This window comes from Dromiciops gliroides, chromosome X, assembly GCF_019393635.1.
Source record: "Dromiciops gliroides isolate mDroGli1 chromosome X, mDroGli1.pri, whole genome shotgun sequence".
NCBI classification, from domain to species: Eukaryota; Metazoa; Chordata; class Mammalia; order Microbiotheria; family Microbiotheriidae; genus Dromiciops; species Dromiciops gliroides.
Genome location: NC_057867.1, coordinates 1197295 through 1470831, shown reverse-complemented (window position 1 = coordinate 1470831; position 273537 = coordinate 1197295). Strand labels below are relative to the sequence as shown.

Sequence of the window (273537 nt, the reverse complement as noted above, 5' to 3'; positions counted from 1 at the left end):
TGCCCCCTCCCCCAATCTGCCCTCCCTTCTTTCACCACCAGGGGGTGAAAATCATCTCCTTCCCCTCCTACTTTCCTACAGGGTAAGATAGATTACTACACCCAATTGAGTGTTTATCTTATTCCCTCTTTGAACCAATTCTGATGAGAGTAAGGTTCACTCACTCCCAGTACCTCCCCCATCTTCCCCTCCGCTGTATAAGCTTTTTTTTTGTTTCTTTTATGTGAGATACTTTACCCAATTTCATCTCTCCCTTTCTCCCAGTGCATTCCTCTCACCCTTTAATTTTATTTTTTTAAAGATAGCATCACTTCATATTCAACTCACACCTGTGCCATCTGTCTAAATATACTTCACCCAGCTGCCCTAATAATGAGAGGGTTCTTATGAGTTACAAGTATCATCTTCCCAGGTAGGAATGCAAACAGTTTAACCTTTTAATATCCCTTATTATTATTTCTTTTTCCTGTTTACCTTTTTATGCTTCTCTTGTATATGAAAGTCAAATTTTCTATTCAGTTCAGGTCTTTTCATCAAGAATGTCTGAAAGTCCTCTCACTGAATTCCCATTTTTTCCCCTGAAGGATTATAATCAGTTTTGCCGTGTAGGTGATTCTTAGTTATAATCTCAATTCCTTTGCCCTCCAGAATATCATATTCCAAGCCCTCCAGTCTTTTAATGTAGAATATGCTAGCTCTTGTATTATCCTGACTATGGCTCTACAATACTTGAATTGTTTCTTTCTGGCTACTTGCAATATTTTCTCCTTGACTTGGGAGCTCTGGAATTTGGCTATAATATTCCTGGAAGTTTTCATTTTGGGATCTCCTTGAGGAGGTGATTGGTGGATTCTTTAAATTTCTATTTTACCTTCTGGTTCTAGAATATCAGGGCAATTTTCCCTGAAAATTTCTTGGAAGATGATGTCTAGGCTCTTTTTTTGATCATGGATTTCAGGTAGTCCAATAATTTTCAAATGATCTGTCCTGGATCTATTTTCCAAGTCAGTTGTTTTTCCAACGAGATATTTCACATTGCCTTCTATTTTTTCAGTCTTTTGGTTTTGCTTTATTGTTTCTTTTCCTTTTTTTTCCTTTTTTTTTTCTTTTTTTTTTGGTTTTTTTGGTGAGGCAATTGGGGTTAAGTAACTTGCCCAGGGTCACACAGCTAGTAAGTGTCAAATGTCTAAGGCCGGATTTGAACTCAGGTCCTCCTGAATCCAGGGCCAGTGCTCTATCCACTGCACCACCTAGCTGCCCCTATTTTATTGTTTCTTGATTCCTCATAAAGGCTTTATTTTGATCTTCCTTGTCACAAAACAAACTTTCTAGGGTCAGTATTTTTTTCTGTTTGCTCATTTTCCCAGCCTATTTCTTGACTTTTAACTCTTTTTTAAAGTGGGGCACTGCTTCCAGTGTGGAGAGAGCACTGTCCCAAGCTTCAGGGGGTTTGAGCAGCTGTTTTCAGAGATACTTCTAGGAATTTGTAGGTCCTTAGTTCTTCCAAGGTGATATGATTTAAGGAGAGGTATGTTTACCACTCCCCTGGCCTGTGCTCTGGTCTGCAAGCAGCCTTAAGTCTGATTCTCTGCCCTTGAACCTAGAATAGAATCACCCTCCACTGTGGTTGCAAACTTTGGTGTGCTTGTGCTTCTTCCCCCTCCTGGGACCTCCACCCAAGACTGAGACCTGAATGTGAACACAGGCAAAACAACAGAGTCCCGCCTCAGCACCAGCAAAGAGACCCCTGTAATCTCCCCTTGGCCAACTGCTCAACCCCCTCACCTTCCATGGGCTGAGTTCCAGAAGCAGCTGCTGCCACAACTGATTCAGAGACTCCCAAGGGCTGGTTCTCTGGGGGCTGGGGCTGTGCTGGGTTTGGGTCTGCGCCAGTGTGGACTGCACTGGGCTGCACTTCACTCTCACCCAGTACAACAGACCTTTCCTGCCAACCTTCTAAGTCATCTTTGACTGGAAAATTATTTCACCCTGTCCTTTTGTGGGTTTTGCTGCTCCAGGAATTATCTTATGGATTCTTTGAAGGCATTTGGAGGGGTCTTTGAGAAAGCTCAGGCAAATAACTGCCTTTCCTCCACCTTCTTCAGTCTTTCCAGTTTTTTCTGAAATCCATTTGCTTTATCACATCTTATAGCAAAATAGTATTCCATCACATTCATATACCACAACTTGTTCAGCCATTCCCAAATTGATGGGAATCCCCTCAATTTCCAATTCTTTGCCAGACCCATTCATTTTTCAAGATTATTTGGTCATCAGTTAATTCTCTTTTTTCTTATCTTTTCTTTTTTTTTATTTTGGTGGGGCAATGAGGGTTAAGTGACTTGCCCAGGGTCATATAGCTAATAAGTGTCAAGTGTCTGAGGTCAGATTTGAACTCAGGTCTTCTTGAATCCAGGGCCGGTGCTTTATCCCTGTGCCACCTAGCTGCCCCCTCATCAGTTAATTCTTCTTTTTTTCTTTTTTTTCCTTTTTTTTTTGTGAGGCAATTGGGGTTAAGTGATTTGCCCAGGGTCACACAACTAGTAAGTGTTAAGTGTCTGAGGCCAGATTTGAACTCTATCCACTGCACCACCTAGCTGCCCTGGAAGGATTTTTTCTTTTCTTTTTTTTTTGGCGATCAGTTAATTCTTAATTGTTTCATCAGTGGACTTTTATTTTTTTACATAATTAAATTTAATATTTTAAATTGACAAAAATCTATTTTTCTTCATCTCACTTCTCCCCATACATTGAAAAATAAAAACAAAACTTTTGTAATAAATATGTATAGTGAAACAAAACAAATTCCTGAATTGTCCCTATCCAAAAATGTATTCCTCATTTTGTACCTTTTTTTAAATCATAAAAGTATTTTATTATTTTCCAGTTACATGTAAAGATGGTTTTCAACATTTTTAATAAGATTTTTAGTTCCAAATTTTTCTCCCTCTCTCCCTTCTCTCCCCCCTCCTCAAGACAGAAAGCAATCCTATATAGGTTATATATGTGCAATCACATCACACATATTTCTGCATTAGCCATGTTGTGAAAGAAGAATCAGAAAAAAAAGGGAAAAACTCCAAAAAAAAAAAATAGAAACAGTATGGTTCAATCTACATTCAGAATCCACAGCTCTTTTTTCTGGATGTGGAGAACATTTTCTATCATGAGTTCTTTGGAATTGTCTTGGATCATTGCACTGCTGAGAAGAGCCAAGTCTATCACAGTTGATCATCACACAATGTTTCTGTTACTATATAAAATGTTCTCCTGGTTCTTCTCATCATTTTTTATAAATATTTATAAATATTTATAAATTTATGTTTATTGCATTGTGGTCCATAACCAATTCTTTTTTCTATATTCTTTTATGATTTTATGTCAACAAACTATGGCCCAAAGACCAAATCTATCCTGCATGCCTATTTTTGTGCAGCCCACAAGGTAACAATGGTTTTTTTACATTTTAAAATGCAATAAAACTTTGTTTTAAAATGTAAAAAAAAAAACATTTGTAATTCATGGGTTATACAAAAACAAGTGGTGGACCATATTTGACCTGTGGGCCATACATTGCCAAACCCTGCCCTAATATTTGGTCAATTTTTGTATAGGGGTCATACATAAGCAATAGATATATTAATTTCTATTCCATTCAATATTCTACAGAGGTCTGGGGTCAGCTAGGTGGTGCAGTGGATAAAGCACTGGCCTTGGATTCAGGAGGGCCTGAGTTCAAATCCAGCCTCAGACACTTGACATTAGCTGTGTGACCCTAGGCAAGTCACTTAACCTTCATGGCCCTAAGGAAAAAAAAAAAAAAAAAATATATATATATATATATATATATATATATATGTATGTATGTATATTCTACAGAGGTCTGTGATATCTAATTTTTGTAAACTTCTATTCATGGGGGGGGCAGCTGGGTGGTGCAGTGGATAGAGCACCCGCCCTGGATTCAGGAGGACCTGAGTTCCAATCCAGATTCAGACACTTGACACCTACTAGCTGTGTGACCCTGGGCAAGTCACTTAACCCCAAATGCCTCACCAAAACAAAAACAAAAAACCAAAAAAATTCTATTCATGTCCTTCACTTCTTTTTTGGATATTTTTGGTAATATTGTTTAAGAGTGGTAAGTTGAGTTCCTCACTGTTATAGTTTTATTGTCTATTTCCTCTTATAGCTCATTTAGCTTTTCCTTTAAGAATTTAGATGGTATGGATTCATTGTCTTTCATCATTTCATTCATTTGCTTTCAGAAAAATGTAGTTTCCCTGCCTGTTTCGTTTAATTAAGTCTATTTTTGCTGATTGCAACCCCTTCCTTTTTTACTTCAGCAGAAGCATATTTTGCTCCAGACCCTTATTTTAACTGTGTATAAATCTTTATGTTTTAAACATGCTTCTTGCAAACAACATATTGCTGTATTCTGCTTTCTAATCCATTCTGTTCTGTCTTCTTCCATTTTACATTCGCATTCTTTTCATTCACATTCACAGTTGTGGTTGCTAATTTTTTATTCTCTTCCATCTTATTTTATTATACTTTTCCTTCTCCTTGTTTCTAGTTCTCTCTTAAAGAATTCGTTTTCCTTAAAACTATTCAGTCCCTCGATCTATTCTCCCTCTTATTCTCTCTCTTTCCCTTAGCCTTTTCCCCTCTATTTCCCCATTGAGTGAAATGGATTTCTTTAATTATGTTTGTATTCTTATCTCCTTTGATAAGTTCAGATGAAAGTGAGGTTCAAGTGTCAGCCATTCTTCTCATCCCTTCTCTCTTGTTTGCATAGTGAACCTTATCTACCTTCTGAAAGAGAGGTGAAGGACTCACAATACAGGATGAGACAAAACATTTTGGGACACAGTTGATGTGGAAATTTGTTTGTAACAAAGGTTTTGTTTGTCTTTCTTTCTCAATGGCAGGGCAGTGGCAGAAGGGAGAAGGGGGAGGAAGATAAGGTATATTTTTGCTGATTTTCAAAAATACGATTTAATTTTTTTAAAAAAGAAATGCGATATTTAGGCTCTTTTTTCATCATGGCTTTCAGGTAGTCTGATGGTTCTGAAATAATCTCCCCTTAATATGTTTTCCAGTCAGTTGCTTTAGCTACAAGATACCTTAAATCTTCTATTTTTTTCAATCTTTTGACTTTGTTTTGATATTTCTTCTTGTCTGCTTCTATTTAGTCAATTCTAATTTTAAGGGAGTTTTTTCTTGGTTTCTCTTGTTCCAACATGTTAATTCTCTTTCCAAATTTTCATATATATAAGAATATACATATTTATACATTTTCCAAATTTTCATATAGGAATATATAGGTCTCATTTCTATTCCCAGTTTTCCTATACTACTTTCATTTTTTAAAATAAGTTTTAATTGCTATTTTCAGTTTTTTGTTTTACCATATATCCCATGTATCCTTCTCCCTCCCTCTCCCAGAGAGCCATCCTATATGACAAATAATATACATCTTAAAGAGGAAAAAAAAGTCAACATAACTTATCAATACAATACAGTTATATTTTTGGAGGTATTTCTCTCTTTGGTGTTTTCAGTTTTGTTAGCATATATGTTCTGATTGTTCTTTTTATTTCTTCTGGTTTTGCTATGATTTCACTTTGTTCATTTACTATTTTATTGATGTGATTTTTTTATTCTCTTTAAACAAATTAGCTAAGGGTCTATCAATTTTATTAGTCTTTACAAAAATCATCTCTTAGTTTTATTTATCATTTCTATGGAGTTTTTTGTTTCCAATTGGTCTATTTCCCTCTAATTTTCAATACTCCCTCTTTCACTTATTTCATTTTGTTTCTTTGTTCATTTTCCAATTTTTAAAAATGCATATTCAGTTCATTAATCCTCTCTTTTTCTATTTGGTTAATGTGTGATCATAAGGATATGACTTTTTCCATAAGGACTGCTTTAGCTCCATCCCAGAAATTTTGGTAATTTTGGTAGTTTCATCATTATAATTTTATTTTACATAGTTATTAATTGTTTCTATGATTTATTCTTTTACTCACTCATTATTTAGTATTTCACTGTTAAGTCTCCATTTGGGTCTGTATCTTTTGTTTGTGGTCTATGAACTAATTTCTATTTTTATTGCATTATGGTCTATAAAGAACATATGAACTATTTCTGCCTTTTTACATTTGTTTGCAATATCTCTGTGCCCTAGTAAATGGTTGGGTTTTTTTGTCAAAGCTCCATGTGGTACAGAGAAATGTGTATGTTCTTTCCCTGTTTCTTTTAGAAAATGCCATAAGTCTAGGTTTTTTCCCAGAAATCTGTTCAGTTCCATATTTTCCCCTATTACACTTATCCAAAACTGATAGAAGGATATTGAGATCTCCTGTCATTATTGTGCTACTGTCTATGTCTTCTTGAGCTCAGATAATGTTTTCTTTATTAATTTGGATGCTAAGTCATTTGCAGCATATAATTAGCTCATTACTGATACTGATTAGTTATCTATGGTTCCTTTCAGCATAATGTAGTTTTCTTGTTTATCCCTTTTCATTTTTTTTATTTTTATTTTTTGGTGAGGCAATTGGGGTTAAGTGACTTGCCCAGGGTCACACAGCTAGTGTCAAGTGTCTGAGGCCAGATTTGAACTCAGGTCCTCCTGAATCCAGGGCTGGTGCTCTATCCACTGTGCCACCTAGCTGCCCCCCTTTTCATTTTTTAATATTTATTTTTGTTTTGTCTGATAGCATGATGGCAACTCCTGATTTTTAGGATTTGCTTGATTCATAGTAAAAAGAAAATTTCATCCTCTCAGTTTTATTTTGTGTATGTCTTTCTTTTTTAAAATGTGTTTCTTGTGAGCAACAGATTGTAGGGTTTTGTTTTCTTATCCAATCTGTCACACTTCTTTGATTTACTGGACTGTTTAATACATTCAATTTTAAAGTTATAAGAGTTAGGTTTATTTTTTCCTCCATCTGTCTCTAAAATTGGAGGGTTTTTCCAAATTATGTTTTTTCTCCTCTTCTGCTATAAACACAGTATTATGTTCCTTCAATTACTTTAATTTTTAAGTGGTCCTGTTTTCACTGACTCTCTTCCCCTCATCCCTGATCCTCTCTTCTCATCTGTTACCCCTTTCCCTTTAGGGTTTTGTTTATTGGTTCATTTTTTTTCTCCTGCTTTTAACTGGTTATACATTTCTTCCCCCTCTTTTTTCCTCTAGTTAATTCTTCCTTCCTCTCCTCCCCTTCAGCTAGTCCTGTTCATTAATTTTTTTTTTTGGTGAGGCAATTGGGGTTAAGTGACTTGCCCAGGGTCACACAGCCATTAAGTGTCAATCATCTGAGGTCAGATTTGAACTCAGGTCCTCCTGACTCCAGGGCTGGTGCTCTATCCACTGTGCCACCTAGCTGCCCCTGTTCATTAATTTTTTATTTCATTTTTGTGCCCCATTCCAAAAAGGATTTCTCTTACTCTCTTTTCTTTCTGCCTACTCTAAACCTTCATTCTCTGATTCATGTCCCTTACCGTTTCTTGCTTTTCTCTGTATTTTTCACACAATCAAAGCTCCCAAGGTATCAATTCAAGGCTCTCCCCTCTAGCTATTTTCTGCCACTGCCTTGCCAATGATTGCAGGTGTTCCGTGATATGGCACCTCTCCCCACATTCGTCTGGAAATCTTCTCCGTGTCCATGCTTTCCCATTCTTACAGGGGTCACTCTCCCCTGGGGTTCCAAAGTAGGACAAGTAGACCTTTTAAGCACCAGATCCCCCAGGCTCCATCCAGTGTAAGGTCCTCATCTCCCTTCACCCATAGAAGCATTCATCAGTGGAACCATCTCCCACCTCCAAAGTTAGGCCTTCTTCCTTACCACCCTTTTCAATATCCCCCTCCCCTCCTCACCCACTCTCTGGTTGGTTCTTCTCTTTATGAGACCACAGAGGTCACCTTCTCCTCGTTACTAGTCCTTTATTTGACTCCAGCACATCACGTACTCCTCTATCCGTCCCCTGCTTCAAGTATCCTCCCTTGTCCCTATGTCATGGTCCTCTTTGAAAACGAAGGACAAACAACAACAACAACCACCCTCCCATGTTTTTCCTGTATGGTAGGTCAGGGTAGGTCACCATGGGCTATATCTTGGGCTCCATTACTCTTCAGAAGACATTATTACATCCCCTCCTACATTTTCTAGTGGGTACAAAATAGTCTTGCGTTATTCAAATGGCCTATTTGAAAGTCTGCCAAATTTGTTGTTTCTTAGTTGAACTGTTGAATGTAACACTATGTGTCTTGTGCTGGGTTGTTTTATCTGAAGATGATTTGTGAATTCAGCTTTACGTTCAGTAGTTCTGGGCAGTTCTTGTCAGATTTTCTTTCATTATGGTATTAATGGTTTTTGTCCTGTCATGTTCTTCTGAGAGACCTATCATCCTTAGGTTCTCTCTGCCCATACTGCCTCTGAGTTCAGTATATTTCGCTTGCATAGTGAGCATATTTTCTTTTAGTATTACTTAGTTTTGCTTCTCTTTTTCTAGACTGTCCTCAAACTATTGTTCTCTTTTGTTTCTTTGGTGAGGCTTGCATTGTGGATTCTAGTTTTTCTATTCTGTTCATTATTTTTGCTGTGCAAGACATAGATTCTGTTCTCATAATTATCATTTCATTTTTTTTCCTTTTTTTTGGCAGGGCAATAAGGGTTAAGCGACTTGTCCAGGGTCACACAGCTAGTAAATGTCAAGTGTCTGAGGCCAGATTTGAACACTGTGCCACCTAGCTGCCCCTCTCATTTCTTTTTTGAACCACTCAGGAGCAGTGTGTTGTGATTCCATGTTCTTCTAAGATTGCACAGGGTCCCCTGTCATACTACGTGTTGGATTATTTTCCTTTGTTTTGCAGTATTTATTCACAGATGCCTAAACTTGTACTAGATCTGGAGACCATATTTCCTTCTGTTGTTACTGTTTTTCCTGTTGATTTATCTATTTATATTCATTTATTTATATTCAAGGTCTTTGAGTTTTCTTTGTCCTGAAATCTTTGATACTTTCAGTCTTTTCTTCCTCATTTTCCTTATCACTCACTTCCTCAGTCCTGGTTATGATTTCCCTGGGTATTGGATCTCTTTTGGGGGGTAGCGAGGGTTAAGTGACTTGCCTAGGGTGACACAGGTAGTACATGTCAAGTGTCTGAGGTCAGACTTGAACTCAGGTCCTCCTGAATCCAGGGCCAGTGCTTTATCCACTGTGCCACCTAGCTGCCCCCTGGGTATTGGATCTCAAAGAAATCCCAAGGCTGCATTTCTCAGCCTTTTCCCACTCTGTGCAATTCACAGTTCAGTAGTCTATGTCCCAACTGACTTTGAGGTTGTCAGAACTAGCCCCAACTGGATGCCAGGCTCTTTCCCTCAGGTACACACACACACCAGCAGTTCAGAACTTTGCAGCACCAGTGCTTTCGGGTTGCAGGATTATTGCTCCTGAAGAGCTATGGTCAAGCTGGTTGTCAGGGCCCAAGCAAACTTCTGCAGCCTGAAGCCAGGGTCTCCACAGCACTCACCTCCCAGTGAAGTGAAGTGAAGTGAAGTGAAGTGAAGTGAAGTGAAGTGAAGTGGAGAGGGGGATTGAGTGAGCTCAAGGTCAGTAAGCATCAGTTCAAGGGTCTGAGGAGGGTTTTTTGCCTTCTTGCTATCATACATAGACAATGGAAATAGCCAAAGTTGTTTTCTCTTTGGCACATAATTTCTGTTTGAGAAAATGTCTAGTCCACCATCTTGTTGCTCACACCTCTCATTTGGTTTTTGGTTTTGGGGGTTTTTTGGGTTTTTTGGGTTTTTTGCAGGCAATGGGGGTTAAGTGACTTGCCCAGGGTCACACAGCTAGTAAGTGTCAAGTGTCTGAGGCTGGATTTGAACTCAGCTCCTCCTGAATCCAGGGCCGGTGCTTTATCCACTGCATCACCTAGATGCCCCCACTCTCATTTGGTTTTAAAAATCATTTTAGCTTATTTTTTTGTAACCCTTGTTATGGTGCATTTTCTAGATCTTTGTGAAAGAAATGTGGAAGAGAGCTTAGCTATTCCTTTTGCCATCCCATTGTTAACATTTTCAAAATGGGTTAGTGGATTCTACTAACCATAAATTTATAAATGATGTTAATGTCCATCAAAATTCTGGAATGAATAATTCAAATGATGACTTGTGAGTATTTCAAAATAAAAATCTTCATCACCAGGAATTCCAACAAAAATCTTTCTAACTCGAAATCCTGCAAATCTTTCAGACTAACCTCCTTGGGATTTTGGAATGCCTACTCTCATGACTCACCGTGTTGTCCATATGGCCCTAGGTCTTAGAAGGCTATGCAACTTACTAGCTGTGTGACCCTGGGCAAGTCACTTAACCCTAATTGCCTCAACAACAACAACAAAAAAAGAAGGCTATGCAAATAAAGCAGAGGAGTCAGAAAAAAATGGCTGTGTGAATTCTGAATGAAAAGGATGGGGATTAGCTAGGGAGCATCTAGAGGAAGCTGACTGGAAATAGTGAAGGACTTCAAGATGATGATGCCCCACAAGGACCCAATCGCATCTTTGAGTGTCTGAGTGGTAAGAAGTGTGGACAGAAATTGGATAACCACTTCTTGCCTAACCAGAGGGTGCCTTTTCAGGCATGGGTCAGACTTGGTGTCTTGTGGGGCTCCTACCAACACAAGGGTTCTGAGCTGCTGGCTTCCATCTTAACCCCCCAAACTTCACTTTTCTATTACTCAGTTACCCAGATCTGTTACCTTTTTCTCGCCCCCACCACAAGCCAATCAGATTCCAGGACCTATTTATTCCACCCCCACAACACTTCTCATATCCATCCTCTTCTTTCTACCTACACCTAGTCCAGTCCCTCATCACTGCTTCACAGTAGTGATACAGCCAGTCTCTCTTCTCTCCAATCTATCTTCCACCCAATCTTCTTAAAGGCCCATTGTCACAAGGACCAAGCAGATCTGACCCTGACACACTCCTTCTCAAAGCCCTTCGTTGACTTCATTGTATGGACTCTTAGTGATGACTATCTTATTCTTTCTGAGGCTAAATAGAAATTCCTTTGGTCTGGCATTTAAGTCCCTGCAAAGTCAAGGTGTTTCCTACTGGTCCCCTTCACAAACTCCATGTTCCATCCAGATTGGCCTCCTTGAATGTGGCATTCACTCTACCTCCATAGCTTTGCCCAGGGAAGGACCCCTGTAGGATACTACAATGCCATTCTTCCCAATGTCTGTATTTCCAAACTTTGATCTTCCTCTCCCCAAATGACCAATGCATTTCTTTGTGTCATGTCCTCGAGGGTAAGGAATCTTTGCAGTTCTCCAGTGGGATGCATGCTTAGGTGGTTGCTACTGGGCTGGGAAGAGATCAGCCATGGGATCCCCTCTTTCTCTCTTCTGAGGGCCAGTTTAGTTAATAGGCACCAAGTAGAAAATGTCTTTGGCTGCAGCAATTGAAAAGACTGATGAGTAAAGGAGAGAAGGGCTGCTCTTGGCATCACTGGGGGCAGTGACTACCCAGATGAAATCCCAAATCCTTAAAGTATTAAAGCCCAAGACTGGTAAGTGCAGGAGAATGTCGATCACAGAAAAAGACAAAGGACAGGAGGAGAGAGACACAGACACAGAGACAGAGAGACAGAGATAGAGAGGGAGGGAGGGAGCGGGGAAGAGGAGGGAAGAGGGGGAAAGGGAGGGAGAGAAATAAGGAAAGGGAGAGACCAAGGGAATCATCCACAAAAAGGGGGAAGGACACGGGTGATGATCCTGCAAAGAAAGACACTGAGAAGCTGGGGTTTGCCAGATAGCGGAGAGAACAGAGTACCCGCAGGGGAGAGTGCACAGGTCAACCCTCCCCACTGCCTATCTTACTCCTAGTTCAAGCCACCTCTCACATGACAGCTCTCATGTTCCCCCACCCAGAGCCTTCCCTTCTCCAGGTTAAACAACCCTAATACTTGCTTGCCTGCACTCTTGCAGTGGCTCCCCCTAATTCCAATCCAGCCTCCACTCAGCTGCCGATACGACCTTCCTAAGAGTCTAACCATGTCACCACCACCACAGTAGGAGCCCCACAAGACACCAGTAAACTCCGCTGCTTTCTCTGTGTGGTTTTCCAGGTTTAATTAGCCGCCTTCACATATTCTACTTTCCAGTCAAATTGGCCTCCTTGCCGTTCCCAACACACACAATTCTCCATGCCCCAAAACACTCTCTCCTCACATCCACCTCTGGGAATCCCTGACTTTCTTCAAAGCTCAGCCCAAGGGCCCTGGGCCTTAACCTGGGATCTGGAAACTCCTAGTTTGTTTGCTTTTCCCTCCCATTTCAATAGAATCCATTGCCTTTGTAACCACAGGTATTTTATTTTATGCTTCTTCAGGTAAACTTTCCTGTTCTCTGTTCCAATTATCCACATTGTCCTTGTTACTATACATGTTATTTCCTTCCAAAAGGTGGAGGTTCTTCAAGGGCCTGCTTCTTTTTTACCTTTGTGCCTAGCACAAGTAGCTGATGCTCACTGACTGCTAATGGGATGACAAGAACTCTCTTGCGATACTGGAGTGCCTACTAATTATTTGGGTGTTGGCTTCCTGCCTCCACACTGCCAAGATTGGTTCATTTCCAAACTCTTCCATAGATAATACTCATCTTAGCCCAAATGGAGGTGTCTTTTGTAGCACCTTTGTTCCAGAAACTATAATGGATATATTTGGAAGAGATGTGAAAAAGATGAGTTCTCCAAGATGATGCTTCTGCCATTCCCTTTCACCAATTGCTCCCCTCAAATCCCTGGGAAGGGGGAAACTGAAATAGCTCCAGCAGCCATCAGCAATGGGGCTTTTTAAAATAAAAAGAGGAAGGTGGTGAATCCTCTGGAGTGCTTGCTGCCTGCCCCATGAGATGTGTTGGGCTATGGTAGTTCCCAACTCAATCCCCAGTGGCTCCTGCCATTCCTAGCCTTCCTGACAGATCTGCTGGCTGTAAAGCATCGTTAGGAGATGGACATTCTGGGCTGGGGCCATTCCTTTCCCCTCAGGTGTGACAGTTAAACTCATCAAGTCAACGACTTGACACACGTCCTAGAGGTCAGACACTGTGTTGAGCCAGAAACGGTCCCTTCTCTCAAGTTCACAGTGTTCAATGGTTGGGCAGAATGGGCTGAAGAATGAGAACTGGGCTGGACATCTTTTCCATTTCCCTCAAATTCCAGGAAGGTCCAGTCCTCTCCACTCTCTAGCCCAGTAATCAGGGTGAAACAAGCACATCCGCTCATTTCCCAAATGCTTTGCACTGATTCATTTGGAGCCCCCAAGAGTTTGTCATGTAAATGCTTCTCTAGCCAGCCCTCCCCCTCCTGGACTTCTTCACAAGAAGTGGATTCCAATTCAATGCACAATGCACCGTTGGACTTCTTTGGGCTCCTGACTTGGCCAGCCAATGTGTGGAGATGTCCGCTCTTCTCATCTCAGGACAAGAGCCAACTGATAGCTGCCAATTGCTCCATTCTTCAGCCCCCTCCCCTCCTTCCTGCAGGCCCCACCATCAGTCTCTCCTGTAACTCTTCATTTTCTTCTATCTGCATGGCCCTCTCAGCACCTCCTTCCCATCCCTCCCCAGCCCATTTGTGTCTGAAGTCACAAAATCTCCAACCTCATCCCCATAAGGACTTTATTTCCTAGGTCTGCTTATCTCTCCCATTCTCTCATTTTACCACCACAGTGGCCGCCACCACCACCACTACACATAGCCATATCCTTCTGGATTTCCAGGTTATCATTTTCTTCAATGGCTCTCAGGGCTAATTCCAGGGCCCTGGGAACTCCAGGGCAAGGGGCTGCAGGCAGGGAATCCAGGCCTCCGAGTTGGCTGGGGATGGGGCATGGACTGGGGGTGGGGGTGGGGGTGGGAAGAGACTCTCCTCAGAACACAGAATGGGGCTATAGGGAGGTGGAAACTGAGGATTTATGGGCTCAGGATCTGGGAAGAAATGGGGTTGGGGTATTAGGGGCTCAGGAAGGAAGCTGGCCAGGACATTGGAAGGCAACAGGTCCAGGTCTGGGAGCAATGAACGCTTCTGTTTCCTCTGCTTGGCCCGCCGGTTCTGGAACCACACCTGGGATGAGGGAGAGAAGGAAGTCCAGGAGTGAAGATACTGCTCCCCTTCCCCCATGGTCCCAAAGGGGGAGCCAAGACCTCCAGAGGTATTGGGAAGATGAGGGTACCACCTTTAGAGGCTCAGAAAGTGAGAACATTCCCTGCAGGGACAAGGAATTCTCTCTCTCTCTCTCTCTTTCTCTCTCTCTCTCTCTCTCTCTCTCTCTCTCTCTCTCTCTCTCTCTCTCTCTCTCTCTCTCTCTCTCTCTCTCTCTCTCTCTCTCTCTCTCTCTCTCTCTCTGGCTCTGGCTCTATCTCTCTGTCTCTCTGTCTCTGTCTCGCTTTCTGTCTCTCTGTCTGTCTCTTTCTGTCTCTGTCTCTCTCTGTCTCTCTCTCTGTCTCTCTCTCTGTCTCTGTCTCTCTGTCTCTGTCTCTGTCTCTCTTTCTCTCTGTCTCTCTGTCTCTCTCTCTCTCTCTGTCTCTCTCTCTCTCTCTCTCTCTCTCTCTCTCTCTCAGAGACTGAGGGTGTCCCTCCCAGTATCAGCACAAATGAGGACACTCCCCTCAGGTTCAACATGCTCCCTGGGTATGAGAATTCTACCAGGTCTCTTGGAGGGCACAGAGCTGTCACCTGAACTCGGGCCCCATCAAGCCCTGTGTCCTGGGCCAGAGCTTCTCGGAGCCAGACATCAGGGTACTGGTTTCTTCCAAAGGCTTCCTCAAGCTTTTCCAGCTGTGCACGACTGAACATAGTCCGGTGTCTGCGCCGCCGCCCAATTGAAGGGGGAGCTGGCTCTGGCAGGGCTTCCCCTGGGGGGAAGATATGCCCTGAACAGCTCAGGCCGGGCACTTCAGGTGCCTGGTTGGAAGATCCAGGGACCACATCTTCTGAGAAAAGAATAATTGAGGCCCCATTATGCACAGCTCCACAGCCCATTTCCAGCCCAAGCCAAATATAGGCCAGACCCCCATCTATAGCCCAGGCCAAATATCTAAGACCTCGGGCCCATGTACAACCCAGACTCCTGAGAAATAGCCTGACACACACAGTAGGTTCTTCATAATCAGTTGTTGATGAAATAAAAGCCAAACCCCTAATCAAAAGCCCTGGTCCTCATATATAGCCTTGGCCAAACAGAGAAAAGCCAGTCCCCTGCCCAACCTACAACCTGATCATCTCCCCATTCCTCCTGCCCCCTCCTGATACACAGAAGAAGTCCTTTCTAGAAGGTCTCTTCACCTTGGCCCCAGCCACTCCCTGTGAGTCTGGGGAACCTGAGCTCATGGGAAACCTATGAACCCCAGGCCCTGGAGCCTGGCTAAGCCCCTAACTAATTAGTCCAAGTCCTTGGGAAGGAGGGGCCAAGGACGAGTCACCCAAGAATAGGAGGAGCAAAGTAGGTATCCGGGACCCAGGTATCCATCTCCCCACCCTTCCAGAGACCCAGGAGTCCAGGCTCACCCATGGTGGACATCGAAGCTCCTGGGGCTGAGGTCTGGGCAAGGGGAGACAGACAGAAAGGGTCTTCTCTTCCTCCCCTGAGCCCTGTCCCAATCCCTGGGGGCCAGGACAGATCCGAGATCCCAGGCTCCTGCTCTTCCTCCCTCCCACTTTCCCGTTTCTGCCCCTATCTCCCTGTCCTCTCTCTTTCTGGGCCTGTTGATCTGGATCTCTGTGTCTCTGGCTTTCTTTCCAGCTCTCTGTCACAGTGTCTGTGCTACTATCTAACCCTTCACAGTTTTGTTTTCTGGATGTGTGTGTGTGTGTGTGTGTGTGTGTGTGTGTGTGTGTGTATGTGCGCGCGCAAGAGCGTGCCTATAACTCTCTATCTCTCTCTGGATCTGTCTCCTCTTTCCACCTCTCTGCCTCAGTCCTGACCCTAGGTCCACCTGCAAATGTCTGAGTCCAGGGTTGGGGCTTAGGGGAGAGGGTGGAGTGGAAGGGGGGGAAAGTAACCTCCCTCCTCCTGCCCTCCCTCGGGGCCAATGGCCAATCCCTGAACTTCCTCTAGGATTGGGGGCCGAGATGGGCAGGGCAGGGCTGGGAGGGGGCAAACCTATGGAAACTGTCTGTTGTGTAATTTGGTCTCCCTGTTCACTCTGGCTTTCTGCTCCTCTCTCTCTAGGGTTCTTTCTGGGTCTCTGAACGTCTCTGAAACGGCTTCTCCATTCTATCTTTCTCTTTCTCTGTTTCTCTCTCTCCTTGTCCAGGTGTGGGCCTGGAGATAGGTCCTGGGCCATGAGCTCAGACTTGATGTATCTGTGACTCTGTCTTTACTGCTCCCAGCAGGGGGCGGGGGTCTGAGGCCAAGAACCCAACCCGGGCGGAGCTCAGGTTCCCGCAGAAGCCGACAGGCTTTTGTCCCGTTAAATCCCCTTCTGAGGTCGGGAAAGGGCTGGGATGGGAGGGGGGATACATCCCACAAAGCGCCCCCTTCCTCTTCCCAAAGGGGGAGGCTAGGGAGGAAGGGCAAAGGCAGCTGGGAGTGAAAGCTGGGCCTGGCTGGGTCCTCTGTAGAGCCCCCCCACCCCCACCTCAAGACCCCCTGAGGCAGCAGTGGGGGGAGGGGGAATGACTCCGAGGCTCTAGGCCCAGGCCCTCACCTGTTCCCTCAGTTGGCAGTAATGAAGGGCCAGGCACACGCAGCAGGGGTGAACACTTTTGGCGAATGAATGTGGCAATTCTAGTTTGTTTTCCCCTCAGTGAAACTAGTCTGTCCCCTAGTCATTGACTATTGTCCCTTATTGATTGGCGTCTTCATTTCACTGTTCATTCCATTGCTGCTTTGTTTGCCTATTTGTCGGTTGCTTTTGTGGTCATTCATTCATCTACTCCTTGGCACACTAATTCAGTCACTCACAGGGACAAGGATGGATGATGGACCTGGGATTTTACTGGTTTGGGGAACAACCAGGTGAGGAAACCCTCACTACCAATGCAGGCCCACACCTGTACTACAGTTTAGCATCTTCGAGGGTTGCCTAGACTACTGAGAGGTGAAGTAACCTGCCCAGTGGGAAGCAGATGTGGGCTTGAGCCACGTTGCTTCATTCACTCATTTCTTCATTCACTCCTTTGTTTGCTAACTCCCAAACCAGCACATTGCCTCTGTTCATTCATTTGTTCATTTATTATTTTATTTGTCAATTCCTTGATTCACTCATCCATTCATGACTTTGTTCATTCATTCATCCATTCATTTGGTCACTCAACCATTTGTTCATTTGTCGCTTCATTCATTCATTCGTTCGTTTTTGTTAACCCAAGGTAGCAGATGAAAAACTGAGGCAAAGTCACTGATAGAGGAAGTAGCTCAGGAGAGAATCTCTGGGTACATGGCCCCAAATGTGTAGGTAGGATTTTTGGCTTTGTCCCTTGTCTTCAAACTCTAATTTTTGGCTGACAGTGGCAGGAATCTATGGCCACCAAATCTTTGCCTGGCTGAGGATACAGGAAACTTCTCAAAGAAAGTCAGAAGCCATGATGCTCAGGATACTGAGCGGGATTTTTAAGAAAAACTAGAAGAAAGGTTAGTGGGTTAAGAGCCCCCACCCCACAGTCATTTATTCACGGCTGGCCCCAGAGAACAGAACTAGGAGCGACAGGTGGAAGCGGTGGATTGGACTGCTCTTTTCTGCCACCAAGCTCTGGGAAGTGGTGACTTCCCCATCACTGGAAGTCTTAGAGGAGAGGCTGGAGGACCACGTTGGGGGGATGTTCCTGAGAGGGGATTCCTACTTAGTTGCGATTGGTGCCCCAATCCCCTTCTCTTCTTGTCTCACAGTTTGTCTCCACTGGCTAAGGGTGGTAGCTGGAATGTAGTGACAAAGACTCCCCAGCTCTACCATTTCTTAGCTATTTCTTAGCAATTTACCTCCAATTTCTCATCTGTCAAATGATGCTGAGAAGATAGAAAAGATGGAACTAGGGGCAGCTAGGTGGTTCAGTGGATAAAGCACTGGCCCTGGATTCAGGAGGACCTGAGTTCAAATCCGGCCTCAGATCCTTGACACTTACTAGCTGTGTGGCCCTGGACAAGTCACTGAACCCCAATTGCATCATCAAAACAAACAAACAAAAAAGAAATGAAGGGGTCTTCTTCCCTCTAAAACAGACATCGTCAGCCACCACAAGTCATCTGCTGTCTCATTTGATACAAGAGCTGGAGAATCATCGGAAATCATCCATCCACTGTTTTACAACGATGAGGAAAGGAGCAAAATTTACTCAGCAGCCTCAGGGAACATCATGACTTCCTAATTCCTTACCTCCCTCTTACTCATTCCCTTCCCGGGCTCTGCATTCCTTCCTGCATCCGCAAGGAGTCTCTCCCAACAGAGCTCAGTTGGCCCTCCCAGACCTCTGCCCTGGGATAAGCAAGCAGAGCAGGAGCCCAGGAAGACAAAGACTAGGTCATCGGGACTTTAGACCTGTGTCAGCAGGGAAAGTGCCCAAACCAACCACTGGCCACAGATTGATGCCATCGTGAAACATCCAGAGGGAACCAGGAAGCCCTGTTGGCTCCTCTCCGAGGCTCAGCTCGCACACACAACCGGGGACCATTAATGAGCTCCCCAGACCAAAGAGGCTGGCTCATGCAAGACCAGTAATTGGGTCTGGGTAGAGGGCTGGCAAGGCAAGAGGTCCCTGGCCAGCTCCTCACTGGGGATTCACTCAGAGGAAGAGAAAAAAGGAACATGCCTTGTGCTGATGCTTCATTTGAGATTCAAGTTCTGATCCAGAGGAAAGGAAGGGAAAGAGAGAGGGAGAGGGAGCAGCAGAGCTGAGGGTTGCCCATGTGTCCTCCTGCATCACCAGGGTGGGACTTGGGTCGTCACAGGATAGCCAGAAGTACAAAGCAGGGTCTCTGGCATTCACCTGGCAGGGTGGCCCCTTGGCCTCATGGGCAATGTAGCCGAGAACCTCATGGCCCCTAGTCCCTTCCCCTCACTGGCTCTCAAGATGGTCCCTAAGCCATTCCTCCTGGTGCCTTAGCTCCTTGAAAGGCAGAGAGTGCAGGGCAGCTCCAGGTGCCCAGGTCTGGGCTCTTTTGGACTTGCCAATGTAGACTGGCCCCCTGATTCTCTATAACTTCTACTCTTAGAGTTATAGAGGGAGGCACTGAGAGGTTTCATCCAGGGAGGGTTAGAGCTAGCCCTTGAATTCAGTTCAAGGGAGGAAACTGATGCGCAGAGGGAGGATGAGTAGCAGAGTAAGGCCTAAAAGCCATACCCTCAGCCTCCAAACCTAGGACTCTTCCTCCTCTCTGCCCCCCTCCCCCACTGGCGGCTGCCTGTCAGATAACCAAGCATCCTCGTAGCTCTGCCATTCAACGTGGCTAAGAAGACAAGCTAGGGCAGCCAGCGAGAGACTGCAAGAACTGAGCAATGGAGTAAACAAAGGTCAGTGGCTGGTGCTGGATGCCAGGTCCCAGAGCCCGAGGGGGGAGAGGGAGACCCGGAGGTGCTAGGCATCCACCACGTTCTAGGCTAGAAGATGGAGCCAACAGTCCCAGAATGCAGTTTTCCTAGCAACCCTCCTGGAGGGCCCATTCATTTGACAGAACCACACTGAAGCAAATTGTTCAAGGTCACACAGGTCAGCTTCAAACCCAGGGCCTCTGACTCAAAGCTCAGGGCTTTTTCTCAGCATCTCGGAGTCCAAAGGGGCCCCAAGTCAAGACTTGTTGGATTAAAGATGGTCCAAGCCTCCTCCGTGGGCAGGCAGGAATCCCAAGCGGGTATGGGGTTCTCCTTCCTTAGGGAGCAGCCTCTCGGAACTGGAGGAGCTGCCTGGACCCACCCCAGCAGGCCCCCTCATGGTAGATGTGCTGAAGCTAAGGCCCAGAGAGGGAAGAGAATTTGTCCAAGGTTACAAAGCAAGTTACGGGGAGTCAGACCTGGAAATCAGGTCTCCCAGTTCAAAGTCTAAGGCATTTTCCACCACATGCTGCCTCTTTTGAACACTTCCAGGGGTGGGGACCTCACTCTCTCCCACCCTGGGCACCTGGACTTCCCCACACGCATGGCAGCTGGAGATAAATGCCAACTCTGGGGAGCCAGATTTGGGGGGAGCCACTGAAGCTTCTGGTGCTCTTAGAAGGTGGAAAGCATCTCACTAGCTGTTTGACCTTGGGGAAGTCACTTTACCTCTGGAGGCCTCAATCTTTTCACCCAGATGGGTCTGTGTGTGCATACATTTGAGCACTGGCTCCCTTGGCTTCCTGCATGGGAAAGTGCTCTCTGCACATTCCCCCGATCATTCCCTCAGTTCCTGGGGCGCTGAGGGGGCCAGAGCCCAGCACTCCAGGAGGTCTGAGAACATGCCTTCCCTTTTCCCGGATTCATGGTCCTCAGAGCTGAAGGGGGTCCCAAAGGGCATTAATAAGCTTAGCCTAAGGGGAGGAGGGATCCTCTCTACAACATCTCAAACACATGACTGACCATTCAACCTTCACCTGGCACGCCACTGACAGGGAGCTCACTACCTCCTCAGGCTCAGACAGAGGAAGGTATATGCCCAGGGTCACACAGCAAGTTAAGGACAGAGATAAGATTTCAAATTCAAGCCTGCTTGACTTCCAGGCTGGGGTTCAGTCTAACACCTTCATTTTGCATGTGGGTGTTCTGGGGGTGAAGAGGTTTGAATCAGTCTTGTAGGAAAAAAGCTTTACTAGGGAGTGGGGAAGGGTCCTGCTCACTCAGTTGTTTAACTCAATTAGTAACACAACACTCCCCTTTTCCTCTGCCCTGGCGTCTTTCCACAGGATCTCAGGTAGGCCGGAGCCCAGACCAAGCCTCAGAGGGATTTGGCTCAGGGCCAGAGAGGAGCCGGACCAAGAGGCAGAAAGAGTGAAAGGGAAAGAGAGCAGGGAGAAACTGGCTACTCCTTGTTGTCACTGTCACTGTAGGGTCTGCAAAGCCCTTTCCAAATATGATCTCTTTGGAGCCTCACAACAACCTGAGGAAACAGGCTGAGAGAAATGAAGTGTTATCTGTGGCAGAATTTGAACCCAGGTCTGACTCCAAGCCAAGATTATTCCATCTAGTGACCTGCCTGGCTGCCTCAAGCATCTCTGGTGATTTGTTTATTCATCTATCCAACTACGCCTCCATTCATCTATGCATCCATCCATCCAGTTAGAAAAAAATGTGAAAAGTGATGGAAGATGTGCAACAAATTGGTGGGGGTAGGGAGGTAGAGTAGGGAAGGACTAGAACGAAGAGGTGGAGAATACTTCCTGAAGGTGGTAGCACCTGATTTGAGTATTAAAAGACAGATGGAGACGGATAAAGACTCTGTGTGTATGTCTGTGTGTGTGTGTGTGTGTGTGTGTGTGTGTGTGTGTGCACATGCACATGTGATCTCAGACAAATTCCTTCTCCTCTCAGGCCCTCTGTTTCCCCTTGCATTAAATGAGTGAGTTGGGCTTCCTGGTGTTTAAGGTACCTACCAGCTCTAACACTCTGTAAGTCTCTAAGCTATCACAGCTCAGTAAGGGAAAGCACCAAATTTTACTTAGGGGTTAATGCCTTTCAAAATTGCTCTCAATTGTCTCTCATTCAGGAAGGAAATTCATTCACCGTAAAGGGGATTGGATTCAATGATCTCAACTAGTTAATGATTCCATGAATTTCCTACCAAACTTATGGATGAAGGCAACCAAAGCCACCGCTTTGAGTTCATCCTCCAGGGACTTTCAGAGCAATCAGCCCATCGATGGATCTTGTTTGCCCTCTTCTTCTGGCTTTATCTGGTCGCTTTGATCGGGAACTTGCTCATCTCCATGGCCATTCTGCTGGATGCCCATCTGCACAAACCCATGTATTTCTTCCTCGCCCATCTCTCTCTAGCTGATGCCTGCTTTGTCTCCACGACAGTGCCCAATCTACTGGTGAGCATCGGAACTCATGACAGAAGCATCTCTTACCCCAGCTGTATGACGCAGCTCTACTTCTTCCTGACCTTTGGTGACCTAGACATCTCCCTCTTGGCCGTGATGGCCTATGATCGTCATGTGGCCATCTGCCACCCACTGCACTATGCTACAGCCCTGGGCCCCACGCAATGTGCCTTCCTGGTGGCCCTCTGCTGGGTACTGACCAGTCTGGTGGCCCTCACCCACACTCTGCTCATGGCTCAGGTCTCCTTCTGCACGGCCAAAACCGTCCCAGGCTTTTTCTGTGACCTGGGGCCACTGATGCAGGTGGCATGCTCCAACACACAGGCTAATGTGTTGGTGCTGCTCACCCTGGGGGGGGCTGTCATCCTTGTCCCCTTTACCCTCATTCTGGTCTCTTATGCCCACATTGCCCTGGCCATCTTCAGGACCCCATCTGCCCAGGGGAGGCGCAAGGCCTTCTCCACCTGTGGCTCCCACCTCACCGTGGTCTTCCTGTTCTTTGGGACAGTGATTCGGGCATATCTGTGCCCCACAGACCCTGGCTCAGCTGTGGCAGGGGACACAGTGGCCATTGTCATGTACACGGTTATCACACCCACAGTGAACCCCTTCATCTACAGCCTAAGGAACCATGATATGCAGGTAGCTCTGGCCAGGCTCATCCGAGGAAATACCCAGCGACGAAAAACAAAGTAGTTCAATCGGGGGCAGTCTGGGAGGAAGGTAAGGCACAGGCAGCTAGGGAGATCAGGAAAGGCTTCCTGCAGATGCCTGAGCTGCATCTTAAGGAAGAGAGGGGTTCCAGAACAGGAGGGGAGGAGGGTTGGCATGCTAGGCAGGGAGGAGAGCCACTGCAAAGACATGGAGATGGGAGATGGCAGCTATGTACGGCTCAGAGAGAGCAGGTACAGTGTACAGGAGGGGAGGTTGGAAAGGGAGGGTGGGGCCAGGTTGGGAAGGGCTTTGAGAGCTAAGCAGAGGAGTTTCCATTTTATCCTACATGCAATAGGGAGTCACTGGGGTTAATTGAATAGGGAAATGACAGGGGGCAGCAAGGTGGTTCAGTGGTTAGTGTTGGATTCCAGTCAAGAAGACCGGGGTTTATACCCAAGGAAAATCACTTTAGCAGCAGTCAAGGCAAGGCAAGTCAACAAGCTTTTATAGCACTTACTGTGAACCAGGCACCGTGCTAAATGCTGAAGATACAAAAAAAAAAAAAGGCAAAAGATAAAAATACTTTGCCAGAATATATCACAAAGATCAAGCTGGATTTATGCCAGGAATGCAGGGCCACTTCAATATTAGAAAAATTTAAGCATAATTGACCATACTGATAATAAAAACAACAAAAATCACATAACTGTTTTAATAGATACCCAAAAAAACTTTTGACAAAGTACATTGCCCATTCATGTAAAAAATAAACACTAAAAAGCACAGGAATAAATGATGCTTTCCTGAAACTGGTAAGTATTTTCTATCTTAGGGGCAGGTAGGTAGCAATACAATGGATCAAGGGTGAGACCTGGAGTCAGGAAGAGCTGAGTTCAAATCTAGCCTCAGAACACTTACTGTGTAACCCTGGGCAAGTCACTTCACCTCTGCCTCAGTTTCCTTATCTATTAAACAAGGATCATAACAATATACCTCTCCAGGTTTGTTGTGAAGACCGAATAAGATAATAATTGTAAAGCATCTGGCACATAGTAAGTATTATATACATGTTAGCTATTAATATTAGCATGTGAAACTGTTAGGTAAACAGGAAAGTAGTCTGACAGAAACTAGGCATAGACTAACAGTCTATAAGATACACCAAGCTATGCTCCAAATGACTACATGTTGGATTGTTTTGGGGGTTTTTTGCAGGGCAATGAGGATTAAGTGACTTGCCCAGGGTCACACAGCTAGTAAGTGTCAAGTGTCTGAGGCTGGATTTGAACTCAGGTCCTCCTGAATCCAGGGTTGGTGCTTTATCCACTGTGACACCAGCTGCCCCCTGAGTATGTGTTTTAAACAGAAAGCATGATATAAGCAAATCAATGGATCACGGAAGAAATTATCTGTCAGATCTATGGATAAGGGTAGAATGTATGACCAAACAAGAAACAGAGAGGTTCACAAGAAGTAAAATGGATTATTTTGATTAGATAAAATTTAAAAGGTTTTAACACCAAACCAACACACCTAAAATTAAAAGAAAAGCAGAAAGCTGGGGGGCGATCTTTGCAGCAGATTTCTCTGATAACGGTCTCATTTCTCAAATATAAAAGGAACTGAGTCAAATTTACAAGAATTAGCGGCATTCCCCAATTGATAAATGGTCAAAGGATTCCAGCAGGCAGTTTTCAGAGGAAGAAATTAAAGCTATCAATAGCCATATGAAAAAAAATGTTTGAAATCACTAATAATTAGGGAAATGCCAATGGAAACAATTCTGAAGTACCACCTCTAGTCACACTTAGACTGACTATGACAAAAGAAGAAAATGACAAATGCTGAAGGGGCTTTGGGAAAACAGATACACTAATGCACTATTGGTAGAGCTGTGAACTAGTCCAACCATTTTGAAAAGCAATTTGGAACCATGCCCAAAAAGCTATTAAACCGTTCATACCCTTTGATCTAGCAATAATGGTAGTAGGTCTGTTTCCCAAAGAAATCAAAGAGGAAAAGGACCCATATGTACAAAAATGTTGATAGCAGCTCTTTTGTGGTGGCAAAGAATTGGAAACCAAGCCCATCCCCTAGGGAATGGTTGGACAAGTTATGGCATATGATTGTGATGGAATGCTACTAGGCTCTAAGAAATGACAAACAGGATGCTTTAAGAAAGAACTGGGAAGACAGATAAACTGATGCAAAGTGAAGTAAGCAGAAACAGGAGAACGATTTGTACAAATGGCAGTAAGATTATAAAAATAATAAACTTTGAAAGACTTAGGAACTGTGATCAACACAACGATCCACCACAATTTCAAAGGATTCATGACAAAACATGCTATCCACCTCCAGAAATAGAACTGATGAACTCAGAGGGCAGATTGAAATATATTTTCTTCTTTCTTTTTTCTTTATAGAAAATTTGCTTTGCATGTCTATACATATCTGTAAAGGTTTTTATTTTGATTGCCTTCTCAATCTGTGGGTAAGGGGGAGGGGAAGAAAAAAATTTGGAATTAAAAACAAAATAAAATATTTTAAAAGTCCATCGGTAGCTTGGGAACCCATGGTTTTGGTTGAATGACAATATCAGAAGTCATGTGGCAAATGATTGAAAAATGAGAGGAGAGGAAGCAGAGACAGCAAGAATGAATAATTTCTTCATGGAATTGGAGTGAGAAAGAGAAAAGAGATACAGGACAATAGCACGAGGGTGTGAGAGGATCCAGTGTAGATTCTTTGAGGAGGGGGGAGATAACATGAGCATGTTGGAAGGCACTGGGAAGAAACAAGTTGGTAAGGAGAGATGATCGAGAAAGCAATCTGCTAGCAAAGACTGGAAAGGCTGCTGGTCTAGGGCAGTGGTGTCAAACTAAAAAGAAACAGATCCCGAAAGACTGCATATTGACACAGAAAACACCAGATCAACACTATCTGTGTCATATCATATTTCCTTTATTTTGCATTTTAATGGCTTCTGGCCTCACATGGAAGTTTTCCATATTTGGCCTGCAGGCCATAAGTTTGACAACTCTGGGAGGTACTGCCACTCTTGGGGCTCCTGTCCCTACCCCCCTGCTGGTGGCAGTCAGTCAGCAGTTGGAGCTGGTGCCGATGAGGAAGGCGGGTCCCCTCCCCACAAGGATTTCCGCTCAGCGATGGCTGGCAGCTTGGGGGACACTGCTCTTCCTGGGGCCCTTGGGCTCAGGGTCCTGAGCTGTCCCATCAGGCGATGGCCTGGCACACACTGCCTCATGTATCTCCCTTGGGTGCCAGCTCACCTGCCCCGACTGCATGATGTGAGGCCATCCCTCATGACTGCACTGTAGCCTTAAGCAGCAGGTTTCACTCAGCAATGGACTTCTTGACAACAGAAACCACAGCAACTTCCGTTGCCCCTGTAACTTGGGTCTCAGAACAGGTGCAGGGGGATTGGCCTGCTGCCAACCTGTGTAGGGGGAGCCACATTTTTAGCAGTATGCCCACAAAGGTAGATATTCTGGGACTGTTTCCAAAGAGGCCAAGTCTTTCTTTCCCTCCTGCTCTCAGAGCTCTGGAGGGTCAGTGGGGAGCAGTCAAGGGCCTTCTAGGCAAGTTTGGGTCTGGCATGGGGCCACCCCCTGCTTCTATCTTATTTCCTTGAGGCAGAGGGAAGCTGCTAGCGCATGACTGAGAACTGAGATGAGGACCCCCCCCCCAGAGCCTCTCGACTGCACTTGTTTTGTTTCCAAAGGAATTTTCCCATGGCCATTTTCTGTTCAAGTGTAATCACCCACTTCTTACAAAGCTACAGAAAGAATGGCTCAGGGTCTCATAGTGAGTGAGTCAGAACTGAGACTGGAACCTTGGTCTGAGCTCCAGTGCAATCCCCTTCTCACTATCCCAGGTAGCCTCTTCAGAGGGCTACAATATCTTCTTTCTTGCACAGGATTTGGGATGTGCTCTGTACCCAGCTTAACAAATGTCTAGTCACATATTCACAAATGCAGGGCTTGCACACAGTAGGTATAGAATAAATCTGTGCCTAATTGAATTGAATCCTCAGTGCTAAGAATGGCCTTGCAGAATAGGCATTTAATAAATGTTTCTTTTTTGTGGGGCAATGAGGGTTAAGTGACTTGCCCAGGGCCACACAGCTGGTAAGTGTCAAGTGTCTTAGGCTGGATTTGAACTCAGGTCCTCCTGAATCCAGGCCCAGTGCTTTATCCACTGAGTCACCTAGCTGCCCCCTTAATAAATGTTTCTTGAAGTGACTTCCCAGGCTTAAGCATGAGCCTTACACACAGTAGGTGCTTGATAAATGTCTGTTGAGATATATTTTATTGTAACCACAGAAGTGAATAAAGGCCTGAAATAGCACATGATAAGTGCTTAATGACTATTTGTAGTTGTCCTCTATCCTTGAGGGGTTCACCCCTTGCCGAACTGCAGCTCTAGAATGTTCCTACCATCTGTCTTCTCCACTCCTGCCGTGCTGCCACTGAATTAAGACAAAGGAAGTCACAAGACTAGGCTGACTGGGACCACTTCACTAAAAACATGGAAGCCCTTCCTGGAGAGTTCTTCTTCATAACTGGCAATACACTGTCCAAATACACTAATGCACTATTGGCGAGGTTCTGGAGAATAATTTGGAACTTTGCATACCTTTGACCCAGAAATACCACTACTAAGTCTGTATCCCAAAGAGATGAAAGGAAAAGGAAAAGGACCTATTTGTACAAAAATATTGATGGCAGCTCTTTTGTGGTTGCAAAGAATTGAGGAGATGCCTATTAATTAGGGAATGGCTGAATAACTTATAGGTATATGATAGTGATGGAATACTATTTGCCATAAGAAATTGTGAAGGGAATGGTTTCAGAAAAACCTTGGAAGACTTATATGAACTGATGCAAAGTGAAGTGAGCAAAACCAGGAGAATGTCATACACATAATATTGTAATGATGATCAACTGTGAAAGACTTCACATCTCTGATCAATGCAATGATATATGACAAATCTGAAGAACTCATGATGAAAACTGCCCTCCACCCCCAGAGAGAGAACTGGCGGACTCTGAGTGCAAATTGAAGCAAATTTCTTTTCACTTTATTTTTCTTGCTTTTTTACAACATGACTAAGTTAGAAACATTTTGCATAACTTTACATGTATAATGGATATCACACTGGTTGTCTTTTCAATGGGTGGGGGGAGGCTGGAGGGAAGGAGAGAATTTGGAACTCATAATTGGAAAAAAAACATAAAATACACCCAACATTCCTAGTTCCAACTCTGTGATTGATTACATTAATGAAGGAGGAAATAAGAGAAAGAAAAGGGAAGGCCATACAATTGTTAGTGGAGTCCATTAGAAATGACTCTTCTGTTATATAAATATACTCACAGTGTCGCAGACCTTACATGATGTAGAAATCCCCTCTTAATTGGTACGTAGGAGTCAAAATAGGAGCCAAAGATCACTGACTTCTGGGTTCACAACTAAATAACTTTCAAGTTGGGAGAGTTGGGGGGCAAGCATGGACTAATACTAACTCCCTTTAATTCAATAAATAATTGAAGTACTTTGCCCTAGGAAGGCAGTAGTTATCATTGAAGGAAAGGAGAAAGAGAAGAGCTTCAGGTCAGGAGCAACCTGCCATGGTATGCCTTTGGGACATTTGTTTCTGGATCAATTGTTTAGACTGGATGAGAGGGAACCTTGTTTTCTAAAATTGATCTATTCTACCCATGCAGCCCTTCCGGGATCAGCAGGATCCAGTACTTAAGGTTAAAAGCAATTAATCATTCTGCACAAGGATCCATTAAGAAGGGCTTTCTGGCGTCCAGTACTGGTCAGGTCTGACTGAGGTCCCTCACTGGAATGGTCCATACCAAGTTATTAATAATTTTTAAAAGTCAAATGCAAGATTGGTAATTTGTGGGTTTGCATTTTCTTCATGCTGAGCAAGGACATAACCAAATAGAATGAAATAGAACCTTTGGTCTTTTGAAATGGATTCTTTTACCAAGTTACTCAAACAAAACAAACCAAGTGGGGAAAAAAGTAGTTCTTGAGACCAGATATTTAAGACAATGAATCCATTCAATTCAATCCAACAAAAATCTAGAAAGTGTTTCCTGTTTGCAAAGCATTTCCCTTGTCTTCCATAGGAAATAGCTGCACTCCAGAAATATACAAAGAGTAAAAGACGGGCAATAACAGGTGGATGTTTCAAGTGCTGCACTTGTACCCAGAAAATATGAAAAGGCTTAGAGCAGCTGTTCCAAGACTGGAGACTGAGCTTGCCTTGAGGGCTGCAGAGTTATCGTAAGGGGATCTTCTCGATAAAAGACTTCACATGGCGATTAAGGAAGCATGCCTTCTGTGGCCTAAATAAATGTCTCTCACATCTATTTTTCAAATCTGTGTCGTTATTTTCCTGATTAATAAATAGAAGTTATTTATAATAATTTAATGAATTATTAGTTTATAGTTTTTTAAAAAGAAATGATGAAGAGGATGACTTCAGAAAAACCAGAGAAGACTTTTATGAACGAAGTGAAGGTGAGCAGAAACAGGATAACATTGTACACAGTAACAGCAACATTATGAAACTGTGCAAGACTTGATAACTCTGAACAGCATAATGCTCCATCAGAATTCTAAAAGTCATGATGAAAAATGTTCTCTACTTGTAGAGAGAGAACTTAGAGGACAGATTGAAGCAGATTTTTCCCTCTCTTTATTTTTCTTGCTTTTCTCCCTACAACATGGCTAATACCAAAATATATTTTACACGACTTCACATGTATAATGCTTGGGGGAGGAGTGGGGGAGGGAAAGAATTTGGAATGGAAAATAAAAATGAAAAAATTTACTTTTTTTTCTTTGTTTTTTGCGGAGCAATGGGGGTTAAGTGACTTGCCCAGGGTCACACAGCTAGTAAGTGTCAAGTGTCTGATGCCAGATTTGAACTCAGGTCCTCCTGAATCCAGGGCTGGTGCTTTATCCACTACGCCACCTAGCTGCCCCAAAAGTTTACCTTTTTTTTGAAGGAACCTCAAAGGAGATTGAGTCCAACAGGGACTTCAGTAGCCTTCCCCTAAGCAACACCCCTGACAAAGGCTCATCCATTCTCCACTTGGAAGCTTCCCTATACGATCAACCAACATCAGGGATGAAAGAGAACCCAGAGGGCATTGAGTCCAACCTATACCTGAGCAGGACAATATCTCCCAAAAGAGGTCATTCAGTCTCTAAGAAGTATGTCCAGCTGGGAATAGGGAAGGGGGAAATGCACACTGTCCAGCTGCTGAGGGATGAGAGAGATTTCTTCCAGGAAAAGAGCAACACTGTGGGGAGGGGCTTATCACTTTCTTCAAGATTCCTCCATCTTGGCCTTGGGGGTGAATGGGAAGCAATGGGCAGAACTTACAGAGAAGGCAACTTTGTCTTCAAGATTGGGCTCAATGCTACTTCCGGGATGCAGAGGTTCTACTAATCGTCATCACATCACATCACAAAAGCTGAGAAAGCTTTTACAGATCAGCGCTATTTTCCAGCAAGAGAAAACTAAAGCTCAGGGAGGGGAAGGAGCCAGTCAGGACCAGAGATCGTAGAACACTTTGGAGATCATTCTCTAGACAATCCACACAGTCAGGAGCTGAGATCCTGGATCTCTGCTCCCATGGGGGAAGTGGGAGTGGGGGGCAGGGAGACACAATAAATAAAATCATGTTTTCCTAGGAGGAGGCACTGGAGTATTAGGCCCCAGGGGCCTCAGCACACATTAAGTCTTGGGCTCTGCCTCTGCCCAGCTTAGACTACGGTGAGATCCTCTGGAGGAAAGAAGGTACATAAAGCCAGCAGGGTAAGGGACTGGGTAGGAGACAACAGAAGTGTTCTAATGGCCATAGGAGCGCACATCCATTCACACCCAGGCCCACAGCTAGTCTGTCCTCCGGAGCTCATGTATATATATGTGTATATGTGTGTGTATGTATATATGTATATCATGTATACAAAATAAAATTTAAATAAATAAGTAAATAAAAGTATACTTCAATCTGCACTCAGAATTTATCAGTTCTTACTCTAGAAGTGGATAGCATTTTTTTTTTGCGGGGCAATGAGGGTTAAGTGACTTGCCCAGGGCCACACAGCTAGTAAGTGTCAAGTGTCTTAGGCTGGATTTGAACTCAGGTACTCCTGAATCCAGGGCCGGTGCTTTACCCACTGCACCACCTAGCCGCCCCAGTGGATAGCATTTTTAATCATGGGTCTTTTGGAATTGTCTTGGAGCATTGTATTGCTGAGGATGGCTGTCATGCATAGTTCATCATTGTACAATATTACTTTTACTGTGTTCTCCTTATTCTGCTTACTTCACTTTGCATCAGTTCATGTAAGTCTTTCCAGGTTTTTCTAAAATCCACCTGCTCATCATTTCTTATAGCACAATACTATTCCATGATATTCATATACCACATCTTGTTCAGCCATTCCCCAATTGATGGATATCAATTCAATTTCCAATTTTTTGCTACCACAAAAAGAGTTGCTATGAATGTTTTTGTACAAATTGGGCTGTTTCCCTTTCTTTGATCTATCTAGTTAGTAGTGGTATTCCTGGGTCAAAGGGATAGTTCTATAATTTTATGCCCTTTGGATGTAGTTCCAAATTGTTCTTCAGAATGGTTGGACCAGTTCACAACTCCATCATCAATGCTCCCAATTTTTCTACAACCCCACCAGCATTTGTCATTTGCTTTTTCTGTCATGTTAAGCCAATCTGATGGGTGTGAGGTGGTATCCCAGAGTTGCTTTAATTTGCATTTTTCTAATTAATGGTAATTTAGAGTATTTTTCATGTTTTTCATTGACAGTTTTAATTTCTTCTGAAAATTGCCTGTTTAGATCCTTTACCATTTATCAATGGGTGAATGGCTCAGATTTTTATATATTTGAGAAATAAGGCCTTTATCAGAAAAACTTGCTGTAAAAATTTTCCCAGTTGCCTGTTTTCCTTCTCATTTTGGCTGCATAAGTTTTGTTTGTGACTTAATCTGCTTGAACACAATCCTTTTCTGACTGGATTTCTTCATACTCAAGCCTCACCCCTTCCATTTGTTACTCTTTTACGTAGTTTTGGAGTTTTGCTTAACTTATTAGTTCCTTCTTCTTTCTTCCTTTTAACTAATTATTTAATTCTTCTTTTTTTCTTCCTGTCAGTTAAATAGTTAAGTAAAATCCCCATCCTCTCCTCTGCTTCCATTCAGTTTTAATTTCTCCCACTAGGTCTATTCTGATAATTGTTGGGGGTTTTTTTAATTCCATGTAGTTTGGGAAAGAGAATAAATGAGTATTGAAGATGACAATATCAAAATGTCGTTCTTAAGCTTTCACACCTCAGGCAATTGTGGGTCATGGTTCTCTGGGTATAATGATACTCTGATTCTAGTAGAGTTTCTGTGGGGGATTTTCAAGGATAACTTCAGGTTAGTATTTGTAGTCCACAGATTTCTCTCTGAGGTTTTAAAGGATAGTGAGCTTCTAGGTAATAATTCTAAACTTCAAATAGTAAATTTCTAGGTATCCAGTAGGTACTCAAAAAATTTTTTTGGTGAGGCAATTGGGGCTAAGTGACTTGCCTAGGGTCACACAGCTAGTAAGTGTTAAGTGTCTGAGGCCGGATTTGAACTCAGGTCCTCCCGACTCCAGGGCCGGTGCTCTATCCACTGCACCACCCAGCCGCCCCAAGGTGCTCAATTCTTGCATCAGATGGTGCTATATTGCCCAGTTTGAGGTACTTTGTTGCATGATAAGTTTGGATTATTTAGTACAGACGATGGTGATGGCCTTCATGACTTAGCCCTTTGCTTCGCTCTGTTGATTGACTGTTGCTTGCACTCATGCTGACATCAACCACCTTTTGATGTCACCCCGATTCCTTGGACCTTTGTGGCTTTGTGGGTTTTATCCAGAACTAAACCCCTGTCACTTATGTTCATCAAATCCAGTGGCATATACCTGGTGTGGGCCTTTACTTTTGCTTTGGGAGATGAGTTCTGTTTGTTTCTGAAGTATTTCTGCAAAGGGTTAACCAGTTCAGTGTGTGACCTGAGAAGTCTATCCATCTGCTTTCTCCTTTTTACAGGGAAGTGTTAATCTCTATGTAACTGCCTCAAGGTAATGAGTCCTATGTTTTGTTAACATGATGAAATCATCCTTGTTATCATTTTGTTCTCTTCTTTTTCAGATAGAAAGAATCCTGGGACAAGTCACTCCCCTGTTATTACTCACTCTTTTATATTGAATACTCTAGAGACTGTGGTCCAGGCTTTTTCTAGGTGGTTCAAAGTGCTCCCTTGGCTTCAAATAGTGCCAGTAGCTGACAGAGCCACACGACCACCCCCCTCCTTCTCCTGTTCCTACACTATTCTGCTCTCCTCTGCTATACACCTCTGTATTTCAAAAGCTTTTCACTACATATAGCTTAGCGCTTATGGGTACTGAGGATATGACTGGGAGATTATGGATAACAGTTCAGTCTGTGATAATAGCCCAGTTCCATGGTGAAAACTATCTTTACATGTAACTGGAAAATAATAAAATACTTTTATGATAAAACTCCAGTTCCAGTACAATTTATTAACTGACTTCTCCAAGATATTTTAAAGTCTATATTTATAGAATATCTATCAGTCTACAAAAGGTAGTCAGCTTCTGACCACCAGGTTATTTTTTTGCTAGGTATTCAGCAGGTGCTAAATGTTTACAGTTGTCAGTGTGATATGTTGCCCAATTCCCATATCCTTCCACAATCAGCATCAATTATTAAATCTGGGCTCCTTAGGATAATCTGGTGTTGATGAACTGGTCCCAATTTGCTACTATAAATCCCTCCATTTCCACAAACAATCTTCATGATTCAGGTCTTTGTTGGCATATTGTTTGGCTAAGCTCACACAGATGGCACCTTTCAAGGCAGTCAGTGTTTATGGAGCATCTACTACCTGCCACGTGTCAGGCACTGTGCTAAGCCCAGGGAATGCCAATTATGCAAGAGGCAGCTCCCTGGCCAGCATTCTCCTGGTTCAGGTTGTAAAGAATTGTGATTTGAGGTTTTTATGACCCCATCTTTTGGCTAGAATTAAAAAAACCCTGGCACGCACACTGGCCAGGGCTCAGGTGCTGTACCTCTGCACAGGCTCGGTGCTCCACCCACTAGCTGTCCGTTGCCATGGCGCTGGGAGCTCATGGGCTTGACAAAATTATAATGACAGGAAGCCCAGTGAGGGCAGTCATGTGACTGTCAGTCAAGGCTGCCAGCCAATTAGCTTGGAGCTGTGTATGGGCAGCCCGGGTGTTGCTGGTAAGGAGAAGGGAGGAGATTTGCCATTCTGGCGTTTGAGCTGGAAAGAGTCAGGATGCAGCTGTATGCTCTGCTGAGCCCCGGGCAGTGGTGTGATTCAGGTCATATTATTTTCCTTTCCCCATTCCCTTTTTCCCCTTTTCCTTAATTCTACTAACCTTACTTGTGTTTTTACGTTTGTTCTTGTTAATAAACCCTGTTCTGTTTTTGAAAGAGGCTGTTAATCTCCTTCCTTGCCCCAGTATTGTAGCAAGCCACCTAACTAACACTCCCCAATTAAAATTTGGCCCCTACAAGGTTCACTGGTTTATCTGGCCATAACATAGCAAGGATGCAATGGCCTTGGGCTGCTCTCATCATCAGGGAAGCATATGGTAAAGGACATGGTGCCTCGTATGGTCTTTAGAAATGCATCAAGTTGGAGGGACCCCATAGAGGACTAGGAAGCTTTGTCAAAGAAACAGCAACCAATGAGGTCCTGATACTGCTTTGTATCCTTTCTGGGAAAACAGGAGGGAAGGAAAGGGGGTAGGCTTAACCCATGTTGTGGGGAAACACTGGTAGATATTAGTCCTGTCACGTAAGCAAAAGGAAAGAGAGGCCTTGCCTTCAATGAGCTTACATTCTGGAACACTCCTTAAGACCAGATGTGTTACATTTCACTCCTCCTCCAGGGCTTTCCAATACCCTTAAGAGGCCTATCTGTACAAAAATATTTATAGCACCTCTGATGGGTCAGTTGGGAACCTCCATCTGAAGAAAAGTGCCTATGCCAGACACATTCACTCGTTCTTTCATTCTGCTTTGGGCTCTGCTCCTGACTCTCTGGACTTCTTTCTCCTTCATGCCCTTTCACTTATAATGGTAATGAAGCTTTGGTGCATACCCAGATCACCTAAGATGGAGGTGCCCATACTCCTGGGAGAAGACTTTTCTTGTGTGTTCACCCACCAGGTGGATGGGAGCAACCTCTTTTCAGTGTCTTTAAATCTCCCTCAGAGGCATAGTTTCTGGTGTTATCAAGGAGTTAATGTCTTCTTTACATGGGCACCATATACTAACTTGGATGGGAAGAAGAGCTCTCCCTAGGCCTATGGACCCAAGAAACAGGGCTGAGACTTTGGTCTATTTCGTTTGTCCTTTTCAGTTCTAGGTGCAGGTGGTGGAGTCCTGGACATTGAACTTCAAGTCACTGGAACCTTGGAGCCAGGATTCCAGGCCAGAGGTTGCAACCAGCCCAGCAGGAAAGCTCTGAAAAGCCAGGACCTTGGGACAACAAGCTTAACTGACTTATGTTATGAACCTAAGAGATGGAGGTAGTAGAAGGAAGAAAATCAGCATTTCTGTGGCACCTACTAGGCCAAGCACTGTGCTAAGTGCTTTACAAATATTTTCTCATTTGGTGCTGACAAAACCTGTTCTTATCTCAATTTTACAGTTGAGAAAATTGAGTCAGATAGAGGTTAAGTGACTCACCCAGGATCACACAGCTAGGAAGTATCCAAGACCAAATTTGAATTCGGGTCTTCCTGACTCTATCCACTGTACTCCACCCAGCAGCTTTTAGCTGAGGGAGATTATGCCCTGTGCCCAGGTGTTGGGGAAGGGGAATGTTTGCATGCTTGAAGTAAATAGTCCTCCGTAAAAGCTCATGTGACTGACTGCTAAGTGGTTGAAGTGGACCTAGGGTGATTAGACCCCTGATATTTGGGGTAGAGGAAGAAACCAGTACCCTCAAGGGCTGCCTTGGTAACCCCATCACTTAACATAGGAAGCCCTTGACACATGATTTACTAGCTATGATGTCTTTGTGATCACTCTCATTCCAGATCTCTTTCAAAAATCAATGCCAGGAACTCAGCAATCACATTGGCCCAGTCCTGATATACTCTGAGATGTAGGGCATCTGGGCCAGATGATTTTAATTTACCCAAGGCATCCTGAACTCCATCTTAGCCTTTTTAAACCTTGAATAAAGGAGTGAACAAATGCACGAATGAATAAATGAATGAATGAGCGAATAAATGCATACATAAATAAAGGAAGAAAGGAAGGAATGAGTAAGTGAATCAATCAAATAAAGGAAGACTAAGTGAAGGGAGACCAGAGAGAAGAGGAAGAGAAGCCTGCTACTAGGACCCCTCAGAACATGGTAAGAGAATAGTAGGGACCTGCACATTGAAGAACAGACCCTGATGGACAAGTGGACAACCACAATTCAAACAAAGGGTTCCTAATGGGAAAGAAACAGAAGCCCAGGCCCTGGGCCTGCCCCTGGGAGCTGTTCTCCCACCAGTTTTCAGTGATGCATCTTCACTAACGAGCTCTCCTGGTACCTCCTTTCAGAGAGGCCACCTTTTCCCCTTGGCCTCATTACCCAAGGATCCAAGGGGAGAGTTCTCAAAGCCACCTGGGGACTTATTAAGCAGAGCCCATTAGTCAAGACTCATTAAGAGAATGAGAGCCTCCCCAGCCACTCCTGGGCCCTGTCCCTATCTGCCAGACTTCAGAATCAAGAGTAAAGCAAAACTTTGCCATCTCTTTGGGGAGTCTGTTCCCTGTGGCCTGAATCAATCATCTTACAGTCTTCATCTCTATCCCTGGCTTGTGGAATGACCCCAGCAAAGTGCCTTGTGCCCCATCTTGAGAGGCAGAATATGGGGTATGGATCCAGGAACCCTGTCTTTGAATCCTCTCTCAGATACTTGCTAGCTGGATGACCGTAGACAAGTCCCTTAGCCTCTGACACTTTGATTTTGGTCATCTATGCACTGCCTGCCCCACAGAACTGTGGGAAGGCAAGTTCTTTACAAACCTTGGAATAGTGTATAAATATGACATTACTATTACCTCTTGGCTGGACTCAGTGGCCACCTGGCCCTAAAATTCTTAGACCCAGTAGATGGCCAAGAGGATCCCTATGAGATGAGGATGTAAAGAAGGTCAGATCCTCAATTGCCAGGCCGGAGGAACCTAGACTAACATGGGAAGGAGGGAGCTAAAAGAGATTCTGAAGTTGGGAGAGGGACATAGTCTGAGTGGGGAGCAGCTATACGGAGTGAGAAAGAGGCAGAGAGAACCTTGAATGCCAGGCAGAGGCTTTGGAAGAATCCTAAGATTCCTAAGATCTCAAAGCTTTGGACACAAGTATCCTTGGATCTATGCCTGATAGTCTCGAAGGACTTAAAAATGTGTATCTTGGAGAGGGCGCTAGAGCACTGCATGCCAGTGTGAGCCCACTGCAACACGGTGATGAAAAACAAGAAGATAAAAGACATCATAATAATAGTGATGATGATAATAATAATAATAATAAAAGGGATAAGGAAGATGGGTCACTCACATGCCAAGAGTGAGGCATGACTGAGGAATATATGACACCTGTGAGCTTATGGGCTAAGCTGGCCTAGATGTATCTGCATCACTGACAGGAAAATTCCCATGGATGGCATTACGTACCCACTGGTGAAGAACTTGAATACCTTGAAAGAGAAGCATTTAAAAGAAGTCCCTAATAAGAATTGACTTATTAGAGTGAGGGACAGTGTGCCCAAATAAGACAGCTAACTCGGGCAACCTTGATTCTGAGAGAATTTTCCAATATTTCTTATGGCTGTAGGCTCATCAATGTCCCCCCTCCAGTGATGCAGATTTCAACATATTCAGGCCTGCCCATAAGCAGCCTTCCATTTTTTAAGGGCAGTTTAATATTGACCCCCTTCCTCCCAGAGGATTGGTGAACATACCTCTCCTTAAATCATACCACCTTGGAAGAACTAAGGACTTACAAATTCCTAGAAGTAATTCTGAAAACAGCTGCTCAATCCCCTGAAGAATGGGACAGTATACTCTCCAGCCTGGAAGCAGTGTCCCACTTTAACAAAGAGCTAAAAGTCAAGAAATAGGCTGGGAAAATGAGCAAACAGAAAAAAATACTGACCCTAGAAAGTTTCTATGGTGACAAGGAAGATCAAAAATACACCCTCAGAAGAAGATAACAAAGTCAAAGCTCCTACATCCAAAGCTTACAAAAATATAAATTGGTCTCAGGACATAGAAGGGCTCAGAAAGGACTTTGAAAATAAAGCAAGAGAGATAGAGGGAAAAATGGGAAGAGAAATGAGAGTGATGCAAAAAATCATGAAAAGAAAGCCAACAGCTTGATAAAGGAGACACAAAAAAATACTGAAGAAAATAACACCTTAAAAAACAGACTAGGTACAAAAAGCCAGTGAGGAAAAAGAATGCCTTAAAAAGTCAAATTGGCAAAATTGAAAAGGAGGTACAAAAGCTTTCTGAAGAAAATAACTCCTTAAAAATTAGGATTGAGCAAATGGAAGCTAATGGCTTTGTGAGAAATCAAGAAACAATAAAGCAAAACCAAAAGACTGAAAAATAGAAGGCAATGTGAAATATCTCATTGGAAAAACAACTGACTTGGAAAATAGATCCAGAACAGATAATCTGAAAATTATTGGACTACCTGAAATCTATGATCAAAAAAAGAGCCTAGACCTCATTTTCCAGGAAATTGTCAGAGAAAATTGCCCTGATATTCTAGAACCAGAAGGTACAATAGAAATTGAAAGAATCCACCAATCACCTCCTCAAAGAGATCCCAAAATGAAAACTCCCAGGAATATTATAGCCAAATTCCAGAGCTCCCAGCTCAAGGAGAAAATATTGCAAGCAGCCAGAAAGAAACAATTCAAGTATTGTGGAGCCATAGTCAGGATAATACAAGATCTAGCAGCTTCTACATTAAAGTATCAGAAGGCTTGGAATATGATAATCTGGAGGGCAAAAGAACTAAGATTACAACCAAGAATCATCTACACAGCAAAACTGAGTATAATCCTTTAGGAAGAAAAATGGGAATTGAATAAAAGAGAGGACCTTCAGGCATTATTGATTGAAAAGACCTGAGCTGAACAGAAAATTTGACTTTCAAATACAAGACTCTAGAGAAGCATAAAAAGGTAAACAGGAAAAAGAAACCATAAGGAATATTAAAAGGTTAAACTGTTTACATTCCTACATGGGAATATGATACTTGTAACTCATAAGAACTTTCTCATTATTAGGGCAGCTGGGTGAAGTATATTTAGACAGAGGGCACAAGTGTAAGTTAAATATGAAGGGATGATATCTTTTTTAAAAAATAAAATTAAGGGGTGAGAGAGGAATGCACTGGGAGAGAGGGAAAGGTGGAATGTGGTAAAGTATCTCACATAAAAGAAGCAAGAAAAAGCTTATACAGTGGAGGGGAAGATGGGGGAGGTACTGGGGAGTGAGTGAACCTTACTCTCATAAGAATTGGCTCAAAGAGGGAATAACATACACACTCAATTGGGTATAGTAATATATCTTACCCTGCAGGAAAGGAGGAGGGGAAGGGGATAAGGGGGGTAGGTGATAGAAGAGAGGGCAGATTAGGAGAGGAATCAGTCAGAAGCAAAACACCTATGAGGAGGGAAAGAGTAAACGGAGATAGAAAATAGAGTAAATGACATGGGGAGGGAGTAGGATGGAGGGAAATTTAGTTAGCAATAGTAACTGTGAAATGATGAGCAGGATGCTCTCAGAAAAACCTGGAAATACTTACATGAGTTGATGCAAAGTGAGATGTACTGTATACAAAGTAACAGCAATATTGTAAGATGATATGCTGTGAATGACTTGGCTATTCTCAGAAATGCAATGATCCAAGACAACTCTGAAGAACTTATGAAAAATGCAATCCATCTCCAGAGAAAGAATTGATGGTGTCTGAATACAGATTGAAGTATATTTTTTGGTTGTTTTTTGTTTTTTTGGTTTTTTTGGTTGTTTTTTTTTTGCAGGGCAATGGGGGTTAAGTGACTTGCCCAGGGTCACACAGCTAGTAAGTGTCAAGTGTCTGAGGCCGGATTTGAACTCAGGTACTCCTGAATCCAGGGCCAGTGCTCTATCCACTGCACCACCTAGCTGCCCCTGAAGTATATTTTTTAGTTTCTTTTTCTTAAGTTTTTTTGTCTGTTTTTTTACAACCTCACTAATGTAGAAATGTTTGGCATGACTACACATGTATAAATTATATTGAATTGCTTTTGTTCTTAAGAGGGGGAGGGAGGAAGAGCATTTGGAACACAAAGTTTTTAAAATGGATGTTAAAAATTGTTTTTACATGTAATTGGGGAGAAAAATTAAATTCTAAATAAATGGAAAGAAAGAAACTTTCATCTCACAGGTCTGTGGGGGTCAGACAGTTGAGTAGAAGATTGAAAGACCTTCTATTGTTGAGGGACACAAAGCATAGCTGTGCTAACTAGACGTGTCTGGGCAGTGGCTGCAGGGAGAAGGAGCTAGCACACAGGTGATGAGTGCAGTATCGAGGGGTGGAGACCCTGTGAGCTGTGGGCACCCACAGGAGAGCAGAATCCTTGGTTTCAGTTCTAGGGCAGAGAGGACAAGTGTAGTTTGCAGCCACCAGAGAGATCGAAGGGAGCAAGATCATTTGCAGGACAGTGTGGCTGTGAGCCTAGCCATGGCTTGGGAGTGAAAAGGAGAGCCCAAGATTGAGCCCCAAGACAGACATCAGAAGATAACTGCTAAAAACAAAACAAAACCAAAAATAAATAAATAAAAATGACCAAGCAATGGAGAAATACTCAAACATAGTTACTATGAGGATAGAGAAGATCTGGGTTCATATTCAAAGGAAGATAATGGAGCTTAAAAGGCCACTCCTTTTTCAATGAGAAATGGCAAATGGTCACAAGCAGAAAAAGAGCGCTTGGAAGAACTTTAAAAAGGACTTTAAAAACCAAATAAGAAAAATTGAGGGAAAAATAGAAAAAAAATTAAGAACAATCCAAGAAAATTATGAAAAGAAAGCCAACCAACTTGAAACAGAGAACCAAAAAGTTAAGGAAGAAAATAATTCCTCTAAAACTAGAATTCAGCAAGGGGAAGATAATGACAACAAATCATAAAACAAACCCAAAAGAATAAAAAAAGAAGAGAAAATTAAACATCTCATCAGAAAAACAACTGATCTGGAGAAATAATAATATTATCAATAATATAATTATCAAGGAGAAATAATATTATTTCTCAATTATTCTTTGGATTGCCTGTAAATTATGAAAAAAATAATCTTGATACAATATTATTATAAGAAATTATCAAGGAAAATCACTCTGAAGTACTAGAACAAGAAGGCAAAACAGAAATAGAAAATATCCACCAATCACCACCTGAAAGAGATCCCAAGAGAAAAACCTATGGGAATATCATTGCCAAGTTTCAAAGCTCCCAGGTTAAGGAGAAAATATTGGAAGCAAAGAGGAAAAAAAACTGAATGGACCAAATGGTAAAAGACGTACAAAAATCCAATGAAGAAAAGGATGCCTTCAAAAGCAGAATTGGCCAAATGGAGAAAGATATATTTTAAAAATCTACTGAAGAAAAGAACTCCTTTAAAAAGTAGAATTGGCTAAATGGAAAAGGAGGTACAAAAGCTCACTGAAGAAAATAATTCCTTAAAAATTTAAATTAATCAAGTGGACTTTATGAGACACCAAGAAACAATAAAACAAAATCAAAAGAATGAAAAAATAGAAGAAAATGGGAAGTATCTCATTGGAAAAATAGCTAACCTAGAAAATAGATACAGAAGAGATAATTTAAGAATTATTGGACTAGGTGAAAAGCCATGATAAAAAAAAGAGCCTAGACATCATCTTTCAAGAAATTATCAAGGAAAACTTCCCTGATATTCTAGAACTAGAGGGTCAAATAGACATTGAAAGAACCAGCTGATCACCTGAAAAAGATCCCAAAATGAAATCTCCTAGGAATATCATAAGCAAATTTCAGAGCTCCCAGGTCAAGGAGAAAATATTGCAAGCAGCTAAAAAGAAATAATTCAAATATCAAGGAGCTACAGTCAGGATAATACAAGATTTAGCAGTTTCTACATTAAAGGATAAGAGGGGGCAGCTAGGTGGCTCAGTGGATAAAACACCGGCCCTGGATTCAGGAAGATCTGAGTTCAAATCCAGCCTCAGACACTTGACACTTATTAGCTGTGTGACCCTGGGCTTAACCCCCATTGCCCCACCAAAAAAAAAATAATAATAATAAGAGGGCTTGGAATATGATATTACTATGGGTGGCAAAAGAGCTAGAATTGCAACCAAAAATTACCTACCCAACAATCTGAATATAATCCTTCAGGGGAAAAAATGACATTCAATCAAATAGAGGACTTTCAAACATTCTGATGGGGAAAAAACAGAACTAAATAGAAAATTTGACTTTCAAATCTAAGACTCAAGAGGAACATAAAAACAGGAACAGGAAAGAGAAATAATAAGGGATTCAATAAGGTTAAACTGTTTACATTCCTACATGGGAAAATAATACTTGTAACTCCTAAAAACTTTCTCATTTTAGGGTAGTTATATATATAGACAGAAGGTGCAGGTGTGATTTTAATATGATGGAACAATTATCTTAAAAATAAATAGATAGAGTGGTGAGAAAGAAGAATGCACTGGGAGAAGGGGAAAGGGAAAGGTAGAATGTAGTAAATTATCTGACATAAAAGAGAACTGAAAGAGATTTTACAGTGGAGGGGATAATAGGAGAAATGGGATAAGGGTGGGTAACATGTGAACCTTACTCTCAACAGAATTGTCTCAAAGAAGGGATAACATACATACTCAGTTGGGTGTAGAAATCTATCTTACCATACAGGAAAGTAGGATGGGAAGGAGATAAGAGGTGGGGAGAGTGATAGAAGGGAGGGGAAATTAGGTTACATAAAAGTCAGAAGCAAAACACTTTTGAGAATGGACAGGATGGGGGGCAGCTAGGTGGCTCATTGGATAAAGCACTGGCCCTGGATTCAGGAGGACCTGAGTTCAAATCTGGTCTCAGACACTTGACACTTACTAGCTGTGTGACTCTGGGCAAGTCACTTAGCCCTCATTGTCCCAAAAAAAAAAAAAAAAAAAGAGAGAATGGACAGGATGAAAGGAGAAAGAGTAGGATAAACGGTGGGAAAATATGATGGAGGGATATACATAGCAATCATTACTGTGAGAAAAAATTTACAGAAAGTTTCTCTGATAGAGACTGCATTTCTCAAGTATATTGAAAACAAAGTCAAATTTAGAGAAATAAAAGCAGCAGAAATATTAACAGAATAGAAAAACTAGAATCCCCAGTAGCAAATATCTCCAAAGAAGCAAAAGAGAGAATGGTACTTTGGAAATAAACATACATGGAAGTAAAAGACAATCTGGAATAAAAGAAGCAAAAAGCAATAATGAACACATGATTTCTATACAAGTAAAACACATTTATCTTTAAGGCAGGATATGTAGAAACAATTTAAGCATTACAGGCTTCCCAGAACAACATTAAGTCCAAAACCCTGAACAACATAATGCAAAAAATAATACAAGAAAACTTCTCAGAACTTCTGAACACAGAAAACATAGCACCTATTGAAGGAATCCACAGGTCACCTCTAGAATAAAAGGAGGGGGGTGAGGCGGGAAACCATGCTTCAAACTCTAAGACACAGAGTGGCTAAATTTAATTATTCCATTGGCAAATAACAAATTCTGCAAGCAACCAAGAGAAACACCTTCAGATAAAGAATAACACAAGACCAACTATTCTATACCCACCAGACACCACAAAAGGGAATGTAATAATATATTCCAAAAAGCAAAGGAGCTCAAAATGGAACCAAAATGACATCCTACAAGCCTCACCTGAATCATCAATGAAAAAGATAGACATTAAATAAAAGAGAGGTATTTCAAGGTATTTCAGAATCAAGAATCAAGAAATTTCAGAATCAGAGGGACAGCTAGGTGGCACAGTGGATAAGTGAAAAGACTCTCAGGAGAAAAATTCTATCCATAAAAACATATAAACAAAATAGAAAAGGACAGGATTGATAAACTAAATGTACATTTAAGAAATTAGAAACCAAACAAACCCCAAATAAGCACAGAAGAGGGAATCTTGAAAATTAGGAGGTAAAAAGACTACAGAAATGATCAATTAAAAACTCTTTCTTTGAAAAGATTAATACCAAAATTGATCAACATTTAGCCAACCTGAAGCTAAGAGGTATCAACAAAATAAAAAATAAACAAGGTAAAATAAAAATAAAACAAAAAATAATTATCAGAATCTTTTTTTAATTATCAGAATCTTTGAACAGCTATATGCTGACCAGACTGAGAACACAGAAGAAACAGAGAAATAGCTTTAAAAATATAAAATACTCAAACTAACAGCACATCAAATAGCTCTTAAGGAACTACTAAACAAGCAAACAAACAAACAACTTTATGGTCCCAGCAGATTTGCAAGAATTCTACCAAACTTTTAAAGAACAATGCAGAAATTACTCCCCAAATTGAACAGCACATTTTACAGATTCCCTTTTATGAGACAAATATAATCCTAAAAGCTAAACCTTGAAAAGGTAAATCACAGAAGAACTATAGATCAGTATCACGAATATTCAATGCTAAAAAAAAAAGTCAGACTCCAGCAAGCCATCCAAAAAATCATTCATTCTAACAGAGCTGTACTTATATCATGGATCAAAGAATGGTTCAACATTAGTAAAACAATCAACATAATTAATCAGATCAAAAACAAAAACATCCCCAAACCACATGATTATCTCAAATGAATAAAATATTTTGAAATCAAGCAATCAAAGTACTCCCAATATTTGCTTAGATTCAATTACAAAATGCTCCTTAAAGAAAATAAGAACAACTTAAACGTTAGAAACTGCTCAGTGCTCATGGCTAGGTCATGATAATATAATAAAGATGAATATAATTTATGCTTTTAATGTTCTAACCATCAAATTTTCTTTTTTGTTTGTTTTGGGGGGGTTGGGAGGGGTGAGGCAATTGGGGTTAAGTGACTTGCCCAGGGTCACACAGCTAGTAAGTGTCAAGTGTCTGAGGACAGATTTGAACTCAGGTCCTCCTAACTCTGGTGCTCTATCCACTATGCCACCTAGCTGCCCCTCTAACCTTCAAATTTTCAAAGTGATACTACACCATTAGTTCTTTAGAAGCTTTAATTCCATGTGAAACACAAATGAGAACAAATAAGTATAAAAACTATGAATCCAAGTTTAGAATAGACATAAAGAGAATGGAATTAATGAAGTGACCAAGGTAAAGAAATCTTTTTTAAGAAAAAGCTACATGGGGGGGGGGTGAGGCTAGGTGGCTCAGTGGATGAAGCACCGGCCCTGGATTCAGGAGTACCTGAGTTCAGGTCCGGCCTCAGACACTTGACACTTGCTAGCTGTGTGACCCTGGGCAAGTCACTTAACCCCCATTGCCCTGCAAAAAAAAAAAAGGGGGGGGAAGAAAAAGAAAAAGCTACATGGGGGCAGCTAGGTGTATACTGGATAAAGCACCAGCCCTGGAGTTAGGAGGTCACAGCTGTGTGACCCTGGACTTAACCCTCATTGCCCCGCAAAAAGAAAAACAAAAAACAAAAAAAAAGCTACAAAAAGAGAAAAATAACAACAAAAAATCAGAGGAAAAGAAGGGAAGATTTTTAATTAACAACTTAACTGAGAGGGAAAAAAAGAAGAAATAAGAGAGGAAAAATTAGATAACTAAATAAAAGGAAGAAACAAAATGGAATCAATAACTTAAGTAAAACTCCAAAATAAACACATTTATCTAAGCCAATAGCCATCAGAAATCAGATAAGTTATACAGACAGTACTTAATGAATGAGTTCTCTCACTGGGAGTGAGATATTTCATCTCACCTAAGAGATAGTCCTAGATCTCACCCAAGAGAAACTCCCTGAAATCTCTAGTGATAGGGATATGATCGAGGTGCCAGCCTCTCTATATGTCAGCTTCTTCCCTGAGTTTTTCTCTCCCTTCAGCAATCTGAAGAGAATCTGGAACTATGAATTTTCTTTCTCAAAGCTGGAAACCAGACTAGGATCTCTCTTCTCCCAAACTCTCACCATTTCCACTCCTCACACAGGCATGGAGTAATCAACCTCTACCAGTAAGGTGAGTTCTATGTAAATGGGATTTGAATTGTAAGTTACATAAAAAAATATGAATTGCTTAGGAAAATACTCCCTATTTGATAAAAACTTCTAAGAAAACTGGAAAGCAATCTGGCAGAAATTCATTTTAGAACAACACCTTATACTGTACACTACAATAATTTAAAAGTAGATATGTGACCTGAATATTAAAGATCATACCATAAAGAAATTAGAAAAGAAGCAGATCAAACGCCTTTCACCACTATGGTTATGAGATATATTCTTAACCAAACAAGGGATGGAGGCAAATCCAAAAGATAAAATAGATCATTTTGACTATGTAATATTGACAAGCTTTTGCACAAACAAAATTAACACATTTAGGAAAAGAAGCAAAGTAGGGGGGGAAGAATCTTTGCACCAAATTTCTTGAATAACAGTTTGGAATCCAAGATACACAGACAACCAACAGAATTATACATGACCAAAATACATTTCTTCCTCCTCCTCCTTCTCATTCTTCATGCTCAAAGAAGACCAAAATGGCATCCCTATGTTGGAGTCAAGGTACAGTGTGTTCAACTACAACCAATTGGACCAATACAAGCTCAGGTTGGGCACAAATCATCCGCAAGAACATTTAGAGTGGAGATGTCTTTAAATTTGTATACCTCATGTTTCTTTTGAGCTACTATAACCCTGTTTCACTTATAGAGCACAGTGTCTTCTTTATCCCAATGAACTTTTTTTTTTAATGTATGAGGTATTTTATTTTTTCCGTTACATGTAAAGATAGTTCTCAACTTTTGTTTATACAAGCCTTACAATTTCAGATTTTTCTCCCTCCCTCCCCTAGACAGCAGGTAATCTGATATAGGTTATATCTATATATCTATATACATATACATATACATATATACCCACATATATATATATATATACACATAATAACATTAATCCTATTTCTGCATTAATCCTGTTACAAGAGAAAGAATCAGAGCAGTGATGCAAAACCTCAAAATAGAAAAAAAAAAACAACAGCACCCAAAACAAAAGAAATAGTATGGTTCAATCAGCATCTATACTCCACAGTTCTTTCTTTCTTTTTTTTTCTTGGATTTGGAGATCCTCTTCTATCATGAGTCCCCTGGAACTCTTCTGTGCCATTGCATTGGTGAGAAGAATATAGTCCATTACAGTAGGTCAACACTCAATGTTGATGATACTGTGGTACAATGTTCTGGTTCTGCTCATCTCACTCAGCATCAGCCCACACAAGACCCTCCAGGTTTCTCTGAACTCCTCTTGCTCATCATTTCTTACAGCACAATAGTATTCCATTGTATTCATATACCACAACTTGTCCAGCCATTCCCCAATGGATGGGGACCCCCTCAACTTCCAATTCCTTGCTACCACATAAAGAGCAGCTATAAATATTTTTGTACATGTGGGTCCCTTTCCCCCTTCCATGATTTCTTTGGGCAAAAGACCTAAAAGTGGAATTGCTGGGTCAAAGGGTATGCACAGCTTTATTGCCCTTTGGGCATAATTCCAAATTGCTCTCCAGAATGGTTGGATCAGCTCACAGCTCCACCAACAATGCATTAGTGTTCCAATTTTCCCACAGCCTCTCCAACATTTATTATCTTCCTTTTTTGTCATTTTAGCCAATCTGATAGGTGTCAGGTGGTACCTCAGAGTTGTTTTAATTTGCATCTCTCTAATCATTAGAGATTTAGAGCATTTTTTCATATGGGAATAGATAGCTTTGGTTTCTTCATCAGAAAACTGCCTGTTCATATCCTTTGACCATTTCTCAATTGGGGAATGACTTGGATTCTTATAAATTTGATTTAATTCCCTATATATTTTAGAGATGAGACAGTGTCTTCTTTGATGCGGGCATGCCATGCTGTGTGGTCCTTTTCCAGTGTCTCCCATGTTACACAATTGATTCCAGAGTTCTTCCGAAAGACCTCGAGAGTGTCCTTGTATTGCTTCTTCTGACCATCGTGTGAGTGCCTGCCTTGTGTGAGTTCTCTGTAAAATAGTCTTTTAGGCAAATATACATACATACAAACATACATAGGTTTGGCGTTTGAACAATGTGGCCAGCCCATTGGAATTGTGCTTTCTGCAGTAGAGTTTGAATACTTAGCAGCTCAACTCAAGAAAGGACTTCATTATCCCGAACCTTATCTCGCCGGGTGATCTTCAGAATCTTCTTAAGACAATTCAAATGGAAGTGATTCAGTTTCCTGGCATGGCACTGGTATAATACTGTCCAGGTTTCACAGGCATACAACAATGAGGTCAAACCAAGGGCTCTGTGGACCTTCAGTTTGGTAGTCAGTCTAATACTTCTCTCCTATACTTTCCTCTGGAGCCTCCCAAATGCTGAGCTAGCTCTGGCAATTCGTGCATCAATGTCATTATCAATGTGTACATCCATGGAAAGTATGCTGCCAAGGTATGTGAACTTATCTACAGTATTACAAATTTCTCTATTTGTTGTAACTGATGTTTCCACCTATGGGTGGTGTGGTGCTGGCTGTTGGAGAACCTCTCTTTTCTTGGTGTTAATTGTTGGGCCAAAATTAGCACAAGCAGCAGAGAATTGATCCATACTCTGTTACATCTCAGTCTCAGAGGCTTCAGTGAGTGCACAGTCATATGCAGAACAAAAAGTCATGTACCGACTCTCCCTCCACTTTAGTCTTGGCTTGTAGACTTTTCAAGTTAAATAATTTACTATCAGTGAGGTAGCTGACCTTGATGCCATGTTAGTTCTCATTGAAGTCATCTGACAACATGGCTGAAAACATCATGCTTAAAAGCATGGGAGCAAGCCCTGATTTACTCCAGTGGTGACTAGGAAACTGCAAAAGCATCATCCATTATCCAGAACCCAGGAAAGCATGCCATCATAGGACTGGTATACAATACTGATGAACTTCTCCAGGCACCCAAATTTTGCTACAATTTTCCATGAGCCCTAACAACTGACAGTATCAAAGGCCTTGGTCAGATCAACTAACATTGTATACAGACCTCCGTTCTGCTCCTGGAAAATCTCCTGGAGTTGTCAGGCAGCAAACACCATATTGACCATTCCCTTGGCTCCTTCTGAAGCCACACTGGCTCTCCAGTAAATGACCATCTTCCAGGCGAAGGATCAGCCTATTAAGGAGGACTCTGGTAAGAGTCTTACTAGCAATGACTAAGACAGACTCCTCTGTGATTGTCACAGGACACCCCATTTTCTTTACCTTTATAGAGGTGGACAATGGAGGAATCCTTGAACTCCTGAGGGACAACCTCCTTTATAACCTCCATATGTATAACTTCCAAATAACCCAGAAAATTTCAGTCAGCTTTTGTATGAGCACCAGCCCTGAAGTCAGGAGTACCTGAGTTCAAATCTGGCCTCAGACACCCCCTGCCTTGTAAATCTCAGCTGAAATTAAATCAGCACCAGGCACTTCAGCATTAATTGATGATGGTCTGTTGAGAACACTATGGAAGCATTCATATCAGCATAAAACTGAATTTCATCTGCCTTCTTGATGAGCCAAGAATCCCACATCTCTCTGAGCTTTGCCTGTACTTTAGTTTTGATGGAGTTAAATGCTGCCTAGTTAGAGATGGATAAACTATCCCAAAACCTGAGGAGTTCTCATTTTTCATTTAACAGCTTCTGAATTTCCCCATCATTTTCATCAAACCAGTCTTGAAGTTTGTAAGTATTCTGACCTAGATGAGTAAATGCAGTGCTGTACTCTCTAATACTACTACTAATAATAATAATAATTACTCTGTAATCTCTGAAAGCTGCCCACTTTTCTGCTCCACTGTTGCCTACAATGTGTTGGCTCAGTTTTCCCTCTAAGTTAGCAATAAACTATTCCTGCTTGGAGAAGTGCTCTAATCTGTTGACATTAAGTCTTCTGGTAATCATCTTGCCTTGGGGTGGATGCTTGAATGCAAATATTTAGCTTGGAGAATATAAGTCTATAAATAGTCCAGCACCCTGCACCACACACCACCTTTGTCACTCACATCCTGTCTTTTCTCTTTACAATCACAGTCTATTAAATGTCAATGTTTGCTGCAAGGGTGCATCCATGAAGTCTTTTTTCATTGCTATTGCTGTTTCCAACTCCATTCCTCCAAAGGAATAGTCATGCCTACTCTTGCATGACCCAGAGTTATAAGCTTTTCTTCTTTTGGCATATTGATAATAAGGTCTTAATAGAATAATTTTTTTCTTTGACCTCATCAGGGTTCATCGTGGTGGGAGCATACCCACTGATGATGGTGGCAAGGAGCTTTCCTGCAAGTGGCAATCACATCATCATGAACCTGCCATTCACTCCTTTTGGGAAGCATACAAGTTTGTGGACTGGATAAGTTTCTATTGCAAAACCTAAGCCAGCTTCGAAGAGCTCCCCTTCACTGTGGCCACTCCAGAAGTACAAGTATCCAGCTCTGCCTTCATTTGCCAGCCTTGTTTCAATCAGGGTCACACCTGCTTGCTTCTCTTGCAACAAGAGCTATTTGTCTTTCGGGTTTACTGAAGTTCTTGTCCAGAAGTGTGCACACATTCCATGTCTTGATAATAAGGGGCATCATCTTCACAAAAGTTTTTGGACATTTTTTTTGTGTTTTGACCTCAGGGTGGGATCCTCACCTGCCACAGTAAGCAGGACAAGGTTGGGTAGAGTAGACAATTTTTTAAGTAATAAACATTTTTATTTATAGTTTTGGGTTCCAAGTATTAGCCCTCCTTCCCTCCCCTTCCCCCTCCCTGAGGCAGGAAGCAATCAGATATGAGTTATACATGTACAGTTTATAATAATAATAAATAATGTAAAACATTATCATATTAGATAATATCATATTATTATATTATCATATTAGAAAACTTGAACAAAAGAAAAAATGAAAGAAAATGAAAAATGGCCTGCTTCAGTCTATTCCATCAATATCAATTCTTTCTTTTGAGGTGGATAGTATGTTTCATCCATGGTCCTTTGGGATTGTCTTCAATCACTGTATTGTTGAGAATAATTAAGTAATTCAGAGTTCATCAAACTATTGCTGTCTCTGTGTACAATGTTCTCTTGGTTCTGCTCACTTCACAATACATCATTTTATACAAGTCTTTCCAGGCCTTTCTGAAGTCATCCTGCTTGTCATTTCTTTTTTTTCTTCTTTTTTTTTTTTTGCAGGGCAATGGGGGTTAAGTGACTTGCCCAGGGTCACACAGCTAGTAAGTGTCAAGTGTCTGAGGCCAGATTTGAACTCAGGTACTCCTGAATCCAGGGCCGGTGCTTTATCCACTGCGCCACCTAGCCACCTCCCTGTTTGTCATTTCTTATAGCACAATAATATTCCATCATCATCATATCCCACAGCTTGTTTAGCCATTCCCCAATTGATGGGCATTCCTTCAATTTCCAATTCTTAGCCACCACAAAGAGAGCTGCTATAAATATCTTTGTACAAATAGGTCTTTTTCTCTTTGGGGGGATGGATGGAGTGGACAATTTTAGGGCATTTTTTCTAGCCCCTTCCTCACACCAGGAGGTCAGAGGAAATTAACAGAGTTCTTTAAAACATGGCAAACTGGGGCAGCTAGGTGGCGCAGTGGATAGAGCACTGGTCCTGGATTCAGGAGGACCTGAGTTCAAATCTGCCCTCAGACACTTGACACTTACTAGCTGTGTGACCCTGGGCAAATCACTTAATCCTCATTGCCCTGCCCCCCCCAAATGGCAAACTATTATCAACTATATGAAAGAATGCTCCAAGTCACTAATAAGATGAATGAAATTATTGACTATATGAATCTTCCAATTCACACACTAGATGAATCAAAACAACTCTGTGGTTTTGTGTCATATCCAGTGTGATGTTTAAAATCTAATGTGTGATCGCCTTATCTGCCCCCCACCCACCCAGTGTGTCGGGGTAGAACTAGCTAATTTTACTGATAAATTCAGCAACAATTTAGGCTTTTAAGCATGTATTAAAGTATATTAGGGTTTAGAAAAGAGAGAGAGAAAGCCCCCTTCACCTAGCTATCCATGCTTCTAAAGAGAACATGTGAAGTTCTGAAAGTTAGGAGATCTGCCTACCCTGCCTTCTCCTACCAACACAAGCTGGTTCCCGAATGAAAAAAGAACAATCCTCAGTCTGTTCCAGTGGAAGCTTCCTGTGGGACCAGAAGAGGGCCGGTCCCCACACACAGCTCCAAGCTACTTGGCTGGTCCATTGATTGACGTGACTTACAGGCGGTCTATGAATAGACGGAACTTCCGAATGCCAGGCAGCGAGTCACATGCTTTCCTTTTTTTGGGGGGGGGGGATTGCCCTGATTCTCACAATGTCTTTCTCAGCAGGGGGGTGGTGCCCTGATTCTGACACCATCAAATTGGCAAAGATGTTAAAAGATAAGAATAGTCCATGTTAGTGGAACTGTGGAAAGACAGGCATACTAATATATTACTGGTAGAGCTTTGAAGTAGCACAATCATTCTGGAAAGAAGTTTGGAGTCATGTAAATAAAGTTACTAAAATGTCCATACCCTTTGACCTAGAGATTCTATTGCTGGATATATATAGCCCCAAGGAGATAATTGACAAGAAAAAAAGCTCCATGTACACCAAAATATTTGGTGTTAGCACTGATTGCGTCATGGCTGAAAAAATTGTGGTAAATGAATGCAATTGAATATTGGAACACAGAATTTTTTGATATGTTGGCTAGTTTTTCCTGAGCTTCCCCCTTCCCACTCTTTTTTATGCTTTATTATAAGGGATGGTGCTCTGGGAGAGGGAAAAGAAAAAACATATTGGGAAGTAAGGTAATATAAAAACAAATAATATCAATAAAAATGTATTTTTTTAAAAGATCAGAGACATTTGGAGTTTTTAGAACAATTCAGTGCAGTTTCCCAAAGATAATCCAACTCCCTTTAATTCTGCTCTCTGGCTTTTTGTGACACCCCCTTGGTTCTCTTGCTATCTGACTACTTTTTCTTAATCTTCTTTGCTATCTCATCACGTCTATCCTTATCTCCCACAACTGTGGGTATACCACAAGGCCCTATCCAGGCCCTTCTTTCTCTCCAGTGTCCAGCTGACATTGCTTGTTGGTGACCTCACCACCTCCCATGTGTCAAATTATCGGCTCTGTGCAAATTACTCCCAAACCTCTATATCCAGGCCTAGTCTCTCTCTGAACTACCAGCTGCCAATAGGAATTTTGACAGGATGTCCTTTTGGAGTCTGCGTGAGGTTTAGGATTCCAAGATGTCGTGCAAGGAAAGGCAGAACCCAGCATGAGATGAGAGCTTGCAGAGAAAAAATCAAGGCAGCCAGCTTTATTGAGAGAAACACTCAAAATAAGAAGGGGGTAGTTGGGGAGGATGGAATCAGGTAAGCCCTGCTAGAATTCCAGGTGGGTTTTCCTAGGGTTCTTATCTGGGTCAAACAGAACCAGGCATTAGGGAAAGCGAGGAGCCTGGACCTTGTGTGCAGGTCAAGATTCAAGGACTGGTGCCCATTCATGCTGAAGGGAAAATGCCTAGAAAACTGAAGGGGAATATTTAAACTCCCAGCTGAAGGTGGGACTGCAGGTACTCCAGTCCAGTGACCCAGGGGATTTAAGTTTCTCTGCTTGGCCAGTCAGGGAAGCTAATGGGGTTCTTACAGCGTCTCCAACTTAGCAAATCCAAAATAGAACTCATCACCTTCTAAACTTCCCTACATCTGCTAAGGTACCACCATCCTTCCGACCCTCCGGATTCATGACCTCCCAGGCATCCTTGACTCCTCCTCCCTCTCCCTCTCCCTCTCCCTCTCCCTCACCTCACACAGTTGAGACTGGTTCTTCCTGCCTCAAGTTCATCTTCCACAATTCCTCATCAAGTACAGATTCCTCTGTTTGACATTGAAAGTCCTTTACAAGCTGGCCCCGAATTTCCTTTTGTGCCACATTACAGATTCTGTCCCTCCTCCGCTCTCTGTTCCAGCCACCTTCATGCCTTTGCCCGGGCCTGGAACACACTCCCTCGTTACTTCTGATTCCCTTCAAAACTCAGCTCATGGGCCACCTTCTGCATAGGGATTCTTGATCTGCTTCTTTTCAATATTTGGGTAACTGTATTTCACTATATAATTCGTTTCCTTTCTATACATTTAAATACATAATTCTGAGAAGGGATCCATGAGTGTCACAACATACAAAAGGTTAAGACTTCCTTGAAGAATATCCAGAAATAGAAGGAAGTTCTCTCAAGACAAGTAGTCACCAGTGTCCATTTGCTGAGTCTGCCAGAGGGAGGGAAGAAGGGAGGGGGGGAGAGAAGGAGGGGGAGAGAGGGAGGGAGGGGGAGAGAGGGTGGGAGGGGTAGAGGGAGGGAGGGAGGGAGAAAGAGAGAGGGAGGGAGGGAGAAAGATAGAAGGAGGGAGGGGAGAGAGGGAGGGAGAGAGGGAGGGGGAGAGAGAGAGAAGAGGAGAGGGGGGGAGAGAGAGAAGAGGAGAGAGGGAGGGAAAAAGACAGACAGAGAGAAGAGAAGAGGAGGAGGGAGGGAGAGAGAAAGGAGACAGACAGACAAAGGAGAGGGAGGGAGGGAGACAGAGAAAGAGAGAGAGAGAGAGAGAGAGAGAGAGAGAGAGAGAGAGAGAGAGAGAGAGAGAGAGAGAGAGAGAGAGAGAGAGATCAGCAAACATTTATTAAGTACCTACCATGGGATAAGCACTGAAAATGTTGTTCAATCTGTTTCAGTTGTGTTTGATTCTTCATGACCCCATTTGGGGTTTTCTTGGCAAAGATACTGGAGCAGTTTGCCATTTCTTTCTTCAGGTCATTTTATAGATAAGGAAACTGAGGCAAACAGGGTGAAGTGAGTTGTCCAGGGTTACCCAGCTAGGAAGGGTCTGAGGTCACACTTGAACTCAGGTCTTCCTGACTGACTCCAGGTCCTGCACTATTTTCACTGCCCAAGCACTGAGAATAAAAAGACCAAAATCAGACAATCCTCGCTGTAAGGGAACTTCAAATCTAACATGAGGATCCTTAACCTTTTTCGTGTCGCAGACCTGTCTGGAAGCCTGGTGAAGCCTGTGGTCTCCTCAGAATCTTGTTTTTAAATGGAGAAGGCAGCTGGGTGGCACAGCACTGGGCCTGGAGTCGGGAAGCCTGAGTTTAAATCCAGCCTCTATAACTCTAGGCAAGTCACTTCACTGCTGTCTGCCTCAGTTTCTTCAACTATAAAATAACATCTACCTTAAAGGGTTGTTGTGAGGATCAAATTAAATAATAATATTTATTTTTAAAAAGCACTTAGCGGGGCAGCTAGGTGGCACAGTGGATAAAGCACCAGGCTTGGATTCAGGAGGACCTGAGTTCAAATCCAGCCTCAGACACTTGACACTTACTAGCTGTGTAACCCTGGGCAAGTCACTTAACCCCCATGGCCCCACGCACCAAGAAAAAAAACCACTTAGCACAGTATCTGGCATATAGTAGGTGCTTAATAAATGTTTATTCCCTATCCCTCTTTCCCCTTTAAATGTATTTTTTTTTTTGGCTTTGGGTTTTTTTTTTTCTGGCAGGGCAATGAGGGTTAAATGACTTGCCCAAGGTCACACAGCTAGTAAGTGTCAAAGGTCCGAGGCCTGATTTGAACTCAGGTCCTCCTGAATCCAGGGCCAGTGCTCTATCCACTGTGCCACCTAGCTACCCCTAATTGTATTGTTTTAATCAATGCATGATCACAAAAGAAGACACTTATGTTCCCCACTTGGCAATGCTTGCAGGATTCTGGGGTTGGCTGTCATGTCCAAACAGGAGTATCTGAAGGACCGAATCAAAGGAAATTGAATGAGAACAAATGAATGGACCGAGCTTATTGGCACTGAAAAGTTGGATGCCCTCATAGGGTCAAGTGGCTAGTAGATGGCAGATATAGTATACCAGACTGCCTGGCATTGCAATTAAGCTCAGGGTCACTATTTCCTAAGTGAGTTTCATGGGACATTAAAATATTTTTAAAGCATTTATTTTTAGCTAGTATTTTTATTGCTATTGGTAAGGAATTCCACCTTCAGCTTGGACTCGCTGTTGGATTTTCTCTATGGCTTTGGTGCAGCTCAACATCACTGGATATTAATGAGCAAACCTGACTCTGGATGTCAAAGAGCTGCTGATACCCATTCATCGCTAGCTCTGAGACAGCCACACAGCAGGCTCCAAACTGCACGCATCTCTCTCTGATGATGGGCAATCCTCTGACTACACTTTGGAAGGCAGAAGAAGGCAAAGCCCTTTAACATTTTCAAAGGACACTCTGTCAGGTTCCCCAAACACTTTCCAGCTTGCAAACTCATATACTCTCATAGGCTCACAGGCCCACAGCCCACAGGCTCACATACTCTCACAGACTCCTGGAACATTCTCATTCAGTCGTGAGAAGATGGAAGATGCTTAAGCAGATTACAATGCTTGTCTTCTCTCTACCCCCCATCCACTTCTCCCTCTGTGGGCCAGAATTCTGACCCATACACTCATCTTGCCCATGGTGTCAGTCACACCTTCATTGATGCAGATGAAAGCCCCAGAAAGTCAAAGGTTTGGGCCCCAATGGGTCTAAGGCTGAGGAGAAAATGGCAGGAAACCTAAAGGATTGACACAGTTTCCCAGAGAGTGGATAATGCCTCCAAATTGTCATGAGCAAGTCCATCCCATTTCCTGGGCCTCAGTTTCTCCTTCTGTCACTTTTGCAGGTGTCATATGAAGGTGTCCCTTCATCCCAGCTCTGATGGCTTATGAGTTTGAAAGCAGGTCCAAGTCAATGAGGAGGTGTATCTTATTGGACTAGGCTCCAAATTCTGTCATATTAATGAATGAGGCTCATCCATCAGCAAGAAGGGTGTTCCTATCTCTTTCTACCTTTCTCTTATCATCTTCAACAGCTTAAGGTTTTAGATGTATTAGTAATTGCTTTGATGGGTAGATCTGTGCATGATAAAGAGGAGAGGCCTTTCCTAGGGGCCATTTCCAGTTCCTTCTGCTTCCAACAGTTCTACCTTGAGACACGGATAGGGTCCCTCAGGTCCCCCCAAGCCTGCTAACAAGGCCCTGTGGGGAAATGGGCCTCCTTTAATTAATGAGTGCTCATTAGCAAGACCTCTGGGAGTAACTCTAAGGGGGACAGAAATGATCTCTTTCCATCATCCTATCTCTTCTACTTTATAAACACTGAAGCTGGGATGACCCTGTCTGAGAAGCCCCTGCCTGGAGCCTGGAGCCTAGAACACAGAGCTTGGTGAGTACCCATCCCACAACATCTTCCCTTTGCTCCACAAGAACAAGAAAATCTCACAACTGGGAAGGATGTTTCCCATTCTTTCAGAGGCAGAGAGGAAAGAAAGAGCTCCTTGGGGTCATAGAATGAGTCGAGTCGGGATCCAAAGCCAGGTGTCTTTCCATCCCACCCTAAATTTCCTTCTGCTTTATTATACTATGGCAGGTTATTGAGCTATAGCAGGAAGGAACATAGAGCTGAAATGGACCTTTGAAGCAGGATAGTGGAATCAACCTCTTCATTTTACAGATGAGGCAGTAAATGGGAAAGATCAGTCATGGATCCCTTTGACAGTCTGTGGAAGCCTACAGACCCCTTCCCAGAATAATGTTAAATACCTAAAGAAAAAGAAAATACCTAGAATTACAAAAGAATCCAAAAGCTAATGAAAATAAGGTTGTCAAAGATGCTGGATTACAACTACCCAGCTGAGCCCTCCCAACATTCTCCTCCAAACAATTTTTTTAATTAATAAAGTATTTTATTTTTTTCCCATTACATGTAGACAGTTCTCAACTTTTGTTTATACAAGCTTTACAATTTCAGATTTTTCTCCCTCCCCTCCCTCCCCCCTCCCCCCTCCCCTAGACAGCAGGTAATCTGATATAGGTTATATATATATATATATATATATATACACATAATAACATTAATCCTATTTCTGCATTAGTCATGTTATAAGAGAAAAATCAGAGCAATGATGCAAAACCTCAAAATAGAAAAAACAACAGCACCAAAACCAAAAGAAATAGTATGGTTCATTCAGCATCTATACTCCACAGTTCTTTTTTTTTTTTTCTTGGATTTGGAGATCCTCTTCTATCATGAGTTCCCTGGAACTCTTCTGTACCATTGCATTGGTGAACACACAATGTTGATGATACTGTGTACAATGTTCTTCTGGTTCTGCTCATCTCACTCATCATCAGCCCACACAAGACCCTCCAGGTTTCTCTGAACTCTTCCTGCTCATCATTTCTTACAGCACAATAGTATTCCATTGTATTCATATACCACAACTTGTCCAGCCATTCCCCAATTGATGGGCATCCCCTCAACTTCCAATTCCTTACCACCACATAAAGAGCAGCTATAAATATTTTTGTACATGTGGGTCCCTTTCCCCTTTCCATGATTTCTTTGGGAAAAAGACCCAAAGGTGGAATTCCTGGGTCAAAGGGTATGGATAGCTTTATCGCCCTTTGGGCATAATTCCAAATTGCTCTCCAGAATGGCTGGATCAGTTCACAGCTCCACCAACGATGCATTAGTGTTCCAATTTTCCCACAGCTTCTCCAACATTTATTATTTTCCTTTTTTGTCATTTTAGTCAATCTGATTGGTGTCAGGTGGTACCTCAGAGTTGTTTTAATTTACATCTCTCTAATCATTAGAGATTTAGAGCATTTTTTCATATGGGAATAGATAGCTTTGGTTTCTTCATCAGAAAACTGCCTGTTCATATCCTTTGACCATTTCTCAATTCCCTCCAAACAATTTTAAAATAACACCTCAAATCAAATCTTGGAGCAGCAGAGCCAACAAAAGGTCAGGCTAGACATTTTTCCCACCTAAGAAAATTGAAGAGGTCAGCAAGAGAAATCTGTGGCATCAGAGTAGAGGTCTGTCAAGATCCCACACACAAGGCAGCAACAATAGTGACAATAGTAGCAGAGGCAGCAGCTTTGGGAGATCTCAGCCCAGACAGGTTAAGGAGGTCAGACAACTGGTCATGAAGAGATAACAGGGGACCCTTTGCTGGCACTGGCTGCAGCTGGCACTGACTGGCAACTCTATTACCCATAAGCAGCTCTAGGCTGCAGTTCCAGGGCAGAGAGGAGTGCTTATGGTCAGTCACAAGGGAGAAGGGACCCTGGTAGCAGTTCCAAGGTAAAAAGGAGCACTAGCTCTTGTGGCCACAGGGGAACAGGGAACCTGGTCATAGTTCCAGGGCCAAGAGGAGTATCTGCAAGTGCAGAGGAGCAGGGGCCCTTCCCAAGTAAAGACCAGAGTGCAGACCACAAAAGAAGTGACCACACCTCTCTCCAGATCACACCACCTTGGAAGCACTGAAAACTTGCAGACTTCTAGAACTATCTCTGAAAACAATGGCACAAAAAGGCCTGAAGTTTGGGGCAGGGCTTCCTCTCCCCGAAGTGAGCAGACCCCAACTTTAGCATAAAGTTTAACTTTAATGTAAACTTTAACATAAAGTTTATTTAACATAAATTTCAAAGTTAAAGTCATAGTCATAGGCTAGAAAAATGAGCAAACAAACAAAAAAAAGAATTTGACCATAAAAAGCTACTGCATTGGGGCAGCTAGGTGGCACAGTGGATAGAGCACCAGCCCTGGATTCAGGAGGACCTGAGTTCAAATCTGGCCTCAGACACTTAACACTTAACTAGCTGTGTGACCCTGGGCAAGTCACTTAACCCCAATTGCCTCACCAAAAAAAAAAAAGAAGAAGAAGTTTCCTTTCTACTGGAAGATACAAGTTATGAACAAACAAATCAAACCAAGCTAATTTGGCCTTAAGGCAAAAGCTTCCTGTTAAAGGCAGTGCCTTCGCTGACTTTTGGAAGAAGCCAAGGAATCTAGGAAATGGAGGAGAGAAGGGAGTGATTTTGAGATGGAAGAGTGCACATATCCAGACCAGGAAACAGGAAGTAAGCTAGTTTGGCTGTAAAAGAATAGTGAAGAAAATAGCAAAAGAATATGAATGAAATCTGGGAAAAAGTCAGAGAGTACAATTGTACAGGGCCAACAGCTTGTGTGCTTTCAAGGCAAAGGGCTGCTGGAGCAAGGACTTACATGGTCAGATCCTTGCTTTCAGAAGAACATTGTGACAACTCTAAAGAGGAAGTAATTGGAAGTTAGGAGACCAATCAGGAGCCTATTACAATAGTCCAGGTGAGGGGTGACAAGAGCCTGAAGTAGAAAATGGTGGCCATTGGAGATAGAGAAGGGAACAGATGTGAGAGCTGTCTGGAGGCAGAATTGAGAAGATGTGGCTAGTTGGTTACAAAAAATGAATTGGAGAATAGGTTCTGGATTTTGAAGATACAGATTAAAGTATAGTAATAATGGACTCTGGGCCAGAGACAGAATGCAACTTTAAAGGGCTAGGGGAAATGTGTTGACCTGAAGTCTTGAAAATCTCACAGAAAGAGCTCTAAATTGAAAAGGGAAAGGAAGCAAGGAAACTGTCTCTGGATACCTACTGACAGTGAACCTAAGAACCTAAGACAGTGGCTAATAGCAGTAGAGAGGACCAGAAATTCTTAAGAGACTTGTGAGAATCAGGGTGCCACCCAAAATCAGAGAAATGAGCCAGAAAACAATGACAATAACTCAACCATAGCCTTAGCTATCAGTCCTCAAATGCATCAAGTATGGGATGTTAATGCAAGGAGGTAAACTGGGATTCCCAGATATCATTGAGACTAGGCAGGAGGAGAACACATAACTTGGCATATGGCTCTAGAAGGAGGTGCCTGCCTTATCTAAAAGGAAAGATATTACATTGGATATTAAGAAAATGGGCTCCTGTGAGGAATTCTAGGAACCAGATAAAGGGGGAAAAAACAACAGACGGAGAAACAGAAGTCACAAAACCAAATTTATTAACAAGGATTAGAAGCAAAATAAGTGAGGAAACAGTTTTTTTAAGTCCCTGGCCCATAAGAATAACATCCTTGGGTCCTGAGACAAATGGCAGCCGTAACCGCTAAACCACTGGCAAAGACACCTAAAAGATCCTGGAAAAAGGAAAAGATGCCACAGGACCAGATAAAGGCAAATGTTGTTCCAATTTCTAAAAAGGGAAGACAATAGAGCCTGCTAATGATAGGCCAGTGAGTTTGACTTTGATTCCTGGGAAGATTCTGGAACTGGTGACTAAAGAGATGGTTGGCCAGAGCCATCATGGTGGCTTCATCAAGAATGGGTCATGCTACACTAACCTCCTTCCTTTTTTTGGACAGGAAACCATGGCATAGTGGATAGAGAGCTGGCCTTAGAGCCAGTAAAACCTGGTTTTGAGTCCCCAACACCTACTGGCTATGTGACCCTGGACAAGTCATTTAACTTCTCAGTGTTCCAGGCAATTCTCTAAAACTAGAAGTTGCAGAGAGGGTGCCGACCTGCATTAGTAGAGGAAGTTTCCCCATCTGGGAGTTTCTTGTATCAATGAAATCACAGATCTGGTCTCTATCTCCATCTCCACATAAACTAGCAGATGAGGGGGATTCTACAGCTATAGGTCACCCCAATATTAGCAGAGCATTGAATAAGGTAGTTCATATTGTTCTTTTGAAGATGGAGAGATAATATAATAATATGGGTTCAAAAAGAGTTGCCAGTAGTTCAATGTCAGTGTAGCAAAATATCTCCATTAACATGTCCAAAGGATCTCTGCTTGACCCTGTTTCCTTTTTTTATCAGCGACTTGGAAAAGGGCATCAATATTCTGCTCATCGAGTTTTCAGATGATCCCAAGCTGGATGACAGATTTGGGGTCCAAAAGAAGCTTGACAGTCTAGCATTGAGCTGAATCTAATAAAATTTAATAGAAATAACTGTAATCTCCTCCCCCACCAAAAAAAAAAAGAAATAGCTGTAATCTCACACATGGGTCACAATCACACATCAATCACAAGGGAGAAGGGACCCTGGTAGCAGTTCCAAGGTAAAAAGGAGCACTAGCTCTTGTGGCCACAGGGGAACAGGGAACCTGGTCACAGTTCCAGGGCCAAGAGGAGTATCTGCAAGCGCAGAGGAGAAGACTGTTGGTGTTTGTCTTTCATTCTGGAAGAGGACCATGACATCGGGAGGTGATGTCATGACTCACAGGGAACTGGATTGAAGTGAGGCAAAGCTGTGCAAGGTCTCCAGCCTCACTCTCTCCTCCAGAGCCATCTGGGTCCAGTGGCAAAATATATATCAGGAGAACTGGAGATGGCCCCAGATGTTAAAGCAATTGGGGTTAAGTGACTTGCCCAGGGTCACACAACTAGCGTCTGAGGTCCTATTTGAACTCAGATCCTCCCAACTTTAGGGCCAGTGCTCTATCCACTGTGCCACATAGTTGCCCCACAGATGGGACAGAAGTCTATCTGAAATCAATCTGCAGGTTACAGTGGACTGCAAGCTTAAGATGAGTGAACAGTGTCCATGCATTAAGTAGAGACAAGGTTGCTAGGAATAAGGAGGTGCCAATCCCTCTGTCATCTGCCCTTATCAGACCTCATCTAAAGGACTGGCTTCACTGATTGCTCGCAACCTTGGGGAAGGGGGAGGGGAGGGAGGGAATGAGAGCAGGACAGAATTTGGAACTCAAAGAGAGAGGGGGGGAGGAGGGGGACTGGCTTCAATTCTGAGCACCACAACTGAAGAAGGGTATTGAGCTACAGAGTATCCAGAAGCTGAAAGTCATATAAGAATGAGTCAAAGAAACCAGAAACATTTCATCTGGAGAAGAGAAGACTCCTAAGAGCTGGCTTCAAGTATTTGGAGACCTGCCATGTGGATTAGGGACTTAACTTGTTCTCTTCAGCTCCAGAATGGGGGGGGCAGCTGCCTGGAGAGGTGACCCCTCCAATGGCTGGATAGGTTAGACATTCCTTCTCTCTATGTGGTGGGCTGGATGGTAGCTAAGGCCTCTTCCAATTCTCAGATTCCTCAAGTCTGAGTATACTATAGGCTACCTGTACAGAAAGAACAAACATTTATTAAGTGTCTACTGTGTGCTGGGCACGTGCTAAGTGCTTTACAAGTATAATCTCATTTGATCCTCACAACCCTGGTAGGCAGGTGCTATTATTATTTCCATTTTAAAGTTGAAGAAACTAAAGCAGACAGAAGTTAAGTGACTTGCCCAAGGTCACAAAGCATATGAGGTCAGATTTTAATTCATGTCTTCCTGACTGCAGGCCCAGGGCTCTATTCACTGCATCACCTGGCTATGTCACTAACAACAGGGAAGGTAAGGAAGGGCTTCCAAAATGAAGTGACTCTTCACTTGAACCTTAAAGAGAACCCAGGATTCTAAGAGGTGGAAGGGGAAATGAAATACACTGGGGAACAGCCAATACAAAGGAACTGAGACAGGAGACAGAATGTCGAGCCAGTTTAGATGGAGCTTAGAGTAGAGAAAAGGAAGTCAAATGAAATGCTAGGAAAAGTTGACTGCGGCTGGATTATGAAAAGCTTGAAATGCTAGTCTGAGGCATATTTGGTCTTTGAGGCAGTAGGAGTGAATGCCATGAGATCACTTTGGGTACATCAGTGAGGAAACTTGAGACAAAGGTGACAACACCCATGGAGACACGTTGGGGAAGTGACACAGACAAAACACTGCAAGTGGTTGGATATGGGAGCCGTAGAGAGAAAATCAGAAAAGATGACTTCTGAGCAGTAACAAGGACATTTGGAGAAGGAATGGCTTAGGGGGAAATGAGTTCTTTTGAATATGTTGAATCTGAGATGCCTACAGTCTGACAACACACAAAAGGGAACTGAAAAGTGGAGGTGGGAGAAGGGACCTGATAGAGAGAGTCCACAATATGAGGAATTCCACCTGGCTGGCCTAAGTAGCCGTCCTTCTGAAAATGGAAGCCAATCTGAGAAAGATACCCCAGCAGAAGTACGTGAAGGGGGGCGGCTAGGTGGCACAGTGGATAGAGCACCGGCCCTGGAGTCAGGAGGACCTGAGGTCAAATCCGGCCTCAGACACTTGACACTTACCAGCTGTGTGACCCTGGGCAAGTCACTTAACCCCCATTGCCCCGCAAAAAAAAAAAAAAAGAAATAGTACATGAAGGTGGTCAGCTGCCAGTTAGCAATTCTGGACTGAAGACTTGGGCTGCCTATATACACCTGAGAATCATCTGCAGAGAAATGACAGTTGAACTCATGACAGTAAATAGAGAGCTGGGCCTGGAGTCAGGAAGACCTGAGTTCAAATATGACTAGCTATGGAACCCTGGGCAAGTCACTTAACCTCTGTCTGTCTCAGTATCCTCAATTGTAAGATGACCATAATAACAGCACCTATCTCCCAGGGTTCTCTGATAAATGAGATAATATTTGCAAAGCACTTAGCACTGTGTCTGGCTCATAGAAGGGCAATATAAATGCATATTCCCTTCCTCTCTCTTCCCTCTCATGGGTGCTGATAAATCACCAAAAGAGAGAATAGAGAGAATGGAAGAGGGCCCAGGACAAAGCCTTGGGGGACACCCACACAAAGGAAGTGGGACAGGGATGATAGTCCTACAAAGGAGACCCTGAAGGAACAGTTCAAGTAGAAGAACCAAAGCAGAACAATGTTACAGAAACCAAAGAAAGAAAAAGTCTGCTGAAGGACTGGGCGATTGACAAGGAGAAGGAAGCTGGGGGAAAGTCTATTGGATTTATCCTTAAGAAATGATTGGCTGTGTGACCCTGGGCAAGTCACTTAACCCTGATTACCCTGCAAAAAAGAAAAAGAGAGAAAGAGAGAGAGAGAGAGAGAGAGAGAGAGAAGGAAGGAAGGAAGGAAGGAAGGAAGGAAGGAAGGAAGGAAGGAAGGAAGGAAGGAAGGAAGGAAGGAAGGAAGGAAGGAAGGAAGGAAGGAAGGGAGGGAGGGAGGGAGGGAGGGAGGGAGGAAAAGGATCCATAGCCTGGGAGGAAAGGAGCAGCGATAGCAGCAGAGTGATGAAGAGGAAGCAAATGAGAGATATGGTAGTGGAGGCAGCAAATAAGGACAACTTTTTTTCTAGGAGTTTGACTGAGAAAAGGAAAAGAAATAAAGGATAGATAGTATCGTAAGACCAAATTCAAATTTAAGGACCAGAGCAATCTTCATCCCTCTTGGGGACCTCACTCCTGAAATGATTTCTCTACCTTTACTCAATGGCCTCCTTACCTTGGCAGATGCCTCTACCATCTTGTCCCAGGAGCCCCCTCACTCTGAAAGACCCCTCTAAGCCCTTCTTCTGATTGGTCATTCCCACCAGGAACTTCCATTTGCAGGGAGAGCCCAGCCCAACCATGTTACTCCTTCATTCCTCTCTCAGTTCCATTCCTGAGTCTCCATCAGCCGTGTTGGTACTTTCTCCCCTCCTCCACTCCCCTCCACTTTTCAGCTTCCTTTAATGTTATCTTCCCCCAGCAGAATTTAAGGAAGTTCTTTGAGGGTGGAGACTCTGTTTTGGCTTGTATTTGTACTCCTAGCCCTTAACACTGTAAGCACTGAATAAATGCTTCTTGTCTTGCATACTTGTAGACAGCAGGGAAGAAGCTGATGGATATGAAGAAAAATATTGAAGATGAGAGAGCTGCCAAGTTTGATTCATGCCCTTCCCCTCTGTCTCTGTCTCTTTCTTACATACACAGACACACACACACACACACACACACACACACACACACACACAGATCCCCATTCTCCAGTGGCTCCATATTGCCTTTAAGATCAAATATAAACTATTCTCTTTTTGAAGCTCTTCACAACTCATATCCTTCCTATCTTTCCCTTCTCTTCCACATTACTCTCCTCTGTAGTCCAACCATCGAGGGCTACTCCCTCTCTCCCACATACTTCATCTCCCATCTCCACACCTTTGCACTGTCTGCCACTCATATTTGGAATGCCATTCTTCCTACCCTCCTGGACTCTTTAAATCCTGACTTTCCTTCTAGATTCAATTCAAATGTTACCTTCTTCTCGATACCTTTTTGGATCCCCCTGCTGCTAGTGTCCTTCCTCCCATAACCACCCTGTATTCATTTTCTATTTTTTTACATATATATTTATATGTATACAAACGAAAAAGCTCCTTGAGGGTAGAGCCTAATTGGCTAAGCCATATGTCTATGTAAATATACACATATAAAATATATACACACACACACATATATATATGCACTTATATAAAGACCTGTTGTCTTTATATCTCCAGAACTCTGCATCTAGTAAGCATTAAGTAAATGCTTACTGCTCATTGCCTGAATGGTCAATAGGATGAGCTCCCAGAGAGATGATAATGAGCTGAAGAGCAGAAATCCCAAAAAGTGAGGGCACAGCTGGCTGCCATGAATACCCTGGCCACATAGGCCTGAACTTTGGCGAGCACCCCAACTAAACAGGCCAGGGTCCAGCAGCCTTGTCACTCTTTAGGCCTCAGGACCTGCATGTACATCACTGACTGCAGTGCTGGCTTTCAGAGAAGACCAGTCATGGTGTCAGTCCTGCCTGGAGGCAGAGGCTGTGAATGGCCAGATTTGTGGGTACCTCAGGTAAAATGCTTGTAAGCAAATGAGTTACAAATTGGAGTTACTGAATGAGGGCTTGGATGAGTTACTGAAGGGAGCTGAGGCTCAGCAAGGCTCATTTTCCAAGACCACACATTGGTATGGTGCTAAGGGATCCATGTCTAAATCATCTGCTACTGGCAGGAGCACAAGCCACAGCCTCTATCTCCTCAGGGTAGCGCCCTCCCTGTGCCAGGGCAACTGCTCTGTAGCAGTCTTTGAGAGGTGGGCGACTTGCCCAGGACCACCGAGCCAGCCAGTCCATGTCAGAAGCAGGACTTGAAGCCAAGGTGGCTTCCTGATACTGCTGCCAGGTCTCTAGATGCCATGACACACTGAAACCACAGGCAAAGCCTGTCATTTCCTTGTGTCTGTAAAACTTGGCTTGATGAGATCCAAGTTCCATTTCCACTCTGATGCTCCACATTTGTAGTGAAGGGTGGGGGGCTCCTTGTTCTTAGGAATTGCCTTTCCCGTTATGGTTAAGCAATAAGAAACGTAGACACTACCAATAGCAAAACTCCCGCTCTGGTGCCTTCAAGGTAAAGAAAGCTTCATAAGGTTTTATAAAGAAAAATGAGAGCCACCAAGGAAAATTAATGGGGGGGGGGGTTCCAAGCAGGCTTCTACTTCATTCTATCTTCTCCCTAGTTTTTTATCTCATTCCTTTGTGAAACCAAATTCCTTTCTCCCCACACCTGTTTGGACCTGACAACTATCTAACACTCCCTGGCTTCTCCTGAAGATGAAGAGACATTGGGTGGACACCAACAGGGCCGATTCTTGATTTCACTAAAAGCACGAGTAGACTCTGCATTCTCACTTAGGCAGAAGATTCCAAGGGGATCTACAGCTGGTGTTCAGCATTTTATTGAAAAGGGAGAACAAAACACACACACGCACACACACATGCAAATATTACTCACCACACTGTGCATACCAGAAGGGCTGAGGAGGGATTTCCTAGCAAAGACAGGTTGGGTGGAGGAGACTAGAGGTTGGAGGGCCATCACATAGGCTGGGCAGAAGCTGGGGGAATGTTGGGGTGAGGCCACAGCTAGACATTGAGCAGTAGGGACAGATGGGTGAGATATAAGATCCTGATGACCAACTGAATCTGGTGGATGGGAAATGTGAGAAGAACCAGAGATGCTGCTGAGCTCAAACTGGTGGGGCAGGGAGACAATGGAGCCCCAACTCTGAGCTAACAACTCTATTCTATTGTGGCTTCTCCCTCAGCCATCTTCACATTCTGCTACTGGCCAAGGAGAGAGTATATCCATGGACCTACAACCTAGGTATAATGTGACATCCGTGACAGAGTTCATCTTGCTGGGGCTGACAGAGAGGTGGGAACTGCAGCCGGTCCTTTTTGCCATCTTTCTCTTGGCCTATGCAGCCACAGTTGGTGGCAACCTGAGCATCCTGGCTGCCATCTTGGTAGAGCCCAAGCTGCATACGCCAATGTACTTCTTTCTGGGGAATCTGTCACTGCTGGATATTGGGTGTGTCAGTGTCACAGTACCCCCAATGCTGGTGCGACTTCTATCCCAAGAGCAAGCTGTCCCCTTTGCTGCCTGCCTCTCTCAGCTCTTTTTCTTCCACCTGCTTGCTGGCGTTGACTGCTTCCTGCTGACGGCCATGGCCTATGACCGCTTCCTAGCCATCTGCCGTCCCCTGACCTATACAACTCGCATGGGCCGAGGAGTCCAAGGAGTGTTGGTGGCTGCATCTTGGGCCTGCTCGCTTGGAAATGCATTGACTCATACAGTGGCACTCTCCACACTTGAATTCTGTGGCCCCAATGTGGTGAACCACTTCTACTGTGACCTCCCCCCACTCTTTCACCTCTCCTGCTCCAGTACTCGCCTCAATGAGCTGCTGCTTTTTGCTCTAGGTGTCATCATGGCAGGAGCCCCCATGGTCCTCATTGTCACCTCTTACCTGCAAGTAGCAGCTGCTGTGCTGCGAATCCGCTCAACAGAGGGCCGGAAAAAGGCCTTCTCCACTTGCAGCTCACATCTGGCTGTTGTGGGCATCTTCTATGGGGCTGGTATTTTCAGCTACATGCGCCTGGGTTCCGTTGAGGCTTCAGACCAGAGCAAAGGGGTTGGAATCCTCAACACTGTCCTCAGCCCCATGCTCAATCCACTCATCTATAGCCTTCGGAACCCAGACGTGCAGGGAGCCCTGCGGCGGGTTTTCACAGGTCGGAGAGTCTCGGCCTAAGGTGACCTTCCCCCACTGATTTTTAAGGCCTTTCCTAGGTCCTCAGTGGTTTCCAGCTTTCTCATTGGTCCGATGACAAGTGGCATCTATTGCTCTTCATCCCCCAGCAGCCTAGGCCCTCATTCTTAATGGCCCCCTGTATCTTTCAGAGGGCATCAGGAGTCTCAGAAGTCTTTAATTAGCCTGAAAAGTATAGAAATGAATAGGGTTCCCTAGCCTGAGGTAATCCTAAGGCTAAGGCTTCCTTCCTCAGTAATCTCTCCTTATGGGGACCTTTGTAGTCAGTCCCCCATTTTTCTTCTCTCTCTGGCTGAGGGCTGACAGGAATGGGTCTCGACTTGAGGTGATCAGAGCCCTAGACTTTTGTTCTCAGTGACTTTCCAGATTTCTCATTGAGTTTTAGCAGTCTCCTTACTTTCTTCTGCTGGACTAGCAGGTAGCTCAGCTCCAGCTGCTGAGGCTTTTACCATTAGTGAGTAATGCTCCCAAGGCTCAAAGGGTGCTTTCCTCAGATTAATTTCTTGGCCTGGTCTAAAGAGCTAGGCAGTTTGAGCCCTCTTCCTTTGTGATTTTCAAAACTCTCTCCTCCCCCATCTCTCTTTGGACCAGTGCTGACAAGAGCAGGTGACAGACAGAGCTTGACTTCGGGTGACCACATCTCTCCAGAGAAACTTCTGGAGAGCTGGGGGAGCGGGGGCAGAAAGACATCATAGAGACAGAAACGGGCAAAGGGAGAGGGGAGGGGAAGGTGCTAGGAATGATGGGAACAGGCAAGATGGAGTCTGCCCTAGGATCCTTTCCTGAGACAGTCAGCTCACTCCAAAGCACACATCCTGCCACATCCTTCACCCCTCTAGCGGGCTACAGCTTCATGCTCGCACCACCCACCTCTCAATCAATTCTTTCCCCCACCTTTCTCCTTGTCGGCTTAAAGAGCCACAACCAATAGAGAGACTTAGGCAGCCAATGAGCTGCCTAAGAGACTGGGAGACAGCCAAAGAGGGTGCACCAGCGGAGAAGTGGGAGGAGGAAGAGGAGCAAGACGTCCTAGCCGATGATCACGGGCCTAAAAGGGGTGGGGGAAGAAATCGCCAATGGGAACTCGACAGAGGTGGGGCTCCCGGGATTGAGAAGGAGGGGAAGAGAAGGCAGCGGGGGCCCTGACAGCCAATGAACTGAGGAAAAACTACGGCAGAAGTGACCAATGAGAGCTCAGAAGAGCCGGGGCTCCAAGAGAGTGAGGGATTGAGAGGAAAAGGGTAAACCCCTGGAGTGACCAATCAGCGCCGTCGGCCTAAAAAGGAGGAAGCGTCCGCCAATGAGCGTGGAATTCTGGAGGAGCGGCGGCTCCTATGGTCAATAAGATTGTGGGTAGGGGCTTTGCCGGAGCTAAAGCGACCAATGAGATCTCGACGGGGGCAGGCCTGACGGAACAGGGGCCTTGGGGCGGCCGTGGCCGGTTCCACCCTCCGGGAGAGGAAAGACGGGCCCTAAGATGGAGGAGGCCCCTGTGGCAGCACCGTGACAGGTAAGGCGACGCCAGGCCGAAGCCACGGTGGCCGTTCTGTATTACTTCCTGTCTTGTCCTGTGCGCCCCCCCCCCCCTTTCACGGAAAAAGAATGGAATCTCCCGTCGCTGGGAGGGGGTAGCTGGACTAACGCGCAGGCGCGAAAGGAAGGGGGAGGGGCACAGGATTTGGTTCCTTTAAATTGTCCTGCTGCTGGCGCCTGCGCACAGGGCCCCTCCTGGGGTGGGGCTGTTTCCCCCCCACACCCCCAGCCCCGTCTCCCCCCCACCCCGATTTATCCATTCCACCTCCCTCTCCTACCCCCTTTCTGGCGCTTGGAAATCCCCAGCCATTCTCGAGAGCTTCGTTTTCACTAGTGATGAGAGCTTCCTGGTAATGGCTCTTGGAGATCTTCTGCCACCCCCAACATCTAGGTCCTGCGAAAGGTTTTCCTAGATTTTCAGCCCCTGCATCATTCTCACTCTCGGCCCCGCCCTCCCCCCAAGTCCAAGTCTGGGAAAGGAAGACCCGGGGACACTAGGAGCGCCTCTCAGTTGTCTCTGATTCATTGTCCCCACCCGCCTACAGTCTGAGAACCACTTGAGTAGCCACTGGCTCCCCTTATAAGTGCTCAGGCTTACAAGGCTGACCACAATCACGGAAAGGACCTATCCAACCCTAGAGAAAATTCACACACACACAGTCTCACGCATACACAGACACACGAGGTGTACACACACCCATCCCTCAACAGTCTCTGACTTATGGTACTCCCCTGGGTGGGCTTCCGGGTTGCTCTTCCTAATCACTCTGATTTTTGCCTCCTGTAGCTCTGCTCAACAGGTGGTCGTTTCTCCAAGACCCACTCACTGTCCACCATAGCTCCACCTCTTTGTTCCTTTGCTGATGGCCACAGTTCTGCCATTCTACATCAGATGGCACCCACTGCCTTCCCCAGGGGCCCAGCTCTAAACACTGGAGTGACCACTGTGAAGTCCCTGCCTTGCCCAGCTGTTTACAGCTGAAAGCATAAATGAAGAACAACTGGAGGACCACAGTTCCCCTGTACCTTTGAAAATTCTTTTTGTATTCTTGGATCCCACAGTCCCTGCCTTGGCACAACAAAATGGCTCTTAGGGTTCTGGGGAAATATTCCCTCCTTGCATTGTTCAAACATGTCTCTATCTGCAACCCCATACCAGGTTCTGGTGACTCAGTATTGTTTGCTTTCTTTCCTCCCCCGCACCCAAGCAGTGAGTGCCTCTCCTGCTTATTTCTGTGTCAGCCCCACTCCCAACGCAGAATTTTCCCCTGAAATTGGGGCCTGGATTATTTAAACTACCCAGGGGCTCTTTCACAAAAGATGCCCAATGATTAGAATTAGAGGGAAGGATGGACCTATCCCAAGAGAAGAGATTCCTAGTGCTTGCTGCCAGTGTGTAGAAAGTTTCCATCGCCTATCCCATCATCCTGGGCCCTCTGACAATCCCTGCCTCCATCAATTTCCTTTACGGTAACTAAAGGTTTCCTGACCACCTCCTAAGAGTTCAATTTCTTCAAATCTTCCCCTGCCCAAAGTAATCTTAACCCTATCAATGATAAATGATGAGAGATCTTGTGCTATCCCAACATCATTGTCATTCTAAAGGGGCCATAGAGCTAGAGCTGAGAGGAAGAAAAAAACATTTAACAAAGGATGAAACTGAGGCACACAGAGGTGAAATGACTTGCCCAAGATCACCCAGCTGGTAAATAACAGATCCAGGATTTGAATCCAAGGCTTAGGACTCCAAACCCAGCACCCTTTCGGCCGCAGCAGTGTTGAACCCCCTGTCCTTGTCTCCTCAGTAATGTATAGAAATCTACAGCCTGCCCATCTTTGTCCCCCAACAGTGTCTGTCCCCACCTTTCAGGTCACTTGGGTGTGGGGAGGACAAGATGAAACGAGGCCCAACTGCCACCCCAGCAGAACCCTCCCGGGGCCTACCCCCCCCTGAAGATCCTGATGCCATCCCTTCTACCAGCAGTCGGGTTGGGGGCACTGTGAAAGTGTATCTGCCCAATCAGCAGCGCACAGTGGTAAGCAGCCCAGCAGGGAAGGAATATCAGGGGCCCTACCCAGGGAAGGGAGAGACTCCTAATCTGGGGAGCTGGGACAAGGAGGGAAACTTGGGAAACAATAAATCATGAGCATCTGTTAGGTAACCGCCCGGGATGGCATGACTGTCTCCGACTCATTGGACAAGGCACTGAAGGTGCGGGGGCTGAACCAAGACTGCTGTGCCGTCTATCGCCTTGTGCAGGGGTGAGCTCCCTGTCTGTCCTCCCTTCTCCCAGCTACCCTGGCCTCTGCCTCCTCCTCCTTGGCTATCACTGATTCTTTCTTCCCCATGTCTTATCCCTTCGGGTCCCATAGTCGGAAGACTGCAACGGCTTGGGATGCAGCCATCGCTCCCTTGCATGGGGAAGAACTGACGGTTGAGGTCCGAGCTGATGTTCCACTTGCAGCTGCCCACAACTTTGCCCGGAAGACATTCCTGGCTCTCACCTTCTGTGACTTCTGCCGCCGCTTCCTCTTTCATGGCTTCCGCTGCCAGACGTGTGGCTACAAGTTCCACCAACACTGCAGTGCCCGTGTCCCCACTGTCTGTGTTGACATGGCCACCGCCCGCCAACCGTGAGGCCTGTGGCCCTTTCCTAGGTCCCTGGGATCTCCCCAAGAATCCCTAGTTTCCTCAGCCCAGCCTTTTCCCATCAGCCTGTCCTCCTTTGGGGTGGGGAGGGATCTCCCTCGCCCCAACTGGTCCTTCCTGGGGGCTCCCCATCATTTTCATCCTTCCTAGGGTCTCTCTTTTCTCTTTTGGCTCCAGTTTCTACCGCAGTGTCCAGGACCTGACTGGAAGCCCTGGTACTCATGAGCCCCAGCCTGGCAGCCAGGCCCTGTGTGAGCCCCTCACCCCAAAGAGCCCCAGGTAAGGCCAGGAGGTGGTAGACGGAAGGGGGGAACCTCCTCAGGAATTCTGACCCAGGGGTTGCCTCCTCCTCCCCTTCCCCTCCAGGACACAAACACAGGCCTCCCATGGGGAGACCTTTGTTTTCCCTGGGCCTGGAGGCCCACCCCTGCAAAGGATCCGCTCCACGTCCACACCAAACGTGCACATGATCAGCACCACAGTGCCTGTGGACAGCAGGCTCATACAGGTAGGCTCTTGAAAACTGCTCTCCCTTGGGGCAGCTAGGTGGCGCAGTGGATAAAGCACTGGCAGTGGATTGAGGAGGACCTGAGTTCAAATTCAGCCTCAGACCCTTGACACTTACTAGCTGTGTGACCCTGGGCAAGTCACTTAACCCCAATTGCCCCGCAAAAAAAAAAATAAAAACTGCTCTCCCTGGAACACCTCCCAGTAAGAACTCGCTGAGGAGGTGGTCTGGGGAAGTCGGGCTAGCAACAGAGGAAGCAAAGGAGGATTTGGAGGGTCGGGGACACGGACCCCACAGGTGCTCCAGCTCGCCCTTGGCCTAAGGAAGCTGGGAAGGTTAGAGAATCCTTCAAAGAAAAGGCTGACCTCTGGTCCCATTCTGTGTTCCCACAGCAGGCAGCTCAGGCCTTCGCTGCTGAAGGTGAGTGTTGGAATCCCTTGACTCCAGTCCCCACTGACCCCCTTCCCTCATGCTCTGGCCCAGGCCTTCCAGCCTTCCATCTCTCTCTGCTTTCTTCTCTGTCATTTCCTCTCCCAGGAGCAGGTGGGGAGAGGACCCCCCAAGGCAGTCCTGGTCCCAACCTTGTGTCCCCCCCTGGAAGGAAATCCCCACACCCCAAGTTTTCATCAGAGCCCCTTGAGCGCAAGTCCTCAGCTTCAGCTGATGATAAGAAGAAAGTGGTGAGCTGGGGAACACAGAAGAACAGAGAGAGAGAGAGAGAGAGAGAGAGAGAGAGAGAGAGTCTGAGAGAGCTTCCGGGAGGAGGATGCTGGGAGAGTGGGAAGCTCACTGTCCCTCTGTTCTGTCTGTGCCTTGCAGAAGTCCCTGGGCTACCGAGACTCGGGCTACTATTGGGAGGTAGCCCCAGGGGAGGTGCAACTGCTGAAGCGGATCGGGACGGGCTCATTTGGGACGGTGTTCCGTGGCCGATGGCACGGGGACGTGGCTGTGAAGGTGTTAAAGGTGGCGCAGCCCACAGCAGAGCAAGCCCAGGCCTTCAAAAACGAGATGCAGGTCCTCAGGTGAGCATGGGCACTGTAGCCAGCAGGCAGCACAGGTGGGGTCTGGGTGCACCACGGCTGACCGCTGCTCTCCTCCCCTTGGCAGGAAGACTCGCCACGTGAACATCCTCTTGTTCATGGGATTCATGACAAGGCCGGACTTTGCCATCATCACCCAGTGGTGTGAGGGGTCCAGTCTGTACCACCACCTGCATGTGGCCGACACTCACTTCGACATGGTGCAGCTCATTGATGTGGCCCGGCAGACGGCTCAGGGCATGGAGTGAGTTCCTCTGAACCCTCCCTGCTTCAGACCTCCCCAGCACTTTGTATGCATTGGTCACACATGGTCACACAAGCTATTCCACAGATACTCCTCGAGCATGGGTACACACACACACACACACACACACACACATGCACGCACGCAGTCCAGACAGGTCTCCCTAACAATCCATTTCCTTCCACAGTTACCTCCATGCCAAGAACATCATTCACCGAGATCTCAAGTCCAACAGTATCCATCCGCACTCCCTTGGGGATGTGGGCTTTGGGGGGGAGGGGGATGCAATGTGTACTCAGGGATTTCAAGGTAGGAAGGTGTAAAGGGGATAGAGTGTGCAGAGTGTGCGATCCCTTGACAAGGACATAGATATCTTCCTGCATGAGGGGCTGACAGTGAAGATTGGAGATTTTGGGCTGGCCACAGTGAAGACCCGATGGAGCGGTGCCCAGCAAGTAGAGCAACCCACTGGCTCTGTGCTATGGATGGTGAGGCCTCAGGGCCCCTGGGGGCTGAGGAGGGAGCAGGCCAGTGTTCACTAACTGGCCAGCCAGCTCACCTAGGACCGCATTGAACCCCATTGAACCCCACAGGCCTCTGAGGTGATCCGAATGCAAGACAAGAACCCCTATAGCTTCCAGTCTGATGTCTATGCCTATGGGGTGGTTCTTTACGAGCTCATGAGTGGCAGCCTTCCCTACAGTCACATCAACAACAGAGATCAGGTGGACACACCCTCCTCTTCCTTCCTCTCTCCTACCCCTGACTGACCCCTTGATGATACTGTCCCCCCCCCCCCCCCCCCCGTTTGGCCTGAGAAGCTCTTTCCAGGCCCCTACTAGGGGATTGTCCCTAGTGATCTGATTCCCACCCCCTGCTCTGCTTTCAGATCATCTTCATGGTAGGACGAGGCTATCTGTCACCAGACCTCACCAAGGTCTCCAACAACTGCCCCAAAGCCATGAAGAGACTGCTGGCAGACTGTCTCCGCTTCCAGCGGGAGGAACGGCCCCTCTTCCCCGAGGTCCGAAGTGCCCCCGCCAGGGTATGGGGCCGGGGCAGGCCAAGCCAAGTGAAGGCTCAGGCCCAAGCCTTGCTTCTCTTCTTCCCCTAGATCCTGGTCACCATTGAGCTGCTGCAGCGGGTGCTGCCCAAGATTGAGCGCAGCGCCTCGGAGCCCTCGCTGCACCGGGCCCAGACTGAGGAACTGCCTTCTTCCTTGCTGGGGGCCCTGCGCCTCTTCGGGCCCTAGGGGCTCTGGCCGGCCCCGGGGCAGTGAGCCAGGGGCCCCAAGTTGCGATGACTCGTTTCCCCAGAACCAGGCGGCCTGGGGTGGGGGAAGACCGGATTCAAAGGCCAGGGGGGAGGAAGGGGTCCCGGCTCCCCCACCGCTCCTGCGCTGCTTTCCCTTCCCCGCTGCCCCCCCCCCCCCAAGAAGCACAGGAGGCTGCCCAGCTCTCGCTTTGATCACTTAATCACGTTTCTTGACTCTTCTCTGGTCAGAGTAACAGATTGGGGGGGGGGGTGGACCGGAGGGAGGGGGCGGGCGGGAGAGTGGAGGGGGGGAGGGCCACTACAGCTTCACTGCGCGCATCACAGGCTTCACGAGAAACTCCAACACACGCCAAGCGGCGGCACGAGGGTCACGGGCAGGCACACGGACGGCACACTGACACGCACGCGCACAAGGGGGAGAGAGGGAGGAGCGCCCCACCCGGTCCGAGGGTACTGGGAGTGCTCGATGATTTGCATATTTAAAGACACAGCCATCCCGGGTGTTGGGGGCCATGGAGGCCTGGGGCCACACCTGGCACACCTGGGGGGGAGGGGGGAGGGGGATCAGTCGGAGAAGAGGCTCGCGAAGGATTTCCTCAGGCTGCGGATGGTCTCCGCCTTCACCTCGTCCTGGCTAAGGCTGGGCCGGGGTGGGGCCGGGGCCGGGTCTGGAAGGTTGAAGGTATTGGTCAGAGACTGGGATTTGCTGAAGAGAAACAAGGCGGGCGGAGGGAGGGGAGGGGCGGGGGCGGGGCAAGACCGGGAGGAGGAGGGAGAGAAACACAGAGTTACCGCGGGGCCCGGGTGGCCCCGCCCCGGCTCGCTCCAGCCCCGCCCCCTCGGAGGCCCCGCCCCCGGCCAGAGGCCCCGCCCTTACTTCAGTTGCGGGGCCGCGGCCGGCGCGTCCTGGCTCGGCTTCTGGGCGAGCTGGGGCTTGGGCTGCCCGGGCCCGGCCGGGGCGCGGCCCTGGCCCTGGCCCTGGGTGCTGGGCCGCGGCTGCTGGGTGGTCGGCGGCCCGGCGGCTGGGCCCGGGCGGCCCGCCTGGGGGCCCGCCTGGCTCAGCTGCCGCGTGGGGCCTGCCGGTGGCCCGGGCGGCTTCTGCGGGGGCCCCTGGCGCGGGCCGGCGGCTCCGGGCGGCGCTCGCTGCGGAGCCCTCTGCGGGCCCCCGGCTGCCTGGCCCCGGGTGGGCGCGGCCTGGCGTGGCTGCGGCTGCGGGGACTGGCTGCCCTGGCGCGGGCCCTGGGCCGCCGCAAGTTGCGGCGGCTGCGGCTGCGGGGCCTGCGGCTGCGGCTGCGGCTGCGGGGGCTGCGGCTGCGGCTGCGGCTGCGGCGGGGTGCGCACTGGCGGGGCGGTCCCTGGGCCCGATGGACGCGGCTGGCGGCCGGAGCCCGACGGTGCCTGCCCGCTGGGGCTGGGGAGGCGCGGCTGCGCGGCCGCGGCTGCCTGAAGGCCCAGGCCCTGGAGCGGCTGGCCCTGGGGCGGGGGCCGCTGCTGGGAGGGGGGGCCGTGGCGCTGAGGTCCCGGCCCGGGCTGCTGGGGCCCCCCTGCGAGTGAAACACAGACCTTAGCGAGCTTTAGCTAGGGCTGCCCGAGCCCGACCGCGCCCCCCCCACCACCTCCTTGGACCTTCCTAGCCTCCCCCTCCCCTTCCCTGGACCTTCCCAGAGGCCAACCCTCCCTTGGGCATCTCTAGCCTTAGATGCTCATCTTCCTCGATGGGGATCCCTTAAAACTCCTTAAAGTCATCCAACCCCCAGGAAGGCCCTTGCTTACCCTGTGGTGGGGGGCGCTGCTGGGCTGGAGGCCCAGCCTGGCGACCCACAGCCTGTGCCCCTGGTGATGGAGCCTGTGTAAAGAGTGGGATGAGCATGGTCTTCAAACTCTTACCCTGAGCAGTCTCTGAGTCCCCAGCTCCTGCCCCTTGCCCATCTTGGTGGAAGAACTTGGAGGGCCTAACCTGAGATTGGGATCCCCGGCCAGGAGATGCTGCCCGGGGCTTGGGCAAGGCCAAGCCCATCTTGTTAACCACAAGCTCCACGATGAGCTGCTTGTCCTCGTCCTGATGATCCCCAATGAGTGGCATGGAGGAGCCAACCACCTGGGGGGAAGCGACAGGCTTGGAAAGGTCTGCTCTGGGGAGGAGGAAGCAGGCCAAGTTCATGAGGGAATTGGGAGGAGGAGTGCTGACCTCAATGATGTGGTCTCGTCCATCCTTGCCATGCAGGGCCTCCACAGCACAGATGTCCAGGCCCCCAAAGATTTCTGAACATGTGTCTACCCACAGCTTGTACCTATGAACAGAGATCACTGAGGCTGAGCAGGAACATCTCAGACAAGTAGACAGCTGGCCACCTGGAGAAGACCTTCAGTGCCTGGGAGCTCTCTCCCTACTGAGGCAACTCATTCCACTTAGGGACAGTTCCCAGACTGAAAAAGTTTTTGCCCTACACCAGGTTTAACTTTGCTTCTGTGCCTTCCCCCATGCCACCCACCAAGCCAATCCAGGCTCTTCCACATACTAACTCAAGGGCTGGTGTGTCTCCCTAAAGGCTTCTCCAGGCTAAACACCCCCAGGTTTCTCTGTGGCCCTGCTTGAGCTACAGTGTGTTAATGGCCTTCCTAACATTCCCACTCCTCCCTGGGCTCCTTCCCCCATTGGCCCCACCTGTCAGACATGGCAATCTGCTCCAGCATGGCTGAGCCTGTGTTGGTTTTCCAGTTCCCAGACACTGAGGTCCTCCTGGGAAGAGAGCAAAGGGAGCAATTCAGGGCCCATTCTGTTAAGCCAGTTTAGAGGGGATAGGGGGGAAGCTCCCATATAAGTTAGGACTGTGCAAAAAAGTAAAGGGCCTGGAGGTAGGCCGGTAGTGAGACCAACCTGGGCCGAGGACTCCAATGTGAAAGCCCAGCTCACCATGTGACCCACCTCCCTCCCCATCGAAGGAAGATATTGGAGTAGATGAGCTAAGGCCCACCCCACCAAGTTCCCCAAGGCTCACATGTAGGCCTTGTAGCTGTGGCCAATCTTCTGCACCCGGACGTCATACTTGGCATCAATGAAGGGCTCTGCTGTGGCGTAGGTCTTGGTCAGTGCCACCACACTGGCAATGTCCTGGAAGTCATACTGATTCTCTACTTTCACCTGGGGGCCAAGGTTGAGAGCCCAGGGTCAGGGTTTCCTGAACTCTGTGGGCATGGGGCCTGTTGGTGCCAAGGCCTTTGAGCAGAAACTCACAGATGGAAGAGACCTCAAGTCCAAGCCAAGCTAGACTTGTTCAAGAATGGCCTCACTTGTGATATTCCTGAAAAGGAGTCAACCAGTCTCCAATGAGAGACCTCTGAGAAGAGGAAAGTCATGGTTCAGGGCATCCCAGCGAACTTTGGAAGAACTCTCATTATAAGGGAGAGGGAGAGAGACTCACCTTGCCCATGCCTGAATGAGCATGGCCCATCTTCACCACTACAGGGTATCTGGCTGTGGTGAGCTGGCAGAAAAGGACAACGGTACAGTTAGTCTTGTCCTGGTTCTAAGTCCAGACCTGTTCTGTTCCTTCCTCCCCACACCAGCTAACACTCAAACCTCCCTCACTGTGGAGTGAATTTGGAGTCAGCTCTACAACCTGGGGCTTTTATGATCCCCCTCTGGGGCTCCAGCTTCCCCATTTGTACAATAAGGGAGTGGAGGTTTGGGTGGTCCCTTCTAGATCCAGGTCACCGGTGATCCGTCTCAGGCTTCAGCTCTGACCCTGGCTCCTCCTCTTCCCCTCCCCTTGTACCTCGAATGCTGATGCTCCTGATTCCTGGCAGACCCAGGAAAATAAAACCCTGTTCTCCAGGCTCTGGGGGAGGGTCAGTGGCCATGGGGAGTCCACCAGTCCAACTGAGTTTGGGGGGAGGAGGAAGAGTAGAAGTGATAGGAACCTTCACATCACAAGCTCAGAGGGCACAAAGTGACCTTAGCATTGACAAGTGGGAAAACTAAGGGGGCCCAAAGAGGGGAAAGAGCTTGCTCATAACCACACACAGCCAGTAAGCAGCAGAGCCCAGAGCCTTTGCCTCCACATCTCAGAAAGGATGGACTTTACCTAAGATCATACCCACTAACTCAGTGGCTTCCATGGGACTCAAACCCAGGTTTGCTAATAGCTGCCTGGTGCTGGTCCTCAACGCTCCATCTGGATACCACCCACACCCAAGCTTTTCCAGCTCTCCAAGTAGGGGGTGGGAGTGGATGAGTGACTGATGAGTAGCAACTTCCAGAAAAGAGAAAGTTGATTTTCCCATAGAGGAAGCCAGTCAGTGAGTGAGTGAGTGAGTGGCTGCCTACATCCTGACTTTGACCTGACCCCAGTTCAGCCACAAAGAAAAATGCAAGAAGAATCAGCCAAGAGCTGAAGCCAGAGCCTGCCCCACCCAGCAGCTGAGACAACAGGCCATGCAGCAGAGATGTCTGCCAACCCGCATACCCAGGCCAGAGTGAGCCCATGCATGAAAGCACACACACACTGGCACACGTGCAAAATGTGCCAAAGAGTAGACTGCAGCCCTCCTGCCTTCCTCCCTCCCTCCCTCGGGTCAGTGGGGGCTTCAGCAAAGCCATCTGTTCCAAGGCAGGAAGGAAACTACCCCAAGGACACATGCAGAGGAGCTCTTAGGAGTAATCTCTTTGGCCCCACTTCTCTCACTTGGGCACATTTGTCTTTCAGGAATCACATCCTGGACCTGAACGCTGTGGCTGTGACCTTGGGCGAGGTCCATCCTTTCTGGGATGTGGAGGCAGAGGCTCTGGGTTCTGCTGCTTACTGGCTGTGTGTGGTTATGAGCAAGCTCTTTCCCCTCTCCGGCCCCCCTCAGTTTCCCCATTCGTCAATGCTACAGTCATGCTGTTCCCTTGAAGCCCCTGACAAAAAGGTTACTTTCACTAGCCTATGCCCAGGCTCAGGCCTATGAAGGCTCTCCCAGGACTGACAGAGGGAACGGCCCTGTGAGATCCTCTAGTCCATCCCCATTATTTAGCAAAGGGTCTGGCACCCAGTAAATGGGTAACGCATGCTTATTGGATGACTGAGGCCACATAGACCACATAGCTCATTGGAAGCAAGATGGAAACCCAGGTTCTCCGGCCCTGCTGCCACTTGTTCCCAGTATGGTCTGAAGGCCCATTTGACATTAACCATTTGTTCAAGGCACGTATGCGTGTGTGTGTGTGTGTGTGTGTGTGTGTGTGTGTGTGTGTGTGCAGACATGTGCTGTTGCAGTCAGGAAAAAAACCTGTAGACTTCATTTACAGAGGACTGAACTGAGGAACAAGAGCTGCAGTGACTTGCCCAAAGTCCTTTGTTTAGGGCCCTTAAGCTTTTTTGTGCCAGTCTGGGCAAGAAGCCTATGGACACTTCCCCAGACTTAAGACTTGTTGCCTCCATTCCTGATGGAAGGAAATGCTCCATTTCAGTCTGAGGTTAGTCAAAAGAAAGATGCCTCTTTTTTTCATACAAGTTCAAAGACCCTCTGAAATTGATCCACCCGTCCCAGGTAAAGGAGCTCAATCTGGCAGAAGGGTCGCAGCCTTGAGATCTAGAGAGCCCCAGCTTTGAGCTCAGGCATTTGTGGGCCCCTCAGAATCTCTGTTCCCTTCCCTGAAGAATGCTTGAGTCTCCCTTCAGGAAAATGCTCTAGAAACAGCAGCTACTGATTTATTAGAAGAGGTGATCTTTTGCTAAGAGCCACTAAGAGAACAAATGGGAGCAGTGTGGGGTGGGGCTTTGCAAAACTACTGGATTTGGAGTTGGGGACCTGGGTTCGAATCCTGGAGCTCTGTCACTTCCTAGCTTTGGGACTTTGTTGGACTTTATTTCTCAGGGCTTCCTCGGCTTCCTTTTTTTTTTAAAGTGAGGAAATTGGGGCTAAGTGACTTGCCCAGGGTCACACAGCTAGTAAGTGTTAAGTGTCTGAGGCCGGATTTGAACTCAGGTCCTCCTGACTCCGGGGCCGGTGCTCTATCCACTGCACCACCTAGCTGCCCTCCTTATTTTTTTAAATGACGATATTGGAGTAGACGGATGCCCTCTAGGGTCTCCCCAAGCTTGAAATCTATGATCCCATGAGACAGGTGGGAGAGGAAGAGAAGAGACACTGGGCTGAAAAGACAAGAGGCACAAGGAGATAAGAGGAGCCAGAGGAGGGAGTGACCATAGGAAAAAGAAAGCAGGTGAAAGCAAAGACAACAAGAGAACAAGAAGAGACTGGAGTGAGAAATCATAGTGAGGGGAGGAGAGGAGGAGAGAAGAGAGAAGATGAAAGGAGGGGAGGTGATGAAAGGAGAGAAGAGAGGAGAGGAGTCAGGGTAAGGCGCCAGGCCACTGGCCTCAGAGAAAGGCAAAGACAAGGGCGGAGGTGGGGGGAGGGAGGCTAGATGGGAAGTTGTTCCCGTTACTGCGTCAATGTGCTGCAGCGTGCTGGCTGACTGGAAACTTCCCTCCCCTTTCCTCTCCTTGGGCCCCCTCTTCCCTCTCTCCTACAGCCTGATGCCCAAGTCCCAAGATGTTTCTGGGGGAAGAGCCTTTCACGGGAATCAAAAGGCTGTGACCTTGGGACTAGACTATCTCACTATTCTCACAAGAACCCTATGAGCTTGCTCAGGAAGGTCAATGACTTGGCCGTGGTCACACAGCTAGTAAGCATGGGAGATGGGATCAAACTGTTTCCTACAGCTCCATAGACCTCAGTTTCCTCTTCTGTCAAATGAAGGGGTTGGACCAAATGATCTCTAAATCCTGGTTCCAGGACCTGCAATCCTTCTGGGCATGATTTCTCCCTTTGGCTCTGAATACACTCCCATGATGCTCTAGGATTTGTGCTTATGAGCCTGAATCTTAGCCCCCATCCCAGGACCTTAGAGATATTGAGGGAGATATGAGGAAACTGAAACCCAGGGAAGAGAAGGGAAAGGAAGAAGGGAAGGGGAAGAGCCAGGATCTGAACCTGGGTCTTTTGGTTCCAAATCCAGTGTTTTTTTCATTCCCCAGGCCCCAGGACATTAAGCAGCTCACCAGCCTAAAATGCAACTTGGGTCTGGGTCTCTGTGACAGCAGGAGTCTGTGATCCCTTTCCTGTGTGTTCTGGCTGTGATCAGGGACCCTCAAGTTATTCTGCTTCTCTCAAGCACTCTCTGCATTGATGGAGCTTCCTCACCTGAGAGCCTTGGCTCCTAGGGCTTGGCTCCATGGATATAATAATAAGAGCCATTAGAAGGAGAAGAAAGCAAATGAGAGAGTTTATAAAGCACTTAGCACAGTTCCTGGTGCATGGCAGCACTTCCTATGCACTTCTTCCCTTTCCTCCCCTCTGCCCCATAATAACTAATATTTCTATAGTGCAGCAAAGTACTTGACCATAGTGACTTCCTATTCCAGGAGCTCCTGGGAATACCCCTGGGGCCATCTCTGGAAAAGGTCAAGTCCAAGGTTGGAGCTCACATGTAACCATGTAACCCCATCAAAGTTCCAAATGTGTCATCGGTGAGGATGCCAGTGCCCTATATTGGGGGACACGTGTCAAGGTCTCACTGTGTGAATACCTTACCAACTCTGACCATAGATGGTTTCCCAGGCTGGCCAGGTTCTCTTTCTGTCTCTCTCTGTCTCTGTCTCTCTCTGTTTCTCTCTCTCTGTCTCTCTCTCTCTCTCTGTCTCTGTTTCTCTCTCTCTCTGTCTCTCTGTTTCTCTCTCTCTCTTCGCTCTCTCTCTCTCCCTCTCTGTTTCTCTCTCTCTCTCTCTCTGTCTCTCTCTGTCTCTGTCTCTGTCTCTCCCCCTCTCTCTGTCTGTCTGTCTGTCTCTCTCTGTCTCTCTCTCCCATCTTCCCCCCCTCTCTTTATCTACTCTCCCCCTTACCTCTACCTCCTAGAATCCCAAGGTTGCTCCAAAGCAGCTGGCCTCCTCCTCCAGGGGACCTTTCCTGACTGCCCCCCAGCCCCTCAGTAAATGAAAGCTCCTTGACGGCAAGCACAGTTGGGGTTTTGTGTTGGTAACCCCAGAATCAGGACCAGCAGGCACTTCCTAAACACTCCTCCTGGTCCCATCATCTGCAAGCATTTATCCAGAAACCCTGGGTGGTGTCAGGGGAGAAACACATCATTGGAGGGGAGAGCCTCCAGCCCTGCCGCTTGGTCTCCCAAAGCCACCTACTTTGACATGATCCCTGGGCAGTCAAGATGAGGGCTGTCAGCTGCGTGTGCAACTGTGGAGATAGGAGAGTCAGGATAATATAGTGCCCTAGGGGGTGCATCCTGCCTCCCACCTTTCCAGGCTGACCCCTCACAGACCTGATGGTGTGGAGGGAGCTCAAAGGAGATCAGACCTGTCCCCACAACTCTTGGCAGAGCTTCTATCCATCTAAAACAAGCATTCCTTACTGTCCCTATTTTTGGCCTCTACTTTGGAGCCCCTTTGCCCAAGCCTCCATGTCCCCTTCTCGTGCTTTCCTTGCCTAGAAGCGCAGAATCTCTCAGCCTTCATAGCTATCCAGTCAAACCCAGATCCTAAGAAACTCGGAGCCTCCAAGGGAGGCAGACCACCAACTCCACAGGCTTCGCGTTGCACTCTGGGCTGCCTGCTTGACTGCCCTGCCCTGCCCTCTAGCCTCAATCTGGGGGCTCTGCCTTCAGGGCCAAGGGAATGAGGTGATGAGTCCTCCTCCACCCCCACAGGCCTTTGAGGACTTGAAGTCGGATTTCCAGTCTCCTCTTCCCCGGAAGTCCTTCAACCAAAGCTCCCGTTGTAGCTACCCTACTTCATCTGCTCTCTGGCTCACCTGTGTCCTCAAGAGCTGATCTATGTGGATGCCCCAGCCAATAGCACAGTCCAAAGGCTAGCCCAAGGCCATCTGGGGGATTGGGATTGTGGAGGGCACGGTAGTTCTTGAAGGTCTCCCAAGCAGTAGAGTTGGATTGTAGACTGGAATGGTCTAGCGATTAGCCTTCCACCTTGTAAGTAGCACACGGCTGGGATCCAAACCCAAGCCCCCTGACTCCACCCTGCTACCTCCCCTAGCTCTCTGAGTGACAAGGAGCTTTGTTTGACCTGGGCCAGGAGACCCTCTCTGCACAACCAGCAGAAAAAGAAGGTGCTCAGCAAACAGGTAGGGAAGATCTCTGATAGCGCATGCTTGCGCTCGAGAGCGCGCGCGCGCGCGCGAGCACACACACACACACACACACACACACACACACACACACACACACACACTCTCTCTCTCTCTCTCTCCCCTAAGCACAAGCCCACTCACACATGGTGGCTTTATCAGAGGTCTGTGCCTAGCTCAAACCCCAAGCTTGGCCCCCTCCTCCTGCCCAGGTCACCAAATGGGTTCCCATGGGAAGACTGCTATGACCCTAAGGCCAAGGGCAAGCCTGGGACAAGGGAGCCAAGGCCATAGCTCCAAGGGGAAGTAGAGGGAAAATCCTGGGACTGATTCAGCCACCAGAGACGTCAGAGTCTCAGGCATTGCCACACCTCTGTCCTCAGGGCAGCCCCCCAGAACTTCCGATGTCCCTCCCTCTCCCCCGCTGAATGAACTGTCTAAGATCAGGCTGAGCTAGGGTGAGGGGTGGGGAATGATGAGCCCCCAAGTGCAGCCTGAACTAGCCCTGCTGGCCTGCCACACGGGTGTGAGTAAGCGGAAATGGGGGGGGGGGACGCCCTCGCCCTCTGTCTGTGGTTTCCCGGCCCCCGGCCTGCCTGCTGCCCCGCCCCTCCACCCTCTCCTTCACAGCTGGGTTAAATAGCAGTCCCAAGGCCAGACAGCAGCACTAGCAGCAGCAGCAGCAGCAGCAGCAGCAGCAGCAGCAGGGCTCTCCACTCCTAGACCTGGGCATTGGCTCCTGTTGTGGTTCCTGCTGCTGCTTCCAAGTCCAGGTAAGGGGAGACAGCCCTGCCAGGCTGGCAGGGCTAGTGGCAGCCGGCCAGGGAGCCCCGTCCTGGGCCGAGCACTCAGACACTAGCTCTGCCAACCTGGCAACCCTAGGCTCAGCTAGCCCCACAGAGAAGCAGGCAGAGCCGGCCCCATCCTCTGGGACAGGAGCAGGGGGTGGGGGTAGGAGTTGGGACCAAGGCAAGGGACCAGAAGCAGGGGTAAGGGCCAGGAACAAGTGGTCCAGTAACCTTTTCCCTGAAAGACTGAACAGTAGGAAGAGCTGCAGTCCCCCACTCCACCCCTTCCTCTATGCACAGGCTCCCCGAACATCCTGGAAATGGGGATGTCTAGCCTCTTTCTGGCCTTCACCTTCCTGCTCCTGGCCACCACAAGGCTGCCTGTGAAGGCCTGCAGCTGTGGCCCTCGGCATCCTCAAGAGGACTTCTGCAGGTCGGATATGGGTGAGTAGGACGCTCCTGAATTCCAGCCTCCTCACAGGCTCCCAGGGACAGGCACACACACACACACACACACACACACACACACACACACACACACACACACACACACACACACACACACACACAGAGTGTACTGCCCCCCAGGCCTTTCCTCCAACTGAGCTAGGGGTGGGGGGAGGGGAGAGTGGGGGTTGGGAGTGGGGGCGGAGCCTACACTCACCAACCCTTTCCTTTCCCTGCCAGTTGTCACAGCCAAATTCCTGTCGGTCCCCCAGCTCAACCACACCCTCTCTCGTCTGCAGTATAGGATCAAGGTTGTCAAGGTATCACAATCCTGCCTTCCCCTGCCGCCGGGGGCCCCCCCCTCCCCAGGCATACTGTCTCTGGCCTCTCAACCCTCCACTGAGATACCTCCCTTTTGATTTGTCATTCCATCCAGAAATTCAAAGGCATTGCCCCCATCCCCAAATTCCTTACTACCCCAGCCCAGGAGAGCCTCTGTGGATACCGACACAAGGCCCTGTTAAAGAGCCAGGAGTATCTGGTTGCAGGTAAGAATCATCAAGAACACCTGACCCAGCCCTATCATTTTCTACATGAGGCAAGGAGGAGAGACAGATGTGCAGAGACTTCTTCAAGGTCACATAGCTCACACTTGAATCCAGGTGCACCAAGGGATCCCTCTCTCATAATCACACGATCATAGTTGCTGGGATCTCTCTAGACTATGATGTTGATATTATTATATCACAGATCAGAAAATGGAGACTCGAAAAGGTCACACAGCCAGAGGTAGGAGCAAAGGCCACTGTACCCTTCTGTTACTTGAAAATACTGAGGAGGAAATTGATCCTAGGGAGGGGAAGGAGCCTAGAACCCTATGATGTCAAAGCCAGCTCTGGGCCCTCAGACATCATTTTGTCCACTCTATTCATTTTAAAGAGGCCAAGAAGAGGCAGGGGTGCCCCAAAGTCCTCTGATTCCAAATGCAGTGCTCTTTCCTAGGGAAAGATATACAACATTCCTCTAATGGAATCCAACAGAAAGGGGGCACACCCCAGCAGCCCCTTGGCTTATCTGAGCTAAAGAAAATACCAGCTCTCATCCTCCTTCTCTTGCCCCATCCCCAGCAGTCCCTTCTGGTTGCTTGGCAACAGGGCAAGGGGCGGCTGAAGAGAGATGGAAGGACCCAATCATCTCCCAGGTTAGCTCCATCCTGGCTGCTTGATTGCCTAGCAACAAGGAGGGACCTGGTCTGGGAGGGGGGAATTAAACGCACTGCAGCTGAGCCCAGCCAATCAGGGGGCACTCTGCCCCATTCCCCCCTCCCTTCTCCCCAGGACGCCTACTGGAGGGCCAGCTATACGTCACCAGCTGCAGCTTCGTGAGGCCCTGGAGTAGCCTGAGCCCAGCCCAGCAACTGGGCTTCAACCAGACCTATGCCACTGGCTGCAGTTGCCAAGTAAGTGAGTGATCCGGGAGGGCAGGCAAAGGAAGCTCCAGGCTGATGTCCTTGCTGACCCCACACTTCCTCCTTCAGGTGCAGCCCTGCCTGAGTGTCCCATGCAATGTGGAGAATGACACCAACTGCCTGTGGACAGATTCACTGATGTCCACCTTAGCTGAGGGCTCCCAGAGCCTCCACCTGGCCTGCCTACCACAGAAGAGTGGCTTGTGCTCCTGGAGATCCCTGAACACTGAGGCACCTCAGCCAACAACCTAAGCTGGCCCAGAGCCGTCTTCTCTCCATTTTTGCCTCCTTCTAAGAAATCATGGCCAGTAAAATACATAGAAACCAATCCAGTAGCTCTGTGTTATTTCTCTGTGTATGTGTGTTTGAGCGTGCATGTGTGTGTGTGTGTGTGTGTGTGTGTGTGTGTGTGTGTGTGAGAGAGAGAGAGAGAGAGAGAGAGAGAGAGAGAGAGAGAGAGAGAGAGAGAGCGTCTACAACACTGCTGCTGCTTTGGCAATATTTATTCCTATTTTAAAGATAAGGACACTGAGGCTCAGGAATTCTTACTTGTCCATGTTTATCCCACTAAGTGCCAAAGGTAAAATTTGTCAAATTTGGCCTCCCTCAATTCCAAAGACATACACCTTGTGACCTTGGGTGAAACTCCTCCTTGCCCCTGTCAGATATCAGGAGATCATAGGCTTACGAGCTGGAAAGGCCATTTTAGAGGCCCAGGGGAAGGAAGAGATTTGTCCAAAGTTCTCCAGTAGCAAAGCCTGGCTTCAAACTTAGGTCATCATAACACAATCTCATGAAATCATAGAAGTCAGAGTGAGAAAGGACACTAGACAGTAACTAGTCCAATGCTCTCATTTTACAGAGGCTGAACATGAGGCTCAGAGAGAAGTAACTTGTCCAAGGTCACACAGCTTAGCCTTCCATTTTAATCCAAGTGAATCTCCCATCTCCATACATTTGCTAATGCTGTGCCCCTTGCCTGGAACACACTCCTCCTAGGATCCCTAGCTTCCTCTGGCAGTCAATTCAGGCACCACCTCCTCCAATCCCCCAATTGTTGATTCTCTTTCTCCTTTCCTCTTCTCTTCCTCTCCCAAAGTTACTTCTCTGAGGACATGGGGTGGCTCTCCTGGAGGAGAGGGGCCATTTCATTTTTGTCTCTATAGCCCCAGGACCCTGAACACCAGCAAGTATCTAATAAATGCCTTTGGAATCAAATTGAAGTGTGGAAGTGACTTGCCCACCCTCATACCAATAGTGATGCCAGAACTAGGACTTAACTCTCAGTGCTCTGACTCTGTCCTCTACAAGAAAGTTGGTCTCATGGGCCCAGAAAGTGTGGAAGGCTGCGGTGGGAGGCCATTCCTGAGTCAGCTCCATCCCAATTGAGCTTCAAATGCCCACAGCACTCACCATCTCCTTGTGGTTGGGGTAGTAGGTCTGGTCAATGAGGGGAAACTCCTCAGCCCCCAGTTTCTTGTGCAGCCGAACCATCTGGGCAAACTAGGTATGGGAAAGGGAAAAAGAAAGAGCAGTGAGGAGGAAAATTTCCTTTCCGGCCAGACCCACTGCTCAGAAAGTATGGGGCCACTCACCACCCATGGCTTGTCACAGAAGTTGTATACTGAGTGCAAGGAGTTGACACTGGGGATGCCTGCATACTGCAGCCCAATGACCAGGCTTCGGTAGTCTCCATTTCGGGCCATGCTGAAGGCATGCTGGCGGATCAGCACGAAGTCTGGCTTCAGGGACCTACAGGAGGGGGCAGGGAGGATGAGGATGAGGGATAAGAGAGAGAGAAGGAGGGAGGGGAGGAGGAGAGGAGGAGGAGGAGGAAAGGGAAGAGAAGAGGAGGAAGAGGAAAGGAAGGGAGGGAGAAGAGGAGGAGGAGGGAGGGGAGGAGGGGAGGAAAGGAAGGGGGGAGAAGAGGAGGAGGAGGGAGAGGAGGAGGAGAGCTAAATGGCAGCTAGCTTGAATTGAAGCACTCTGTCTTCCCAGAGGTCTCCTACCTGCCTCAACTATCCCCCCCAAGTATGCCCCTTGAGGGTATGGTTCTATGCTGTTTGATATTGAGCCTGAAGACAAACCCATAGCCTTTAGCCCTTCCAGTTGGCCTGGGGCAGGGGAGCCTCTTCACTTCCCTCAAGGGTTGCCCCCTCGGACTGGGACACTCACCGAACCACTTTCACTCCATTCCGAATCACCTCCATATCCACAGAGAAGCTGCCATTAGCATGGGCCACCAGGTTAAGATGTGAGAACTCCGCCTGAGAGGCACAAGAACAGAGGCTCAGCCAAGCTCTGGCTGCCTGCCCTCAGCCTTCATCTCCAGCCCCTTATCCCTCCCCACTCCAACAGCACAGCCTGGTAGGAGCCTTGTTAGACTGGGAGGCAGGACAGAGCTGGGTTCACTTTTCACCTTGTCATTTATTTGCACTAGGAAAGGTCATCAGTGAGGGAGTGAGCCCATCCAGAGGAAGCCTAGGGCCCTCACTAGGCAGGCCTGGATAAATGGAAAGACGCACCTGCTCCACCTTGATGTCAATCTCCCCATGGATCTTCTTCCCCTTGAAGTATTTGGCCCTGGAGAGGGAGGGATGAAATATGGGGAAAGTCAGCTCTGGGTGAGGTGCAGGAAAGAGAAGCCTGAGCCTTTCCTTCTTCATTCTGCTTGACCTGGGAGGAAAATGGAGCCCTCCTGGCCAGGGGTTTGCTCTTTCTGCCCTCAGCTGGGGGCTCAAGGTTCTGAGGGTTTGGCAAAGCTGGAGAAGCAAAAGTTCCCTCACCTGCCCCTGCCTCCTTTGAAGTGCCAACTCCTGTGGGGATAGGGGTGGGGGGAGAGCCAGGTTCTGGTGTAAAGGCACCTGCCTGCCTGCCTGCCCTGACCAGACTGTCAGTACTTCGAGGGCACAGCTTGGCTCGGATCCCCACTTCTTCCCTTAGCCTTCAGAGTGCCGGACTCCAGTGTAGATGAACAGATTGGGTCGGGGGTGTGGGGAAAGTTGGAAACCCCTCGACCCTCCCCTCCAACTCATCTCCGGTACCGCAGCCATCATAGAGCCAGAGCTGTTGGGTGCGCCTTTGCTGTGAGCATGCGTTTATGAAGCTGGGGGTGCTGCTAAGTTTGCGTATTGTGGACTGGCCTCTGCGCAGGTGTCATCTGGGTGTGTGTCTGCAAAGAAACCCCTTGGAGAGGGGAATCCTGGGCTCGGGAGTGAAACAGGGGGATCCCGAACTGCAGGAGGGGCAGAGGGATCCCGGGCTCCAGGAAGGGGAGGGGGAGGGGGATCCTGGGCTCCAGAAGGGGGAGGGGAGTAGAAGGAGATGACGAAGCAGTTTCCTCTCTGCTGCCTCTGCACCCATGCTGGGAAGCCTGATGCAATCCAGCCTCCCCCCTCCCCAAACATACTAGTCCTGGATAAGGTAGAACAAACAGGGAGCTGAGCTTCTTGGCAGCGCCATACCTAAGGGCAGGAGTCCTGGCTAGGCTGCACTCTTTCCCACCGCCCACCTCTCTGCAGAGAGTAGGAGGGAAAGGATGAAGACGAGGCAGGTCGTCACCTTCTACACAACCTCTAATCTGAGGTTAAGTGACTCGGCCTGGGTCACATGGCCTGGCCTGGCAGAGGTGGGGCACTTGCTAAATGAGGAGTCGAGTTGTATCCCAATGCTGAGCCCTGGGCTCAGTGCACAGTATGAGCATGTATGCCCCACTAGACAGGCGCACAGGGGCGGGGGCGGGGACGGGGGGGGGGGGGCCTCGGAGCTAGGCTGCAGTGCGCGCTAACCACTGTTCGGCCCTGTCCTGCTTTCAGCCACCAATTATTCATCCTCCCCTGACTTAGAATAAACTGGGAACTGGCACCTTGGGGACGCACAAGGGAAGGCACTAGCTGTTGAGGGTGAAGGTGTGACCCACAAGAGGTCAATAGAGAGGGAGGTCAGAAGGAAGCCAGGGTCCAGAGGCGGGCCGGGCTGCCCTCTGGAAGGGGTGGGGTGGGGCTGGGCAGGGCAGGGTAGGAGATGGGGACTGGGCAGGAGAAGCGTCTCACCAATCCGTGGGCCCCTCGTCGATTACCAGCAGGGTCTTGCTGCCCCGGCTGGAGCCCCCGGAGCCCCCGGCCACGCCCCCCACTTGCTCGCTGAAGGTGGCCGCGGCCGCCGCGGTGGTCTGCTTGACTGCGTTGGACAGCGACGAGAAGAAGCCGCCTGCGCCGCCCCCTCCCAGCCCCGAGCCGGAGCCGGGGCCCGGGCCGGGGCCGGGGCCGGGGCTGGGGCCGGGGCCGGGGCTGGGCGCGGCCGCAGGCAGGGGCCGCTCGGCGGGTGACACGCTGCCCGAGCCTCCCGAAGGGGGCGCTGGGCCGCTGGGTGGGGGTGGGGGTGGCTGAGGCCGCTGCAGATCCGTCATGTAGCCGTTGGGCAGGTTGGCCATGAAGTTGCTGTCGGACAGGCGGCGCCGGAGGTAATTCATGGCGCCGGTCGAGGGACCGACGGCCGCCGGAGACAGCAGCGCCCGCCTCACTGACCGACAGCGACAGCGGGGAGCAGGGAGGGATGCCGGGAGGGATGCCGGGAGGGATGCAGGCAGGGATGCAGGCAGGGATGCAGGCAGGGATGCAGGCAGGGATTCAGACAGGGATGCAGGCGAGAAAGGATGGAAGCAGGCTCCCCAGCCGTCAGCTCCGGGGCTCCCGGCCTGCGGCTAGCGGCTCTCTGACCCTCTGCCTAGTGCGAGGGGCAAGACGGCGTCGGGAGCTCCAGCGCGGCAGTGAATGCAGCGGCTCCTGCCGAGCCCTGGAGCCGACTGAGAGCAACGCCGCAGCATCGACGCACTGCCCGCCCGCCCGCCTGCTCCCTCCTTCCCTCTCTCACGACGCTAGCCCCCCCCCCGCCGCCCCACGCGTGTGGTTCCGCCCAGCGCAGCCCAGTAGAGGCTCCCCCTTCTTCGCAGCGCGTGGCTCGCGCCATCACGGCCCTAGGCGGCTCGGAGCGGCCCATTTAGGCTGGAAGAGGGGGGGAAAGGGGGGGTGTTTCTCCCTCCTCCCCCCTTTCCCTGAGCCTAGGCGATGATTCCGACGGGCGGGGGCTGCGGGGGTGGCGCTGGCCCTGGTGCTGATGAGGTCGCCGCCAACGTTAGCTGGGCTGCATTGGGACCAGGGAAGAAGGGCGCGGCCCGGCCCAGCCCAGCCCAGTGCCGCAGACCCAAGCCTCAACCTTCACCCCCGCCATGTCCCTCCATGTCTCCCGTTGTCTGTCCATGGCTCTTTCTCTTTGTATCTCTGTGTCTATCGATCTTTCTTTGTCTCTGTTTCTGTCTTTCGGTCTCTGTCTCTTTCCTATTCCCCTCCCCCGTCTCTCTGTCTCTTGTCTCTTTCTGTCTCTTTCTTTCTCTCTCTGTCTCTCTCTGTCTCTGTCTCTCTTTCTCTCTGTCTCTCTGTCTCTGTCTCTCTGTGTCTCTCTGTCTCTGTCTGTCTGTCTCTCTGTCTGTCTGTCTCTGTCTGTCTGTCTGTCTGTCTGTCTCTCTCTCTCTCTCTCTCTCTCTCTCTCACACACACACACACACACACACACACACACCAGTTGAGATTTTATGTAATTCATTCATAAGCGTCTCTTAGGCATTTCATCTGTGTCAGATATGGTGCCAGGAGCAGGGAATCCAGACACAAAAATGAAACATTCCCTACCCTCAAAAAGCTGATGTTCTACTGGGGGAAAACATGTTCACAGATAAAGAAATCCCAAATATATTCTGAATAAATCAAAATTACCATATGGGGGAGGAGAGCACTCCTAACAGTGGGGTAGCAATCCAGATCGACCCCTGGTAGGAGATGGTCCTCCAACTGAACCTTGAAAGGAGCTAATTATGGAATCCAAGAGGCCCAGGTGAGGAGAGGGAGCATTCCTGGAGAGCCAAACAGCCTGTGTTTTAAAAGCCAAGAAGGGAGATGGGAAAGTCACCAGAATATGACAGTACAGGAGTTTGAATTGGAGCCATTAGAGCTTCTTGTACAAGGGAGTGGTGTGATCAGGTCTGTCCTTTGGCAGCTGGGAGGAAGATGGATCGAAGAGAAAAGACAGTGGAAGGAGGGAGACCAATTAGGCTTAATTCAGGTGAGAGGTGAAGGAGACTTGAACGAGGGCAATGGCTGTGTGATGTGGTAGAAACAGAACTAAGATCTTGGATTTGGAGGATGAGGGAGAGAGAAGAGTCAAGGATGACAATGAGGTTGTATAAGAACATGAGGGCCTTGACAAGAATCAGAAATTTTGTGGAGAATGAAATTACAGTATTTGGTAACTGATTGGATGTGGAGAGGGAGGGGTGAGCTCTAGAGAATTGCCAACCGATAAGAGAGAAGTTGGGAAGAGGGGAGGGTTCTCAGAGAAAGATGATGAGGTCAGTTTTCAATGTGTTTAATTTGAGATGCCCACTGGATATCCAGTTGGAAATGCCTAATCAGCAGATCTCAGTTCTAGGCTAGAGCTCAGGAGAGAGACTAGGGCTGAATATCTAGGCCTATAGAGAAATGATAGTTGAATTCATGAAAGCTGATGCAAGTGATTGTGTGAAGAAGCTATGAGGCCCCAGAAATGAACCATGACACACCTACAAAAATTGGGGCAGCTAGGTGGCGCAGTGGATAAAGCACCGGCCCTGGATTCAGGAGGACCTGAGTTCAAATCCAGCCTCAGACACTTGACACTTACTAGCTATGTGACCCTGGGCAAGTCACTTAACCCTCATTGCCCCACCAAAAAAAAATTAAAATATGATAGTTAAAAAAGAAGAAATTAAAACAATTATTAGGAGCAAAAAGGGAAACATGGATGATGATCCAGCAAAGTAAACTGAGGGGGGAGCAGCCAGACAAGTTAAAAAACCAAGGGAGAGTAGTGTCACACAAACTCGAGAATAGAGAGTATCCAGGAAAAATAGATAAAGACTGAGAAAAGGCTACCAAATCTGTCAAGAGATTATAAAGAGGGGGCAGCTAGGTGGCGCAGTGGCTAGAGTCCCGGCTCTGGATTCAGGAGGACCTGAGTTCAAATTCAGCCTCAGACACTTGACACTTACTAGCTGTGTGACCCTGGACAAGTCACTTAACCCCAATTGCCTCACCAAAAAAAAAAGAGAGAGAGAGAGAGAGATTATAAAGAAATAACTTTGGGGAGATCAGTTTCTTTTTTTTCCCTTTTTTATGATTATGTAAAACATTACCATATTAGGCATTTTGTATAAGAAAACTTAAATAAAAGAAAAAAATTAAAGAAAGTGAAAACAGCATGCTTCAGTCTATGTTCAATCAATATCAGTTGGCATTGCTGGATCAAAGGGCATGCACAGTTCTCTAGCATCTCTTACAAACCTCAGCAGTCCAAAGTTCCAGATTTCAGAAGAGCTGAGGTTTGTAAGTTAGGTTGCAAATGTTGAGAAGTAAGAGTGGAAATGAGGACAACAAAGAGAAATCATTTTTTCTTTAAGTTTGGTTCTGAAAAGGTAGAGAGATATGAAATGATATCTTGAGGGGATGTCAGGATCAAGTGAAAGTATTTTATAGGTAGAAGAGACCTAGGCATGTTTGTAGAGGCAGCATGGAAGGAACCAGCAGAAGCACAGTAAGGTGACAAATTATAAAGTAGGAAGAAGATGAGAGGTGATGGAATCAAGGACACAAGTGGAAGAGCTGGCCCTGGCCACCTCTTTATCAAAACTAGTGCAGAGGGGGAGAAAATAGTTGATGCCAAGCGGTTTTGAGGTGACACTAATAATAGTAAATAACAAAGCACTTTACAAACTTTGCCTCACTTGATCCTCGCAACAACCCAGTGAAGTCTTTTTTTTCTTTTTTTCTTTTTTTCTTTTTTTTAGTGAGGCAATTGGGGTTAAGTGACTTGCCCAGGGTCACACAGCTAGTAAGTGTTAAGTGTCTGAGGCCGGATTTGAACTCAGGTACTCCTGAATCCAGGGCCAGTGCTCTATCCACTGTGCCACCTAACTGCCCCAAAGTAATTTTTTATAATTATCTCCATTTTACAAATGAGGAAATGGAAAGTGAAAGAATGGCTTGCCCTGGTCACACAACAAAGAAATATCTGAGGCAGGGTTCAAATTCCTGACTCCAGACCCAGAGTGCTGTCTTCTATACCAACCATACAGGATGGAGGAAAAGTTCTGTTTTCTGTTTTTAAATGGTCATTGGTAGCTTGTGTTTTCCATCACTTTCATTTCTGAATGTTATACCACTTCCCTCTGGCTTGTAACAAAGAATAAGAAAAGACCCGGGGCGTGGGTTGGCTAGGTGGCGAAGTGGATAGAGCATGGACCCTGGATTCAGGAGGACCTGAGTTCAAATCCGGCCTCAGACACTTGACACTTACTAGCTGTGTGACCTTGGGCAAGTCACTTAACCCCAATTGCCCCGCAAAAAAAAAAAAAAAAGACCCGGTCTAAAAGCCAGCTCAGCGGGGCAGCTAGGTGGCGCAGTGGATAGAGCACGGACCCTGGATTCAGGAGGACCTGAGTTCAAATCCATCCTCAGACACTTGACACTTACTAGCTGTGTGACCTTGGGCAAGTCACTTAACCCCAATTGCCTCACAAAACACACACACACATACACACACACACACACACACACACACACACCAGTTCAGCAAAACAAACCCATTCAACAATGAAGTGTGCTGGTTTCCACAATGTTCCGCTGTCCTAGCCCCCAGTCTGTTTCTCTGAATACATGTTCATCATTTTTGGACCATTATATTTATATTTGTTCAGTCATTAATCAGTGGGCACCTATTTTGTTTCCAGTTCTTTGCTATTAATATTCTGGTGTCTAGGAGGCCTTCCTTTTTGGCCCTGACCTCCTTGGGCTCCGTGCCTAGCACTGTGACTGCTGGATTAAAGGGGAGGGTCAGCCTTTTTAAATTTCCCCTACTTTCGTTTCTTAGCATAATTCCAGAATGGTTCCTGCAACACTGACTAGTCTCATCTCTTGTCATCTTTGCCAATTTGCAGGACGTACAGTGAAATCTTATGGTTGGTTTGATTTACATTTGTCTTACCATTAGGGATTTGGAACATTCTTCGCTCCAAATTCAGTCTTTTGAGAACTTTTGGTTCACAGCTCTTGAGCACTCATTGAATGGCTCTGGTTGGTGAGCACTGATCCCCAGCCACTAGAGCAGTCGGTGGTGTGACCAGCACCATCTTCCTTGTCCAGAACATTCCTCCCTATCTGTGCTGTTTTCTTCTATCAGAACAGAAGTTCTTAGAAGGCAGGGATTATCTTCTGCATGGTATTTCTGTCCTCAGCATTTGACATAGCACAGGTCCTGGCACACAGAGTAGGGCGCTACAGTGGACAGAGCTTCCAGCCTGGAGTCAAGAAGACTCATTTTCCTGAGTTCAAATCCAGCCTCAGACACTTCCTAGCTGTGCGATCCTGGGCAAGTCGCTTCACCCTGTTTGCCTCAGTTTCCTCATCTGTCAAATGAGCTGGAGAAGGAAATGGCCAAGCACTCTAGTACGTCTGCCAAGAAAACCGCCAATGGGGTCATGAAGAGTCGGACATAACTGAAACGAATGGTTCGGAAAACCAACTGGATGAGAGGTGGCAAGATAGAAGTTCACATGAAAAGATGTTGGGGTTTTGGGCAGACAGAAAACTCGATATAAGGAAGCCCGTGGGGCAGCCCAAAAGGTTAGGATGATTTGCCTTTAGCAGTTTGGCTAAAGATCCTATTTTTTAAATTTTATTTTGCTCAGATCCTATTGCCGCCAATTGCAATCCCTCTAGGAGTCGGCAGATAGTCTCCTGGAGCTGCTGTGACTGAAAAATCCATCTCCTTGCAGGAATCTAGTGATGAGGTTCTGGGTCCTTGGATCACCTCACCAGTTCTCTACTGCTTCACCTTGGTTAGAAGTATCAGAGTTGGAATTCTGCAGGACTAATCTTCGCAAACCCAGGGTCTGACCAATCTCTTGTCGTTCTCAGTGGAGGACTGGAGCGAGACCTCTAGCTGCCTTAATAGAACCAGGGCCCGAACAAAGCAAGTTAGAGTAGCACCACATTCTTCCCATTGGCCCAGTTGTGGACACCCACCTTAGGAAAGACATTGGGGAAAGGAAGGGAAGGAAGGCAATAAGCGTTTATAAATGCCTCCTATGTGGCAGGCATTGTGCTAAGTTCTTCACAGATACTATCTCATTGGATCCTCACAACAATCTTGAAATTTGGCTGCTATTCCGATCACCATTTTACAGTTGAGGAAACTGAGGCAAACAGAGGTGAAATGGAAGTGTCTGAGGCTGGATTTGAACTCCAGCCTTCCTGCCCCCAAGCTCAGTGATGTCTCTAACCCAAACCCTAAACCAGTGCTCTATCTGCTATACCACCTAACTGCCCCTAGGCCATTAACTGGAGCATGCCCAGAGGCAGAACAGACTGCCTTGGTGGGTAGGGAGGCTGGAGGCTGGTTATTGCAATCCCGTAACCAACCCTTAGACTCTGCCGCCCAATTCCCATATACTCCAAGCTGTCTCCAAATAGAAAAGGGCTCCCGTAAAGCTGCTGAAATGCAGGCTAGGAAAAGGAGCAGGTAAGACCTAAGAAGGAAAGGATCATCCAAGGGGACCACTAGGTGGTGCTTCAGTGGATAGAGCTTGGCTAGACCTGAGTTCAAATCCATCCTGCCTCAGACACCTATTAGCAGTGTGACCCTGGGCAAGTCATTTAACCCCAGTTGCCTCAAACAAACAATCCATCCAAGGAAATGATAGGGAATAGGGTAGGAGGCAGAGCTGGCCCAGCCCACTGGCTCCTTGGCCTTGGCTCTTCTTGGGAGCCATCCCTTCCTCTTCTCCCCACTCCCTGGCCTCCACCTTTGGCTCTCCTGCTGCTCTACTCCAAACTCTTACTCTTCTGATCCCTCTGCCCAGGGATCCCCTTAAACTCTCTTGACAATCTCCTTTGCTCTCAAGGCTCTATCATCACCTTTCTTCCAAGATCCAGCTATGCATTTCCATTGGCCAGAATCACACAGCTAGTTAGTGTCTGAAGCTGGATTTGAACTCAGGTCCTCCTGAGTCCAGGGTGCCACCTAGCTGTCCCCCTCCTGGTCTCATCCTGGAGCAACTCAGAGATGCCAATCAGCTGGCAGAACCTAGCTCTGGCCAGTTTTGGAGTTGAGAACCACATTGTTCCCTGGCCTCACTGCCAGGCAGACACCCCACACATTGGAGCACCCCACATGGCCATAGGACCTAATCTCAGGACATGCCCCAGGAGACTCTTGCTCATAGAAATGGGCTGGACTGATGGTCCAGAATACTGGCCCCAAGAGACCTTAGAGATCCTCTTTTTGGGGGAAACACTCATTCTATATAGGTCCAGCCAGGGGAAGGGACTCAAGCTCACAGAATCTTAGAGAGAGAAAGGACCTTAGAGAGCAAATATAATTTGCAGATTTGTAAATGACTAGTTAAACGACTTGTCCAAAGTCACACAGATAATGAGTGGCAAAATTTGAACCCAGGTCCTATGACCTTAAAGCCAATGTTCTTTCCACTGAAATGATTATTTCTCTCTTATATTAATTACCAATTATTGAATTAGGACTAAGGTTTTCCCCCTTTCTATTTCCTCATTCAGAAATAAACCCTTGTAGGTTATTCAGCCAGCATCTGAAGGACATTGCTGATGAGATTGAATTTTCCTCAATCTTGTTCAGATCCCACCCAACTAGGAAAGTTTAGATCTCCTCAAAAGGTAAAGAGATTGTAGTCTAGGTGAATTCCAGCCCATTGTGTTCTACTTGCCCCCTCACACCCCCACCCCCTTCAGTAGATCCTATCTCTAGATTGCCCGGGGCTAGGAAATGGTCGGGGGAGTAAGACTGACTTAATCAAAGTCACATCCCCTAGCACCTCTTTAGAACAGACCCATCTTCATTATAATATTCATTCTTCTCATTGTTAACCAATCTGAGTTGATTGCCATCTGTTAGGAACACCCACTTTTCTTTTTTCTTTTTTTTAGCAATAGACATTTATTTTATTTTTTCCAGTTACATGTAAGGGTAGTTTTCAACATTCATTTTCTTTCTTTTTTTTTTTTTTTGCAGGGCAATGGGGGTTAAGTGACTTGCCCAGGGTCACACAGCTAGTAAGTGTCAAGTGTCTGAGGCTGGATTTGAACTCAGGTACTCCTGAATCCAGGGCTGGTGCTTTATCCATTGTGCCACCTAGCTGCCCCTCAACATTCATTTTCATAAGATTGAGAGTTCTAAATTTTTCTCCCTCCCTCCCTTCCCTCCCCCCTCCACAAGATCGCAACCAGGTTATATATGTACAATCCACAAGTGTTCTTTTTATCAGTTCTTTCTATGGGGGTGAATGGTAAGCTTCCTCATTAGTTCCTTGGGATTGTCTTGGATCATTGCATTGCTGAGAGTAGTTAAGTTATTCACAATTGCTCATTGAACAATACTGCTGTCACTATGCACAATGTCCTCCCAGCTCTTCTCACTTCACTATACATCGATGTTCATTAGTCTTTCCAGGTTTGGGGGGGATCATCCTGTTTGTCATTTCCTGTAGCACAAGACCATTCCACTACAATCATATAGCACAGCTTTTTCCATCATTCCGCAATTGATGGACATTCCCTTGATTCTCAATTCTTAGCCTCCACCAAGAGTTGCTATAAATATGTTTTGTACAATTTTCCCCCCTTTCTCTTTTTCATGATTACTATTGTTAACTGTTTCCCTTCCATCCTATTCCCTGTCCTCCCAGCTCTGCTCACTTCAGTATGCATCAGTTCATGAGTCTTTCCAGGTTTTCCTGTGTGTCATTTCCTATAGCACAAGACCATTCCACCACAATCATATACCACAGCTTCTTCCCTCATTCCTCAGTTGATGGACATTCCCCTGATTCTCAATTATTTTTTTTTTGGTGGGGCAATTGGGGTTAAGTGACTTGTCCAGGGTCACACAGCTAGTAAGTGTTAAGTGTCTGAGGCTGAATTTGAACTCAGGTCCTCCCGAATCCAGGGCCAGTGCTCTATCCACTGCACCACCTAGCTGCCCCCGATTCTCAATTCTTAGCCACCACAAAAAGTTGCTATAAATATGTTTTGTATAATTTTTCCCCTTTTCTCTTTTTCATGATTACTACTGTTAACTGTTTCCCTTCCATCCTATTCCCTTCCCCATGATATTTATTCAATTATCCATCTTCTTTCATCCTATCACTCTTCAAAAGGGATTTGCTTCTGTCTGTCCCCTCCCCCACTCTGTCCTTCCTTCTTTTGCCCCTCTTTATCCCCTTCCCCTTCTATTTTCCTGCAGGGTTAGAGAGATTACTCCACCCAATTGAGTTATTCCCTCCTTCAGCCAATTCTAATGAGATTGAGCTCTTTGAGCCAATTTTGATGAGTGTTAGGCTCATTTACTGCCCAGATTAAATAGATTACTTCACCCAGTTGGGTGTGTGAGGAACACCCACTTTTCCAAGAGCCTATGTGTCAATAGGTTGCCGTGATCCATCTGTGGTTCAATGACCATCCTTTTATTAATTATCCACTAACCATAATTAATGAAATTATTAATTCCCCAGAAAGTATGTCTTTTGAACTTTTTATATGTCACACCACTACACTACATCATGTAGCTCAATTCCATCATTTTGCAGAGGAAGAAACTGAAGCCAGGAGAGCTAAAATAGTTGGAATAATCTTAGCTATCACCTGGTCCTCCCTCCCCACCCCCAATCATTCTACAGAGGACAAAAATGAGGTCCAGAGAAAGAGGAAAGGACCAAGGGTCAGGGGAGACTAGGCTCAGCTGGTTCAAATCCCCTCATTTCACAGAAGACAAAACTGGGGCCTAGAGATGGAAATAAGGGTCCAAGTCTAAGTTCAAATCCCTTTACTCCATCTAGAACCTTCCTTCTAGAACTTCCATCTAGAATCTTCTTGTTCTCTGATTCCCCCACAGTAGACACGCAATAAGGGTTGACTTTTTAAAAAATCATTTTTATTGATCTTTTTTAACCTCGCCAGAATTTCTCCCAGTATCCCGCAACTCCCAGAGAACTATCCCATATAACATAATATGTTTTAAAGAAAAAGAGGAAGAAGAGAAAAATAAGCAAAACCAATCAATATATCTAAAACATCTGACAATTATACAATGTTTCATATCCATGGAAAGAAGAGTGAGTGTTAGGGAAGGTGTACATTGTTTTCTGGGCTCTCATCATTTCTTACAACACATTAAGATTCCATGACATCATATACCAGTTTGTTTAGCCATGCCCCAGTAGATGGACATCTATCTACTTTGCTTTCCATTTTTTGCTGTCACATAAAATGCTGCTATAGATTTTTTTGAATATGTGAGAACTTTCTACTTATCTTTGGCCTCCTTGGGGTATAATCTTTGGGTCCAAAAGGGTGTGTATTTTTTAGTCACTCGATTTACATAATTCTAAATTACTTTCCAAAATGGTCATACTGAGTCACAGCCCCACCAAAAATGCACCAGTATGCCTATGTTTCTCCAACATTGACTATTCTCATGTTTTGGCATCTTTGCCAATTTGTTGGGTGTCACATAAGACCACAGAGGTGCTTCCATGAGCATTTCTCCCTTTATTAGTGATTTCGAACATTCTTTCCTATGGTTGTTAATAGTTTGTAATTCCTGCTTTGAGTTTGTCAGTGTGTATTTTTTGACCACTGATTAAGACAGGACAAGGGAACTAAGGATTCGAGAGGAAATTAGAATGTGTCCCTGCACTTCCTGGGATTGGGAAGAGATTAAATGCATATATAAACACTAGGAACACAAACCTCTGTCCTCCTGTGGCTAGCCACACAGGATCCAACTGTTCAGAGCTAAAAAGGCCCTCAGAGATCTAATCCAAGCCAATGGTTTTGTTAATGAGGAAACCAAAAAATCCTAGAGGGAAAGGGGCTTGCCTAAGCTGCAAAAGCCACCATTTCATCTGGGGTTTTCCAACTCCCAATCCAAAATTCTTCCCAACTTCACCCTGCTGTCTCTACTCCCAGTGTGCTTCCCCAGGGCTGGTGACAGGCCTCAGAGGAATCTTCCTAATGAGACAACAACCTGTAACCAAAAGACCTCTCCTGAGTCCTGACTCCAGCCTTTACTAGCTATGTGACTGTGGGCATGGCATTCCTGCCTCAGTTTCCTCACCTATAAAATGAGGAGAATGATAATGACCCCAGCATGGTGCACTGAACAGAGCCCTGGAAGTCAGGAGGTCTGGGACCCAATCCCAAATTGGGGTTGGACTCTTCTAAATGGCCCCTTCCAGTTCAAAATATGATGCCTTGATCCCTTATCAACACGCACATGTGCTGATGGCCAACCTTGGCCAGGGTACTGGAAAACACCGGAACAACACAGGGTCGAAGAAACCACCAGGTGCAACTGTTTTCATTTGACAGTGGGGAAAATTGAGGCCAATCAGTGGCAGAGTCTCATGTCTCCAAATTCAATGCCCATCTCTGGGTCCTGGCACTGGCAGAGTGGGTATTTGGGAGGGATGAAATGTGTGTGATGGGAAGGGGAAAGAGAAGTGGGAAGGAGGAAGGGCTGAGGGAGAGAGGAATAAGAAGGGGGAAGTGTAAACAGGGGAACAAACTGGTTATATCTCAACTGGGACTTCCCCATACCAAGGTCATACTTTCACCCCTCCCTCCACTTTCCACAGCAGTTACTCAAGACTTCTCTCTCATCAAGCCTGGCACTCTCTTACTAAGGATCTCTAAGCCCCCTACGTTCTTGAGAAAAGAGAGGCCATTCAAAATCCCTCTTCTCCCCCATGCTACATGGCACAAGGCCTTGACATCACCCCCCACATACACACACACCTTCAGGTTCTAGTAAAGAAATGTCCCTTCTCCTTGCCATGGCCCATCCTACTTGGGTCTTGGCTCCTATACCTTTCCATCACTTCAAGAAGCTTGCCCTAATTGTCTCTCTGTTCTCCTTAATTTTCAACCTAACTCTAGCTACTGACACTTTCCCTGCTGCCCTTAAAAAACCTCACCAGACCTTACCATGCCAACAAACTATCCTTCTCTACCTAGTCTCCTTTAAGAGACAAACATCAAGAGCTTGGCTGAAAGTGCTGTCTCTCAAGTCATCTCTTAATCCAATGGCCTTTTCTCAATCCCCATCCTTTTTGGTTTTTTTTGTTTTGTTTTGTAGGGCAATGAGGGTTAAGTGACTTGCCCAGGGTCACACAGCTAGTAAGTGTCAAGTATCTGAGGCCAGATTTGAACTCAGGTCCTCCTAAATCCAAGGCCAGTGCTTTATCCACTGCGCCACCTAGCTGGCCCCCAAACCCCATCCTTTTTGACTTTTTGACTTCTTGACTTGCAGCAGCAGACGCTGCTGACAACCCTCTCCTGCTGCATTTGCTGGCTCAACTGTCTATGTCCCACCCCTAGCTTGATCTTGAAACCTCTTCTCTTCCTACATAGCATCTTTTTTCCCCTATATAGCATCTTTACAAAGATCTCTCTATCCAGCTCCAGGATCCATCCTAAGCTCCCCAAACCAGCATCACCAAGTGCCTGCTGGTCATTTTCAACCGTCTGTCCTATAAGCAGCTCCAAGGCAGCCTTGCCAAAAGCTAGCTCCAGCATGACACCACCATGTGTGACTGTCATGTGTCTCCTAATACATGCATGGGATGGTCCCCCCTGTAAGCAACTTGAGATCAGGGAGAGAGGATTCCATCTTTGTTTCCACATCCCCAGCACCCAGAACACAGTCAGGGTTCATAAATGCTGGCTCTCTCTCTCACACAGACACACACCTCTAAGCTCAGGACACACACACACACACACACACACACACACACACACACACACCTCTCTCTGAGCTCAGGCCAGACCCTACCCTGCCCCACTCCAGCCCCATTCCCCTCAGACCTTAAGTCAGACCTTGAGCTGGGAGACTTTTGTTTATTGGAAGTGGGGCTTAGCAAGCCTTTGTTCTATGGGGAAAGGAATTCCCCCCCCCCTTCCCATGATCCCTCCCCCAGCATGAGCGTGGCACACAGGACAGGGGCTCAGGCTCCCTCCGCCAGGGGATCTGTGCAGGGCGGAGGGTGCAAGCACTCCTTCTTCTCCTCCACCTTCACCTTTTGCCCCTGCAGCTCGGAGCATCGGGGCCTTGGGCTTCCCCAGAATGTCACATTCCTCTCACCTTGGCCTTCCACCATGGTCACTGTGGGCCTAGATGACAGGACATATGGACACATGCATGAGCTCCTTTGTTTCTATCAGTCCAAGCCCTAACTAACTGTCCTTCCTCAGTGGCTCAGCTATGCCAATGCCACCACAGGGCATGGGCCCATGCCAGCTGACCCATGCAGTGAGGCCTCACAGGGGGCAACATTTCCAGCTTCTTGGCCCTGTAGCCTCAAGAAGACCCCTCACCCTACCCTCTCCTTCTTGAGGCCTGAACTCCCCTAAGAAGTGCCCTTCCTCTTTCTTGAGGTGGGTCCCCCACTCACGGGTAAGCAGGCAACTTGGCAGTGCAGAGACGCTGTCTAGAGCGGGTGGGAGAGGGCCCACAAGGGGGCGTGCAGAGCCCCCAGGGCCCCCAGGCTGTCCAGTAGCCATCCACTGAGGAAAAGGAGAACAGGCTGGCTCAGAAGCTTGTCAGCGAGCTAGCCAGAGCCAGCCCACAAAGGAAGAGGCTACTTACAGGGGCACAGGTGAATGTTGTAACAATGACGGGTCTCCTGGAAGCGGCCCGTGCACCGCCGGCCATTGTGCAGCCGACCCTCACACACCCGAGAGCGCTGCTGCTGGCCTGGCACATGCTGACACGCGATGCTGGAGATTGGGAGCCGGGCACATGGCTCCCAGGCCCCCCAGGGACTCCAGTGACCATCGACTGGGCAAGGCTGGCCTGTGATGCACAGGCCATCACGGGTGGCATCTCCAGCACAGGGTGCACCTCCATGCTGAGGTGGGGGGTGGTTGCACAACCTCTGCTCGCGGATCCGACCCAGGCCACAGGTCACTGAGCAGGGGCTAGTAGGCCCCCAGGGGCCCCAGCCACCCTCCACTGTAGGGGCAGGAACAGAGAGGATAAGCCTGAACCCAGGGAGAAGGGGCAAGGGGTGGGGGAGAGACAGGAGGGAGAAAATAACAGAAAAGATGGGAGGGGGGTAGGAAGGAAGGGAAACTGGGCCCAGCCCAGATAAACCCTAATTCTCCCCACTACATACCAGGGCATGGTGGGACACCCTCACAGCCCCGCTGCTCATAGGCCTGGCCAGGACAGGGGTTCCCTGGGGGCTGGACTGAGGGGGCTGGAGAAGAGCATGTTCTGCTTCTGTGTTGGGTAGGGGCCTGGGCTCCCCCATGACACGAAGCTGAGCAGGGTCCCCAAGACCCCCAGGCTGCCCAGGCCCCATGTGCTGAAAGGAAAAAGGAGCATGTCATACACAGCCTGCCCTTGCTGGGCACGTCATGGGCTGGGCAAAGCAGGGCAGGGCACTCACTGGGACAAAGGGTTTCTGTATCACATGGCTCAGTGTCAGTTTCCCCACCAGAGCAGCTGCCCCCACACTTTGGGACTGGGCGGTCACAGGTCCTTCGGCGGCTCCGCAAACCCTGGGCACAGGTGACAGAGCACACAGTCCACGGACCCCAGGCAGACCAACCACCAGCCTCTGAGAGATGGACAGACAAGGGGACCTGGGGTCAGAAGCCAGGCTCTATCCTCCTATCCCTTCCCCTCAATGGCTTCCCTGGGCCTCACTCACCTGGGCAACAGTCCTGGTTCTCACATGCCTGGAGCTCCCAACGAAGGCTCCCAGGCTGCATCTCCCCGGGGCACAGGCCTCCCTGGCCCAGGCACCGTTGATGCCGCAGCTGGGAGCCCTCTGTGCAGGACACAGAACACGGGGACCAGGCCGACCACGGTGACCATCGAGGGGCCCTGGGGTATGAAGGTGAGGTCACTGGGCCAGAAGCCCCAGAAGCTGCCTGGCCTTCCCACAGCTCAGAGCTTTTCCGGGAACCTCTTGCAGGTGGAATTCATTGAGTGCCTGTGCAGTTTTTCTCATCAGAGTTTCTAGCTCCGCCTTCTTGCTTGTTGTCTTGGTAGACCTCGGTTCTCCCTCCACCTCTCTGCCCCAGTGTGTTGCCCTGCTCCTCTTCCCTCCCTTTCCTTTTGCCTCCCTCCCCCCGGCCCTCTCTTTGCAATGGCCGTGTGCCCCACCAAGAAGCTGGTGGAAACCTGGCCCGGACACCCCCTCACCCGCAGGCCTGGCAGATTTGGCTCCCTGGGATCTGGAAGCCGTGGGCAGCATTGAGGCAGCAGGCATCCTTGCTGACACCCTCGCCCAGGAGCCCTTGGCATTGGCTGGAAGCCTCCTCAAAGTTGGAGAAGCAGCGCCCAGTCTCCCTGCCTACGCCAGAGAACACAGCGCACACGTCACCTATACTGGGAGAGCTGGGGAGACTAGACTGCAAGGGGGACAACTGGGGAGAAGGCAGGAGCTTCTGGAAGGGAATGTGGGCAGAGAGGAAGAAGAGGAAGACTGGGCCTCTGCAAGGGACAGGGTCCAGGTTACCTGCCCCATGGGGTGAAAGGAAGATGAGGAGTAGCAGCAGCAGCAGCGGTTTGGGGAGCCTAGGACAGTTGGGGCTGAAGGCCATGGTGACCAGTTGGAAGGGAAGGAGGGAACTCCCAGGTTTTAAAGCCCTGCCTCCATCCGCTTTGCCCCCATCTCTGGGTCAACCCCCTGACTCAGCAGGGAAAGAGGAAGCCAGGCCTCAAGGAGGAAGGAACTGGAGGAAGAAGGCTAGAATCGGTCCTGTACCCAGTGGGGCCCTGAGCCCCTAGCCACCTACCTTGCCTTTGCCCAGGCCTGCTGTCCCACTCTGTGCTCTCTCCCCCTCCCTCAGGTTCCCTTTCACAAGGTCAATCTGTTTGAAAAGTTCCCAAGAGCCTTAGACACAAGGGCAGTGTTCTGCCTGAAGAGTCCTTGGGCGATGGGAGGAGGGAGAGGCTGGCAAAGCAGGGCTACCGGGGTGGCTTTTCCCGGCTCCACGATCTTCCCCTGCAGCATCTCTCCCCACAAAAGCCGGGGCCAAGGACTCAGTGCAGGACTAGGAACAATGGTGCTCACAACCAATTCACTTCAAGAAACACTGGCTAAGTGCCTGCTAGGGGTGAGGCCCTGTGCTGGGTGCTGAGGGCATTACAAAAACCAAACCAGGAGTCCACTGAATCGATTCAAGTTCAGCTGAGAGGCCTGGAGAGATCCAAGGTTTCCCAGAGGAACTGAACTGAGCCTTGTAGCAAGTGGAAGCTTCAGAAAGCCAGAGCTGAGAAGGGGGACAGAGGAGGCCCACCTGGTCAAGGGTGTGGGGATGGAAGGTGGGACATCACAAAAAAGACAAAGGTGAGGTGAGGAGGCGAGGTAGGACACGAAAGAATATTGGATGGAGGCTGAGGCAGGCCTAGGCCTTTGGGTACTTCTTTTGGTCAGTATGGAGGACAGATTGGAAAGGAGACCAATGTAGAGGCTATTACCGGTGTCCAAGAAAAGGGCTGAGTAGAGAGAAGTTAATGACTTCAAGAGGAAGGGGAAGGTCTCTTTGGGACCTGTTGGCACTGATGCCAATAGGCCATTTAAGTGAGGTCCAGCAGAACTGGAGTTCAAGAAAGAGAATGAGGGTCAGAGTTGGAAAGATTTATAAATCACCTGTAAAGAGAAGATGGGAGGGGCAGCTAGGTGGTGCAGTGGATAGAGTGCTGGCCCTGGATTCAGGAGGACCTGAGTTCAGGTCCAGCCTCAGAGACTTGACACTTAACTAGCTGTATGACCTTGGGCAAGTCACTTGGCCCCAATTGTCTCACCAAAAAAAAAAAAAAAAAAAGAGATGGGAGAGAAAGGAGAGAAGACAAGCCAGTACAGAGCCTGCAACAAGGAGAGAGCAAAGGGAGAAAGGGGCCTAGAAAAGGCCACTGAGTTATTTCATGAAGCCACAATGCCAGAAGAAGTGGAAGTAGCGTGAGTGACTATGGACTTTTCCTAGGACTTTAGCTAGGAAAGAGAAGAGTTATGGCATTGTGGCTGGAGGGGATGGGAGGATCAAATGAAGGTTGTTTTTGTTTTAACTCTGGGGGAGACTGACCCACTTTGTGGCTCCCATCACAAGGAGTTAAAATCAGAGACAGGGACCCACTGGAGGGAGAGCGCAAAGTACCAAGCTGGACAAGACAGGGAGGCCTGGAGAAGGGATTGAGGCTGGCAATTGAGGGACTGGCCTTAGGAAGGAGAGACCGCCTCTTCCTCCAGAAGTGGGGGAGATAAAAATGAGATGAATTTTCTCCATAAAGGAAGAGACTTTGTCCTCTGCCAAAGAGTAGGAGGAGGAGGAAGGGGGGGCTGGAGGAAATGCAGTCAGTGCAGGCTCCCCCTCATTGAAACAAGAAAACAGGAATTGGTGGGAGATCTAGAGTCCAAATCATTGTCTAACTTCCTCCAGTGCTCAGCAGCTTGGGAGGAGTGCTACGGCCAGATGGTGAGCGGGACACAAGGCTGAGGCCCCAGCCACATGAACATCCCATGGACAAAGGGTCAAGGGAAGACAATGCATCCTTGGGACCTACTGTGAAGGGAAGGACAAAGTGAGGCCTAAAAGCAAAAGGAGTGAGGAGGAAGCTCGAGTTAGGCCTGAAATCCAGATTATCATCAGAGAATTTCTGAGGTCAGCATTATGAAGGTCAAAGGGTTAAGGGGCTGGGCTACAGTGCTAAGGAAGAAGGCTCAGTCTGAAGTTGGAGTCAGGGACAATACTGAACCTGGCCTCAGGCCTCTCTCTATCCAGGGTCAGGGGTCAGGGTTCACTGTGGGGTCAGAACCAGAGGCAAGGTTTGGTCTGGGGTGAAGGCTCAATCTGAGGTGGGGCATCTCCATGCCAGGGCCAGGCCTCCTTCTTCAGCCAGGGTTAGAGCTGAATCCACAACAGGCTCAGTTCTTACTCCCAAACCAAACCTCAGGGCCAGGCATCATTCTGGGGTCTGGACTCAGTCTAGGACAAAGGTCAGGGAATATCCGAAGCAGGGGTCTGGCCTCAAGTCTGCTGCCAGGACTGAGCCTGGGGCCCAGATCAGACTTATCTGGTGTTGGGAGACCCACACTTAGGATCAAAAATTCAACCTCGGTATGACCATCAACAAGGTCAATAGGAGTCAAGTAGAATCAGCAGCAGCATTTAGAATAGCAGAATGGGGGTGGGGGGGAGTGTGACAGGCCCTGTGGGAGGACTGGGGACATTCTGGGCACCACCTTTTAGGGTAGTCATTGAGAAGTTGGAGAAAATGCAAAGGAGGGTGAAGAGCAACAGGCTGTGAGGAGCAAGGGAAGGAAGTGCTGGAGTTTAGCCTGCAGGACAGTAGACTGGGGGAGGCCGCAAAGGCACAGACAGGCCAACAATGAGAGCTAGCCCCAGGTAGAACAGGCTGGTCCTTCCCTCACTAGGAGTCTTCAAGCAGACACTCGAACACTTGGCAGATACGTCGGACTAGATGCCTTGAACTCGTGGTGTCAGGGCTCAGCCCAGGATCAGCTCTCCATCTGAGTTGAGGGGATTGGACCAGAGCTCAGTCTGAGGCCTTGCTCAGATCTCCTTTCGAGGCAGAGCGAGGGCTGGTGCCCAGTATTGGGTCAGAGCACTGTTGAGAGCATGGAGTAGGACTCAAATTTGAGATCAGGACTTTTGGTGATGGTGGCAGGGAGAGGGGCCTACTCTGAGGCCACAGTGAGGCCTCATTCAGGGACTATGGTTAAGGGACTGTCTGATACCAGGGTCTGGCCTCAGTCTGGGTTGGGGTCAGAGGTCTAATACATTCAGGTCTCAGGATGAGGCTAAGTTCAAAGCTCAGTCAGGGGCTAGAGTAAAAGACATAGCTGGTATCCCCTTTCTTATTGGAAGAACCAGGATTAAGTGGAATATATGCACATGACCACACACTATGTGCTACAAATGACAGAGTACTAGGCCGAGTCAGGAAGATCTAAATTCAGATCTAGCCTCGGACACTTATTAACTGTGGGACCTTGGGCAAGTCACTTAACCTCTCTCACCCCAGTTTCCTTATCTGTAAACTGGAGATAATAGCACCTAGCTCCCAGGGTTGTTGTGAGGATCAAATGTGATAATTGTAATGGCCTTGGCCCATAGTAAGTGCTATGTATTAAATGTTAGCTATATATTATGTGTGTATGCATATGGTCACACCCAGAACTGCCCCCCCACCAACTTCACCCCCACCCCCAACCCCCACCCCCTTGGTAGAAGAGGGGGGAAGCAGGATTTAAAGCAGTATTCAGGGGACTGCACATCCCACCAGATCCCAGGTCCTTGGTATAAAAAAGAAACCCTCAGTGAGAAGGGAAGAGGCCTCAGCCACGAGCATCCAGGTGCTGGATGCCTTGTTCACAAAGCTACTGTGGGGGGAGGTGGGAGGGCACAGCCCAGAGCTGAAGACTGGGCCTGTGTGCACTGGGTGCCCTGGCCAGGAAAACGACTGACTTTCTCTCCCAGTCACCATTTCCTGGTTCCAAAAGGGAGAGGACTTCCTAGTCTTTCTACTGTCCAAGCATTGGACCTTCCTTCTCTCCAGTATTTCCTGAAGGCCAATACTGGGACATCGAAGGGGTAGGGCTTCTGCTGCCTACTGTGGGCAGGCCAACAAATGGGCAGAACGAGAAGAGACAGGCTTCTAGAGTGGGTTGTCCCCCCCCCCCCCATAGTTTGCCATGCTTTGCTTTGGGGTTTTGTCTATGTGTGAGCACTTGTAAAAGAAAAAAAAGGAAAAAGCAGAGTCAGCTCCTAGCTGCTCGACCCCTGGGGGGGGGGGTAGGGGGTGGACAAAGGGATGCTGGGCCTGGATCTTCCTCCTTTCCATTCCTCGGGGCACCTGAAAAGAAAGAAATGCCCCTCCCCCACCTCCTACCTGGAGGCACTAAAATGAAACCCAGTCAAGCCCTAGGAGCAGGTGGGATTAAGCCACCACCGCAGCCTGCAGGCACCTCTGCCTGCCTCAGTTTCCTCTTCTGTAAAATGGAGATTAAAAACAACACCTACCTCTCAGGGTTGTTGGGAGGATCAAATGAGATCATATTTGTAAAGGGCTTACTTAGCACAGTGCCTGGAGCATTGCAGATGCTTCATCAATGTTTATCCCCTTCTCTTCTCTCCCCCCAACCCCCCCCTTCATCCCTCCTCGGCCCATCCAGAGAGCCACAATCCTCATTTGAAATAAAGCAGTCTTTGAAGTCCCTGGGAAAGAAAGAGTCATGGCTTCTGGGGACCTGGGGAGAGGACCACAGGGGTGGAGAGGCCGTCCATGCTGAGTGTGGGGACAGACACATGTGCCTGGGAGCCGCTGCTGCTGCTGCTGGCCGGAAACTGGGAGGAGAGACAGAGAGACAGAGAGAGAGAGACAGAGAGAGAGAGAGACAGAGAGAGGAGAGAGTGAGAGAAAGAGTGAGTGCGAGAGAATGAGAGAGGCCAGTGAGAGAATGAGAATGAGTAAGACTGAGAGAGCCTGGAGATGAGGAGAGACACACAGACAGAGAGCCCCCCACAGAAGCCGGGAGGGACACACACACATGGACCTGGGTGGGCAGAAGTCAGGAAGACAAGGATTGACACGCCCCTCCAGGGGCCGCACCTGGAAGGAGAGGCGGGCAGGGCTGCGGGGCGCGATGGGGCTCAGGGTGCTCCAGAAGTGGATGCTGGGGGGCAGCGCACTGGGCGTCAGAAGCACCGGGGTCTGCGGTGGACGGGAGGAGGCCAAGGGACGCTGGAGCGAGCCCGCGGAAACCCCGCCCCGGCCCCGCCCCCGCCGCCCCACCGCCCCGCGCCCGCCGCCCCCCTCCCCGCGGCTTCCCGGGCTTACCAGGGCGTGGGAGGAGAGCAGGGAGGGCGTGAGGGCCGGGCCCAGGCCAGAAACGGCGGCCGGCTCGGGGCTCGGCCCCAGTGGCAACTCCAGATCGCGAGGTTTGCGACCCTTAGAGGGGGCTGGGGGGGGGGCCTCGGCTGCGGGGGCCGGCGCGGGGGCGGGGCCCGGCGACTCGGCGACCTCCACGCCAGTGTCCATGGCAACAGCAGGCCCCTCCTCCAGAGGCGGCTCCCCCTTCGTCTCGGAAGGAAGGAGCCCAGATGAGGCTGCGGCCGAAGCCTCGGCCTCCCCGGCCTCCCCGGCCTCCCCCAGGCCTTCGGCAGGAGCCATTAAGATGACCTGGCGGCGGGGAAGAAGGAGGGGCGGGGCTTAAGACTGGCCCAGGGTCATCATTAGCGGCCCCCCCCCCGGCGGCTCCGGCGTCAGAGCCCGCCCCCCCCCCCACCCCCGATCCAGACGTCGACACACAAGCACACACAAGCTAACCTGCAGCGGTACTCGGGCCTCCGGGGCCTCATGGGTGGCTGGGCTAAGTGGCTCCGGGGCTGGCCGGGCTGGCCGGGCTGGGCTTAGCTGCTGCAGGGACTGGATGGTGAAGGTGGAGTAGAGCCCAGAACGCATATACTCATTGCGGCTGCTGCGCACAGAGGTATGGGCAGAGGACCCAGTGCTCCCTAGAGAGGCCTTCAGCGGCCGGAGGGGCTCTGGAGGAATCTCAGCCCGGACCTGGCCCTCCTCCCCATCGTGGCCCGGCCCCTCCGGGAAGGACACGAATTTGTAGACGAACTTCTGCCCACTCACCTTACGGATGATATTCTGGGGAAAGTGGGAATTTGGGGAGCAGGGGTGTTCAGGGGTAGGCCCAGCTTCTCCTCCCATGCCCCCACAAAACCCCTCTCCCAGTGGGTGAGCCTCCCCAGGGTAAGCCGCCCCCCCCCCCGCCAGGCCGGGCAGAGTAAAGCACACCTTGTCATAGTAGTAGCGAAGTGCCCTGCTCAGCTTGTCGTAGTTCATGTTGGTCTTGTTCTTTCGAAGCCCCCAGAGCCGTGCCACTTCCTCAGCGTCTATCAGCTTGAATTCCCCGTCGCTAGATGTCCAGGCTATTAGGTGACCATTACTCTGCTCCTTCAACAGCTGCAGCAGGAACTGCCACAGGGTCACAGATGGGTCCATCACTCCAGACACAGTGTCATGGGCCAGACAGCTGGTTATCATGAAGGTGGGAAGAGAGAGAGGGCTTTGGATAGCTCCACAACGAGACCAAGTGTAGGGGGAACCGTGGGTCACCAGCCATCCCATGACTCCAAAGGGAGAAAGAGGGGCATGAAGACAGGGTATGGAAATGGGGGTGAAATTATGTCATGGAGCATGGAAATGAGGTCTGTCCTGGTAGGGAGGACACATACAGAACGGGCATAGAATCAGGGCTTGACCTATTATTGCAGGTGCCACAGACAGAGCCACTAATTTGGAGAGAAAGATGAAGGCAGTCATGGATTTAGCTTATTACTGTGGTTGGACAGCTTGGCCCACAAAATCACAGCCAGGGCCATAACAGCAGAAATGAGACTTGGAGGACAGTGATTGAATATTGAGGTTACAGCAGCACAAGACCACAGAACCTGGTCCATCACTGCGAGAGGGGGCGGGGCAGATGGCACCATTACTGCAGAAAGGGCAACATGAAGGACAGGATGTCTGGGGCGGCCTATCAGCATACGGGGGCTACAGGGGCAGGCGCCATGCAGAGGGACTACAGAATAGAGACAGAGGGGGATGATCCAGAACTCCTAGGGAAGACAAACCACAGCTAAGGCCATTGCTGCCGACAAGTCGCACGGAAGGCCGCAAATAGATACGTTCTCAGACTATTAGAAGCCTGAGGCCCCCAGCCCGGCCCTGTTTCCCTCCCCACACAAATCGCCCCCCAAAATACAGAGAAGGCTCATCCTTCCCCTGCAGGAGATGCCCTCCCGATTCCCAGGCTGTCCCTGCCTCACCTGTGAGCAACCCGATGGCAGCTCCGGGGAGCGGGGGCTCCATGGGGGAGTCCCAGCCCGGTAGCAGCCACCCTCCCGCCCCTAGCTCCTCCTTCTTCTGCTGACACCGATCCCCGGCCCCTTTCCACTCTGTAGCCTCTTATCCAGTCCCGGCCTGGCTTTACACCACCTCCCTTCTTCCCTCTACCACCTAAGCCTGCCCCGGCCCAGAGCAGCCCGGAGCCGGCCCAGAGCACCACCCGGGTAGGAGAGCCGGGGCCTGGTTGACGTCACCAGTCACGTGGTAAGGGAAGGCTGATGGGGCGGGGACCCGGAGCAACTAAGCAGCCGCTAAAGGGCGGGACCAACAGCAAAGGCAAATCTAGGACCACTAATGAGAGGCGTCGTACGCCTGCGCAGACATAGGCCCAGCGGTAGTCAGAACCCGGACAGCAACAAGGAAAGTGTCTCCGCCCACAGGAAGGGGAGGGGGGGGGGGGAGAAGACTGAGGGGGAAGGGAGGGGCTAGCTCGAACGCAACCAAAGAGGAACGGCAAGAGAACGGAGACCGTGGCTCTGCAACTGCAGAGAAGATAATGGTAGGGAGGAAGGATGCCCCATCTCCATGGCAACAAAGATTCTCTCTCCCCACCCCCCCCCAGCCTCATTCCCAGCTTTTATTGAAGGGTTTTCTGAGTTCAAGTAACAAGAGTTGGAGCGTCAGTGGCAGTCTTATCATGGAAAGGAAATTCTCAGCATTCTTCTCAGTGTCCCGGATGCTCTGGCAGCTCTTGTAGGCCCTGCAACTCCCCAAGGCCCTGGTAGGGAAGAGAGTACTTTGATGAGCAGAAGCTGTTAGGTCATAAAGCAAGCTTTTGCCTGGACAGATACTCTGCCCTCCTTCCCTCCTTACCTCCAGCACCAGTCGGATATGGGCCTTGATCCGGGCAGAATCTCGGGTGAGGCTGTCACTGAGCCTGGAAAAGGTGGTCAGAGCTTGTCTGAGACGCTTTCCCTTCCCTTCCCCCCGCGATCCCTTTCCCCCCAAACCCTGGGAAACCTACGAGGTGAGCAGGCGGCTCTTACGGTCGATGAACCTCAAGGCCTCAATCAATGTCAGTTCCAGGAAGAAGCCATAGCCAAGTGCCACAAATATCCGGGAAGAGTCTGGCCTGGAAGATGGAAGCATTTCTCAAGGGGCTTTCTAAGGACCTTGTGAGCCCTCTGGGGTTTCTCTATACTTGGGATGAGGAGGCAGGTCCTTATAGAGCAAGGGGTTTTTAAGCCAGAGTCTGTGTACTATCTGCAATGGCACGGAGCCGATATCCTTGGTAACCGCTTATGTTCGATTTCATGCACTTAACAAGTCTGTGGGAGGCAGGGGCCCGCCGGCTCCCCTCCCCACGGCTCGAGGGCCCCACGAAGGCAAAAGGTTAAGAAGCCTTGGTCTGGGCTGAGTCACTCACACTTCCGCATTCACGTAGAAGTTACACCCCAGATCCACCTGTGTGCGCAGCTTCTGCTCCCCCGATTCCTGTGGAGGGAGGGTGCTTAGAGAGCCCTTCGGCCCAAGGGCAGGAGTCCCCGGAGCTCCCCTCCCCGCCTCGCTCACCTGGAGCCGCTCCAAGACGTTCTTCAGCTGCAAGTAACCTGCCAGTTGGCCGTACACCTCCTCCCGCTGCGCCAACACCTGCCTGGGCCGGGAACGGAGCGGGTGTCTAGGACCCCGCCCGTGGTGGCGGCCCCGGCCCCGGCCCCGACCCCGGCCCCGGCTTCGGCCCGCCACGCCCCCCGCAGGCTCCACGCCCCCCCAGCACTTACCTCAGGTCTCGCTGCAGGACGTCGCTGACGAAAGCTTCGTACTGCAGCACCTTTGCCTGAACTCCCCGCGGGCCCGCCGCCATGCTGGCCACCCCTCCAGCCCTGGCCGATCGTCCGTCAGCTCAGTTCATCCAGCAGCGCCAGCAAGGGCCCGCTTCTGATTTCCGGGGGTGGGCCTCAAGGGGAACGCCGCACTTCCGGGTTGCTGTTTACGTCACTTCCTGCCGCGCGTGCCCCCGCCTTCTCGGGCACGAGCTTGGTTGCGTGGCCCTTGGGCTCTTTGAGAGGCGGGCAGTGCCAGGCTGGGCGCATGCGTAGAAGGCCTGACGCAGCCCCTGTTCCGGCTGGCTAGGTGACTGCTCCTCTGAGCTCCTCTACCCCAAGGGCAGTCGATAGGTCACCAAGCATTCATTAAGCGCCTACTGTGTGCCGGGCGCTGGCTTCCCTCACTGCCTTCAGGTTTCAGCTCAAATCCGGCGTCCTGCAGACGCCTTTCCCCGTTCCTGCCGCCGCTTGTGCCATCCCCCTGAGACCGCTTCCCTCTGACTCTAGTTTGTACTGACGTAGTCGTTTGCCGTAGGACTGTGACCTCCTTGAGACCGGGAAGACTGTTTCCCCACTACCTAGCACAGTGCTTGGCACCCAGGGGCGCTGGCCTCTTCGTAATGGTGGAGGGCCTCTAAGCACCCCGAAGGCCTTGGGTCCCCTGGATTCCCGAAGCGGCCTTTACAAGGACGATTGATCTCAGGCCGGCCTGCCTGCCTTCCTGCCTTCCTTCCTTCCTTCCTTCCTTCCTCCTCTCCCCATTCCCCTCCACACAGACACACACACACCTTGATGTGGGCCCAGCTATCTGAAGGCGGGGTGGGGATGGGGGGTAAGGCTTGACTCCTCAGTGTTATCTGCCTTTTCTCCTCCCTTAGGCTCATAAACCATTAAGCGACATCTCTTGCATTAAAAAATATTGATGTCTTTTGAGGGGGTTTTCATACCAAAATTTCTCCTAGTATCTCTCCTTCCAGAGAGCCATCCCATATAGCAAATAATGTTTTGTAAAGGGGGGGTGGGGAGGAAAAATCAGCGAATCTGATCAATATAGAAAAAACTCTGAAAAATCTATACACTGCACCATAGACCTGTGGACATTTCACTGTTGCAAGAATTTTCAGGGTCCTCCCTCCCTAGAACTGCACGAATATGTCAGCACAGGATAGAGACAGATAGACTGCACTAAGAGTGTTGACACGTTCCATTGACACGTTCCATCACTGCATGATAGATATATGTGTCTCACAATTCCACAGATAATATGTGTGTCATGTTATTTTGCATATTTAGATAATATATTCGTATATATGTGTGTATATTATGCCCAGAGAGCGTACAAAAGTAGTATGGGGGGCAGCTAGGTGGCAAAGTGGATAAAGCACCAGCCCTGGATTCAGGAGTACCTGAGTTCAAATTCGACCTCAGACACTTGACACTTACTAGCTGTGTAACCCTGGGCGAGTCACTTAACCTTCATTGCCCCATACCCCACACCCCAAAAAAGTAGTATGGGGCAAGATCTGGTAGGGCAGGAGGCAGGAGAAGTCATTTTTCTTAGGAAAATAAAAGGGATGTTTAACCTATTTAAAAGGCGGGTAGAAGAAGAAGAATTTACACCAGACCAAAGCATACTCAATCTTTTTTTTTTTTGTCAGTCAGTTAATTAGCATGTGCTAAGCTCCTACAAACTTCATTAGATAGGATTAGGAGGAGATGAGTTCCTGGAAACATTCAAAGTCCTAAGAATTTTCTTTTATAATCATAAAGTGGTTAGGGAAAGGGAGGTACTAAAGGAGACATTCATCGGCACAGAAAAAGAAAGAAATTTAACAGCAAACATGGCACAAAATGGAATCAATCACCTTCTCCCAAGAATCCATCTTTGACATGGCCTCTGCAGAGGAGTCTCCTCCAGAACTGTGCTTGTTCTTTACAGAGAATATTCCTTTTTTGTTGTTTTGTGATTCTGTTGACATTGCTCGTTCTGTAGGTTGTTTTCTAGACTCTGTCACTTCCCTCTGAATCAGTTTGGGGAGATCTTTCTATGCTTCCCTGTATTTGTAACATTTATCATTTCTTACAAGCAAAGAAACACTCCATGACATTCGTGCACCATCATTTGTGGAGTTATTCTCCAATGGCTGGGCATCCACTTTGTCTTGTTACGGAAATAGCCAATGATTCTTTTTTTTTTTTTTTTTTTTTTTAGTGAGGCAATTGGGGTTAAGTGACTTGCCCAGGGTCACACAGCTAGTAAGTATTAAGTGTCTGAGGCCGGATTTGAACTCAGGTACTCCTGACTCCAGGGCCGGTGCCCTATCCACTGCGCCACCTAGCTGCCCCTGCCAATGGTTCTTTGACTTACTGTCAATCATGTTTGTCAACAAGCAGAGATCTAGGAGCCCAAAACAAGATTTATTATATATGCTTCAGCACAGTCCCAGAATTTTACAAAACATCTATCTGGGGCCGCTAGGTGGCGCAGTGGAGAGAGCACCGGCCCTGGAGTCAGGAGGACCTGAGGTCAAATCCGGCCTCAGACACTTAACACTTACTAGCTGTGTGACCCTGGGCAAGTCACTTAACCCCCATTGCCTCACTCAAAATAAAACAAAAAATCTATCAACCAGGAAAAAAGATTTCATAAAGCTTATATAAACAAAGAAAAGAGAGACGAAGACTACAAAGATTATGCTGGTGTGATTTATATTTCAAAGATAATTAAAGAAAATCACACCAGATCTAGTTCATTAAAACATTCACTAATGAGAACCGGAGTCTGAGATTTATAATCACCGGATGGTGGGTATTATAAATTCTTTTACCCCCATGTGGATTAGGGTTTTTTTTTTATCTAGATCAAAATAATTGGGAGCCTTGAGACAATCTCAGCCAGCTATGTTACTTTTCTCACAATTGAAGTGATTTAAATAATAATAGAGAGAAAGGAATAAAAAATTTCTATGACCCCTTAGAGTCATAGAAGGAAATGAAATGCCTCTCTATGATCCTCTTCTTATACATTCTGTCAGTCTCTTTTCCAGAAGCTTCAACACTACTTTTCTGACAAACATTTCCACAGGCAGATAAAAGTATTGGACAACACTAAAAACAACAGCAAAACCAAGACAACACAGTAACAGATATTGGCATTGCATCATAATTTCTTTAGTCTGACTCTTTTCCTAGCAACTAACCCCAAATCCATTTAAACAATATATTTCTTATGGATCGGAACCATCCTCTGCTAACAATATATTTCTTATTCTGTCATCATGGGTTTAGCCATCCCATAATATGATATCGTATTATATATTATATATCATATTATATGATGATATGATTCTGGGAAACATTTTCCCTTGGAAATTCTAAGCCCAAAACAGTATGTCTTAGACCTGTGTTCATAGGGTACCCAGTTCAGTTCCAACATTTGGATGTCCTAAATTAGGGTGTCACTAACTGCACCAGGTGTTCCTCTCAGTAGATCTGGGGTCCAAGTCACTTGCAAAGAGGTAATTCTGCTCAAATCTACTTGTTGTGTGTCCTTCCTTTTCTGGTGGGCTGTTTTGTGTGTGTGTGTGTGTGTGTGTGTGTGTTTTGTTTTCCATCATCACTGTCTGAGCATCTTGCTCCAGAGGTCAGACTGTCCTTCATTGGGTCTCCTCACTGCATCCGTTCAGGCTGCAGCTGGGGGTGTTTGATACTGTACAAAGGTGGCGGTGGCAGCAGAACAAAGTTGTCAGCCTCACTCTCTGTTCCAGCCATCAAACTTCAGTGGCAGGACAAAAGTGATGATGACAGTCCATGGGCAGGGATGCAGAGAATGACCTTGGTGCCTTTGATGTCTGATCGAGCTCTAAACACTCCACAGCATCTGCTTCAGCTACCTTAACGGCTGTTGAAATGAAAAAAAATCTCATCTTTCCTTTGTTCTAATTTGAAAACTAGCCTTTTAATTAAGCAGTTATTCTTGTTCTCGTTCTTGTAGTTTGTCCTTCATTCTGGAAGAGAATGATGACATCAGGTGATGTCATGACTTGCAGTGAATTGGATTTAAGTGAGGGAGGGCAGTGCAAGGTCACCAGCCTCACTCACTCTCCCCTCCAGAGGCAAGATAGAAATAGAGATAGAGATATAGAGAGATACACACACACACACACACACACACACACACCAGGATGACTGAAGATGACCCTGGATGTTTAAGGTAATCTAAAACAATTAAGTGACTTGCCCAGGGAGGGCCACACAGCTAGTAAGTGAGACTACAGACTTCTGTTTTATTCTTTACTGGAATATTATGAACAAGCAGTCCATTTAATTTATGAATTTCAACAAATTGAGACAAACCTTTTCATAAAGCTAAGTGCTTTAAGATTGAATGCCTGTGGCTGTTTGGTGGGCCGCCCTGGCCCTCCCCGCCACGTTTAGCGAGGCTTCTCTGGGATGCAGCCCAGGGAGAAGACCCCACCCCTGAGTCTGCTGGTGGGTGACCTCCCGTAGACAGTCTTTCCTCTTGGGGCCCACACAGCCACTTGCTGTGAGATGCTCCGACCCCCAAGGTCTGAAGGGCCGTCTTGTCTTTGGACGGCCCCCAAGTCGGCTTAGTTTTTCCTGACAATCTCTCCCTGGAGAAGCTGGGGTTGGAGGGGCTTTGGGGAGCCTCCCCATGGAAGGTGGGGCCCAGGAGCTGCCTTTACTTTGTTACCTGCTTTTTGTACTGAACACCCACCCAATAAACTTGCCAGCCATGCCTCTCCCCCCCAAAAAAAGATTGAATGCCTGAAAGAAAAACAAGGGATCCTGATGACTCAAAACAATTCTCTATGTGAGAGCCTCAATCCAAATCAAGATTTGATCATCAATTAGTAAGCTATATCCAAAGATAGTTACTGAAACATATCCAAAGCCTGTGTATTTAGGCATCTGTAAATATGGAGGACCTGAAAGAAGCAGTAATTGCTGATTATCTCTAAGATGAAACTTAACATATATCATTTAGAACCATTATTATTACTTGGTTTTTAAAATTATTTTTCACTGGCATAACAGCAGAAATTTCAAGGCTATTAATACCATCACAACTAACACAAGAAGTTTAAAGTATATTCCTTTATCCAATAAAAAATTAAAAAGCCCTGTGTGGCCCTGTCACTTAACCCTCATTGCCCCACCAAAAAAAAAATTCAAAAGCCAATCACCGGGCAGCTAGATGGTGCAGTGGATAGAGCACCGGCCCTGGATTCAGGAGTACCTGAGTTCAAATCCGACCTCAGATACTTAATACTTACTAACTGTGTGACCCTGGGCAAGTCGATTAACCTCACCAAAAAAAAAAAGGCCAATCACCTATCCCCTCGTTCTCAAGTGGAAACAATATAATCTCGTTGCTTACCCCTAAGTGAAGTAAAAACATCTTAAATTTCTATACCTTTATCACATTCTATCTTTATTTTATATCACATATTTAGCCTATTCCTCCCCACCCCTTAGGATACACACAGGCACACACACATTCTAATCATTATATGAAAACGATGATACTACAGACTTAATCTTACAGAGGAAGTGAAGCAAGTAATGGTCACAAAGCCAGAACAGAAAAAAAAAAAGACAACAAAGCAATAGGGTCATTTACAGTAAACAATACAGAGATATTTCCTGATTGCAACAAAGATCCATTATAAAACATCTGGAGTTCCTCTGCCACAGCCAAAGAAAGTTGCTATGAAAGGAGGGAAGACAGTTGTAAAAATATCAAGGCAAGAGTGTTTTCTCAAGCCTAAAGCCAAAGTCCCAAACTGATCTATTGCAGGTAAAGCAGGAGAAAACTTCCTGAGTTTCATTTGCCTTCAGGTAAAATCACAGCTACCTTTTAGAACAGCCCATCATTCATCCACTTCTGCATCATTCCCAGGGTCTCATACCCAAACTCCTGTTCAGAAAGAAAATAGCATAGTGGGGTAATGGCTTCCATTACCTTCAGCCAGTTGTCTCCTTCACTTTTCCAGGTACTGCCATTTACCTATAACATCGTTCCCTTACAGCAGCTGTTGGCATTTTCCTTGGAATAGTAGACAATTTTGAACAGTTTAAGAATTCAGTTATACCTGGATTCAAAAAGAGCAAATCAAGTTACAAATTCCAAATGTTCCGTCTCACATAGCAAGTTTCGTTGCTCACAGCTTTCAAGCAGGGTGCAATTATTTCCCAATCGGTACATTCATAATAAATAATAATTAGTAAAAAATATTCATCCTTAGTTCCTAAGAATATGTAATATCTTTCCAAATGCTTTCAGTTTCCCAGTTTAACACATCCATAGGCAAAACCAGTCAATAGAAATTGAGAAAATAGTAAATTTATGGGATTTTATATACAAAATAAATGTATAAGTTCATTCAAAATCCAAAGAATCTGGTTGCATTTGGCCTGGATATCTTAATGTACTGCAAAGCAACTCCACGGATGAAAGGGAAATCTTTCAAACTTTGGTCTGGTGATATAAAGTTGACTCAGAAATAATGCAGATATATCAATCTAATTACAGTTTATCTGCTGAGTTTTCATACAATTTACCATGTAATTCAATTTCATGTCATACAAGCAAACATTCAGCCATTCCTCCTTAGGCTGAGCATTTCTTAGAGGAATTTTAGTTCTTTGGTAAGCCAAATTTAAAAATTTAAAAGTCTTAAAAGTATCTCTAGTCTTGAGATGCAAAAATTTAGAGAGTTTGGCAAAGTCTCACCAAGCTTCTTTTGTTTTTGTTTGTTTGTTTGTTTGTTTTTTGGGCAGGGCAATGAGGGTTAAGTGACTTGCCCAGGTCACACAGCTAGTAAATGTCAAGTGTCTGAGGCCAGATTTGAACTCAGGTCCTCCTGAATCCAGGGCCTGTGCTTTATCCACTGCAGTGCCACCTAGCTGCCCCGATCACCAAGCTTCTTAATGACAATGACTTTCCAAGATACAAAGTTAATTTTGGCAAACCAGAGAACAGTCATTTTCTTTCTTTTCTTTTTTTTTTGGTGAGGCAATTGGGGTCAAGTGACTTGCCTAGGGTCACACAGCTAGTAAGTGTTAAGTGTCTGAGGCCAGATTTGAACTCAGGTCCTCCTGACTCCAGGGCTGGTGCTCTATCCACTGCAGTGCCACCTAGCTGCCCCAATCACCAAGCTTCTTAATGACAATGACTTTCCAAGATACAAAGTTAATTTTGGCAAACCAGAGAACAGTCATTTTCTTTCTTTCTTTTTTTTTTTTGGTGAGGCAATTGGGGTTAAGTGACTTGCCTAGGGTCACACAGCTAGTAAGTGTTAAGTGTCTGAGGCCAGATTTGAACTCAGGTCCTCCTGACTCCAGGGCTGGTGCTCTATCCACTGTGCCACCTAGCTGCCCCAAAACAGTCATTTTCAATACTTAGTGCAATTTTTAACCAGAAGGACACTCTACCTTAACTTATAAAATCACAACATTCAGGATAAAAAAGGATCTAACTTCATAAAGATGCATTTGTAAATAAATGCATTGTAAACTGGGTATCATCCCATAATCCAACAGCACTTCTACACAAAGATATTATAATACTCAACCAATAAGCATTTATTGAGCACCAACAATGTGCTGCAAGTACAAAAAGAAGCATAAGAGGCTCTGCCCTCAAGTAGCTTACAGTCTAGTAGGGTAAACAACATGTAGACAAATAGGTACAAACAAGCTATAGGCAGGCAGGATAAATAGGAAATCATCAACCGAGGGAAGGCACTAGAATTCAGAGGGGTCAGGGGAGACTTCCTATAGAAATGGCATTTTAGCTGGGACTTGGAGGAAGGCAGGGATGAGGAGAAAGAGCATTCCAGGCATAGGGGACAGACGGCCAAAGAAAATGCTCATAGCAGAGAGATGGAGGGTCTTGTTGGCAGAACAGTCAGGAGGTCAAGAAAGGAGGGAGGAGGCAGTATTAGTTCACTGTCGGACATATTATTGAGTTTAAGATGTCTACCAGACATCCAGCTCAAGATGTCCGAAAGGCAGCTGGGCATGTGTGCTTGGAGGTCAGCAGAGTGAGGGGCAGGATACATAGATTTGAGAATCATCAGCATAGAAACGGTCATTAAATCCATGTTTTTCATTTGAAATTTAAGAAAAAGGTAAAAAAAAAAGGCTTCTCCAGGCACAGTTAGGGGTGCTACCCACCAATAAAGCAGATCTTTTGACCCCTCAAATAGTCAAAAGACCCCAAATGGAGGGTGGGTGCAACATATTTGTCACAGAGATAAAAGATCGTTTATGGTTGTATCAAAGGAGGTAGGAAGAGCGTGCCGCCCCCCCTCCCCCCAACGCATGTCAGGAGGACATGCCCTTGTAAATTTATGGGTCGTACCTACTCCCTGATGTCCCTGAGAAGGGCAGACTTCTTGGTGACTGGGGAATTTGATAAAACCACCTTAATTGTTAAAGACGGGACAAGGTCAACTTCTCAGGAATACCCCACAAACCTTGCAGGGAATGCTGAGACAGTGTTTCAGGAGAGAATTGAGAACAGAGTTTTTCTTTCACTAGTAGCAACTGTATCCTTGGTATCTCTCTTCAAAGAGTGGGAGGATAAACTTCAGCTTCTCCACTCAAACCTCAGAGAAGAGGCTTTAGGTCTGACAGAATATTGTTCTAGTATAAAATCAAATATAAAAAAGAATCAAAAATTAATTCCCTCATGTGAGAGCTAAGGAGATTACCCAGTACAGTAGTACAGAAGGAGAAGAGCAGACCCAGGCCAGAACCTGAGGGACACCCACAGTTAGGGGGTGTGCTCTGGAGAAGGAGACAGAGAAGGAGTGGTCAGAGAGGGAGGAGGAAAACCAGGAGAGTGTGGTTAACTTTAGAAACCTAGCGAGAAGAGAGAATCAAAGAGGAGGGAGTGATCAGCAGCGTCAAAGGTCACAAAGACGTCAAAGATGAGGACTGAGAAAAGGCCATTGAAGTCATCATTGGTAATTTTTGTAGAATGATAAGGTCAGAAGCCAGACTGTGAGGGGTTAAGAAGAGAAGGTGTGGAGGCATGTATTGTAGACAGCTCCAAAGGGCAGAAGAGACATAAGACACGGTGAGTGGGGAGGGGTTTTTTCAGGATAGGGGAAAGAGCCAGGAGACTGGTTGAGACTGAAGATAAGTGAGAGAGTGGAAGTGACAGAGGAAGCAATCTGCTGGAAAAGCCAGGATGAAATGGGATCCCATGAACAAGTAAAAGGGTTGCCCTTCATGAAGCGTCAAGCCACCTCTTCACATGAAACGGGGGTGAAGAAGGACATGGTGGCAGAAAGGACCATAGTGAAAGGAAATGAGGAAGAGGGGGAAAGAGGGAGCTCATGGGCAAATGAACTCAATTTTTTCTGCAAAATATGAGACAAGGTCCTCAGTGCCCCCAGGAACCAATACGGGAAGCTCGGTTTTGCGTTCAATGCCCTTCATGCCCTGCCCCGTCCTCCCTTATCCAGTCTTACTACACTTCACTCCCCACCACATCCTCTTCCATCCAGTGATCCCGGCCTCCTGGCTGTTCCTCCAACAAACCCCTCCATCTCTGGGCTCTGGGCATTCTCTCTGGCTCTCCCCCAGGCCTGGAAGGCATTCCCTCCTCTGCTCCACCTACTAACCTCCCTGCTTTCCTTCAAGTCCCAATAAAATCCCACCTTCCTCCCTGACATATAGTAGGCACTTAATAAATGTTTATTGAATGAATGAAGAAACTCATAAACACAATACTAACATCATTTTTATAATGAATCATAGATTTAAAACATGTGACATAAAACAAAATTTATTGCCAGTCAAATGATATTCATCCACTTGAATGCATCCCTAGAGAAGCTACATAAATAATGTCATTCATATACCAATTTGGGGCATTCTATACTAGCAATGTTCAGCGGTCAGCAGGGAAAGGAAGGGAATAAACATATGGTGCCTATCATGTGCCTGGCACTGTGATAGGGACTTTACAGATATGATTTGAGGCAGGCGCTGTTACCTTCCCAATTTTATAGAAGAGGAAACAGAAGCATCCCTGTATAAAGTAAGAGGAACAGTCAGAGAGCAACTCGCCCATGCTGTAAATAACAATCCTTCGAACCCAATGCAAATCCACATTTTAAATAGCTCAGTTTTAAATATTGCTACATGATTCCATCTATTTTTCTACATCCACCTCCAGAGAAAGAACTGATGGAATCTGAAGGCAGATCAAAGAAGACTTTTTTTAAACTTTCTTTTTATTCTGTTTGTATTTTCTTTTGCAACATGGCTAATACGGAAATATGTTTTGCATGAATGTACATGGATTATCTATAGAAATTGCTTGCCTTCTCAATGAGGGAGGAGGGGAGGGAGAGAATTTGGAACTCAAAATTTTTAAAAATGAATGTTAAAATTGTTTTTACATGTAATTGGAAACAATAAAATCTAAGAATTTTTTCATAGTGGGAAAAAGCTTAGAATCATGAGGAATTTCAAGACTAACTCGAACCATTTGAGGAAGAAAGAAGCACTTCTCCAAATGAAGCTGAAATCCTGGAAATCCTCCCCTTCTCCTCTTGCCTTGCTGAGATCTAAAACTCTTTAATCTTTTAAACTTTCTGCAAAATTCCACTAATTCCTTAGCTTTTCTTTTGGTCCTCATGATTAAAGTGACTATACTGGACCCAAAATAATAATGAAGAAAAAGGAATTAAAATTTTTCATGACAGTTTCCACAAAAAGTTCCCCAATAAATATTTTGGTGTAGTTGGTGACTTTTCTTTTGGTGTATATGGACAAAGTGCAATCGGACTAATGTCAAACTTGAAGTTCAAATCCTGCCCCAGATATCTTTTAGCTGTATGGCCCTGGACAAGTCATTTAACCTCTGCCTCCCTCACTTTCCTCATCCATTAAATGGGGATAATAATAGCATCTACCTCCCAGTATTGTTGTAAGGATCAAATGAGATAATATAGGTAAAGTGCTTTGCAAAACCTAAAAATGCTATAGAAATAGTAGCTAATGTTATTATCTTATCATCGTTATCATCCTCGTCATCATTAAAGCCCTTCTTGGAGTATAAGTCTAGTAGTGGAATCTCTAGGTCAAATCGGATAAACCTTTTAGTCACTTTATTTTTCAAAATTCCAAATTGCTTTCCAAAATGGTTGCCCTGATTCATAACTCCACCAACAATGCAATGGCCTCTCAACTGGTCTTTATGTCTCAGGTCTCTTCCCTCTCTAGTTCATCCTCCATACTGCTTCCAAAGTGATTTTACTAGAGTGTAGATTTGCCCATGTTGCTTAATTGATAGAGAAGCCCCAGTAGTTCCCTACTATATCTAGGCTTACAACCTAGGAGTAACTAGGAGTACTTACAAACTAGGAGTAACTGAACTCCTCATTATCTTGCACCCCCTCTCACCTCCATGTTCAAATTTTTTAAATCTCCTGGCATTCAAAGCCCTTCATAACCACCCCACACACACACACACACACCCCTTTCCAGTGTTCTTACACCTTCCTCCCCATCAAGTATTCTTCCATTCAGTGATACCTGAACAAGACCCTCCCTCTCTCAGGCAGAAGATAGCAGGCTATTTCCTCCACCACAGAAAATTATTGACACAAGCAACTTGAGAAAGGGTGTGTCCCATTCAGGCCATGTTTGCACCTTATAAAGGGTGAACCCCTAATTCCTATTTGAAGGAATCATTTTTGCACCTCATAAAAGCTTATGCACGCCCCATAAAGGCCAAGATCCTTTGAGAATCTCAACTGCATATGAGAAAGGACAGCCAGCAGAGAGGGATAAAATTTCTCTGGGGGCCATGGAGCTAGAGAGAAAGTAATAATGGTGGGATGGGTGAAGGTTTGTCTTAGTTAGGAGAATGGAAGCCCAGGCAGAGGCCACAGGCACCAAGGAAGGGTGCAGGACTCTAGGAGAGAGGCCAGTATCAGGCCTCCAGGATGTGTGGAGACATGCTGTGCTGCAGAATTACTCCCTCAGCACACACACACACACACACACACACACACTGTGTGTGTGTGTGTGTGTGTGTGTGTATAGAATATACATATTTTTTTTGTCCTGAGGCAGAAATACTGAATCTTTCTCTCTACCCTTGGGCTCTATCACAGAAGCCACAACTATGGTCTACCCACTACACATTTTCAGACTTTCAATGTATTGATCAGTTATGCTGATTTTTCCCCTCTCCTGTCACTTCCCTCACCTCTTAGTTTTACGAACTAGGATTTGTTATATTGAACAAAAACTCACTAATATTAAGAGAGGCACATTAAAACATTTCCAAGTTTTCTCCTCATACTTGTCGAAGTGGAAAAGGTGACAACAGTGAAATAGCAAATGTTGGAGGAGCTAGGGGAAGACAAGGATGCCAATATTCTATAGACAGAAGTCAGACTTGGTACAACCATTCTGGAAACCAAATTAACATCACGCTAGAAAAGTTACCAAAGGCTAGATACTTTTTAACCCAGTAATCCTAATAATGGGCATGTACCACAAGGAGGTCAGGGGCAGAAACAAAGATCCCTTTTATACAAAAGTATTTTGAGCAGCACTGTTCCTGTAAGCAAAACATCAGAAATGAAGTGGGCACTAATTGATTGTTGCTGCTGTTGTTATTTGGTTGTTTTCAGTCCTGTCCTACTCTGTGAACCCATTTGGGGTTTTCTTGGTAAAAAGAAAAAAAGGTTTGCCGTTTCTTCAGCTTATTTTACAGATGAGGAAACTGAGGCAAACAGGGTGAAGTGACTTGCCCAGGGTCACACAGCCAGATTTTAACTTAGGAAGATGTGTTTTTCTGACTCCAGGCCTGGCAGTCTATCCACTGTGCCACCTAGCTACCCACCCATTGATTAGGGAATGACTAAAGAAATCGTGGTATATGAATGTAATGAACTATTATTGTACCATAAGGATCAAGGAATATGGCCAATTTAGAGAAACCAGGGAGGCAAAGGAAGTAAAACCTGGAGAACATTCCACACAAATGCCTATAATAATGCAAATGAAGGTAACATTGCAAGGCACCTGAACTTCATTTAAATGAAATTATCAATCGAGTACAGATCTAAGAAGAAACTCAGGGGCATCCTCTAGGAACAAGTATGCATGTGCTCGCCCGAGCGCCCAAGTGTGCGTGTGCACGCGCGCGCGCGCTCTTGCGCTGCAGGGCGGGGCAGGGAGAAGAAACAGGTGTGTGATAGGTACAGAACTTTGTAGTTGCTGTCCGTGGTGCTTGTGTCTGATTTTGCTTTACAGTTTTTCTTCATTACCAGAGATCATTCTTTGGAGAAAGGAGGGTGGACTTGACTGCAAGTGATCATGGTGTGGGAAACAAGACATCAATCAAACCTAAACCTGGTCCAACAGCTAGAGCACCTCTACTCTGGACTTGGTTCTTTTTTGTTTGTTTTTGCAGGTAATGAGGGTTAAGTGACTTGCCCAGGGTCACACAGCTTAGTGAGTATCAAGTGTCTGAGGCCAGATTTGAACTCAGGTCCTCCTGAATCCAGGGCCAGTGCTTTATCCACTGCACCACCTAGCTGCCCCCTGGACTTGGTTCTTACCAACAAGGGAAAAGCAGTTGCTCAGGTGGAAATGATGGGAACCAGGGGTGGACTTTGCGTTGTGAATTGTTTGGGCTTCTTTTTTCCCCTTCAGATTTAGGCCTCCCCAGCTCACCCAGGCTAGATGGAAGTGCTCCTGTCCCTCCCTGCTCATTGACCTGACTGACTCAGGAACTTTGACGTTCTTTGCTTTTGCCCTAAGCAAGTTCAGCCCTTCTTGGGCTTCCTGAAGCAGACCATGTTGGCGCCAGACTTAGTTCAGACACTCACTACACAGCAAGAATTGCACCCATACCCAGCCCTTAGAGTTTGTAATAAAGAAGAAATACAGGCAAAGTGCAACATGCCCCTGAGATTTGGGGAGAAAAGATTTCAAAAGTTGTAGAAAATTCTCCAGAAGTTATCTCAGGAGGGGTGAGAAGATGTGAACACAAATGTCTGAAATAAGGAAGAAAAACAGGGAGCTGTCGAAAGAGAACTTTGTCAGGGAACTTTGTGCCAAAGTCAGCTTTTTGAAAGCAGGTAGAACCAAGGGCAAGCAATAGAGGCAGATAAGCACCAAGGCCTGACAACGATCTCTTAGGGTGAGAGATTCCAGAAGAGGCTGTGACCCCAAAGCCCTGGAGCCCAACAGATGCCCAGCTGAGTATTCCCCAACTTGGTTCAAGCCTGTCAGCTCCTGACAGAAGATACTGTCTTGTTCCCCACTTCTCTGTCAATCTGGGGCCAGAGGAGATAATGGGGAAATATCCTCACCAATAAATCCCATAATTAGTCCACATTGTGCCGTATGATTGGCTTCTCAATGCCTGAGAGTTTAACCTGCTCTTGTTACAAAGGCAAAGAGAAATGAATCACACAATGTCATACAGCTAGCAAATGGCAGAGTAAGGATTCGAACTCAGGCAGGTCCTCTGCCTTCAAACTACCACAAACATCCAGAGAAAGAATATGAAGTCTGAATGCAGATCCAAGAATGCTATTTTCACTGGGTTTTGTGGCTTTCCCCTTTTGTTCCATTTTTTCTTTTACAACATGACCAATGTGGAAATATGTTTACATGATTGCACATGTGTAACCTATATCAGACTGCTTGCTGTCTTGGGGAGGGGGGATGGTAAAGAGGGAGAAAAATTTGGAACTCAAAATCTTATAAAAAATGAATGTTGAGGGACAGCTAGGTGGCTCGCTGGATAGAGCACCAGCCCTGGAGTCAAGAGTACCTGAGTTCAAATCTGGCCTCAGATACTTAGCACACACTTACTAGCTGTGTGAACCTGGGCAAGTCACTTAACCCCAATTGCCTCACTAAAATAAATAAATAAATAAATAAATAAATAAATGTTGAACACTATCTTTACATGTAATTGGAAAAAATAAAATACTACTTACCAGAGGAAAAAAGAACAAGTTCAAAGACCCTCTTAACTCATCATGAGAAACTCTAGAGAAAAACACAACACAGTAATAATTCCAACCATGAAGCTGACAAAGGTCATTTTTGACAATTCATACCCATAGACACTTGCTGCTGGATTTGAGTAAAATAGAAAACAAAAAAGTATTGTATACGGGGACTTAAAACTGATGTTTATAAATGAAATGTATCCCTGCCTGGGCTACATACTTTTTTAGTGGGGAGTAGAGGGTGCTTTAAATGGACAGAAATTCTTAAGTGGATATAGAAAGGATCTTTTTGAACCATAGTCTGAACTCCTATTTGGAAAACCTAAGGAAGTAGTACCCAATCCTTTTTTTGTTTGTTTTTTGGGGGCATTGAGGGTTAAGTGACTTGCCCAGGGTCACACAACTAGTAAGTGTCAAGTGTCTGAGGCTGGATTTGAACTCAGGTCCTCCTAAATGCAGAATCAGTGCTTTATCCACTGGGCTACCTAACTGCCCCCTCCCAATCCGTTTTTGGTCCCTAAATCCCTTTCAACAACAAATTCTCTTAGATTTACTCACTAATTTTTTACAATAACTACAATAATAACTTTTGACCCCCCCAAAGCTCCAAGTTAAAATGTATATGGTATGGGGGCTCTTTTTGTAAGAGGTTAAATTCATTTAAAAATGTGTAGCTGTCTAACAAATCAATGAAAATAAATAGCTAAGGGGCTATTTATTAAGGTGGCACAGTGGATAAAGCACTGGCCCTGGATTCAGGAGTACCTGAGTTCAAATCCAGCCTCAGACACTTGACACTTACTAGCTGTGTGACCCTAGGCAAGTCACTTAACCCCCATTGCCCTGCCAAAAGTAAATAAATAAATATTCTGCCAAGATGGCAGAATAAAGGCAGGGACTCATGGCCTCTCCCAAATTTCCATCCAAACACATTTAAAATAACACCTAAAATTGAATTCTGGATCAACAAAACCAACAAGAGGTCAGGGTGAAACAATTTTCCAGCCCAGGATAACTTAGGAAGTTGGCAGGAAAGGTTTATCTCAGCAGGGTGGTGGTTAGACCTGAAGCCCAGAGCAGACTGTGGACAGGAACTCACTATTTGAAAAAACTGCTGGGAAAACTGGAAACCAGCATGGCAGAAACTAGGTATAGACCAACATCTTACACAATATACCAAGAGGTTAAAATGGGTAAGTGTTTTAGATATAAAAGTGATACCATAAGCAAATTAGGGGAGCCTAGGATATCTTACCTGTCATATCTATGGATAAGGCAAGAATTTATAGCCAAACGAGAGAGAGAAAGAATTACATAAGTAAAATAGATAATATCTGATTATATTAAATTTAGGTTTTGCACAAATAAATCCAGTGCAACCAAGATTAGAAGGAAAGCAGAAAACAGAGGATTTTTTTTACAAGTTTCTCTAATAAAAGCCTCATTTCTCAAATGTATAAAAAACAAAGTCAAATTTATAAGAATACAAGTCATTCCCCAATTGAGAAATGGTCAAAGGATATGAACAAGCAGTTTTCAGAAGAAGAAATCAAAACCATCTATAGTCATATGAAAAAATGCTCTATATCACCATTTATTAGAGCAATGCAAATTAAAACAACTCTGATGTACCACCTCACACCTCTCAGATTGGCTAATATAACAGAAAAGGAAAATGACAAATGTTGGAGGAGATGTGGGCAAATTAGGGTGCTACTATTGATAAAGTTGTGAACTGGTCCAACCATTCTGGAGAACAATTTGGAACTGTGTTCAAAGGGCCATAAAACTGTGCATACCCTTTTACCCAACAATACCACCAGTTTGTATACCAAAGAGATTTTAGAAAAAGGGGAAAGGATCTCTTTGTACAAAACTATCTATAGCAGTTCTTTTTGAGGTGGCAAAGAACTGGAAATTGAGGGGATGCCCATCAGTTAAGGAATGACTGAACAAGTTGAAGTATATGATTTTGATGATCTAAGAAATGACAAGCAGGATTCTTTCCTAAAAGTCTGGACTTACATGAACTGATGCAGAGTGAAGTGATGAGCAGAACCAGGAGAACATTGTGCACTGTAATAGCAATAATGTGCAATAATCAACTGTGAACAACTTAGCTATTCTCAGCAATACAATGATCCAAGACAATTCCAAAGGACTCATGAAACAGACTATCCACCTCCAGAGAAAGAACTAATGGAGTGTGTATGCAGATCAACACATACTTTTTAAAGCTTTCCTTATTTTCCTTATTTTTCTTGGGTTATTTTTTGTTTGTATTTTCTAACATGACTAATATGGAAATGTTTCCATGATTGCACATGTGTAATAATCTATATCAAATTGTGTGCCTTCTCAAGGAGGGAGAGGGAAGGAGGGAAAGAATTTGAAACTCAAAATTTTTAAAAAGAATGCTAAAATGGTTTGTACATGTAATTGGAAAAAATAAAATCTAAAAAATTCAATTAAAAATAGCTAGTTACAATACAAACTATTCATTTTTCTACTGATGTATTACATGATAAATGTATTTAAAGTGCAGTTGCATTATATTACTGTGTTTTTCCACAATGTTTCTACATAATGTGTCTGTTGTAAGGAAAGAATCTCCTCCAATAGATTTTCTAAGTTTTCTGCTGATGACCAGCCTGCTGCCCTCTCACAGAAAACTCTACTGAAAGACTGCCCCATATCGCCATCCAGTTCGTGTGAAAATCCAGCAGAGAGAAGAAGGGTAATAGGAGTGGAGAATAAGTTGAAATTGGAAAACAGCCTTAATATCACCACGAGGGGCAAGAATATTTGTGATGATCCACAATGGTTCCAAGATGGCTTGTACCATGCAAGTCCAGGAATCACAGTCTTCAAACAGCCTGATGTGTGTGTTGAAAGAATGTTCCTAACATCTCAGTCACATGATTATATAACAGGGGAGGTAAGTGCACAGGGGAACAGAGTGAAACAAGGGAACTCCTCTGGTGCCATGAACATAAGTGAAGGTGCACGTGTGTCTGCCCAGCCACCGGGAATCAGTTTGTACTTGAATGTTGCATCCTTGTGACAGTTTACAAACAATTTCACGGCAGGTCGAGAAACTGCAAGAATATGTTACATCTAGTCCCAAGCAGTCGGTTTGATGTAATGGTTTTCCTGAACAACAAAATCACTGGGCAACTGGGTACATGATTATGATAGTTTCAAACCACTCCGGAAACAAACCTATAACGCTTCCAAGATGCACATATTTGTGTCACAAAGGAAAAAAAGATTTGCAATATCATTGGGCAATTATTTACTGCTTCTAGTTCCATGAAAGAATTTTTAGTGTGAACACCTTAGACCATCGTTGCAAACCACTATATGGGGACCACCAGCCTAAGCAAATGCCCAAGTAGGTTTTCTATTTTAGAATGGAAAGACAGATAATCACTTTTATAACTTTATTCCTCAAATCACTATTAGAAAAATGCAAATGTCTGACCCAAGCAGGTACTGCAGCCATCAGGGCCTTTACAAGGCCAGAAGTCCACTGTGACCCCGCTGACCCAGGGTATTCTCTGTTTGTTCAGCAAAAGGCCAACAAGGTTGTACTAATGGAAGATGACATCTGTATTCTGAACCATAAAAAGACTCAGAGGAGAGATACCACCACTTCTATGTCAATCTATGTGGGAGATGAGTCTAGGTGGGAACACTTTGCCCTTGTCGCAGCATATGATGACATCAAAGAGACTTAAGGCTTCAGAAAAGGAGAATTCCCTCCCGGATTAGATGAAGAAAAGTAAACAAGACCTATTGTGCTTCTCCAGAGGTCTGCACAGACAGAGACCATTTGCAAAGCAAATGGGATAAAAGAAATAAAGGCAATTCTGAATCTTTGGAAGTGTTCACTGAGTAGCTCCAAACTAAAGGAGTGGAAGTCCTCCCTGCAGGGAGGATAAGGAGACTCAGCTGGTGTCGAGGAGTCTAAATCAACCTTCACCTAATTGGGAGCATGCTTTGGAACAGGAGCTAGAACTGAGGAGTAGTCTAAGAACAGAAGTGCAAAGATCTAAAGCCAAGGAAGACAATCTCAATAATTCAGGCTACCAAAGGCCAAGCATTCCCAGTAATAGCAGGGCATACACTGAGGGAGAACTCAAGAGACAAATGTCTACTTGACTTCTTGTCACTCAAGTGCAAGCCTGAGGACCAAGAACATCCCAAACTCCATCTCCAATCCAGAAAGCTTGTGGGCCAATCCTGTGTGTTGCCAACCTAGTGAAGGACTGCATCAAATTAGATTTGGTCTTTTTAACTGCAACCTACAAAAGACATGCAGTGGCAAAGCCCTCTGTACTGCCCAGAGATAAAAGGTTTTATTGGAGAGAGCTCTTGTTGGTCTTTCTTTCTAGAAGAGGACCACAATAGATGTCATGACTTGAAATAAATTGGATTTAAATGAGGATGGACTTTGCAGAGTCATCAGCCTCACTCTCTTTTCTGCAACCATCTGGGTCCAGTGGCAAGACCTATAATCAGACCGACTGGAGATGGCCCTGGATGTTTACACCAATTGGCATGAAGTGACTTGCTCAGGGTCACACAGCTAGTAAGTGTCGGAGGTCATATTTGGATTTATGTCCTCCCAACTTCAGGACTAGTGCTCTATCCAGCTGCCCCTGTTGGAGAGAGCAAGTCTTTGTTCAAGGGCAGTTAACAGGAAAGTTATCCTCTAAATCTTGGGGGCAGTCATGTCAGAAGGCATGCAGAACTACACCATTTTGGACATGGCTCTCTCCAAGCTAGAAATACATTGGAGGGGGCAGCTAGGTGGCGCAGTGGATAGAGCTCCGGCCCTGGATTCAAGAGGACGTGAGTTCAAATGTGACCTGAGACACTTGGCACTTACTAGCTGTGTGACCCTGGGCAAGTCACTTAACCCTCATTGCCCCATTAAAAAAATAAAAAAATAAAGATAATACCTAGATTGCAAATCTGGGTGACTAAGAGGATGGTAGCGCGTCCTGGACAATAATAGTAAAGTTTGGAATATGGTAAATTAAAAAAAAAAAAAGGGGGGGGCGGCTAGGTGGCGCAGTGGATAAAGCACCGGCCCTGGAGTCAGGAGTACCTGAGTTCAAATCCGGCCTCAGACACTTAACACTTACTAGCTGTGTGACCCTGGGCAAGTCACTTAACCCCAATTGCCTCACTAAAAAAAAAAAAAAAAGAAATACATTGGAGATCTATTCAACCAAATTATGGCAGACTCAAGCCACAAGCCTCAAGTGGAGTACATTATTGATATGACTATTTTTCTTCTACTTGTGCAGGCAAGCCCTTTGACACAGGCATGCCACTATTGGGCATGACCACTCGAAGAATTAAAGAGGAAAAGAACCCATGCGTACAAAACTACCTATAGCATCTTTTCCTTGTAGTAGCTCAAAGCTGGCAACTAAGGGGCTGTCCTGCTGAGGAACGGCTGCCTCTGGTGTGCGGATGTATGAAAACGCTAGCGCGCCATAAGGAAGGCGGAAAAAGAAAGTTTCCGAGCCAACTGGGAAGCCCTAAAGGAATCGACGCTTCGCAGAGAGAAAAGCAACTCCAAAGGATTTTCGAATTCCTGTCAGCACAGTGATCCCAAAGAACGAAAGTGAAACCCGCACATCCACCCTCCCGGCCCCGCCCGGCCGGCGCGACCCACGACCCAGAGACCGGCGGCCGTGGCTGGCGAGCAGAAGGTCCTGGTGGCCTCGCGGCTGGCGAGCAGAAGGTCCTGGTGGCCTCGCGGCTGAGAGGGCAGGCTTCTGTGATCCCGATCCAATCGCCGTACAGGGCCCAGCCGGGATTGGGGGGCGGGGCCGGCGAGTGGAACCCGGCCCCGGACCGAAGCGGGCGGGGCGGGCAACAGGGCAGGGCCAAAGCGGGAACGGCGCACCTAGGGGGCGAGGCCGCGGGAGGTGGGAAAAGGAGGCCCTGGCCAATGAGCTCCTGGCAGCGGACGGGCCCCTCCCTCGAGGAGGAGCCGGGAGGCCGAGAGGCCGGAGGCAGGCCGTACCAAGCTGGGGCAGCGGGGAGGAGCTGTCAGGTCGGCTCCTGTGTCTCTGCTTCGGGCCAGGGGAACGCCTGGGAGAGGGCCCCTGCCGTGGCCTGCCTTTCCCAGCTTCCCCTGGGCGGCCTGGGAGATTGCTGGGCGAGTGACACCGCCCCCAAGTAAACCCCGTCTCCGCCCCTTGCAGCCCTGCCTCCCCGGACGCCGCTGGCTGTGGTTCGGCCCGAGCCGCCCCCGCCGACACCTGGGACCGTACCAAGTCCCCTCGGAGGGAGGTCCCTCTTAGGCCCAGGCCCTCGGCTCGGCGCGGCGGGGCCTCGGCGCCCAGCTGGCTTCCTCCCGTCTTCGCGCTCACCCCTCCCGGAGGCCGAGCCAGTGGGACGTTCCGGGCTCCTCCTCCTCCCCCTGGCCCCGAGGCGGGGCCTTGTGCGCAGGTGCCGGAGCCGCCGCGGCTTGGGCGGCTGCGGGGAGCCGGGCTCGGAGCCGGGACCGGGACCGCGCCAGGGACAGCGAGCGGCCCAAGGCGAGGGCGCAGGGCGCGGCGCGGCGCGATCGGGATCTCGCTCCTGGGGCTCCGCGGCGGCGGCCAGGCCCATGGGCGGCTGAGCGGGACGACGCGGGCGGGTCGAGCCCAGCCGCCATGGCCGACGACTACTGGGACCTCCCGCGCCGCCGCCGCCGCCGCCGCCGCCGGGGCCGCCGCCGCCGCCGCCGGGGCCTGCCCGGAGCCGCCGCCCACGGAGCCCAGGGGGTCGCCGCCGCAGCCACCGCAGCCGCCGCCGCGCCGGGCCCGCAGCACTGAGGCCCCCAGCGCCCCCGCGCCCCCGAGCGCGTCCCCACTCCCGCTGCCGCCGGTAAGCTCCTGCCCCTCCCCCCCCACCAGCCCCCTCCTTTTTTCCCGGAGGGGAGGGGGCCCAGGCCGGAGGATGCGGGGCTGGGAGTTTCCTACAATGCACTGGGGCCCGGGGGGGGGGGAAGGGGGGGTGTGGCCACCTTGGGACTCTGCCCTGTGCTCATCCCACCCCAAGCCCTCCCTGCCTTCTATAATCACCCCCTCACAGCCCTCCTCCCCTGCCTACCTACCACCCCAGGAATTGGGGTGGGGGGAAGAATCTGTTCTTTAGCCCTCCAGTACTTGGTTCCTCATGGTTCCCCAAGAAGCAGTGTGGTGCATGCAGGGCTTGTTCCAGTGCGATGACATTGCTTTAAATGCTGCCTCTGCCGGTTCCTACCTGTGTGACCTTGGGCAAGTCAATTGGCCTCTTGGAGCTCCCCTTGCCTCCTCTATGAAATGACAGGTTGAACAGGTTGAAGGTGATGCTGAAGGTCCCTTCCAACCCTAATTCTATGATCCCCAATTCTTCAAGGACTCCTTCATTTCTCTCCCCCAAGATACACAAGGTTCTTGAGGATTCTCTGCCTGCTTCCCTCCCCACCCCCTCAGGAAAAGAGCCCATCCTCAGTACTATGTCCTTGGAGTTCCCTAGACCTTTTCCCTAACAGGAATAGAAGGCTTCTCCCCCCTCCCCCAGAAATGAGATTCTTCCATAATTCCAAGGTACTTCCCTATAACCCCCCCCCTTAGTTCTCCCACAGAAATCATCATCATAGCCAGCATTTCTATAGCTTTGAAAAAAGCTTATCATTCCCATTTTAAGGTGGAGGAAACTGAGGCAAATGGAATTTGGTTGCAACCTTCAGCACCTTGCTTGCTGCCCAGGAAGCCCCTGGGCAGTCCCCAGATCCCATGAGCTCCCTGCTCCCCAAGAAGAGATTAGGGTTCAAAGTTCCTCCAGCAGAATTAGGAAATTCAAGAGGCTTCCCGCCCCTCCCCCCAAAAAGTAGATGGTTTGCAGGCATGTGGTCAAATGGAACTAGAAGTCTGAAGGCCCAGCCACTAAGCAGCTGTCCAACCTTGGTTCCATTCTTGGGTATTTCTGGTAATTGGGACCTTTGGAGCAAGCAAGCTACAGAAATTCTTCTACATCCAAGACACAGAAACCCTCCCTCCCAGCCTTTCTTTTAGCAGGCCACTGACTGGCTCCTTAGCTTCTGCAACTCCTCCTAGGCTGCATTTCTCCCCCCCCCCCCCATTTCTCAGGACTCCCAGAGGATGGTGATGGCTTAAAACCCGTGGGAACCTGGTTCCTGGGCCAAGGGACAGGTTGCGAAGTGGTTAAGGCAATAGAGAAGACAGTGTGGCTAACTCCTAAACCTAAGCAGTGAAGGAGGCCCTGGCTTCCAATCCTACTTGTATAACCATGTAATCACAGAACCTCTATGAACTCCAAGTCCCTAATCTGCAAAATGAGGCTTCAATGAACTCTGAGCTGTAAAGGCTACCTTGGGAAGAGGGGAAGGCTCTGAACAATCAGTGGCTATTCTGCCGGGAATGGCTACCCTTTTACCCCAAGGCCTGAGCTGGTCTGAGTTTCCCAGGAATGGTGCAGGCCCCTAGTCGAGCCTCCTGCCCTTCCTTCCTTCTACTTCCCTGCAAGCAGCTGGTACCTCAGACATCCTACTTGGCTTCACTTCCCATCTGGGGCCTAGGACCATCTGGGGCTAAGACTGGACAGTTGATACATTCTCCATAATAATGCTGAGGTCTTCCTGAACGCCCTCCCCTTCTCTTTCTTAAGACCCCCCTCTCTCCCTTCCTTGCCTTGCCCAGGCCCAGGCCCTGGCCCTGGCCCTGGCCCCCCTGCCAGCCTTAGCCGAGATATTTATAGCTGCTGAGTCAGCCAGGGCCTCTCCCTGCAACCAGGGCTAGGCTAGAGATAGAGGAACACCCCTCTTCCTTCCCTGGGATAGTGGAGTGGTGAGGCTGAGGCTAAGCCTGAAACCTTGTGCCATTCCTTGGGGAATCCTAGAACTGGGCTAGGGAGACCCTGTGGGAGAAAGGGAAGGAGACTAGCCCCACCCTAGTCTGCCACACCCCACCTGGCTTGGCTGGGGTGGGGTGGAGGGCCCTTTATGTGGTCACCGTTGAATCTCCTCTTCTGCCAGCTGGGAGGACAGACAGGTCATTCTGGGAGCCGTCCCATTCAAGTAAGAGGGGGGTGGAGCTAAGCCCCCAAGGCCCCTGGGCCCATGAGCTAGGCCTCTATCTAGTTCCCCCCTCCCCCACCCTTAGCTGGCCTATGGGACTGTCCAATTTAGTCCCCGTGGCAACGGTTGCCAGGGTCATGTGATTCCCTGGGGCAGTGGGAACATTCCGTCCCCTGGCAGTTGGGGGGGATGTGGGGCTGGTGCCAACGGAACATACCATTCTATGGCCGCGTCCGGGGCTGCCTCGCCGGGCACGCGGGAGAAGCCGAGCCCCCTGCCCAGCCTGCCCCTCCAGCTGATGACATGTGTTGTGGGGCCCTGTGCTCCTACAGTGAGTCCACTGGGCAGGGCAGCACACAAGGAGGAGGCCCCGTGCCCTCAGCCAGCCACCCGACTCTCACCACCCAGGTGGGCCTGCCGCCCTCTGAGATCCAGCCCCCAGGAGTCCCTGGGGAGCAGGAACTCAGTGTGTCCCACCCCCTTCCAGGTCACCATGGACCGAATGAAGAAGATCAAGCGACAGCTCTCCATGACGCTCCGGGGAAGCCGACCTACCGAGAAGAGCGGCGGCTCTGAGCAGATCAACATCGAAGACAGCAACTGCAGTGACAACGGTGAGGCCAGGCCGCAGGGGCTTCTGGGGCCAGCTGGGGTCTCCCTCTCTCGATTTGGGTGATTGGTTTTCTCCATTTTCTTCCTTTCTGTGCTTCCTGCTACTCCCACTTGTCCCACCCTCCCTTTGGCTTTGCTCCCTGGCCCAGGCCCTAGCCCTGGTGGGAGGAAGGGCGCCTTGCCCTCATCCTTACCCACGGTTCGCCTGCCCCCCCGAGCCTCCAGGAGCCTGCCCGCCCTGGGCCCAACCCCCCGGGCACCCCGGCAGCCTCCGCCGCCACCGGCCCGCCGGCCCCGGGCCTGTCGCAGTCTCAGCTCCCCACTGGACCGTGGCACCAGACTAGGTGACTATATGCCCCCACTGAGCCTGGCCTGCTGAGGCCTGGCCGTGGCCTCTGACCTCAGGCCTGCTTCTACAAAGGTTCAGCTTTCTGGAGTGGTCTCAGGCTTTGATGGGCTGAGTGCCTTTGAGGCCACTGTGTGATCTAGGGCAAGGGAAAGGATGGGGAAAGGGAAGGAAGGGCAAGGAGAGATCCCTGTGGCTCCTGAGCCGACCCCTACTCCACCCCAGAGATTGTGCATGAAGACCTGAAGATTGGTTCCGATGGGGAGAGTGACCAGGCCTCAGCCACATCCTCTGATGAGGTGCAGTCACCTGTGAGAGTCCGAATGCGAAACCACCCAGCCCGCAAGATCTCAACTGAGGTAGGCTTGGCCAGAGATGGCTGGCTGGGGAGAATGGGCAGCCCCAGCCCATTGGCCACCTCTGTCTGGGCTTGGCTCTTGTACCTGTGTCTACTGCTCAGTAGTGCAAAGGGCAGCTGGACCCTCCAGGGCCCTTTTCGAGCTCCCCTCTCCAGTAGACTGCCTTTTGTTACATCGAAGTGGAGGTGGAATCTGGCCCTGAGCTTTTTGTTTTTGTGGGGCTCCGAGTGGTCTTCCCCCTGGTCGCAGCTTTGAGCTCACAGCCTGGCATGCAATTGGGCAAATTCTCTGCATTCTTGCACTTCTCTACAGGGGCCTGCCTTGAGCCTCCTGGAACCCCCGATTTGCCCCCCTCCCCTTCCCCACCCCTTAAAGGACAAAGTTATCTTCCTGGTGGCCCCCCTGATTTGAAGGCACTTTGTGGCTACAGACTCTCTGAGGGACCTGCCTCCCTCCCTCCCTCCTGCCCCCACCCCCTCTCCCAGCTTCAACTGGAAGATCTCTAGTGACAGTGGGAGGTGGGGAGGAAGAATGGGGCAGGATGGGATCCCCTGCTTTGTCCCGATGGCTTGTGTCAAACCTGTGGTTGTGTCCTTTGCTCTCTTCTGGAACTTTCTGGAGTTGAGCCATTTCTCCCATCAGCCTCTGAACTCCCTTCTTTCAGCTCTGTCTGTTTTGTTTGCCCCCTCACCTGCAGCAGACACTGACCCCCTTTTCTGCCTCTATCTCAGGACATCAACAAACGTCTCTCCCTACCTGCCGACATCCGGCTGCCTGAGGGCTATCTGGAGAAGCTGACCCTCAATAGCCCGCTCTTTGACAAGCCCCTGAGCCGGCGCCTCCGCCGGGTCTCCCTGGTGAGGAGCTGCTCGCCAGGAACCCATGGCCTCTGTGGGTGCTGGTCCCATCTCGGTCCTGTTCCCTGTCACCACTAGCCCTTCCCTTGGTCCCTGGGCTCCTTTGCATTTGCTTCTATCTGACCCCTTGCCTTTTCTCTGTAGTCTGAAATTGGCTTTGGCAAGTTGGAGACATATGTGAAGCTGGACAAACTGGGGGAGGTGAGGAGCCGGGGCCAACTGGCGGGAGGTGGGGGTGCTTGGGGAAAGTGGGCCTGTGGCCTGACTGCCCCTCCCCTGGTCCCCAGGGTACCTATGCCACCGTGTACAAGGGCAAGAGCAAGTTGACAGACAACCTGGTGGCCCTGAAGGAGATCCGGCTGGAGCACGAGGAGGGTGCTCCCTGTACAGCTATTCGAGAAGGTGGTGTCGGGGAGAGGGAGGGGGGAGGATGGGATGGGGGCGTGGCCATGGCTGTCCTCAGGCCTCGAACCCTATGACCCCTCTGCTCCCTGACGTCTTCCCTCACATCTCTACTGCAGTGTCGCTGCTGAAGGACCTGAAACACGCCAACATTGTCACCCTTCATGACATCATACACACAGACAAATCCCTGACTCTGGTCTTTGAGTATCTGGTAAGACAGGGGAAGCCCCAGGGCTTGGGAGAAACCAGTAGAAATTCAGAGCCTCCCAGGGTGATTCTCTCCTCTCCCCCTCAGGACAAGGACCTGAAGCAGTACCTGGAGGACTGTGGGAACATCATCAACATGCACAATGTCAAGGTCTGTGGGAGGCAGCCACTGCCCCCCCCTCCCCCCTCCCCTTCCCCACCAGGGCTCGGCCCACAAGGCCTCTCTTTGTCTGTTCCCAGCTCTTCCTGTTTCAGCTGCTGCGGGGCCTAGCCTACTGTCATCGGCAGAAGGTGCTACACCGTGACCTCAAACCCCAGAACCTGCTGATCAATGAGCGTGGGGAACTCAAGCTGGCAGACTTTGGTATGGCTGCCTCTGACCTTGGCCTGGCCCAGGCCTCTGCCGCTGCTTCTGCCTCCCCAAGTCCCAGAGTCTCTGGCTTCTGTTCTCGTCCCCACCTCTCCCCTCCCCAGCCTGGTCCCCCCAGATCTTGTCCCAAAGCGATAGACTAACTCAAACTCTAATGTTTCTCAGGCCTGGCCAGGGCCAAGTCTATCCCAACCAAAACATACTCCAATGAGGTGGTGACACTGTGGTACCGACCTCCGGACATTCTGCTGGGCTCCACGGACTACTCCACTCAGATAGACATGTGGTGAGGCCCGGGGTGAGCAAGGGGAGAGGAGGGAGCAGCCCCTCGTGGTCCCTGGGTCCTCAGCCAGCTCCTCCCTCTCTGTGCCCTAGGGGTGTGGGCTGCATCTTCTACGAGATGGCCACAGGCAGGCCCCTCTTCCCAGGTTCTACAGTGGAAGAGCAGCTTCATTTCATCTTTCGGATTCTGGGTGAGGGCTCAGTTGGGTTGGGAGGGGAAGCAACCCCACTTGTAGGCTCCTCAACTGACTGTTTCCTCTTCATTGGTGTCACCCCTTTTAGGGACCCCCACTGAAGAGACCTGGCCAGGAATTTCATCCAATGAGGAGTTCAAGAACTACGATTACCCCAAGTACCGGGCCGAGGCACTGCTGAGCCATGCACCTCGGTGAGAGCCTGGCGGGGTGGGGCCAGGGTTGGGAACCGGAGGGAGGAGAAAAGAGGGGGACCTGGGACCAAGGCTTCTTTTTGTTCGTGCTGCAGGCTGGACACCGATGGGGCAGACCTTTTGGCCAGACTACTGCAGGTGAGAAATGGGGTGGGGGGTATGCTGTTTTGGTGCTGAGGGATAACCGAAAGGAAGGAAACCCGAGAAGCCAGGGGTGCTCATCGGGGGAGGATGGGAAGCAGGGCCATAGGCGACTTGCTCATGGGCTTTCTTCATTGTTTAGTTTGAGGGACGGAATCGGATCTCTGCAGATGATGCCATGAGACACCCCTTCTTCCAGAGTTTGGGGTCAAGGATCCATAAACTCCCTGACAGTGAGTGGGCTGGGGCTAGTTGGGAGGGGATGCATCTGGTGCCAGCTTGGCCTGCCAGGGGCCAACAATGATTGCTCTTGGCCTCTCTGCTCTTTCTGCAGCTACTTCCATATTTGCACTAAAGGAGATCCAGTTACAGAAGGAGACGGGCCTTCGCTCAGCCTCCCTCACAGACTCGGGTGGGTGTGGCCCCCACCCCCTTGGCCCCTCCAGCTGTGGGCCAGCTGGCTCTTCCCAATAGCTCTCTGCTTCCCCCCACAGGCAGGCCAGCCTTCCGGGTGGTGGACACCGAGTTCTAGGCCCTTGGGGCAGCTGGCTTTGAGAAGGTGCTGGCAACTGGTTGGAGGTTGAGGCCTCTGGAGGCCCATCAAGGCCGCTGGGAGGAGGGCTGCTGTGGAGCCAGTCCTGCTCTCTACCTATCCCCACTCTCCCCAGCACAGCTCGCACCTCCTCGACTTGGCCACCGCAGCCGCCGCCACCACCACCACCACGTCCCTCCACTAACCTGCCTGCTCCTGGCTCAGCTGCCTCCCCACCCCCATTCCCCTACAACTGACTCTTGTGGAAGGGTGCTAACAAAGCTCTTCCTTCCCTCCGCTGTCTGGCTGTCTGTTTGTCTGTTTTTTCCCAGTCATCGGACAGCATGGCCCAGGGCAGCCTCGGACTCCGAGGGGGCAGCCCCCAATGAGCCTCCCTTCTGTGCTCATCTTCTTCCCCCCGCCCCCCCCCCCCCCAGCCCTGAGGAGAGGGAGGGAGATAGGGAGGGAAGGAGGCAGGCCTAGGCCTCAGGGACCTCCCAAGCAGAGGTGTACCTGCCCCACTCTGACATGGCCTAACATGGCCTCAGCCTCCTCCCGCGTCCCCCTGACTCACTTGCCCCTTATTTTTTTTTTAAATTTATTATTTTGAATGAGGATTTTATTTTTAAAATGTAACATCTGTAACATGCAGACCGACAGGGCCCGGGCCGCCCCCTACGCAGGCCCCCAGTATTATGTGCAATGAATGCCCCCCACCTCCCTAGCCGCTGGCCAATCAGGAGGCTGGGACCTTGGCCCGGCTCCAGCCCCTCCCCTCCTTCTCCCCGCCCCCTCCCCCCAAGCAGCCTGGGGCTCGTCTGAGGACCTAGGGGCTGAGGGGAGGGGTGGGGTTCCTTCCCGCAGCTCTCCGCTAGGGGCTCGAGAGGTGCCAGAGGGCCAGGTCTGGGATCCCGCCGGCCTGGCTCCGCCCCTTCCCCGTGGCCCCCTTCTCGGTGTCCCGAGTCGACGCTCCGCCCCCGCTCGCCTCCCCCCACCCCCTCGGTGCCGATGGGCAGAGACGGGGCCCCGGGAGCCGGTGGGGGGGCAGGGGAGGGAGGGAGGGAGCGGGGCCCCAAAGCCCCTGGACGGCTCTTCCCTCCCCTCCGCCGCCTTGGCCCGCGCCGCCCCGGCCCGTGCGGGGCGGGGCGTTGGCTCCCGCGCGGGGGGCGGGGGGAGGGGGGCTCGGCTCCCCTGTACACCCTGGTCGCTGTATGAACTATTAAAGGCTCAAGTGAAGGCGAGCGAGCGAGCGTGCGTGCGTGCGTGCCTGCCTCCGTCTGTTTGTCCGTCCGCCCGTCCGCCCGCAAGGCGACGGCTCGCGCTCGTCCCGCCTACCCCGGGCCCGCCGACGCGGCCCCATTCCGCACACCACGAGGCGGGCGCATCGAGGGCTGCTCGGCCCGCACTGATTAGGCGCCAGCTGCGTGCGTGGGGGAGGGGACCGGAGAGCGGGTCCGAGCGCGCGGAGGCGGTGGCTGCCGCCGCCGCCACGGCCAAGGCCATCGCCGCCCCGGCCGCAGCCGCGCGGACTCAGCAGCCCGAGCCCTCGGGGCGCAGCGACGACCAACGCTGAGCGGCGCCGGCCGGCCGGCCCTCGGCGGGATTCTGACGTCGGGGGTGGGGCGCCTGGCGGGCGGGCACTCACTAGGCGGCTGGGCGCCTGGCGGGCTGCAGCGCGGTGCGGTGCACAGCCTCGTGCGGACCCGGGGCTGCTGCGGACGGCGAGGCGGGCCGGAGAGAGGCGCGGCGGCGGGAGCGGGAGCGGCGGGAGCGGCGGGAGCGGCGGCGGCACCGAAGGAGCGAGCCTCAGCCGTCCGGCCCCCCTCGGGCCCGCGCGCCCCGCCGTGCATGGGGAAGCCCCCCGCGGAGCGCCCCGGAGCCAAGAGGCCGCCGGCCCGGCCCCCTCCGGGCCCCGCCCCCAAGCGGGCCCCGGGCCCGGCCGCGCCCGCCGCCGCCGCCGCCGCCGCCGCGCCCCGCTCGGCCTCACTGAGCCCCGGCCCCCGCGAGCGCGCGGCTTCCGCCGCTCCCGCCGGCAGCCGTTACTGCGGGCCCGGCGCGGCCCCGGGCCCGGCCTCGGCGCCGCGCGCGCGCCGCCCTCGCGCCCGCCCCGCCAGGGCGCCCGCCCCGCGGAGGGCGGGCCGAGGCCGCGCCGCTTCCGGTCGCCGGGGCGGGCACGCGGTGGCCGGAAACCGGAAGCGGCGCCGAGGCCGCTTCCGGTCTCCCGCCGCTGAGGCCGAGGCTGAGGGTGCTCGGGCTGCGATGGCGGCCGCGGCGGCGCCGGGGGCGGAGCCGGGCCCGGGGGCGGGGTCGGTGCCGAGCCTGGAGAGCCAGCGGCGGCTGGTGGAGGACGGGGAGAGCGGCCGGGAGCGGCCCCTGCGGCCGGGGGAGAGCTGGTGAGCGAGCGGCCCGCGGCGGCGGCGGCCGAGGCCCGAGGCCTCAGGCCCAGACCCAGGCCGGGGAAGGGGGGGGGGGGGAGACGGAGAGAAGAGAAGGGAAGGGGAGGGGAGGGGCCGAAGCAGGGGGAAGGGGAGGGGTGGAGACTGCGCGGGGGAGAAAGGGCCTTGGGGATGGGGGGGAGGGGGCAGGGGCCTGCTGGAGCGTGGAGCAGGCGAGCTGGGGCCCGGCGCATCACGCCAGGCTCTGACCCCTCCCCCTCCCCCGCTCTCCTTCCGCCCCTCCTCCCCGCTCCCCCTCCCCCTCCCCTCTCCCTGCTCTCCTTCCGCCCCTCCCCCCTCCTCCTTCCCTGCCCTCTCCCAGGTTCCTGGTGGAACAACACTGGTACCAGCAATGGGAGGCCTATGTCCGAGCTGGAGACCAGGACTCTAGCGCCTTCCCTGGGCCTGTCAACAACGCCGAGCTCTTCGAAGGTACTGAGGCCTGGCCGGGTCCTCAGCGTCCTCGGGGCCCCGGGGCCCCAGCACCTTTTTTATCTTTCTTCGATCTCCTTTGTTTTGCGTCTCGAGCCCTCTCACCCCCCCCCCCCCTTTTATCCTTTACCCAAAATTCATAACTGGGGCCGGGCGCTTGATCATTATGCTCTCCTTGGAGCCCTGGGGCTGTTAGGATCCTAGAGGCAGACAGAAGTGAAGTGACTTGCCCAGGGCTGCCCACCTAGGAAAGGTCTGAGGCTGGATTGGCACTTAGATCTTCCTCGTACCCAGCCCAGTATCCATGGCACCCATCCCTCACCACCTCCCTTTTCTTCGGACTCCTGTGTGGGGCTCAGGTGCTAGCCTAAGACAACAGAGACAACCCCCCTGCTGTCTAAAAGTTGATAATGGGGAACTATGACAGCTATGCTGCTTTCCCAGCTGTTTCAGCTGGTAAAGAACGTTTGTGTTGTGGGTTATCAGTGAGGCAGGTGCCCACTAGATGGTAAAGTAGCTAAGAGTGCTAGGCTTGGGGTCAGAATGATTGGAATTCAAGTTCAACTAAAGCTATTTAAGCTGTGTAATTCCAGGCAAGTCACTTCAGGTCTGCCTCACTTGTGTTATCTCTAAAATGGGGATCTTTGTCCCAGGCTCGTTGTGAGGATCTAATGAGATACTTGCGTGGCCCGTGGTACGCGTCATACATACGTTAGCTACCATATCAGGACCCGAATCTGTTCGGAGGAGGGAGTACCTGGAGCGGAACCTTGAAGGAAGTTAAAGATAGGTCAAGGCCCAAGAAAGCACATTGCAGGCATTGGGCGGGGGAATGGGGGGACAAGAGGGCCAAAGTGCTTGAAGTACCTGATCCTGAGATGGCTGAGATAGAGGATGAGCCAAGAAAGATAAGTAAAAGCCTGCCAAAGGGCCTTTCTGTCCCAGGCTGAGGAGCTCAGAGTTCTTCCTCAAAACCACAGGAGATATTTTCTGATATCAGAAGGAAAGGATCAAACTTACGTTTTAGGAAGGTTCTGGGAGGTACAAAGATGAGTTTTCAGATCCCTTGGGAACCATTAGGTAGCTTCCCGACTCTGGGCAAGTCACAGCCTCTGTCAGCCTCAGTCCCCTCATCTGGAAAAGGGGGAGAGAGTCCCTGCCTATACTTTACAGGGTGGTTGTGAAGAACAGAAGCGGGGCTGCCCATAATGCACTTACAATCCGCAGCCACTGTTGGGCACATTTTGCTTTTCTATCCTAGTTAGTCCGCCTGTACCTCTCTATCCTGTCCCTCAATCCCAAATGGAAACAGCGGACATAGTAAGGGCCCCTTAGTGGTGCAGCCCAGCATAAGGTTTTGGCCCAGGAGTTAGCTGCCTCTCTCTTCTGAAGACCCAAGTCTCTAGAGGACCACAATTGCCTTTTCAGTTAACAGTTCCACTTGGGAAAGTATATATAGGTCAGATCAGAGGAGAGATGGGTGCAAAACCAGGCACTCTATTAGGAGGCTGGGTCCAAGGGCAGAAGAACCTCAGCCGGGGTGGGTAAGGGCTAGATGTAAGAGATGAGACTTGGTAGCCAAGTGCATGGTGGGAAGGGGACCAAAGTCAGGGCTCTGAACCCACAAGGGCCACTGGACGGGGATGCCCACAACAGTGACAAGAAACTTAAGGAGAGATGGGGGCCTTTGGGGAGCTGATCCTAGAGAAGGGTTCTTTCCCCTCCATAGTCCCTTTTTCTCTGATCCTTTCACCTTGCCTAGTCCTGATTCTTGGCCTCTCCTCATACAGTTGTCTTCTTTTTTTTCCTGTGATACTTCCCTTCAATCCCATCATGCTTTTCCTCTTTCCTCCAAGTCCATCCTTCTTATGACCAACTCGCCCCCCCCCCCCCGCCCCCCCCCCCCATACCTCCATTCCTCTCGTTTCTGGGATCTTCAGCTCTTTGTCCCGCACACAGACCAAGAAACTTGGCGCCTGAAGGAACGGCTGGTGGAAGGTGAGGACTATGTGCTGCTGCCAGCCATGGCCTGGCGTCTTCTGGTTAACTGGTATGGGCTGGAGCCCGGACAGCCTCCCATTGAGCGCAAGGTAAGGGCCTGGTATATCCTTCTCATTTCCAGACAAATGGAAAAGTACTTGGGTCCAAATTAATTCATAGGCAAATTGTTTCACATCTTAACAAAAGAAAACCCCGTATAAACTATTCTCAAAAATTAAGACCAACCACCTACTAGCAAAGTTCTTTAAACCAAGAAAGGACAGAACAAAGGGAGAATTATAGACTGATATTGTTAACCAATATAGACCCAAAACTTTCTTGTAGAGTCCTGCAAAAACTCCACAGCAATTAGTACAAAGCAGGATTAAGTGCAGACAAATTGGATTGAAACCAAGGTTGTAGGGATGGCCCTGCTTTTTAAGGGACCAGAGGAGTTGCCTATGGCTTTGAGGCTTTGGAGTCCCTGACTGGATGGTCCCTCCTTTCTTTCAGGTGGTAGAGCTTCCCAGCACCCACAAGGTAGAAGTCTATCTGGTGGAGCTGCTCCTGTGTCAGCACAATGACATGGAAATATCCCGGCCTGCCCAATTCAGCCGTGCAGATCCTGTTGGTGAGGACTGATGCCCTAAGCAGGAATGCAGCTGTGCTCTGGATCTCCTAGGGATTGATTTTGAGTCTGTGATCTTCATCGGGGAAGTGATTGTTGTCCAGTGGCTTTATTGGCCATTGGGGACTAGTCTTGTTTTCATGGCTGGTGTCTCCTAAGCAGAAGTCTGGCCTTCTGAGCGGGGACACCCACCTTGGTGGTGGGCCTTCCTTACTGGTCCTCTTGGCTCTCTGTGTCTCCCTCCAGAGTTGGTCCTTCATACAGCCAGGGAACAGTTCTTAGTGGGGCCAGAGGAGGAGACACGCCTGTGGGTGAAGAATGCAGATGGCTCCTGCGAGAGACTGAGGAACATCCATATGTCTGTGTTAGACGCCTGCCTTGGGCCTGGTCAGGTAAGGCCTCAGGATGCCTCATTGCCCAGAATCCCATGCTTCCCACTAAGGGATAAGGGGTGCAGAGGAACCGCCAGAGAGATTCCGAAGACACAGCTTGCTCTTACTCAGGCCTTGCCGCTACCCACAGGTTGTCATCATGGAGACTCGGAACAAAGACGGCACGTGGCCTAGCTCCCGGCCTCACATCATGTGAGTGGAGATAGGGCCTGGAGAGCCTCAGGGACAAGCCAAGGGTGGTTTGGGAAGCCCAAATAGTGTTTTTTGAGGGCATGTGAAGATTGGAATTCTGGGGTGTTGGAAGGGACCTGAGGGTGAGGGGAAGAACTTTGGGGACACTTAGGGGGACCTGAGGAGAACCAGGGAAAACGTATCCTTTGGGTGCTCTGTAAAACTACAGATAAAAGAGACCATATGGGTGTCTGAGAGAAAACATTTTGTGAGGTTGCAGTTCATATTGGGGTTCAATATTTGGGGTGTTTGAGGATCATTGTGGGTGGGGATACCAAAAGATGACCAAGAGTCTTGGGGTTGTCTGGGAATCATGAGATAGGTGTTGACTCTTCTTGGGGCCCCTAGGAAGAGCGTGACAGATGAGGAGGACAGTTTCCGGGGCCAGCCAGGTGTCTGTGGCCTCACCAACCTGGGGAACACATGCTTTATGAACTCAGCCCTGCAGGTATGGCCTCAGAATTGTGGGGAGAGATGAGGGCAGGAATGGCGGGCCCCCCAAGCCCAAGATATCTAAACTTGGCTCCCTCCACATTTCTCTAGTGCCTGAGTAACGTCCCCCCACTGACGGAATACTTCCTCCATAACCACTACCTGAAGGAACTGAATTTCTGCAATCCTCTTGGCATGAAGGGCGAGATTGCTGAGGCCTATGCTGACCTGGTCAAACAGGCCTGGTCTGGTCACCACCGCTCTGTGGTCCCCCGGATGTTCAAGGTCACTGAGCTTTGCTGTGGTTTTCCCACCCCCAACCCCTCTAGTACCTAAGTGGTCGTTTGTCTTGTTCCCTAAATGCCTCCGTGGTCCTACAAGCTCCCATATACGGACAGTTCTTGCTTGACATAAGTGAACCTTTGTGCAGTAAGGTGATTTTTACCTAATGCAGATTTGCCCACCCACTTCACTTAGCCTACATACCAAAGGCACACGCAAGTCGTCAGGACAGACACAGACATATGCAATCGCTGTCCCTTGCTAAGAGAATTAGAAAAGGGCAGCTTAATGATCCAGTCAGTTTGGCTCAGTGCAGTACAGCCGGGTAGCCAGGTGCGCTGTCTGCTGCCCCTTGCCCACCCACTGCACCCAGCCCTTCTCACTGAGGCCTGGCCACACACCTTGTTGTGGCAAGCTCTCGAAGCATGTTTGCACATGGCTCTCTTTTTCAGCTCCTACATCTGGCAATAGCAATATTCTTCTCAACTAGCCCTTCAGCTTTTCAAAATCTTTGAAGTATTTGGATCCATCTTTTCAACACAAGAAACAAAATTGATTCATAAGATGAAGGGCTCCTGCCAGCCCGTGGCTTGTGAATCTTTTTAGTTTGACCTGATTCTGAAGTTCCCCATTCTAATTCTGCAATTTTTGCAGCCAGCCCCAAAGCTCTCTGAGACATTCATTCAACTCCTCCACATCTCAGCCACTTCCAGCTCCAATTCCTGTGATAAATCTTTGCCAGTTCTACAAAGATAGGGGACCAGCTGTGGGCACTTTAACCCAAACTTTCATCATATGTGTTTCTGTTGGATCTTCCCATGCCTTTCAGAATTCTTTCCGTAAAAGTTGAACTTGCATAATAGAAATTTACATAAAGCCATAAGTGGCTGTAATCTAATCCTGTCCTCTATGATTCTCTCTCTGGAGCCCAGTGAGTCGCAGCCCAGCCTGATTCTTCATCTGTGACTCACTGATTGTTCATGTGATCTCCTCAGCTGTCCTTCTCTTGGAAGGGTCCGCTGAGCCCCTCCCTGTCCCTGCTGCCTTTTGTATTCTCAGCTCTCCTGGGTCTGCCCTGAGCCCTTCTCCCTGCCCTTTCCTGTGACCCTGAGCCTCTCACTGCTTGCCCATGTGATCTCCTCGGCTGCCGTGCCATAGTCCTTTATTTGGTTAATGACCCTCTGGGTGTCCTCCAACACACCCAAGCCCCTCCTTGGTCCTGCTGCTTTTTCTATTCTTGGCTCTCTTGAGCCTACCCTGAGCCCCTGCCCCTTGTGTTCCTAGACCAAGGTTGGCCACTTTGCCTCCCAATTCCTTGGGTACCAGCAACATGACTCCCAGGAGCTGCTGTCCTTCCTGCTTGATGGGCTACATGAGGACCTGAACCGGGTCAAGAAGAAGGAGTATGTGGAACTTCGAGATGCTGCTGGCCGCCCTGACCAGGTAGGGCTTTAGACCAGGCTTCTCTCTGGGGATCTCCCTGTGTCACACACACTTGCACGCGCACGCGCACACGTACACGTACACACACACTCTACTTATTCCCATATCTACCTCCCTCCCCTGTCATTCTCTGACTGCCGGGGGTTCCCTGGTAGGAGGTAGCAGATGAAGCATGGCGAAACCACAAGCGTCGAAATGATTCTGTCATTGTGGATACGTTCCATGGACTCTTCAAGTCAACACTGGTCTGTCCCGAGTGTGGAAAAGTATCTGTAACCTTTGACCCCTTCTGCTACCTGAGTGTCCCTCTCCCTGTGAGCAAAGAGCGTGGCATGGAAGTCTTCTTCGTTTCTATGGACCCTCGGCGAAAGCCTGAGCAGGTGACCCTAAAACATTGAAGAGGAGGGCACAGAACCCCAGGAGAACATGGGAAAGGGGGGAGGGGGATAATGCCAGTCATTGAAAGAAACTTGAGCCAGTGGCAGGGGGGAGTCGGGGGTGGGGGAGCTGGCATGGGATCTGCTGCATGGTAGAGACATGTTGTGAAGAGAAGCAGCTGTGGGTAGAGGTGGGTCAGAAGAAAGTGATGGCTGGAGTCACAGACAGCCAGGCCTCCGCTGCATGAAGACAGAATGAGAAATAGCACAGGTCTTGAACTCGCAACCAGACCAGATTCAAAGGGCACTGGGAAAGGTTCCACAAAATCAGGGAAGCGGCAGTACAGCAGAGAGCATGGGAATTGGTGGTTTTCAAAGTCACTCTGCAGCCCGCTTGACACCACTGCTCTCAAGGGCCCAGCATGTGATCCAGAACCCAGGAGGCATTTAGTCACAAAGCAGATAGAAAGTGATGAAGACAGGAGCAGAACGGAGGCGAGGGCCACACATGGCAACAAACAAATGACAGGACAAAACGAGGCCAAGAAAGACATTTGAGAGACACAGAGCATTGGGCAGAGGGCCAGAGACATTGCAAAGAGACAGCTAGATGGTGAGAAATGGTGCCCAAAGAGAGAGATGGAAGACACACTGGGATGGGGGAGCAGCTCCCAGGTGTCTCCAGAGGACCTTGCTGGGTGTGAGCTGGACTGTCTTCTCCCCCACAGCATCGTCTGGTTGTGCCTAAGGCGGGGAAGGTGTTGGACCTCTGTGTCGCACTGGCTAAGCACACGGGCGTCTCTCCGGACAGGGTAAGTGCCCAGAGCCTCTGAGGAGCCACAGAAGCCGGCACCGGCAGGCTCTGAGCTGCATCTCCTGCCCTCCACAGATGATGGTAGCTGATGTTTTCAGCCACCGCTTCTACAAGATCTACCAGCTGGAGGAGTCTCTTAGCTGTATCCTGGACCGGGATGACATCTTCGTGTGAGTTGGAATTAGGGGCCCTCTGGGCAAGGAAGGGGATAATAAGCCCAGTCCATTATCTTCCTGACCTAACTGTCCCTTGTTGTGCCGCAGGTATGAGGTGTCTGGTGGAGCTGGAGGGGGAGAGGGTACAGGAGAGGACGTGGTACTGCCTGTCTACCTTCGGGAGCGGACCCCGGCCCGGGACTATAGCGACTCCTATTATGGTCTCATGCTTTTTGGCCATCCCCTGCTGGTATCTGTGCCCCGTGACCGGCTCTCCTGGGATGCTCTCTACCACATTCTGCTGCATCGCCTTTCGTAAGCCACCTGCCCCACTCCTCTGCCAAAGACCCTAGTTTGCTAGGCCCACATGGAAAAAGCAAAATGTTACTGACTGCATTTCCCACTTGCAGCTCTGTGAACTAAGGGTGTGAAGCCCTAGTCTAGAAACACTGACTTTGGTGAACGTAGAATTCAGGCAAGAGAAGAAGAGAAGGTGGAGAAACGAAGAAGAGTCCAGAATGTTCTCTGTGTCTTTCTTATAAAGCCCACCCTGGCTGGGCCTTGGCAGCCACCACCCTCTGGCAGTCCCCAAGGCCCTTTGCCTCATGCCCTCTCTTCCCTCGACCTAGGCGGTATGTTACTCGGCCTGAATCAGACGAGGAGGAAGAGGAGGAGGAGGAGGAGGACGAGGAGGAGGACGAGGACGAAGAGGAGGACGAGGAGGACGAGGAGGAGGACGAGAACAGTGAAGAGGAAGATGACGAGGACGACGAGGACGACGAGGACGACGAGGATCTGTACAAGCGTCCAAGCAGGCTCAGTGAGGGTGAGGTTCTTTAGAGGGGGCCAGATCACCTGGGAGGGGGTGGGGATTGGGGAAAGTTAGGGGGTCAATGGATGTGTCTTCCTGGACTCCAACTCCTCTAATACTCTTCCTCTCCTCCCCGCCCACGCTCACTCCCTGCCAGGCGAGGAAGAGGAGGAAGAGGAGAGGGGGGGGAGTGCCTTGGATGTTCGGGCCTCTACAGAGGGCTCAGGGGCAGCCAGCGGGGTTCAGGTGGGGGAGGGAGAGGGGGAGGGCCCTCCTCCCAGTCCCCCTCCCAGTCCCCCTCCCGGCCCCGCGAAGAGGCCAAGAAGGAGGCGCCGGCGCCGGCGGCGGAGACGGCCCCGGAGGAAGGTCCTCTTCAGCCTCCACACTGTGAACTCCAACGGAACCAGTGACAGAAGAGGCTTTGCCGAGGATGCCAATGGAGTCTCCTTTAACTGTGAGGGGGAAGACAGAAGAGGGGGGGCTGGGAGGGGGGAGCTTGGGGAGCCAGTGCTGACCGTTGTCTGTTCCCACAAATGGTACAGCCCAGCCATACATCGCCATCGACTGGGAGCCTGACATGAAGAAGCGTTACTACAACGAAGTGGAAGCTGAGGTTCGTGTCCCTGCCCCCGTGGCTGCCTCTTCATCTTCCCCTCCCTCCCTCCGGCCCCTGCTCCAGGCCATGCCCCTTTTCCTCCCTGCCCAGGGCTATGTGAAACATGACTGCATGGGCTATGTGCTGAGGAAGGCCCCCGTGCGTCTCCAGGAGTGCATCGAGCTCTTTACCACCGTGGAGACTCTGGAAGAAGAGAACCCCTGGTGAGCGCAGCCCAGAGGGAATGGGCTAGAGGCCACATTTTTTTTTTAGCGAGGCAATTGGGTTAAATGACTTGCCCAGGGTCACACAGCTAGGAAGTGTTAAGTGTCTGAGGTCAGATTTGAACTCAGGTACTCCTGACTCCAGGGCCAGTGCTCTATCCACTCCACCACCTAGCTGCCCCCAAGAGGCCACATATTGAAGGAAGAAGGGGAGGAGACTGAGGGAAATGATGAAGTAGAGGGAGGAGGCTGGGGCAGCAAGGAGCTGCCTGCTGAAGATGAGGCTTCCCAGAAGGATTGGGGAGGCACTCCAAGGATTTAGGGTGAACGTTAGAGATGAAGATGATGTACGTGCCCTCTGGCCTTCCACCACCCAGGTACTGCCCAACCTGCAAACGCCACCAGCTTGCCACCAAGAAGTTGGACTTGTGGGCCCTCCCCGAGGCCCTCATCATCCATTTGAAGCGTTTCTCCTACACCAAGTTCTCCCGTGAGAAGCTGGACACACTGGTTGAGTTTCCCATCCGGTCAGTGGCAAAGCTTTTGAGAGGGAGGCTGAGGTGCCTGGGGACAGGAACTTCATTCAAGCTTCCTTCCTGCCCTCCAGGGACCTTGATTTCTCTGAGTTCATCATCAAACCAAGGACTGAGGCTGACCCAACACCCTGCAAATACGACCTCATCGCTGTCTCGAACCACTATGGGGGCCTGCGAGATGGGCACTGTATGAGAGGGCCCCAGAGGCTAGGGCCCCGGGGTGGGCTCAGGGCCCCTCTCCAGGGCTCATGGGAGAAACTTGCTGCTTTCAGACACAACGTTTGCCCGGAACAAGGACAGCGGCCAGTGGCATTACTTCGATGACAGCAGTGTCTCCCCTGTGTCTGAGAGCCAGATTGAGGTAGGCAGCTGTAGCAAGACATGTCCTCCAGCCTGTCATGTATGTATGACACCGTCTGTGTGTGTGTGTGTGTGTGTGTGTGTGTGTGTGTGTGTGTGTGACTGTGTGATGGTATATGACTGACTGTGTATGTCTGTGTATGACTGTGTGGCTGTGTGTGAAAGAGATTGCATGTGACTTGTGTCTCTGTGCAACTGAGAGAAACTGACTGTGAGAGACTGGTTGTGTCTGTATGTGACTGTGTGGGTGAGAGAGACTATGTCTGTAACTGTGTAACTGTAATCCTGATTGTGTATGTCTCTGTGACTGTGAGAGACTGTGTGTGACAGTCTCTGTGTGAGACACTGTGACTGTATGTGTGACAGTCTCTGTGAGAGACGTGTGCTACTGTGTCTCTATATGAGTGACACTGTGACTGTGTTCGACTATGTCTCTGTGTGACTGTGACTGTGCAACCATGTCTCTTTGTGGGTGCTCGAGTGTGCGTGGGGGGGTGCTCGTGCGCACATGCATACCCGCCCATCTCTGCCTGGGGGTGGACTTGCCCTAGCCCTTTTTGCACTGGGGTGGGGCCCTGGGTGGGCGAGTCTTCCTCTGATTCTCCCACCTCAGGCATGAGGACTCCCTGGCTCTCTGACCCCATGTGTCACTCACTTTTTTTGTTCGCCCCTCACAGTCCAAGGCAGCCTATGTTCTATTCTATCAGCGGCAGGACAAGGTGCGGCGATCCCCAAGCAGACCTGGCCCAGCCAGCACAGTCTCCACACCCCCTGGTGATGGCCCAGGCCCTTGTCCCCGGGCCGAGCCCATGGACATGGACTGAAGGGGGGACCTGGGAGGGGGCCCCACCCTGTTCCCCTCCTCATCCCCACAGATCACCAGCACCCACTGCCCTGGACCATCTCAGGTACTGCTCCCCAGGGCTTCCCTCCAGCCCTCTTTCCCTGGCCCCGGGGACCCCCAGCCATGGCCGCTGCCCCCTCCCGTCCCTGGGCTCACCCCTCCACGGGCAGCCACTCAAGTGCCTGCCCTGCTCCCAGTCAGAGCAATAAGTCCTGGCCTCCCTCCCCCCCCTTCCTTCCCTCTCTCCCTCCCCCTCCCCCCTCGAGGTGTTTCTCTTTTATTTTGTAATTTATGTTTCGCTGCCCACTGGGGGGCAGCCAGGGCTGGGTCTTCGGGGCAGGGGAGGTCTCCGCAGTGAATACAGATTGTATTTTATTATTGATGCCCTCCCCGTCCTGTCTGGTACCCGTTGTACATAAAAGCCCATGTTTCACCTGGAGCAGCTTGTTCTTGCGGCATATTTACATGGGGCATGGGACAGAGGTGAGGAGGGAAGCCTTGAGCCTCTGCCTTGGTGGGATAGAAAAGCAGAAGAGGGTGGAGCCTTGGGAGTGCTGGGAGCTTAGGCTCGCTAGGAGGGCAGGCTCGCCACCAGGTGGCACTGTTTGAAGCTGGCAGGGGCTGGGGGTTGCAGGATTCAGGCGGAGCTTTGTCTTGGTCCTGTGAATGAAGGAAAGGAAGGTCTGAAAATGGGTGGATCCCCCATGGAGGAGAATGGGGGGCGCTCAGGGAGGACACTCGGTGTGGCCACCCAGAGGATGGCAGGCTTGGCGGGGAAAGGTATCAGAACCCGGAGGAGACGTGGAAGAGGTTTTCTATTCCTCCTACCAAGCAGGCCCCGCAGACCCTTAGAGCCTTAGGCCTTGCAGCCAGCTCCTCTGAGCTCCCCAGTGGTTCTTAGACCATCTTCCCCCCACCTCCACCTTCTCCAAGCCCTTCCCACCTTGAAGCAGCTCTACTGCCTCAGAGTAGCCAGTAAAGGGTGGACTTTCCTCACTTCAGCTCACTTGGACCTTCCTCAAACCAGCATACTCCAATTCTCGATGCTCAGCCCACCCCCTTTAGCCTAAACCCTTCCAGGGTCATCCCCAAAGACCCTCCAGCAACCTTCACCCCCCATTGTCCCAACTAGTGAGATGGGTAAAGAGAGGAGGTTAAGGGACTTGCTGAGTTAAGGTCACTCAACCAGTTAGTGTCTGAGGCTGGATTTGAACTCACAAGTCCACATTGTTGCCCTGCTGCGTGTAAATTGTGCTAATAAACTTTTTATTGAATGGGAGTTGGTCTCTGGCCTGGTAGTTACTGCTGGGGTGGGGGGGTGCTTTCTTGAGGAAATTAAATTGGAGAATGTTCTTTCATGCCTTCACTATACTCACCTCTTTCTAACCCAATCACCAATTTTGTGAAGCCCAACCCACTAGGCAAGCTCTGGCCTGGCCTGGCCCAGCCTGGCTGCGCTCCCTTTGACAGAAGCATCTTTTGCCCCTTTCTACTTCCTCACCCAACAAATCCGGGGGTGTGAGAGGAGAGGCTATGGGTAGAGAGCCTTGGGTATTGATGGGGAGAGGTAGCTCTCTTCCATTTTGCCTGTCCTTCCGCCAGCAGCCTTCGGCACCCTCCCTTTGAGTCAGGATCCCAATTCCAATCCCACTCCCTGGATGCCCTGGGCTTTAGTCTGCTTAGCAGGAAAAGGAGCTGGTGACTCCCGTGGCCCCAGAGGCACCTTCCAATTGGCAGTCCCTCCTTAGCATGGCAGCTCTCCAGGGAAGGATGGTCAGCCCATCCCCACAGCTCAGGACAACACCACACAAGAAAGCAGACATCATTGCCTTGAACGAAACCACTTCAAAATGGGGGTTGGGGATGGAGTTTGCCCCTACACACATGCACTTGACCATGAGGTAGGCCTGGATCCCTGGAGAACTTCCAAGGAGATTCATCAAATGTAGAAGACAGTTGGGTTTAGTGCCTGCCCACTCCACTGCCTTCCTTGTGCGCCTCAGTTTATATGCAGGCCGTGTGCTTTGTCACCATGTATTGGCTTGCAGGTTTGAATCTCAGCTCTTAGTATTTGTATTACCTTGAAGTCCTATTTCCCAATTCTGACCTTGGTTTCTTCAACCAGGAAATAACCCCAAAGCTCTCCCCTTAGAGGCAGCCAAGCAATGCCTCAGACACTGTGTGACCTTGGGCAAGTCATTTCACCTCTGGCTGCCTCAGTTTTCCTCAGCTGTTATGTGAGGATGATAATCACACCTACTTCCCTAGTTTGTTGTACCAATGCAATGAGATCATGGTTTTTGAGGTACTTGGCACACAGTACCCACTTAAATACTTGTTCCTTCCTTAAAGCAAGTAGAGTGAGGAGAGCTGGGCCTCCAGCCTGCATGTGAGCAATGTGCTTCCATCTTGCAGGTCTGTTCCTGACTTTGGCTCAGTCCTTTCTCTTCTCCTAAAAGCCAGACTGAGCTAACTCCAGCCACTGTCATGTTGCTGACAAGGGAAAGGCCAAGTCTGGCTCTTGCCACTGTTCCTCAGCTGACGTCTCCTCCAGCACCTGCTAGTTAGTGAGAATGAAAGGATAGCCTGAGCCTCGCTGATTGGCTTAGGAGGCTTCTGCTGCCTAGCAACAAGCCACCTCTGCAGTGGTGCTGAGGCCCAGCCCTCCTGGCGCAGGCTTATGCAGTGCAGTCCCTTGGCCCTCCCTTTTCTCTTGAAGCTGCTGGTTCCTTGTTGTGGCCACCCCAAGGCAGCCATTAGTTACCTCAGACTTTTGAACTCAGGCCCTCAATCCCTTCATTTCTTCACATCAGCCCCATTTTTGGATCCTTCCAGGTCCCTCATGCCCTCTCAACTGGAGTCCAGCATAGTTTCAGTGTTAAGAAACCCCCTACCACTCCCACACCCGTTGGGCTCAACCCAGTTCAGCCAGGTATAGGTAGGGTCTAGCTTAAGTACTGTGCAGTAAGATGGGTAGAGGAGATACTGGGGAATCCCAGTTGAACAGAATCTATTTTTTCACTTAACAAAAATCCACCTTCTCTCCCTCCTACTTCCCCAACTGCCACTGAAAAACAAAACCCTTGTGACAAAGATGAAGTCAAGGAAAAGAAATTCCCACATTGGTGTCATCCATAAAAATGGCCCCTTTGCCTGTCCATTGCCTGATTGATGGGGTGTGTGTGTGTGTGTGTGTGAGAGAGAGAGAGATCAGGCTCTCTGCTAATGTGCAAGTACTTGCCCACTTAAATTCACCACAGGCAATAAAGTAGGGGTGGCAGGGGAGGGCCTGGACATCCCCATCCCCACAGACCCTGCTAATAGGGAACAGCAATGAGTGAATGCTAGCGTTCTGGGCTACTTTGAGTCAGGTAATGAGTTCTCAGGACAATACAGTGATCCCAGTAGGAAATACCCCAAAGCCTGAAGCAGGAATCCCTGGGGAGATAGATGCCCATTACCACAAACAGACCCTATCTGAACACAGCATTTGGGGCTAGGCTCCTAGGTCACCTAGTCCAGCCTCATCTTAGACTAAATCGTTCTTGTAGGTCTAGGGATGGGAACTGGCTTGCCCAAGGACAGATGACTTGTGTCTACACAGCTGGCTGATTGGGGCTTCCTGGGCCTCATTCTTAATGATCTGCTTGCTCTGCTCTGACACACCCCCCTCCCCCCAACACACACACACATGCACAGCAGCCCTGGGCTTTGGTTCCGTCAATAACTTTATTACGGGTTCAATACAAAGTCATGCCCTCCAGTGCCCTAGGCAAAGGGGGGGGGGATGAGGGGGGAACCCAGCCCCCCTGAGGGGGTGGGCACGGGAGAGGGCAGGAGAAGAAGGGGAAGGCGAAGGCTTCCGCCTGCCGCCAGGTCAGCGGATCGTGTAGCGCACATATGGCACCTCCACATCCTCGCCACTGTCGTCATTGCAGCAGAGTTCCAATACCAGCGCTTGCACGTGGCGGCCCAGCTTCCGCTTGGACACCCGGCTCACAATCTCCGTCATACTGAGGGGATTCCAAGAAAGACAGTAGTCAAAAGCAAAGCCAGGCCCCAGCTTCCCTAGGGGACTAGGCCAAAAGCCTAAATGAAGTTGGTGCCCGATGACGGCAGACCAAGGTGGACCCAACCCTCCCTGCTACTCCTCCCAGCTTGGCATGGGGACACTCACGGCTGGTCCAGCCGTTCCTTGAGCTTAGCAGCTGGCATGAAGAAAGAGTACAGCATGGACACACCCTGGGATAGCATTGTGATCTCCAGCTTGTGCTCTGTCTGTGGAGAAACCACCCATTGGGTCAGCAGGACCAACTCCCCTGAGCAGCACTGCCTCTCCTCCCAGCCTGCCCTGCCTGCCCTCCCTCCCTTCTGGCACCTTGAAGTAGTCCAGAAACTGCTTGAGAGTCATCTCCTCGCCCCCAGGTTGGAGCCCCTTGACCTCAAAGCGATCCCAAAGTGTCCACTCATGGTCATAGTACTGTGAGCAAGAAAGGCCAAGGCATGTCATCCATCAGTCCTAGTTCCGAGTCCACCACAGAACTTCCTCCTCCATCCCCTATCCATTCTCCCACTCACCTTGTGACGAGGTGCTGCAATGGGTTCCGAGAAACCAAAGAAGGGCAAGGCCAGGTTGAGGAAGCCATTCTTGTAGGCCTCAAGCCGCTGGTGGCCCTGCACGACCTTGTACAGCTCCAGGCACACGAGCCCCACCACAGCCGCGGTGGTCGTGGCAATGGCCGGGATGATCTTCCCTGCGATCAGCTTGCTCTGTGGACACACAGAGAGCCCTGACACCCATGTCTCCGGGCCACACACGGGTGGTTGTGAAAGAGGGGAAATGGTCTAAGGGAAGGACAAAGGCTCTCACCTTGTGCCTGTCCGCAGGGGGGATGTCGTAGTTCTCGGCCCGCAGGTTGGAGGCTGCCACGATGAAATCCATGTGGAAGTTCTTGTCGTCATCCTAGCAGGAGGAAGGGAGGTTCAAGCGCAGCCCTGAGGAGCTCTCCCAAATCTGTCCACCTGTCCCCCCCATACGCGATCCCCCAGTACCTTCTCAAAATCAATGGGGTACATCTTGAATCCAGCTAACTTGTCTGGGCTGGGGAGCGTTGCCTTCAGTTCCTCTAGCCGGCTGTCATCTGGAGGCCCACCGGGAGCAGGGGAAAAAGAGCAGATTGAGAGTGAGACCTCCAGGAGGAAACAAGGGCACAGTCAGAAAAGGACTGAGGCTCCTGGGAATCAAAAGACCAAGGGGCACTGGTGCTTACCAACAGAAGTGTTGGCACTCTGCAGCTCCTGGTCAGAGACGTGGATCTTGACACCAGACTTGGGGGTGAATTCTGGGACTTGCACAGTCTGGAGAAGTGCAGCCACAGCTGTCCTGTCCCGAGAGCCCACCAGCCCATAGGTCTGCGCAAACAGGTTGGCAGCCGCCATGATATAATCCAGATGCAAAGGCTACAAGAAGGCAGATTTGGGCAGAAATGGCAATATTCAATTACTACCACCTCTTCATCTCATCCCCAAGACCTCAACATGGAGCCCCACCCCACATTCTCTCCTCATCTTCCTCTTTGGCCCTGACATAAATGGCTGATAAATGAAGACACTTACGTTGTGGACATCAAAGGTGAGAGGATGAGGACAGCGCTTGGGTCCAGACCAAAAGGGGGCACCAGAGCTTGTCAGCTGACAGAGAAATTAAGTTGATAGGGCATCACAAGGGGGTCTTGGGAGATGCCCATAACCTCCCAGGATACCTCCTCAGATTGGGGAGCGGGGGCTTCAAAGCCCAAAGGGCTTGTAGTTACCTGCTCAGGAGGGAAATTGTGCAAGAGCTGACGGATGTTGTTGGCATACTGGGCATGCCAGTGAAGGCAGGCCCATGCCACACAGTCGGCCCAGGTACGGGGGCGCTGGAGCACCAAGCTCCGCTGTACAGCCTCCAGTACTTCCAAGGGCTGCGTTCCTGCCAATCGCAGTGTTCGCTCCACAAACTTCGGGTCTCTGTGTGCATGGGGAAGGAGGCCAGCGGGTTAGGACAGGGGGCAAGGGCTGTGGCTCAAGAGAGCAGGACAATTCGGGATTGCAGCTAGATCAGAAATTCCAGGGTTGGTATTGGGGACACAGGTCAGAAGGGTGGGAAAAGGGGCTGTGATGCCACTCACGTGAGGTACTGATTGACACTCTCTGCCGGCTGCTTGAAGAGACCTTCAAACTCATCCCGGGCCCACTGTGCAGGTCAAGGTACAATGTGGTCATTCTAAGGAGCACTGGGATTCAGTGCCGCCCCCATGTTGGCACCTCCCTGCTCTGGCCCTAGTGCCCCCAAACCCCCAACGGTGGCACCTCCCTGGCCCCATTCCTCACACCTGTAGTGTGTGCTCAATTGCATTGGGAAAGTTCTTGAGAGTACAGATGGGGATGGATTTTTCCGGGGGGTCTTGGCTGGAGCTGTAGGACTCAGTGAGGAAAGGGATGACCACCTGGACATTGCCCTTGGTCCCCAGGGTGCCCGACTCCAGCAGCGGCTTCCGGTAGTACACACATCGACGGTCCATATACATGCCTGGGGGAGGGAAAGTCAAGATGAAGACACACAACCTCACAACCACACCTCACAACCCCCCACAGCCTCCAGCTCTGTCCGCACGTGCGTCAACATTGTCCAAGGCGTTGGTCACGCCGTCCAGGGCCTGGAAGAAGTCATCATCATAAATCCGCTCAGTGTCGGGCCCCACGCGGTTCTGGTGACTTGTCACATGCATCTGTGGATTCATCTGACGAACAGCAGCCGCTGCCGTGTCAGACTTGAGCTTCTACAGACACACAAGGAAAGATAGAGTACCACAGGTCAAGGTGTGGAGTAGCTAGCCCAGGGCTGCCCATCACCCACAAGCCCCCTATATCTTCACCGTGACATCCCAGGGCCGGAAAAGGAACTGCCGATTGAGGTTGGATTTCTCAATAGTGTCCATGTCTGTGACAATGACCTCTCCGCCATCCCCGCAGCCCAGGCCAATCATGGCAAAGTTCTTAAGCAGCTCACAGCCAATGGCTCCTGCCCCAACCTGTGAATAGACAAGTCCAAAGAGGACCAGGACTAGATGAGAGGTGAGGCCCGCTTACTCAGGAAGGCCTCTTAGGAACACGCAAAGCTACAGATGAGCAGATGAGATGGGTGAACACACAAGATGGGAACAGCCAGCAATGGGCGCTTCTGGACCTAGGTCAGATCAGGGCAAAGAGGGAGGCAGGCAGGCAGCCTGCAGTCACTCACCAGAAAATATCTCTGCTTGCCCAGCTTCTCCTGGAGCTGAGAGCCAAACACAGCCACCTGCCCATCATAGCGGGTCTGGCGCTGCAAGGAAAAAGAAGCAGGTCAGACAAGAGGTTCAGCTCCAGAAATTAACTGAGCTCATTCTCAGGGCCCAGGAGAACCTACCGGGCGGCAAGCCTCCTCCGTCAGTGCCTCTCTGTCTTCAGGCAGGCATTCCAGAGCATCAAAGTACAGCCACTGCATGATGGGCATGAATTTTCCCGAGCAGGCCTGGGGGTAATGCAAAAGCAGCTCAATTAAGCCAAATCCCCAGAGAAGCAGGCACACAGGCCACAACCCGCCCCTGTGGCCAACCTCACCTTCATAACTTCCTGTGCAGCCAGGCCTCCAATGAAAGCATTTATGGGGGCCAAGTCTCCGGCTGCCATGTAGGCCAACTGCCGTACCAGTTCCTCATCCAAGTCCTCCTGCAGCAGCCGGGGAGAGGCAGCTTCCTTGATTGCCTGTGCCAGGCTCGCCATGTCTGCTGCATCCGGCTGGCAAAGAGGAGGATAAGCAGTAAGTAGTTTGGGATGATGCCCGGCTGCTGCGGCCCACAGGCAGGTTCTCCCCATCCTCCCCACAAGGCCTAGGCACCTGATTCTGAGGGTGGGGCAGCCGCCCTCGCTGGCTGGAAAACTGGTGTAGGGCCTGAAAAGCCACATGGAGATGGGCAGGGCGAGAAAACTTGGCAAAATCTGTCATCACAAATTCTGGCTCAGCCAGGGATTCAGGGAGTGATTTCTGGAGGAAGGACAAGGAGGGTCAAGCCAGGGAAAAAAGCAAACAAACATTTATTAAGAGCCTACTGTGTGCCAGGTACTATTATGATCTCACTGAATCCTGACTATGATCCTAAGAGGTAAGCGTTAATTATGATCCCCATTTGACAGATGAGGAAAGTGAGGCAGGCAGAGGCGAAGCGACTTGACATGGATCTCACAGCTAGTCAGTGTCTGAGGTAGGATTTAACCTCAGATCTCCCCTGGAGAAACTCACAAAGCTGATCTTCTTGGGCACTTTGACCTGGGTCACGATCCCACCGCGGACGTAGTCAGAGAATCTGGCCGTGTCACAGATGCTGAAGGTGTATGGACCTGCAGGGCCAGACTGGTCACCCAAAGGCAAACAGCACCACCGCCCCTCTGCTCCCCGCCACCGGCCTGCCCACTCACCTAGGACTCTGATCTCCACAGGCGAGATGCCATTGAGCTCACTCATGCCTTGCACCTCAGTGAAGGTGACAAAGTCGCCACTCTCAAATCCATGCCGTGCCTCATCCAGGCAGGTCACCACACCAGGGCTATCCTGGAGGAGCCAGAAAACAGACCAGAGGGCAATGGCCACCACCATTTGGAACCCACCCAGCCCAGGCAGGGATCCCAGAAGCCAGTTCCTCACCTTGGTCACCATGGAGACCATAGCGCTAAGTGGCTGTTCCCCATTTGCATCCGTCAGGACCATATCATCACCAAAATCACAGAACAGCTGCCTGTGGGAGAAGCAACAGAGAGCCCATGCCTCAGCTTCTGTAGCCGTGACCAAGTGACGACTCTCAATCTTGTCAGTTCGAGGTCAGAGGACAGACTTACCCAAAGAGGCCCCGGGTGTCAGCCACCACAAGTTTGATACCATGACCGTGACAGAACTCGCCTACACGCAGCTGCTCCTCCAGGGGGGAGTTCGTGAGGACAACCACCTGGGAGGAAGGAAAGGCATTGGAGAGACCAACCAAAGGGCATGCCTAAAGGCCACTGAGAGCCACAAAATGGGAACTTGCAATGAAACATGAGCAGCATGTTGATCTATCGTTGGCAGTGAGATGAAGGAGGAAAACACTCTGATTTGGAGTCCAGAGACCTTGAATTCCGATGGCAGACCTCCTGCTTGCTGCCTGAAGGACCCTTTCAACTTTCTGGGCAACACAGGGAAGGGAAGGGAAATGGACAACACTCTCTACAATCCCCCTTGGCCCTAAAGCAAGGACCCTTCTGGTCCAAACCCTTCTATTTTCAACAAACAAATACAGGGCGGACCAGGGAGATCCAGCAACTTGGCCAAGGTCATCCAGGAAAGAGCAGTGATGGAATTGTAACCCAGGTGTTCAGGATCCTAAGTCAATGAAAAGCCCTTTCCACTAGACCCCAGATACCCCAGAAGAAAATCTCAAAGAAAGACAAGTGGGAAAAAACAGATTTCGAGAAGGAAGCTGTTTCTATGGAAGTCTCTGAGAAATGAAATTACGACGTGTCTGGTGAAGGTCGAAGGGTACCTGGAAGTTGCTAAGGAAGTCCTCAGTGAGAGGCCCTGTGTAGGAACAGACTGGAACATAGGCATTGAGCTCAGCCAGACGTGGTTGTGAAACCTCTGCCCGGTTCTTGCCCACATCTTCTTCTCGAAGATAGAACTAAGGGTTGTAAAAAGGGAAAGGATGAATAACTGGAGTGAGTGTGTGTGTGTGTGGGGGGGAGAGAATGAGCCACCGATATAGGTCGAGGTTACCTGGGAAGAGAGATCAGCCCACTGAGCAGTGCCCTGGTCATGTAGGGTAACAGCTTTGACTCCACCAAGGATGATGTTCTTGGCAATCTCAACTCCTAGGCCTCGAAGCCCAGACACTAGGACACTGGAAGTCTGAAGTCGCTTCATGGCTTCATGGCCCAGTACATACCTGATGAGATGATGAAAACAAGGTCTCAGCTGGGCAGCCCCAGTCTGACTAGAGCCAACCCCAGCCCCCCAATTGCTCCAGCCTCACAGCTGCCTGGAGTACAGGCCCTCGTCGATGTCCGCCTCGCTCCCGTTCTTGGCCATTCCCTGTGGACAAAGGAAGCAACAAAGAGATGTGAGGTGAGGCTGACCCAAGCCCCAGGATCCACCTTGCCACTGGGAATCAGTGCCAAATACTCACGTTGGTAGGTGCAGTGGGCACTTCAGAGGGAACAGGGTGGGCAGGAGAGCAGTTAGAACCTGGTTTTGGATCAGGCCCGGACACGCGACGCTTCTTGGACAGCGGCGAGCTGGACATCTAGGAGACAAAGAAAGGAGGGTTGTCAGAACTGGCCCAGAGAAAGGGATCAGGGTAAGAAGCACAACAATGAACTAGACATGGGGGAGATGGGGTGAGGGTTGAAATGGTCCCATTGAGGACATATGGGAGGAAGAAAAGTCCTCCCAGGAATGGGTGCAGCAGAAAGACTGAGGAAAAGAACATGAGGGAAGGTAATGAACTGGTCACAGTGGGAGTTGGGAGGGCGCAGAGGGATGGAGAGGAGTATGAGTGCAGAGGGCCTCCTGGACAAGCCCATGGATCACTAGGACATTTTGGGGGCATGGTTAAAGAGGAATAGCAAAGCAGGCCCAGGGATGGATGGGTTCAGTGGGTAAGAGGGGGTCTGATCAAGTCCAGGAAACACATGACATTTGTGGGGAAAGGGGAATGGCGGCAGCAAGTCAGCCATCTGCTAAGCTGAATGGTGACACAGGGTAGGTGGGCACAGCTACAAATCTTGGGGGGAAGAAAGAAGCACCATTGTCCTGAGTGGCCAAGACTGTTGTCCTTTCTATAGCGTTCTTCTTCTCCCACTCCCTCAGGTAAATGGGGGGCGGGGTCAGAGAGGCTTCGAAACCAACAGAAGGCCAAGAGAGGTGGGGGAGGGGAAGGGGATGAAAGGAAGGCGCTGTCCAGGGTGCTCCTTGGCCTTATCTCCAGAGGCTGCTGGTCTGCCTGCCGCCCACCTGCCCACCCACCCGCCCGGCCACCCAAGGCCCTGGGGTGGAGAGTAAGGGAGGCTGGATTAATGCCCCCTTTCCCCCCCCCCAGGGCGGGCCCCCGCCCCACCCCTCCGGCAGAATCCCGGGTGGGGCCCCGACAGTACGGTGGCCCCGCCCCCTGGGGGGTGGAGAAATCGCAGCAGGGGGTGGAGGGGGGGGAGATCACAGCTGGGGGGGGAGATCCTGGCAGTCGAAGGGGGGAGGGGAAACGAGGCAGACAGTGGGGGGTGGGGGGGAGAAGAGATCGCGGCAGACGGCGGAGGTAGGGGGGGAAAGGAGAAAAGATCGGGGTGGGGGGGGAGAGAAGGGGGGCGGCCGGCAGCCCTGGAGGCAGGCCTGTTACCAAGGCCTGTTCCCCGGGGCCCGATCACCGCAGTCGCAGCAGTCGCCGTCGCCGTCTGGTGTTCAGGGAACAGCCCCCGCCGCCGCCCAAGGCCAGCCCCGGCGCCTGGAGTCTCAGCCCCTCTACGGGCTGCTTCGGTCCCAGACACAAGATGGCGGCCGCCGCCGCAGAGCCGGAACAAAACCCGCGGGTGGCTCCGCCTCCTGCCGCAGGCACCGCCCAGCCCGAGGCCCGCCCCTCCGCCGGTCGGCAAACCACGCCCCCGCGTCCCACGGGGGTGGGGAGGGTGCAGTTCCTCGCCCGGGCCGCAGGCTGCAAAGCTGGCACATGCCCTGAGAGCGGGATTCCGGCGGCTCGGAGTAGGCACAAGCAAGTCCCCAAGCGGCCTTTCCCCAATCTCATCGCCCAAGCGCTTGAGCCAATCGACGTGCGCCCCCGTCCTCACCCCCGAACTGCTCCCGCCCTCCTGTCTCTGAGTGACAAGGAGCACTACCAGCCTCGCTCAAATCCTCCAGCATCGAGGCCTCGCGCCTGCGCGCCCTGAGATGAGCCAAAACCTACCCCTCCCCACGCGGATAAGGCACGGTTTCGCGCACGCGCCTGCCCGCGGCCCATCCGCCTCGCCCGACCCTCGCCAGAAACCGCATCCCTCCTCCCCACCAGCTAATAACGCACGCCATGCCAGGGGAAGGGGGGGGGGCGGGAAGAACTGCACCCCCTACATAATGACCCAGCCCTGATTGCCCCGCCCCCTCCGAGGAGCAATAAAGTCCAAGCGGGGGCAGAGGCCCCGCCCCTAATGAATAATAGCTAAAGAAGACCCCGCCTTCTGAGCCGGGGCAGCCACACAAGGACGAAACTCACCACCACCACCAACCCCCCCCACTCGTGGTCTCCCGTAAAAGCTTTCCCCGATTCCCCTTCCCCAACACCACGTCTCTCAACTCACCCCCTCCTCCGGCCCGGAGCCGCCGAGGCCTAGCCTTCCCCTAGAGCTGGAGCCGGTGCTGGAGCGGGAGCCAGAGCTGACTTCGCTGCCGCTGCCGAGGAGCCCCGGCTTGCGTAGCGATGGGCTGAGCGCGGAACTTGGGGTCCCCGGGCCTGGAGCGGGAGGTACCATTTGTGGCAAGGGGGAAAGCTCTCCCTAAATGCGACTCTCGTCATTTAATCCCTGTTCTCACGTCCGAGTGCGCCCCATTTTCCCCTCAAGACTTATCAGCGCCCTAATTCATACTAGATCTTAGCTCTTTTTGGCCCACACCAGTAAGAAGCCGGCCCTAAAGGTACTGAAGGAATCCCCTGGTCGAGCACACGTGGTACGATCCAGGCTGGTCACTATTGCGAAGCCTGCTGGGAATTGTAGTTCAGTCAGCGCTGGCGCTTGACTGGAGCACGTGGTGAACTAAACTGGGCCAGGGTGGGGAAAAGGAGGCTAAGGCATCTGTGGAGGAAACAACTTCCTACAAGGGTACTGGCATTAGGGAAACCTGGGAAATAGGGCGGGACCGATTTTGAAAATCATTCTCGGAGATTCAGAGCTAAAAGTTCAGGTTCCAGGGAGATTGACAGAAAGAGCAAAGGGGTGGGGGGAGGGGGAGAGGGGAACCTGGAGTCTCTAGAATTAAAGCAAAACTGAGGCAGACGTGTCTACTCTAGGAGATGTCGCGTCTGAAGCAGAAACGGATCAAGACCCACCCAAGACTGAAATGAGAGCATAGAAAGACCTAAACAGGGCAGCAGTGGGGCAGAGCTAAGAGACCTAAAGCCTGAAAGGGGGAGGAGGGGAGGGAGAAGAGAGATCCAAAACCAAAAGACAAAGACAACTCGTTTCAACTTTTCTAATGTTATACATTTGAGGTCATGTGCTAAGTATTTGAGATATTTCCGTGGATCTGTACCGAGTACAGATGACAAACACAGGGTCATAGACTGAGAGCAGGTGGAGATCGATTTTGGACACCATCCAGTACCATCCTCTTGCTTGAGATGGGAGATTAAAGGCTCTGGCATCACACAGTGTTGTCTGTCTGGGATAGGACTCAAGTCTTCCTGATTCCCACTCCAGCACTCTAACCACTGAGCCACCTACCTGCCAGATGGGAAATCATAGATTTAGAAATGGAAGGGAAGTTTGAAGTCATGGGTATTCAACTCCCACCATTTTAGCAGTTGAGAAAAGAACGAGATCCGAAAAAAAGGTAAGGGACTTGCCTAAGATCGTGCCAGCAGCGTCAAAGCCATAATTTGCAACCATGGTTCTCTGACTGACTCATTCCTGGTCCGACTCTATTCCTCAGACTCTCTCCCTGTACTCTCCATAAAAGAATCTCTCCAATGATCGCTGTTTTGGGGGCTTTCCTCTAGGGTTTTGCTTTCTAATCGTTTCAAGGGTAGAAATACTTCACTGCGTGGGTCCTTGTACGATGAAAAGACGAGCTTTCAGTAAGGTGCTCTGAAAAGCGGTCTGAGGATCGATCCGGAGGGGCTCCAGTAGGTGGACTATTAGGCTATGGACTCCTTTTCCGGCGCTTAGAACACAACGCTGGCCCATGGTACGCACTTAATAAGGGAGCCAAAGACAGACATGACACAGTCCCTCCCTCCATTCTACCAAAAAGACGCAAAGACAGAGAAAGAAACGTCCCGAAAAGAACGTGGATGGCGGGGGGGGGGGGGGGGTGTCAAGTCAAGCTGAGGAGCAACTCACTGCAGCTAAATACCCCAAGTGCAGCGGAAGTGCAGCAACGCCGCACGACCATTGTCGCTCTCTCCAGTGGCGCCAAAAAAGTCTCGTTCCAGGAATGGTCCTCCCGCGGGGCCCTAATGGGCAAAGGGGCGGAGCCCGTCCGTCCGTCTTGTCCCCTCCCCCCGCTGGAATCACGTGAGGTGGGACTCCGCCCCTCCTCCCAGACGGACGTGTCGCCCGTTCGGCCAATCGCCACGCCCTCTGGGGAGCAAGGGGCGGGCCTCGGTTCGGAGGATCTGAAGGGACTTGAGGCTCCGCATGGAGAATGCTCGGGAGAGGGCGCACCCATCCCACGGAGCACGCCCGGCCAGGCCGGGAGGGGCGGGGCGAGGGCGGGGCGAGGGTGGGCGGGGCCGCCGCCGCCGCCGCCGCCATCTTCGCTTGGTAGTTTGGGGCCAGCCAGGGGGAGGCAGCAGTGGGTTGCCCCGGGGCGGAGAAAGGGGAGAAGGAGAAGAAGGAGGGCGGCGGCGGGGGCGGCGGCGGCGGCGGCGGCGGCGGCGGCGGCGGCTTCGCCATAGTCGTAGCCGAGCTTTCCCACGGGCTCGGGCCCGGCCCCAGTGACAGCCGGCGCGCTTGAGCACGGCGGGCGCGCGCGCGCGTGCCCGCGAGGGAGGCGGTAGCAGCGGCGGCGGAGGCCGGGTAATGTGCCCGAGCCCTCGCCTCACGGTCCGGACCCGGCAGGTGAGCGGGTGGGCCCGGGAGAGGACAGGCGGGCGGCCCGCTGGGGCTCGGACCGGCCTACGGTGGCGGGGTTGGGGAGACCGGGCTTGGGGGCGCCGACCCGCGGCGGCGGCGGCGCAGGAAGCCCCCGGGGGGTGGGGGTGCGGAATAGAGGCCCAGGCGCCGAGCGGGCGCGGGCCCGTGCGGGCGTGCGCGCTCGCGGCGGCGGCTGCGGCGGCACGGTCCCCCTGCCCTCTCCTCGCCCCCCCTCCCCGCCGCCTTCTCCTCCCTCTCCCCCCTCCTCCTCCCGTCTCCCCTCCCCCTTCCTCTCCCTTCTCCCTGCCCTCTCCCTCCTGCCTCCTCACCCCTCCTCCCTTCCCTCGCACCCCCCTCCTCCTCCCCCTCTCCCCCCTTCCTCCCCCTCCCCCTCTCCCCCCTCACTTCTCCCCTCTTCCTCTGCCCCCTCCTTCCCCAGAGGCTGCGGTAGGCCTGGGGAGGATCAGATGGATGAGTGACAGGAGCAGGCGGCTGGCCCGGGCCCAGATCGGGCGGGGCAGCTGGAATGGCCGCTCCTCCGGCCTCCTGGCCCTGCTCGCCTGGCCCCCCCCCCATGTGCCAGGTCCTAGTTGGGGCTCCCCAAGTTCCGTGGTCACCTTGGCGATTTCCAGGGAGCCCGTCACCCGGAACCCTCCTTGTCCACCTCGGCAAGGGCAGCAGAGTACCTTGGCAGTCTTGCCAGGGCAGAGGCCGGGTCGAGCAGGCAAAGCTGGGTGGGCTGAAGCTCCCAGTCGGGTCTAGAGGCCATTCATAGCTCCGCTCCTTCCTTCTGCTTGCTCATCGCCAGGATGGTATCCACGCCCCGCATCTGGGCTGGTACCTGGCCTGCTGAGCTCCCAGCTGCCCCTCCCCCAGCCTCGAAGGCTGCCTGTGGCTGCTTTTGAGAAAGCCCTTTATTAGCCTCACCTGGGGGGGGGGGGCCTGTTATCGGCTAGGAGGAGAGCATCGATGCCTTCCCTCGATAAGGAAGCACACTGGTTTCTGTGCCCCAACCCTTGCCATCAGGGTGTCTGCCCCTAAACTCCAGCTTGGCCCTTCTGGCTGGCTGAACCTTAGTGTTTTCCAAAGAACAGGGCTGATAAGGAAAGTGCTTTGCAAATTTGCTCTGGAAAGCCGAGGTGAGACAAGCCTGAAGGGGCAGAGCAAGGGAGTTCCCTTCTCCGGGATTCAGAGAGCAGAAAGTCTGGCCCTTGCTCGCTCCTTTGGGCCATACCTGGCAGGCTGATGAGCCCTGCCCTGATGGAGTTTCTAGTACCCGGTTCTAGGTTCTAGGGCAATTTGGTGAAGTTTAGAGTCTTCTCAAAATTATGTCTAAGTGTAATTGGAGAGTGAGTAAATTTCAACGAGTGAAAATAACAATGACACCCTCCCCCAAAATCTGGCCATGGAGCCCAAGTTAAAAACCCTTGCTCCAGAGGGGACAGGTGCTGGGGCTCAGTCTGCTCTGAAGGGCACACAGGAAAGGGGTCAGGATCCTGCCCACCCACCCCCCTAGGCAGCTGTGACCCTGGTGCTTCAGCATACAAAGCGGAGGAAGCAGAGGGACTAAGAGTAGGCAGCAAAGAGAGTTTAGGGCAGACCCTGGGAAATGGAGGAGCTTGAACACAATCCTGAGACATTCCCAGGACATTTGAGGATCAGGGCTGCATCCGCAGAGGTGCCTTGTCCAGGGCCAAAGAAGCCAGGAGGCAGCTGAGCCACTTCCCTAGCCAGGATGGCCTGGGAGCTAGAGCTGGAGCTGGACAGCCCAGAATGCTTCAGGGCCTTGGAGCAGTACTCAGGAGCCCTGGCCTTGACCTTGGGCTCTGGCATTGATTGGGAGCCAGTCCTTTCTGTTCTTGGCAGCTGTCCCTTCTTCTCTGGGTGTGGGACTGAAAACGAGAGCCACCATTTCTCTGGCCCTTTACAATTCATTCACAAACACCCACACTTTCTCCCCAGTAGACCTCTGAGATGTTGAGTGCAAATAATTCTTGTCTCCATTTTATACAAAGTGCAAACTAAGACGCAAAGACATCTGGGTGTTCTCCGCCAGGACACAGTGGCGGCTCTGGCTCTGCCCTCCCTCCTGTCTGTCTGTCTGTCTCTCTCTCTTTCTACTTTCCCATGCTGGAAGTAATCCAGATTGGCTACTGCTATTTCTCTTTTTCTTCCCCTGGACCAAGAATTGGGCAGCCAGCCCTGCCTGGATGGGCCTGGGCTGCCCCTGACCCCCTCTCTTTCCTTTGTTTTCCCCAGATCCCTCACGGGAGTTCTCGTGCAGGCTGGCGGAGCATGGTGGCAATAGCAGGGCTGGTGGCAGCTGGGAAGTGAGGCGGAGCCATCGGCCCAGGAACAGGCCCCCCCCGGACATGGAGTATGAAAGACGGTGAGACTATGGGAAGGGATCCTTTGGGCCCTGGGTGGGCGCAATGTGCTGAGAAATGCCAGGTGGCACCCATGTCTGCCCTATATACAGTAGATAAGCCCACAGCCAAAGGAAGAGAGAGGTCCTACTGGCAGGAACAAGGGGATAGGGATGTAGATGGGAAGGACTTCAAAATGGAATGAGGAATGATCTGGGATTATAATATTTTCCTTGTAGAAAGATTCAGAGACCTTATGAGAAACGAGGTTTCTGATCATTGCTGTGACTTCTTGGAAATGGACAGTGGGCATCCTTCTCGAGAGCTGCTCAGGTGGCCCAGGGCTCTGCCGTGACAACCAAGAGGCTTAGCTACACAGGGCCTTGGGCCTCTGCCACCATTCCTCTGGGATGCTAGGCCACAAGTGGGAGGGCTCTGTTTGCCTAGATGCTAAGGAGCTTGCCCAGGACTTGGGAGAGAGAGAGAGGAGAGCAGGAAGCAGTGTGGCTGGATGTTGGGTGGCCAGCCCCAACAGCCCCTCTGGCTGTGCCCCAGCTGAGACATCAGCTTCCTCGGCTGCCTTTGGCCACATGAGCATGGGGTGGCTCTCATGATGAAGGAAGCAGCAGGAGGAGAGAGGATTAGCTGTTTTGCTGCTCAGGAGGGGAGCTAGGGGAGGTCTCCTGCCCTCCCTGGAGCCCAAGGCACCACTGAGGTGGGAGTGGGGCCAGGACACTTGCCCTCCCTGGGCAGGAAATCTTGGAGCCTTGCTCTAGGTAGCTGTGGGCTCTTCACTCAGCAATGCTTCTCGTGCTCAGTAATTGAGAAAGGCCCCAAGTATAGAACAAATAGTCGTGCTCTGCTCTGTCTGAGCTCACGGTGCCCATTTGTAACCAGGGTGAACATGGCCGAACAGGCAGTTCTCTGAGGAAATCGCTTCTCGTTATCTTTACTGTAGCTGTTCCTCAGGGGCAGCTTGCACAGGAGTCCCATAGGGCTAGAGGCCCTGTGCCCTCTGACCTCTGCCTAGGCAGTGCCCTTGAGCTGCCCACTGGGGACCCTTTCAGGTTTGCTAGGACTGTGATCTCCGTTTTGTAGCCAGTTGGAAGACAGGGATTTCCTGGCGCCCGCCCCCTCCCCCACCACTTTGAGGGTCATCCAGAAATGAGAGTCAGAGCATGTCTGATGGCAAAAGCAAGGAAGGTTCTTCCCTCTGGAGCACTTCCAGCCAGGGCCTAGGTTGGAAACTCCAGGACTAGACAGGTCATGGCCATTCGCTAAGCATTTCTTTTCTCATCTGCAAGTTCGCCACTCTCTCTCACCCTCAAGAGGCCCTTGGGAGCCCCTTCCAAGCCTGCCAGGTCAGCCTTCAACCTGTGGTTCCCCTGGGCCTGGGCTGGCTCTGGTTCTGTCCTGGCTGCTCCAGGGGCTGGGCCGGGCCAGGCCACTACAGGTCGTTTCTTTCTGGACTCAGGGCTCCCTCTCATTTCTCTGTCCTTTCCCAGGTAAGCGTGCAAGACTGGCCAGCTATCTGGCTGCCGCTTTGAGCAAATGTGCTCCCTGGCCCTCCCCTGAATCCAACAGGAGATATGAGCAGCCTTTAGGGATGGAGTGTGGACCCCTGCAGGGGGACCCAGAGAGCCCTTTGGGGCTCTTCCCTGGCCACTCTGTTTCAGAGGTGTGAGCTGAGGCCTGGGCCCCTGGGGAGCCTCAAGGCTTCTTCTGACCTGCCGCTGTCTCCCCTCTCTAGAGGTGGCCGTGGAGACAGGACCGGCCGCTATGGGGCTGAGCGCAGCCTGCAAGAGGATGGGCTGGACAGCCGGAGCCAGAGAGACCATGATTACCGGGACATGGATTACCGCTCCTATCCCCGGGACTTCAGCAGCCAGGAAGCCCGCCATGATTACGATGATTCCTCTGAGGAGCAGAGTGCAGAGGTAAGTACTGGGTCTGGCTGAATGCCCACCCTCAAGGCAAGTCCACTGACTCTCTTCGGGCCTGGCCTTGGCCAGTAAGTCTGGCTAAGCTCATCCAGAGGCCTCTGGCCCTTCCCTTGCTCACCTAGCCCTGCTTCTAAGAATACCAGTCTTGCCTATCTCTGGAGGATTTCAAGGAGGAGGAGGTCTTAGGTCCTGAACACAGACACTGTCACTGCATCTACCTTTCTAATTCTGCTCTCTCTCTCTGTCGCTGTCCCCTGGATGCCCCCCCCACTCCCCTCCCCCCCCCCCAAGCCAAGTTAGGGTTTACCCAGGATGACAAGGAGTCCAACATTTGTGGGATCAGATGTGTCAGCTGGGCAGTGGGGGCAGTGAGGTGCCATGTGGAAGGCCCTGACCTCAGGTGCCCCTGGTTTGCTGCCTGTGGGAGTCTAAGAAGAAAGGCCCCAGTATGGGGGTGGGGAACCAGCCCCTGCTCCAGTAGCAACTTTTCTTTTTTTTGGTGAGGCAATTGGGGTTAAGTGACTTGCCCAGGGTCACACAGCTAGTAAGTGTTAAGTGTCTGAGGCCGGATTTGAACTCAGGTACTCCTGACTCCAGGGCCGGTGCTCTATCCACTGCGCCACCTAGCTGCCCCTTCCAGTAGCAACTTTGAGCCAAAGGGGAGGAAGCAGCCTTGTCTTTACTCTCTCCGTCTGCCCCCACAGAGTGGGAGAAACATGGCATCTGCCTTGCACTGAGTGTTGGTTCTTGAGGCCAGAGCAAAGGCCCTTCCAGTGGCTTTTGGCAGGATTATAAGGCCCAGGAACCTTGACTGGGGCCAGAAGAATTGAGCCTGAGTGCTAAGCCCCTTTGGAGAGGGAATCGTTCTCGCCTTACCCCAGAGAAGGATGTTAGTGGGTTCTGGCTTACTTGGTTTGGCTAGGATGGGACCATGGGCTGTGAGAGAGAGAAGCCAGGCAGAGGGACATAGGGCCGGCTGACAGCAAGGCTGTGACAAAGGCTGGAGGCCAGGCCTGCCGTGCCTGGGCAGAGGTGGCAGGGGAGTAGCACCAATCCTGCCTTTCGTTGCCATTGCTAGGGTCTTAGCTGGACCTTGCACCTGGAGTGTTAGCCTAGCTTTCTGGTACCGTGGTTCTGGGGTTTCTAGGGTCTTGGTAGATCAGGGCTGGCAGCCAGCCATTCTTGGCAGGAACAAGGACCCTGTACCACCTGGCTGTGCACAGAGCCAAGGATGAAGCTAGTGTTGGTGACTGGGTGGTCTCAGGCTTAGCCAGCCCTTGGTGTGCTGGACATGTTGACCTGCCCTGTCCTGAGCTGGGGGTCTTGCAGTGCCTCTGTTGGGGAGGTGGGTGGCTCTCCTCTGCCCCTGGAGCTGCATCTCCCTGTCTCCCACCTAGGGAGCCCCCAGAGAAAAGGAAGGGCGTGTGGAGGGGGTTGGGGCCACAGCCAGAATCCCCGACGGCTTAGGGAAGGCCCTGCCTGCCCGTGGCCTGGCTTCACTGAGTTTTCTGGCTTTCAAAGCCATGGAGAGCAGCATGGCTGGACTCCAGGCCCACAGCGGGCTGACCGCCTGGTCTCTCTCATCCCCTTCTGTCGCTCAGGATTCCTACGAGGCTTCCTCAGGTTCTGAGACGCAACAACGTAAGCGGGACAGCCCTACCGAGCCCCTGGGCTTCCCTGGAGATGGGGACTACCGGGACCAGGACTATCGGACCGAGCAAGGGGAGGAGGAGGAGGAGAAGGCCAGTCACATCATCATGCTGAGGATGCTGCCCCAGGCAGCCGCAGAGAACGACGTACGTGCCTTTGGGGCCGTGCTATGCCCCTCCTCGGCCCCCCCCCCCCGCCCCCCCTTCCCCCCTCCCTGGGCCCTGGGTTGGGAGGGATCAGCCTAAGAGTGAAGCTGTAGGGGATTCGAGGGAAGAGCAGGCAGCCTCCTGGGAGACAGGGATTCAGTCCCATCCTCGGTGCCAGGGCTCAGGGAGTCCAGGATCCTCTTAGGGAGCAAATGTTTCCTCATCCCAGCACCATGGAGAACTGGGGAGCACCCATCTGTCAGCACCCAGCAGGCCTGTCCCCAAAGTCTGTGCCTGTGTCACCAGCCCTTGCTCTGGTCCTGTGGCTCTCTTCTGTCCCTCCCAATGAGGCGGCTGCCTCCCTGTCCCATGCTGTCCCTGCGGTCCTGCTTGGACCCTGACTCACTCCCAAAGCCCAATCAGCTGACATCCAATCTCCTCATCATGGATGATCTGTCTTGTATTCATATCTCCCTTCCCTAATTCCTGCAGCTTAACTAACGGTTCAGCTACCCCCATGCTCAATGTGTGGTCATCTTTATACTATTTGGCTTTCAGTAGGTCCCGCCTCATCCCCTGAGACAGGCCAAGTCAGAGCAGGACTGCCCCCCCTTTGGGCGGCATCCGTCTAGCAAAGCCTGTGACCCCTCTCTTAGAATCATTTTTTGACATGCATAAAATAAAATCCAGAGAATTATAAAGGAAACCAAAGGTTAGTGAAAATAAAAGATCTGCCTGGTTTTCCCATCCATGTTCTTGGTTCCCCTGAAGTCTACCCATGGAGCCTGTGAACAAGGGTAGTATTCTTGGCTCTGGCACCCAAGGCCCTCCCAGCCATTCTCCTACTGGTCCGCCTTTTTTCCTCGGCTCTGCCTCATATGGACCCTTCTGGTTGGCCTATTAGAACAGGAGCTATTGGGGGGCACACACCCAGCCAGCATACTCTGGGGGCAGGCAGGAAAGACTTCTCTACCCAGCCTCCTGCTCTCACCCCCATGTGCCAGCCCCACTAGCCCCTTCTTCCTCTGAGCCATCTACTATCATCTCTGTGTGCCCTGTCCTACTGTCTTCCATCCCTCTCTGCCTCCAGGTCATGACTTCCCCTCCCAAGATCCTCCTCCAGAGCCTGGAACATGACCTTTACTTTATTGCCCCATCGCCACCTTAATTCTCAAACCATTTAGTGTGTGCTATAGGCAAGGCCCTGAGAAAAGAAATCCCCCGTGGATCCCACTGTGAGCTTATGTTCTAATGGTGGGGGGTGGGGGCTCCAGCACACATGCAGCTGTATCCTACACAAGGGAGAGGAGAGCCACCCCAAGGGCTGGGCCCTAGGACTTTGGGGGACAGGAGGCCTTCATGGAGGAGGAACTTCAGACTAAGATGTGAATAGAGCTGAAGAGGAGACCAAGGCAGGACAAAGAGAGGCAATGGAGATTGGGTCATTTTGGCTGAATCATGAGCAGTGGGCTGAAGGCGGGGGACAGAGTCTGAATGTGGAGGAAATGAGATTTCCCTCATTCTGTACATGAGGCCCAGGAGGGCCAAGGGCTTTGCTAAAGGCAGAGAAGTAGCAGGGCTAGAATTCCTGATTTCCAAAGCCAGGCCTCTTTCTACCTACTCCAGACGAGAGAGTCCAAAGGGACAGCAGAGTCCCTTTGCTATAGAGAGAGGAAGGGGACTGGAAGCCCCCTCCGAAATGGGAACAGGAAAGGGGGCAGAGCTGCTGGCGTTGGTAGGGCCTCTGTGGGGAGCAGATGGACAGGCCGAGAGGGAAGATTCCGATCTGGGAGTTCTCTGAATGGATGAAATGCTAGAGGGAGCCATGGTCCCCAAGCCCCTTCAGTCTGGCTTCCTGCTGCCACCAGCAGCTGTCGCAGTAAGCTTTTCTGGGCTATTGAGATTAGGGAATTTCTTGGCTACGTGTCCTAGCCCTCTCCAGTGCCCCCAGACTGAGGGGAGTAGGAAGCTGTCTGGGGGCAGCTGGGAGCTGTGGTTTTGTGAAGGGCACCTCATTGCCAGGTTTTTTACTCTCGTGCCCCCTTCTCCAAATAGCTTGTGCTAGTTTTTAAATGCATCAGATGGCAGAGAAAGCCAATTCTATTGAAGTCCATACAGCATCATGTATTCCAAGAACCAAGTTCACGGTCCCCAGGTCGAGAATCCCCAAGCCACAGAAGGAAAAGGTAGAATATGAACTACGCTCGGTCCTTCCCTTTCCCTCACCAAAGCGGTGTCCAAGAAGGTCCCGTCTTAATGACCTCTGGCTTCTGACTTTTGTAGCATGAGGTCAGCCCAAACCGCTGTTGGATGGTGTTTGGGTTATGGCCTCAGTGGGTCTCTGTGGTCCTGAAGTTTGACTCCAGCTTGGTAGCGATCCCCTCCTCCTCTCTTGAGACGCAATAACTGGTCAACTTTGGCTCATTGGGGTTTGCTGAGAATGCAGCCTCTTCTTTTCCCTTTCTCCGTCTTGGGTGCCCAGAGGCCTCTCTCTCCCAGCTTGCCTCCAGCCAGTGCCACTTGGCCTCCTAATGCCTCTGGTCTCTGCCCTCCCCACAGATCCGAGCGCAGCTGCAATCCCATGGGATCCAGGCTCGGGAAGTACGGCTGATGCGGAACAAGTCGTCAGGTGAGCTTTCGTTCCCAGTGGCCCTGCTTCTTGCTGCTCTTGGCCAATGCATCTCTTCCTTCCTGCCCCTCCCCCTTCCCTTCCCACCTGTCCATTGAAGCTGAGATCACCGACTGCTTTTCTTCTTTCCTTCCCTCCTTCCCTGAAGCTCCTCCACTGGGGCATCCTGGAAGTTGGTGCTGGTCTGGGGAGGGGATGACTAATGGGGCAAGGGAAGGCTCGGAGCCGAGCTCAGCCTGGGACCAACTCCCTCCCTAGCCTGGGGACCGACCCTAAGCATCTGAGATGGCGATTTTCTCCCTCTTCCATGCCTACCGTGCCCACCATCCCCTTCCTCCACTTGAAGTCCAGCTGAGATGGCGCTGCTTGCCCATCCTGGGAAAGGCGTTCAGGTCCACTGAAGGGGCTGTGACTCGCTGGCCCCAGCCCTTTACTGCAGATGAAAGATGTCAGGACCAGCAGCTGAGGCCCTGAGGCACGCTGGGGATCACTCAGCCTGGCGGTTCCTTTTTTCCTTTCTCGGCTTTTTCTCTCTTTCTCTCTGCCACCACCCCCTTTCCTTCTCCCCTGCTGGTTCCAGTCCTTCCTGAGACACAGATCTCCCCTGAATCTGTTTTTGGAGGGTGGGGAGCCTTATCGAGGCCTCTCTTCCCATATCCCCTCCATCAAGGCACGGAGCCAATGCCGGTCAGTTCACGCCTTAGCCTGGACAAATTGGGACATGGGGAGGCTAAGTCCCCAGCTAACCCTTTGGCCTTCAGTCACTCCCCCAGCCCTCACCTCACGTGGACTTGGGTACTGGGGCTTCATCTGCCACCCGTCCCCCTCCTCGACTAGAGCCAACTTGGTTATTTCCATTCCCACTCCCCCACCACCACCACCCCCCCCCAAGACCTGAACCCTAGCTTTCCTGGGAGCATCTCATGGGGCTGGGGTCCTCCTGCCTTTGAGGTGAGGTACTCTTCGTTCATTTGTTCTCTGGCCTCTGTACTGAGCCACTCAGAACATCCCTGAGTAGGCTTTTTCCCAGCCCGGCAGAACTTAGGGGGCAGCCAGGGCCAGCTGCTGCCCTCCCCAAATGGGATCGGTTTGGTTTGGCTCCCACTTTTCCCTCTAGCCCAAGCTGGCAGTGCCCCTGAGCCCCTGTGGGCAGTTCCAGCCTATGCTGTCCCTTTCTGCCCCCCCTGCCCCTCTCCTCCATCCCCGGCCCTTCCTGGCATTCTTCTCTCGACCCTCCTCCCTCCCCTGCCCCACCAGCCCCGCCCCTAGGAACGCCCGCCCGTTGTCTCCAGCTGTTGACTAACCCACTGCGTCTGTATCTGAATGCTGTCTCCAGGTCAGAGCCGGGGCTTCGCCTTCGTCGAGTTTAGTCACTTGCAGGACGCTGCACGATGGATGGAAGCCAATCAGGTTGCTTTGCTGCACTTGGAACCCTGCCCCCCCCCCCACGCGCACACAAGTACTGCCCTCGGGTGCAGCAGCCTGCCCCGGGCTGGCCGCCCAGGCTCAGCCCCCTGCCTGCCCCCTCTCTTCCCGCCCTCCTCAGTCCTGGCTTCCCCTTTCCTCCTGAGGAATCCTTGCCCACCTCTCTGCCAAGAGGAAGGTGTGGCCAGGGCTGTGTGGGAGAGGGGCTGCCCTCTCCTTTGGCATTTGCCCAGCCCCTCCTTGGAGCAGGGGCTGCACTTACAGGAGTGGGGGCCCCTTTTCCCTTCGGCCCCTTCCAGCCCAGCCAGGGATTAGCTGTGCCTGGTGCTAGGAGGGCGGCCCCAAGGGCCCGCCTCCTTTCTGCGCCAGAGCCATGGGCCAATGGCCCGAGGGATGCTGCCCCCTCTTCCCCCAGCGACCTCGGGGGTCTTCCAGAGGTTTTTGTTAACAAGAGCTTGGCCTCCTTTTTCCTGTCCCCACGCTCGTACACAAGCACACTTCCATGTGTGAGTGCCCCCGACTCAGGCAGATGAGGAGGGGCCAGGGGTTGGGGCCCCAGGAACCATTACCATGGCGAGATTGAACGCTACAGGGTCCTCGTGTGGCAGGCTGCTGTGGAAGGGAGCCAGGTTAGGCAGGGCCAGGCTCTCTTCCCCATTCCTCCACCATTTTTTTCCACCTCAGGCCCAGGAGCTTCCCCCAGGAAAGTGAGAGGGACCCAGAGTCCCCCCCACCCCCCACCCCCAGCCCACTGAGTTGGCAGCCATTTGCCATATGGACAGGGCACTGAGAGGCTGGCATGGCAGGGTAGGGCAAGTGTGGCAGAGCATGGCTCCTGGCAAGGGGCGTCCTTGTCTGGACCTCGGTTGGCAGGAGGTAGCTGTGAAGGCCGGGGCCTGTGGGGCCACTAGGCTAGTGTGCTTGACGGGCCGTGGGGGAGAAGGCCTCCCGGCAGGAGGTGCAATCTTTGATTGTGGCTGTTTTCTCTCTCTCTCTTCCTCTCCACGTTTCTGTTTCTCTCTATATCCCTCTCTCTCTTTTATCCCTGAGGTTAGCTCTCGGGTAGCACAGGGCCCCAGTGTGGCCTGTGTCAGGGCCCATCGGTGTTGGTTAGAGAGTGCGTGCCTGCTGGTGTGTGTCCACGCGTGTGCGTGCGCGTGCGCGTGCTTGTGTCCGGAGAAGCAGCGGCAGTGCCTGGGGGCCACACCCTGCGGCCGTGGCCTCCTTTCCTCCCTCCCTCCCTCCCTCCCTCCCTCCCTTCCCTCCCTGTTGTCCTTCATCCATTCAGCTGAAGGGCTGGCTCACTCTCTCTCCTCCTGTGCTGAGGTGTGTGCCAGGCGCTGGCCCCCTGGGCTTGGGCCTCACAGGCTTCTGCTTTTCCCTCCAGCACTCCCTCAGCATCCTGGGTCAGAAGGTCTCCATGCACTACAGTGACCCCAAACCCAAAATTAATGAGGATTGGCTTTGCAACAAGGTGAGAAACAAAGGCGGGGAAGAGGTAGGACGGGCCCCTGTGAGGCTGACCCAGAGCCATGCCCTTGTCCCTGGACCTCTTAGAGTTGGAACAAAGCCGAGTGGTTCTTCCTCCCCCCCCCCACCCCACGCTGTTTTTTCTTTCACATTTGCTCTCAGGGCCTCACTGAAGAAGGTTTTGTTTGGTGCCCTGTTCCTCCTCCCTCCCTTCCATCTTGTTTCCCCTTGTTTCCTTCCTTCCATCTTAACTTCTGGCCCTTCATTCATCACCATTCCTGAGGCCCAGCTCCATTATTCCAAAGGGCTGGGAGAGTCTAGGGTGAGGGTCCAGGAGCTTTCTGCTTTGGAAACTGTGTAGCTCTGGGACTGTGGACAAATGACGTCCTCCTCTGTAAAACCAGCTGCTGCCACTGGACTGTTGTGGTTTCATTAGTGCAGGGGCTGGGGTGGCCATCACCACAGTCAGACAAAGGAGATCACTTATACTAGTTGAGGTCCGCTGATGGGGTTGGGCCACAGGAGAGACTGGAGGGGCCTTGGATGCAGGCTGAACTTCTTGGAGGGAGCAAGGAGGGAGGGCCTGACAAGGGGCTACATAGGACTTCTCAGGGAGCCTTTCTATACCAATTTCCACCTCATGCCTGGCCTGGCCTCTGCTTCCCTTGCAGTGTGGAGTCCAGAACTTCAAACGTCGGGAGAAGTGTTTCAAGTGTGGTGTGCCCAAGTCAGGTGAGCTGGGCCCAGAAAAGGTGGTCTGGGGGTCAGCACGCTGGCCAGGCCTCTCTCAGCAGACCCAGGGTGCAGCAGCCTCTCCTTCTTTTCTCTTTTAGAGGCAGAGCAGAAGCTGCCACTGGGGGCACGGCTGGATCCGCAGCTGATGCCTCTGGGTGGGCGGGAACTGAGCCAGGGCCTGCTTCCCCTACCCCAGCCCTACCCAGCCCAGGGGCTCTTGGCCCCCCAGGCCCTGTCCCAGGGCTCTGAGCCCACTTCAGAGAACGCCAACGACAGTGAGTCCTGCCCGGGGCCCCGAGGAATGGTGGATGATGGGAGGGCCAGAGCTGACCTCCACCATAATTCCATTCTTTGTTGTCTCCAAGCCATCATCCTGCGCAACCTGAACCCTCATAGCACTATGGACTCCATCCTAGGGGCCCTGGCCCCCTATGCTGTGCTGTCCTCCTCGAACGTCCGGGTCATCAAGGACAAGCAGACCCAGCTGAATCGGGGTTTTGCCTTTATCCAGCTCTCCACCATCGTGGTGAGGGCGGCAGAGGGGGCCTGGGGGGAGTGAGGGGACAGAGCCCAGGCTTGGCTGAGGGCCTGACCCTACCTTTGCTCTGCAGGAGGCCGCTCAATTACTGCAGATCCTGCAGGCTCTCCACCCGCCCCTCACCATAGATGGCAAGACCATTAATGTGGAGTTTGCTAAGGGCTCCAAGAGGTGAGAGCCAGCCCTGCCCCTGCCCCAGCCCCTGCTCTGCATCCCCTCTATCCCTGGGCCTGGCTGACCTCTGTGCACCACCTCTCCCACAGGGACATGGCCTCCAACGATGGCAACCGCATCAATGCTGCTTCTGTGGCCAGTACAGCAATCGCAGCTGCCCAGTGGGCCATCTCACAGGTACTTCTCCCATGATCCTTCAGGGCCTTGGGAAGGTCTCCATCTGAGGCCAAAGGGATGCACGAGGCCATTTCCTTTCTCCATCCAACGGCTCCTCTGGCAGAGCTGTAGATTTGGCATCTGAGGACCTGGGTTGAAATCCTAGTTTGTATGACCTTGTGTAAGCCTCAGTTTTCTCCTCTGTCTCCCTGGCCTAGCTCTTTGATCTGCAGTGGCTTCCCTTTCGTAGAGGCCCAGGGCTCTGTCTGGTGCCCACCCCCTAACCTGATCATCCTTCACCCTGTTCCGTAGGCATCCCAGGGTGGGGAGGGGAGCTGGGCAGCACCTGAGGAGCCAGCAGCAGACTACAACTACTACCACCAAGATGAGGCCTACTGTGGCCCAAGCAATGAGGCCACACTCTATGGCCACAGTGGTTACCTGAAAGGTGCCACCAAGGCCTTGGGTGTGGCTGGAAGCAAGGGAGACCCTGCTGGAGCAGGTGAGGTCCTTGCATGGGTATTGTCAAAGTTGGGGGCTGGGAGCAAGACTCAGCCCTAAGCGTGTATAACTACCCCTTGCCAGGCACCGAACCCACCTTGGAACCTTGTGTACCTGGCGTTGATGCTGTGCCCTTGATCCAGGCCTTTCCCCGTGCCCAAGCCAGTGCCATGCCTGGCATCTATCAGCAGCCCGGGGCTGAGGGGGCTACTGCCCAGGGAATGGTGTCTAACACCCAGGTATGCCATTGTGGAGGGAAGGGTGGGGTGTGGCACCTGTAGACACAGAGATGGAACTGTCCTGCCCTGATTTCCCGTCTCCCCCCAGGCCCAGCCTTATACAATCGTGTCCCCTGCGGTTCTGAAGGCTGAGCTTCTCAGCCCAGCCCAGCCCAGTTCTGCACCCCCACCCACTACCAGTCCAGCTGCCCAGGACTCCTATGGCCAGTACCGTGAGTACCTGCTGGGGCTGGGCTAGAATTTCCTTTGGGCTGTGGTTGCCCCGCTACACACACACACACACACACACACACACACACACACACACACACACACACACACACACACACACACACACACACACCCCAGCCCTAGCACTAGCCCAGCCCCGGACTCCAAACTCTCTTCTCTCCCCTGTCCCCCAGCAATCCCTGATGTCTCCACCTACCAATATGATGAGACATCGGGCTACTACTATGATCCACAGACAGGACTCTACTATGACCCAAATTCTCAGGTGATTATAGGAAAGGGCTCAGAGGGCAGAGGGCTCCAGTGGGGTCTGGGGATGTCACATCACATCACCCCGGCCTCTCTCCTCCCATGTCAGTATTACTACAACTCCCAGAGTCAGCAGTACCTTTACTGGGATGGGGAGCGGCGCACCTACGTCCCTGCCCTGGAGCAGGTGACCGATGGCCACAAGGAGACAGGGGGAAGCTTGAAAGAAGGCAAGGAAAAGAAGGAGAAGCACAAGACCAAGACAGCCCAGCAGGTACAAGCAGAAGGCCTTCCTCCCTCACTGGCAGTGGGCAGGCTGGGCCCAAAGTGAGAGCAAGCAAGAAGAGAGAATGAGAAGGGCCAGACCCTCTTGACAGGGCTGCATCTTCTCACCCTCCCTGCAGATAGCCAAGGATATGGAGCGCTGGGCCCGGAGCCTCAACAAGCAGAAGGAGAACTTCAAAAATAGTTTCCAGCCCATCAGCTCTCTGCGGGAGGATGAACGGCGGGAGTCGGCCACAGCCGACGCTGGCTACGCCATCCTGGAGAAGAAGGTGCTCTTCCTCCTCCCCTCTCCCAGCCCCCTTTGCCTGGTGTCCTTCAGTTCCCAGAACAGTGGTGACCCTGTCTGTCCTGTCCCCTCCCTCAGGGGACGCTGGCCGAGAGGCAGCACACCACCCTGGAGCTGCCGAAGCTGCCGAGTGACGAGCACCTGGTGAGGAGGGCCCCGGTTGGGATGGTTTCCCTGTTTGGGCCCCCTCAGTGGCACTGAGCTGCCCCCCCTCTGCCCTTGCAGAGTCCACCCCGGGGGCTGGTGGCCGCCTATAGTGGTGAGAGTGACAGTGAAGAAGAGCCTGAGCGGAGTGCTGAGAGGGAGGAGAGGCTCACCGACTGGCAGAAGCTGGCCTGTCTTCTCTGCCGACGCCAGTTCCCTAGCAAAGAGGCCCTGATCCGCCACCAGCAGCTTTCTGGGTTGCACAAAGTATGTGCTTCAGGAGGGCCTGGGTTGAGGCCAGGGGACTTCAGGGGGCCCAGGGCACCAGCTTATTCCATTCCCTCTTCCATAGCAAAACCTGGAGATTCACCGGCGGGCTCACTTGTCTGAGAATGAGCTGGAGGCCTTGGAGAAGAGTGACATGGAGGTGAGGCCTCTCTCCTGGCTGCCCTCCCATCTTCCCTCCCTTCCCTGCCCCTTCCCCTGCCCTGACCGGGGGCTTTTCCCTCTACCTCAGATGAAGTATAGGGACCGGGCAGCAGAGCGGCGGGAGAAGTACGGCATCCCAGAGCCTCCAGAGCCCAAGAAGAGGAAATCTGGGGCTGTAACAGCTGCCACTGTGTGAGTGCTCTATCCACACAGAGGGCCAGGCGGGGGGCAGAGGGGGAAGGAGTGGAGGTCAGGCCTGTTTGAGACACCTCTCCTCATTCTCCCCTTCCATTTCTCTTTCTTGCAGGGACTTTGAGCAGCCCACCAGAGATGGGCTGGGCAGCGACAACATTGGCAGCCGTATGCTACAGGCCATGGGCTGGAAGGAGGGTAGCGGACTAGGTCGCAAGAAGCAAGGCATTATCACTCCCATCGAGGTGCGCCTGCCCCTCCCCAATCCCTCCCCAATGGCCAGGGCCCCAGAGCAGCTGGCCGCCCCTCCCCTCACCACTGGCCCTCTGTCTTCTTAGGCCCAGACTCGTGTCCGTGGCTCAGGACTGGGGGCCCGGGGCAGCTCCTATGGCATCACCGCATCTGAGTCCTACAAGGAGAGCCTGCACAAGACTATGCTGACTCGCTTCAACGAGGCAGAGTAGACCCTGGTCCAGGCCTCCCCACCCCTCTCACCTCAGCCCCATCTGGTACAGCCTTGACCTAAAGGCTCCAAGAGATGGAAAAGGGCGGCCCTGCTTGGCCTGGCCTGGCTGGGCCTGGCCTGCTGGCTGGCTGGGCCTGGCCTGGCCTGGCCTGGCTGGGCCTGGCCTGCTGGCTGGCTCTCATCCCCTACGGCCTCTTTCTTTTCTTGGGAAGCCATGGCCCCTGCCCACTGACCTGCCCTCTGACCAACTCTCCTTCTTTTTCTAATAAAACCAGAAAAGCCCCAGACTTTGAGCCTGTGAGGTTGGTGGGGTCAGGCCTTGTCCTGGGTGCCACTCACATTGGGATCCTTGGCTTTAGGGCTCAGGAAAGCCTGCAAGCAGAGCCCATGGCCTCCCGACTCTCCTGCCCAGCTGGGTGATCTGTTGGCAAGCGTGTACCCCATGATGCCCATGGAAGGCTTGGGGTGTCTGAACTAGACTCAGAAGGAACTTTAGGGGTCATTTAGTCTAAAAGTCCTTCATTTTTCAAAGGAGGAAATAGATCTGCTGTAGGGTAGTGACTTGTCCAAGGCCACCCAGGCAGTCAGCCGATCAAGTGGGAGTAGTAAGTGGGAGGAGGTGCTGGTCTAAGTCTTTAGTCCTGCAGCCGCCACACCTCAACTCCCGTCCATCCCTTTGGCCCTGTCCTGTGAGGCCCATGAACAAATGTAAGGTAGCCCCTGGGGTCTATTTAAGGACAGGACCAAAACACCCCCCAGGAGCCTCCCATGCTCACAAATGACCGTGGGCAAGTCTCTCAACCTCAGCCTCAACTTCCTCCCCTGTACAATGTTGGCGTTCCTTCCAGCACTGAAGCCACCAGTTCCCCCTTCCCACTCACCTGGCAAGGACTCTGCCCCCCAGCTGGGAGGAGGGGACAGGGTAAGGCAAGAGAGAGAAGAGACAAGGCCAAGAAGGCCTAAGTGACTTGGGGGCATTTAAGAAGCACATGGCATGTGCAAGGCACTGTGCTTGCTAAGCATTGGGCATCCAAAGAAGCGACAACCCCAGCAGGCCAGAGGCCCAGCCAGTGAGCACCACTCTCACTCCCAATCAGCATCAGCTTGACCTCTTAAGCGCCTCTTCCCAGATTGTAGGAAAGGCATTTAGGGCTTGCCTGGACCATCACCCGGGACCTCCACGGCATGGGACCGGCTGCTTTTTTTTAAGCACTTTTAAACACTGAAGACAAATTCCCTCATTGGATTCTGGCACCAGCCCTGGGAGGTGAGGGTCAGAGGACAAGAGATCATATGTTTGAATATTTCCCAATGGTTGATCTCCGTTGTGGCCATTCCCTTGCTACAGAACTTCTCTGTACCTTTGCCCTCACCAAGACCCCCGGCTGCTCCCTGCCTTGATATTTAAACAGGCCGTCAACCCTGCACTGGCTCCACTTCCCTCCCTTCCCCATCTTGACCCGCTGGGTCAGCCAGTTTAAGTCTACACTGTCCTCTTGAATCTCTTGCCATCTTATACTAGCTCAGATCTTAAACATTCCCCTCATGCGGTCCCTTTGCCCCTGCACACTCACCATTGAGCTGAACCATATTGCACTACACATTTCTAACAATGTCACTCTCAATTGGGGTCTCACCACAGCAGGGCAACCCTTTTAGAACTCTACTTGCTTCACTTTCCTCAACATAGCAGTGCTTCCAAACCATTTTATTCCCTCCTCAAACCTCCCATGGCTTCCCCTCCTGGCACCCTAGGAGCTGAGAGCTTCCTTTTTTCCCCTTTTTATTTCATATCACTCAGATTCTTGTCACAACTGTCTCCTTAGCCTCATCTCACATGAAGAGCTGACCCTCCCAGGCCACTGCATGGACAAGTGATGCATCCCTTTCCTTCCTGGCTTCTCCAGCAGATGCCTCCTCTATCATCCCTACTCTCTTATTAATCTGCTGCAGTCTCCCTGTCTCCTGGCTGTTTCCCTACTGCCTGCGGTAGGGAAGACATGCTCATGTCTCCCCCATCCTGAAAAACCCTTATTTGGCCTATCCTTGCTAACTCTCATGCCATCTCTCCTCACTTTTGTGCTTAAACTATAGATGACTGTCTATGATGGATGGATAGATGGATGGATGGAAGTCTCTGCTTCTTCCCTTCTGTCTCTGACTTTCTGCAGTCTGGCCTCCTACCTCATCATGGAAATGGAATTACTTTCTCCAAAGTTAACTGCCAAATCAAATGGCCTTTTTTCGCAATCTCCATTCTGCTTGGTCTCTGCTGCCCTTGCCACTCTACATCACCCTCTTCTCCTCGATATTCTCCTCCCATCCATCTGCTCCATCTTGATCTCCTTTGCTGGATCTTCAGGTCGCGTCCACTAAATATGAGTGTCCCCCAGACCTCTCTGTATTAGGCGCTCTTCCCCTTCCATACTATTTCCTTTGATGATCTCATCAGCTCCCATGGATTGTTGTCATCTTTTTTACCAATTCCTGATGGTGGGCCGTCAGGCCAGTCATGGCCAGTCATTTCTAGCATGTCTCAAGTTGGGTAAAGTTAAGTCCACTTGCTGACACTGCTAACAAAAGATGGGGTCACCCCTCTGAGTGGGCTCCCTTACTACTATGATCCCAGTGGCTGAGCATCTTAGCCCTAAGCTTCAGTGACTTCCCATGTGGGGGTCACCTCTTCCCTTAGACTTGTCTCAGATTTAACCAGTCCAGTCTCACATCTCCACCTGGATATCCTGTAGGCTAGAGCTGTCAAACTCAACAGATCCCTACAGGCTGTATGTTGAATTAGAAAACCCTATTATGTCGTATTTTTACTTATTTTGTTAAACTTTTCCCAGTTGTGTTCCATTCTGCTCTGGGCTGCACTTAGGAATTTGGCATGTTCAAAGCAGACTTTATTCTCTTACCTCCCCTCCTGATTTCCCTGCCACTGTCAAGGTCACTACCATCCCTGTCACTTGGGCTCAGCTCTTCCCTCTCACCTCCCAGTAGCCAATTAGTGATCAAGTACTGTCATTTCTACCCTTGCATCACCTGTCAAAGTCATCTTCCTAAAGTACAAGTCAGAGCGTATCATCTCCCTGTTCAGTTGGCTCCAATACTGGTTCCTCTGTTTGGCTTAGAATGCCTTCCATCACCTGGGCCCTGCTTCCTTTCTAGTTTCCTTCTACCTTACTCTCCCATCCCCACCACATACTCTCCTTCTGGCTCCCTCTTCGTCACCGCCTGGCTTTCCTGGCTTCTCTCAAGTCCCAGCCAAAGTCCCACCTTCTACAGAAAGCCTTGCCCTCTTCATTCCAGTGCCTTCCTTCTGCTGAGCAGCTCCAACTTAACATGTAGAGATATTGTGCGGACCTAGAGTTTGCATGGTGTTAGCCACGTCTGGCTGAGCTCCTTGGGAGCAGGGCCTTTCTTTGTATCTCCATTCTTTAGGGCAGTCCCTAGCACACAGTAGGTACTTAGTAAATGCTTCTTGACTATCTGAAGCACCTAGAGGGTCTACACAATAAACTTGAAGCTAAGTCTGTACACGCTCATTGCCTGGGTCTCGGGGTAGGACCAGAGCACCCAGCTGTCATCCCGTACTCTCAAAGAGGGCTTGGAGATTAGAATGCAGCCTGATATTACACTAGCTTTTTTGGCCGCCATATTGCTGTTGACTAATCTCAAGTGCACATTCCACTGATATTCTACTCCTGCTTCCTCTTGTACTCATGAAGACTTTTTGACACCCAGATGTACCACTTTTTTGTCCCTATTAAATGTCATTTTATTAGATTGAGCCTGTCAAGATCTTTGGGGATCTCGGCTGTTGTCCAGAACATTAGCTACCTTTTCCAGCTTGATGTTGTCTGCTAATTTGATAAGCCTTCAGCCAGTCAACAAGTACAACAACTTACTAAGTGTCTAACAAGGGGCTCAGCAATAGTAAGAGCAATAGACATACAAAGAAGGAAAGAATCCAAAATCTCAAGGACCTTTTGCACTAATATATGTCTCAGTTGTAGAGAAGAGGGGAATTCTTAACTCCTGAACAAATAGAAAAAATGATAGGAGACTAAATAGATGGATTTCTATCAAATTAAGGCGTTTTTGCATAATGAAAAGCAGTGCACCCTGAATTGAAAAGGAAGAATCTGGCATGTATTTTTGCTAAAAAGAAAAAACAATGTGACATCTTCACACTGTTGCTGACTACCTGAGCCACTGCATACTCAGGAAGAAACCCTCCTTCCACTCCTTAGATTAGTTCCAAAGGGTAAAAGGGGCCGGAGAAATGGCTCCTAGCTCATGCCGGCCCCAAGCAGGATTCCTTCTGCAGCTTACAACTCAATGAGGACTGCCACTTCCAAATGGGAAGGACATAGAAAGTAATAATAGATGGAAGAAATGGAATCCCAATAGATGCTGACCAGGCACAGTAGAAACACCAGAAGACGATGCAAGGGCCAACAGGATGTTTAGGTTGCTGTTTTGGCCACATGACCACACTGCCATCATCAATAAAGAAGCAGATATGGAACTTGCAAGGGTCAAGGGCCATCCTAATTGCCATTTTGGAATCATGGATGCAAGGGAACAGAGTAGGGGGAGCTAAAACTCAAGGACACCCCAGTTATGCTACCAATGTTTACTTGGACAAAGTCAAGACCTTTTATCAGGGAACAGGAAGTTGAAGTATCCTGTCTCTAGGCCACAAGAGGATTGGGCCTTTCTCTTCTCTGAAGGCCAAACGATAACTACCAAAAAGATGAGACACCCTACAGCACAGCACACGCCCAATTAGGGGAGGGTGCGGCTGCCCCTGTTCCTCTCAGGTGAAGTCTCCACCTCATCCTTATGAATGTCATTCCTTTTCTGTTCCTCTTCTACTTTTCTGTGGTCCTTGGAGAGAAGAAATGTGTACCTTGCCTGGCATATGGCTATAAGACTTTAAAAATGGAACACCAATCTCCTACAGCCCCTAGGTACCCTCGGGCACTGCAGAAGCACTTTGACCACATGGAGGGGCATATGGAGAGGACCTCTCACATTTCCCAACTATAACTCGAGGAAGTGAGAGTCGAGGGGAGAGTGGGAGGAGTCTTCAGCTATAAGGGCACAGTAACCCTGTTGGGATGACTACAGAGTCACTGTGGCTACTGAGCAAATGTCTAAGAAAGAGGACCAACCCACCCCCATCACTACAGCTTAAAAAAGACAAGCTATCGAAGAGTCTTTGGAAGAACTAGAAGTCAGCTCCCTGTCCGGGACTTAGGTACCAGTCTAAGGAAAGAGGTGACCCCCACATGTGAAGTCACTGAGACTCGGCTAAGATGATCTGTCACTGGGATGGTAGGAAGGGAGCCCACCCAGAGGGGTAGCCCAGTCTTTTGTTAGCATGGTCAGCAATTGAAATGAACTTTACCCCAGTGTCAGGAATTGCTGAAAAACAAAGACACTTTGGCCAGTGACTCTCCTGGGAGCCATTCCTCTAGGACTCTAGTCTGGGATGGCAGCAAGTCTCAGGTGGGCACTCTCTGAGTCCTAGGACCATGCCTTGAGGCCTATACCTATAGAGCACTCTCTGGTCTTAGTGAAAGAGACTCTGACTGATGCAGGTTTCTGGTTACCACAACAGGGGCACATTTATCAGTTTTCTTTTTGTTGTCCCAATCTTCAAAATAAGAAACAGTGGAGACTGAAATTATTAAAGTTTGCCTAAATTTGACACTGTGAGTGTGACTCTCTGCATTTAGAACTAGTCAAATGGCTGGCCCCAAGCATGAGTCTGGTTGTCATCGTAGGCCGACTTTCTCCTGGGGAAGACGACATGCCAAAAGCCTAGAGATGGGTACCCATATATCGAGGTGGGGGGGGGTGTTGCTGAAGGGGCTTTGGGTATCACCAGGAACAAAGGCAGTTTGTGGAGGCTGCTCTAGGCTGGGGCTTAAGGCAAACTTGGTCATAATGCATGCTGCTGCAGTTACTAGAGGGAGAGTAGGTCAGGGACCCTAGATCTGAACTCAGCCTGTTTCTTAGACCCAGACTTGCTCCTGTGTAAGCCAGGAACAGGGGCTTATTGTCTACAAGGGAAGGGTCCCAGACACTGGCAGAAATTAAAGTCTCAATTTCGTTTAAGTTTTCAAACACCACGATGCTTGAGTGGCTGGATCATAGTAGCCACTGTGACACCAGCCAGTGGGGGCTCACTAATCCTGTGAGAACATGCTGGGTACAGTGGTTGCTGCATGCATACATATGTGCATATGGAGATGGGGTGGGGGAGCCACTGGGCCTCCTGCTGTCTCCCATTACAGAATAGAGATCTGGGCCTTGCAATATGACTAAGAATAGCTCCAGAGGGCATCAAGGTGACGTGTCCAACTACTGTGTGAGCTCTGCCCCCTTCCCGGCTTCCCCAGCTTCCTTGAAGTCCCAGCTCAAACTTCCCCCTTGTGCAGGAAGCCTTTTCTGATCCGCCTTAATGCTGGTGCCTGCCCTCTGAGACCTCCCACTTTATAGTTTGTTTGTACTTATCTGTCTGTGTGTTGTTGGGAGTTTCTAGAGAGCAGGGGCTGTTTTTTGCCTCTCTTTGTATTCCCAGTCCTCAGCACAGTGCCTGGCATACAGTAGGCACTTAATAAATGCTTGTTGGCATCAAAATGTCCGCCTCCCTCCTGAGTCTCAATATGCTCCCACTCCTAGTGCTACCCAAGCAGTGGCCCTGGTCCAAATGCGGCTTGCCAGCCTCCTACCAACCACATGCGCTATACAGAGCACAGGGACTGCTGCTCTCTTAGGGATCACACGATGAGAGATTTAGGCCTCAGATTATGCTGCTTAGAAATATTCTTGTCCGGGGCAGCTAGGTGGCGCAGTGGATAGAGCACCGGCCCTGGAGTCAGGAGGACCTGAGTTCAAATCTGGCCTCAGACACTTAACACTTACTAGCTGTGTGACCCTGGGCAAGTCACTTAACCCCAATTGCCTCACTAAAAAAAAAAAAAAACTTGTCCATCTCCATCATCTGAAGGATGGGGAAAGGGAAGAAGCATAAGGCAAAGAGCTGGGAAGAGGATCCCGAGCCCTACAATGCCTTTCCAGAAGGGTCCAGTCTCTCCCCAAGTCAATCAGTTGGTCAGTCAGTCACCAACAAGCATGTAAGAAGCCCTGACTGTGTGCCAAGCACTGTTGCTAAGCCTTGGGGATAGCAAGACAGGCAAATGACAGACCTGATCTTTGAGGAGTTCATGGTTAATAAAGAGGCCACATACAAAACATACAAGATATTGACAGAGTGAATTGGAGGTGATCTTGCCTCATAAGGGGGGCTGACAAAGGCTTCCTGCACTAGATGGGATTTTACTGAGCCATGAGTAGGCTAGTCAGGAAGACAAACACCCTGGCCATCAGGGACAGCCAGTGAAAAGGCAGCAAAAGGGGCCAGCTAGGTGGCACAATGGATAGAGCACCGGCCCTGGATTCAGGAGGACCTGAGTTCAAATCCGACCTCAGAAACTTGACACTTACTAGTTGTGTGACCCTGGGCAAGTCACCTAACCCTCACTGCCCAGCAAAAGAACAAAAGAAAAGAAAAGGCACCAAGACTTTGTGGCCAGTCAAGGCACTTTATATTTGGTCCTGGAGATAATAGGGACCACTGCATTTCTTTTTTTTTTTTTTAAGTGAGGCAATTGGGGTTAAGTGACTTGCCCAGGGTCACACAGCTAGTAAGTGTTAAGTGTCTGAGGCCAGATTTGAACTCAGGTACTCCTGACTCCAGGGCCAGTGCTCTATCCACTGCGCTACCTAGCTGCCCCAACCACTGCATTTCTGAAAGAGGGAGGTGACACTTTGTCAGTATAGACTGTAGTAGGGAGAGACTTGAGGCAGGGAAATTAACTAGAAGGCTATGGCAAGAGTCCAGGCAAAGGAGATGAAGGCCTGTGCTAGGGTAAGCATGAGTCAAGGATGACACCAAAGATCGGGGACAGAGTGACTAGAAGGAAGGTGGGCAAGACAGTATCTATGATAGATAGTAAGAGGGAGGGGCAGTTAGGTGGCGCAGTAGATAGAGCACTGGCCCTGGATTCAAGAGGACCTGAGTCCAAATCTGGCCTCAGACAGTTGACACTTACTAGCTGTGTGACCCTGGGCAAGTCACTTAACCCCAATTGCCTCACACACACACAAAACCACCACCACAACAACATAGAAGATAGTAAGAGGGAAGTTAGAAGGAGGAAAGGGTTGGGGAGTGGAATAAGGAGCTCTTTTCTCAACATGGTGAATTTGCGATGTTTTCCAAATGTCCACGAGACCATTGGTGATGCATGCCTAATGTTCCGGAGAGAAACTAGGGCCACATAAGGAGATCTGGGAAACCTCTGCCTCAAAATGGTCATAGAACAGAAAAAAAAAATCACACCAAGTCATTTGTCCATGCCAAGGTGGCTAGGGATATGGACAGAGAGGCCTATAAACACCAAGAGTCTGGCCCAGGAATGCTTAGCAACAGGGAACATTCCAATGCCAAGGGATTGAGAAAGGGCTTAGGGCAGCAAGGCAGAAAATACCAAGGTAGAAAGAGATCCCAGAGGATCCCTGAACCAGCCCTGGGTGCAGGAATGAGTGCAATCTGGCAGCTCTGTCATTACTCAGTTCTGGGTCACAGATCTAGGGCAGAGAGGAGCTAGAGCATGGGCCCTAGCTGTGTATTGAGCAAGGAACAAGATCTGGGAAGCAAAGAGTAGCTGTGTGACTCTGATCCCCAGAGCAGGCTCAGCATCCTGGACCAAAGTGGAGTCAGCAGTTCAATTGCTCTGAACCCACAGAGCCTCCCAGCAGACCAATAATGACTGAGTCTAGCAGCAGTCTACAGAAACTCTCAACCACATACAAGCCAAAAGATCCAAACCTGGGTCAGGAACTTGCAGAATTCAGATGAGGTCAGTGAACATGCCTCCCCCCAGATCTCACCACTGTGGGAACACTGAAAGCTTGCAAGTCCCCAGCCAGAGCTGTGAAATAAGCAGAAGGATATGAGGACAGAAACTCAGGCCAGACATCCCACCCCCCCACACACACCTCCAAGAAGTATGGCAGGGCCTGGCACTAACATTGAGTCCAAGGTCAACAAATAGGTGGTAAGAATGGGCAAACAAATGAAGGATTCTACCATAAAAAGTTATTGTCAGGGCAGCTAGGTGGCGCAGTGGATAGAGCACCGGCCCTGGATTCAGGAGTACCTGAGTTCAAATCCGGCCTCAGAGACTTAACACTTACTAGCTGTGTGACCCTGGGCAAGTCACTTAACCCCCATTGCCTCACTAAAAAAAAAAGTTATTGTGGTGACAGGGAAACTCCATAAACACAAAAAAAGACAATGCCTTGAAAACATCTACAAACAAAGCCTCAAAAAGAAATGTGGATTGGACACAAGCCCAGCAAGAATTCCTAGGAGAGTTAAGCGTTTTCTACAAGGAGAGGAAAAAGATAAAAACCAAATGAGAACTATGGAAGGAAGATGTGAAAAGAGAATAAAAATCTGAGGGGAAAAGGTCCAAAACCTTTATGAAGAAAATAACTCCAAATAGCCAAACGAAAGTTAATGATTCCATGAGACATCAAGAAATAATACAACCGGGGCAGCTAGGTGGCGTAGTGGATAGAGCACCGACCCTGGAGTCAGGAGTACCTGAGTTCAAATCTGGCCTCAGACACTTAATACTTACTATCTGTGTGACCCTGGGCAAGTCACTTAAACCCCAATTGCCTCACTAAAAAAAAAAAAGAAGAAGAAAAGAAAAAGAAATAATACAACCACAAATATAACAAAAAAAGGAAAATGTTGGATGTTGGAGGGGATGTGGGAAAACTAGGACGCTAATCCACTGATGGAGCTGTGAACGGATCCAACCATTCTGGAGAGCAATTTGGAACTATGCCCAAAAAGCTATAAAACTGTGCATACTCTTTGACCCAGCAATACTACTGTTAGGTAGTTACTGTTAGGATGTCCCAAAGACATCCCCAAAAAGAGAGAGCTATCTGTACAAAAATATGTATAGCAGCTCTTTTTTTGGTAGCTAAAAATTGGAAATCAAAGGCATGCCCATCAACTGGGGAATGGCTAAACAAGCTGTGATATATGATGGTGATGGAAAACTATTGTGCTATGAGAAATGACAAGCAGTATGACTCCAGAAAGGCCTGGAAAGACTTCTATGAACTGATGTATGGTGAAGTAAGTAGAACCAGGAGAACGTTGTACATAGTGACAGCAATCATTTGATGAACAACTGTGAATGACAACTATTCTCAGTGATACAATGTTCCAAAATAATCCCAAAGGTCCTCCTGAATCCAGGGCAGGTGCTTTATCCACTGCGCCACCTACCTGCCAGCTAGGCATCCTATTTCAAGAAGTCATAAAAGAGGCCAGAAGCGCAGGGAAGTGGAGTTGCTGCTGTTTTCCTGCTTCAGCAGTGCTTGAACGGAACCCGCTGCTCGATTCCCGGCCGGAGCCGCCCTTAGCCACCTCTCCACCTTCACCTCCACTGACCAACACTTCTCTGTCCTACCGTTCGAGCAGCAGCCGTCCGCCTCAGCCGAGCCAGCCTCAGCCACCATCTCCGCCACCATGACGACCTCGTCTCCCTCTCAGGTGTGACAGAACTACCACCAGGACTCTGAGGCTGCCATCAACCAGCAGATCAACCTGGAACTCTAGACCTCCTATGTCTATGTCTTACTACTTCGACCGAGATGACGTGGCCCTGAAGAACTTTGCTAAGTATTTCCTGCACCAGTTTCACGAGGAGCAGGAGCACGCTGGGAAGCTGATGAGACTGCAAAACCAACGTGGTGGCAGCATCTTCCTGCAGGACATCAAGAAACCAGACCGTGATGACTGGGAGAGCGGACTGAACACAATGGAGTGTGCTCTGCACTTGGAAAAAAATGTCAATCAGTCATTACTGGAAACGTACAAGCTGGCAACTGACAAAAACGACCCCCATTTATGTGATTTCATCGAAACCCATTACCTGGATGAACAGGTAAAGTCCATCAAACAACTGGGTGATCACGTAACCAACCTGCGCAAAATGGGGGCCCGATTCTGGCATGGTGGAATATCTTTTTGACAAGCACACCCTTGGAGACAGTGACAACGAGAGCTAAGCCACACACCTGGCTTCCCCCACACCTGGGAACTGTGAGCGACATTCCTGTCTTTCAGTGAATGCATATTTTGGTTATCTGACCTTTTCATAATCTGTACCAAAAAAACTACCACCAGAGATGCCAGAGTTTCCTTTGCCCAGCCAGCCTTGGGTGTTGCCAATGAATTAGCTTGGATGTGTGGGCATCGGCCAGCCCATGTTTCCCATGAAAGAAAGGGTTTTTCATGCACAAGTGGTACCAGGGCAGCTTTTTTTCAGTTATTAGGGGAGACATCGGGACGTAGTGAAGACGCTAAGATGGCAGTCAGGAGAAAAGAGTGAAACGACGTAGGGGAGCACCAATGGCAGACGGGCGGCCACACCCACAGGCGAGAGTCAGGGCTCGGGGGTTGTAAGCACAGGCGGTGGCAGGAGAGAAAGTTAAAAGAGAAAGTGGAGAGTTCATTGGCAGAAATTCACATGTCATATTTTACTTTTGTTATCCTTGTTATCATTTAACTCTAAGTTTATTCACCTAAAAAACCCTGTATTTGCTTTAATTAAAAGAGACATTTTAATCCTTTTTTTCTTATCAGGCTGGGAGAGGCAGTGGGGGGAGGGGCAGGCCCTTGCAGGTTGGGTCCCCGTAAGGGCCTCGCCAAACCTGGGGGAATTTTTAAATCCCCAGGCAGGTAGGCAGCTAATAGCCAGCTATAGCTTTACCAGCTAAAAGCAGTCAGAGAGCCAGCCAGGAGTTCAGATTAGGGCCCAGTTAAAATATTTTTTTACATGAATGGCAACCACGGCAGGACTTACAGGCCAGATACAATTTTTCAGCTAGATATAATTTTTTCAGATGCTAACACAGATATAGTTTTTCAGATTAAGTAGTTAACAATTTTTTTAATATGTGTGAGTGTGTGTATGTATGTATGTATATGGGTATGTATGTGGATATGTAAAGCTCCTAGTGTGCACCAGGCACTGAGCCAAACACTTGCCAAACACGATCTCATTGGATCCTCCCAATAACTCTTGGTGTACTGTTGTGATCCTCATTTGACAGGTGAGGAAACTGAAGCAAACGGAGGTAAAGTGACTGGACCAGGGTCCCACAGCCAGTGAGGACCCCACCGCTCTTGCTACCTTGTCTTTCTGTGTTCATTCCTTCCCTCCCATACCCCACCCCCAAATCACAGAACATTCCTCTACCACCAGCTCCTATACACTAGTTGTTGTCATCAATTCACCTCCCATATATATATTCATCTCCAATTGGTTACTGCCTTTCCAACCTAGTTTCTACCGTTTCCCCCCTCCTCTGCCATTGTCCCCAGGAACTTCAATTAGACTACACAATTCTTCATTTTATTCTACTAAGAATGGCTCACATTCAAAGAACAAATTATAGGAATAATCAATAATTTCATTAAAAAGAATTAAGACAATGAGACAGAATACCAAAAATTGGGGAAGCAGCTAAAGAAAGGCTTAAGGGGAAATGTATATCTCTAAGAACTTTCATCAGTAAAAGAAAGAAAGAATGAATGAATTGGGCATGCAACTAAAAAAACAAAAAAAAACTAGAAAAAAAGCAAAAAATTTTAAACACACCAAAATAGAATTCCCGAAACTCAAAGAAGAGATTAAGAAAATTGAAAGCAAAGCAAAGCAAAACAAAACAAAACATTGAATTAATCAATAAAACTCTACTCTGTTTAAAAAACAACAACAAAACAGATAAGCCATTAGCTAATTTCATTTCTCCAAAAGAAAGAAGAGAATCAAATGACCTTGTGGGTAGGAGTCATATCCTTTGATAGGCAGAACAAGCTGTCTTTTGGCTTTCCACAATCGATCTCTTTTCTGATGTGCCTAAGAGGGTAAGATCATCAGTCCTTCCCCACCAGACCACTTCCGTTCTGTGGCCTTTGTCCTCCTCAGTTTCAGGCACTGGTGGTGATCCCAGTGGCCAAATTCCAGTCGGGGGACCTTCGAGTCAGGACTGAAGGCAGAACTGGGCATGGAGCCAGCAGGGCAAGGAAGCCCTTGTGGCTGAGACTCAGATCCAAAGAGGGTTTGGGCTTTGGAACTTAGGGCCGTGCTCCAAACCCAGTTAAACTGGAACCTCAAAGACTGAGGTGGAACAAGGGGACAGGATTAAACCCCACATGTTGGGAGAGGAAGTTTCCATGCCTGTTATTAAACCTTTGAAGTAAATACGTCTTTGTAAATGCTCATCCTAACACCATCAGTGGTAGCTGGAGGCATTTGCAAAGAGGTCAGACACCCCCAAACCCCTTTAAAGGTATTGAAGGAACCTGGGGGAAGGGTAAAATGTAACGTATATGGTCCTCAGGCAGAGAGAGAACCTAAAAATAAAAGAAAACGCAACATTCCAAAATAGTGGCTTACATCTATATTGAGCAAAGTGCTTCGCCATTTCTCTTACTTGATTCTCACATTATCCCGGTGAGATAGGTGTTATTTTCACCCGCAATTTACACATAAGGGTACTGAAGCTAAACAGCTTGCCTAGCATCACACAGCTGAGGGAGAATTTGAACTCAGGTCTTCATAAGCAAGCAACACCCCCCCATCACCCCTCTATCCAGGCTTGACTCCTTAATTGGCCACTTTCAGCTATCGATGATAATTCCCAGCAGGCCTCAGCTCTTCCCAACCTCTAATTCCTCATACCTTGGAAGCCCTAAGAATACAATTTCTCTGCTCCTATATTATGTTGCTGTGCTGCTGTCGATGGAGAAAATAAGCCAACCACTGAAATTCCTGGCATGTAAGCTCAAATGGGCTTCTCCACAATCCTGCCCCTATCCCAACCATCTCCTTCGCTCCCAAACCTTTTTTTTTGGGGGGGGGGGAGGGCATCTTTAGTCTCTCCCTTGCCAATGACCCCTTCCTCTTTGCTTACAAAGACCTTTCGATGCTCCCCCAACCCTCCCCTCACTGAACCCTCACAACTGAAACCCACCTTTTGTCACATGGGTGTTGCCCCAACCATCTGTCCTTGACCCTTTTTCTTTCCTCCCTCTCCCTTGGCAATGTCATTCATTCCTTTAGTTTCAGCAACCACCTTGATGCAAATGACTCCTATATGTGGATCTCGCCTCTGCAACACCTCTCTGATTCTCCTCCTTCACTCCTCTGATATGCCCCCACCCTGAGGCAGGCCCTCATCTCCTCACACCTGGTTAGTCTTGGGGCTACAAAGTCCTCCTCACTCCCATCCAGTCTCCATTCAAGGGCCAAAGGGATTTTCTTAAAGCTCTAGTTTGGGGGCAGCTAGGTGGCGAAGTGGATAGTGTACTGGCCCTGGATTCAGGAGGACCTGAGTTCAAATCCAGTCTCAGACACTTGACACTTACTAGCTGTGTGACCCTGGGCAAGTCACTTAACCCTCACTGCCCTGAAAAAAACCAAATAAACCCCCAAAAGCTCCAGTTGGACTATGTCACCCCTCACCCCCTTGTTGACAAACTCCAAAGACTTCCTATCACCTCCAGGATCAAACATGAAGTCCTTCATAACCCAGAACCACCTAATCCTGCCCCAACCTTTTTGACCTTCTCACCCCTTACACTATCCTCCCCATGGACACTTCACCCTGGCCTCTTGGCTGTTCCTCAAACAAGACACTCCATCTCTTGACTCCAAGCATTTTCTTTCTTTCTTTCTTTCTTTTTTTTCAGGGCAATGTGGGTTAAGTGACTTGCCCAGGCCCAGGGTCACACAGCTAGTAAGTGTCAAGTGTCTGAGGCTGGATTTGAACTCAGGTCCTCCTGAATCCAAGGCCAGTGTGTCATCCACTGTGCCACCTAGCTGCCCCCTGACTCCAAGCATTTTCTCTCCCACCTCATTCTACCTCCTGCTTCCCTGGCTTCTATTAAGTTCCAACTAAAAGCCTATCTGGGACAGGAAGCCTTCCCCAATGCCTCTTAATTCTAATATCTTGCGTCTTGATTGTTTCCTTATCTTGTAGAGCACTGTTTTGTCTCCTCCATTAGACTGTGAGCTCCTTGAAGGCAGGTAGTATCTTTTTCATTTGCCTGGCACATAGTAGAGGCTTAATAAGTGATTACTGACTGGCTGATTACATCCCCATCCAGCTCTTTCCAATTGCCTTTCTCGGTTTCTCTAGACTAGTGTTTGTACTTCCGAGTTCCTAGTCTGCTCTGTGCTTGTCATCCGAAATGCTCTAGGGCCTGGACTGGCTTCTTCTTCAATACTATTTCACCTGGTGACCTCGTCAGCTTCCACAGATCCATCCCTTTTCAGACCTACTAACTTCTCTAGTGACCTCAGATCTCCCATCTCAACTAGATGTCTAGCAGATGCCTTCGACTCGACGTGTCTAAAACGGAACTCATCATATTTCTGCTCCCAAACTCTCCCCCTCCTCCTCACTCCCCTGTTCCTGTACAGGACACCATCATCTTCCCAGTCCCTCAGGCTCACAACCTAGAAGTCCTCCTTAATAGGCTGATCCTTCACCTGGAAGATGGCTTCAGAAAGGACCAAGGAATGGTCTATATGGCATTTGCTGCCTGACAACTCCAAGAGAAATGGCAGGAGGAGACAGAGGGTCTGTATGCACCATTCGTTGATCTCACCATGGCCTCTCAGTCATGAGGTCTTCTGGAAGATCATGGCCAAATCTGGATACCTGGGACAATCAGTCTTTTCCCTCGGTTTCATGATAGCTTCTGGATGATGGATGATGTTCTCTTGCTTTCCCAGTCACTGCTGGAATAAATCAGGGCTTTGTGCCTGTTCCCATGCTTCTTAGCATGATGTTTTCAGCAATGTTGTCAGATGCTTTCAATGAGAACGAACCTGGCATCGAGGTCAGCCACTCCAATGAGGGTAAATTATTTAACTTGAAAAGGCTACAACCTACAAGTGGAAGGAGAGTTAGTACGTGACTTTTTGTTCTGCAGATGACTGTGCACTCACTTCAGTCTCTGAAGCGGAGATGCCACAGAGCATGGATCAGTTCTCTGCTGCCTGTGCTAATTTTGGCCTAACAATGAACACCAAGAGAAAAGAGGTTCTTCACCAGCCAGTACCAAATCATCTGTATGTGGAACCATCAGTTACAGCAAATGGAGAAATAGTGAATGCTGTGGATAAGTTCACTTACCTTGGCAGTTTGCTTTCCAAGGATGTCTCTATAGGTGATGAAGTCAATGTACACATTGACAGAACCAGCTCAGCATTCAGGAGGCTCTAAAAGAAATCGTGGGAGAGGTATTAGACTGAGTACCAAACTGAAGGACTACAGGACTGACGTGCTGACCTCATTGCTGTGTGCCTGTGTAATATAGACAGTTCACCAGCACCATGCCAGGAAACCAAATAACTTCCATTTGAATTCTCTTAGGAAGATTCTGAAGATCACCTGGCAGGATAAGGTGCCAGACACTGAGGTCCCTTCTCGAGCTAAACTCCAAGTATTCAAACTCTACTGTAGAGAACACAACTTAGATGGGCTGGCCATGTTGTTCGAATGTCAAACGTATGCTTGCCTCAAAGACTATTTTATGGAGAACTCACACAAGGCAGGTGCTCACAGGGAGGTCAGAAGAATTAATACAAAGACACTCTCAAGGTCTGTCTGAAGAACTTTGGAATAGATTCTACGATATGAGAAACACTAGCACAGGACCAGCATGCCTGCATCAAAGAAGGCATTATGCTCTAGGAGCAAAGCAAAATTGCAGTAGCTCAAAAGAAATGTAAGATGGGCAAATTTAGAGCCATCTCCACACAAACACTGGTAGCACCTTCCGGGCCCCACTTGGTCTGATTAGCCAGTCACACACACTCGACATTGACCCCTACATAGCAATGCCATTTTGGTCCTCTTCAAGGGTGAAGGACAACAATCAACCCTGCACAAGTCTTTTGTGATCCTGACTGTGCTTCCTTGACACTTGAACTGCTTCTTTTTGGATGTTTGCAGTATTTTTTTCTTTGACATGAGAAATCTGGGTTTTAGCTATTACACTCCTGGACCTTTCCTTTAGAGACTTCTTTCAGTGGGTGATCAGTGTAGTTTTCCTATCTTCCCTATGCCCTGTGGCGCTAATAGAGCTGGGCAGTTCTAGTTTATGATTTCTTGAGATACGATGGCTGGAGGCAGCTAGGTGGCACAGTGGATAGAGCACCGGCCCTGGATTCAGGAGTACCTGAGTTCAAATTCAGCCTCAGACACTTAACACTTACTAGCTGTGTGACCCTGGGCAAGTCACTTAACCCCAATTGCCTTACCAAAAAAAGAAAAAAGAAAAAGAGATACAATGGCTGGTCTTTTGTTTTTTTAAATCATGGTTTTCAGAGAGTTTTCAGAAATTCTTCAATTCTCTCCCCTTAACCTGTTGGTTGTTTCTGATATCAACTCTCTCGCATCTTCTTCTACTTTTCAATTTTATTTTTCTTGTTATGTCATGGAGTCACTGATTTCTGTTTGTTCAGGTCTTATTTTCAGGAAGTCTATTGTTTGGATGAGGTTGGTCACTTTCTCCTCTAAGATAACTTATTCTCCTTCCAATTCTTTCCTTCAGAATTTTCATTTCATTTTTTATTTTAAGCTCTTGCTTTATTTCTTCTAGGTATTCATGTAGTCCCTGTGGAAAATCTATTTTTTCCCTTTGGGTATCTGCTCATAGTTATTATAGAGTTACTCCTACCTTCATTTCTATATGTACAGTTGTGCTGAGTCAGTATCTTCTTTGTTTATCCATCTCCCCATCTTTAGTTACTGATTGGAGCTTTGGACCAGGAGCCCTTTTCACCCCCTCCTCTGTTTTTCAGTGGGGATAGTTAGCCCTGTTTAGTCTCACCTTGGGTCCCCTGATAGGGTCAGTCCCCACTCCTTTGGAGTTTCTCAGGTGTGCTGTACTGCATTGGCTGCTGCTACTTCTGGGGGCTTCCAGGATCTCCAAGGTGGGTTTTTCTGACCACACTGGTGCTTTCCAAGCATATCCTTCCACTGTAGAGCCCAGAAGGCCACATGTCTCCAGACAGTCCCTGATCCTGGGCTGCAGCTAGCTTTGATAGTGGCCCCTTGCCCTTCCCATCCCCCTCCCTGAAAGCTTCTATCTGACTCTCTGAGGCCCTGGGGGTGGAAGAAGTCACTCACTGTCACTCTCCTTGAATTCCTTCATCACTGTTGGGCCTGGTGTGAATTTCAGCGAGGGGCGTTGCTGGAGTAGATCACGGGGGAGCTGGGTAGTCTGCCTCTACTCAGTAGTGTCACAGAAAGACCAAGGACTGAAGAAAGGCCATTTACTTAAGGGAGCTCCTCAGCTATTGGATGATTTTTTGTAGAACTTCAAGATCTGAAGCAAGACCAAAGGAAGTGAGCAATGAGTGGGAGGCAGAAGTGTTTTCAAGCTAGGGGCCACCTGGACAATTTTGTTGGCAACAGGACAAGAGCCAATGCAGAGTGAGGTGAGGAGGGGGCAGAGGCAGTAAAGGAAAGGACCCGAGAAACAAGTCTCATTGGCGACCAGGAGAACTGAAGGAAATGATGGTGAGATTGGGAAGTGGAAGAGCAAGATGACGGAGAGAAGCTCATGATGCCCTCCATGGGCTCACCGAAGCAATGGGCTCATGTGGTAAAAGGAGAGTGAAAGGCCTAAGTCTCTTTGGGAGCCGGAGACTCAAAGAGTCATCCCAACAAATCAACATTTAGGTAGCCTTTCATACACAATCTGATTTGATCCTCACAACTTTTAAAAGGAGGGAGTAGAGGTTAACAACAACAACTCTCAGGCAGCTAGGTGGCACAGTGGATAGAGCACCGGCCCTGGAGTCAGGAGGACCTGAGTTCAAATCCGACCTCAGACACTTGACACTTACTAGCTGTGTGACTCTGGGCAAGTCACTTAACCCCAATTGCCTCACTAAAAAACAAACAAAAACAACTCTCAGATCATCATCAAATAGTGCCTAATAGTGTGCCAGAACTGTGTTAAGCGCTTTACAAATATGACCTCACTTGATCCTCACAACAACCCTGGGTGGACAGGAACTTATTTACAGATGAGAAAACTAAGGCAGGGAGAGAAGTAAGTTGCCCAGAATCACACAGCTAGGAAGTGTCTAAGGCCAGATTTGAGCTCAGGTCTCTCTTTTTTCCCATTATTTATTTTATTTTTCACATGACATGTAAAAGCACTTTTTTAACTTTACTTTTGTTTGTTTTTTAAATTTTGAGTTTCAAACTCTTGCTCTCCCTTCCCTCCTACCTCATTGAGAAGGCAAGCAGTTTGATACATGTGCAGTCACTCAAAACCTATTTCCACATTAGCCATATTGTGAAAGAAAACACAGACCCAAGCTGGAAGTATCACAGTTCTGAGCCTTCTCGTGTGAAGAGGTCTCAGCAAAGACCCAGAGTGCGCCCCAGAGGGGAAGCCAGAACACTGGGACTAGAGATGTGCTGGAACTTGTCTTCAGAGACCCTTCGATCAAGGTCCAGCTCTGCTCCTAGCTCATTGTTTGATTATAAGGGGATTCTTCTTTAAAGTGTAACATGTTCCATAAAGGGTAGGACTAGAAGAGATGTCTAAGATCCCTTTGAGTTCTAAAAGCACAGACTTCCAGGGCGGAGCCAAGATGGCAGAGGAAAGACAGTGAGCTCTTGAACTCATGACACAACTGCTCCAAAAAACATCCAAATTACACCATAGGAAAATGCCTGGAGCAGCAAAATTCAGAAGAATGTGCTGAAATCATCTTCTAACCAAGAATGGCTTGGAAGGTCAGAAGGAGGGAGCTGCTGTGCTGATACAGGAGTCGAGCCCAACCCCACAGTCACCCTGACACAGATCCAGTCCCAGGAAGGCCTCACCAGAGAAGGAGACCCCCAACTGAAGCGCCACTGTCGTCTGGAACTAAGCTCACAGCCTGGTGAGAGAGCTGAGCCCTGGGCAGCGGGGAGACTATAGGGATCTATGCTGGTGCTGAGGCAGAACTTGGGTTTTTCACCCCTGCTGGGAACCAGAAGGCAGGCTTGAGTAGCAGAGTTCTAAAAGTACCCCAAACCAAGAGGGCCTGAGCACCTGCTTTGCCGCCCCATCCAAAGGGCCATGGGTCCTTTACTTCTTCTTCTTCTTTTTTTTTTGAGGGGCAATGAGGGTTAAGTGACTTGCCCAGGGTCACACAGCTAGTGAGTGTCAAGTGTTTGAAGCTAAATTTGAACTCAGGTCCTCCTGAATCCAGGGCCAGTGCTTTATCCACTGCGCCACCTAGCTGCCCCCTGGGACCTTTACTTCTATCGGACTTGTGGCCAAAACCTTCCTTAAGTGTGGCCTCCTTGCTTAGAGTGGGCGCCCCTCGAGGGCAGGGAATGCCTCCTGTTTGGTGCATCCCTAGGGCTTAGCACACAGCAGGTGCTTAATAAATGCTTGCTTGCTTCATTCATTCATGCATTCATTCAAAATTGTACCCTCAACCACAACGTGAAGGGAGAGTACTACTTTCCTCCCCTCTCCTCTCCTGCCCTTGTCCCCCTCCTTACCCCCGCCGCGTCCCCCCCCCCATCATGGCAGCAGAGGAGCGCGAGGGGGCGGAAACTGAAAACGCCTCCCCTCGGAGCCCCGCCCGTCACCTTTCCTGCGTGCGCCCATTGGCAGGAGGCAGTGCTGCGACCCGTCCCCGCCGGCTTGGGGGTGCAGAGGGAGAGAGAAGGGGAGGAGGGGCCGAGTCCGTGGCCCCGCCCCGGTCCCCGTCCCTTTCCCCCAGGGAAGACCGGGAAGAAGGTCGTTTCCCCCACTAGACCCGGATCAGCCCTGAGAAGTGGAGAAAGGGGGGGGGGACCTGGACGTGGGGGCCCTTCTCTCCATCCTGGTGGAATCCCAGAGGAAACGGTTGGCAAATAAGCGGGTTCTAACGCGAATAATTTAGTGCAGATTGATTGCTGAGGTAAATCAGAAGCGAAGTCACCCAAAGGGCTTTAGAATAGGCTTGGACACGTGCAAGGTCTTAAAAATCAAACTGGAGGGGGCAGCTAGGTGGTGCAATGGATAAAGAACTGACCCTGGATCCAGGAGGACCTGAGTTCAAATCTGACCTCAGACACTTGCCCCCCCCCCCAAAAAAAAATCAAACCTGGAGAACGATTTTCCTCACAAGAAACCTCGAAAGTTGCATTTTCACCAGAGAAAAGTGTACGTTTTGCAGTTGATTGAAACTGTATAATAAAACGACATCAGTCAAAAGAAACGCTAAAAATGTATTGCAGAAAACATCAAGTTAACTCCTATATCTCATTTAGATAAACTAATAGGAAGATTTCCGGGCCTTTCAAAATCATTCTGTTTAGAGAAGTATTTGTTGCTTCCTCAGATAGTCAATTTTGAGATTTCTCATGCTCTCCAAGTGATGTAGGAGGCAAAAAAAAAAGGGTTAACAGACAGACTTAAGACCCCAGCTCTAATTTAGATCTGAGCTCCAAGAGGGGCTATAACTTACAGGCCCCGGTTCTGAAAGGGATTAATGAATAACTTAAGATTTGGGCCTTCATTCATACAAGTCAGGGCCTAGGTTCTTGTTACCCACATTAATCACCACTCATCACAAAAGCATAAAGAGGCAGGTCATACTTAAGATCCCTTAACTATAACAATGATACACAGACAGGGCATGGAAATTCAAACTGATAAATGAAAATATTTTGAAACTAGACATGGGAATCAAAAGGTGACATGCGCAGAAAAGGCTAAATTTGTCCCCAGATTCAACTTATGACACGTAAACCCCCAAAACACACCTCCACGGAAAAAGGTACCCCCTCTGGGGTGGGTTCAAGCCCCCAGGAACTCCAAATTAGGATAAGCCCTCCCTGGCAGCTAGGTGGCATAGTGGATAAAGCACTGGCCCTGGATTCAGGAGGACCTGAGTTCAAATCCGATCTCAGGCACTTGATACATAACTAGCTGTGTGATCCTGGGCAAGTCACTTAACCCCCATTGCCCTAAGAAAAAAAAGGATAAGCCCTCCCCTGTACCTCCCTGAGGTGGAGATTATTATAATGAGACTGATAATCAATTTATCCATACTATAAATTGAGAACTACAAAATTTACTGAGAACTGGTTCCCCACCCAGTCTGCCCTTCCCAGACAAATGAATTGCCTGGGGCTGACCAATCTTTGTCATTTCCAGACTCTTGATTGCTTATGGACCTTCCCCCAAACAAACTATCCCCTCCCAAAGATTCCCAAGCTTACTTCCTGGACTTTAAGGTTATTATGTAAAAAAGGTTCATTTCCATTAAATAGTTTCTGTCTGTGAGAAACTTACTTTTCCCTAGGACAGTTTCATAGCTCCCTCTGTTCTGTTACCTCAAAAATACCCTGTCCTGGGTTCCCATGTTTGGGTATTCCTAGCTTCCGAGCTTTGCGATACCACAAGCTATAGCTCCTCTGCCTCGATTAAAGACCTTATTTCTCCTATATTGATTGTTTCCTTAATTTCCAGGTTAACAAAATATAACTCTCTTTTCTTTCCCTATTCGAGAGATACCTTTCCACTTTTCTGTTTCTCTCCCTGTGTTCACTCACAGTATTGCAATAAAACTTGGGAAACTGAGTCACTGAGTCTTGTCATTCTTTTGGGATGACTCACCATCAATTTGACCCTAAATCCATCCCACATCAGCAACATGCACAGAAAAGGCCAAATTTGTCCCCAGCTCACCTTATGACGTGTAAACCCCAAAAACACACCTCCACGGTGTAGAAATATTTTATTAACTACTTGCCTAATTTGGGGGGCCTAATCTTACTGGAAGACTAATCTGGGAACTTTTGACTGGCTGGTTATTTGACTGCTATTAATTTAATATGGGCCGTTTATAAAATTTCTCCACACTGCTCTACTCCCAAAATTGATAAGCAAACAAGAAGCCTCTTAATTAAATAATCAAAGCAGAATTTATTTATAAAAATCAATGTAAACGATAAGGGTTAAGAAATGCAAATTATACGACCTGTCTGCTTTTAATACAATAAGGGCCTTAGCCGCCTCTTGCCTTAGGGCACGCTCCAGCTTTCTCCAACTTTCACTCCTTCACTCCAGCTTCCCTGTGCTTTCACTGCTCATCTGCTTTCTTCTAACTCCAAGCTCCTTTCACTTTGTCGACCCCCCTGAAAAGCTCCTTAGCGTCCTCACCTCTGTTGCCAACCCCCTGGCGTCTCTAGCGTCTCTGTATCGTGGCCTTTTCTCGCTTTCTCCAACCTCCCTCTCCGTTGTCTTAATCATCCGGCCTCCCTTACTACTTTCTAACTGGAAAGCCCTTTCTCGCTTTCTCTAGCGTCCTGGTAGCAGCCCCCTTTCTGTCCGTCCTCTTAATCTTCTGGCCTCCTTCCTCTTTTCTAGGCAAATTTCACTGACCACAGCAGGAGAATTGTCAGTGTTTTATAACGGAACTTCTTGTTACAACCATCAAGAATCTCTGATTTGCCATAATGATAAATTTGCTTTACAATTTTCCCGTTAAGAATTTGTGACCGTGGGGGCAGCTAGGTGGTGCAGTGGATTCAGGAGGATCTGAGTTCAAATCCGACCTCAGACACTTTACACTTACTAGCTGTGTGACCCTAGGCAAGTCACTTAACCCCAATTGCCTCACCAAAAAAAAAAAAAAAGAATTTGTGACCATGACTTATTTCAACTTCCTGGCCTAGGCAACTAAGACAAATCCATTTTAGGCTCATTGGTTTAATTGTCATATAGTCATGTATCAGATCATTTCCATACAGTATTACATCTTAACTGAATATGAGAATAAAAGATGCAAAAGACTTTAATGCTTAATGGTTAGGAAACTTCACTTTGGGAAAAGCAACAAGGTTAGACTGTTTCCATTTGAGAACCAAGATATATGTGATTGGTTTTCAAATACTTTTTCCATTGGATAAAAGAATATGCTTAAAGGATTTGTAAGAGTTGTAATTGTATCACCAGCCTTAGAACTTCAGCTGTTATGCAAATGAAAAAAACCATGGAAAGGGCCTAGTAAAGATCAAAGTCTTAAATGAGATCTTTTCCATTTTTTCTGGGGTTTTAACAAATAACTACTGAATGCTTTTCAGGCACGTTTGAATAGTCACAGATATCTACTCATAGAAATGCCTAAATACACAGGGTTTGGATGTTTTCATAACCGTTTGTTTTTTTTAGTGATTGGTTATAAGGTCTCATTGGATTGAGGATTTCACATAGAGAATTGTTTTCATTGTCAAGAAACTTTTAAATCATGATTTTTTAAAATGTAAAGATAAAGAGGAAATGAATGCTCCCCACCTCCTTCACAAAACAATTTAAACCGCTGTTCCTGGAGGTACATTCTGTACACTGGGAAAAGAGAAGGGAAATAATTGTGGTCCTCAGGATGATCAGAAATAGAACTCCTTGTTAAACCACATAATGGGTCAGGAAGGTTTCAATGAAATTTTAAAGCATTAACTCAACACTCTGGAGAACAACGGATGGCTCAGTAAAATATTAGCATTCTAAGGAACATATTTTTATGGCTTTACAAATGAAAACTACAAAGCCAGTAGCTTCCTTGTCTGAGAAGATACATTTTCAGTAAAAGCAGAATTCAGTATTTTATTACTCAGTAGAAGAAACCTGCAAAGATCACTTCCCCTCCATCCCTTGGTACATGTGGTCCTACGCATTTCTGAATTTGTTGAAATTCATAAATTAAATGGGTCTGGTGTTCGCAGAATGTCACTGTGTGCAAGATAGGTAAATGTATATAAAATGACAAAGAAGTCTGCAAGTGTGATCCGAGCACTTGGTCAAAAAGCTAGTTTTCACACAAGGACAATACTGGAGTTTCCTTGGTAGAGATACATTTCCTTCTCCTTGCAGGAGGCAAACAGGGTGAAGTGACTTGCCTAGGGTTACGTAGCTAACTAAGTACAGTCATATTTGAACTCAGGTCCTCCTGACTCCAAGGCTGCTCCACTTAACTGCCTATTAGTAATAAGGAATGGTTGTAATGTTGGGGCTAAATTTGTACTACAACTTTAAATATTTTTTATTCACTTTGTATCTTATGTCAGGAGCTTTTCTTAAATAGGAGATCGAGCTTTTTTTCTGTCTGAGCTGTCTCTGATCTTGTCAAGAGACACAGAAAGACTTCTTTTCCCAAGTCGGGTCTTCAAGGATCATTTTTAAGATCCTTCCTCCAGCCTAGCCTCCTATCTAGCATTATCTATCTGTACTAGGTGGAGCTTTCAGGAAAAGAAAGATCCAACTGCAAACTTTCAGGAGAGTTATGGGGGCTGGCTTTTGCCATCGTGCTAAGGCACAGTGCCTGCTTACTAAATGTCGCTTGATTGCTTGGAGTGGGAAGGAGCCCAGGCAGGAGACACAACAGTCGGGGCGTGAGGCATAGGGCTTCGTGTAGCCGGAGAGAGGGGTCCTATAGAAGGGTTGTGAAGATCAAAACAAGAAGATTTTGACAGCAGATTGGGCATGCCGAGGGTAGTGTGAGGGAGGAGTCCTGGCTGACCCGGGTCGTGAGCCTTAGGAACTGGGAGGGGAGTGAGGCCCTCACAAACTGGGACTTGAGGAGAGGCTATGGACCTGCTAGGTTGGTGATGCCTCTGGAGCATCTAGTTGAAGAGGAAGGAGGCAAGTTAGGAATGGACATAGAGATAACGGTATCATCTGCATAGAAATGGTGACTGAGCTGGGCGACACTCCGGGGTGGTGGATGTGACCTGGGGGAAACTCAGCAAAGGAGACTGAGAAGGACCAGGAGAGAAAGCTAGAGGTGGAACATGGTGACTGCCAGGGTCAAGAAAGCTGAGAATCCAGAAGCCACTCCTCGGTGCCAGCTTGGGAGAGGGCGGTTAGGAAGCCGGAGATGGCAGAGGACGGAAGGGATGGCAGGGATGGCCTCGCTGGTGCGAGCAGAAAGTTTGGCCTGGGTCACGGGAATGAGAGTTTCTATGGTGCCTGCTACTCGCCAGGCATTGTGCTTTGTGCTGTGCGAACAGCTCGTGCGGTTATCCCAACAACCTTGGGAAGCGGCGGTCAGGGTGAGCCCTGTTCGGATGGGGGGGGGGGGTGGGGCGGGGCAGGGCCAGGCCGTGCGGAGCGCCCCAGCGGCGGCAGGGGGCGCTGCGGGGCCGGAGGCGCACTTAGTCCACATTTGGAGAAATCAAGATGCTGGCAGTTCTCCCATATGGTCTAGCGGTCACGATTCCTGGTTTTCACCCAGGCGACCCGGGTTCGACTCCCGGTATGGGAAGAGCAAGCGCTTTTTTTTTGGGGGGGGGGGGGGTTGGGGGGACTGCTGGCCTAAGGCCCGGGGAGGGGGAAACGGAGCCTTCGCTCCACGGTCTCCTCCTCTCTCCCCCGACTCCCCTGCCTCGGAAGCTGGGCACCGGGCATGCAAGTTTTCTTCCCTTTTCACAACAACCCTGGGAAAGAGACCCACAGCATTCTATGGACTTCGTCTCTTCCTGGGCTGCCTGGGCTTGGGGTGGCCTCCTTTGCCTTCCACCCTTCTTCCTCTCCGGCCACGCGCTCTGCCTCAGGGCACCTTCCTCCAAGAAGTGCCCCCAGCTGCTCCTCCCCCGACCTCGCGCTTTCTGCAACATTCTGGCGCTCGCTGCGCCCGCCCCCGGATAGCAATCAAGGCGGGGTTTAAAAAAAAAAAACAAACCTTCCCATACCGGGAGTCGAACCCGGGCCGCCTGGGTGAAAACCAGGAATCCTAACCGCTAGACCATATGGGAACACGGCGAATAGAAATCTCCCTGTGCTCTATCTATCCTTTCTAACCCCGTGCTTAGGTCTACGACTCCCCCTAGAGGCTTTGGGTGCGTCTCCTCCAAACTCTTGTACCCATTCTTCTGCCCCCCCTCCCCCGCCCGCCGCAGGCCAAACCCCAATTAGGCACCAGCGCCCGGATTAGCACCCTAGGAAGCCGAGGTCCGGCCTCAATCTGGACTCTCTTTCTTCCCTGCATTGCCCGAGGGAGGGAGGCAGGGAGAGAAGAGGCCATAACACCCCAAAGGGGGCGCACAAGCAGGCATTCATAAGCTCCTTACACAACAACCCTGGGAGGGAGATGCTCTTACTAATGCTGTGCGGCATTTGGTGTCTGAGGAGGTCTTCCCGACCCGAGGCCCAGAGCTGTGTGCTGGGCGGGGTGGGGAGGTCCCATGCTGGACTTGGAGAGATAAAAACCGGGGTGCAAAGCCCTCTTCAGACTGTCCCATCTCTATGACCTTGGTTAAACACCTGCTCCCTCCCGGCCTGGCTATCAGACTAGCTATGACCAGATGTTGTAGCCCCTGGTGGAGTCAGCTCTTTGAGGTCAAGGGAGATTAGGTTTTTGTCTTTGAATCCACAGTGTGCTGGCACACAGTAGGCACTTCACAAGTGCTTAGGGAATTTTCTCCTTCGTGCATTTAACCATGTGTTCATTCATGCACTCTTGCTTTCAGTGACTAACTTCTAGCATCTGGTTCCAGCCTATCCCAGATATTTATTTATTCGGCACCCGTCCTTTCCAGGCAAGCTGGACCACAGCACCTTCTTCCTCCTGCCCAGTCTCCCATCCCTGCCCTTTGATAGGGGACTGCAACATAGATGTCCTTACTCTCACTGCTCACCCCTTGGCAATCCCCACCATCCATCTCCTCAGCTCTTGCTCACATTGCTCACTGATGAGCACAGCTGGAGGAAGTTAATGAATTCAATTATTGTTCATCCTTTGTTTAGAAGAGGACCAATGATGTCACGCGTGATGTCTTGATTTACAAATGGATCAATTCGAGGCAGAGGTGCACAAAGTGGTCAGCCTCACTTTCTCTACCAGTCCAGTAGTGTAGGCGTTAAAATTAGCCTCAGGCTCTTCGAGCAGAGCTGCCCCCCCTCCGTTTCAGCTGGGGGCGGGGGGGTGGGGGGAGAGGGTGGCTCTGAACCCGGCTAAGCTGCCGGCAGGAAGGCAGGAAAAACCAGAGAGACACAGCCCCCAGCTCCGGGGCGAGCAGCAGGGGGCTCAGCCGGCCCTGGGGCGGCCAGCCCAAGTTTCACCTGAGAAGAAGTTAATAAAAAGGGAAGTAAGGAGACACAGGGGGCGGACAGAAAGGAATGATAGAGAGCCGCCAGAGGTAGGAGGAGGCTAAGGGGCTTTTCAGGGGGGTCGACAAAGTGAAGGGGGCTTGGAGTTAGAAGGAGTGGAGCAGTGAAGCAGAAGTTAAAGAGTGAAAGGGAGAAGACTGAGAAAGTTGGAGAGGACCGAAGGCGAACCTGTCCCAGCGAGGTGTGGCTCCAGGTCGAAACTGCCTAATTTTAAAAGCAGTCAGGTCTATAACTTTGCATTTCTTTACCCTTATCTCTTACGTTTATTTTTATAAATAAACCCTGCTTTGATTATTTAATTAAGAGGCATTTGCTTATCAATTTTGGGAGGGCCCTAACAGACTGGTTTAGGAAATTAATAGCAGTCAGATAGCCAGCCAGTCAGAAATCCACAGATTAGGCCCCCAAATTAATAAAAATCTTTCCACATTTGAATGGCGACCACGAAGGGATTTACGGCCCAATTATAATTTTTCTAAACTTATAATTTTTCATATATGTACAGTTATATAATTTTTCAGATTATAGTTAAAACATTTTTTTTACAGTAGCAAGACAAGTCAGAATGACCTTGGCATTCAGTGGATGACCTTGGCATCTGTAATGTCTGACCAAGCTCTAAGCACTCCACACATCTGCTTCATAGCCTTGGAACAAATTGTTCTCATCCACTCATCCCGTCAGGGGAGGTCTTCATGTGCCCCTGATTCACTGATGAGTGTGAGGCCTGTCGGTTACCCTCACCCTGCTTTAGCCAGTCTGATGAGACAGTACACTGGGGTGTGGCCAATGCCCAAGCTACAGCCACAAGTGAGAGTCAGGTGGATACCAGAGGTGATAAGCAGCTCTGAAAAGGTCTCAGCAAGCCCTCACACCCTAAAACACCCCATATTCCTCCCACAAAACCTTCAGTCAGCAAGATTTCCTTCTCCTTTGTGGTTCATAGGATACAAATTAATCACCCAATCCATCTCATCGTATCTTCCCCTTCCAGAGCACTCCTTCCTTCCTCCCAAAGGACTCCTAATTTCATACTAGGGGACTTCAGCACACAAATTGCCACAGCATCATGTTCCAGTTCCCCAATCCACTTCAGCCTTGACCTCTTCCTCCATCCCACCTCAGCTACAAATAGAGCTTGCTATATGGCCCAATTTCCTCTTCATGAACTTCAAAAATCCTTGATTTTTTCATTTTTCCAACCTTCTTAGTCATCTCAGTATGCTCAGACCCAAAGTTAACGGTAGCCAAACTAAATGTTCAATAAATTCACTTATGCCTTCTGGAAAAGTCCTTCCCAAAATTTAAATTCACCCCTTCAATGCTCACAACCTTGTACTCCCGGTTCCTGCCCATATTTATTCATTCAAACATTAGATGGATGAGAAGCACCAGCAGGTTACCTGGAAGCCCGAAGCCATAGGCCAGTAAAGGACAAATAAGGTGGAGATTCCAGGCTGAGTGCTTGAGGACCTCAGCTGGTCAGGATAAACCCCAGGGAAGATGAGGCTGAAAATGGTTGTCTAGGCCAGAAGTTAAGAGAATCAAAGACTAAGGTGAAGGGGTTTTTGACAGGAAGAAGGAAAATTTCTGGGATGGGGGCCCTGAAGCTACAGGGGAGAACTCTGGACCTTTCTTTCTATAGTAGTGTATTTGGCTTAACAAAGACCCATTCAGCTAGTTAGCAACCCCTAAGGAGATCTTTTGTTATTTAGGTCATAAAATGGATGCAAACCACAGATCTAAGCCCAATTGCTGCCAGGGTTTTCCAGTTCTCCAGTTTTGCTAGAGTCTGGGAGTTCTTTGCCCCCAAATACTTGGAGTTTGGTGGTTTGAAAAACGCTGGATTGTGTCTGTTTCCTTCAGGAGTCTGGTTCTAGCAATCATGTTACTTACAAGTAGTTTTCATAGCTTTCTAGGCATGCTGTTTCCTAGGGACAGGCACATTTCATCCCCCCTTTTTGTCATCCTTTCTCTTGAGGTCTTACACCTATTCTCACACACACACACACACACACACACACACACACACACACACACCCCTTGTTATTTTGTTTAGTATTGATTTCTCTCTCTCTCTTGGCATAGCTTTAAATGTCAGGAAGTGGGAACTGAGCTTCATAGTCTAGGCAATTCCCAAGGGAGGTAAGGAAGGGGAAGACAGGATAAGTAACAGTCAAGGAGTAGAAAGGATTTGAAGGCAAAGGCTAGAAAGAAAGAAGGTACTGGGTGACAAACAAGTGACTAAATCATTTATTTGGACTTCAAATTATAGGGAATGTATTCATTCTAATATTCATTCAATGCCCCCTTCAGCTGCTCAAGCAGTTTCTTTTTCTCCTGTTGCAGAGCTTGAATCTGGGCTCTCCCCCGGTCGATTCGGCTCTGGAGCCCAGCAATCTCCCCAGTCGACAACAGAGCTGGACTGTCCAGAAGAGGAGGAGGGCGGGGGAGGGAGGTGCACGGAGGGGAAAGAAGGATAGTTAGTTAAAGGCTGGCAGCATTTCCTGGTATCTTCCTCCCTAGAAACAAAGGAAGTAATGAAATCCGAGAGCACGGGGCAAAGTCCGTGGGGCGTCTTTCACACTCCACCCCAGAGGGAGTCCGTTCAAAGAGAACAGTCGGGCTCCCCTCAAACGACCGGGAAACCCGCTTCGTTTGGACCCTCCCTTAGGGTGGCTCAAGTGCCCGGAAACTTCCCTGGGCAACAAGATTCCGTCTGGGATCCGGTCAGGAGATCCCGGACTGAAGATGCCGAGATAGCGGGTGTCGGTGGGCTGAGCCCCCCGAGGCTTCGGCCGCCTCCGAAGCACCGGAGCAAACAGACTCAGACTCTGGCTCCCCATAGTCAATCACACCTTGGGCCTCCTGGGGCCTCCAGGCCTTGTGACAATTACCCGGAACTCCGGCCGACCAAGCTCGGGCTCGCTGAGGAAGGGGATTTGGAGTCGGGGCACAAGGCGCCCCTTCCCTCCCGGGGCGCCCTAACTTCCTCGGCTTATCTGCTGCAGACCCGGAAGAGGGGAGCCACGGTGAGGGGGTTGCCAGCCAGCCTTGGCAGCCCCAGCACAGCGCGCTGTGGAGAGGCAGAAGCAGCCCTCGGCCTTAAGGTCAGGGCCGGAAAGGGGGTCCTCCCATGGGGGCCATCCCATGGCCGCATGGCCAGACCCCCGCCTCAGTCCCCCCTCGCGGCCGGCCCCGCACCTCTCCCATTCGGGCGTTCAGGGCCGCCCCTTTTCCTTCCAGCTGCTCGAGTGCCTGGCGGCCGCCGGGACTTCCTCTGCGTGCCCCGCCCCTTCCCCTGCAGCCAGCCAATCAGCGCGCGCCCTTCTGCCAGCCGGCGACAAGCTCGCTTGCCGTGATGAGGCTTGAGAACCGGGCCGGGACCCGGGCCGCTCAGAGCGGAAGCCGGAGCAGGGAGCGGGCGGAGGCGAGGCGAAAGGAGCTGGAACTCCCTGGCTCTCGCTAGGCCTTAGGGCCCGCCTCCCACCGGCAGCCGGTCGGCCGAGAGAGGGGGGGATTGGCCCGCGCCAAAGAGCCGACGAGCCGGGGGCGGAGCCAAGCGCGCACGGCGCTGGCCACGCCCCCCGCGTGGGAGGAGAAGGCAGGGTCGCGCAAGCGCGCGGGACTTCCGTCGCCGCACGAGGAGCGTCACCTAGCTGAAATTGGCAGCCGGCTACAGTCATGGTTAGAGCTCGGGGTCCGTGGGTTGGGTGGGAGCCGTCGGCGTCTGGGATCGGCGGGCGCCCCTGGCTGAGGGGGAGGCTGGGAATGGAGAGAGGGGCCAGAGCGGGGGACGGGCCGGAGCCGGGACCGGGACCGGAGAGAGGGGCCGGAGGGGAGTGGCGCCTGGCTGGAGCTGGGCCGGACCCTGAGGCCCTGATGCCCCCTTTTCCGCTCCCCCCACCCCCTTCCCCCGATCTCTTGGCAGCTTCGACGCGAGGTCCGCCTGCGCCGCGAGTATTTGTACCGCAAGGCCCAGGAGCAGAAGCAGCATCTTCTGGAGGAGAAGAAGCTGAGGCTGAAGAGGGCTCTTGAAGGTAGGGCCAGCCCGGGGGGGCGCCCTTCTTCCCAGCCTTCCCCAGCGCTCCCTCCCGGCCTCCCCTCCTTCTCACTGGCTCTTTCCCTTCCCCCCAGACAATCAGCCCATCCCGACCGAACTTCGCCGGGAAGCTCTGACTCTGCAAGGAGCATTGGAGTTTGATGATGCCGGAGGTGAAGGTGAGACCGGGCTCCGGGGTGGGCTCACCGAATAGGATCTCTGAGAAACTCTCCTTGACCTTTTTTTCCTCCTCCTCCCAAAGGTGTCTTGAATCACCAAGATGATGAGTACCGATGGGCAGGTGTAGAAGACCCCAGAATCATGATCACCACATCTCGAGATCCCAGCTCCCGCCTCAAGATGTTTGCCAAGGTACAGACCTGACTCGCAGGAGGAGTCAGGGGACATGGAAAGGGGAATGGAAATCCATCCTGATTCCTTGCTTCTTCTGCTTTCTCTCACACAGGAGCTGAAGCTGATATTTCCTGGCGCTCAGAGAATGAACCGAGGTCGACATGAAATGGGAGCTCTTGTCCGTGCTTGTAAAGCCAATGGAGTCACAGATCTCCTGCTGGTACATGAGCACCGAGGGACGCCAGGTATGCACAAGGGATGGGCCTGAGTACCTGGTGGAGGATCCCGTGGTAGGTGTAGGAGGGGGATGGATGCTCCCTGAATAGATTCCATATTTCCCTGTCTCTCCCAACAGTGGGCCTTATCGTGAGCCACCTGCCCTTTGGGCCTACAGCATACTTCACACTGTGTAATGTGGTGATGCGGCATGATGTTCCTGACCTTGGCACTGCCTCAGAAGCCCTTCCCCACCTTATCTTTCACGGTTTCTCTTCCCGCCTTGGACAAAGAGTAAGTCCCAGAGCTGGAGAACGGTCATCCAAAGGGACAGTTGCTAGTCCTGGGGATGGTCTCTAGGTTATGTCTGACAAAACAAAAGGGAAGAAGAGAAAAGACACACTGTCGTCCAGGTCAGGACTTTTATTCTAGCATCTTGTCTTCCCCCAGGTCTCAAATATCCTCCGACACCTCTTCCCTGTACCCAAGGATGATAGCCACCGTGTTATTACCTTTGCCAACCAGGATGACTACATTTCTTTTCGGTAAGTCTGGGTCTGTCCCTGGAGGGCAGAAGGTAAGTAGGCATGTCCCCAAGGGCCATCCTTGTTAACAACATCCTTTCTGTCCTTCTTCTAGTCATCATGTGTACCGGAAGCCAGATCATAGCACAGTGGAGCTGACGGAGGTGGGGCCAAGATTTGAGATGAAATGTGAGTACAAAAGGGTTTGGCAAAAACAGGTCAGGGAGCTGAGCCTGTGGTTCCAAATTTGAAACAACTGAAGTTAGGAAGTGAGTAACTGTGACTTGGCCTGGGGCCCTAGCACATCTCTCTGCTTTTGCAGTGTATATGATCCGCTTGGGTACACTTGAGCAAGAAGCCACAGCAGATGTGGAGTGGCGCTGGCACCCATATACCCACACAGCCCGAAAGAAGACCTTCCTCAGTGTCTAGCAGGCCCTTGGGACCACCAAGCAAGACAAGACTTCAAGAAACCAGCCTTGATTGTTGTCATTAAAGTTCCCTCCTCTCCTGTACCTCTCTGTGTTTCTGGGGCCTTGTGCTCAGGGCACCATGGGGATATAAGTATTACAATTAGCTGGTGCCAAAGGCTTTTGGATTGACTATGGAGGACACTGAAAATTCTTCTCTGGCATCCTTTGGCCTGGATACAGGCAGGGGTTCTCTGAACGGAACAGAAGCCAGGGGAAATTGGCACCGAGTCAGGGACATCCAAGGAACCATTCTCTTTGGAACCTAGCTGTTCACAGGGTCAGAGATGGATGGAAGCTAGGGAGTTGGCCTGCGTACAGGAATCCAGGCCATAATCAAGAAATATCTTTCGGGTCAGGGTTGGATTTGGGGGAGCTGGGCCCTATGTGGGACAATGCCACATGCCTTACAGCCTGGGGGAACAGATAGTGAGGTGTTGCCTGGCTTGGGGGAGGGGTGTTTTAAAAATTATTTTTTTAAGCGTGGCCATTTGGTTCAACCCATATCCACAGGTAAAGCCCTGGGCTTGACCTTCCCTAATGAGGGTCATGACTCCTACCTCCCAAGGCAGCCTATTCCACTTGGAGACTTCTTATACTTAGGAAGGCTTTCTTCACATCAACCCCAAATTTCTGCTCTGCATTGTTCCCAATTCAAACCTTCTAGGCCAAACAGAAGAAATCTAAGCCTTCCAAGGCATCCCTTCTCCATCCCCCTCCCCCCAACCTTCTCCCAGTTAAACATTCTCACTTCCTTCATCTTCCTGGAAAGGGCACTTGAGGCCCTGCTCCGTCCTGCTTGCCTCCCATGCACACTTTAGCAGGTCTTTTTTTTTTTTTTTTTTTTGGTGAGGCAATTGGGGTTAAGTGACTTGCTCAAGGTCACACAGCTAGTAAGTGTTGTGTCTGAGGCCAAATTTGAACTCAGGTCCTCCTGACTCCAGGGCCGGTGCTATATCCACTGCGCCACCTAGCTGCCCCTAAAGTCATTATTTTTAAAATGGGGCTTGCAACTCAGTATAATATTCTAGCTGTGACAAGGCCAGAGGGGCCCTGCAATCACCTCCTAAGGAGGAGCTCCTGGAAGCTCAGCCTCTTCCTGCAGCCAAAGATAAAGTGAGTGCTTGTGCCACTCTGCAGACCTTGTGGTCCACTAAGACCCTTTCATCTTTCAAATTGCTCATTTAAGCCTGTTTTTTCCATCTTGGCGGGGGTGGGGGCTGTTAACCCAAGTAAGAGGTTACATTTATTTCTCTTGAATTTCCACTTTGTACGTTCTGATGCTCAAATCTATGAAGATTTTTCGGCACAGTATCAATGTAATAGGCTAGTTTGATGAGCATGCCCTTGATTTTCTTTGTATAAGTCATAAACATATTAGCCAGCAACAGGCCAAGCACAGACACCAGGAGCTTGTTCTGGACAAAAGCCTCAGCTGTTGGATTGGGAAGTATGAGTGGCAGTTGGGATAGCCCCAGGGCCTGGGCAGGAGGAGAACAACAGCCATATGCCATGCAAATTACATCTCCTTAGGGGTCAAACCAGAGTAGGGTAGGGGTGATGGGGGTTATTATATCTATCCCACAAGAGTGCCCCAAGATAGTTGCACAGTGGGGCTCAGGACCAAGATTCTTTGGCACAGACCTTCATATGTACCCTAGGCCCAGAACCCCAAAGTGGTGGAAGGTAGGGGTACAAGGACACCTCATCCAAGATGGGGAAAACTTTATTGGGAAAGGGAACTTGTTTGGCTGCCCACCTGCCCCCCCTCTGTATGTGCCTAATGGACCAGAGCTGAAGCTGCCTTAGTCGGGCCCAGCCTTCAGGCAGATGGGCAGGAATCCGTCACAGGCTTCCTACATTCGAGTCCACTCAGCTGGAGGATCCCGGGGACCTTTTGGTTTCCCAATTCGAATGTTGAAACCTGGGGGAAGAGGGAAGGACTGAGACCTAAGAAAGACTTGGGACGGTGAGAGAGGTGGCAGAAGAAAACCTATGTGATCCATGGCTCAACTCACCAAGACTGCTGCTGGGCTGGAGGCCGCTGGGACCCAGGCCTGGAACTGCAGTGTCTGTCACGTCCTCATAGGCCTCTGGCCCAGGGCAGTTCCTGGAGGGGGTGCTTGCTGTTGGGAAAGATCCCATGGAAGCCCAGGTCAGAGTTCCGAGGCTCCTGGGGAACTGCCTGGTCCCCAAGCTCCCCATCAGGTCCCAGCTGGTCTCTCCACCTCCAGCCAACTCCAAATTCCTGTCCCACACTTACCTTTCCGTGCAGTGCTGGGGGCAACGACCTGGGAAGAAGGAAGGCGGTTATTGGGAGGGGGCCTGGGGAACTGCCCTGCTCAGCATGACCCTGGCAGCCAGCTTTGTCACTTACCAGGGACAGCAGGGGCCTCCCAGAACCTGGTGAAGAGCATGCTGGGCTCTCCGAGGCCACTGCAGTGTATTCCGTGAGGGTCCCAGATGCTCCCCGCAGGGCCCTGGGCTTGACGGTGCTGTACACAGCCCCCTCGAGCTCGGCTTCTGTAGGGTCACAGGCTGCTCCTGGTGTTGGAGCGTGACCTCGCTTCTGGATGGAGGCGTACGTTGCAGCCATGACTGATTTAAGTCCCTGAAAGAAAATGAACAGTGAGGAACTGAAAGCACCTGGAAGGAGTGGCAGGAAGTGGATCCCATCCCAGGATGGGGATAGGGGCTGAGAGGCAGGCAAACAGGTCTTCCCTTGTATCCTGGGCCCTCCTGAAGCCAGCATCATCAACTCACGTTTAGAGCTGGGAATTCATCTCTTCAACTCACCTTTCTTTGAGAGGAAGAAAGGGTCCTAGTGAGAAGGGAAGGCTCAGTGTCCCAGACACTTCAGTAGGCATAGAGGGCTAAGCACTGAAGGAAATAGGGCCTCCCTATCCCTCGGATCAGGAGGAAGAGAAAGTGCCTGATGCCATGCGGGGTAGGGAAGACAGAGGTACTAAGTTCCCCTAGGACCCAGCAAGAAGCTGCCCCCCACCCCAAGCTGAAGCAGGACCAAAGGGATCGCTGTACCTGGTAACACAGAGAAGCTGCTAGCTCTGGGGGAAGAGTGAGCCTCCTGGGCCCCTGAGCTTCCTCTCAGGAAGTGTTGTCTAGCCAAGCCCAGCCCAGCCCAGGCTGTGACGTGAAGCAGCCCCACTTCACAGTGGAGGCCCTTGGCCCAAGCCTCAGAGCATTCCTGGCTAATGTCAGAGATGCTGCCAGTGGGAGGAGGTCCTTCTAGGCGGTCAGGGGCCCAGAGGAAGGCCTGGCCTGGGAAAGGGGAAGAATGCCCCAGCTCCAGTGGAGCTCCACTGTGGCCAAGATCCAGGACACCGGCCTGGTCTAGGCAGATCCTGAGCTGAAGCCTCCTGATGTCCATCCCCCTAGGCATGCACTCAAGGGTCCGAATGAGCATTCCCACACAGATCCAGAGCACTCCAACTCCCAGCCTAAAGCTTGGCCATGAAGGAGCTCCACGACCAGGGGACCCTGAGTAGCTGCCATAAATGTCTAAACTATGGGGCCCCAGATGACCATCTCATTGGCTTTGCTGGAGAGGCAGCACGCAGTGGGCAAAATACTGGCCTTGGTGGCCGGAAGCTCAGGCTTCAAATGCTGGGACACTTAGAAAGTTATTGGAGAAGAAGCAGCAGAGCCAGTGGCCTGGAAGGCTTCATGCAAGAGGAAGCCCCTGAGCTAAGGCTTAAAGCAGGGATCCTTGATCGAGGCTCCACGAAGAACGGGTTTTTGAAAATCTTTTGACAACTATCTCAACATCATTGGTTTCTTTTGTAATGCTCTATTTCAGTCCGTGCACTTAAAGACAGTATTCTAACAAAAGGTGCATTCATCTCACCAGACTGCCAGAGGGATTGGGGACACCCAAAATGGTTAAGGATGCCTGGCATAAAGGAAGCAGACAAATACAAGGAGGCAAGAGATGTGTCAAGTCTAAGGAACAGTTTGGGGTCCAGTTTAGACAGAAGAGACATCGAAAATAGCCAAAGGGCAGTTTTTGAAGCAATAAATTCAAGCTGTCAAACACTATATAGAAATGGCACACACACACAAAAAGAAGTTAATTGGAAACTATATAATCTAATGTGAGAAAAAATCACTCCAATAAACTTCTGGAACTCAGCATTGGTGATGTGTCAAAGGCTCATTTATTGTCATTTCTCGAGAGAATGGGCCACCCCTCTCAGAGTGAACAAGGATGCAGGTTTGAGGAAATGGCCACTCACTCTTTCAAGGGTTACAATTTACAATCTACAATTCCCACCCTTCTGCCCAAAACTTCCCTATACTATACTATAGATTCTCCCAGACCAAAATCTCTCAAGCTGAACCCTTGCTAATCACCTGTGGGTATACACCCAGACTATTCCAGATAATCAGCTTCATTCCCACTGAGAGGAGTCAACTCATCCCCCAATTCCTCACATCTAACCCTAAAGAATGAGTGGGTCAAAGAACAAGTCTTAGAAACAATCGATAATTTCATTTAAAAAAAAATTTTTTTTTTATTTTAGCAGGGCAATGGGGGTTAAGTGACTTGCCCAGGGTCACACAGCTAGTAAGTGTCTGAGGCCAGATTTGAACTCAGGTACTCCTGAATCCAGGGCCAGCGCTCTATCCACTGTGCCACCTAGCTGCCCCTTTTGACTTTTGTTTGTTTGTTTTGTTTTTTGCAGGGCAGTGACTTGCCCAAGGTCACACAGCTAGTAAGTGTCTGAGGCTGGATTTGAACTCAGGAACTCCTGAATCCAGGGCCAGTGCTTATCCACTACGCCACCTGGCTGCCCCCAATAATTTCATTAAATAGAATGACAACAAAGAGACAATATTCCAAAATTTGTGGGATGCAGCCAAAGCAGTACTTCTTTTCTTTTCTTTTCTTTTTTTTTAGTGAGGCAATTGGGGTTAAGTGACTTGCCCGGGGTCACACAGCTAGTAAGTGTTAAGTGTCTGAGGGCGGATTTGAACTCAGGTACTCCTGACTCCAGGGCCTGTGCTCTATCTACTGCGCCATCTAGCTGCTCCAAAGCAGTACTTAGGGGAAAATTTCTATCTCTAAATAGATACATCAATAAAAGAGATAAAGAGCAGATCAATAAATTGGACACACAACTAGGAAAACTAGAGAAAAGAACAAATTGAAAATCTCCAATTAAATACCAAATTGAAAACCCTAAAGATCAAAAGAAAGATTGATAGAATTTAAAGTGGAAAATTAACCAACTAATAAATAAAACTAGGAGCTGGTTTTATGGGGGGAAACAGTAAAATAGATAAACCATTGGTTAATTTTATTTATTTATTTTTGCTGAGGCAATGGGGGTTAAGTGACTTGACCAGGGTCACACAGCCAGTAAGTGTTAAGTGTCTGAGGCCGGATTTGAACTCAGGTCCTCCTGAATCCAGGGCCAGTGCTTTATCCACTGTGCCACCTAGCTGCCCGGTTAATTTTATTTAAAAAAAAAATTACTAGTATAAAAAATGAAAAGGGTAATTGCACCAATGAAGATGAAATTAAAGCAATGATTAATACTTATTTTGCCCAATTATAGACCAGTAAAACTGACAGTCTAAGTGAAATGGAGCTCCCTAAGAAAAAATCCCCAGGACCAGATGGATTTACTAGTGAATTCTACCAAATGGTGAAAGACATTTAATTCTCTCTTTTTGGATACCAACCCAGTAGTGATATTACTAGGTCAAAGAGTATGCATAGTTTTCTAGCCCTTTGGCCTTAGTTCCAAATTGCTCTACAGAATGTTTGAATCAGTTTACAACTTTACCACGAGTGTATTAATGTCTCATTAGAACATTTAATTCTAATACTTTGTAAACTATTTGAAAAAATACATAAAGAAAGAGTCCTACCAAATTCCTTTGATGACACAAATATGGTTTTGATACTGTTAACCTGTAAATTAAGGAAACAATCAATATAGGAGAAAATAAGGTCTTTAATCAGGGCAGAGGAACTATAGCTCATGGTATCCCAAAGCAAGAAGCTAGGAATGCCCAAAGATGGGAACCAAGGACAGGATTTTTATGGAGTAACAGAACAAAAGGGAACCAAAAGACTGCTCCAGAAGTCTCAAAAAGTCAGTACAGAAACTACTAACTACTTAATGTAAATGAACCTTTAACAAAAGAAACCATAGAACTGCTCCTGAGTTAAGTATAGACATTACTTAACTCTAAATAGAAAATACTTAATGTAGGTGGACCCTTTTACATAATAACATAAAGTCTGGGGAGTAAGGTGGGGGAAGGTCCATAAGTCTATCAAGAGCCTGGAATTAGGGGGCAGCTAGGTGTCGCAGTGGATAAAACACCAGCCCTGTTTTTAGGAGGACTTGAGTTCAAATCCAGCCTCAGACACTTGACACTTACTAGCTGTGTGACCTTGGGCAAGTCACTTAACCCTCACTGCCCACCAAAACAAAGAGACAAACAAAAACAAAAGAGTCTGACAAAGACTCTTAGCACTAGGCAATTCACCTGCCTGGCCAGGGGGACTAGGTGGGGAAATCAGTCAGTTCTCAGAAAATTTGTAGTTATCAATACCTTAACATAGGAGAGCAAAAACAAGAGAAACAAAACTATAGGCCAATTTTCTTTTTTTTTTTTTTTGTGGTGAGGCCCAAGGCCAATTTTCTTAATGAATGTCAATGCAAAAATTTTAAAGAAAATACTAGCAAAGATATTCCAGCAACATATCACAATAAGATCATATGACTGGGTGGGATTTATATCAGAATGCAGGCCTGGTTCAATATGTGAGAAAATAATTATGAATAATTAATTTCTTGGGGACCTAGGGACCCAGTTTTAGGTGTCTTCTTCTCCCTCACCCCCCTCAGAAAGATCAGCTCTTGAGAAAGTTCTAATCTCAGGGCTAGCCCAAAGGCACGAAAGGAATGGAGATCTATCTACTCTTTTGTCTAGTTCTTTGGACTTTGCTAGGCGATAGTCTTTTGGATAGTAGTCTGTAGAGATCATTTTAATATGGAACCCCCCTCAAGCCGTGTCAATTCTGAAGGATGCTACCCAATTAGCTTTGATCAGTGTATAGTGACTGACCAGCCTCTATCAAAAGAGAATAAAAGGGGCAGCTAGGTGGCGAAGTGGGTATAGCATCAGCCCTGGAGTCAGGAGGACCTGAGTTCAAATCCAGCCTCAGACACTTGAAACTTACCCCAATTGCCTCACCAAAAAAACCCCACAAACAAAAACAAATAATAAATACTTAATGCTAAAACAGGTACAATAGCCATTATATAAATAGCCATTAATATATACAGAGTAATAATTTAGACCCCAGAAGGCAGGGTGGTGGGCGATTGCCAGGAATGCAGCGGTCTCTTTAATGTCTGACCACAGCATCTGCTTCAGACACTCATTCCACCAGGGGAAGTTTTTACATGCTTGGGGTACACATCTTCCAAATTCACCTAATGGGTTTGAGGCCTGTTACCCTCAAGGCCTGTCTGCCAAGATGGTTTCCTGGTGATGTGACCACTGTGCAAGCTACAGCTTCTTGGAGCCAGATGTGAGAGTTAGGTCAAGCAGATGGCCCTCAGAGGTAGATGAGCAGCCTTGAAAAGGACTCAACAAGGCCTCACACCAGAGCTGCTAGTCCTCCTGAACACCCTATAACCCTTGTTCCAGAAATATTGGATGGGGGGCTGGGGAGGGTGGGATGAGACAGAGTGAAAGGTTGAGAGCCTGGCTGACTGAGAGGATAGTGGTATACGCCACAGGAAGAGGGGAGAGTTGGAAGGGAAAGAGGAACTCCTTTTTGGACATGCTTGAGTTTACTGTCTATGGACAATCTGGCTTGAAATAACCAAAAGGAATAGCTGAAATTCATCTGCACAGAGATGATAAAAGAAATCATGGGAGCTGATGGGAGTACAGAGGGAGAAGAGGGCCTAGGACAGAGTCTTGGAGGGTACCCAGACCTGAATGAAGATCCAATATAGGAAAGTGAGAAAGAGCAGTCAGTTCTCAGAAGGGGAACCAGGAGGGAGCCTGGTGAGGAGAGAGAATTCAGGAGAAGAGGGTGATCTACAGTGTCAAAGCTGCAGAGAGGGCAAAAAAAATGAGGGTTTAGAAAAAGCAATTAAGAACTTTGGAAAGAGCAGTTTCAGTTGAACGATCAGGTCTGAAGCCATATTTTAAAAGGTTACAGAGTGAGAAAAGAAATGAAAACACAAATTGTATGTGACCTTCTCAGGTTTAGCCACAGATATGAGACATAGCTTAGTGGGGATGGATGGATCCATTGAAAGGTCTTCTTGGGGGGCAGGGTGGGAGGGTTGATGTGGAAGATACAATGTTTTTTGTTTTTTTTTTAGTGAGGCAATTGGGGTTAAGTGACTTGCCCAGGGTCACACAGCTAGTAAGTGTTAAGTGTCTGAGGCCGGATTTGAACTCAGGTACTCCTGAATCCAGGGCCAGTGCTCTATCCACTGCGCCACCTAGCTGCCCTGATACAATGTTAACAGAAAAATTTCTGGCAAGGTTGGTAAGAACTGGATTACAGAATGCCTTCAGTTTCAGGCCGATTGTGCCTCCTGGCAAAGTGTCTGGAACAAAAGAGTGGTTTGGTGAAACCTGTGACTTTGGGAAATGTTTTGCCATCGGTGTGGAAAACAGATTGGCTGTTGAGACTGAATTATGTGCTAGTAAGGGTAATAAATAACGAGGCCCAGTTGGATAAGTCTTGGGAGAATAAGTTCCCCATGTAAGCCGAGGTAAAAGATATCGAAGAAAGAGGCCAGAAGAGCCAGCATTGCAAATAGAGAAAGATTTATTATAAGCCACTCACACATGGCTAACAGAAGTCTGTGACTGCCAGTGGTTCTAAGATGAAGCGGCCAGCGCTTCAGATCTGGGGAACGAAAAAGGGGGCAGAAGGAGAGATGAAGGACAGGAGGCAGTTCTTTCTAAAATGCAGCAGACTCTACTCTGCTACCACTACTTTATTTCCCAGCTTAACAATTCTCTTGTAGTAAAGCAAAGCATGAGTTCATGATAACATTTTTTGAATAACAAAACCATTCATCAAATTATAATTGACAGTTACTGCATATACAAGATAGTGAGACCACCTGGCTTCTTGTTTAATCTTATGGCCATGAGAACTTTTGTTGTTCTGTCTTCCTCACTCCCTGGCTTTGATTCTCAGAACACTTTAACAGATCCTTGACATGCCTAAAGGTCTGGGCATCACACCGGGGAGGGGAACTTCAGAAAAGGCCTCTGGCCCTCGGAGTTCTCTACACGAAGAGACCCCCTTTTATAGGGAGGAGCAAAAAAAGCATGCATAAGAAAGACCAGGTGTACACACGTGCTTCCCTGGGAAACTATTGATGACAAAATCCCTTGAAACTGCCCAGGACAGGCTAACTACCTAGCATGTGCCAGGAAGATGTGAATGTGCACATACTTTCCCTTATATAAGGGAGTGAATGAGAGGCCAGGTTCCCTAAGGGGGTCAACGGGAAGTTAGCTTTCCTTGTATGACCAGACCAGACGGCTAAAGCCATAGTATCCCACAGGCCCCGAACTAGGATGGTGGCAAGCAAGGGACAGATCTGAGAGATGATGTGCTAAGATTTGGCAACTGGTGTGGTGTGAGAGGGAGGGAGGAAATAAGGACAGTTCTGAAGTTTTTAATCTGGGAGACTGGAATTAGAGTTGTTTCCAGAAATTTTTTGTTGTAGTTGCTTGACCCTGTTTGCCTCAGTTTCCTCATTTGCAAGATGAACTGGAGAAGGAAATGACAAATCTCTCCAGTATCTTTAAGATCTCAAATGAGGTTTTTCATCATTGCTCTGATTTTTTCTCTTATAACATGACTAATGCAGAAGTAGGATTAATGTTATTAAGTGTATATATATATATATATATATATATATATATATATATATATAAAAAACCCATATCAGATTACCTGCTGTCTAGGGGAGGGGGGGGGGAGGGAGGGAGAAAAATCTGAAATTGGAAAGCTTGTATAAACAAAAGTTGAGAACTATCTTTACATGTAATGGGAAAAAATTAAATACTTTATTAATTAAAAAAAAAAAGAAGAAGATCTCAAACGGGGTCACAGAGAATCGAGCATGACTGAATAACAACTTCACCACAACAAAAACAAGGGTTTGGGTGGCTTTGTTTTGTTTTGGGGGGGAGGCTACGTTCTGTTTTAGACATAGTTAATTGTAGACAGCATCGAAAACAGATTTTGGAGAGAATATAACTCCATTTTGTCCTCTACTGCCCATTTGACTAGGAGATGCCTCGGCACACACTTCAGGGACAGGTAAAGGAGGCAGCCTGGTGGTTAGAGCTGTGGGCGTGGAGTCCTGAATCCCTAATCTGGCCTCAGATACTAGCTGTGTGGCCTGAACCTCTGTCTGCCTGTTTCACTAATCATAGCCCTTACCTCGGAGGGTTGTGGTGAGTCTCAAATGAGATGACATTCCGTAAATATTATCTCGTTTGACATTATATATATGACTTGGACGCTTTTTATCCGTTGTCAGCTGCAGAAGTGCCCGTCCCCTACTAGTGACGGGGCTCACACTCACTGCATTTCCTGGTCGGTCTGTACTCTGTCCTCTCTTACTGGGGACCCTGAACGTTCTCCACCACCAAGTCAAATGGAAACTGCGAGCAGGGATGGCCTCCGTGTTGGCTTCCGCTTCCAGAAGGGCAGCAGCCAGCAAGGCGCCCCGCCCCGCCGTGGCTAAGAGACTCCCTGGGGGCTGCAGCATTCAGGCAACTTCCAGGCCCCTGGAAGAGAGGCCCCAGGCGTCCGGAGAAGCGCGGGGACGGCTAGAAGGAGCCGAGGCCTGGGGGAGGCCCGTGTGCGCGCAGGCCCCCCCCCCCCCCATGCCATGTGTCCCTGGGCTAGGGACGGGGCTTACGAGAGGAAAAAGGTGCGGGGAGACAGGGCCGGAGACGACCAAGCGTGGGGTTGCCCCGCATCTGCTCCGGGACGGAGGCGGGGCCGGCCACGCGTGCACGCACCCCCGCGGCCGCCCGCCCACCTCACCTGCAGGCAGCCGAGTTGCCCCCCAAGCATAACTCGACCAAGCTGCGCACGCGTGCACGTGCGCGCGCGGGCACCGCCCAACCGTTTCCAGAGCGAGGCAGTACGGGGAACGCCCTCAGGTTTGTGGCCAATGAGAGCCCGCGGCTCCAGGCCAGGCGGGGTAGACCCGCCCCCCGCGTCCTCAGTTCCCCAGGAGAGGGAAGGGAGGGGCTGACGGTGCTCTCCGGGCGCTCGAAGCTCTCTCTCATTGGCCCGTGAGAGGTTTCTGGAAGGATGACCCGGGGGTGGGCGGGATTGGCTTAGGCGGGCCCAGGAAAAAGAAGAGGGAACGGGCGTTCTCAGCCTGCCCATCGGTCCGCGGTAGTACTGCCAGGCATAGTCCCCAATGGGCGAAATAGGCCCAGACAGCCCTGAGGGGAGGGGAGGTGGCGGGCAGCGGAACCGAGGCTAGTTCTCTCTGTTCCCAGCAGGTTCTTTGGCCCGCAGGAGGTGTCGGTTAAATCCCGGGGCGGGACAAACGACAGTCCAGGCGCCGTATTGGCCGAGAGGACGTCTGGTGCACCTAGCCCCGCCCCCGGAGCGTGAGGCTGGAGGAGGGAGAGGCGGGGGGACGGGGGGCGGGGCCCGGAGCCTACGAACGCAGGCCCCGCCCTCGGCCCCGGCCCCGCCCTCGGCCCCGGCCCCGGCCCCGCCCTCGGCCCCCGGCCCGGCCCCGGCCCCGGCGCGCTGCTCCTGCCCTCTTCCCCCGGGCAGCGGCCTAGAGGCCCCAGGGTGAGTCCTGCGCGCTGGGGCCCGGGCGAGGGGGGAGCGGTGATGATGGCGGCCGGGGCCGGGGCGAGGGCCGGCCTGGGAGTGGCCTTTCTTCGCCCCATTTGCCTCCATAGGATCAGGGGGGTCAATGGAAGGCAGGCGGGCTGGAGGAACCTCCAGGCACTCAAGGAACTGTTCTGCCCCAAGCCAGGGCTGCGGACATGGAGGACGTGGAGGCCGGAGGAAGCGTTTGCGGCGGCTCCGCTCCAGCCCCGGAAGCCTCCAGTGACCCCGCGAGGCCTTTTACAGTTGCCAGTGACGAGGAGCCTTTGGGAGCCCCCGGCAGCCAGGAGTCTCGTGGACCCCCCAGGGCTGACGAGGAGGTTCAGGGGGCCCTGACTGGGCCCGAGGAAGAAGCCCCCGCCCACCTAGGTGAGCCTCCCCACCACTACAGCACCCCCAACTCAAGCTGGGGGCATCAGGCTTTGTGTGAAGGGGCTGGGTGCTGCCCCAAACGGCTTAGGAGAAGAGGGCTGACATCTAGGTCGATCGGGACTGTAGCAAACCCAGAAAGGCTTCTTGGAGAAGGGGGTATCTATCTAACCGATGGTAGCTTCCTGGAAACTGGACAGGACAGTCAACAGAAGACTCACAGAAGGCCTTTTGTTTCAGGTGTGCATGAGCTGTCCAGCCAGACCTCCTTGGAGGAAAAGGATAAGGAAGGAACCAAGGACTCAGGAAAGCCAGGTAAAATGCCTGGCAGTGGTGACACCAGCCAAAGAGGGGAACTGTCCACTCCAGGACCTCGAGATGAGGAGGATGTGACGGCTGAGGGTTGGCGAAGCAGGCGAAAGCATGTGTTCGTGCTGAGTGAGGCTGGAAAGCCCATCTATTCCCGATATGGCAATGAGGAGGCCCTGTCTGCCACCATGGGTGTGATGATGGCCCTAGTCTCATTCATTCAAAGTGGGGACAATGCCATCCGTTCTATCTACTCAGGTAGGGACCACCTTATCCTTTTTCCCCAAACACAGTTACACACACACACTCACTCTTTCTCTCTCTGTCTCTCTTTCACTCATTACCAGAATGCAACCTTTGTGTCACCTGTTGCCTCGCCCAAGCTCTCCCTTCTCTTCCTAGAAAAGCCCAGAGGGGCCCAAGGTGGTCTCCTCCAGGGTTTTGTAAAAAGTCCTCTCCTCTCACCCTTTCCTTCTGAAGCATAGATTTTGAACCGGAAAGACGTCATGAACTATATAGGCCAAGGCCTTTGTTTGACAGATGAAAAAGGTTCTAAGAAGTGTGAAAAGTGTGAATGATGAACCCAAGGTCACACAAGTAGTAAGCAGCTGAATTGGAGACAGATTTGAAACCAAGTACACTGATTCCCGATCCAGGGCTTTTTCTATCGCACTAGGCTGAGTTCCATTTCCATAAAAGATTCACCTTGGATCAGGGTCTAAATTCCTAAGTACGGTGAGGCCTTCCAACTCAGAATATCACCTATGAGACCCGGAAGGAGACTTAAAGATCATCCCCACATTTTTCCAAGGAGGCAGCAGGCCCAGTAAGAAGAATGAACTTGGGGCAGCTAGGTGGCGCAGTGGATAGAGCACTGGCCCTGGAGTCAGGAGGACCTGAGTTCAAATTAGGCCTCAGACACTTAACACTTACTAGCTGTGTGACCCTGGGCAAGTCACTTAACCCCAATTGCCTCACTAAAAAAAAAAAAAAAGAAGAATGAACTTGTCCATGGTCACACAGTGAGTCACTGACAGCCACCCGTTTTTTCCCCTCAGGGTTTGAATGTCAGGAACTGGTAGAGGGTAAACAACTTGCTGGGGAGAGCAGGAAGGGACTTATGTGTTTGCCTTCATCTCCTTCATTTGCTTCTCCTTCCTCCATGACAGATGATCGAACATTGGTCTTCTTGCAGCAGGGCCCACTAGTGCTGGTTGCAGTGTCCAGGACCCCCCAGTCAGCTGCACAGCTTCGGTGTGAGCTCCTTGGAGTGCACGCCCAGATTGTGAGCGTGCTAACTCGAGCTGGCGTGGCCCGAGTGTTTGAGCGCCAGAGGAGCTATGACTTGCGCAGGCTACTGGCTGGCTCAGAGCGAATCCTTGACAGCCTGCTAGATGGGGCTGAGCGGGAGCCAGGTTTCCTGCTGGGTGCTGTGCGTTGCCTGCCCCTGCCTGCCCCATTCCGGGACAGCCTAGGTGCCCTCCTGCAGCGGGCCACAGCACCCAGCCTGGCCTTCTCCATCTTGGCTGCTGGCCGCCACCTAGTCACAGCAGCCCAAGAGAGGGCCGTCCTGGAAGACTGCCGCCTCGACCCGGCTGATCTCCACCTGCTCTTGAATTTAGTGGGAGCGTCTTCTGCCTTCCGGGCTGGGGAGGTCTGGGCTCCAGTCTGCCTGCCTCGATTCAACCCCGATGGCTTTTTTTATGCTTATGTTAGCTACCTAGGTGATAACACTGACTATGCTATCTGCCTTGTGCTCCTCTCCACTGACCGAGAGGCCTTCCATGCCCTGGCTGGCTGTAAGCGGATAGTTGAAGAGGGCTTGCAGGCCCTGGGTGCCTCCCGGGTTCTGGCTGGTGGTGGGGTAGGGTTGCCCTCCTATGGGGTCAGTGCAGTTGGTGCACCCGACCTACGGCACTTCCTCTACAAGCCTTTTGACATCCCTGACAACTATCGACAGCTGCCACAGTTCACCAGGTGACTGTTGGGTCCTCAGTTCTGGGAGGGCAGGAAGGAGGGAGGTGGAGGAGGGAAGAGGAAAAAGGGGAGAAGGATCCCTTTTGACTGTCCCTTCTAACCCTCATTCCCCACCAGCCCAGAGATGGAGGGGCCATATGCCAGTGAGTGTGAGCGCCAGAGACTCTTTGACCTCTACTATCACCTGCACGGGCGTCTGCATTCTCCATCCAGGCCTCTTCGTCTCATCTACCACGTGGCTGAGAAGGAGACCCTGCTTGCTTGGGTGAGCTGGAATCCTCAAGTGTCTTTACGTGGGAAAGAGACAGAAGCCCCTAAGGACAATGAGGTTTCCCTCCTCTCTGACTCTCTGGGGTTCACAGCATTTCAATTAAACAAACACCAAGCTTCAATGGTATCCAGAGCCCCTTGCCCAGACTCAAAGACTGCTCTGCAGGAGGGAGGGGGATGGAGTGAGTATGCCCTCAAAGGGCAGTCTGGAGGTTCACAAAAGCATTTACACACACACACACCCCTTTAGAGGCTTGTTGCCCAGGACACTGGGGAGGGTTAGCCAATGATCTGGTAGGGGACTCAGAGTCAGAGGGGTATTTAGGAAGAAAAATACTTCCCCATCACTTTTTTTGTTTGTTTTTTTTTGGTGGGTCAATGAGGGTTAAATGACTTGCCCAGGGTCACACAGCTAGTAAGTGTCAAGTGTCTGAGGCCAGATTTGGTTTTTTGTTGGTTTTTGTGTGTGTGTGTGTGTGTGTGTGTGTGTGTGTGTGTGTGTGTGTGTGTGTGTGAGAGGCAGTTGTGGTTAAGTGACTTGCCCAGGGTCACATAGCTAGTAAGTGTTAAGTGTCTGAGGCCTGATTTGAACTCAGGTCCTCCTGACTCCAGGGCCGGTGCTCTATCCACTGTGCCACCTAGCTGGCCCCTCAACATTTGTTTTTATAAGATTTTAGTTCCAAATTTTCCTCCCTTCTCCCCAAGACAGCAAGCAATCTGATATAGGTCATACATGTACAATTCCATTAAACATATTTCTGTATTAGTCATGCTGTGAAAGAAGAATCAGAGCAAAAGGGAAAACCTCAAAAAAGAAAAAACCCAAAAAAGTAGAAACAGTTTGGTTCAATCTGCATCCAGATGAATCAGGTTTTAAAGTCCCCAAACTTTATGTCCAACCAACTGCTCCACTCACTTCCCAGGGAAAGCTCAGCCACTCAGAATAGCTGGCGTTCTAGAAGGGCAGAGCTTTAGCCAAGTCATTTACCCCCAAAATGGGACTTGACTGCCCTGTGATGTCACCAAGAGCTTCATCAAAGTGTAGGGGAGGGGAGCGCTTGGTGGAATTGGGGGAGGGGGCTTTGCAGAGGGAGGGGGCGGGGAGAACACAGAGTCCAGCTTCTTGGCAGCAAGGAGGCCTAGCGGTGATGAAGCTGGAGCTGGGAGGGACTTAGAGGTCATTCAACTTAACTTCATTTTATGAAGGAGGAAACTGAGGGCAGTGGGTCCAAAGCTTCTGGAGCTGAGGTAGAAGCAGCTTTGGTCTCCCTGGTTCCATGCTGCAATCACTATGTCGAAGGTCTTCTCTCAGAAAAGGTTGGGGCTCTGTGATGGCACCCCCTTTGTTTTGTGGGCCCAGGAAGGGCATCCAGGACTTTGACTCCTGATCTCTCCTCTCAGGTGACACCCAAATTTGAGCTTTATGGCTGCTTTAACCCACTGGTGACTAAATCAGGTGCCATCCATGCTGTGACAAAGCTCCTGCGGTGGCTGAAGAGGGAGGAGGACCGACTCTTCATCCGATATCCCCCAAAGTACTCGACGGCCCCTGGCCCAGCCCGGCGTGGGCCCAACAGGACCGACTCTGCCCTGGAGAATGGCCTTTGAGAGCCTGCTACAAGTCCATGCCCCTGTTGCACCTTAGTCTGCTGGCCTGGGGAGTGAGAAGGTTGGGGCCCTATTGATCCCTTTCTTGGCTTGTCTTGGGGGGAGTTGGGTGGCTACTAGGCACATGAGAAGGGCCCCATTCCTTGACCAAGGTTTAGAGGAGGGAGTGTCCTCCCTTTCTCTTGCTACTCGAAGGCCAAGTGTCCTCAGGAAGCTGTGAGGGTCTGTTTCTGTGTCCATAAGAATCAGTTTGGGGGGGAGTGTTTTTCCATGCGTCAGTGGCTGGGTGCTAAAGTGCATCTTGAGTGTGATGGGGAGGCGGGGGGGGGGGGGATGTCTGCCTAGGAGGATCAAGCTTTTTGTGGCTTGCTCTGAGGTTGTGGCTACCCCAGGCTGTCTCTGGGTAGGCTCATCTCTCAAGCATGCTGTTCTATTTGACTGTCTCAGTCTGCAGTCTATGTGTGAGTCCCTGAGAGGCATCATCTGCCTCTCTCCCCAGTGGGCTCAGCCAGGACCGGCTGCCATGTTCTGAACAGTTCCTCCTGGCCTCAGGGTCTATCTTTGGCCCCCCCCCCCTGCCCTGCCTCTGTCTGCCTAGCCTGGGACCACCTGGAGGCACTGACTTCAATATTTGCGGAAATAATAAAAGGTTTTCAAAATCAGACTGGCCCCTTCCTTGACTTTTTCCCAGACTGGACTAAGAAGTGAGAGATGCCACATAATTTTCACCCACTGGGAGGGATTGAATCAGCCCTCATTTTAGCAGGGAAGGTTTGCATATTGGCACATTGGTGGAGCTGAGGGATTCCTGCCATGGAAGGACTGGATGGGCAATCCAACATGTGCAGAGGAAAGGAAATAGCAGCTGGATTGGGGTGCAAGGGTGCTAAGACCACAGCTGCTGAGAACCTGACTCCAGGAGAGTCCTTGGGACAGAGCCCTTTTCAGGTTCATCTCCTCCTGGTTGGACTCTTCAGGCTGTTAGGTTGGTTCTTCATCCATGTCTCTCCCCCTGACTCTGGCGTTTCCCCCAGATTCTGACCTGGGCCTTCCTGCACACCTCCCTCCCTCCTGCCTCTTGACAGATTGTGTTGGATGGGAGGCAGCTGAGACAGATGCAGTCACAGCATCTGGGTTGGAATCCTGCCTGGCCAACACCCATCTGGAGGCTCTGGTGTTTTGGGCTGAGCCCTTGGCCCTAAAAAACAGATGGAGGTCACTGATGGGTTAACAGAAAGGAGATTTACTTAGCAGACCATTCAACAACCTACACCCCCCACCCCAAGGGCCTTTAGAGGAGTCCTGCCTTCAGGATCTGTCTTCTCCAGTGCCCTGAGGGCCATTTCTGCCCCTGCCCCTGCCACCCAAGCCATCCAGACCTGTGACCCGCTCCTGCCTCTTGGGAAAACTGAACAGGAATCATGTATCTCCAGCCACAGACACTTTGAACCCATTCTTCAGGGGTCCCCTTCACCTCATTTTCCCCATACCAGTGATTCTGAACCCCTGGCCAAAAAGTCCCATTCTCCATCCCCAACTGTCTTCACTGCCCCTCAATCCCTAACCCCTTCCTCCCTGTGCTATGGCAAATCCACTATGCTCCATAGTTAACTTGGGCCTTCAGTGCCACCTACCTATCCTGACTCACACCAGAGAATGTCTATTGTACTCCCTCTTATTGCACTTTAGCACTTTGTAAATGTCATCTCATTAGATCCTCACAACAACCCTGAGAGAGAGGTCCTACTAGGATTCTCCTTTTTACTGTTGAGGAAACTGAGGCAGAGGTGAACTGACTTGCCCAAGGTCACCCAGCTAGGAAGAATCTGAGAGTGGATTCGAATTCAGAACTTGACTCCATGTCTAGTGCTATATCCTTCATGCCACCTAACTGCCCCGATTGCTGTTGGCTGGACAGCATCACCTGCCTCCGCGGCCCCCTGCCCCCCCCAACTTCCCCCTTCCCCGTGGTTGGAATCTTCGACTCTCATCCTCTCCTCTTGGAACCCTCAATAGTCAGGCCTTGTGTTGCAGTGTCGCTGCCCGCTCTAGGGTGGGGCGTCCTGCCTGATCCCTTTTCCGGGAACCTGGCATGCATGCCCCGCTTGGGCAAGTAGGGGGTGTTGGTGAAGGCACAGCTTGAGCCCAGCTCTAGAGCAGGCCCTCGAGGCGCTCCATGAACGCTTGGGTACTGGGCGATTTAGAGGAATCTGGGGGGGCAGCAGCAGTGAGGGCAGAGGAGGGAGGGGAGAGGGGGGAGGGGAGGGGCTCCGCCGCCGGGCCCCGCGGGCCCCACGGACGCATGCGCACCTGCGCCTGGGCCGCTCGCCTCTTTCCGGAAAGCTCCAAGCTCAGCACGCTCGGGACGCCTTTGGGCTACTTGGCTCTGCGCATGTGCCCTGGGCCGTGGGAAAAGGGCGGGAAAGGGGCAGCTCGCGAGCGGGCTCCAGAGGAGAGCCAGGCCCGCGAGAGAAGGTGAATCCGGCCCGAGGGCGAGGGAGCGAGCGGGGCCCCGCCCTGAGGAAGGCCGGAACGGGGCTGAAGGCCCCAGGGCGCATTCCTTTGGGGGGGCTCCCGCAGGGGGCAGCGCCCCACGACGCGCCAGAGCACCGGGAGCTGCGCCCCCGCCCCCCAAAGGAACATCCCCTTGTCAGCTTTGGCCCCCTTCCTGTGGGTTGGAGGGAGTCTGAGACCTCCCCGGAGTAGAGTCCTTGACCTAAGCCTGGTCACTTTCTCTAGCGCCAAAGAAAGGGCCATTTCTTGGTTTGGTTTTGGGAGGCAATGAGGGTTAAGTGACTTGCCCAGGGTCACACAGCTAGTAAATGTCGTGAACTCAGGTCCAGGGCCCTTGCTCTAAGAAACGGCCGTTTCGATCCGAATTGGACTACCCAGTTCCCCCCCCCCACACACACACCATTTTGCCCTGACAGACCCTGTAACTCCCTGGCGTTGACCTATTTTGAGTTACACTCTTCTAAATTGTGAACCCATCTGGGGTTTTCTTGACACAGATGCTGGAGTGGTTTGCACTTCCTTCTTGGGCTCATTTGACAGATGAAGAAACTGAGGCAGACAGGGTGAAGTGACCTGCCCACAGTCACACAGCTAGTGGGTATCAGAGGCCAGATTGGAACTTGGGGCTTCCTGCCTCTAGGGGTGTGGGGAGTGTTCAGGGAGGGCTGCTGAGGCTCCCAGCTCTCACCTGTGGCTTCTAGAAGCTATGGCCCGCACAACTGCCACCCAGGTGAACGTCTTGGAACAGGGGCAGACCAGGTTGAAGGTAACTGACAGGCCTCAAAGCTGCTCAGGAGTTAGGGGGTATCTACCCCAAGCAAGGGAAGCATTCCCTCTGCAGAATGGGCAGATGAGAGCACTTTGTGGAGTGCTTAGAGCTTGGTCACACATTGAAGACCCCAAGGCCATTCCCTGAACCCAGGCCATCCCCAGGCATCCTGATTTCTGTCTTGCCACTGGACTCAGGAATGACTCGGGAAGAGAGAGTGAGGCACCAATTTTGGGTAGCCCTGCTTCCCTCAAGTCCAGTTCGCTGTCTGGGATGTTATTGATCTTGGAAAATGTGCACCAGCTGTGCACAAAACCTGCCCCCACCCTAATGTATACGATATACCTGACTGTCCACCTTCCATGTCTCCACTCCTCTGGTATATGTTTTCTTCAATTCGTTTTGGGGGTTGTTTTTTTATTTTAGAGTACTTCACCATTTTATTTTTTTATTTTTTGGTGAGGCAGTTGGGGTTAAGTGACTTGCCCAGGGTCACACAGCTAGTAAGTGTTAAGTGTCTGAGGTTGGATTTAAACTCAGGTCCTCCTGACTCCAGGGCCGGTGCTCTATCCACTTCGCCATCTAGCTGCCCCCTTGGTGTTATTTTTAAAAGGAGTGTATGTGTTCAAGATTCCCTTTAAGTATCCATAGCAGTAAGATGACTCGTATGCTCCTGAATCCTCATGATTGTTTCCAATCCCTTATATACCAGGTCCCTGAAAGACCCTACTATGTCCCAATGCTCCCAATTTTCCCTCCCTTCATCAGAGTTTTTCTCCCTCCCCATTTCATTTCTGTGAAAAAAGTGGTGGAGCTCAGGAAAATCTGTGACTAGGTTCAAATTCACTCCAAAGGCTGTCCTGGCCCTGAGCTCCATTAATTTTTAGAATGGAAGGAAACTACTTAGGGAAAAAAAGAAAGCCCTTTACAAGAGTAAAAAAACAAATCTATGCCCAGAATTTCAATTCAGCATCCTCCGTGGCAGGCTGCCTTCTCCGTGTGAAGGAATTGAGATTGGATCCAAACTTTTCCTTAACTGTATTTTGTTTTTCTTTAGGGAGCACAACCCAAGTATTTGGTGATAACAGAAGGCCTGCTCTGGTTAATCAAGAGAATGGAGAAAGGTAATATGTTCTTGCACAGGCTGCTGACCCTGAGTGACCTCTTTCTGGGCCCCTTGATCTCATCAGCAAGCACCCTTCCTTTGAGCACAGGGTCATCTTCCAAAGACGAATACTCTAGTTGCTTTGACAAAGATTCCAAGAGCCCTGTTAAGGCATGGGGGGGGGGGGGAGCGGGGAAGGAAAAATTTGCAACTCAGGACCTTTCTAAAAAGGGAATGATCAATACCAGATCTTGATACCTGACAATCAGTGGGTTCACAGTGCATGGCATTCCAAATCAAAAGGAACCATAGATCTGAAGGCCCAAAGAGAAGTAGGAGATGTTGCAGTGCAAAAGAGCCATGAGAGTGGAGGATATAAGGCTGACTCCCTTTTCATATCAGAGGCAGCGTGATGGAGGCTTCTGGGCTTGGGGCCATGAGTGACCTGGGTTCTAACCTTACCTCAGACATGAGGGAGGGAGGAGTCATTTAACTCCTCTGAGTCTTAGTTTCATTGTCTATAAAGAGGGGATAATAACAGCACCTGCTTTACCTGGTTGTTTTGAGAGTAAAATGAGATAATATAAATAATAATAAATAATAAAGCTCTTTACAGACCTTCAGGCACCATAGAAACATGAGCTATTCTGATCAGATGAAGATCCACTTTTTTTTTTTTTTTAGTGAGGCAATTGGGGTTAAGTGACTTGCCGAGGGTCACACAGCTAGTAAGTGTTAAGTTTCTGAGGTCAGATTTGAACTCAGGTCCTCCTGACTCCAGGGCTGGTGCTCTATCCACTGCGCCACCTAGCTACCTCGAGATCCACTTTTATAGTTGGGAAGATGCTTATTGTTGTCATGTCTGACTCTTCATGACCCTATGGACCACAACACACCAGGCCCTTCTGGCCTCCCCTGTCTCCCGAAGTCTGCCCAAGCTCATGTTCATTGCTTGCATGACACTCTCCATCCATCTCATGCTCTTCTGGCCCCTTCTCCTTTTGCCTTCACTTCCCCAACATCAAGGTCTCTTCCAGTGAGTCCCATCTTCTCATTCTGTGGCCAAAGGATTTCAGCTTCTGCTGCGGTATTTGTCCTTCCAGTGAAGAGCCTGGATTCATTTCTTGACTGATTTCATCTCCTTTCTGTCCAAGGGACTCTCAGAAGTCTTCCCCAGCATTTCAAGAGCATAGATTCTGCGGCACTTAGCTTTCCTTAAAGTCCAATTCTCAGTCCTTCATCTCTACTGGAAAACCATAGCTTTGACCAAGCGGACCTTTGTCCAAGGTGATCAGTCTGCTGCTGTCCAGGTTTGCCATAGCTTTCCTTCCAAGGAGCAAGTGTCTTTTAATTGATGCCTGCAGTCACTGCCTACTGTGGTCTTTGAGCTTAAGAATATAAAATCTGACACTTCCATTCCATTTCTTCTCCATTTGCCAGGAAGTGATAGGACCAGTTGCTATGATCTTTGGTTGTTTTGTTTGGGTTTTTTTGGTTTTGGATTTTTGGGGTTTTTTTGCGGGGCAATGAGGGTTAAGTGACTTGCCCAGGGTCACACAGCTAGTGTCAAATGTCTGAGACTGGATTTGAACTCAGGTCCTCCTGAATCCAAGGCCCGTGCTTTATCCACTGTGCCACCTAGCTGCCCCTGATCTTTGTTTTTGTGATGTTAAGTTTCAAGCCAACTTTTACACTCTTCTCTTTCACCGTTATCAAGAAGCTTCTTCTGCCAGCAGAGTGGTAACATCTGCATATCTGAGATTGTTGATATTTCTCCCAGCATCCTTAATTCTGGCTTTTGATTTAAACAAACTGGCATTTCACATGATGTACTCTTCACATAAGTTAAAGTGACAATACACAGCCCTTTTCCAATCTTACCCCCATGTTTGGTTCCAACTGTTGCTTCTTGACCTCCATACAGCTTCCTCAGGACACAACAAAGATGTTAGAGATCATTAAAGCCAACTTTCTCATTTTATGGGTAAGAAAACTGAGACCGGGAGTGCCTAGGTGGCGCAGTGGATAAAACACCGGCCCTGGATTCAGGAGGACCTGAGTTCAAATCCGACCTCAGACACTTGACACTTATTAGCTGTGTGACCCTGGGCAAGTCACTTAACCCCCATTGCCCCGCCAAAAAAAAACCACTGAGACCTACAAAAATCATACAAAATCATACAAAAATCCTCCTCAAAGATCAACCCAAGCCCCTGAAGTGCTGGCTCATGAGTGACTGTAAAGCTCTACAGAGGTCTTCCTAGAAGGGAGATCAATGTACCCAAGTATCTTATAGCTGAGTTGGACCCAAAAGACCTTATAATCCTATCATCCCCATTTAACCAAAAGGACCAATATCAGTTTCTGGGGGCAGGGGCTTAGAGATTCCAAAGCTTTTAGAGCTATAAGGGTCCAATGATGGTTTTCATTTTGCTCGTGTTAATTTTACAGGGAAGCAAACAAACAGGTCCATGGTGATTTGTGGATGGTTGCAGGGGATGAGCAGCTAGGTATAGCACCTGCCCTGGATTCAGGAGGACCTGAGTTCAAATCCAACATCAGACACTTAACACTTACTAGCTGTGTGACCTTGGGCAAGTCACTTAACCCCAATTGCCTCACCAAAAAATAAAAACAAAAAGGAGGCAGAGAAAGAAATAGCAAATCCTTCTAATAATAGCAAATCCTTCCAAGAAAATCCAAATGGACACAATTGAAAAAAAATTACTAAATAACAATGGGAAATCAGGATGTTATAGCTTGGTGGTTCAAGGGTCCTTAACCTTATTTGTGTCATAGACCCCTTTGGCAGTCTGGAGAAACCTATGGACCCCTCCTCAGAAGGTTTTTAAGTGCATAAAATTAAATATATAGAATGAAAAGGGGATCTAATTATATTGACATACAATTACCAAAACATTTAAGAACTTCTGATATACTCCGGCACCTGTTTGCTGCCCATGGGCCACATGAAATGTCACTCTGTTATTATGAAGCTAACAAGAAACGAGGCGAATTACATGGAATCAGCAAAAGTGTTGAATTGGAACAAAGGGAGGAACTAGGGGGAAATCAAGACATTCTCATCAGCTGTTTGTCTAATGAATATGTCTTCGCTCTCCTTTAGAGCTAGGATTCCAGCCCTGGTTCTTCCGACTCCAAACCCCATGTACAACACTGATGAGCATTGCGGTTGGTTGGTTGCTTTTTGATGGTATTGACAGGAAAATTCAAATCCAGCCTCAGACATTTGTAAACTGTGTGATCCTGGGCAAGTCGCTTCACTTCTCTCTCCTCAGTTTCTGTAAAATAGTGGTAATGCTCATGGCACTTATCTCCTAGGGTTGTTGCGAGGATCCAGTGAGGAAGCATGTACAGTGCTTTGCAAACCCTAAGGCACTATGAAAATGTTGCTGTTATTAACCCAAAGGCCTAACTTTTCTCTCCTTCCATAACAGAGAACTGTAATCCCAGAATTGAAGAAATGACCAATATAATTAATGAACTGCAAAAAGGTGAGCTGAGGAGCAAGGAAAGTCCAAATCTTAAACCTTTGGGGAGCTCAGGCTGCCAAGTAGAACTATCAGTTCCCTCCACAAGTGTGGCCCTTCATTCTGACATTCTTCCTACCCTTCCTCCTCTCTCTTCCATTAGAGGAGGATGAAATCTGGTTAGTCTAACCTAGCTGCGGAAAATGTCCCAGGGGAGGTGACACTAGAGCTGAGCCTCAAAGAGTGGACAAAGAGAATGGAAGGGAAGGCACTAGACTAGGATTCAGGAAAACATTCCTTAACCTTAGCTCCTGCAATAACTGGGTGATCTTGAGAAAGTCCCTCCCTCTTATTGAGTCTCCATCACCTCTACTGTAAAATGAATGGTCTTAGCATCCCCCAGCCACTTGAGGGCAGTCTAGGCTAGGACCCCCACTCATAAATCTCTTCCTTGGTGTCTGTTTTCTCTAGCCCACAAAATTGCAAACGAGGAGCTTCGGGAAAGCCAGGCGGAAAGGGAAGTATTGAAGAAAGAACTGGATGAATGTAGGCCATTTTAGCGGAGTCCTTGGATTGCCCAGAGGCATATGTAGCTCTCCACCCATTTATGTTTACAGGAGTCAGGGAGAAGCTGAGCATTAGCATATACTTCCAAGAACTGAGTTTAGCAAATGCAATTTTATACCTTCTCTCTATAGGTATAGGGTTTCTCTCTCTCTCTCTCTCTCTCTCTCTCTCTCTCTCTCTCTGGCTCTATGCTAAGTAGTGTGTCAAATGATTCGTTTAACCCCTGTTTTATTCCAATCTCTATGATTCAGTTTAGTGAGATTCCATAGGGATACTGCTTATTTCTCTTACATTTAGTCACCTGCCCATTGGCCAAGTGTCCAAAGCTGTTTCCCCATGTTGGGCAATAGAGAGGGATGATGAAGGATAGAGGGAAGAAAGGAAGCTGGAGGACTTCCCATATTGTTAGGACACCTCAGCCATGCTGGGCTTGGTCACTTACTCATCAGACATTAAAGGGTGAAGGTCCTCTAATTAGCTTCCTATGGTTAAGCAAGTGAATTTACAACCCACAATTCAAAGCTCTAAGGCCTAATATAACCAGAACTTTAAACTACAGGTTATAAACCCACCTCTTTCTTTTAAGAAAGAATCTAGGGGCAGCTAGGTGGAGCAGTCGATAAAGCACAGGCCCTGGATTCAGGAAGACCTGAGTTCAAATCCGGCTTCAGACATAACAGTTACTAGCTGTGTGACCCTGGGCAAGTCACTTAACCCTCATTGCCCTAAAAATAAAAAAATTAAATTAAATTAAAAAAAAAAAGGAATCTGTCTAACCTTAATCTAATTATCCCTAAAGATGAGATATGTAAAATATGTACTAATATTAATTGGCTAAATGCATATTAATAGCCAAGTATAATGGAAATAATCGCTACCCCTATGGAATCATACGAAACTGAATAATACTGATTGGAATAAAATAAAATAAAATAGGGGTTCAATTAATCATTTGACACAGTAGTGAGGAGAGGTGGAAAACAAATCACCATAATAGAATCACAGAGTAGTGATGCTGGAAAGCTATATGAAATCATTTAGTTCAAACCTGTGTCTGATGAAACTAGTTTGGAACAAGAATTAAAGAAATAAAATCTCATAAGTATAATCCCTATTTATTGGCCTTTTTCAGTTCATAGACAGAGAATGTCAGAGCTAGAAGAGCCTTTGGAGATCATCTATTCTACCCCTTTAAAAAATTAATGGGGGAGGGCGGCTAGGTGGCACAGTGGCTAGAGCACTGGCCCTGGAGTCAGGAGTACCCGAGTTCAAAACCGGCCTCAGACACTTAACGCTTACTAGCTGTGTGACCCTGGGCAAGTCACTTAACCCCAATTGCCTCACTAAAAAAAAAAAAAAATTTTAAATTAATGGGGGAAACTGGAATCCAGAAAATAGGGATACATGGAATCCAAGGAAGGTTTGGGACCTACTTAAGATATACTGAAAATCAGTGTTAGAGTTGTGAACTACAACTCCTCTTTACACAGCACAGTGCCTGGCATATAGTAGGTGCTTAATAAATGTTTATTGACTGACACTATCTCAGGCAACTACTCCCTTTTACCTTTCTGGCTCTCAGTTTCCCCATCTATAAATTGAAGGGATCACTGCCACCTCATTGAATGTAGGATGTACAAAATGGAGGTAAGGAAGACCACTCAGTCAAATTTTTGCCTCTTGCAGTAAACATGGAAAAGACTCATCTGGAGGAAATCTTAAGTATGAAGCAGGGTAAGTCTCCCTTGATGGGGAACTTCTTCCTTTGTAGGAGAGGGTGGTTTCATTATCCGGAAGCTCTGTTGAGGCTGAGCCATATCATCCAGGTGCCTTTTGGCATGTTGCCTTAGCCTCCTTTTGACCTCTCTTTCTCATCATAGAAACCCTGCACATCCTTCAACAGCACTATGGAGAAGAGGAGAGCAGAGTCCTGAGGTAAGAGGTTCATATTCTTCCAGAAAAAGCCAAGAAACAAGAGTTAGGTCTGGCTTCTGGTGAGGTGGTGCCAAGTCATGGGGCCGGCCTCCTGCCTTCTTCCACTGGATCTGAAGTGTTCTCCAGGAGCCATTTGTGGAATTTAAATCCTAGAACAGGGCTTCTTTGGTTCTTCACTAAATTTTTCTTTTTTCTAATCAGTTGATAAAAATCTGCTTTTTGTCACTCTCACTTACCCTGTTGGCAAAGAAAGGAAAACAAACCCCACATTACAAATATCTATTGTCAAGCAAAAATTTCCCCATTGGCTATATAAAAAATATGTCTCAATCTGGACTTTAGTCTAGCACCTCTCTGTCAGGAGATGGGGTACAAGCTTCATAACATCATGCCTCTGGAATCGCGGTTGGTCAGGGTTCTTAACTCACTCAAAGTTGTTTGTCTTTCCAGTGTTATTATTATCTACCTTGTTCTCTTGGTTCTCTTCAGTTTGCTTTGAATCAGTTTATATATGTCTTCCCAGAATTCTCTGAAACCATCCCCTTCATCATTTCCTACAACAGATTATTTCATCACATTCCTATACCATTATTTGTTCAGCCATTCCCCAGTTGATGGACATTCCCTCCGTATCCAATTCTGTGCCACCACAAAAAGAGCTGCTAGAAAGATTTTTGTACATGTGTCCTTTTGCTCTCCACCTTTGATCTCATTGGGGTGTAACCCTAGTAGCAGTACTGGTGGGTTAGGATATTCACAGTTTAATAGCTGTTTGTCAGACTGGCTGTACTAGAGAATAGGGGTTCTTAATCTGTGATGCCTGGATAGATTCCAGGGTCTGTGAACTTGAATGGGAAAAATGATATCTTTACTTTCACTAACTTTTTTTTCAGTTTTAATAGTATTTTATTTTTTCCAGTTACATGTAAAGGTAGTTTTCAACATTTGTTTTCATAAGATTTTGAGTTCCCAACTTTTCCCCCCTCCCCTCCTTCTTTTCCCTCCTCCCTTCCCAAGACAGAAAGCAATCTGATATAGGTTATATATGTATTTTCACATTAGTCATGTTGACTTTCACTAACTTCTAACTGAAACATAGCATTATAATTTAATTATTTAAAATTTACTTAATTATTTTAAGACATTCTAAGAAGGTGTCCATAGGCTTCTAGGCTACCCAAAGCTCAAGGCATACATGACTAAAAATAATTAAGAATTCCAGCTCTACAAGGACCTTCTTAAAATCCAGTCGTGTCAGTCAAGGGGGTTGGTTTATCAACTTAGAGAGTCACAGTGCATGGGATTCAGAAGGGAACGTAGAAATCATAAACTCTAATCCCCAAGTTAGAGGATGAATTCTCCTCTCATCCATGACATAATTTTGAGTGGTAAATAAACCCCTAAGTATAAGTGTTCCCTTCAACTTTTGCTTACTGACCTGCAACAGCTCACAGTCAGGTAAGCAATAAGCATTTATTAAGCACCTACTATTTGCCAGGAACTGCGGCTAAGCACCAGGGATACAAAAAAAAGGCAAAAAAGACAGTCCCAGCCCTCAAGATGCTTACAATCTAATGAGGGAAACAACATGCACATATATATGTACAAACAAGTTATGTATAGGACAAATAGAAATAATTGAAAGAAAGAAGGCACTAGAGTTAAAAGGGGTTGGGAAAGGCTTCCTTTAAAAGATAGAATATGAAATTCACAGAGTCTCAAGGCCAAAACTGGGCCCTTGCCCAATAACAGAGGACTTCTCTAATATGAGGCACAATTCAGAGCAGGTTTGAAAGGGACACAGATTCCAACAAAACAAAATACCTCTGTAATAGTTTAGAGACTCACAGAAAGTCAGAGCTGAAAGAAGGGAGATGGGTGAGGTGTGTGTGTAAATTTTAAGCTATGCCCAAGAAGGTAAGTTTGGGATGAATTGGCTCTCCTCTCCCTGTCCCTTTTTCCTCCAAGACAACAGGCTATGTCTCAGGACTGCATCTGCAGGATGACAGATCTGAATTCTAAGATTCAGGAAGAGAAACTAAGAAGGAGGAAGCAGAGGTAAAACCTCCTATTTGAGTTTTATGCTGGCATTCAATACCCTCTGAATTCAGTTGTTGTAAATTGGATTTAAAACCACAGACTCTCAGAGCTGGAAGGGTGTCCCTAACACCAAACAAGCTGTCAGGCCTAGCCCCCTGACCAACAGGAATGAGGCAAAATAGAAATAAATATGCCCCTTCCCAAAGGGAAAGGATATTGAGCTGAAGGGGTTATCAGAGTTCATCTACCCCAAACTCCTTACTTTCTATTTCAGGAAACCAAACTTCTGGGGAGGGAAGGGAGTCCATAATAATACAACACAACACAAAACAACACAACACAACATAAACATTACACAGCAATGCACTGAATCCAGCACTCTCTTCACTGTACTATGTGGCCTCTCATCTTGAACAGTTCATACCAAGGCTGAATGCTATAGACAGCCCAGAGAGCCCTAGATCAGGAGGCAAGAGCCCTGAGGTCTTGTCCTGGTTCTGCCACTGACTCACTATGAAGCCTTAAGAGAATCCCTTCCCTTTGCTTCCCTAGACCTGTTTCTCCAACTATAAAATGAGAGGGCTGAACGATTGCTGGTTAAGTACCCTTTCAGTCCTGAAATGCAGTGACAGTGTAAATGATATCAGTTGTGAATTTCAAGAAGAGTAGGGGCTGGAACTGGGCCTCAGAGGACTGCAATGACTGCAATGACTGCAATTGGTATCAGGGAAAGTAGGATTGGAGGGTGGCCTGGGCAAATTGTCTGTTTTTCTCTTCCCAGAGTGGAGTTTGAACAGCAGCTAGAGGAGCTGATGGAAAAGCATAAGGCTCTATGGGAATTACATGTGAGAGAAATTCTAGGGTTGAAACCAAGCAGAGAAATGGGGTGGAAAGCATTCCAGGTCATGGTGGGTATGGGAACGTGAGAGCAAAGGTATAGAGGCAGAAACCAATCTGATTGGGGATGGCTGGGGCGGCAGTGACGGCATGGTCCAACTGGAGCAGAAGATGAATTAGGAGAGTAGTGGGAGATCATATGGGATCACTAGGTGAATGCGATAGCCAGTCCAACAAAGCCCTTAGCTGCATTTCATATAAGGAAATATACCTGGTTTATATAAGGAAATAGACTGGTTTGCAGAAAGGATTCTTACTTAGGTATTGGTAGAATAAGATGGCCCCTGAGGTCTCATCCAATTTCAAGATTCTGTAATCTGAGGTGGGGGAAATTTCAGAGGAAGGAGGGAACCTTAGATCTGGCTGCCCTCCCTTCCATTAGACACCAGAGAGGCTGTCTCAAGAAATCAACAATATGGCTGGTAGCAAGGATCAGCTCCTGGAGGAGGGTAAGGGTCCTCCGGTGAGAGGACAGAGGGAGGGAGGGAGTGAGCAAGGAGGGGCAGATGAATTATTTGTGAATTACTGAGCTCCTTATCCCTGGGGACATGCAAGACTGAAGCTGGGTGGCCACCTATTCAGAGAGACTAGAGAGGGGAAGCTGGCTGTTATAGATCAAATGGAGAGAGGAATACCCTTGAAGTCTATGAGGAGACACTTGAAATTCATTTCCTGGTCAACAGGAAGGCTAATTCAGGAGAATCTGGATGCCATTGAAAAACAACTGGCTGGGCTGCCTTACGCCAAGGCCAGGGCTGCATCTTTGACTGGTGACGACAGTGAAATAGCCTTCCTCTGCAGTGAGGAAGCTGCGGCTGCTATGTGAGACAGGGGAAAGACTGATTGGGGCTGGGAAAGTCAGGCAAGGTACAGGGTGGTGCTGACATGAGGGCCACCTTTCCCAGGCATCTGTTTGAGGAGGAAAACAAGAAGGCCACGCAGTTCCTGGAGGCAGCCTCTGAGCACTACCAGGAGCTGCAGCAGAAGTACCATAGGTGAGCTTGGCCAAGTCCCCGAAGAGCAGGCAGCCTGAGGGGTCCGTCTTTTTTGCCTTCGCTTTCTCCCTCTTCCTCTTTCTATTGCTCTCTGATTATTTGTCTTTCTTTGGATTTCAGTTTCTGTCTCTGCTTCTGGGTTTTGGTCATTTTCTTTGTTTCTCTTCCCCTCCTTCCCCTTCCTTTGTCCCTCTTCCTCCTCCCTTTCCTCCCCCTCTTTTCTTTCTCTCTCTGTTGATTTCTCTGACTCTCCACCTGCCAGTCTCTCTGTGGCTATCTGTAGGTCTCTGTCTTCCTCTCCGTCTGTGTGTCTGTTTCTATGTTTGTGTACCCTTCCATATGTGTGATTCTCTATCCCTTGGTGTCTCTGGGTGTGTCCCCCCCAACCCTCTGTTTGTGTCCCCCAGCAAGATGTGTGTGCATGTGTGTCTGTCTGTCTCCTCCTGGGTATATATGCTCATATGTGTGCTGCTGCCTTCATTCGTATTAGTCAGTCAGCTAGCATTTATTAAGTGCCTACTATGGGCCAGGCACTGTGCTAAGCACTGAGGATGCAAAAAAATGGCATAAGACAGTTCACGCTCTCAAGGAGCTCTCGAGGAGTCTAATTGGGGAGACAACATGCAAACTGCTATGTCCAGATAAAGATGGAGAGAGTCTAAAGCCCTCTCATTAAGAAGGATGGAGAAGGGCTTCCTGCAGAAAGTAGAATGAAAGCAGAAGCTTGAAAGGAGCAGAGATGATGAGGGATGGGGGTAGCATTAAGGAGAGGGCTCTTGTTTCCTGGATTGCAGACTGCATAGGGAAGAGTCAGATTTAAGAAGAGGGGAATGGCAGGAAAGGGCCAGATAAGAAAGGCCTTGAAAAGCCAAATGGAGGAGTTTCTATTTGATTATTATAGGGGGGTGACATGCTCAGAGCAGCACTCAATGAAGATCCCTTTGGTGGCCGAATGGAGGGTGACCTGGAATGGGGAGAGCCTGGAGGCAGGCAGACCCCCCAGCAGGTGTGAGGTGATGGGGGCCTGCACCATGGTGGGGGCAGGGGCAGAGGAGGCATATACAATCGAGGTTCAGAAGGCATAAACAGTGGGACTTGGCATTGATAGGAGAGGAGCGAGCCTGGAGAACTGGGAGGGTGGTGGTGTCTTCACTGCTAGTAGAGAAGTTAGGAAGAGGGAAAAGTTTGGAGGAAAAGAGTTTAGTTTGGAGAATGTTGAATGTAATAGATCTGTGGGATATCCCATTAGATATGGCCAATAGGTAGTTGAAAATGTGAGATTAGGAGTCAAGAAAGAGGATAGAACTGGATAACATATTTGAGAGTTAGCTGTATAGATAATTGAATCCATGAGAGCTGATGGTTTAGAGGGAAAAGAGAAGGTAGCCGGATAGAGCCTTGGGGGATACCCATGGGCCACCATGACCTGGACAGAGATCCCACATAGAAACAGCCATACAGGTCGGTGAACCAGGGGACAGCAGTGTCACAAGAGAGCATCAAGGAGAGTGTGATTGGCAGTGGCTGAAGAGGGCCTGTAGGCCCTGGGTGCCTCCCAGGTTCTGTCTGGTGGTGGAGTAGGGCTGCAGAGAAGTCAAGAGGGATGAGGATTGAGAGAAGTCCACTAGGTATGGTAAGAAATTATTGGTAACTGGAGAGAACAGCTTCACTTGAATGAGGAGGTTGGAATCCAGACTGCAGACTGGGGAGGAGAGGAAGGGAGGTATCGATTGTTGGCAGCCTTCTCAAGGAGTGGAGCTACAAAAGGGAGGAGAGAACCATAGCCAGTGGGGAAGCATGGTTCAAGGGAAGATTTTTTTGAGGATGAGGAATACATGGGCATGTTTGTAGGCCAGTAGACAGGGAGAGATTGAAGGTAAGTCAGAAGGTAGGGATGAAGAAGGGGGCAATCGGCTGGAAGAGAAAGGATGAAATGTGGTGACGTGCCAGCAAAGGGCTTAGCCTTTGCAAGAATAAAGGCCACCTCTTCCTATCGAATGGGGATGAAGGAGGAGATGGTAGAGGAAAGCATTTGGTATGAGATGAGGAGGAGGGGAAAAGAGGGAGCTCTTGGTGAATGGTCTCAATTTTTTTAGCAAAATGTGAGGCAAGTTTCTCAGCTGAGAATGTGGGGGCAGGGGAGGTTCAAGGAGGGCTGAAAAGGTTTGGAAGAGCTGCTGTGAAGACTGGGAGGTGGAGTGGATAAGGGAGGTGTACAAGGGTTATCTTGCCATAGTGAGGGTCCAGTTGACACCATGGAGTGGACCCAGCCAGTCCAGTTTCTCGAGTAGGAAAGAAGGCAGTGAGTTGGAGGTACTACAACGCTGAGGCTTGACTGGGCAAGATCAGCGATGGGACAAGGCGGCAAGGGGCTTGAGATAAGAGGGCAGTGTAGAGTTGAAGTAATCTGCCAATGCGATGGAGAAGGGAAGAGACTAGCCAGTGTCAGGTGATGGCCTGGGGAAGAACTAAGGGGTGAGAAGAGGGGCTGGGGTTCATGATGAGGATGAAGAATAATCTTTGAAGTTGGGAGGCAGAGGGAGAGATGTAATGGCCCCCGACTATGGTCTGATTGGGCAATTTCAGCATTCATTACCACAGAAGTGGTACATTTGTGGGTGATGGCAAGATCCAGTGTATGCCTGTCTCTGTGGCTAGCAGTGGTGGGGCAGAGGTCATGTGAAACTGAGGAATTAGGAGGGAATATTGAAGTCACCTAATATGGCAGCTGGAGTTGGGAAGGAGAGAGAGACTGTGAGCCAGACTCTGAACTCATTGAGGAAAGACTGCTAGATGTTGATAACAGCTGCTGTGCGTGCCTGTGTGTGTGTGTGTGTGTGTGTGTGTGTGTTCATACCTCTGTGTATGTGTCTGGATAACACCGATTGGGGGGGATCTTTGTGTCTATGTATGTGGGTGTGGTGTCCTTGGACACCTCTGTATATAGGCATGCAGGTGTGTATGTGAATCTGGATATCTCTCTCTGGGTGTATGCCTCTGGATACCTGTGTGTTGTAACGATTGGAATGACGCCACCTGCTGGAGACTTACTGTAGAAGAGTTCTGCCCATGAAGCGAAGGTCTTTGAGGGCAAGACCAGGAGTCTTTTCTTTGGTGTCAGGAAGTGACGCGGGCTAGTGGGAGGAGGAAGGAAGAGACTGGCGCTCAGTCTCGCTCTCTTTCCTGAGGACGCTGGTGGAGAGTGGAGCGAGAAATGCTCTCTCCCTTTAATAGATAGAAATCTAGGCCTTTCTCTCTCTCTTTACCAAATTCTTATTCTCCTTAATAAATGCTTAAAAGTCTAACTCTTGCTAAAGCTTATAATTTATTGGCGACCACTCATTAGATATTTTAGACAGACTAGCTAGAATTTTAGCCCTTAACAGTGTGCAGGTATATGTTCCCTTGCCTCTCTTCCCTTCTGTGTCAGTATGCATGCATTCATCAGTTAGTCAATCAACAAGCATTTATCAAGGGCTTACGATGTGTTTGCAAGTAGACTAAGCACTAGGGATACAAAGAAAGGCAAAACAAGGTCCCTGCCTAGAAGGAACCACGTTCTAGTGAGGGAAACACTATATGCAAACAAGCATCTGCATCTAAGATACAGCCAGAATAGATGAGAGGCAATCTCAGAGGAAAGATACTAGCAGTGGAGGAGGCTGGGAAATGCCTTTTGCAGAAGGTGGAATTTGAGCTGAGACATGAAGGACCCTAGGGAAGCCAACAGGTGGAGGAGAGTAGGAGAAGGTGGAGAAGGACATGTTTCAGCCATGGAATACAGTCCTTGAAAAGGCACAGGGCTGAGAGCAGCTAGGTGGTGCTGTAGTGGATAAAGCACCAGCTCTGGATTCAGGAGGACCTGAGTTCAAATATGGCCTCAGACACTTGACACTAGCTGTGTGACCCTGGGCAAGTCACTTAACCCTCATTGCCCCACCAAAAAAAAAAAAGAGGAAAAAAAAAAGAAAATTACATTTTGGCAGCTAGGTGGCGCAGTGGATAAAGCACTGGCCTTGGATTCAGGAGGACCTGAGTTCAAATCCGACCTCAGACACTTGACACTTGCTAGCTGTGTGACCCTGGGCAAGTCACTTAACCCCCATTGCCCTGCAAAAAAGAAAAAAGAAAGAAAGAAAAAGAAAAGGCACAGGGCAGAGAGCTAGATTGTCCTCTCTAAGGAACAGCAAGAAGGCTCTTGTGTCTCTCTTCATGAGTGTGCCTCTTTCGAGCAGGTGTACTCTCTCCTTTACACTTCTCTTTCTTGCCTCCATCTTCTCTCTTTCTCTCTCTTCCCCTTGGTTTGTGTATTTCACCCTGAGTATAAGTGAGGACATACGTTTTCTAAATTTAAAAAATATTCATTCCGGGGGTGGCTAGGTGGCGCAGTAGATAAAGCACTGGCCCTGGATTCAGGAGTACCTGAGTTCAAATCCGGCCTCAGACACTTGACACTTACTAACTGTGTGACCCTGGGCAAGTCACTTAACCCCCATTGCCCTACAAAAACAAGACAAAACAAAAAAAAATTCATTCTGAATTTAAATATATAAAGACAGAAAAAAGAACGTTTTTGCATACATAGCACAACATAAAAAGAGAGTATTCAATATAAAATCATGAATTTCCATTTAGGTGGTGCAGTGGCTAGAGCACTAGTCCTGAAGTTGGGAGGACCTGAGTACAAATCTCACCTCAGATACTTAACCCCAGTTGCCTCACACATCTGGGCTCATCTCTAGTGGTCCTAATAACATATCTTGCCACTGGACCCAGATGACTCTAGAAGAGACCACGAGGCTGGTGACTTTGCACAGCCCTGCCTCACTTCAATCTAATTCAGTTATGGAGAAGGACAAACAACAACAATGAATTGCCATTTCACAGTTTACTTTTTTCTGAAAATCTATGTAATAAGTAGTACACATCATCTTCAAAACTACCCTGCTTTTCTGTGCTTTCTTCTGAGTTCTCTTTTGTTCTCTGATGTGCGTTTTTTATTTTTTCCCTTTCCCCATTCTGCCCTAGAAAACACTACTATTGGACACACATACACACATGCCTGTATATATACATATATGTAAAACCCTACTATGTATATTTCCATTTATCAGTTTTTTCTCTGGAGAGGGATCGTATCTTCCTTCCTAGGTCCTTTGTATTTATATTTATAGTATTCAGAATGGCTTAGTTGTTGAAAGTTGTTCTTAGAACAATATTACTATTCCTGTGGACAGTGTTCTCTTGGTTCTGTTCATTTTATTCTTCATTATTTCATGTAAGTCTTTCCATGTTTTTCTAAAATCAGTCTGCTCATCATTTCTTTTTTTCCTTTTAAATAGTATTTCATTTTTTCCAATTACATGTAAAGACAATTTTAAACATTCATTTTTTTTTACTTTTTTTTTTTTGGTGAGGCAATTGGGGTTAAATGACTTGCCCAGGGTCACACAGCCAGTAAGTGTCAAGTATCTGAGGCTGGATTTGAACTCAGGTCCTCCTGAATCCAAGGCCAGTGCTTTATCCACTGCGCCACCTAGCTGCCCCAAACATTCATTTTTAAAATAACATTTTGAATTCCAAATTCCCTCCTCTTCCCTCTCTCCTCCCTAAGATGGTAAGCAAGTTTATATATGTATAATCATGTAAAATATATTTCCATATTAGTCATATTGTATAAGAAGAAACAGACCATGGGGGTAGCTAGGTGGCGCAGTGGATAAAGCATCAGCCCTGGATTCAGGAGGACCTGAGTTCAAATCTGACCTCATATACTTGACACTTACTAGCTGTATGACCCTGGGCAAGTCACTTAGCCCTCATTGCCTTGCCGGAAAAAGAAAAAAAAAAGAATTACACCCTCTTGCACACAAATCCAATTCGAATAAAGTAATCTTAAAAAGAAAAGGAAAAAAAAAAGAAACAGACCAAAAGGAAAAAGCCACGAAAACATTAAGTGAGAATAATATGCTTTGATCTGCTTCAGACTCCATCAGTTCTTTCTCTGGATGTGGAGAACATTTTCCATCATGAGTCTTTTGGAATTATCTTGGATCATTGTATTGCTGAAAAGAACTAAGTCAGTCATAGCTGATCATCACACAATGTTAGCTCAACATTTCTTTTTTTTGGTGAGGCAATTGGGGTTAAGTGACTTGCCCAGGGTCACACAGCTAGTAAGTGTTAAGTGTCTGAGACTGGATTTGAACTCAGGTCCTCCTGACTCCAGAGCTGGTGCTCTATTCACTGCACCACCTAGCCACCCCTAGCTCAACATTTCTTACAGCACGGTAGGATTCCATCACAATCAGATACCACAACTTGTTCAGCCATTCCCCAGTTGACAAGCATCCCCTCAATTTCCAGTTCTTTGCTACCACAAAGAGAGCTGCTAGAAAGATTTTAGAACATAGAGGTTCTTTTCTTTTTCCCCTGATCATTTTGGGAAATCAAGCCTAAGAGTGGGATTGCTGGGTCAAAGGGTGTGTGTGTGTGTGTGTGTGTATATATATATTTGGGTCTGTGTCTCGTCATTTTTGCATGTTTTTCTCTGTGTCTTTGCCCTTATTTCTCAGAGTTGGTCTCTGTTTTCCTATTTCTCTGGGTCAGCCTCTGTGCTTGTGTGTGTGTGTGTGTGTGTGTGTGTGTGTGTGTTTGGGCCTCTCTCTGGCCCAGCCTCCTAAGATCCTTGCCATTCTGATGTAGATCTTTCTAACATTTCCCGTGCCAGGCTGAAGATGGAGTTGGAAGCTGGTGGCCAAGGTGATATCAGAGGGCCCAAGAGGAGCATCATAGAGGCAGCTGCTGAAGGGGGCAGTGGTGTGGTTGCTGAGGGGGCCCTGGGAGAGCTAAAGACCCCAAAGAAGCCAGGATTAGGGGACTTTTCTTTCCAGGCTACTTAGGAAATCTCTGAGGATCAGGAAAGAGAAAGGAAGGGGGATAGTGATGGACAGGGATGTTACTAGAAGTTTGTTCCAAGGGGATCCTTATCAGTTTTTTGGTCTGTAGCCTGTTGTGAAGCCCCTAAGGGCCTGGGAGGAGGAGCAGAATCCCACTGGGCAAGCCTCAGACTTGTCCTAGAGCCTCATGGGGAGCACACCCACTTGCCCCAGAAGGGAATTGCAGCCTGGCCTGAACCTAGCCTGGAGAGACAGTACGTTGTCCTTTGGCCCCATCTCCACCGTGGGAGGACCCTCTAGTATGCTCTTTTGTTCTTCTTTCTTCTTTTTTTTCACATTTTTGGCAGGGCAATGAGGGTTAAGTGACTTGCCCAGGGTCACACAGCTAGGGTCTGAGGTCACATTTGAACTCAGATCCTCCTGAATTCAGGGCCAGTGCTTTATCTACTGTGCCACCTAGTTTCCCCCTGGTATGCTCTTTTGAATAAAGAAATCCTTTTTCTTCCTGTTTTGGCTGTATTTCTATGCCCCCCCCCCCATACTGTCCTAACAACTGAATTTTCTTCTTAGGTGGGGTCTGACCCCTATGTGGGCTCCCATCTCCCCGGTTTATACTTTTAGCAGTATTTCTGGAGCCTCCTTGGCCCCTGTGCTTGGCCTGCTTTACTGTCTCACACTTGGATCCTGATCTCTAGTCTATGCCTTTCCCCCTTTCCCTCCTGTACTATGCCTCTGGCCTCCTCTTGTGGAGTGTCTTGGAAGAGTCCTCTTTTCCCCTGTAGATTGGATGCTAACACCTGCTTGGACTTTAAGGCTTCTCTGCAGCTTGGACTTCCTACTGGTCAAATTGATATTTGAGCTCCAAAGTGCAAGTAGCATTATTTATTCCCTCTCCCTACCCCCAGATTTTACTAATGAGGGAAACAAGACTGGAGATGAACAACTTGGACGTGTCAGACAGAGACAAGAGTTTGTTTTCACAATAACATTCGACTTCTCTTCTGCCTTTTTATCCTCAATGATTCTCCCAAACTTTCCCCCTTCTGGGCAGACTAGATTCTCCCCAGGATTCTTCTCACTGTTAAAATCCTGCCAGGATGCTTTACTTTATTTTTTCCTCTTTTATTCTTACCTGTGACCAGTGAAAATCCTGAGAGACAGAGTTTCTGGAAAATTAATAATCAATTTATTTAATAGGCTAGCCAATAATAAATTAATGATCATTGGTCTCCCTCAACAACCAAAGACACCAGTGGAGACACTGAATGCCTTAAATATTGTTTGAAAGGGAATGCCCCTGACAGGAGAAATCAGCCCTGGCTGATGAACAACTGATGAGTAGGTGTGTTAAAAGTCTTCAGCTCCCCCTCCTGAGAATGTGGCTAGATCATGAGACCACCAGCAATCTGGACAAAGGAATCCATCTCTACCCAGACCACTCTGGGGGGTTTTCTCCTTCATGAGCTGGGTTACCCTAAACTCTAATGGAGGAGCACAAGGATGTGGGCATAATGCTTTGAGGCTGGAATTCATCCAGGTTAGATTCTGTTTAGATTCTAAAGAGAAGTGAGGTCTCCTACTCTGCTGGGGTCCTGCCCAAGATCCGGGAGAGCTTGTACCCTGAGGATTAGGCCAATCTCATCTATCATCTTTGTCCTATATAGAATGACTGATACACAGGGGCTGGTCCCTGGATGAGGAAATAAAAAAAACAATTAATAATTGGTTATTGGGGACAGCTAGGTGGTGCAGTGGATAAAGCACTGGCCTTGGATTCAGGAGGATCTGAGTTCAAATTTGACCTCAGACACTTGACACTTACTAGCCTTGTGACCCTGGGCAAGTCACTTAACCCTCATTGCCCCGCCTGGAAAAACAAACAAACAACCACATTGCCTCTTTACTCAAGCCTCCAATGGCATTGTATTAGATAGTATTGTATTTTACATTCTCTTCCACTCAAGTCTCTTCCCTGCTTGTCCAATCAAAATTTGCTAATGCCAGTCCTGGATTATGCCAATGCCAGCCAGCCTACTTGGTTGCTATTCACGTGCTGCTGAATGGAGCTGGAGAAAATCCAAACACCATGCTTACTGGTTACACTGCAGTGAGATGATCCTTTTACTTCTCTCTAATGGATTTGCTATTCAACTAAGCATGGAGTTTTCATTTTGGAGTTTCTTTCAGGAGGTGACCAGTGGATTCTTTCTGTCTCCATTTTGCCCTTTGATTTTAAGAGATGAAAGTAGTTTTATGATTTCTTGAACTATGTCTAGGCTCCTTTTTGGTCATGGCTTTCAGGCAATCAAGAGATACTTTACATCTCCTATTTTTCCAGTCTTTTAGCTTTATTTCAATATTTTTTGTTCTCTCGTGGAGTTGTTATCTTCTGTTTGCTCCATTCTAATTTTAAAGGAATTTGTTGCTTGGGTAAGGTTTTGTACCTCTTGCTTCAAGTGGTTAATTCCCTTGCCAATTCTTTCTTCCATATCTCTCATTTTCCAATTTTATTTTCTAGTGCTCTAGGTTCTTGCTGCTGCTTTCTTGGGGGTATTGAGTGTTGTGTTATTTTAGGCTCTCAAGGACAGTGCTGTTTCCAGCTTCAAGTTTTCTGATCCAGGGCAAAAGCTGACCAATACCCTCCTTGTCTGAGCTCTGCAAATTCCTCAATTTCCAATTATTTGCCACCATAAAAAGATATGCTATAAATACCTTGTACATGTAGGTCATCTTCCTTTTTTTCATCTCTTTGGGGTATAGACCTAATAGTTGTATTGCTGGACCAAAGGGTATATATAGTTTTATAGCCCTTTGGGCATAGTTTCAAATCGTTCTCCACAATGCTTTGGACCAGTTCACAACTCCACCAACAGTACATTAGGGTACCTATTTTCCTTCATCCCTTCCAGCATTTATCATTTCTGAGAGTGTGAAGTGGTACCTCAGAGTTGTTTTAATTTTCATTAATCATTATTAATCATTCATTAATTTTCATTCATAACCAAAAGTGATTAAGAGCATTTTTTTAAATGTTACTTTAGATAGCTTTGGTTTCTTCCTCTGAAAACTGCCTGTTCATATCCTTTGATCGTTTGTTTACCAATTGGGAAATTACCCTTATTTTTATAAATTTGTCTTAGTTCTCTATATATTTAAGAAATGAGGCCTTTATCAGAGAAACCTGCTGTGCACATTTTTTGTATTACCTCATTATCAATGGTACCATTTAGCAAAATGTTTCTTTGATTATCTCCCTTTATTGGGTCTGTTTTTGCTTTTGCTTAGTCTGAGATCATGATTGCCACACCTGCCTTTTTTATTTCAGCTGAAGTAAAATAGATTCTACTCCCTTTCTTTATTTTAACTGTGTCTTTCTGTTTTTTTCTTTCTTTTTTTGGGGGGGTGGGGGTCGAGCAATGAGGCTTAAGTGACTTGCCTAGAGTCACATGGCTAAGTCTTTCTGTTTCAAATGTCTCTTGTAAACAACAGATTGTTGGATTCTGGTTTTTAATCCAGGTAGCTATCTGCTTCCATTTTATGGGTGAGCTCATCCCATTCACATTCACAGTTATGATTACTTCCATCCCATTTTCTTCTGTTTATCCTTGTCTTTTTTGTCCTTCCTCAAAAGTTTTTTTTTTTTCTTCAGACCACTGCCTCCCTCAATCTGCTCTCCCTTTTATCATACCCCTCTCCCTTTCTCTTATCTCCTTCCCCTTCTATTTCCCTTTTGGCTAAGATATATTTCTATACCCACCTGAGTGTGTGTGTATGTGTATGTGTATGTGTATATATATATTCCTCCATCTTTCAACCAATTCTGATGAGAGTGAGGTTCAAGTATTTGTCTGCCACCCCACCCTCCATTTCCCCCTCCACTGTAAACACTCTTCCTTTTGCACCTCTTTTAAGTGAGAAAAATTTCCCCATTCTGCCTCTCCCTTCCCCTTCTCCCAGTGCATCCCTCTTTCTCATTGTAAGATTTGTAGAAGGGCAGAATATCCTGCCAGCTATGCCAGTCGTAAGACCAAATGTTCTGCACTGATATGCCAATTGTAGGGATACAGACCCCCCTGAGAGAATACTGAGACACCATGCCAGCTCAGTAGTAAGTATATGTAAGTTTATTAGCGGTTGTTGTTAGGCTAATTGGGTTGTTTGTGGGAGGTTACTCATGAGACCCAGTCCTTGGCAGAAGGACAGAATGGTGTGATGGATCCCCAATACCACCCCCAGGCCAGGTCAGGTATCAAATAGAAACAGAACAAAGCCAGGATGGCCCAGGATGGCCCAGGGTCACGTGCAAGTTTTCCCACGGGGTAGTTGGGGCTTCTTTTGCTGTTTACATTTGCTCAAAGTAGGGTAGTTTACATTCTCTGCTGAGACTTGAGGTCACATTCCTATACCCTCCACCTGTCCTGCTAATACAATCTTTCCCATAGTATCTTCCGATGCCAGGTTACCTAAGCAGTGCAAAAGTAGCTTTGTTAACATGGCTAAAGCAGAGGAGCCTAGCATTGAGGTGCATTAGAGGCACAAGTAGGGGAACAGCCTGTGGCAAGATAATCGCCACAACTGTGACAGTTTCCTTCCTACCCCCAGGGAGGCAAAGGAAGAATCACTAGCGTTTGGTGATTCTTGGGAGAACTGGCTTTCTGAACTACTCAGTATAGGCCAGTCATCCCGTTTCTGCCTTGCCTCCTGTTGTACTTTTGCTCATTCTGTCCCTCAATGCCTGGAGGAGATGGAGAAAAACTTTCACAACAATTAGCCTAAAAGTGGAGCCCCATTCTTTGGGTAGTGGTGGCTGCCGTTTCCTTGAAGGTTTTCAGAGGCTGGACGACTACTTCCCCGGGCTGTTGTGGAGGGGATTTTTGTTCGAAAACGGGCTAATCAAGAAGTGCCCAGTGTGGCAGTTAGGTGGTCCGGAAGGTGAGTCAGTAGTCAGAAAGGCCTGAGTTCCAGTGTGGCCTCAGACACTTCCTAGCTGTGTGACCCTGGGCAAGTCACTTCACCCTGTTTGCCACAGTTTCCTTATCTGTACAATGAGTTGGGAGGAGATGGCAAAGCACTCCAGGATCTGTTAGGAAAACCCCAAATGGGGTTACAGAGAATGGGACCTGAGTGAAAACGACTGCACTCGGCAGGGCCTCAGTGAAGGGACCAGACCGGACTCTAAGAAGCCAGAAGCTTTCAAGGTGGGAAGGGCTTCGCGATTACGGCCCGGAGAGCAGGAGACGCTCCAGGAAATGGAAAAGCAACCCCAAGCTTCCCGTCCCGTCCCGCCCCCGGGGGCCCAAGGCTGTCCTTGGAAGGTCTCGGCAGCACGGTGGCAGTGCGCCTGCGCCCCTGGCCGGCCGGCTGCTCGGCGGCTGCGGCCCGGCTCCCTCTCCAGCCCCGGGCCCGGGGGCCCAGCAGCCTTAGCCCAGGCGGGCCTCTCGCCTCCTTCCTAGGCAGTGCGCCTGCGCGCCGCCGGCGCCATTAGGTGAGGCCGGGGAGCTGGCAAGCCTCGGAGGCCGCTTTGAGTCTGCGCACGCACGGCTACCCAGGGCCTAGGAGGCCTGGAAGAAACCGGAAGCGGAAGTAAGTCCGAGGACAACTCTCGCTCGGAAAGCTCCCGTTGTTGTCTCGAAGGAGTCTCGAGATCCCGGCGCCGCCATGGTGAGAACGAGGGGCGGAGCCGGCCTGGGGCAATCCCGGGGGGCGGCCCGGGGGAGGAGGCTGAGCGGGTCCGGGACGAGCCCGGGGGCCTTCCTACAGGACGAGGTGGCTGGGGGGCCCCGCTTGGGTGGCTTTGGGTGTCTTCCGGGGAGGAGGGGGTACTACAGGGACGACGGAGGGGGAGGGGGGCAGCAGCTGCGGCGCCTCTCGGCCTCCCCCGTTTGGGGGGCTATCGGGAGAGGGGCGGGGCGACCAGAGGGGCTCGCAGCCGCGCGCCGCGCGGGAACCAGGTCGGCCCGGCCCGGGCCGGGGGGGGCGGGGCCGGGGGGGGGCGCTGGGCTGGGGGCGAGCAGGGGGGGGGGCCGCTGGGGGGGGCGAGGGGGGGCGGGCACCAGCCACAGCGGCCACAGCAGCAGCAGCCGCCGCCCCCCCCCAAGAGGCTAGGAGAGCTCCCCCCCCCAGCCGAAGGTGGTAGAGGTTAGGAGTGGAAGGAGCTTGGGGAAGGCGCTCCTCGAGGCCTCCCTGGAGGAGAAGGAAGGAAGCAAGCGGCAGGGCCCGGGAGAGCCTGGGGACAGGACACCCTATCGGGCTTCCCGCAGGAAGAAGAGGTTGGGGGGAAGGATTAAAGGCAACCCAAAGGGTTCCCCAGCGCTAGAAGAGGAAGAAGCTGAAGGGGCAGGTCCGAGGTCACCCCGAGGGGCTCCCGGGAGGAGGTGGCTGGATTGTTGTGAGCTTTCTCCCAGGGAGCTACTGCTTACAGGAGACTGGGGGAGCGTGGGGGGGGTGCAAAGAGATTCTCGGAGGAAAGTGCTACTCCCCAGAACTGGGGAGGTTCTGGGCAGCCCCGGGTACAAGTCCTTAGGTGGGAGCAGGTTCAAACTGGGGAAAAGAGAGAGCGCAAGGCAGTCCTAGGGGAGAAGGAATTTGGGGTCGTTTCTGGGAGGAAGGAATAAATGCTGGGGAGTGGAGTAAGCTTCCTTTGGAAGACTTAGGAGAAGGAAGGGGGGGCAGCATTCCTTGGAGGGAGACGAGGGAGTGATCCCCTCTTTCATTCCCTTACAGGAGAGTGAATTTTCTGATCCAGAGCCTGGGACTGCTGGGGGAGAAGAGTCCAAGTCCGAGAATGGAGAGAATGCTCCCATTTACTGTGTTTGCCGAAAGCCAGATATCAATTGCTTCATGATGTGAGAGCAGAGGGATATGGGGGAGGGCTGTGGCAGGGACAGGACCTGAGTTGGGCTCTGAGTCTGTGACATAAGGAAGATGAAAGAGGAGGAGCACAAGTCTGGATGTCATCAAAGGATGATGGGAGGGGCTGTGAGTGGGGTTGGCCTTCCTCATGGAGGCTTGGTGGATCAAAGCTGGAGTTCTGGGCTCATCTTGTTGGCCTCTCCTGGGGGAAGAGAAGCTCACCAGAGTTCTGCTGGAGGACCCAGATACTCTTTAAGGGAACGGAAGGGACTCTGAGCAAGTCCTGGGTTCCCATGTGATCCTCAGAGAAGGAATGGCATCAGGGTCAGACTTAACTGAAGTTGAATGTACTGGAAACGGAACCTCAAAATGTGGGGGACCAAACCTGTCTCAACTTCAGGTTCCTTCTCTCCCTTGTGCAGCGGCTGTGACAATTGCAACGAGTGGTTTCACGGTGACTGCATCAAGATCACGGAGAAGATGGCAAAGGCCATCCGAGAGTGGTACTGCCTACAGTGCCGGGGTGTGTCTTGGAGGGGTGGGCCATGGGGGTGACTGGGGCTGATTTTGGGGGATCTGGGGCATCACCAAAGGGGTCCCTTCATCTCTGTATGCCCTTTCTCTGGACAGAAAAGGACCCAAAGCTGGAGATCCGATACCGCCACAAAAAACCATGCCGTGAGCGTGATGGGGAACAGGAGGCAGAGCCCAGGGATGATGCAGCTACCCCCCGTAGGAAGGTTGCCTCTGAAATCCTTGTAGAGCCTGTGGGAAGTGGGCTCATGACCATCCCCAAGGGCTTTACCTCTCCCCCCAAGGCCCCACCACCTCCAGCACCTGGACCTGTACGAGAGGTACCCAACCAGGTAAGATGCTCCGAGAGTTGGCCAATCTAGGGCGTTTACTAGGGGGAGTTGGGAAGTCATTTGGGGGCCTAGGGCAGTAGGGGCTTCATTTACTTAGTTATTTGTTATGGGGTGTTTATGGTGATAAAGGAGTGTTTCCTATCTTCTCTCCTTCCTTACCCCGTCCCTCCTGTAGCAGATCAAACGGTCGGCCCGGATGTGTGGGGAATGTGAAGCCTGCCGACGGACTGAGGATTGTGGCCACTGTGATTTCTGCCGTGACATGAAGAAATTTGGGGGCCCCAACAAAATCCGACAAAAGTGCCGGCTGCGTCAATGCCAGCTCCGAGCCCGGGTGAGAGAGTGGGGGGGACCTCTGGAAGGTTTTGGCCTGGCCCCCACCTAACCGGGACCTCCCCTTGACCTCCTCCTGTGTTCTGTTTTTTTCTTTCTGTAGGAATCCTATAAGTATTTCCCTTCTTCGGTGAGTCTGGCCTCAGCTGTGGTGAGTGTTGGGGTTAGGACTGGAGCACATTCAGCTTCTTTGGGGTACTACCCTTATGATAGCCCCAAGTCCAGGCAGTGTTAATAGGGGGAGGTCCCCTTAGCCAATTTGGGGGGCACTTGCTAGAATGGGGATACTATTGCAAATTCCTCTGAACCATCGTCTGCCCCCTATTTCCTTCCCTCCCTCTTCCCCACAGTATATTGGAAGGACCCCTGGGAGAGTATCAGGACCCGAAGGTTCTTCGCTGTCTGACCTTTGACTAGACCCCTCTCCCTCTCTGGGCCTCACCTTTCTCATGTATGAGGGCCCTGCTGACCTGGTGTGCCTTTGCTTTCTCCACAGCAGAAACTTCTTCGGGCCCGGGAAGACCATTTCCAGATGCTAAAGGAGCCACCGGAGGCTGTGGCCACACCTGAGGCGCTCTCTGATGAGGACCTACCTCTGGACCCTGAGCTCTATCAGGACTTCTGTGCTGGCGCCTTTGATGACCATACCTTGGTGAGGGCTCAGGGTCCATGTATTTGCTTGTGGTAGGGAGACTATAGTTGGCCTCCAGAAAGATCCCTCGGGATCTGGTGGTCCCTGGTTAGATGCTTTATCTGTTTTCTCTGGAGTCTGTTCTCTAGCATGAGCAGCATGGGATAGGAACTCTGGGTCTGAGGACGCGGGTTGGAATCTGGGCTCTGCTACTGGACACCAGGAGGTCTTTACGCAATTTATTTCACCTGTATTTCCCCCGTGGCAAATGATAGTGTTGGATTGATACAACTTCAAAGACCTATTCCAACTCTCAACCTAGGGATTTTACGAATTCCAGGGAAGAGAAAGAAGACCCTGTTAGACAGTCTCCACATTCCCCACAGGGCCAGTCAGTACCTTCTTCCTTACCTGGTCCCAACAGAGAGGCTATAGGTTCAGTGTTCAATGCCTTCCTACCCCCAGCCATGGTTGAGTGACACCGAGGATGCACCTTTCCTGGACCCAGTCCTTCGGAAACGTGCAGTGAAAGTAAAACATGTCAAGCGACGGGAGAAGAAGTCAGAGAAGAAGGTGGGTAGCAGGGCAGGAGGTGGTGGTGGCGGCGGTGGGCAGTGGGGAGCTGTAGGGGAGGCTCACCGGCTTCCCCCTCCTGTCCCAGAAGGAGGAGAAGTATAAGCGTCACCGGCAGAAGCAGAGGCACAAAGATAAGTGGAAACACACGGAGCGTACAGATGCCAAGGACCCAGCCTCCTTGCCCCAGTGCCTGGGCCCCAGCTGTGTCCAGCCTGCCCAGCCAGGCTCCAAGTACTGCTCTGATGATTGTGGCATGAAGCTGGCTGCCAAGTGAGGATTCCCCCCCCCCCCAACCCCATCTCTTGCCCACATCACATATGGCCCGGCTCCTTCCCCAGAAATCTAGAGCTGGTGTGGGCCCAACGTCCTCTGGGGTCTTGCACCATGTGCATCCTGCCCTCTTACTCTGGCAGTCGCATCTATGAGATCCTACCCCAGCGAATTCAGCAGTGGCAGCAAAGCCCATGTATCGCAGAAGAACATGGGAAGAAGCTTCTGGAGCGGATCCGGAGGGAGCAGCAGGGGGCTCGGATGCGTCTGCAGGACATGGAACGGCGCTTTCATGAGCTGGAAGCTGTCATCCTCAGGGCCAAGCAGCAGGTGGTGCGGGAGGATGAGGAGGTGAGAGGAGCTGCACTCACAGGGAGCCCCGAGGAAGGGGGGGGTGTTCTCACTCTCACTGGGGCTCCGCCTGTCTCCTTGTTTTCAGAGTAACGAGGGAGACAGCGAGGACACGGACTTGCAGATCTTCTGTGTCTCCTGTGGCCACCCTATCAACCCCAAGGTGGCATTGAGGCACATGGAGCGTTGCTATGCCAAGGTGCCCAGCCCCTCAGAAGTTTGGGAAAGATGAATGCTAGGCCTTCTTGGCCTTAGGAGCGCAGCCATCAGCTGGGGGTGGGGCCTGGGCAGATGGGCAGGAGATAAGTTGATCTTTGGAGGCCTGGGGAGATAGGGAATAAATTCTCCACTCCTTTGGAGGACAGGATCCAGGCTCGTTTGGCCTAAGGAAATCAGAACTGACTGTGTTAGTGTGTTACCTGTGTTCGTGGTGGAGGGTGGAGGGTGGTATCGTAGCTGTCCTCAGAACAATGTGGGGATCAGACAGATTCTGTCCTTGGGCATCAGCCAGTGAGACTGGAAGGGGACCAAGCACCTGCTGACAGGGGTGATGACTACTGGCTCGCCTGGCCCTCTGGAAGAGGGAAGGACTGTCTGTTACACCATTGGGTCAAACTTTGTCTTCCACAGTATGAGAGCCAGACATCCTTTGGGTCGATGTATCCCACCAGGATTGAGGGGTGAGAGAGGGCACCTTGGGGCAGGGGAGGGGTGAGAAGAGCTGAACCATCTCAGATTTCTCATAATCATGGGGTTTCCCGCCAGGGCCACTCGACTCTTCTGTGATGTCTACAACCCACAGAGCAAAACATATTGCAAGCGCCTGCAGGTCCTATGCCCTGAGCACTCCAGGGACCCCAAGGTGAGTAAGTGGTGTTTGAAGTCAGCCCTGAGGATGTGGTCTTTCCCATTGTTCCTGGGGAGGATGTTTGTCAAAACCGGCAACAGTGCATCTCTAATCACTTGTTGGGCTTGTTTGGGGAGGGGCAGGTGCCAGCGGATGAAGTGTGTGGCTGCCCCCTGGTCCGGGATGTATTCGAGCTGACGGGAGACTTCTGCCGCCTGCCCAAACGCCAATGCAATCGTCACTACTGCTGGGAGAAGCTCCGCAGGGCTGAGGTGGATCTGGAGCGTGTTCGAGTGGTGAGGGTTTTCTGCTTGGGCCTACTTGGACTTGGGACAGAAAGGAGGCTTGAGCAGCAGGTGTGGAGGGTGGGCCCAGTGGGAGGCTCTGGAGGCATGGCCGGGATAAGGGCTTGGAGGGACAAAAGGAGGTTGGCGGGAGAGGTGGCCTCCTGTGGGAGCTGGGGAGAGGCCAGATTTGTAGGTAATGGGAGGTCCCCATATCATTGGTGCTCAAACTGAGGTCATTGAATCTGGAGAAAGCCAGAGATACCGAGGGGCCATTGGGGGCTTCTCTGAGGTTAAGCTTGCCCTTTAGTTGGGACTTAAAGGGAACCATGGAATGGAGGAGGGAGAGCATGCCAAGCATGAGGGACAGGAATGAGGCAGTTTTTCTGGGGGAGGGAATTGGGAACAACGTAGAGAGGAGCTGAGGCCAGGTCATGCATGGTCACCCTGGGTGCCGCTCATCCTCCCCAGAGGCCTCAGCCCCATAACAGCACCAACCAAACCAAACTGGTGGGTTTGGGGGAAGGACCGGGCCACACCCACAGCTCCCTGGCCGCTTCCTTGCTCCCTCTTCTCCTGTAGTGGTACAAACTGGACGAGCTGTTTGAGCAGGAGCGAAATGTCCGCATGGCCATGACCAACCGGGCTGGCCTGTTGGCCCTAATGCTGCACCAGACCATACAGCACGACCCCCTCACCACAGACCTGCGCACCAACGCTGACCGCTGAGCACTGAGGAGCAGCAGCCTCAGCCCCCCCACCCCCCCCAGGGCTCTGCTGCCTTCATCTGTCTAAGTGGGGCTAGTTCCCTTCCTTGGTCTGTTGGGCTCTGCAGTTAATCTTCCCTTTGTGCACTTGCCCCTTCTACTCCATTTTTTCCCACTGTGTCCTTGTTTGTCTCCTTGTATCTGCCTCATCCGGCCCTACTTCCTGACTCTTTAGCCACCCCTTCCTAACCTTGGTAGCCCACACTGCTCTAGTGACTGAAGCAGGGAGATGGAGGCCCCAAAGTGGAATCAGGGAAGAATTTGGGGGGACCTGGGGCTAAGGCTCCAACCTTGAAGTTTGTTCACAATAAACTTTGGAAGAAATATGTTTATGGCTTCTCCTTGCCTCAGTTGTTGTGTTTGACTGATCTCCAGACATCATACTGGGTGGGGTAAGGTGGAACTTCAGCTCAAGATTCCAGACATCCGGGGGTGCAGTGCTACAGACCGAGAAGTCATTGAGGTCTGGAGGGGCAGGGGCTCTAAACTGAAAACTGACCCACTTTGTTGGTGCTTCCTCTGAGGCTGGAA

The 273537-nt window shown here is 49.4% G+C and overlaps 17 protein-coding genes, 1 long non-coding RNA gene, 2 other non-coding genes and 2 pseudogenes across 52 annotated transcripts; 15 read left to right on the top strand and 7 right to left on the bottom strand.

The window, feature by feature from the left end:
• The first annotated feature begins 21773 nt into the window (after nucleotides 1-21773).
• On the top strand, nucleotides 21774-22724 carry LOC122733509 (olfactory receptor 1P1-like). The gene has a single exon (XM_043973951.1). The coding sequence runs from the start codon at nucleotides 21774-21776 to the stop codon at nucleotides 22722-22724; it is 951 nt and encodes a 316-aa protein (XP_043829886.1).
• A 45339-nt stretch (nucleotides 22725-68063) lies between these two features.
• On the top strand, nucleotides 68064-69117 carry LOC122734123 (olfactory receptor 3A2-like). Its single transcript, XM_043974831.1, has one exon. It carries the CDS (start codon nucleotides 68064-68066, stop codon nucleotides 69009-69011), a length of 948 nt encoding a protein of 315 aa, XP_043830766.1. The 3' UTR covers nucleotides 69012-69117.
• A 1210-nt stretch (nucleotides 69118-70327) lies between these two features.
• ARAF (A-Raf proto-oncogene, serine/threonine kinase) lies at nucleotides 70328-76461 on the top strand. Of its 2 annotated transcripts, XM_043974830.1 has the most exons (16): nucleotides 70414-70539; nucleotides 71350-71584; nucleotides 72433-72598; nucleotides 72721-72824; nucleotides 72936-73196; nucleotides 73390-73491; nucleotides 73579-73720; nucleotides 74113-74140; nucleotides 74258-74400; nucleotides 74540-74742; nucleotides 74828-75004; nucleotides 75192-75238; nucleotides 75374-75492; nucleotides 75598-75729; nucleotides 75894-76028; nucleotides 76119-76461. In XM_043974830.1, the coding sequence occupies exons 2-16, from the start codon at nucleotides 71553-71555 to the stop codon at nucleotides 76254-76256; spliced, it is 1929 nt and encodes a 642-aa protein (XP_043830765.1). In that variant the 5' UTR covers nucleotides 70414-70539; nucleotides 71350-71552; the 3' UTR covers nucleotides 76257-76461. The 2 variants fall into 2 exon arrangements, with proteins under 2 accessions (XP_043830764.1, XP_043830765.1); XM_043974829.1 differs by lacking the exon at nucleotides 71350-71584 and having other exon boundaries at nucleotides 70328-70539.
• A 68-nt stretch (nucleotides 76462-76529) lies between these two features.
• Nucleotides 76530-92605, bottom strand: SYN1 (synapsin I). 3 transcript variants are annotated; one of them, XM_043974403.1, is made up of 13 exons: nucleotides 92173-92605; nucleotides 90646-90703; nucleotides 90296-90387; nucleotides 89716-89872; nucleotides 89534-89623; nucleotides 79702-79764; nucleotides 79279-79421; nucleotides 78945-79019; nucleotides 78468-78570; nucleotides 78237-78377; nucleotides 78053-78125; nucleotides 77157-77823; nucleotides 76530-76985 (listed from the first exon to the last, which is right to left on the bottom strand). In XM_043974403.1, exons 1-13 carry the CDS (start codon nucleotides 92589-92591, stop codon nucleotides 76844-76846), a joined length of 2223 nt encoding a protein of 740 aa, XP_043830338.1. In that variant the 5' UTR covers nucleotides 92592-92605; the 3' UTR covers nucleotides 76530-76843. The 3 variants fall into 3 exon arrangements, with proteins under 3 accessions (XP_043830338.1, XP_043830339.1, XP_043830340.1); XM_043974404.1 differs by having other exon boundaries at nucleotides 76530-76947; XM_043974405.1 differs by having other exon boundaries at nucleotides 76834-76975.
• On the top strand, nucleotides 86101-88442 carry TIMP1 (TIMP metallopeptidase inhibitor 1). Its single transcript, XM_043974406.1, has 6 exons — nucleotides 86101-86190; nucleotides 86506-86649; nucleotides 86893-86972; nucleotides 87089-87200; nucleotides 87990-88111; nucleotides 88190-88442. The coding sequence occupies exons 2-6, from the start codon at nucleotides 86526-86528 to the stop codon at nucleotides 88370-88372; spliced, it is 621 nt and encodes a 206-aa protein (XP_043830341.1). The 5' UTR covers nucleotides 86101-86190; nucleotides 86506-86525; the 3' UTR covers nucleotides 88373-88442.
• Nucleotides 92606-102183: 9578 nt separating the features above from the next.
• On the bottom strand, nucleotides 102184-115491 carry LOC122733480 (complement factor properdin). 5 transcript variants are annotated; one of them, XM_043973920.1, is made up of 10 exons: nucleotides 115114-115491; nucleotides 114080-114317; nucleotides 113600-113929; nucleotides 113111-113452; nucleotides 112883-112984; nucleotides 107450-107600; nucleotides 106953-107128; nucleotides 106689-106859; nucleotides 106413-106604; nucleotides 106068-106249 (listed from the first exon to the last, which is right to left on the bottom strand). In XM_043973920.1, the coding sequence occupies exons 2-10, from the start codon at nucleotides 114284-114286 to the stop codon at nucleotides 106202-106204; spliced, it is 1719 nt and encodes a 572-aa protein (XP_043829855.1). In that variant the 5' UTR covers nucleotides 114287-114317; nucleotides 115114-115491; the 3' UTR covers nucleotides 106068-106201. The 5 variants fall into 5 exon arrangements, with proteins under 5 accessions (XP_043829856.1, XP_043829857.1, XP_043829855.1 ...); XM_043973919.1 differs by lacking the exon at nucleotides 115114-115491 and having other exon boundaries at nucleotides 114080-115105; XM_043973921.1 differs by lacking the exons at nucleotides 112883-112984; nucleotides 113111-113452; nucleotides 113600-113929; nucleotides 114080-114317; nucleotides 115114-115491 and adding exons at nucleotides 102184-103756; nucleotides 105315-105408; nucleotides 105690-105801 and having other exon boundaries at nucleotides 105884-106249; nucleotides 107450-111325.
• A 208-nt stretch (nucleotides 115492-115699) lies between these two features.
• Nucleotides 115700-117110, bottom strand: UXT (ubiquitously expressed prefoldin like chaperone). The gene is made up of 6 exons (XM_043973924.1): nucleotides 116914-117110; nucleotides 116705-116786; nucleotides 116559-116626; nucleotides 116157-116264; nucleotides 116006-116069; nucleotides 115700-115910 (listed from the first exon to the last, which is right to left on the bottom strand). The coding sequence occupies exons 1-6, from the start codon at nucleotides 116994-116996 to the stop codon at nucleotides 115857-115859; spliced, it is 459 nt and encodes a 152-aa protein (XP_043829859.1). The 5' UTR covers nucleotides 116997-117110; the 3' UTR covers nucleotides 115700-115856.
• Nucleotides 117111-135583: 18473 nt separating this feature from the next.
• LOC122733508 lies at nucleotides 135584-137397 on the top strand (annotated as a pseudogene).
• A 1346-nt stretch (nucleotides 137398-138743) lies between these two features.
• Nucleotides 138744-145873, top strand: CDK16 (cyclin dependent kinase 16). Of its 5 annotated transcripts, XM_043974919.1 has the most exons (17): nucleotides 141184-141483; nucleotides 141563-141689; nucleotides 141837-142031; nucleotides 142259-142392; nucleotides 143124-143249; nucleotides 143394-143450; nucleotides 143537-143651; nucleotides 143771-143865; nucleotides 143950-144012; nucleotides 144102-144225; nucleotides 144397-144517; nucleotides 144607-144704; nucleotides 144796-144901; nucleotides 144997-145039; nucleotides 145185-145275; nucleotides 145377-145454; nucleotides 145537-145873. In XM_043974919.1, exons 1-17 carry the CDS (start codon nucleotides 141265-141267, stop codon nucleotides 145572-145574), a joined length of 1830 nt encoding a protein of 609 aa, XP_043830854.1. In that variant the 5' UTR covers nucleotides 141184-141264; the 3' UTR covers nucleotides 145575-145873. The 5 variants fall into 5 exon arrangements, with proteins under 5 accessions (XP_043830855.1, XP_043830857.1, XP_043830853.1 ...); XM_043974920.1 differs by lacking the exons at nucleotides 141184-141483; nucleotides 145537-145873 and adding an exon at nucleotides 138744-138881 and having other exon boundaries at nucleotides 145377-145516; XM_043974922.1 differs by lacking the exons at nucleotides 141184-141483; nucleotides 141837-142031 and adding an exon at nucleotides 138745-138881.
• Nucleotides 145874-146220: 347 nt separating this feature from the next.
• Nucleotides 146221-147805, top strand: LOC122733507 (translation initiation factor IF-2-like). The gene is made up of 3 exons (XM_043973949.1): nucleotides 146221-146264; nucleotides 146439-146707; nucleotides 146988-147805. The coding sequence occupies exons 1-3, from the start codon at nucleotides 146221-146223 to the stop codon at nucleotides 147803-147805; spliced, it is 1131 nt and encodes a 376-aa protein (XP_043829884.1).
• USP11 (ubiquitin specific peptidase 11) lies at nucleotides 147653-159824 on the top strand. Its single transcript, XM_043974916.1, has 21 exons — nucleotides 147653-147967; nucleotides 148332-148441; nucleotides 150401-150531; nucleotides 150935-151052; nucleotides 151296-151441; nucleotides 151572-151633; nucleotides 152021-152120; nucleotides 152216-152389; nucleotides 153671-153829; nucleotides 153985-154209; nucleotides 154935-155018; nucleotides 155096-155190; nucleotides 155284-155490; nucleotides 155805-156001; nucleotides 156144-156440; nucleotides 156529-156599; nucleotides 156693-156805; nucleotides 157183-157332; nucleotides 157413-157528; nucleotides 157614-157702; nucleotides 158379-159824. The coding sequence occupies exons 1-21, from the start codon at nucleotides 147834-147836 to the stop codon at nucleotides 158523-158525; spliced, it is 2925 nt and encodes a 974-aa protein (XP_043830851.1). The 5' UTR covers nucleotides 147653-147833; the 3' UTR covers nucleotides 158526-159824.
• Nucleotides 159825-162255: 2431 nt separating this feature from the next.
• On the bottom strand, nucleotides 162256-171217 carry UBA1 (ubiquitin like modifier activating enzyme 1). 4 transcript variants are annotated; one of them, XM_043974146.1, is made up of 27 exons: nucleotides 170933-170949; nucleotides 169397-169486; nucleotides 168778-168894; nucleotides 168625-168683; nucleotides 168369-168537; nucleotides 168139-168273; nucleotides 167459-167565; nucleotides 167268-167358; nucleotides 167042-167174; nucleotides 166866-166963; nucleotides 166464-166610; nucleotides 166187-166363; nucleotides 165993-166097; nucleotides 165828-165908; nucleotides 165463-165618; nucleotides 165201-165366; nucleotides 164920-165116; nucleotides 164716-164780; nucleotides 164359-164554; nucleotides 164162-164236; nucleotides 163816-164005; nucleotides 163598-163686; nucleotides 163416-163508; nucleotides 163124-163315; nucleotides 162924-163025; nucleotides 162723-162823; nucleotides 162256-162558 (listed from the first exon to the last, which is right to left on the bottom strand). In XM_043974146.1, exons 2-27 carry the CDS (start codon nucleotides 169397-169399, stop codon nucleotides 162423-162425), a joined length of 3180 nt encoding a protein of 1059 aa, XP_043830081.1. In that variant the 5' UTR covers nucleotides 169400-169486; nucleotides 170933-170949; the 3' UTR covers nucleotides 162256-162422. The 4 variants fall into 4 exon arrangements, with proteins under 4 accessions (XP_043830081.1, XP_043830078.1, XP_043830082.1 ...); XM_043974143.1 differs by lacking the exon at nucleotides 169397-169486 and having other exon boundaries at nucleotides 170933-171217; XM_043974147.1 differs by lacking the exons at nucleotides 169397-169486; nucleotides 170933-170949 and adding an exon at nucleotides 169984-170132.
• Nucleotides 171218-173258: 2041 nt separating this feature from the next.
• Nucleotides 173259-195398, top strand: RBM10 (RNA binding motif protein 10). 5 transcript variants are annotated; one of them, XM_043974149.1, is made up of 24 exons: nucleotides 173259-173410; nucleotides 175685-175814; nucleotides 177542-177728; nucleotides 179336-179530; nucleotides 182090-182159; nucleotides 183496-183569; nucleotides 184972-185058; nucleotides 185726-185786; nucleotides 185888-186064; nucleotides 186155-186312; nucleotides 186401-186498; nucleotides 186591-186678; nucleotides 186970-187159; nucleotides 187243-187397; nucleotides 187486-187609; nucleotides 187802-187893; nucleotides 187987-188151; nucleotides 188282-188431; nucleotides 188527-188592; nucleotides 188674-188859; nucleotides 188945-189019; nucleotides 189110-189213; nucleotides 189329-189458; nucleotides 189552-195398. In XM_043974149.1, exons 2-24 carry the CDS (start codon nucleotides 175798-175800, stop codon nucleotides 189675-189677), a joined length of 2775 nt encoding a protein of 924 aa, XP_043830084.1. In that variant the 5' UTR covers nucleotides 173259-173410; nucleotides 175685-175797; the 3' UTR covers nucleotides 189678-195398. The 5 variants fall into 5 exon arrangements, with proteins under 5 accessions (XP_043830084.1, XP_043830083.1, XP_043830086.1 ...); XM_043974148.1 differs by having other exon boundaries at nucleotides 186155-186315; XM_043974151.1 differs by lacking the exon at nucleotides 179336-179530.
• Nucleotides 195399-200300: 4902 nt separating this feature from the next.
• LOC122733718 lies at nucleotides 200301-200854 on the top strand (annotated as a pseudogene).
• Nucleotides 200855-216063: 15209 nt separating this feature from the next.
• TRNAE-UUC lies at nucleotides 216064-216135 on the top strand. The gene has a single exon. It is a non-coding gene; the product is annotated as a tRNA-Glu (tRNA).
• Nucleotides 216136-216553: 418 nt separating this feature from the next.
• TRNAE-UUC lies at nucleotides 216554-216625 on the bottom strand. Its single transcript has one exon. It is a non-coding gene; the product is annotated as a tRNA-Glu (tRNA).
• Nucleotides 216626-220209: 3584 nt separating this feature from the next.
• On the bottom strand, nucleotides 220210-221322 carry LOC122734056. The gene is made up of 2 exons (XR_006353988.1): nucleotides 221184-221322; nucleotides 220210-220501 (listed from the first exon to the last, which is right to left on the bottom strand). It is a non-coding gene; the product is annotated as an uncharacterized LOC122734056 (long non-coding RNA).
• Nucleotides 221323-221526: 204 nt separating this feature from the next.
• IMP4 (IMP U3 small nucleolar ribonucleoprotein 4) lies at nucleotides 221527-224047 on the top strand. The gene is made up of 9 exons (XM_043974726.1): nucleotides 221527-221666; nucleotides 221911-222019; nucleotides 222117-222200; nucleotides 222284-222393; nucleotides 222488-222620; nucleotides 222731-222885; nucleotides 223042-223136; nucleotides 223231-223304; nucleotides 223438-224047. Exons 1-9 carry the CDS (start codon nucleotides 221664-221666, stop codon nucleotides 223545-223547), a joined length of 873 nt encoding a protein of 290 aa, XP_043830661.1. The 5' UTR covers nucleotides 221527-221663; the 3' UTR covers nucleotides 223548-224047.
• On the bottom strand, nucleotides 222827-234744 carry LOC122734054 (tyrosine-protein phosphatase non-receptor type 18-like). Of its 6 annotated transcripts, none has more exons than XM_043974728.1 (5): nucleotides 234205-234657; nucleotides 225963-226196; nucleotides 225849-225876; nucleotides 225604-225711; nucleotides 222827-222958 (listed from the first exon to the last, which is right to left on the bottom strand). In XM_043974728.1, the coding sequence occupies exons 1-5, from the start codon at nucleotides 234388-234390 to the stop codon at nucleotides 222948-222950; spliced, it is 567 nt and encodes a 188-aa protein (XP_043830663.1). In that variant the 5' UTR covers nucleotides 234391-234657; the 3' UTR covers nucleotides 222827-222947. The 6 variants fall into 6 exon arrangements, with proteins under 6 accessions (XP_043830663.1, XP_043830664.1, XP_043830662.1 ...); XM_043974729.1 differs by lacking the exons at nucleotides 222827-222958; nucleotides 234205-234657 and adding exons at nucleotides 225296-225509; nucleotides 234672-234744; XM_043974727.1 differs by lacking the exon at nucleotides 222827-222958 and adding an exon at nucleotides 225296-225509.
• A 626-nt stretch (nucleotides 234745-235370) lies between these two features.
• Nucleotides 235371-240679, top strand: MON1B (MON1 homolog B, secretory trafficking associated). Of its 3 annotated transcripts, none has more exons than XM_043974862.1 (6): nucleotides 235371-235442; nucleotides 235629-235853; nucleotides 236094-236420; nucleotides 237332-238139; nucleotides 238257-238404; nucleotides 239811-240679. In XM_043974862.1, exons 2-6 carry the CDS (start codon nucleotides 235643-235645, stop codon nucleotides 240015-240017), a joined length of 1701 nt encoding a protein of 566 aa, XP_043830797.1. In that variant the 5' UTR covers nucleotides 235371-235442; nucleotides 235629-235642; the 3' UTR covers nucleotides 240018-240679. The 3 variants fall into 3 exon arrangements, with proteins under 3 accessions (XP_043830797.1, XP_043830798.1, XP_043830799.1); XM_043974863.1 differs by having other exon boundaries at nucleotides 235384-235442; nucleotides 235633-235853; XM_043974864.1 differs by lacking the exon at nucleotides 235371-235442 and having other exon boundaries at nucleotides 235466-235853; nucleotides 236094-236168.
• Nucleotides 240680-244414: 3735 nt separating this feature from the next.
• On the top strand, nucleotides 244415-261458 carry LOC122734202 (synaptonemal complex central element protein 1-like). Its single transcript, XM_043974945.1, has 11 exons — nucleotides 244415-244424; nucleotides 247864-247920; nucleotides 248368-248442; nucleotides 250150-250197; nucleotides 250344-250398; nucleotides 252367-252456; nucleotides 253220-253283; nucleotides 253718-253784; nucleotides 254019-254157; nucleotides 254241-254330; nucleotides 261061-261458. Exons 1-11 carry the CDS (start codon nucleotides 244415-244417, stop codon nucleotides 261230-261232), a joined length of 867 nt encoding a protein of 288 aa, XP_043830880.1. The 3' UTR covers nucleotides 261233-261458.
• A 5158-nt stretch (nucleotides 261459-266616) lies between these two features.
• Nucleotides 266617-273321, top strand: CXXC1 (CXXC finger protein 1). Of its 8 annotated transcripts, none has more exons than XM_043974834.1 (15): nucleotides 266617-266995; nucleotides 267953-268074; nucleotides 268504-268604; nucleotides 268712-268947; nucleotides 269126-269281; nucleotides 269384-269431; nucleotides 269777-269932; nucleotides 270377-270484; nucleotides 270573-270757; nucleotides 270901-271108; nucleotides 271197-271307; nucleotides 271739-271788; nucleotides 271874-271970; nucleotides 272099-272251; nucleotides 272822-273321. In XM_043974834.1, exons 1-15 carry the CDS (start codon nucleotides 266888-266890, stop codon nucleotides 272966-272968), a joined length of 1986 nt encoding a protein of 661 aa, XP_043830769.1. In that variant the 5' UTR covers nucleotides 266617-266887; the 3' UTR covers nucleotides 272969-273321. The 8 variants fall into 8 exon arrangements, with proteins under 8 accessions (XP_043830769.1, XP_043830771.1, XP_043830773.1 ...); XM_043974836.1 differs by having other exon boundaries at nucleotides 266618-266995; nucleotides 269123-269281; nucleotides 270576-270757; XM_043974838.1 differs by having other exon boundaries at nucleotides 266621-266995; nucleotides 269123-269281; nucleotides 269384-269410; nucleotides 269780-269932.
• Nucleotides 273322-273537: the final 216 nt, after the last annotated feature.

What these genes read in the sequence shown, in the direction of transcription:
- USP11 (XM_043974916.1), top strand. Translation starts at nt 147,834, where the DNA reads ATGGCGGCCGCGGCGGCGCCGGGGGCGGAGCCGGGCCCGGGGGCGGGG. An exon ending in CTGCGGCCGGGGGAGAGCTG is followed by an intron (nt 147,968 to 148,331) that starts GTGAGCGAGCGG and finishes GCCCTCTCCCAG; the next exon opens with GTTCCTGGTGGAACAACACT. An exon ending in TCCAAGCAGGCTCAGTGAGG is followed by an intron (nt 156,002 to 156,143) that starts GTGAGGTTCTTT and finishes ACTCCCTGCCAG; the next exon opens with GCGAGGAAGAGGAGGAAGAG.
- IMP4 (XM_043974726.1), top strand. An exon ending in GCTGAAGAGGGCTCTTGAAG is followed by an intron (nt 222,020 to 222,116) that starts GTAGGGCCAGCC and finishes CCTTCCCCCCAG; the next exon opens with ACAATCAGCCCATCCCGACC. An exon ending in TGATGATGCCGGAGGTGAAG is followed by an intron (nt 222,201 to 222,283) that starts GTGAGACCGGGC and finishes CTCCTCCCAAAG; the next exon opens with GTGTCTTGAATCACCAAGAT.
- LOC122733509 (XM_043973951.1), top strand. Translation starts at nt 21,774, where the DNA reads ATGGATGAAGGCAACCAAAGCCACCGCTTTGAGTTCATCCTCCAGGGA.
- UBA1 (XM_043974143.1), bottom strand. Translation starts at nt 171,103, where the DNA reads ATGGTACCTCCCGCTCCAGGCCCGGGGACCCCAAGTTCCGCGCTCAGC. An exon ending in GCTCCGGGCCGGAGGAGGGG is followed by an intron (nt 168,895 to 170,932) that starts GTGAGTTGAGAG and finishes TTTGTCTCCTAG; the next exon opens with ATGTCCAGCTCGCCGCTGTC. An exon ending in ACAATTTCCCTCCTGAGCAG is followed by an intron (nt 164,237 to 164,358) that starts GTAACTACAAGC and finishes TTTCTCTGTCAG; the next exon opens with CTGACAAGCTCTGGTGCCCC.
- UXT (XM_043973924.1), bottom strand. Translation starts at nt 116,996, where the DNA reads ATGGCGGCGGGCCCGCGGGGAGTTCAGGCAAAGGTGCTGCAGTACGAA. An exon ending in GTCCTGCAGCGAGACCTGAG is followed by an intron (nt 116,787 to 116,913) that starts GTAAGTGCTGGG and finishes TTCCCGGCCCAG; the next exon opens with GCAGGTGTTGGCGCAGCGGG. An exon ending in ACGTCTTGGAGCGGCTCCAG is followed by an intron (nt 116,627 to 116,704) that starts GTGAGCGAGGCG and finishes CTCCCTCCACAG; the next exon opens with GAATCGGGGGAGCAGAAGCT.
- ARAF (XM_043974829.1), top strand. Translation starts at nt 70,364, where the DNA reads ATGGTCAATAAGATTGTGGGTAGGGGCTTTGCCGGAGCTAAAGCGACC. An exon ending in CTGTGGCAGCACCGTGACAG is followed by an intron (nt 70,540 to 72,432) that starts GTAAGGCGACGC and finishes CCCACCTTTCAG; the next exon opens with GTCACTTGGGTGTGGGGAGG. An exon ending in CTGGCTCTGTGCTATGGATG is followed by an intron (nt 75,493 to 75,597) that starts GTGAGGCCTCAG and finishes TGAACCCCACAG; the next exon opens with GCCTCTGAGGTGATCCGAAT.
- CDK16 (XM_043974918.1), top strand. Translation starts at nt 141,265, where the DNA reads ATGTGGGGCTGGTGCCAACGGAACATACCATTCTATGGCCGCGTCCGG. An exon ending in CTCTGGTCTTTGAGTATCTG is followed by an intron (nt 143,866 to 143,949) that starts GTAAGACAGGGG and finishes TCTCCCCCTCAG; the next exon opens with GACAAGGACCTGAAGCAGTA. An exon ending in ACTCAAGCTGGCAGACTTTG is followed by an intron (nt 144,226 to 144,396) that starts GTATGGCTGCCT and finishes AATGTTTCTCAG; the next exon opens with GCCTGGCCAGGGCCAAGTCT.
- RBM10 (XM_043974148.1), top strand. An exon ending in CTGAGGAGCAGAGTGCAGAG is followed by an intron (nt 177,729 to 179,335) that starts GTAAGTACTGGG and finishes TCTGTCGCTCAG; the next exon opens with GATTCCTACGAGGCTTCCTC. An exon ending in TTTGCTAAGGGCTCCAAGAG is followed by an intron (nt 186,499 to 186,590) that starts GTGAGAGCCAGC and finishes CCTCTCCCACAG; the next exon opens with GGACATGGCCTCCAACGATG.
- LOC122734202 (XM_043974945.1), top strand. An exon ending in GAGGAAGCTGCGGCTGCTAT is followed by an intron (nt 254,158 to 254,240) that starts GTGAGACAGGGG and finishes CACCTTTCCCAG; the next exon opens with GCATCTGTTTGAGGAGGAAA. An exon ending in CTGCAGCAGAAGTACCATAG is followed by an intron (nt 254,331 to 261,060) that starts GTGAGCTTGGCC and finishes TTCCCGTGCCAG; the next exon opens with GCTGAAGATGGAGTTGGAAG.
- LOC122734123 (XM_043974831.1), top strand. Translation starts at nt 68,064, where the DNA reads ATGGACCTACAACCTAGGTATAATGTGACATCCGTGACAGAGTTCATC.
- LOC122733507 (XM_043973949.1), top strand. Translation starts at nt 146,221, where the DNA reads ATGCAGACCGACAGGGCCCGGGCCGCCCCCTACGCAGGCCCCCA. An exon ending in GCCCCCTACGCAGGCCCCCA is followed by an intron (nt 146,265 to 146,438) that starts GTATTATGTGCA and finishes TCCTTCCCGCAG; the next exon opens with CTCTCCGCTAGGGGCTCGAG. An exon ending in GGCCCGCGCCGCCCCGGCCC is followed by an intron (nt 146,708 to 146,987) that starts GTGCGGGGCGGG and finishes CGCACTGATTAG; the next exon opens with GCGCCAGCTGCGTGCGTGGG.
- SYN1 (XM_043974403.1), bottom strand. Translation starts at nt 92,591, where the DNA reads ATGAATTACCTCCGGCGCCGCCTGTCCGACAGCAACTTCATGGCCAAC. An exon ending in GACGAGACCACATCATTGAG is followed by an intron (nt 78,378 to 78,467) that starts GTCAGCACTCCT and finishes GCTTCCCCCCAG; the next exon opens with GTGGTTGGCTCCTCCATGCC. An exon ending in GCCGCGGCCCCGCAACTGAA is followed by an intron (nt 76,986 to 77,156) that starts GTAAGGGCGGGG and finishes GTTTCTCTTCAG; the next exon opens with CAAATCCCAGTCTCTGACCA.
- TIMP1 (XM_043974406.1), top strand. Translation starts at nt 86,526, where the DNA reads ATGGGGATGTCTAGCCTCTTTCTGGCCTTCACCTTCCTGCTCCTGGCC. An exon ending in CTTCTGCAGGTCGGATATGG is followed by an intron (nt 86,650 to 86,892) that starts GTGAGTAGGACG and finishes TTTCCCTGCCAG; the next exon opens with TTGTCACAGCCAAATTCCTG. An exon ending in CCAGGAGTATCTGGTTGCAG is followed by an intron (nt 87,201 to 87,989) that starts GTAAGAATCATC and finishes CCTTCTCCCCAG; the next exon opens with GACGCCTACTGGAGGGCCAG.
- LOC122733480 (XM_043973919.1), bottom strand. Translation starts at nt 114,412, where the DNA reads ATGGGATGGCTGGTGACCCACGGTTCCCCCTACACTTGGTCTCGTTGT. An exon ending in TACAGAAACCCTTTGTCCCA is followed by an intron (nt 106,605 to 106,688) that starts GTGAGTGCCCTG and finishes TTTTCCTTTCAG; the next exon opens with CACATGGGGCCTGGGCAGCC. An exon ending in GGGTGTCCCACCATGCCCTG is followed by an intron (nt 106,250 to 106,412) that starts GTATGTAGTGGG and finishes CTGCCCCTACAG; the next exon opens with TGGAGGGTGGCTGGGGCCCC.
- MON1B (XM_043974862.1), top strand. Translation starts at nt 235,643, where the DNA reads ATGGAGGACGTGGAGGCCGGAGGAAGCGTTTGCGGCGGCTCCGCTCCA. An exon ending in AGAAGCCCCCGCCCACCTAG is followed by an intron (nt 235,854 to 236,093) that starts GTGAGCCTCCCC and finishes CTTTTGTTTCAG; the next exon opens with GTGTGCATGAGCTGTCCAGC. An exon ending in AGGAGACCCTGCTTGCTTGG is followed by an intron (nt 238,405 to 239,810) that starts GTGAGCTGGAAT and finishes CTCTCCTCTCAG; the next exon opens with GTGACACCCAAATTTGAGCT.
- CXXC1 (XM_043974832.1), top strand. Translation starts at nt 266,888, where the DNA reads ATGGTGAGAACGAGGGGCGGAGCCGGCCTGGGGCAATCCCGGGGGGCG. An exon ending in CCTTTGATGACCATACCTTG is followed by an intron (nt 269,933 to 270,376) that starts GTGAGGGCTCAG and finishes TCCTACCCCCAG; the next exon opens with CCATGGTTGAGTGACACCGA. An exon ending in AGCACTCCAGGGACCCCAAG is followed by an intron (nt 271,971 to 272,098) that starts GTGAGTAAGTGG and finishes GGGGAGGGGCAG; the next exon opens with GTGCCAGCGGATGAAGTGTG.
- LOC122734054 (XM_043974727.1), bottom strand. Translation starts at nt 234,390, where the DNA reads ATGCTGCAGCCCCCAGGGAGTCTCTTAGCCACGGCGGGGCGGGGCGCC. An exon ending in GGAGGCCCCTGCTGTCCCTG is followed by an intron (nt 225,877 to 225,962) that starts GTAAGTGACAAA and finishes CCTTCTTCCCAG; the next exon opens with GTCGTTGCCCCCAGCACTGC. An exon ending in CCAGCCCAGCAGCAGTCTTG is followed by an intron (nt 225,510 to 225,603) that starts GTGAGTTGAGCC and finishes CTCTTCCCCCAG; the next exon opens with GTTTCAACATTCGAATTGGG.